General features: G+C 40.5%; 1 protein-coding gene and 1 non-coding gene across 2 annotated transcripts; one reads left to right on the forward strand and one right to left on the reverse strand.

The window, feature by feature from the left end:
- Nucleotides 1-9,176: 9,176 nt before the first annotated feature.
- Nucleotides 9,177-9,335, reverse strand: LOC123455229. The gene has a single exon (XR_006633771.1). It is a non-coding gene; the product is annotated as a U1 spliceosomal RNA (small nuclear RNA).
- A 10,185-nt stretch (nt 9,336-19,520) lies between these two features.
- Itga8 (integrin subunit alpha 8) lies at nt 19,521-233,265 on the forward strand. Its single transcript, XM_045135108.1, has 30 exons — nt 19,521-19,811; nt 20,378-20,511; nt 58,329-58,429; nt 64,087-64,210; nt 69,815-69,876; nt 71,224-71,269; nt 74,743-74,868; nt 76,603-76,647; nt 89,706-89,749; nt 91,389-91,445; nt 95,080-95,132; nt 108,343-108,548; nt 111,394-111,585; nt 134,060-134,105; nt 136,724-136,831; nt 142,733-142,788; nt 143,158-143,312; nt 144,706-144,843; nt 145,294-145,361; nt 147,040-147,187; nt 152,542-152,634; nt 158,159-158,238; nt 164,361-164,441; nt 176,718-176,823; nt 179,293-179,451; nt 196,441-196,569; nt 203,401-203,514; nt 217,136-217,237; nt 228,078-228,200; nt 230,553-233,265. Exons 1-30 carry the CDS (start codon nt 19,594-19,596, stop codon nt 230,637-230,639), a joined length of 3,201 nt encoding a protein of 1,066 aa, XP_044991043.1. The 5' UTR covers nt 19,521-19,593; the 3' UTR covers nt 230,640-233,265.
- Nucleotides 233,266-288,358: the final 55,093 nt, after the last annotated feature.

A 288,358-nucleotide genomic window follows, 5' to 3' on the forward strand; every position in this document is an offset into this window, starting at 1 on the left:
GTAGACAGGAGAAAATAATAAAGATTAGGGCATAAATTAATGAGATATAAACCAAAACCAAAAACAAACAAACAATACAAAGAATCAATGAAACAAAGAGTTGGCTCTTTGAAAGGGATAAACAAGATTGATAAACCCTTAGCAAATCTGACCAGAAGAAAGAGAGAAGAGACACAATTTAATAAAACTAAAGATGAAAAGTCACCATTACAACAGATACCAAATAAATTCAGAAAATCATAAGGACAAACTTTAAAAATATATACTCCACTAGGTTTGAAAATATGAGAAATAAATGGGTGATTTTCTTGATTTATATGACATACTAAACTAAATCAAGATGAGATAAACACTTAAACAGACCTATAACACAAATGGAGATCCAAGCAGTTATATATATATATATATATATATATATATATATATATATATATATATATATATATCTCAACTAAAAAATATTCAGGCCCAGGTGGCATCACTGGTGAATTTTACCAGACCTTCATGGAAGAACTAACACCAATGATTCTCAAACTTTTCCATAAAATAGAAAAGGAAGGAATCCTACCAAACTCCTATGAATCCAGCATCACCCTGATACCAAAAAGAAACAAAGACAGAATGAAAAAAGAAGATGAAGAAGGAGAAGGAGGAGGAAGAAAGAAAGAAACAAGAAAGAAAGAAATAAGAAAGGAAGGAAGAAAGAAAGAAAATTAGAGAACAATCTCACTCATGAACATAGATGTGACAATTCTCAACGAAATATTGGCTAACAGAATACAAGAATATATCAGAAAGATTATTCTCCCCAATTAAGAAGGCTTTATCTCAGAAATACAGGGATGGTTCCACATATGCAAATTGATAAATGTAACACACTATATAAATGGACTGAAGGACAAAATTCACCTGATCATCTCATTAGATGCAGAAAAAAAAGCATTTGACAAAATCCAACATCCCTTTATGATAAAAGTCTTACAGAAACTGGAATAGAAGAAACATATCTCAACATAATAAAGGTTATTTATGACAAACTTACAGCCAACATAATACTAAATGGTTAAAACCTTGAAGCCTTTCCACTAAAATCAGGAACAAGACAAGGGTGTCCACTCTCCCCACTTTTACTTAATATAGGACTGGAAGTCTTAACCATAGCAATAAGGCAAGAGACACTCATAAAAGGGATACAAATTGGAAAGGAAAAGATCAAATTATCATTATTTGCACATGATATGATTCTATACATAAAGACCTTAAAGACTCTACCAGCAAACAGAGCTGATAAACACTTATAGCAAGGTAACAGAATAAAAAGAAAAAAACACTCTGAAATTAGCAGCCTTCCTATATGGCGACAACAAACATGCTGAGAAAGAAATTAGGGAATCTCTCCCATTAACAATTGCATGGGGAAAAAAAGTACCTTGGAATAAACCTAACAAAGGAAGTATCTCTACAATGAAAACTTTAAAACACTCAAGGCCACAATTGCAGAAGACATTAGGAAGCGGAAAGACATCCCATGTTCTTGGATTGGAATAATCAATATTGTGAAAATGTTAATCTTACCAAAAGCAATCTGCACATTGAATGCAATCTTTATTACAATTCCAATGGTATTCTTCACAGAAATAGAAAAAAAAGTCCTAAGATTCATCTGGAAGTACCAAAACCCCTCAATTATCTAAAAGAATTTTGAGCAACAAAAGTAAGGTGGGTAGTATCACCATACCTGATTTTCACCTGCCCTGCAGAGCCATAGTAACCAAAACAGCTCTGTACCAGCACAGAAACGGACACATAGATACAATGGAACAGAATAAAGGATCCAGATGTAAGTCTGGACAGCTACAGCCACCTGATCTTCAACAAAAATGTCAAAAATACTCATTGGGGAAAAGACAGTTGCTTCAGCAAATGATGCTGGGGAAACTGGATATGTATATGTAGAAGAAAGAAAATAGATCCTTATCTCTCTCCACACACAAGCATTAAGTCCAAATGGATCAAAGACCTTAATATCAGACCTGAAACTCTCAAACTGCTAGAGGAAAAAGTAGGGGAACCCCTTCAACATTTTAACATAGGCAATAACTTTCTGAATACAAACCGTTACTCAGGAAACAAAATCACTAATCAACTGCTGGGACTTCATGAAATTACAAAGATTTTGTACAGCAAAGGACACTGTGAATAGAGCAAAGAGGCAACCTTCAAAATGGGAGAAAATCCTTGCCAGCTATATATCTAAGAAAGGATTAATATCCAAGATATAGAAAGAACTCAAAAAATTAAATAAATCAAGCATCCCGATTAAAAAATGGGTTATGGAACAAAATAGAGAGTTCTTAAAAGAAGAAATACAGATGACATATAAACACCTAAAAAATGGTCTACATCCTTAGCCATCTGGGAAATGCAAATTAAACTACTTTGAGATTCCATCTCATTCCTGTCAGAATGGCTATCATCAAGAAAACAAATGACAATAAATGCTGGTGAGGATGTGGAAAAAGGGGAACCTTTCTGCATTGTTAGTGGGAATGCAATCTAGTCCAGCTACTGTGGAAATCAGGTTCTTGAGACAGCTAAAAATAGATTTACCATATGACCCAACTATACACTCCTAGGCATATATCCTAAGGACTAGTCTCACTACCTTAGAGTCTTGCTCAATCAGGTTTAATTGCTGATCTGTTTGGAAATGGAACCAGCCTAGTTGTCCCTCAACTGATGAGTGGATAATGAAGATATGGTATATTTATACAATGGAATTCTATTCAGCAGTAAAAAAAAAAAAAATGAAATTTTCAGGGAAATAAATGGATCTGGAAAGGATTATACTAAGTGAGGTAACCCAGGCCTAGAAAGAAAGCCAAACATCACATTTTCTCTCTCATATGTGGATCCTAGCTGCAAATGATTGGATATCTATGTGAATTGGAATAAAACTCAGTTATCAGAGGCCAGTAAGCTAGAAAGGGGATATAAAAGGAATAGAAGGGGAGGGACTTAAAAGGATGGTATTGTACATATGTAAGTAGAGAACAAATTACTGGGGGTGAAAAGGCCTAAGTGAGGTCAGAGAAAGAGATTAAGTAAAGAAAAGGTGAGGGGAAGGCTAATCAAAATCTAAGATGGTACGAATAAGTCATATGGAAACCTACTTTTTTGGGCAATGGTGTGCATTTAGAAACCCATAGATTGTTACTAGAAAATTTTCAGTACCAGTGTTGGGATACCTTCCAGTGAGTTATTGGCCAGGGAGAACCTTGATATTCCCCAAAACATTACAGGCCATTTCCAGTGCTCTTGGTTTCCCACCAGGAATAGTTGATAAGACCCTATTGCTGAAGACTCCACACAATTTGGCTGCAAGGTCACTGAGAAATCCTGCTGGAGCTGAGCTGAAACCCTCCTCCCTGTAGACCAACTGACAGAAAGCTGGGAAAAGCTATGCTGCATGCAGTTCCATGGGAGAGAGAGAAATCACCAATGAGATAACAGTGGACACTGAAAGCCTTAAATTTGGCCAGCTAGGCCAAATGAGTCAACGGGTACAACAGTGGCATGTCTGTTATGAGGGAAAGGCCCACTCCATGGGAGGGAATACATGCCTGGTACTGAAAACCTTTTACAGGAGAAGTCGTGAGTCCTAGGGGTGCCACATCTGCTGCTGTCTGGCTAAATGTATATAGCATGCTCACCAAACTGCCTGGTAAACACTTCTCTTAATGTCCATACCCATATATCAATGCCACTCTCACTTTTGGTTAGAGAAACTTCTCTTTTCAAATGTAAGAGCCAAGGAAAGGGCAGGACTCCTTATAATGAACTACTTCAGACACAGAATGGCCTGGATATCCATGACCTCACAGTGCCTGATACTGCCTACACAAGATCACCATAATAGGAGGAAAAGATGATGACATCAAAATAAAAGAGAGACTGACTGAGAGGGGGAAGGGATGTGATGGAAAGTGGAATTACAAAGGAGAAATTAGCAGGAGGAGGGTTTACCATGGTTTATTATTCTATAATTATGGAAGTTATCAATAAAAATATAAATAAATAAGTAAATAATGGAAATTATTTCTCCTTTATAAAAAAATGGCCCATGTACATGATCTTAGACCCAAAATGCTGACCAATACATGGTACATTAAAATTCCCCCTAAAGAAGACTATTTTGTAGTAATTTTAACAGGACTCTGAAAACCCCTCTATCTCTCTAGTCCTCCCCTGCTATCTCACAGGAACTTCAGCAGTAAGTAAGGGTTAGGTGCTAGCGGATAGGATTAGCATTTGTTTGAAGGTTGTTAGGGTATGGTTAGAGTTAGTTAAATGTTGGATGTGTGTTTATCATATATGGGTTTTGTTATTTTGAGGTATGTTCTATCCTGGCTTTTTTCCAGGACTTTCAATATGAAGGTATATTGGATGTTTTAAATTTCTTTTCTGCACTAATTGAGATGATCATGTGATTTATGTCTTTAACTTTATGTGGTACATTACATTTATTGATACATGTATATTGAACCAACCTTGCATCTCTGATATGAGTCCCACTGGGACATGTTGGATAATGTTCTTGGGTCCAGTTTGCAAGAATCTTGTTGAGAACTTTTGCATCTATGTTCATATGGTAAATTGGTCTGTAGTTTTCTCTTTTTTGTGTGTCTTTCTCTGGTTCAGAGACTCAGGTAATATTGCCTTCATAGAATGAATGTGGAAGTGTTCCTTCCATTTTTTTGTTGTGGGGCACCTTGAGAAGAGTAGGAATTAGGTCTCCTTTGAAAGTGTGGTAGAATCTTGCTGGTTCTGGGCCTTTCTTTATGGGAAGACTTTTCATCACATGCTTTATCTTATTACTTGTAATCAGTCTGTTTGAGTTATACACTTTTAATTTTTTGACGTTATGTGTGTTTAGAAATTTTGTTCATTTCTTCTAGATCTTCTGGATTTTTGGAGCATAAATTTTCCAAGTATTTCTAATGGTGTTTGGGATTTCATTAGAGTCCATTGTAATAACTTCATTATGTCTCTAATTTTATTGATTTGGATTTTTTCCTTTTTTCCATTAGAATAGATAAGGGATTATCAATCTTTATTTTCTCAAAAAACCAACTCTTTTTTTAAAAAAATTTAATTTATTAGTTTACTTTTCAGCAAATACAGGCAGTTTGGTACCATTGTTTAGGCTCATCCATGATCTACCCCCTCCCATTGGACCCTCCTTGTTGATGTAAATGGGTTGTGCATTGTGGAGTTAGTCCCACAGTTATTGGTACTATAAATGTCTCTGCATATCATGACCCAACATGTGACTCTGACATTCTTTCCACCCCCTCTTCCGCAAAACTTCCCTGAGCCACATTGGGTTCATTTTTGGTCTGCTTCAGTGCTGAGGTGTTGGGGCTCTCTGAGGCTCTGGCTCTCTGATTTGGTAGGAGTTGATTTTTCTCTGCGTTGGTCTGCTTCCCCTTTGTGCTGGTATTGCTTGTTTCGCCAATTGTCCTTAGTTTCAGTAGGGGTCCTTTTTAGGTGTGTTGGGGCAGCTCCCTCCTTAGGATCTGCATCTATCTGAAAAACCAACTCTTCATTTGATTAATTCTGTGCATTGTTCTTTGAGTTTGTATTTCTGGGCTAGAATGAGACCCTACCTCGGGAAAAATAAAATGATGCACAGGGCTGGAAAGGTGGCTTAGCAGTTAAGGTGCTTGACTGAAAACTGTAAGAATGCTTGTTACAATATCCAGGTACTACATATAGCCAGATGCAAAAGTGAGGCAAGCATGTGATTTCATGCATGCACACAAGGGGGTGCACATGTTTGGCATTCTTTCACAGTCGCTGAAAGGCCCTGGAATACCCATTCTCTTTCTCTCTCCCTCACTCTTTCTCCTTCTCTCTGTTTCTGTCTCTCAATAAAATAAAATAAATAAGGGGTGGAGAGATGGCTTAGTGATTAAGGCACATGCCTGTGAAGCCTAAGGACTCAGGTTCAATTTTCCAGGTCCCACATATGCCAGATGCACAAGATGGCACATACATCTGGAGTTCGGTTGCAGTGGCTGGAGGCCCTGGGGTGCCCATTCTCACTCAATCTTTTGCTGTCTCTCTCTCTTTCCCTCTCTCTGTCTCAAATAAATAAATAAACAAACAAACAAATAAAAATAAAATCTTGGGGCTGGAGAGATGGCTTAGTGGTTAAGCGCTTGCTGTGAAGCCTAAGAACCCAGGTTGGAGGCTTGGTTCCCCAGGTTCCACGTTAGCCAGATGTACAAGGGGGCACACGTGTCTGGAGTTCGTTTGCAGAGGCTGGAAGCCCTGGCGCACCCATTCTCTCTCTCTCCCTCTATCTGTCTTTCTCTCTGTGTCGGTCACTCTCAAAATAAATAAATAATTAATTTAAAAAAATAAAATCTTAAAAAAATAAAATAAAAAGTTGCACACATAAAAATGGTAAAGGAATAGAAATTAAAAGCTTATGGGGAGAAAATAAAATAACAAAAATACTTTGTTGGCTTAAAAGCAAACAAGAAAGCAGATCAAAAAGAATATGGAGTGATTAGCTCAAATTTGAAGCAAATGGTAAAACAGTAGACTTAAATTCAAATCAATTAATATTAAGTATAAATACACCAAAAGCTATAATTAAAAGACAGATACTAAAAAACTGGGTAAAACAATAGAATCCATCTCTTTGTTATTTAATATAGTAATATGTAAATTAAATGAATTCAAGAATAAGAGAAAAAAATCCTATGTCCTAGCAACTCCACACCCAGTTGTATATTCCATTAGCCTGCTTATAGGTGAGTACTATTCATGTGCTCAAATGACCCTAACAGCATGAACTATAAAATAGGACATAGATAAATAAACCATAGCACAAATAATGATAATAACACTGCTTTCATATGGATTCCTGTAAAGGTTATATCTGTAATTTATTTATTCTTCACAAACCCATGTGATATATTGTTAGTCTGAACGTTGTACAGATTGGGAAATTGGAGCAGAAAAAAGTTACTTGCTAAAATAGATGGTGAAACTGTGCTACAGACACCTATGACTGGCTTCAGAACTCACTCATGAACTTGTGCCTTGTGTTGTCTGTCCACCTATGAACAACACTGGCTTCCAGAGAGAACCATGCCATGACTGGAGGGTTAGAGCTCAGGAGAAATGTTAGCTGCATTATACGTTTGTGTCGTCCATCCCCTCTGAGTTATATGCAAATGGGTGAGAACACTGGATGCTAGACAAGCACTCCATGAAAAGAACTGTAATTCCGATGTCTTCTCCCCTATGATTGCCAGTGTTTCCCTGGTATGGCATGATGGTGAGTAGCAGTGAAAAATTTCTCAGGGATGTTGTAGGAAACCACTCCAACATCTACTTGGAGCAAATAAATCATCCTTGAAAACTAGCTGAAAAACAGAACAAGTTTTATCCATGGGACATATTTCATTCTCTTCTCAGTAATAATACTTGGCATTTTCCCTTTTTCTTTTATGGAAGGATTCTAATTTTCATCTGCTGGTCTTAATTTAATTTGTCATATTTCTCAATTTTATGTCTGTATATCTGTGTGTGTGTGTGCGTGTGCGCTACTTCACTGATGAGGACTCAGGAGCCTCTGGATTCCTGCTTTGGCAGGTGTTGAGTAGCTTCAGCGTCCGTCTCCTTCACCCTGGTGCTGCTTGTCAGGCTCACCATGGAAGCAGCGCTCTTGCTTCTCTCCTCACTTCCACTGTGGTTTCTCCTGGACCTTGACTGAGATGTGAGGAGTGGTTTATCCCCTCTCTGACGAAGAAAAACAGATTCTACAGTGAAGAATTCAATCAGAATAGGTTAAATTGGATAATATTTATTAATTTAGGGAGAGTTTGATGGATGCAGCCCCTCTTTTAACCAAAGGCTCGTGAGAGCTTCACATTGGAGAGCATAATCTTTCTCTCCATAGGATTCTGATGTGGTTCCCAGTTCCAGATATGGGTTATTAGTTACCCACCAAGGCTATGTGCACCACTGCGCTGGTGTGCACTTCTTGTCAGGCTAGTTGCATCTGAGTAGTTTAGGCCCATGCTTTCTCACACTGTTGTTGGCCACTTTCCCTGTAGCTCATGTAGTGCTTTCTAGCACTAGATAGGCTGTCTGAGGACTGGCTCTCTTCCGGATTCCAGTCAGGTTTCTCTGTGTTCTGTGTAGGCAGCATATGATGTCTTCAGCAATATAGTCTTGCCTTTTATCTCAGGCAGGGTAATCAAGTGCTTTGACAGAAGCCTGTCTTGTTTCTTGTTTGGGGAACCTTGTGGATCTCTCCAATCAACAACTCAATGTAAGTAGCACCCATTTATGGTACTGAGAATTACAGGTCAGAGCCAGTTTTCTTTTTTTAATTTTTTGTTCATTTTTTATTTATTTATTTGAGAACGACAGACATAGAGAGAAAGACAGATGGAGGGAGAGAAAGAGAATGGGCGCACCAGGGCTTCCAGCCACTGCAAACGAACTCCAGATGCGTGTGCCCCCTTGTGCATCTGGCTAACGTGGGACCTGGGGAACCGAGACTCGAACCGGGGTCCTTAGGCTTCACAGGCAAGCGCTTAACCACTAAGCCATCTCTCCAGCCCCAGAGCCAATTTTTTAAGGTTAGGCTTCATCCTACCTTGTCTGGGGCCCTTCTTTTTGGGCACTCACTGTATATTCCTGTTGAGGGTTATAACTTTTAGTCTACCTTCAAGGAAAAAGGTTTCTATAGTACCAGTGTTGACTGATTTTCATATGTTGAACCATCCCTGGGATGAATCTTGTCAGGTGGATAATACTCTTGTTGTGCTGTTGAATTCAGTTTGTGAGGATTTTGTTCAGGATCTTTGCATTTAAGTTCATTAGGGATACAGGCCTATAGTTTTTTTGTTTTGTTTTTTTTTTTTCTTTTTCCCTGGTTGGAAATCTCTTTGGTTTTGATATTAGGGTGATGCTAGTAACTTCATAAAAACAGTTTTGGAGTATTCCCTGTTTGCTGATTATATGACCTAGTTTGAGGAAAATTGGCTTCAGTTTTACAAAGAAGGTTTGATAGAATTTGGCCAAAACCCATCTGGTTCTGGGCTTTTCTTTTGAGGGAAGTTTTTGATTACCTTTTCTTTTTTTTTAGTTTAAATCTTGTAAATACAGTCCCTGCTAACACAAATTATGCAGGCAAGTTTTCCGCATTTGGGGAAATCACAAGAGTTAGCACATATGATGCAATGGATAAGCCTCTTCCTGGGAAAACCACCTTCACGATCATGGTATCTCCCCTGCGAGTTAAGTATTGATTGCCTTTTCAATCTCAATGAATGTAATAGGTTTTTTTAGTGGATTAATATGCTCTACATTTAGTTTTGGTAGGTGGTATATGTCTAGGAATTTATTCATTTCTTCAAGATTATCCAATTTTGTGGAGTAGAGGGTTTGGAAGTATGTCTTGGTGATTCTTCCAATTTCATTGTTGTTTGTTGTGACCTATCCATTTTCATTTCTGATTTTGTTAATTTGAGACTTCTCTGTTTTTCATTTGATCAAATTGGCCAAGGGTTTATCAATCTTGCTTATTTTTTCAAAGAACCAGGTCTTTGTTTCACCAATTTATTGTTTTCTTAGCTTCCCATTTATTAATTTCTGCTCTGATCTTGATTATTGGAACTCTTAAGCTTATATTCTTTCATGTTTCCAACACCTTTAGGTAGATGGTTAGGCTATTAATTTGTGAACTTTCTGTCTTTGTTATGAAGGTAGTTAGTACTACAAATTTTCCCCTTAGAACTTCCTTTCTTGTGTCCTATAAGTTTTGGTAAGCTGTGTTTTCATTGTCATTCAATTCTAGAAATTTACAATTTCTTTTCTTAATATATTTTATATATATATATATGTATATATTACATATATATATATATATATATATATATATATATATATATGGAGAGAGAGAGAGAGAGAAAGAGGGAAGGAAAGAGAGAGAGAGAGAGAAAGAAAGAAAGGGCATGCCAGGGCCTCCAGCCACTACAAATGAACTCCAGATGCATGCATGCCCCTTGTGCATCTGGCTTAAGTGGGTCCTGGAGAATTGAAGTGGGATCCTTTGGCTTTGCAGGCAAATGCCTTAAGCCATCTTTCCAGATCTACAGTTTCTTTTTCGATTTCTTCCACAGCCTATTTATAGTTTAAAATCATGTTGTTCAGTGGAGTTCCTGATGTGTTTCTTGTTCTTAATTTCTAGCTTTAAAGCATTGTGATCTGATATGATGTAGGCAGTTGCATCAGTTTGCCTGATTTTATGCAGGCACACTTTATGGCCTAATATATGATCTATATTGGAGACAGTTCTTAGAGCTGCTGAGAAGAATGTTTATTCTGTAAAATTTTGATGGAAAGTTCTGTAGATGTCTGTTAGGTTAGTTGATCAATGGTGTTGTTGAGTTCTATTATTTCCCTGTTGATTTTTGGCTTGGGTGATCTGTCTACTGATTATAGTGGAGTATTGAAGTCCCCAACTATGATGGTGTTGGTGTTTATGTCTGCTTTGTTTTCAAGTGGGTTTTGTTTTACAACGTCCGGCACACCTATGTTTGGTGCGTACAGATTTGTGATTGTGATGTGCTCATGCTGGATCACTCCCTTGATGAGCAAGAAGTGGCCTTCTTTGCCCTTTTTGATTACTTTTTGTTTGAGGTCTATTTTATCAGATATTAATATAGCAACACTAGCTTGGTTTTTATTTCCATTTGCTTGGAATATCATTTTCCATCCTTCCACCCTGAGGAGATGTCCATCTCTTGTGTTGAGGTGGGTTTTTTGAAGATAGCAGACAGAAGGGTCCATTTTTCTGATCCGCCCTGTTAACTTGTGTCTTTTCATGGGTGAGTTAAGGCTGTCAATGTTTAAGGTTATAACTGTGAGGTTCAGTTTAATCTATGCCATGATCAGGTGCTTTATGGGGTTTGGTGCTTTCTTGAACTTTGTCCTTTTCTGAACCTGGTCTAGTTTTGGTTATTGTGATCTTATTCTTCTTGTAGGCTCTTGAGGTTGATTGTTTGACTCTTCTGTGTGGAGTCTTCCCTGAAGTGTTCTCTGTAGGTTGGGCTTTGTGTTCATATAATCATAGAGCTGACTTTTTTCATGTAAAGTTTTCCTTTCACCACCTATTATGAGGGATACTTTCACTGGGTATAGTAGCTTGGGTTGGAGGCCATAGATTTTTAGACTTTGAAGTGTTCCATTCTAGGCCCTTCTGTATTTCAGTGTTTCCACTGAGAAATCTGAAGTAAATCTAATGGGATTGCTTTTGTATGTAAGAGAGTTGTTTCTTTCCTACTGCTTTTAATACTTTGCCTTTGTTTTAATTGTTAAGAGTTTTAACTGTGATATGCTTGGAGAGTTTCTTCTTTGGTCCTGTCTGTTAGGTGTTCTGTGAGCTTCTTTTATCTGGATGGGTCTTTCTTTTGAGAGAGTGGGAAATTTTTCTTCAATAATTTTGCTGAATATGTTCTCTATGCCTCTAGCCTAGATTTCTTCCTCTTCTGGTAAACCCATGATCTGGATGTTTGATATCCTACATCTCCCTTGTATACTATTGGTGAACTCAGCAAAGTTTTTTTTTTTTTTTTTTTCCCTCTTGATTAATTTCTTCTGTTTTGTCTTCTAGCTCAGATGTTCTGTCTTCCACATGAGTGACCCTGTTAGTGAGGAGTTCTGTAGTTTTCTAAAGGCTGTATTTTAATTTTGTTTTGTGGTTTTCATTTTCTTTTCATCATGTCCATTTCTTGTTTGAGGTAAAATTTCAGCTCAAGGTCTGATTCTCTTGATGCTCCTTGGAATTCATGCTTGCATTTGATTATATCTTCATTAACCTTAATCAGCTGGCTATTAAGGTCCTCTGTTTGTGACTCTCCTTCACTTATATCTCTTGAAGTTTGTCTGATTTTCTTCAATTAAGTTAAGCTTAGTGGCAAAAGCTGAGTGCTCTATGAGACATTTCTGTTCAATTTCATTTATGCAATTGTTAGTTTTCTGATCCTTTGCTTCCTGTTCAACAATTCTTTAGACCAGACTCACATAGCTTGTTGTGTTTTCATTTATGGATTCAATTTCTGTTGTTTTTTTTTAATGATTTCATTGGATGTTTCCATTGTGGGACTAGGCATCCTTGGTGAAGATCTCTCAGTTTTCTGACTTTCTTTCTTTTTTTTTTTTCATTTTGGTCTGCCCATCTCAGGGAAAAGTCATATTTTATTGAGGAGGAAGCAAATTTTTCTTTGTAGGACTTTCAGTGAGTGTTCTTTTTTAAATGTGAACCAGACTGGTGTGGAGTGGGGTTATCACCACAGATGCACAGATTGTGGAGAGTGCAAATACATCAAAGGAACTGGGAGAACTTGAAGATGGGGAAATGGGAGCTGTGTCCTACTCAGTCCACGTGCACACACTCTTTAGCACAAGGGAACCAGGGGTTGGGAAACCAGAAGCTGGGAAGCCAGGGACAAGAGGTCTGCTCCCACAGTGGCCGTGTACCTTCAAGCTCAGGGGAATAGGGCATTGGGGACCCGGGGGGGGGGGTCCAATCAGTAAGACAGAGCAAAATGCCTGCTTCAGCAGCACATACACAGAGACCATGCCACCCCAGACCAGCAGCAGGGGTACCAGAACCAGGGAACTGGGATGTGAGGAAGGAAGTGGGAGCTCTGATTTACTCACTCTGTGCCTCATTATAAATATGGTTAAAGTACATTTGTAAAGGTTATCAAAACTATTGAGGTTGTCAGGCTTCAAAAGAAAATCCCTTGCACTTGGACTCTCACTAACAGTAGAGAACAGTCCTAGACATCCTTATGGTGCTGCTCAGAGACAGAATAAAGAAAGTACTGTTCTGTTAACCCAAGCACCTTCACATCAATTTATCAAATGCTCCAGGCTTCACCCCTTTCTATGATTGGAGGACTTACTTGTCCATTTGTAAGAATTTCAATGTCTCATCCAGTTTCTAGAGCCTTCCTCAATAGGTAAATAAGGAACCTGAGGAGATACTCTGTGGATCAAGTGCTTGCTCTGCAAACATGAGGACCTCAGTTTAGATCCCCAGAACCTACATAAAATGCTGGGCATGATGGCTTGACAGAGACGGGGAATCCCTGGGGCTCACTAACTTGATAATCTAACTGAGTTGATAAGTTCATTTTAAGACTCTGTCTCAAATAATGTAGAGAGTAACTGAGGAAGATAATCATTGCTGACCTCTGGCACACATCATCTACACACAAATGTGCATATAATTATGCATGCACACCACACACATATTTATATACAAATAAATAAGTTGATAAATAGTAGAAATTTCTATTTAAAATATAGGGTGGAGAGTAAATGAGGAACATATCTAGTGTTGACCTCTGGACTCCATGCATGCACACACATGTACCCACACACATGCATATGAACACTCATACACTCACATGCATGAAACACACACACACACACACACACACACACACACACACACACGAGCTGAATGAAGCAGTGATAATCCTAATGTTATCCAAAGAGCCTCATCCTTTGATGGGATCTATGAAGTACCTTCAGCATGGGTATACAAGAAAAACTGATTGTATGTGTTGGGGTGGAACCCAGGGCATTTTTCATGATAGACAAACCTTCTATCTTCTATCATTGACTGATAACCTCAGCCCTTCATATGCATTTTCATTTTGATTCAGGCTCTCACTTCCTAATAGCTGGGCTTATAAGCCTGTGTCAACTAGGCTAGGGCTTGTGCTGTATAATTCTGATTTGAGCTTGGGAAGGTGCCATCATTCCCAGAGTGACACTGTTCTCAACCCTACTATATTGATTTGTATCAATTCCAGGGAAGAACATAGTTTTTCTGTCTCTTCTCCTGGAGAGAAATAATTGCTTTATTAATTGTTGTGTGTGTAAGCATCTTATATATATATGGGTGCATAGGTGTTTGCAGGTGTATGTGTAAGCATGTGGAGACTAGAGGACAACCTCAGGTGTTATTCTCAGGAATACTACACTTCTTTTTGAGACAAGGTACCCTCATTGGCCTGGAGGTCACCAGTGAGGGTGTATTAGCTGGCTTGTGGTCCCTAAGCATCCTCTGTCTCTGCCCTTCCAATGCTGGAATTACTGGCATGCATCACTGCATCCAGCATTTTATTTGGATTCTGGGATTGAACTCAAGTCTTCATGCTTATGAGGGAGACATTTTGCCCCTTGAGCTATTATTTCCTCAGCCCTAATTTTGGTTTAGTGTATAATGTGTTCATATGTGTGAATGTGGTCACATGTATACCCAAGAACACACGTGGAGGTTAGGGATGACTTTGGGTGTCAACTGTAGCCTTCTATTTTGTTTGAAGCAGGATCTCTCTTGTAGTTCACCCTGCATTCATCCATCAGGCTAGCTAGCCCTCAAGCTTCCATGTATTCTGGGCTTACAGTCTAGCAGTATAGATACGGCATCTGGCTTCACGTGGGTCCTGGGGATTTGGACCCAGGTCCTCATACTTGCATGCCAAATGCTTCATCCACTCAGCCATCTCTCTGGTTCCTTTGGCATTAAGTTTTACTTTTGTTTGAAGCACAGCTGTTCTGGAAGGCTTGTTCTAAAAGGATATCAAGTTGGAGTCTAGTTCTGACTAGTGGGAATTTTCCTTCAGCTAAACCAACTGCTGGCTGTGCCTGGCCTTCTGCCAATATGGGGCCATCGTTCCAGCACTTGTAACTTAGAAGTGGCTAATAAAATCATGAAGGAAAATCATAAAAGAGAATAAAAAACAAAATCATCAAAAAGAAAAAAATTATTTGACTATGATGAAATTCACCCTTCAGAGACCAGAATAGAAAATTTACAGACACAAGCTGATGTCAGCAAACATACTTGAATTTGGAAGTTCTCTTGCTTAATAAGTTTAACTCACTAATTCCTACTAATCAGATGCTTTAATATTGCAGGCAAAAACTGAAAATAAATGTTGAGTGAAAGTAAAACCTGCAATCAACTTCACTGTCCAAATTCACAAGAAGAAACTAGAAAATTAATTTTTACTTTCTGGCACACTTATTTTCAAAGCTGATGATGCATTATTTTCACATGGGTTTATTTCATAAGTGGTCAATTTAACATAGTGAAAGCATGGGAATATTGTGCAATAATTATGTCAGGACTTTAAGACATATGGATGTTAAAGTTATATAATTTCATCATATAAAGAAAAATACAAATATAATCAGAAATAATAGTTGATTGTTAACTGATGAATATCTTTGGTTAAAAAGTTTGAACTATCTGGCTAAATGTTATCTATTTTAAGCACTTTGTACATGGCTACAACTGTGACTTCATTTTTTCCTTTCGTACTTTTTAGTTGTTTATTTTTGGAATGTTTGGGCTGAATCTATTCCGTCTTTGACCTTTGGGTGCTTTGCTTTTTAAGGAAACGACTATGTATACCTTTCTCGGTATTGAGTGTACACATATACTCACATGCATGATAAACAATTCCCAGACTTGCTTTTCTGACAAATAAATCAGTGCCAGTAGATCTTTAAAATGTCAAACTTCTCATTCAGCAAGAGACATGTCACTACACATGTGTTTCTTTGACAGGACCCCAGACCTTTCTGATTGGCACAGTTCCCAAGTGTCAGAATGCTGAAATGTACAAGACACCTATTCAGACTTATGCCCTCTCTACAATCATTGAGAAGTTTGTTTGTTTCTGGTTTCTTGTACAATTTGCTGTTCTCCCATTCTGTGGGCCTCCCAGGAAGGTCAAAGAGCTTCCAGAGTATGCTTCCCCACACTGTTGAATACCAAGGTGCCATCAAACCTTTTCCAAAGCTGGCTTGGAAAAGTACAAGGTACTTTTTGCCACCTCTCAAGTATTAGTCACAGGCATATCCTAAAAGAAAGTTTCAACTAGCTTATGCCTGTGGAGAGGTGATTTCTCATGATTAGCATGCTTTGATAAAGTATTCATCAGAGACTCAATGGTATAAAGAATGGTTTAAGCATCCAACAGGTTGTAGTTCAAATCAAACATTTACTTTCTTTGTGAGCAAACAGTTATCATAGCTCCTGGAACCTTAATCTTGGTCCTCATCTGTAAGTAAAAGTGGAAAGTGATAGCATGAAAAATAATAGGGTTTAAAAATATGCTATTTATTTATTTTCATGAAGAAAGAGTCAAAGAGAAAAGAGAGACACAAGACAGAGGGGGAAGGATGGGAATGTCAGGGCCTCTAGCCACTGCAAACCAGCTCCAGGTGCGTACACCACTTGGTGCTTCTTGCTTTATGTGGGTAATTGGGAATCAACCCCAGGTTGTTAGGCTTTGCAAGCAACTGCCTTAACCACTGGGGAAACTTGCCAGCCTCAAAAGTAGACTTGTTTTGTTTTAAGAAAGGAGCAAGAACACATACATAGGAGCTGAGGAGGTAGCTCAGCGGGTGAAACACTTGCCTTGCAAGCATGAGTACCTGAGTTTCCTCCACACACATGGATACACACACACGTGTGTGTACACACACACACACACACACACACACACACCACATACAGCCCCATAAAAGAAAATATATCCACTTATATGGTAGTAAGAAATGTTGTCTGGGGGCCGGGAGATGGCTCAGTCAGTAAAGTGCTTGCTGCATAAGCTGAGGACTGGAGTTCATAGTGCATGTCCCCACATAAATCTCTGGTAGAATGGTAACCACCTATAAGTCCAGTGTGTGGGAGGTGGAGACAAGGAAGTTGTGTAAACAGGCCAACTAGACTACCTGAATCAGTGAGCTCTGGGCTCATTTGAGAGACCCTGCCTCAGTAAATTAGAAGGGAAAGGGATTGATCAGGGAAGAGACTTGATGGCAGCCTTTGGCTTCCAAATGCACACACATGTGTACACACACACACACACACACACACACACAGCAATGCACATGCAAGAAAAGAGACATATTTTTACTTACCTATTTATCATAAATAAAATGAACAAGATAATACAGACTATTCAGGAACATCAACAGGAGGCTAGAGCAAGGATGTGTGGTGATGATCTGCTTGATGTGACTCAAGGATCTATCATGATGTAGATCACTATGCAATACATAGATAGTTTGTCTAGTAAGTCTGTTCATGGCTCGGTGTACATCTGTAATCCTGCTGTTACTTTCCACCCAGCTACACATTCCACGCAAATCCAAGGGTTCCCTCCAATATGACAGATTTCCAAATCCCAATGTGCCAGTGTCAGGAAATGAGTGAGTTGAGTTTATTTCCCAGCCTCTAAACATTCCCATGTGCGTGCTGCGTGTGAATGACTCATTAAAGTTCACTAAGGGACTTATCACTTTGATTATTAACAGTAGTAACATGACCAAAGTAGGAGACTCTGTGACCAATCCAACTGTCCTTTTGGGTGGAGGGAAAACAAAACTCTTCTGACATGCACTCAGAAGTCCTTGGACTTTGAAATGGACAATAGAGTTAGGAAATGATCCCAATGTGTTGATTTGACAGGAATACTATTAATAGCTTATCTGCTTTTTGGATTTTTTAAGTAAAGACACAAAATTCAAATAAGTCTATCAAGTGGATTCTGACAGAAAGGAGATTTAAAAAAATCTAGTTTCTCAGTGGGCTGAGATTTTTCTTTAGTTTTCCAAACTGTTGCAACAGACTGATGGCTCTTCAAGCTGAAATCGATGCTCCCGACCCTGTACTGGCCACACACTCAACAAGTCAGCATCTAACTGAGGGCCAACTTCCTACCTGCTCACCCTGCCTCACTGCGACTCCCCTCTTCTGAGGAGATGCCTTAGGACTCACCTCGGACCTTCCCTTCTGCCATCCTGACCCTTTCCTTTTCCCTTCGCATCCATGGCTCTTGCTCCCTGCCTTCTTTCTGTTAAGCAGGTTGGAACTTCGTCTCTGGGATATGACAGATCAATAGCTTCCTTGCTTTCTCTTCCTTCAAAGCATGAGGGGGGGGGGAGATCAAAGCCCTCAGTGTAGGCAGATCCCGGCAGCCCCGTTTCCTCTTCCCCCAATGCTGCACTTTCCCCTCATTCTCCCCTCCCAGAAGACCCACAAGTCTAAGCTTTCTATTCTATTTAAGTTCGTGCCTAAATCTACACTTGTCACCAAATAATAAAGTATTTCGACAACTGCGCTTCTGCTCCTACTTGGCTGGGGAGATGGCTTAGCGGTTAAGCGCTTGCCTGTGAAGCCTAAGGACCCCGGTTCGAGGCTCGGTTCCCCAGGTCCCACGTTAGCCAGATGCACAAGGGGGCGCACGCGTCTGGAGTTCGTTTGCAGAGGCTGGAAGCCCTGGCGCGCCCATTCTCTCTCTCTCCCTCTATGTCTTTCTCTCTGTGTCTGTCGCTCTCAAATAAATTAAAAAAAAAAAAAGGTGTCAGGCTGGACATGAACTTTTTTTTTCTTCCGAGGTACGGTCTCACTCTAGCTCAGGCTGACCTGGAATTCACTATGTAGTCTCAGGGTGGCCTTGAACTCATGGTGATCCTCCTACCTCTGCCTCCCAATTGCTGGGGTTAAAGTCGTGCAGCCACAACGCCCGGCTGGAGTTGAACTTTTTATGTAGCTCAGGCTGCCCTCAAACTCATGATTCTCCTGTCTCAGCCTCCTAAGTGCTAGGATTACTGGCATGAGCCAATTACACCCCCTCTTCTGCGTCAGCTCTTAATTTCTGTTTGAATTCAACCCGGTACGGTTTACACCCAGGCCTGCGTCCCATGTGTTATGAAAAGACACTTATTCTATATTTTTTCTCCTCCCTCCACCTGTTGGTTCCTCACTCCTTTCCCCACGCAGGAGGAGCTCAATAGTCAGTACTTGGGTTGGAACTCGGGCTGGGATTCCGCGAATCCAAACCCTGCTCTCCACGGACTGGAAACCGCCGCAGTCCTCATTTGGGCACTCTTTACCACAACCCCACAGGGTGGAGATTCGCTACCCCGTTGTGTGGCATGCCCTAGATGCCCTTCAGAAAGTCTAAGCAAAACCTCTGCGGATTTGGGGGAGGAGGGGATGGCGCTGGAGGGTCCTCGGGGTGTAGAGGTGATGCGCAGATTACGGTTTTACCCTGACTGGAGGTGGGGAAGACTTGGGTCCCAGCGGGAGATTGTGGGAAACCAGTAAACTCTTGCCCTGCGTGCAGCGCTGCGTCCTAAGGTGCCGTAGATGAGACTCAGATGGTCGCTGAGACCCAAGGGCGGCGGAGGGAAACCCGCCCGCGCCCGCCCGCGCCGCCCCGGGCCCGCTTCCGAGCACCCGCCGCCAGGGGGCGCCCGCAGCGCGGCCCGGCCCGCGGCCGCAGGAGGCCAGGCGCGCCGGATCCCCGCCGCCCTCCCGGGAGCCGCGGGGCGGGCGGGCGGGCGCCGCCAGACGCGGGGACTGTCACCGCCGCTGACGCGCCGCGCGCACCGACCGGGACGCCGGCATCTGGGGACCTCCTGGCCCCGGCACCCCCCTCCCCCTGGGATCCACGCTTCCCGATGCCCGGTGAGCAGCCTCCGGGGCGGAGGGCGATGACCACCCGGCAGCGGGCACCTCGGCTCGCGCGCCTCTGGTGCGTCTCGGCCGCGCTGGGGATGCTGTGCTCGCCGGCTTCGCTGGCGTTCAACTTGGACGTGGACAAGGTCACGGTGTACAGCGGCCCCGAGGGCGGCTACTTCGGCTACGCGCTGGACTTCCACATCCCCGACGCTCGCACGTAAGTCCCTGTCCCGGGGCGGCGGTCCCCTCCCGGGCGGCGTCCCGGCCCCTCGGCGCCGCTCCCGCGAGCCCAGCCCGCTGCCCGCACCGGGTCCAGCCACCTCTGCCCCGGGGCGAGCCCAGCTGAGCCTGGGGACCTCACACTGGGGACGCGCCGCTTGCGTGGAAATCCCTGTTGCAAGACGCGTGCACCATACAAAGGAGAGCGAGGCGCGGGACAGACTCGAGCCACTTCAAACACTGACCACCTCCAGGTCCATCTGCAGACCCGCAACAGTTAAGGGTCTGGGGACAAGTGCCCTGGGCTGCAGGCAGCTGGCGTCCGTTCTCTGCCGTCCTCATTAGGCCGGTCCCGCAGAGTTCCACCTACAAAACCTTAGGACCGCATGCACCCTCCTCCAAACTAGGTCGTTATGCCCCATAGGTTTCCAAAGGGTCCTTGAAGTTTAACAGTCTCCCCACGGTAGAAACGTCTCCGCCTTCCACCCCTACTCCCGTCCAGGGGCCACATCACTACCGATGCACTCAGGGCACCAGGAGTGACCTTCTCCAACCTTTCCGCAGAGCCAGTGTCTTGGTGGGGGCGCCCAAAGCCAACACGAGCCAGCCGGATATCGTGGAAGGGGGAGCTGTCTATTACTGTCCCTGGCCCGCCGAGGGTCCGGCGCCGTGCAAGCAGATACCATTCGACACCACCAGTAAGTGATGCTTGTTCTGGGGCCGAGGACCAGGGTTCAAAAGGACAGCACTGCCCTGAGGTCAGCTTGTCTTGTGCTGGCGCTCTTTTGTCAGGCTGAGGGCTTGGGTACATCTTCTGCCCCTTACTTCCGGGGTGGGCGGCTGCGTTGGAGCCACCTTACCTTGACTCTGGACAGAATACGCCCATTTCTCTAAGCTCAGTTCCCCCGAGAAAGACAGATTCTTAGCGCTTGCAGTTCCCAAATCCCAGAGGGAAGACTTTGCGGCAGGAGACCCAGACATCCCTCTATGGTGCTGTTTCAATTCTTTACAGAAAAAAAACGTTTTCTTTCAAAATATTAGACAACAAGTACTGTAGGCAGAGTGAGGATGGGCTACATTCATTTCCAAAATCCCTAGACAGATGGTTTTTATTTAATTAAAGGAAAAATCATTTTAAACAACTCAGGCTTGTTAAGTTTTCTCTGGCGTTTTAGTGTCCTGAGAAACTGATTTAAATGTAATGTCTTCGAAAACATAAACAGTGTTTCAACTTGTACCATCAAAACATTATTAGTTCAAATGGTTATATATGATCAGAAAACAATTATCTTTTCAAAAATGCAAATAAGTCAGATCAAATACAGTCATCATTCAACTACTTCATGACATCACTCTTGATTTCTTTGTGTTCTTGTTATCTTAGTAGGCATTTAGTATTGATGTAGAAAGTCTATTATCACAGAACTTTGAAGAAACTATCTTTTATGTTGAAAAAGAAAAATAATTTCAGCAAATGAATAGAGTACAATGAATGTGGGAATCATTTCAAAGGAAAAAAAAAAAACAACAACCTGTACAATCATGACATTCAATTATGACCAAATCAGGAAAGCCCTTTATGAAAGCACTGTAAAATTATGTTTTTCACATCTATCTACATATGGTCAGGATAGTTTATTTGCCATTTCATTAAACAATTCAGTCATTTTATACCAGAGTTTATAACTTTTAAAAATTAAGTTTACCCACTGGGAAAATTAAGCCTTTTGATGTTCTTCTTGTGACGGAAATCTTTAATTATTTTATCATAGTCAAGTTTTGTCTAGATACTAATCTCTAGTTTAAGAACAAACTTCCTCAAAAAGAAGAATTAATCATGTGAACATGAAATAAATGGCATTTTAGTGATTTGCTCTAATAATTTATATTTTTTTAAGGATTTTTTTTAAATTTTCATTTATTTATTTATTTGAGAGCGACAGACACAGAGAGAAAGACAGATAGAGGGAGAGAGAGAGAATGGGCGCGCCAGGGCCTCCAGCCTCTGCAAACGAACTCCAGACGCGTGCACCTACTTATGCATCTGGCTAACGTGGGACCTGGGGAACCGAGCCTCGAACCGGGGTCCTTAGGCTTCACAGGCAAGCGCTTAGCCGCTAAGCCATCTCTCCAGCCCTAATTTATATTTTTAAAGTAACTTAAACCTGGACACATAAAGATACAAATAATTTGTATTATTTGTATTTACACTTAGGGAAACATTTATATTTTGAGACATGAGATGTGTTTTTACTAAGTAGTTATCACTACCTGTGGAAATCAGTCCAAGAACCTATAGAATTATTCCATAATGTGTCAAATCAGGACGAAGGTAGCGGATTCTGCCTTTGATAAAAGAAGAATCAATGTCTGCCCTGGAAAAGCTGCACCTGAGCGCGATGTTACGTCCTAACTCCAGGCAATACCATAATTCAGTCTTTCTCAAAGACCACCAGTCTTGGAGCTGGAGAGTGACTTAGTGGTTAAAGTGCTAACCTATAAAGCCTAATGGCCTGCATTGGATTCTCAGTACCCACATGCACAAAGTGGCATACGCATCTGGAGTTCGTTTGCAGCAGCTGGAGGCCCTAGCTTGCCCATTCTCTCCCCTTGAAAATAAATAAATAAAAACAAAAAAAGTCATCAATCTCACTCACATTTACCACTCCCAGCCAATATTTCCCTGGGAAATCACAGCAGACAATATTTTCCAATGCTCACTCTAAAGTGATTGTTTGGGGCCTTGAGTTTCCTTTCTGTAGAGAATTAATGCTGAAAGATTCTGTTTTGATTTCCAGAATAGCTCACAGGAGTTCACTTAACCCATATTGTGGCTGGATTATATTTCAATGGGTCAGAGGGTAGAGGATAAGCTAGGACACTAAATAAGGAGGAAAATGCTGTCAGACAAAGATCAGTGCTACCAGGAGAAAGAGGAAGGAATAGGGCCTCTTTTATGCAGGCTCTGGAGAACACAGCAGGCTGTCTCCAAGAGCTTGACTTAACAGGTCTGGTTCTACAGTGTCCTCTAGATGTACAGAGGGTTTCTGTTTGAGATTTGTTTCTGTGAAGCTTGTCTCTTGTGCATGCCAGACAAGAACTAAGCTATATCCTCAGCCACACAGTGTACAGAGTTTTACTTTTGTTAGGCAGGTGTATCCTACAATATGCTTATTAGCCATAATCAGGATAATTTGAGAATTCTTAAGTAGAAGAAAGTGAATAAATGATGGAGAGAAAAAAATAGATGTTCCTGAAATAACTGCATTTTTTCCATTTATTTTTACAAAAGTAAGACAGGAAAAGCTGCAGGAACTGTGTGAGAAATGAGTGGTTCAGACTGGAATGAAGAATTCAGTGACTTAAGAGACAAGGCTTACTGGAAGAGAAGATAGGAATCTTTGGGAAAAGAAAGTTCCTTGTGTCACCATGAGGGGGTACTGTGGGCCCAGAAACTTGCTTTGCTTTTGAAAATGGCCCAAACGTGGGTCATGTAAAAGTGGGTACTGTGGGCTCAGAAACATGTTTTACTACTGAGCGTGTTCTGAACACAGGTCCTGTGGAAGGAGCCAGAAGCCAGAGCTTCTGAATGGGTGCCTATGGGCTACCTCATTTCTCAGTCACTTTATCAGTGTGGCTTGGGACCCTGAAACCGGTGGTGGCTTCCATTTCTGAAAGTAAAGAAGGTTCAGCAGAAGCGAAGGGAGCTAGTTCCGCCCTCACCATAAGTTGTGTGGGCAGAAACCCAATGCGGGACCCAGGTGGAAACAGACTCTGCTGGCTCTGGGGCTTCAGTCACAGCTGGAAGGCGCATTACATTCACTGAGGATTGCTATATACAGCTGAATAGTATACATACATCATTTCTCATCTCTACCAAAAGCCAACTTCATAAAGAACCTACTTTAGGGCTGGAGAAATGGCTTAGCAGTTAAGGTGCTTGCCTACAAAGCCAAAAGACCCAGGTTCGATTCCCCAGGACCCATGTTAGCCAGATACACCAGGTGATGCACACACACATCTGGGGTTTGCAGTTGTGGGAGGCTCTGGTGCATCCATTTTCTCTCTCTCTCAAACAATAAAATAAAAAAATTAAAAAGAAACTACTTTATTTATTTATTTAGGAGAGAAAGAGGGAGAGGAAGGGAGGGAGGGAGAGAGGGAGAGAGAGGGAAGGAGGAAGAGAGAGGGAATGGGTGCGCCAGGGTCTCTGGCCACTGCAAATGAATTTCAGGCTCATGTGTCACCTTGTGCATCTGGCTTATGTGGGTACTGGGAAATCGAACCAGGGTCCTTTGGCTTTGCAGGCTTATCTATTTATTTGCTAAACCATCTCTCCAGCCCCCAAGAGCCTATTTTATATAAAAATAAACCAATATCAAAAAGAAGATGGTCATGGCCATACAGTGACAGAATTGCATTAAGTCCATCCACTGCCTGCTTCTTTCCAGAAATGGACAGATGGTTGGTCTTCCTGGAGAGTGAGCTCAGGACCATGACTGCTCCTGCAGGAGCCCAGGAAGCACTGTTCACCTTTCAACCCCACATTGGCCCTACAAATCCCATTATAAATGTTCTTTGAGAGAAGAGCAGAAACTTAGAAGCAATTTTGGTAAGAAGCCAGGGTTTTAGAAACAGGTTTTATCTTGGTAGAAGTTATGTGGTATAATTTCCCTAGTTTGCTCCCATTACATACCACCTCACAGTCCCCACTTAGCCTCCTGAGTTACTCTCAGCCCTGTGCTAGTGATGTACGGTTTTCTTACACAAGGAAGAAAATGGTCTGCTTGAGAAAGTAGACACTGTGACTGACACCTACCAAGTGACATCTTACAGAGGTGTGTGGAGCATAGGTAAGCGCACTCCCTCCATGCACTTGCTGGCCACTGTGAGGCGAGCAGTTTACTCTCCCACACTCCTCCCTCATGATGCGCTGTCTCACCACCGCCCACAAAGAATGGAGCCAGTCAACTATGGATTGAGACCTCTGAAACTCTGAGCACAAATAAATCTTTCTTCTTTTAAAAGTATTTCTCTCAGGAAGTTGTCACAGCACGAAAACTCTCACTGCCACATGGAGCCTCTCCTTATCCATGGTCTCTTGGAACGTTCTAGCTCAGAGGTGTCTTTGATGGTTTTCTATTCCAACCTGTCAGTAAGCCATGGGCCAAGGTAGTTCGGCATTCAGCGGTCACAGCGGGAAGTGGGATGGGAGGATCCCAAGGAACTCATGGGAAGGATGGAAAGCAAGACAGGGACTTGGAATTCCAGTGTCCAAAGACCACAAGACTGAAAGAGTCAAATCTAGTCTAACATAAAGAAAATGTAGGAAAGGAAGCTTAGGTAATAGATGACTTCCTAAGGAAATGTGGGCCTTCAGCAGCAAAGCTTGAGAAAGAAAACTATGACTGCTGGATACCTACAAGGTTACATGCATGTAATGGTGGTGTAATGCATGAGGCATGCATGTATACTACAGTTCAATACTTCTCCACAACAATATCTATGATGTCCCTTGTCTTCCAACCTGCCTTTGTTACTATTATAGCCGATTTCAAGACATCCTGGCAAATTTGACCTTTCAATGAAATTGTCTCAACTTGTTCACCACCATTTATTATTTTGCTGGTGTAACCTACTACAATTTATCAGCCTAAACATTGAGGTAGCAGGGTATATACTTTAGCTCCCAAATCTGTTTATATCCCAAGCCTCATTTAAGATCAACCACCCCTCCTTTTTATGTTATGTTCACTTAATTATCTTCATTAAAAATCAACATTTTATTTCTACCTTGTCATACAGCTTGGATTTCTTTGTGACAACTTCTCATGATAGAAACAGAGGAAGCTTGGCCTAACATTACACTTCAAATGCATGAATATGATTAAACCCTGATCCTTTCAAGTAGGAGAAAAAGGGAATTTTAAGGAAGCATATGGTGGTGGGGGAAGTGCAAAGAGCAGATAATTCTCCTGTTCTGTACAAAATCCAGTAGTTCCAAAGAGCACTTCTCTCATCTCCCTTCTGCTTTCCCCTCTTACTTCAACACAACATTCCTCCCACTCACTAAGTTGGTTTTTTTCACTTTTGCCTCAGCAGCTCTCAACTGTGCCTTTTCAAGTAACAACAACAACAACAAATCACTTGTGCCCAGTTCATGCCTTGCATGGCTAAGGCATCCACATTCATTCCTTATCCTTTCTATTCCTACACTTTCCAAAACAATGTGGGAACGGAGTGAGGTTCACTACATTAAAATGCTTTCGATGAAAGGGAATGAATGAAACAAAACAGGCGCTTCATTTTTTTACATGATGAAAGAGCAAACTGTAAGCATAGTAACAACGCTACACAAAATAATTGTTTTCAATGTTCCGGTGACACATTTGCTCATAAATGATACCATTCATCTCCGTACTAATAATAACAGAAGCAATCAGCTGGGAACCATTCACAATTAGTGACATACATAAAAAGGGAACAGGAAGAGGTAGGAGGTGACATTGTGATTTGGAAGTCATCTGAGAGACTACTAGAATTTGCCCAGCCTTAATTTAGTATCTTTGTGGAGATGGGGAAAGAAAGAAATAAAATGAAAATACAAAGTGGAAGATGATTTGGTTAGGACATGTCAAAGCTCCAAGATGTCAGTGGTTTTGTCGGATTAGGCTTTAGCTGGGAGAGCGGAAGCCTTTGTTTTAGAGGTCTGTTTTATTCTGTGTTGACTGAGCCCACCACAAGAAGTAGCTTCAGGCATCTGGCCGTGTGACTGGGACTGGCTTGTTTTTTGATAGTGTAGGCTGTTCTCTTTTCCTCGTGTGAGGGGTGGGAAACATATTGGTCACAGAAGTCTCGCTGTTTTTCAGCTTCCTCCCCAAAGAAATCAATTTTCGTTCAGGAACAAAGAAAAAGAAAACATAGGTCAGAGCTACCCAAGTAAATGACAGAGGAAAGAAGGAAACGTGATAGGATTCAGGGACAGCAGAAATCTGGTCCAGTGACTTCAACTGGAAAGTGAAAATGGGGGGAGGGCACCACATGAAAGCCTATACTTTTGAAGAATTCATAATGGAGCCATCAGTAGTGGGTGTAGGCCTGTAATCTCAGGAACTGGGGAGAATGAGGCAGGAAGATTGCAAGGTCAAGGGCTACCAGAACTGCAGAATGAGTCTGAAGCCAGTCCAGGCAACATAATGTGCAGAGTTTTACCCTAGTAGTAAAGCACTTGCTTAGTGTATGAGAGGCCTTAGATTCAATCCCTAGTATGGCAATAAAAACAATAATGAAAATAACAGGGCTAGGAATATAGCTCACTGGCATAATGCTTTCCTGGCATGTTTGAGGCCTTGAGTTTGATCTTAACTAGCTAAATAATAAATAAATAAACAATTTCATAAGTAAAGGAAGTTACACACACACACACACACACACACACACACACACACACACACAGACAAATAAAGACATATATACATAGGCTGAGGATATTGCTCAGTGGGTAAAGTGCCTGCTTGCAAGCATGAGGACCTAAAGTCATTCCTTCAGACCCCTAGTATGTACATAAAATCCTGGGATGGCAGTGTGTGCCTATAATCCCAGAACAAGGTAATCAGAGATAGGAACCTATCAAGAATAGGGGGCTTATCTAGCTTAATTAGTGAGCTCTGCTCTAGTGAGAGACTGCCTCAAAAATTAAAGTGGAAGCCATGCATAGTGGTGCATGCCTTTAATCACAGCACTCTCAGGAGGCAGAGGTAGGAGGATCACCGTGACTTCAGGGTGAGCCTGAGACTAAATTGTGAATTTCAGATCAGCCTAGGCTAGAGCAAAACCCTAGTTCAAAAAACAGGAAAACCAATGTGGAGAACAATTGAAGAAGATAGCCGATGTTAACCTCTGTCCTCCACATGCATGTATACACACATGCACATACACAGACATACGTGCTCCTCCCTCCACAAACACTCACACATACAAATAACGCACATAAAGAAATGTATACACATGAAAACATATGTGCATTTATGTATGTATGCATAGACATGCAACAGGTCAAGTCCATCTATATCCATGCAAAAGCCTTCCTCTGCCAAGTGCTAATCCCAAGGGATCAAGGGTCATTTAGCTGTCCCTCTATTTTTTCTGTGAGTAATTCATGATGTCTACTATGCCTAAAGATGCTCACCTCACAGAAGCAGCCAGCAGCCATGCCTAAAGAAATCTCAATTGGCTCAGACTTTCATGCAACAGAACACAACTGAGTCCTGATAGGAACAGGGAGGAGGCAGGAGATCCCACAGCGCTTAGCGATGGAGGGAGGAAGCAATTAGAAAAAGGAAGTCCTTGAAACTCCCCCTAGAAATGGGAAACAGATCTGCTGTACAGCTAGTTGAGTAGTATGAACATTAGGCGCCTGTTGCTTAATCTGCAAAATTCTTTCAAGAAGCTGGAAGTCTGTGTGAGGAAACAGGCATCCAGGTTCTTGGCAAGAAGACTCCAAGCAACAGCTGCAGCATTCCAGGAGTAATGTTGAAAATAGTCTTGAAATTATTCTGAAAGAATAGAAATGCATGGTGACAGTTAGCCTGACCCATTGAGATGGGCATTTGTACATTGTGTATAAATAAGGGTCCTGACTCCCTGGGTCATGTTGGCGAAAAGCAAGGCCCACACCGCTGAGAGCTCCACTCTGGAAGCCCAGCATTCACCATGCAGATACATAAACGCAGATCTTGGAGGAAGACAGACAGGAAGCTAATTGCCAATTTTATTAAAAGCCAAAAAAAAAAAAATGACATCAAATCGAAGAGGGATTAGTTGGAAAGAAGAATGGGTTTGGTGGAGGGGGATTAGGGAAGAGTAAACAAAGGAAGGCGGCGGGAAGGATTATGATCAGGGTACATTGCATGTGTAGAGGTCGTCAATAAAAAGTTAAAAGGTGAAAATAAATGCAAACAAGGCAATAAAGGTCTCATTCATCTCTTAACCAGCAAACATGCTTGGTACATTGAAAAAAAATTTGATTTTTCCAAACACAATTTCAATACATGCTTAACAAATACATATGTATAATATAAGGTGAGGTGCATAAGGAATTCTGAAATAGTTTGAAATAATGTCAAATCCAGGTTATGTCACAAGGAGATTTAAGATATGCAAGCAAATTGTGATTCATGGATAATGGTCTATATTCAAAACATTCTGCCTGTTATACCAGCTATGGGCTGTTATGAAATGTAGGCAGGCAGTTCTCAGATGAACGTCACCGGACATTCTGGAAGAAATGAGTTTATCCTTACTGGTGCAGAAAGGCCTGAACTTAGATCTCTGGTGTTAAATGTAGCATTCCAAAGGTCTACCAAATTGAGAACCATTTCTGGTCCCATAAGTGATACTTTCCCCTTCCATTGTTTATCCAAAATAAGGCACAGATTAAAAATGGTTTTTATCAAAATGATTGCCAGGCATTTCAGGGAGGAGGAGAAGGAGGAGGAGGAGGAGGAGTTGAACCAAAGGGCAGCACAGGGGAGTTAGGAGAGTGTGATAGAACGTTCTGCGTCCTGATAGTTGTGGTGGATATATGACTGTATGCTTATGTCAACATCCATAAGGCTATCTAAGAGTGAATTTGTCTGTTTAAAAGTAGTAAAAACAATACTAAAATGAAGAGAAATGTCTATATAGAGATTACCAGAAAATTATATATTTGATATGATCAAATTTGGTTTTCCTTTTTTAAAAAAATATTTTATTTTTATTTATTTATTATTTGACAGAGAAAGAGGGAGGGGGAGAAACAGAGAGAGAGAGAGAGAGAGAGAGAGAGGTTGAAAATGGGTGCACCAGGGCCTCCAGCCACTGCAAGTGAACTCCAGATGCTTGTACCCCCTTGTGTATCTGGCTAACGTGGGTCCTGGGGAATCGAACCTGGGTTCTTTGGCTTTTCAGGTAAATGCCTTAATGGCTAAGCCACCCCTCCAGCCCTGGTTTTATTTACTTTTTTTTAAAGCAATATATACTCTACATATTCTCTTGGCTGTGTTCACATTAGGTCTTATTAGCGAGTGCTCCTGGAATATCAGCTTCATGTATGAAGTTGGCTGGGCCATTGTTTCTGGTGAGTCAATCAAAAGATGCCACAGGCATTGCAGTGAAGGCATTTGTTGATGCAACACTGCTTTGGAGAGGGAGATTATCCAGGGCTATGCAGTCGAGGTAGGCTGTATTCAATCTGCAAAAAGGTTAAGTATAGAACGCAAGCTTCCCGAAGAAGAAGAGGTCACACTTGTGGACTCCAGCATCTGGCCAAACCCACTAGATTCAGCTTATCCTCCCCAGTGTGCATGTATGTGCGCATGTGTGACACAACACATGTGTGGAGGTCAGTGGGCAATGTCACGTGACAGTTCTTTCCCTTCCCCTGTTTGAAGTATGGCCCCTCAGTGTTCCCTGCTGTGGTCTTCAGGCAAACTGGCCATAGGCGTCTAAGAGATTTCTCTGTCCATCTACCATCTTGCCTTGGGTGTGCTGGGATTACACATGCCTGCCTCAGCGTCCGGGTTCGGGGTGGACGAGGTACTTAAGGATTGTGCAGCAGGTGCTTTGTCCTCCGAGCTATCGCCCCGGACCCCTCAAGTCTGGACACCCAGCTCTTAGGCTGTGGGAAGTTCTGAGTTAATAAAACTTGGAAGTTTAAGGACATACATTATGACCCTAAACAAGGGTGAATAATCATTATCCTCAAGTAGGACCTTCATTGTCAGTGGGTAATATGTTCAGAATATGTTTGTGACGAAAGCCATGCACAAAATATATTGAATAATAATGCACCCAGGGCTAGAGGGAGGGCTTACCAGTTAGGGAACTTGCCTGCAAAGCCAAAGGACCCAGGTTCAGTTCCCCAGGACCCACTTAAACAAGATGCACAAGGTGGATCATGCATCCGGAGTTTGTTTGCAATAGTTGGAGGCCATGGTGCTCCCATTCTATCTTTCTCCCTTCTCTCTCCTTTCTTTTTTGTTTATTTTTATTTATTTATTTGAGAGCAACAGACAGAGAGAGAAAGAGAAAGATAAAGGGAGAAAGAGAGAGAGAGAATGGGCACACCAGGGCCTCCAGCCACTGCAAACAAACTCCAGATGCGTGCGCCCTCTTGTGCATCTGGCTAATGAGGGGCCTGGGGAACCAAGCCTCGAACCGGGGTTCTTAGGCTTCACAGGCAGGTGCTTAACCACTAAACCATCTCTCCAGCCCCTCTCTCTCCTTTATAAAGAAAAACCCCCCAAAAACCTATCTAAGTATTGAAGTATCCTCTAGTGTGACTCCCTGTGGATATGTCATTCAGTCATGGCACCCCTCATTGGCAGTCACTAAGCTAAGGACATCTTACTTCAAATACATGATTTTTTAAATTAATTAGTTATTTTTTTGAGGTAGGGTTTAACTGCAGCCCAGGCTGACCTAGAATTCACTATGGAGTCTCAGGGTGGTCTCGAACTCACAGTCATCCTCCTACCTCTGCCTCCTAAGTACTGAGATTAAAGGTATGCACCACCAATCCCTGGCAAACACATGATTTTGGTTAAAATTAGTACAACTGCACCACATGATATTTACTGAGTAATATTAGGTCAATTTTTCTTTAGCTATAATGTTTGACATGTGGGCCCAGATTTGAACATGATGTAAAGCTTCTTTATCAGTCTGCTTTGATTCCCAGATTACCACAAGCCTGGTGAGAGAACCACGCCATTGCTTCAGCAGTAGGCTTATTCAAGAACTCTGCATGACCATGTTATACCCACGAGCTTACCCAAGGCCTACTGACAAAGACAGCTTCCAGTAGCCAAGTTATGGCTCCATTTAAGCTGCCTTCATCTTCACCTCCATAACTCACCTAGATGTTTCAGCCTCAGGCAGCCTCGTGCCATCCTGTATACCCACCTTAACTCCTCTTCAAAGCACACAGCACAGCTTCGCTCATGTCACGGATTCATGACCTGCTCATGCTAGAATGTGCTTTGTGGCCTCTTCCGTAACCACCCAAAGCATTTTATCTTTCAGTGATGATCTTCCACTTCTCTTTCTTATACTTTCCAGTAGGATATGTGTTTTTATAATTCTAAAGTTTTATGCATCCTTTTATGGAGGAAAGAGAGCACACAACACTAAAAATATTTCAAACAGGTTAGATATTGGTAAGTTATGTCACAAATTGCATGATTAAATGTGATATAACAATAAAATTGAGTCTACAATGAATCAGCAAGAATAGGAGAAGATTGTTTTATTTTAGTGTTAAGTGGAAAAAAAAACCCGTAAAATTCAAAGCTTTTAAAGAGTACAAGAAGGGTAAGAGAGGCTGTCTTTGGGAAATGTGATTAAAACTGGACTTCTTTCCCCAGTATCTTTATCTTAGTTTCAAACTCACTAACATGCATTTTCATATGACCAGGAAAAATAAACATACAAAAAGTTCTAATAGGTTGATATTGTATATATGTAAGTACAATGATTGTGATGGGGAGGTAATATGATGGAGAATGGAATTTCAAAGGGGAAAATGTTGGGGGGGGGAGGGAGGGAATTAACATGGGATTTTTTTTATAATCATGGAAAATGCTAATAAAATTTTTTTAAAAAGTTCAGATGAAATTATTGATCCACTGAAGCACTATAGAGATTAGCAGTAAAAGGTCCAAATCAAATGTCAGTCTCGGAGGAAGACAGTCTTAGCTGCGCCTCTTTTCTCTTGGTGTTGATGGTGAAGGTGTCAGAAAGGCAGTTAATGAGATCCTGTGGTCATGCTTACAAACACCAGGGGCCAAGGGTGCTTTCAGTAGCAGTAGCCTATGTGAAACTAAGAAGATGCAGTGAGCCTCACCTCTTTTTCGTTCTGAATTGTACCCAAATAACAGAAACGTAGGCTTGATGACCTGGCATGGAAGCTGGTACCGCCTTTTAGGATAATAAGACAGGGAGCAGAACGGATATGAGTGCGCCTGGGTAACACAAGGCTCTGCTCATAGTGTGTCTTGTAGAGTGTTCTCATGTAGCCCAGGTTGTCCTCAAACTCACTACACAGACAAGATGACCCTGAACTCCTCATTCTCCTGCCTTCCACTTCCAAGTACCAGGATTACGGGTGTGTATTTTCTTATCAGGTTTCTCAGAATTTGTTTTAAAAGACCACTGGATGATGTTAGACACAATCTGGATGACATAGAAATCACATATTTTCTATTACATGTGGAACCTAGATTTATTTACATACGTATATATACATTTACCTCTTTGTTGTGAAAGCGGTGAAGGACTCTTTAGGGGCTGAACAAGACCAGTGAGAGGTGGGAAACAGGGATGAGGAAGGTCATGGGGCAAATATGAGTAATGTGCAGCAATATGCATGTATGAAGAAGCCAGTGTGAAACCCGTTGTTCTGTATGCTTGCTTAAAAATGAAGAACAGAGAAAAAAAGAGTTGAAAAAAGAAGACATTGTAAAAATAAAACCAAACAAAAAGAACCAGAGGGACTCTAATCCAGATAATCTTGTGTGCTTTAGAATACAAAAAGCATTTGATGAAATCAAAATATCCAGGTAAATTCATGAAGCGATGTTAATTTTCACAGTATAGATTGCTGTTTAGGTCTTGATCATTTATGCTCAATAATGAGATTTTATTTTCCTTTAAAACATTATGTAGGCATTGTAGAAATGCCTTGCAAATGGGAGCACCTGAGTCCAACCCCAAGAAGGCCAAATGAGAAGAAAAGAAAAAGGTAGACATGGTGGTGCACTTGTAGTCCCTGCATTAGGGAGGCAGGTCAGGAGCACCCCTTGGGCACTTCGGCCAGTCAAGACCAGTAAGAAACCCTGTCTCAAAAAAAAAAAAAAAAGTGAGAAAACAAACAAGCAAGCAAACAAACAAAAAAAGACAAAACCATGCATGATGCCTGAGAGAAATGACACCCAAGCTTGTCTTCTGGCCTCCACATCCATAGCATACACATAAGTCCACATGTACCCCTCCCGTATGTACCCCCGCATATAAAAATTATATATTGCCAAGGGTGGTATAAAATCTCTTTAGAGCTTCTTCTTGGGGTTACACTGTTCTGCCTAAATCCAAGGAAGGCTTATCAATGTTCTGGAAAGTAATTTAGGTCTGTTTCTGTAAGTGATGAGCACGGCAGCACAGTCATGAAAGCTGTATGGTTTGAGGGGAGAAGAGCGAGAAGCTGGTGGGAGGAGAGGGGAGACTGGGGAAGGATAGAACAGCATTTCTCCACGTCTCTTCCTCACCAGTACCCAGTTCTTCAGAGTGAACAAGAAATAAGAATTGTGTGAAAAGACTTTAAGAATGGCTAAATCAGGCTGGAGAGATGGCTTAGCGATTAAGGCGCTTGCCTGCTAAGCCTAAAGGACCCAGATTCCATTTCCCAGGACCCACATAAAGCCAGATGCATTAGGTGGCTTGTGTATCTGAAGTTCATTTGCAATGGCTAAAGGCCCTGGTGTGCCCATTCTCTATCTGCCTTTCTTTCTCTCTGTCTCTCAGATCATTAAATCAATAAGTAAAATTAAAGAAGAGCTAGATGTTTCCTCTTTATGAAACTTTCCAAGTGTGTTCTCCTTGAAATGGCACCAAGAATTGATGACCTAAAAAGCAGAGCAAGCTGGGCATGGTGGCACACACCTTTAATCCCAGCACTTGGGAGGCAGAGGTAGGAGGATTGCTGTGAGTTCAAGGCCACCCTGAGACTACATAGTGAATTCCAGGTCAGCATGAGCTACAGAGAGACCCTACCTGGAAAACCAAAAAGAAAAGAAAAGCAGAGCAGTTTGTCTCTGGGACATGTGGTTAAGATTGGTTTTATTCTTTCTCTAATGGCAGTCTGTTCTAGAACATGTTTTTTTTTGGGGGGGGGGGTGGAGTGTATGTGTGTGGTGTGTATATGTACTGTGCTGTGTGCAAATGTTCATGTGTGTGGAGGGAGCAGTTACGCACATGTGCCGCAGTGCGTGTGGAGGTCACAGGACAACAGTGAGCGTCAGTCCTCAGCTTCCACCTGTCTGGGCCAGGACCTCTTGCCATTCACTGCTGTGTGGGCAGCCTAGGTGGCCTTCAAGCTTTCAGGAGATTTCCTGGGCTCTGCCTCCTTCCCACACAAGGCACACCGGGATCAGAAATGTTCACACTGCGGTGCCAGCTTCTCGTGGGTTCGGGGGAATCTGAATTCGCGTACTCAGGCATGCAAGGCAAGCACTGTCCGCTCATCCCGAGGCCACACTTGGGGTACTAAACAGGGCAAGTGGCGGAGTGCATTTCTGCTAACAGATTTGAACACGGGAGTTTCGTGCTAGCAACCACCCCGTAACCTGCTTCCCCCAGTCCCGATTCTCTGTCACTTAGGAGATGACTGCAAGTACTTTCTGCTTTCAACTCACGCTCCTAGGTGACGCGTTGTGAATTAAATTCTCTTCTGCCCTTAAAATTATTCTTCAGTTCCAACACACTTATTTACTTATTTTAAAAGGCCATATAGGGCTGGAGAGATGGCTCAGCGTTTAAGTGCTTGCCTGTGAAGCCTAAGGACCCCGGGTTCGAGGCTCCATTCCCCAGGACCCACGTTAGCCAGATGCACAAGGGGGCGCACGCGTCTGGAGTTCGTTTGCAGTGGCTGGAGGCCCTGGTGCGCCCATTCTCTCTCTGTGTGTGCCTTTCTCTCTCCATCTGTCGCTCTCAAATAAAAATAAATATATATTTTTTAAAAAGGCCATATAAAGGGAACAGTAGAGCTTAAAAACAAAAACTTAGTGGCATCATACAAGCATGTCGTCTAGACTCTGGCACATGGCTGCAACCCGAGCCCAAGACGCTGTCTTCATATCATGTGTAGGCAATAGCAGTGACAATCTGAAGAAAGAGAGGGAGGCACACATATATATGTACGTGTTTATTTTAGACTGGGTGGGCCATTGCTTTTCTGCTGCTACTATAGCCATTAGCACACACTCAGGGGCCTTAAACAATATAAATTGATTATCACACTGGCATCCAAATAGGTCTTCCCTGGACTAAAATCAAGGTCTTACAGAGCTATCTCTGTTCCTTATGTAAATGTTAGGGGAAAGCTGTTTCCTTACTTTTTCAGCATGAACAGACTACCAAAATGTGTGTCTGATGGACTGGAGAGATTGTTTAATGGTTAAGGCACTTGCCTGCAAAGCCAAAGGATGCAGGTTTGATTCCCCAGGACCTACATAAGTCAAATGCACAAGGTAGCACATGTGTCTGCAGCTCATTTTCAGTTCCTGGAGGCCATAGCATGCCCATTCTATCTGCCTCTTTTTTTCTCTCTCTCAAATAAATAAATATAAAAATTTAAAGATGTGTGACTGATAGCCCCCCTTTTTTTGAGGCAAGCCCAACAGACTGGCTTTTTTGTTGTTGTTGTTTTGGGTTTTTTTGAGGTAGGGTCTCACTCTAGCCCATGGTGACCTGGAATTCACTATGTGTTCTCAGAGAGAGAGACAGAGAGAGTGAATTGGCACACCAGGGCCTCCAGCCACTGTAATCAAGCTCCAGACATTTGAGCCACCTCATGTGCATGTGTGACTTTGCTCATGCATCACCTTGTACATCTGGTTTACATGGGATCTGGGAAGTTGAACATGGGTACTTAGGCTTTGCAGGCAAGCACCTTTAACCACTAAGCAATCTCTCCAGCCCCCTTTTTATTTTTTAAAGCTATCAGTGACATGTTTTTCCACTGCCCTCCTGGCTTTCTTCTTCTGTCTCTCTCTTCCTCTTTAAAGAACCTTTTTACTACAGTGAACCCACCTTGATAAATAGGAGAATCTTAATTCCCCCCTTTAAAAATTTATTTATTTATTTGAGATATATATATATATATACACATATATATACATATATATATATATACATATATATATATATATATATATATATATATATATATATAGAGAGAGAGAGAGAGAGAGAGAGAGAGAGAGAGAGAGAGAAAATGGGTACTCCAGGGCCTTCTGTCACTGCAAACAAACTCCAGACACATGCACCACCTTATGCATCTGTCTTTAACCTGGGTACTGGGGAATCAAACCTGGGTCATTAGGCTTTGCAGAAAATTATTTTAACCCTTTGAAATCTCTCCAGCCCCTTAGTTCCCCTTTCTTATAGACCTTATTTATAGGTTTGTTTTTAGGCTCATGGAGACTATTATTTTGCGTACCACAAGTTTCCAGAAAGATTTTATGAGTAGGTGACAGTTCAACAAAGGCCTAAATTAACTGAGGCTACAAGGAGAAGTGTTATAGAGTGTAGGAAAGTTAGGGTTAAAATCTGGAAATGGTTATATTTGTGGAATGGAGAAAGGCTTCTGATCTAGGGCAAAGGAAGCCAAAAGAGATAGAAAATTAGAATAGCAAACCAGTCTACGCAAGAGTACTTAGGGCTGGGATCACCGTCCCTAATGCTACACTCCCAGACCACAGAATCCTGAATGCTACAATCTCAGAAGTTTCAAATTCCCAAATTACTAAAATATAGCTAGATGAGATGGTGCATACCTGTGATCCCAATACTTAGGATGCTGAGGCAGGACTATCATGAGTTCAAGACCAGTCTTGGCTACATAGCTAGCTTGAGTCCCAACTGGTTACATAAGAAACCATGTCTCAAACACACACACACACACACACACACACACACACACACACACACCAAGAAAGAAGAAAAGAAAAGGAAAAGCCACAAAAAATATAATTTAAGAAAATTATATTAAAGGACCTCATGTACATCTTAAGGTGAATTTATTTAAATAAAACAGAAAATGATAACATACTGATGACAGTTACACAGATATGAAATTTATAAACAGATGAACTATAGTTATTTAAAAATGGGGGCTGGAGAGATGGCTTAGCGGTTAAGTGCTTGCCTGTGAAGCCTAAGGACCGGGGTTTGAGGCTCGATTCCCCAGGACCCATGTTAGCCAGATGCACAAGGGGGTGCACGTGTCTGGAGTTCGTTTGCAGTGGCTGGAAGCCCTGGCACACCATTTTCTCTCTATCTGCCTCTTTCTCTTTGTCACTCTCAAATAAATAAAAATGAACAAAAATAATTAAAAATGGGTCTAAGAGAGAAAGGTATAACTGTGTCTCACAAAGACTGGTAATCAAGTGCTTCTAGCCCTGTAACTGTAGTCATCTGAAATACTATAACAAGCACTGTAAACATGCAAACAAGTTCCATTCAGAACTTCTGTGGGTCACCACTGGATGTTGGTCACCCAGAGAGCTGAGGTCTGTAGGGTCTTTATCTTTACAAGTACAAATGTAGAAAAGGGCATCTCTTCACCTACTGAGAACATTTCAATGTTTTTATGCTTATGTACATACAGATTAAGTCAACCTTTTGATGATGTGCTTTCATGGAATCAAATTAGAAAAAAAATGTAAAGTGAGTCAAAACTCTCTTCAGTTTTTCTAAAAGACCCAGGCCATTTTTACATGCTACTGTTCTGTGGAAACACCCTCAAAGTACTGCCTTAATGAGCTGGTGGGCATTCCTTCTGTCCACTGTGAGTTAGCTGTCTTGTCTACAACCCAAAAGACACTAATCCTTTCCCCACGACTTGCACTTTTTTTCATCTTATAGAGCCTGTTTTGTCCCCTAATGGGAATTGTGATTTGTGTCAACTTTCAGGACTTCAATGTTTGGTATTATAATTTTTCAAGATTATTATTTCAGAGATTTTGGATTTTAGGTATTATAGACAGTAAGGATTTTGATCTTTCAGAATTTCAATATTTTAGAATTATGAAATTTGGGATTGTATCTTTCAGAATTCTGATCAGTATCAGATTAGATTGTACTTTAACATCTGGAGTTGGGATTTTGATTTTTATTTTAAAGGTGATGAGCAAACAGTGGTGAGCTTTGAGTAAGCAAGTAATGTCAGTTGAATTATGTTTTTGAAAGGATCAATTTATCTCCTGGACAAAGAATAAATTATAACCAAGCCAGAACAGAAGAAAGGGAATGAGGCCAAGTTTCCTATCACTGTCCAATCAAAGAAATAGGGTTTTATGAGTAAAAATAATAAGGGCTGAAGCTGGATGTCAGAGTGCAGTTAGTAGGTGTATTAGTTACTTCCTTGTTGCTATGGTTAAAAATATCTGATAAATAGCTTAGGGAAGGAAGGGCGTATTTTGGCTTATAGTTCCAGGAGGTACAAGCCATCATGCTGAGGAAAACTGGGTGGCATGAGAGGAAAGCCAGCTGGTCACATTGCATAGGCAGTTAGGAAACAGAAGCAAACAGGATGTGAGGCCAGGCGGTGCACTTCAAGGCTGGCCTCTAGTGACCCACTTCCTCCAGCAAGGCTGTAACTCCTAAAGGTTCCACAACTTTCCAGAACAGTGTTGTAGGCTGAAAGCAAGTGTGCAAACACATGAGCAAAGGTGGACATTCCACATTCAGACCACAATAAGACATGATTCTGGATCACACAAAGAGTGTGATAGGAAAAGAAAATCTTGACTGGGTTTCTGGAAAAATGGGTCTCATATCAGGAACAGTGGGGATACATAATCCCAGATTTTGTGCAAGATGTCCAAGGTTTTAAATTTGGAGGTCATAGCATGTAGTGGATATTTAAGAGAATGAACTATGGAGTGTGTGGGCATCAAAAGAATAGCAGTAAAGTGAAGCAAATAGAAAAGAGATGAGCTCCCGGTCAAAATACCCAAGCATATGAAGAAATGTTGAGGAATAAAGGAGATTGTGTAAGAAAAACTAAGTGACCCAATTGAGACAAGTCAGTGATAAACACCCTGTGAAGGAGGTAGAAAAAAATGACTGAAATTTGAACATTTGGTTTTACAATTGAAAGTTGGAAAACAGTGGTTGCAGGGGAATGTGTGTGTCAGGAGAGGTGGGGAGGTAACAACACAGCGAGCATGCACAGCCATCTTACTTCACTATCAAAGAGACCAAGGAGATGTGCTATTCAAGAAGTTGCCATATAATAGTTATAATTTGATGGAAAATAACCAAAGAAGGGAGAAAGAAATAATGATGACTTAAAGAAAGAGTGTGCATTTATAGATCAAATTGGATGAGATCACTAAAGATAGGATCCCTAGTCATGGTAGGAAAGGCAGAGTAAGAAAAAACCAAGAATAGGATGGAGAATTGGCAGTTGGAGGAAGAGAATGGCCTTTGTGCATTTTTCACTCTTTTCTCGGTGAAATAAGAAGCTAGGCTGTCATCTGAGAATGAAGATTCAGAGAAGGGTGGGAGGAGAAGGAAATGTGAACAGTAACGACAGAATGGAAGAATGCATTAGATATCGAAGTCATAAAGGACGAGGTAATTCAAGAGCATGCTTTCTAAATTTATTTGTTAAATGACTGCATCGTTATCTCTGCTCACCTCACACTGTGGCTGGAGGAGTCAAGAATCTCTGCCAGGCAACAATGCCCTTGTGGATGCAAATCATCCAAATGGATGACTGGGGACATAGAAACTTGGAATTCTTCAGGGCCAAGGAACATTAGGAATAGCGCTGGAAGCAAATCAAACTGAACTGTTCTGTTAGATGAATGGTTGGGGCCATTTTTCCTACATATTTAACATGCAACAGGAGGTAATGTAAATATGCTCTCCAGTGGTACTGGGAAGTGACTTTACACAGCCTTCATCCTGAAACCCAATCATGCCCTGCATTTGAAAGCATTCCTTTGAGGTCATATTGAAGACATTTATGTCAGTTAGTTGGTTTCCTGAGATTCCCATACTGAGAGGTTTTCGTTACTTCTGGAAACAAATAAATGATTGGGCACTAAATAGAAGCATGCTGTGCCCTTGACAATCCAAAGGTGACACCTAAGCCATATTGGGAGTTCTCATTTTCTAAGGTGGCCCTACAACCAAAATATGTGATCCCAAGAAATTCTTACAAGAGTAAGCAAATATAGAAATGAGAGTATGAGCAAATACATGGTCTACATGAAAATTACTGTGGTTGTGAATGAAAAGACTAGTTATGGAATGATAAGAGTTCGAGATGCCTGGTTTTTCACTAGCTCTGGCATAGAGAATGGATCTATAGGTGGCAAACTTTCAGAGAGAGACATCAGCCAGGAAGGGATGACAGCCACTGAGGCTGGAAAGCACAGTGGGCACCACGAGGGAAGTGGCAGTGAGGCATGGACAGAAGCAATTAGAAGGAAGAATTAACACAAGTGTGACTGGATAGAATTTACCAAATTGATGGCTGCTAAAGATGTCTTCCGGGATCTGGCTTAGTTAATGAGGAGACAACATATCACATAAAACAGACATACTCCCTGACCTTGCAATATTTTGAGTCTGGAAGATCAATACTGGGCAGCTGTACTCTAAGTGCCCTAAAGACAAAAATGAAGAAGGCGGGCTGGAGAGATGGCTTAGTGGGTAAGGCACTTGCTTCAAAGACCAAGGATTCATGTTTGACTCTGCAGATCCCACATAAGCCACACATACAAAGGTGAGGCAAGCACAAGGTTGCACATGCCCACTAGGTGCCATGAGCAGCTGGAGTTCAACTTCAGTAGCTGAGGTCCTGGTTCGCCAATTCTCTCTCTCTTTCTTTCTCTCTCACTCAAAAAATTTAAAATGTAAAAGAATATATTAAAAATAAAGAAGGCTTTAGGAATGCAAAACAAGGGCTCCATGCTTGACTGAAGTGGGTGTTTTTCATGGGTCAGGGTAAGCTTAAATAAGAAGAGACAATGCAGGTCAGATCTGAACAGTGATACGTTTGTGTGTGTGTGTACATACATATGTCTGTATCTTTGATTGGCAGCTAGCAAAGAAATCTGTTTCAACTGTTTGCATGTTCTGAAGTGAGTTGTAGACGCAAAGTCAAAGCTGCTGGTCTCTGTCAGTACAACCCGGCTCTGCCTTTCTGACTCTTGGGTCACAATGAAGTTGTCTTCAATCTGGTCTGCTGCAGATGATCTCTGATCTCCCTCTGGAGAGGCACTTGCATGAATTCTTCGTTTCTAATTTCTGGCTTCTGTGGGTGCACCATAGAAATTCGCAGGGTTCCTACCCCTAAAATTACGTACAATATCCCAACAAAACTCCATATGTATTTCCAGAACAAACTTGACATAAAAACTCTAGTTACATATGAAAAATATTTGAATAATAATGTATGATGTAGAAGACTCATTCATTTTTTGGTGATTGAAAAAACCTAAAACATGCTGGCTACTACTGCTGGTTATTCAAAACAAGAAGTTGGAAATGTGATCCTTATTGTAGGAATGATGCTGTGGACATTGAAATGATTATAGAAGAACATTTATATTCTCATCCAAAGCAGGCAAACTATTTAATTGGAAAATTGTAATATAATCTATGCTGTTGTTAACCTGGACCCATACATATGAGCAGCATTATTTAAAGATGAAAAGTATATGTTTGTATCAGGCTTCTTTGTTGCTAAGCCATCTCTCCAGCCCCTTATATTTGGTTTGTTTAAAGGAAAAACATTTCAATAGTCATAGTGATAGTGATGTTAAGAAATGATTTTTAAAAATTCACAATTTCTAAAAAGAATAGCTTCTCTACTTTTAAATGCTAAATAGCTGAATGAGTTTACTAAACTTTATTGCAAGTATGTTCAGAGAGTCAGATTCTAGTGCCCTTTTACTTGCTATGTTATATAAATTTTATATAAGTTTGCTACATTGTAACACATTGAAAATTAAAATAATAGCCTGAAAGTTTCAATTTGTAAAAAGAAGTTAAAGACAGGATATTGAGACAGTATCCTAATATATAGCTGAGGTTGTCCTCAGACTTATGTCCCTCCTGCCTCTGCATCCCAAATATGAGAATTTCAGATGTATGCTATCATGCCCAGCTTGAGTCCTTCATTTTGTGTGTGTGTGTGTGTGTGTGTGTGTGTGTGTGTGTGTGTGTGTGTGTGTGGTTTGCATGGCTGTGGTTTGTATGCAGGTATTCATTGGAAACAAAAAGGACAGTAATTTCTCAAAAGAAATGTTTAACAAATGTCTATGCAATGGTGCAGCTCTGTGTGGGACAGGAGAGAAATATCTGTGCAAAGGGAGCTCCATAGCTGGAGGTCAGCTGGGAGTTGGCCTTTTCAGGTGTGGAGCATGAGGTGTGTAGTCACAATCTATTAGGTAAGACATGAAAATTATTTATGTGGTGTGTGCTTTTGCACATTCATGCAAGATCTATTTGCATATAGCATGCATATGTTAGTTATTGATCTCAGTTACAAGGGATGTCATCTCATGAGAATAGCACATCTCTTGAACATCATAGGGAGATGAAATAGCGTGATTAGCTGGGTGTGGCGGTGCACACCTTTAATCCTAGTACTCAGAAGGAAGAGGTAGAGTAGGACCACTCTGAGTTAGAGCCCACTCTGAGACTACATGGTTAGTTCCACGTCAGCCTGGGCTAGAGGGAGACCTTACCTCAAAAACATAAAAATAATGTTTAATGTTTCCTTAAGTACTTGAAAATTCACAAGACAATCAAAAGTATGAAGCCTTAGAGGTTCCTTTGAAGTCTTGGGTGTGCGTGAGTGTGTGCATGCATGTGTGTCTGTGTGTGCGTGTGTGTGTATGTGTGTGTGTACATGCACATACATGTAGAGAACAGAATACAATTTCGAGTGTTGTCATCACTACGAGACAGTTTCTTGTACTGTCCTCAATGTCACAAATTAGGCTAGATTGACTGCCCAGTAAGCCCCTGTCTCCTACACCTCTTCAGCATTAGGGTTACAAGCACATGCCACCACCATTAGCCTTTTTAAAATGTACTATTTTAATGTATGATTTTTTATTGACAACTTCTATACTTACAGACAGTAAACCATGATAAGTTCCTCCCCCCCCACTTTCCCCTTCACAAGTCCACTCTCCATCATATCCCTCCTTCTCTCCATTAGTCTCTCTTTTATTTTGATATCATCATCTTTTCTTTCTGTTGTGAGGGTATTTCTAGGCACTGCAAGGTCATGGATATTGAGGCCAATTTCTGTCTGGATACTTGTATTGCAAGGAGTCGTACCCTTCACTTGGCTTTTCCGTTCTTTCTACCATCTCTTCTGCAATGGACCCTGAGCCTTGGAAAGTGTGATAGAGATGTTTCAGTGCTGGACACTCCTCCATCACTTCTTCTCAGCACTGTGTTGCCAAGGCCTTTCGTTTCCCACCAGAAACAGATGGTAAGACCCTATTGCTTAAGACTGCACATGCCTGAGAAGCAAGGTCACTGAGAAATCAAGCTGGGGTTGAACTGAAAACCTTCTTCCTGTAGACCAGCTGACTGAAAGCTGGAAAAAGCTGCACTGCATGCAGCCCTATTGGAGACAGAAGTCATCAGCAATGAAAACAGTGGACACTGGAAGCCTCAAGTTTGGCCACACAGGCCAAATGACCCAACAGTTGCAATAGTGGCAAGTCTGTTCTGGGGGAAACCAGCTGCTCTCTGATTGGGCTGGAGGCCTGCTCTATGGGAGGGAACACATCCCTGGTACTGGAAACCTAATCAAAGTCTATGGCAGGGGAGGTCATGAGCCTTAGGAATGTAATGCCTGCTCTTGTCTGGCTCAATGCATATATTATGCTCACCAAACTGCCCTGTAAGAACTATACTTAATGTTCATATTTATATATCAATGCTACTCTCACTTTTGGTTACAGAAGTTTCTCTTTGCAGATGGCAGTGACCACTGGAATGACTCTTAGTCTTTTTTTGTGTAGGTTCTGGGAATCAGATCTGTGTCCTCATGCTTGTAAGGCAAGCACTTTTTTGACCAAACTATTGCCCCAGTTGTACAGCATCAAGAGTCATTATTTTGGAAGTTTAACTTTCTGTGTCATAAACACCAGCTCATGGGGATGGAAGGATGGCTTAGTAGTTAAGCCTGTGAAGCCTAAGGACCATGTAAGCCAGAAGCACAAGGTGATGCATGTGTCTGGAGTTCATTTGCAATGGCTAGAGGCTCTAGTGTGCCCATTTTATCTCTCTTTTCTCTCTCCCTCCCTCTCCCACTCTTCCTGATGGAAAAATTAAAAAGAAAAACAGATCATGTTCTTTCTTGAGTTCGTTGCTTTTAGACAGGGAATTGACCAGCCACTATTTAATACTGAATTTTACCTATGAGTATACTTTATTCTCACATACAAAATTTCAACTTAAATGAAGCTTTTACAGCATATGTTTGACTATGGTACAGATTATAAGCAAATGTTTAAAGATTTCCCCTGTTCCTGATTAAAACTGTCTGGCCAGCTCCTAGTACAGCTTTTAAAAAGTCCCTAAAGGGAGAAACTTGGAAGTGATGACTGAAAGCTATAGCCAAACTCACTGGTTTTACAGGATGAGGCTGAGAGCTTTATGAATAGTTTTCCAAGATTATCCCATCTGCCAAAATTTTGGTCACACCTGTGTCAGTCTCAGCTCATCCTGCCTCCTGCCTTTCTCCATTCCTCATGTTGGCCTACAGGGCTTTTTTCTTATACCTTCAGATCTTTTTGGATCATAGACATAATAATGCTCAATGTAAATATCTGACACAGAAATAATTAAGAAGAAATATAAGTGAACACTCCTGCCTTCAAAATATCCATTGTTTTGCATCTGCATATTGACATCACAATTTCTCTGCATGTCATTGTTTCTACACACACACAGCATTTAAGTTTAAAACAAAACTGAAATCATTGTAATAAATCTCCAGGACAAAACTTCTGAGTACATGGAAACTTGGGAAATCATTCTATTAACTCTTGCTGGGAGCTTATTGTATGCCAGAACTGTTTTAGGTGTGAGAAATACAGTAAAAAATAGTACATCTCTGTTCATGGGATTTATATATATTATCAAGGGCAGAGACAATACATAACATCATTATAGATCATGACAAGCAATATGAGATAAATTTACATAGCACGGTGGGAGAGTGAATGGCAAAGAGTAGACTGTCTTGGTAGCCTTTGAAATGCAACTTGAGTCAATGAGGAGTCAGCTGTAGGGAACATCATAAGAAGAACGTTCCAGGCCATAGGGAGTCTGAAAATGCTGGATGTGCTCAAAGGACGGACCACCAGTGTGTCTATAGCTTAATGAAGATGACAGTGCCAGGGAGGGGGAAGTAGTAAGAGCCGCATATGTTGCCCCTCTTGGCCATGTGGGAATTTTACTGCACGTGTAGAATTATACATATTTAGTAAAGAGATTGAGTGGTCAGTAAATGGTTGCTTTTGTTTGATTGTGAAATTTCCCCACACAAACGTGTGTGTTTAAACACTTGGCCCATAGTTGGTGATACTGTTTTGGGAGGTTGTAGATGTTTTGGAGGTAGGACCTGGCTGTAAGAAGGTGGTGGCTGTAGGTAATTCTTTGGAACTATAGTTCAGCCCTTGTTCTGGTCCAGGTCTCTCCTCAATGGTTTGTCACTAGGATGTGACCAGCCACATCACTCTCCCTCTGGCATGAGCTGAGCCCCTTCCGCTGCCATGTCTTCCCACCATAATATCCCTAAATGCCTTGAAACTGTGAGCCAGAATTAACCTTTCCTCTATTAACCTGCTTCTGTTGGTTATTTGGCTATAGTAATGAGAAAAGTAACTAATACAATGGTGTTAGGACAAATAGTTTTTCATGCTGAAACAAGCAAGATGTGTCCACCACAAGAATAAATTTCATGTGGCTAACAGTCCCCATAAAGTTAAAAGACTATAAACTTTTCAAATCAACCAGATTATCTGACAAAATGGATATTTTCTATGACCCAGCAATTTTTTTTTTCCTGGTCTCTTCCAGACAGAATCACTTGTGCAATTCAGACGAAGATGGACATAAGGATGCTCAGAGCTCATGTTTAGAGTACTAGCAAAATGAAAAAAAAAATGCTGTGGTTTTTATACAAAAGTGAACTGGATACATAAAACTTACATGTTTATACATTGGGATATGTACTATGCAGGAGTCAAAAAGAATGAACTAGATCTGTCTTCTGCCAACCTACTCAGTCACCTATCTTTCCACCTAATCCATCCACCCATCTATGTTTCTATATACCTATGTAGTTTTGTATCTAGCTAGCCAGTTAGCTAGCTAGTTAGCTATATATGGGCATCTGCCACAGATATAAAATTGAATGGAAAACAAAACACAGTCTATTACATATGGATGATGTAATGCCTGATATCAGTTAAAAGGAACACACAAAAGAATAATCTATCAGATGTTGGCAAGCTACAACTAGATTAAGTCCATCTGTTTTTGTCCTGCCTGTAAGCTAAGAGTAACTTTTACGTTTTTAAATCGCCAGATAAAAATTAAAGAAAATATTTCATGACACATGAAAGTTATATGACATTCACATATCTGTGTGCATAAATAAAGATTTTTGGTGCCCTGCCAAACTCATTCTTTTCTATATTGCCTGTACTTTGCACTCACTAGAAGTGCACAGTTGAGTAGTTGTGACAAAGACTAAAAAAAGTTGCAAGCTTAAAACATATATTATCTGGTCCTTGGCAAAAAAAATGTATAGAACTCTGCTACATATTACCCATAAAATTATTATTATTAGTAGTAGTAGTATTTTTTTTTAAGATAGGGTTTCACTCTAGTCCAGGCTGACCTGCAATTCACTATGTAGTCTCAGGGTAGCCTCGAACTCACAGTGCTCCTCCTCCTCTGCCTCCTGAGTACTGGGATTAATGGCATGTACCACCACGCGCAGCTTAGAATTATTTTTAATTATCCAGAAGTACACACATATAATTCATGATCAGCCTGTAGAGGAGCAGAAATGGGGATGGCTATAAAAGAGGATACCATATGTGTGAGTGTGAAAAGAATCTACACCTTGATCCCCAGAATCCACATAAACCAAGCTGGCAATAGTGGCATGTGCCTATAATGCTAGCACTGAGACAGGTGAAGCCTCGAGGCTCACTGGCTAGACATCAAGCCAATTTGGTGAGGTCCAGGCTAATGAGAGACCTTGTCTCAAAAAAAAAAAAAAAAAAAAAAAAAAGGGACAGTGTCCCTGAAGAACACGTGAAGTTGTGAAGTTGTGCTGCTCTGACATCCATATACATATGCACATATATACACTCACACACATACACACATGCTCACACACACACACACACACACACACACTTTGAGTGTCATAACTAAGGAGGGAATTCATAAAAGGCAGAGAGACAGACCTAGAAGAAGGACTGGGAATGAAGGCCAAAAATACTGTTAAGAGGGATGATGGAATTTGGAGGTTCAGGAAGTACAAGCACACCAATGGTACAACTGTCCAGAGGACATTTGACAGCTGCTGATCTAGGATCACATCTGCCACCTCTGGTGCCTACAACAGGCCTGCCTACAGCTGCCACCAGCGAGTAACAGGTTCTCTCTCCTTCCTCCAATCAAATCTCTAGCAAGCTTCTCATTCATGTAGTATCTTACTCATAAGAACTTCTAGAAATATGTTTTCCAGGACTCTAGTTCTCATTATACAGAGGAGGACATTGAAAGGTATAATTAGTACTGAGTAATGATCGATATTGTCTGAGCATAGCTTTTGGTTAAGGTCAGATCAAAGTAAATCAAAGCCATCTTTTATTCACAGAAGGCTCACTGAGTGCCAGTTCGTCATAGATAGCACTACATACACTCTGCATTGAGCTATTGAGCATGAGAAAATATTGTTCTAAAAAGGAAGGTGAGAAATTAGGGGAAGATCTCCTTCAGTGCCAACCCAAATGCTTTACCTATCTGACTAGGAAATTGCAGTGTTTGATTCTTTTCAGTACTAGGATTCAGTTCATGATGTTCTCCAGTTCCAGTTCCATCCATTTTTCTGCAAGTGACATGATTTTTTTTTCTTCTTTACTAATGAATAAAATTCCACTGTGCATATATGCCATACTTTGTCTATCCATTCTTCTACTGATGGACATCTGGGCTACTTCTGTGTCCTGGCTATTGTGAACAGTGTAGCTATAGACATGGATGGGCATGTCTCTGTGCTATGCTGATTCTGAATCTTTGGGTGTATGCCCAATATGGATGGATCATATGGTGCTGGTTTTAGTTCTTTGAAGAAAATCCGTAGTGACTTCCATAATGGCTACACTAGTTTACATCACCATCAACAGTGTACTAGGGCTCCTCTTTCCCATATCCTAGATTGACTTGGGTGAGAAGGTCTCTCAATGGAGTTCTAATGTGCATTTCCTTGATGGCTAAGAACATTGAATATTTTTTCAAATACTTATTTATAATTCATATTTTGAGAGCAGTCTGTTCAATTTATTATCCCAGTTATATTTGTTTTTCGTTAACATACAATTTTTAAAAATAAATGATTTGTGGCCAGTTGTGGTGGTGCACATTGATAGAATATTGTTCAAGAGGTGAAGGCAGGAGGATCAGGAATTCAAGGCCAGCCTGGGCTACACATTTTCCTACTAGCTTTGTGATCCTCACACACACAATAAGCCTCACCACACTAACCTAAACACTACCACCCCCCCCACCAAATTGTAGACTTTAAGGAACAACAAAAGGGTGATACACCTTGATCAAAACTCAAGTTGGTGAGTTTTCCTTGGCTGGGTCTGGGCTGACTTGACCAGGCCCAGGCCCAGACCCAATGGGGAACCCCCAGAGCTTACTCTCCACACGGATCCTCTACCCACTCCAGCTCCCCACATGGCAGGGGCTCCTAGAACTTTCCTTTCTCTCTTTTCTTTCGACAGTTTTTCCAGACCCCTCACATGGAATCTCTAGCCACATGGGTGCTTTCCTTGGCTCTGTACTTCCCTCAATAAATATAACAATCAAATAATAATAATAAACTCAGCTTAGTAAATTAAGACCAGAGATCATAGAATTCCTCTCTGGTATGCTCCTTGGATTGAGTATGGAGTTAAGGACAACTATTTATTGCTACTCTTCATCCAAATAATAGTTGTCAAAATAACCACACTAAACTCTCTGTGAAGTTATGATCCACTTCAACCTGTTGGAGAAGAAAAGATTCTTCAGAAGAATCTTATTATTTGGTCTGACAAGACAATCTCCAGCTTGGAAGAGGCATCCTGAAGCCCCCATTTCCAGTTTCCTTCCTCACAGAAGTGTGCTATTCTTAAATTCTTTGGGGGTAACAGTGTTTGAATCATTGAGTTGCTAATCTCTTTTTCGTGACTTCTTAGTAGGTTAGAAATTTCAAGTGACCATAGTGCTTTCTCCTTGAGCTTACTCAAAACCACACTGACAGTCTCATGAGTCATCACCGGCTTATTCCTGAGTGCCACAAATCACCAATAACAACCTGTCAGTTCACGTGTCTGTGAGGACCTTCCCAACTTTTTGTTGTATGGTAAATCTCCAAGTTTCTCAGGAAGAGATTTTTAAAAAATTATTTATTTATTTGAGAGAGAGAGAATGGGTGTGTCAGGGCCTTGAGCCACTGCAAACAAACTCCAGATTCATGCACCCCCTTGTGCATCTGGCTAACATGGGTCCTGGGGAATCAAACCTGGGTCCTTTGGCTTTACAAGTAAACGCCTTAAGTGCTAAGCCATCCCTCCAGCCCACGAAGAGATATTTTTAAGTCATGGACCTTCAATCAGATTGTGGGATCTCTGCCGTGAGTTCCCAGTTTACAAAGGACCATCAGGGTTTGGAAGGTGGCTCAGCAGTTAAGAGGTACTTGCTTGCAGAGCCTGCTGACTCCAGGCTCAATTCCCAAGCCACTCATGTATGCTGGATGCAAAAAGTGCTACAGGTGTCTTGTGCTGATGCACAATGGCAAGAGGCCCTGGTGGGCTTACAGCACACACATGCATGCACATATACATGCACACACACACACACACACACACACACAGATGCTGACTAAAAGAACCATCAGTGCTCACCTTTATGGTATAATATCAGTGACTTCTGACCTGAAAGGAGTAGCTGGGAGAGGTGTCAGCCTCACTTTAGAGAAGAAATTAAAACCCCCAGATATTAACTGTCAACACATTACTGGGTTAAGAGCCTTTGGCTCTGAGTTCCAAGATTCTCCAAACTTTCTAGACATAAATAGCAGTGTTAATCAACTCCACTTAAGGATTAAAGCCATCAAATACTCCAATTCTTTGTCAGTTGTGTGCATTTGGTATGAGGGTTTCCACAAAAATTGTCTTTTCAAAAAGTCCCAAAATATCAAAGCATAAGATTATTTTTAAGAAGGGAAGTCATGATTTTCTACTAGAACCCAAATTTAAGTGTGTGATTTATGCTATGTAGCATAGTGATACTTCAGATTTTCCCAAGATTGAATATATTAATTTATTTTTTCAAAAGCCTGTAATCATAAGTAAACTCAGATGAAGGATTAACTATATGTTTATTTTGGCTTCAACTACTGGGAATTAAAAATTTATTTTGTTATGTATTTATTAGAGAGGCAAGAAAGAAATATAAAATACCTACAAAAGGAAACATGCAAATAAGATGGCATAGTACAAATGTCTTTAGTAATTCCTTAGCTAGTACTTACAGAGCTCCTGTTGGGGGAAGGCAGATGAAACCATGTGGGAAGTAAGTTGACTGGGAACCAGAGTGGAAAAGATTCCTGCATTTTTTTTTTAAAGTTAATTTATTAGTTTTCTTTTCAGCAAATACAGGCAGTTTGGTACCATTGTTTAAGCTCATCCATGATCTACCCCCTCCAATTGGACCCTCCTTGTTGATGTAAATGGGTCATGCATTGTGGAGTTAGCCAACAGTTATTGGTATGATAAGTGTCTCTGCATATCATGACCCAACATGTGACTCTGACATTCTTTCCGCCCCCTCTTCCGCAAAATTTCCCTGAGTCATGTTGGGTTCATTTTTAGTCTGCTTCAGTGATGAGGTTTTGGGGGCCTCTGAGGCTCTAGCTCTCTGATTTGGTAGGAGTTGATTTTTCTCTGTGTTGGTCTCCTTCCCCTTTGTGTTGGTATCCAGTTCATCAGGAAAACATCACCCTTGCTTGTTTCGCCAATTGTCCTTAGTTTCAGTTGGGCCCCTTTTGAGGTATGTTGGGGCAGCTCTCTCCTTAGGATCTGTATCTATCTGAAAAAGAGAAGAAGATTCTCCAATGGAGAGTAAGTTAGCCCCCGGAAAATTGAGATAACAATTACTTTTTTGATAGAGAGTCTGATAGGTTTAGGCCCTCTTGTATCCCATGATTGATGGTAGCTTGATATTGGAGGGTGGACTTATGTTTGGGTATGGTTCTGACTTGTTTCCCAGCTACAGCTATGGGTCTTGTACCACTGAGGGGACCAGTTAGCCAAATCAAGAGCAGTTGGTTCCCCACCATGGCTGTGTGCCACTATTGCACTTGTGTGGGCATCACATCAGGTTATTTGTTGCTAATTAGGTTAGATAATGAGTTGCTTGGACAGATATTGGTCATTTCCCCAAGTCACCCATGTAGCACCTTCTGGCACTAGACACGCTGACTGTCTGGGGACTGACTCTCTCCTGGCTTCCAACCATGCCATTCCATTTTATGTGTCAGCTGCATATGGAGTCTTCAGCAATAGGGTATTACCACTGGCCTTTGGTGGGTCATCAAGTACTCTGACAGAAGTCTGTCATTGTTTTGGGAAACCTTGTAGGTTTCTCTGATCAAAAGCTCATTGTGGATGGTAGCCCCAAGCTGGAAGTGGGGGTTACAGGTCAGTGCTCACTAAGAAATGAGGAAAAACATAACTAATATACAAGAGTTAGAGAGGAGAGAGGGGAAAGGGAGAGAGGGAGAGAGGGAAGATGTAGAAGATTTAGGTTAGTCTTGATCTGACCCTCTCCAGTGTCTTGTGGTTCGGGTGTTTCCTGTAAGGGTCTAGTGAAGGTTCAGCCATTTGGTCTGTCTTTTAGGAAGTAGAATTTTATGGTACCATTGCCGTTTGGGTCCAGATTACTGTTTTCCACCCTTTGATGCCCTCCTCGCCCTCCCCATCCATCCTATTGTCTAGTCCATGAGGTGCTTGCTGGGTATGTAAGGTATCTTGGGTAGATTCAGGTTAGGTGTTGTAGATGAGTGAGACTATGTGTCGATTTTTTTTCTGTGATTGGGTAAGTTCACTGAGAATGATTTGTTCCAGGTTCAACCATTTTTCCTCAAATTTCTTTGTGTCATTTTTTTCTTACTGCTGTATAGAATTCCATTGTGTAGATATACCACATTTGTTATCCATTCTTCTAATGATGGACATCTGGGCTGATTCCAGCTTTTAGCTATTACGAATTGAGCTGCTACAAACATGGTTGAGCAAATCTCTCTGGCCTGTGATTTGAAGGTTTTAGGGTAGATGCCCAGTAAGGGTATAACTGGGTCTGTTGGTATTTCTATAGTCAGCTTTTTCAGGGGTTTCCATATTGCTTTCCAAAGTGGTTATACCATCCTGCATTCCCACCAACAGTGAATGAGTGTTCCTGCTTCTCCACATCCTCGCCATCATTTATTTTCATTTGATTTTTTGATGTTGGCTATCCTTATTGGGATAAGGTGGAATATCATAGTTGTTTTAATTTGCATTTCTCTGATGATTAGGGATGATGAACATTTTCTTTAGTGTGTGTTTGCCATTTGTATATCTTCCCCTGTGAATTGCCTGTTCAACTCTGCACCCCATTTTGTGTGTGGTGTATTTGTCTTTTTAGTGTTTAGACTTTTGAGTTCTTTGTAGATTCTAGAGATTAGGCCTCTATCAGTTGGATAACCCGCAAATATTTTCTCCCATTCTGTGGTTATTCTATTGGCTTTGCTTATTATATGCTTGTCTGTAAAGAAACTCTTCAGCTTCATATGATCCCATTGGTTGAGTGACTGTTTAAGAATTTGAGCCACTGGGGTTTTGTTCAGGAAGTCTTTTTCCATTCCTATATCATGGAAAGTACTTCCTAAATTTTCTTCCAGTAGTATTCGAGTTTCTGGTCTTATGTTGAGGTCTTTGACCCATTTGGATTTGAGTGTAGTGCATGGTGAAATGTGTGGATCAAGTTTTAGTTTCATGCATGTGGTTATCCAGTTTGTCCAGCACCATTTGTTGAAGATGCTATCTTTTTTCCAGCCTATATTGTTCGGGCCTTTGTCAAATATCAAGTAGCTATAGTTGCTTGATCCAAAATCTGGGTCCTCAAGTCTATTCCATTGGTCTATACTCCTGTTTTTATGCCAGTACCATGCTGTTTTTATTACTATGGCTTTGTAGTGTAGCTTTAGATCAGGTATGGTCATGCCACCAGAGGTATTTCTTTTGCTGAGGATATGTTTGGATATGCGAGGCCTTCCATTCTTCCATATGAAATTTGAGATCATTTTTTCTATCTCTGTGAAGAATACTGTAGGGATTTTAATTGGAATTGCATTGAATCTATATATTGCCTTTGGTAGGAGTGTCATCTTCACAATGTTAATTCTGCCTATCCAGGAGCATGGGAGGTCTTCCCATCTTCTCAACTCCTCCTCAATTTCTTTTTTGAGAGCTTTTATATTTTCGTTGTATAGATCTTTTACTTCCTTGGTTAATGATATTCCAAGGTATTTTATTTTATTTTTTTGTTGCTATTGAAAATGGGACTATATCCTTTATTTCTTTTTCTGTATCTTTGTCATTTGCATACAGAAATGCTACTGATTTTTGTGCATTGATTTTGTATCCTGCTACTTTGCTATAGGAGTTAATCACCTTCAGGAGTTTTGGGATGGAGTCTCCCGGGTCTCTTACATATACAATCATGTCATCAGAGAATAGAGCTAACTTAACTTCTTCCTTTCCGAATTGTATCCCTTTTATTTCCTTCTCCTGTCTTATTGCTTGAGCTAGGACTTCCAGAACTATATTGAAAAGCAGAGGTGAGAGAGGACATCCCTGTCTTGTTCCTGATCTCAATGGGAATTCCTCCAGTTTCTCTTCATTAAGTATTATTTGGGCCTTTGGAGCTTTGTATATTGCCTTTATTATGTTAAGATGTGAACTGGCCATGCCGATTCTCTCCAATGTTTTGATCATGCAGTGATGTTGTATCTTGTCAAAGGCCTTTTCTGCATCTATTGAAATGATCATGTGGTTTTTATGTTTAAGCTTGTTTATGTGGTGTATTACATTGACAGATTTTCATATGTTGAACCACCCTTGTGTTCCTGGGATAAATCCCACTTGGTCAAGGTGGATAATGCTTTTGATGTGTTGTTGGATTCGGTTTACAAGTATTTTGTTCAGGATCTTTGCATCTATGTTCATTAGGGAAATAGGCCGTTAGTTTTCTTTTCTTAGATTTCTGCCTTTGATTAAGACCTGAGGTGTGCTGTAACTGGGTGGAGTTTCTCGCTGGCTGGCCCCTCTCAGGCTGATATGTGCAAAGGCTGTGCTGGAGCATTATCTGCAGTGGTGTGTGGACCCACGTTACTTAGGGAAGCCCCAGCCCGTGGAGCCCTTTTCACTGCTTGCCCGTGATGGACGCTGAGAAACCTTGTGGTTTTTGAAGAGGGGAGAATCTATATGCTTCCTTCTTGGAAATTATTCAGAACTCTTTAAAGTGGTTATAATGATTTTATTTTCTGTGAGGAACAGAGGAATAAGTTAAGTGCATATTGAAGAGTCCACCTTACATGTAAGGTGCACTTATCTCTGAAATGTAAGGAACTGCTTCTTTCTGTGTTGTGAAATATTATGGTCATGTTTTCATTTTGTATCTAGTAAAAGTCATCTTGCAGCTTATATTGAAAGGGAAACCTCCTGGTGTATGAACAATGGTTCACAAGTATGGTTTAAATTGGCAAGTAAAGACGGTATACATTCATCCTATATAGCATGATGCTTTGGTATACATGAGTACTGTGGAGCAGTTAAAGCAAGCTAATTGATGTACTGTTATCTAGCATCACTGCCTTTTTTTTCTGTTCATAAGACAGTCAAAACTCTCAGCATTGTCCAGTACACAGTACATTAGGGATGACCAAGGTCCCCCTGCTATGCAGCCCCTCGCCAGAACACATTCCCTGTCACTGAAGCTTGTTATCCGCCGACCAGCATCTTCCCACTGACCTCTGGCAACCACCGTCCTAAGACCTCCATGCTTCTTTCTATGAATCCACCTCTTTGAAATTTCCATATACGGGTAACCTGATGCATTGTGTGTCCTTTTTGTGTGTGATTTATGCTGTGTAGCATAGTGATACTTCAGATTTTCCCAAGTCATTGCAAATGATCGGATTTCTTTCTGTTTTTTGGCTAAACACTGTGCCATTGTGTATAAACACACACACACACACACTTTTCTTTATCCTGGGCCTTTCACATTTAAGATAAGCACTCTCCCACTGAGTTATATCCCTAGTCCTCTGTTTTTTTATTTTTATTTTTATTTTTGGTGGTAGAGTCTCTCTCACTCTAGCCCAGACTACTTGGAACATACTCTGTAGTCTCAGGCTGTCCTTGAACTCATGGATCCTTCTACCTCTCTGCTTCCTGAGGACTGGGACTAAAGGTGTGAGCCACCACATCAGGCACCCTCTGATTTTTGTATATTAACTTTGTACACTGCAATTTTAAGAACTTTTATTTTTAATACTTTGTACTTGAACCTCCAATTTCCATATATAAGACTATACCATCAACTAAAAAACAAATAAATAAAGTGGCCATGGTGGGTATCTTTGTCTTATTGCTGTTCTTTTTTTCTTTTTATTTTATTTATTTATTTATTTTTTATTGCTGTTCTTAGATGAAAATATTTCAACATTTCATCATTAAGTATAATGTTAACTATGGGCTGGTGACACATGACCTCTCTTGTGTCGAGGTATGCTCCTTCTATATCTAATTTATTAAGAGATTTAAAATATTTTATTAATTTATCTGCAAACAGAGAAAGAGAGAAAGTGAGAGTGAGTGTGGGTGCACAAGGGCCTCTAACCAGTGCAAATGAATTCTAGATGCATGTATCGCTCTGTATGTGGGTTACGTGGGTACTGGGGAACCAAACACAGGTTGTTAGGCTTTGTAAGAAAGCACTTTAACTGCTGAGCCATCTCCCCAGTCCTTGTTAAGAGTTTTTATCTTGAAAGAATATGCTGCTGAAGGGCTGAAGAGATGACTCAGCAGTTAAGGCACTTGCCTGCGAAGCCTAAGAACTCATGTTCGAATCTCCAGGTCCTATGTAAACAAGATGCACAGCGAGGCAAGTGCGCAATGTCGCACATGTGCACAAGGGAGTGCATGCGTCTAGAGTGCATTTGCAGAGGCTGAGGCCCTGGTGTGCCCATTTCTCTCTCTCTCTCTTTTCCTCTTTCTTTCTCTCAAAATAAATACCAAAAAATAGCCGGACGTGGTGGTGCATGCCTTTAATCCCAGCACTCAGGAGGCAGAGGTAGGAGGATTGCCATGAGTTCAAGGCCACCCTGAGACTCCATAGTGAATTCTAGGTCAGCCTGGGCTAGAGTGAGACCCTACCTTGAAAACCCCCCAATAAATAAATTAATTAATTCATACCAAAAATATGCTGCTGAATATTGTGAAATGCTTTATCAACACACTGAGATGATTACCTGGGTTTCCTTTCTTGTGGTGTATTAGCTTGCCTTTGGTATCACAGTAACTCTGACTATTGGAAGTATTTACTTCTCATCAATTTCTTTTTCTTTTTTTAATATTTTATTTTTTATTTATTCATTTGAGAGAGAGGGAAAGAGGGAGAAAAAGAGAGAGAGAATGGACATGTTAGGGCCTCCAGCTACTGCAAACAAACTCCAGAAACATACACCACCTATGCATCTCTCTTTATGTGGGTCCTGGAGAATTGAACCTGGGTCCTTTGGCTTTGCAGGTAAGCACCTTAACTGCTAAGCCATCTCTCCAGCCCTCCCTTTTTTTTTTTTTTAATTTTTTATTTATTTATTTGAGAGCGACAGACACAGAGAGAAAGACAGATAGAGGGAGAGAGAGAGAATGGGCGCGCCAGGGCTTCCAGCCTCTGTAAACGAACTCCAGACGCGTGCGCCCCCTTGTGCATCTGGCTAACGTGGGACCTGGGGAACCGAGCCTCGAACCGGGGTCCTTAGGCTTCACAGGCAAGCGCTTAACCGCTAAGCCATCTCTCCAGCCCCAGCCCTCTTTTTTTTGACACAGTGTCTCACTCTAGCCCCAGCAAAATGGAATTCATTCTGTAGTGTAGGTTGGCCTCCAGCTCGTAGCAATCCTCCTGCCTCCGCCTCCCAAATGCTTGGATTTAAGCCATGAGCTACCATGCTTGGTTTCCTCTTCAGATTTTTGGAAAAGTTTAAGAAAGATTGGCATTAGTTCTTCTAGTGTTCAAATGTATAAATTTGTCATTATGAGTTTTGATTGATGACCACACTGCAAATTGTAATTCATTTCCTTCTTGTCAGATAACAGGAAGATAAGAGTTAATGGAACCAAAGAACCTATTGAGTTTAAGTCCAATCAATGGTTTGGAGCAACAGTGAAAGCCCATAAGGGGAAAGTTGTGGTGAGTATGATCTGCTTGTGGCCCTAGTTACTTTGTGGTGCAACAAATGTTTTAATTCTTGTATTTAGAAAAATGTTCTATGTAGGGACATGTTAGACTTTCAAAGATAAACTTATTAGCATTTTGAAGAATTTAGTGCTTATAGTAAGAAACTCTGCTTAAAATTAAAAACTATTATTTATTTATTTATTTGAGGGGGGCAGTAGAAGGGAGAAAATGGGATTCCAGGGCCTCCAGCCATTGCAAATGAACTCCAGATACATGTGCCACCATGTGCATCTGGCTTATGTGGCTTCTGGGGAGTCAAACCTGGGTCCTCAGGCTTTGCAGGCAAGTGCATTATCAGCTAAGCCATCTCTCTAGCCCAAGAATCTATTTTTGTGCTCAAGGCTATAGGAATAAATCATGCTTTGTAGATCAGTCAGATATTTCAAAATACTTTAACATGACAAAGCAAGATAGATAAATAAAAGCTACATCTATGGCATCTGGAGTTTGTTGCAGTGACCAGAGGTCCTGGCCTGCCTGTTCTCTCTATCTCTCTCTCTCAAATAAGTAAATAAATTATTTTTAAAAAGCTTTATTTATCTGGGCATGGTGGCACACTCCTTTAATCCCAGCACTTGGGAGGCAGAGGTAGAAGGATCACCATGAGTTCGAGCCCACCCTGAGACTACATAGTAAATTCCAGCCTGGGCTAGAGTGAGACCCTACATCAAAAAAAAAAAAAACAAAAAACAAAAAACAAAAAAAAAAAACAAACAAACAAGCAAACAAACAAAAAGATGTATCTAAAGGGAGAGATATTTAATTCTTAAGGCTTATTTAAAAGGATGCTTAAAGGGCTGGAAAGATGCTTCAACTGTTAGGGCACTTGCCTGTGAAGCTTAAGGACCCAGATTCAAATCTCCAGTACACATAAGCCAGATGCACAAGATGGCATATGTATCTGGACTTTATTTGCAGTGGCTAGAAGCCCTGGTACACCCATCATTTTTTTCTCTTTCTCTCTCTCTCCCACCCTCTTTCTCTTTCTCTCTATGTCTGCCTCTTTCTCTCACTATCTTCCTCTTAAAATAAATAAAATATTTTTAAAAATAATTAAGAGGATACTTAAAATTTGCCTAAAGAAATTGTCTATAAAAACTAATAATAAAATATACATAATAAAAAAGAAACTAAGAATCTTTAAATAGTTTCTCTATTGTTACATCATTTATTTTACATATAAACAAAAGGAAAGAGCTCTTTAATATTGATTTAAAATTTAATTGTAATTAAAAAAACTGCTTCAAATCTTGGAATATACCAATAGTTTGTAAAGTAAGAAGAAAATCTTAAATCCTTGATAGACATCTTTCAGGTCTCAACACTTTAACTTGCTTCTGTTATTGTTGTAAAGAATTATGCATATCTAAGTTATTGAGAAGCAAATGACTATTAAATAGATTTAGACTTTAACTTTGTAGAACTTTGTATCCTTATTGCCTGTAACTTCCTCCAAACAGTATGCAAATAACTGAGTTTCAGGGTTGGTTTTAGTCAATTTAAATTATGACTTAATAAGAATAAGTATTTAGGGGATGGAGAGATGGCTTAGTGGTTAAGGCACTTGCCTACAAAGTCATAGGATCCCAGTTCAATTCTCTAGGACCCACATAAGCCAGATGCACAAGGGGATGCATGCATCGGGAGTTCATTTGCAGTGGCTGGAGGCTCTGGCATTGCCTGTTCTCTCCCTCTTTCTCTGTCTCAAGTAAATAAATTTTTTTTTTTAAAAAAAGAGAAGAAGTATTTAAAGAAGTTTCCTGGTTCATTTAGTCTGTGGTTAACCCCTAGGAAGTTTTGGTATGCATTTATAGCTCTGTCTATTTATCAATTTATCTTTTACCATGCAGTCACTATAGAATTATTTTGCATTAACATATTTTTCTTCCAGAATTAGGAAGATCTGTTTTAGTCTTAGAGCTCATAAGAGAAGGCTGTCTAGAGTCCCCTGTATTTCATCGCTCACACCTGCCATTGACGTCATTAACTAACTAACTTGTAAGTTCATGGAGGTGACTTACAGAGTTTGGAGACACTGGCCAGGACTCCACAGTGGGTAGAATGGAAAATACAGGAAAGAAGTTGTAGAAAGGTGAATTGCCTAAGAACATAGGCTACCTTTATTGAAAATAGCACATAGAACTAGATCACCAAGGAAACATTTAGAAGCCTAAAATGGCTTTAAAATCATCCTGTCTTCCTGCCTCAGTATTGTAGGATTCTCCAGGTCAAGGCCCTCAAAGATGAGAACTTGAACATCCAGATACACTTGGAGGACTCAATCCGCAAAACAGGAGACCGCACAGTGACTGTGATTTCTGTGCACTGATCACTTCTTTTATTCCTTGCAAAATGTTATTTCATATCTGTCTTTGAAGTTATTTATTTATTTAGGGAGAGGAAGAAAATACAGGCCCACTAGGACCTCTTGCCATTGCAAACCAACTCCAGATGCATGTATTACTTTTTGTATCTAGATTTGTATAGGTATAAGGGAATTGAACCATGGGATTGCTGTCTTTGCAAACAAGTACCTTTAACCACTAAGTCATCTTTTATGTCTTAAATACCATTCTCTTGTAGGATCTAAGCTGCTCTAGAAGAAGCCAGATTATGTTGTAAATGAATCATGTTTTTCTTATGATTGCTTAATTTTTATCAAAAGTTCCTGATATCATGCAAGCTAATTTAAAGGCATTTCTCTTTTAAACCTAATCTATTCTTTGATGTGACATTGCAAAGCATAATTCAATAACATATCTTATTTTCTCCAGAGTACCATTCCTAAAATTAGAAAGCTTAGACAAGGCCTGGAGAGAGGGCTTAGCAGTTAAGGTACATGCCTGTGAATCGTAAGGACCCAGGTTTGATCCTCCAGGTCCCATGTAAGCCAGATGCACATGATAGTGCATGCATATGGAGTTTGTTCGCAGGGGCTAGAGGTCCTGATGTGTCCATTTTTTTCTTTCTTTCTCTTTCTCTCCTTCTGTCTCTCCCTCTTTGTCTCAAATAAATTAAAATAAATCTTAAAAAAGAAAGCTTAGACAAGGAATTAAGTAAGTACCTGATATGACAAATCTTATATCATAAAAGCTAAGATATAACAATTACTGTATACTAAATTATTTATTTTTTGTTGTTTTTTCAAGGTAGGGTCTCACTGTAGATCAGGCTGCCCTGGAATTCACTATGTAGTCTCAAGGTGGCCTTGAATTCATGGTGATCCTCCTACATCTGCCTCCCAAGTTCTGGGATTAAAGGCGTGCGCCACCACACCCAGCAAATAGATATTTTGTAATTTATTTTTCAACTTTTGTACAGTGGTCATCAATTTAATTTCACTCAACATACATTTATTTATTAAACATATTTTCCATGCAATACTCTATGTTTAGTAAGTTTGTTAGTTATATACATTCTGAAAAAGGCTATAATGTGTGAGCAAAATTTTTGCATAAGCATACCATTTTATTTGAATTTACTACTCTTTATCTTAGCTAAAAATAGTCATGGAACATTTCATTTCTAATTCTTTAGATTATTTGCCTCATTAGAATCTAGGACATATTTGTAGAATGATTAGTGTAACTCATCTCCCCCAGAAAAGTTATTGTTTGTCATAAGAATTTAGCAGAATTCCTTCCTTCCTTCCTTCCTTCCTTCCTTCCTTCCTTCCTTCCTTCCTTCCTTTCTTCCTTTCTTCCTTCCTTTCTTTCTTTCTTTCTTTCTTTTTTTTGAGGTAGGTCTCACTCTGGTCTAGGCTGACCTGGAATTAACTATGTATTCTCAGGGTGGCCTTGAGCTCTCGGCAATCCTCCTCCCTCTGCCTCCTGAGTGCTGGGATTAAAGGTATGTGCCACCATGCCTGGCAGAATTTATTTCTTTATAACAAGCAGAGTCAGAATATGGATTTACTCCCTATCTGCCATGAATCCCATGGACATGTGTGTAAGTCATTAACATGTGTTCTTTGAATGACTTGCTGAACTTATTATGAAAGTACGCTAGCATGCATGAGATGCTGTTTGACCTTTAGTTTTGCCATGAATAAAAACCATGAAATATGCACCAAAGCAGAAATCCAGAAGCTGCTGAGAGCTCAACACTAAAATGGACTTAAAGCACACCCACGAAGGCAGAGGGAATTTTGTGGAAGATGGGGCAGAAAGCCTGTAAGAACCATAGGGTGGGAGGGGAGGAATATCCAGAGACATTGCCCTCCCTTCCCCCTCCCCAGTGACCGACTGCTGCTCTCACAACTAACTCATTACCACAACCCCGTGATGAATACAAGCAGTCCCACTAAGGAGGGCCCGCCGTGGTGTGGGGTAGAGAGGAGGGAAATGTTGGTACCAACATATGATGTGGCCATACAAAATTTCTAGTTAATAATAACAAAAAATAATGATGACATCAAAAGAGAAGAGGGACTAATTGAAAGAAGGTGTATAGGTATGGAGGTCAATAAAAATTAGATTTAAAAATTATCAATAACGGGGCTGGAGAGATTACTCAGTGGTTAGAGGCACTTGCTTGCCAAGCCTGCTGTTAGGATCTAGTTCCCAGTACCCACAGAAAGCCTCATGCACACTGTGATGCATGTGTCTGGAGCTTGTGCAGAGTAGCGAGAGGCCTTGGTGCACCCATTCTCTCTCCTCTCTTTCTCTTTCTGTATGTGCGCTGTTCTCAAACAAATACATACAAATATTTAAATAAAAGCAAGAACAAATAAAAATAAATTAATTAACTTTATATAAAAAGAAGTTACCTGAAATTCAGATAAAGTCAAATATATTATAAACACCAGATTATTTTAAATTTTCATGAGCTACAACTTCAGTGATAAAGGCAATCCACAAAACAGGGATTTATAAACTTGTCTGATTTCTTTGTATTGAAAATCACGTTTTAAAAGTTGCTAGACAGGGCTGGAGAGATGGCTTAGCGGTTAAGCGCTTGCCTGTGAAGCCTAAGGACCCTGGTTCGAGGCTTGGTTCCCCAGGTCCCACGTTAGCCAGATGCATAAGGGGGTGCTCGCGTCTGGAGTTCGTTTGCAGAGGCTGGAAGCCCTGGCACGCCCATTCTCTCTCTCTTTCCCTCTATGTGTCTTTCTCTCTGTGTCTGTCGCTCTCAAATAAATAAATTTAAAAAAATAAAAAAAAAAGTTGCTAGACAAAGAAAGGAGCTAGTTTTCATTGAAGATGTTACCCTGATTGATTCGCTGTTTGAATATTGCTTGCTTTTATGTGGGTTCAATTCTTTTACAAAAAAAAAGAAAAGAAAATATAAGTTCTTTGCTTTTAGGAAGTAATTTTCATTTGTCAGGTTACTTTTTGTTTAATTTAAAATTCTGCTAGGGGAGAGGAGAACTCATTCATTTGTGTATGTTTAATTTTTGCCAGTTCTGTAGTGTATTAATGTTAAAAATTGGCTTTGGAAGTTTAATTGACTCTGACTCCCAAGGTATTTATTCAATAGACCAATTAATTCACCTAACAATTTAACATAATTTGCCATAACTTTAGTTACACTAGTCAAGAATTCAGATGAGACTGCACTCACTATCAGAAGCTGTTGTCTGTGTGTTAACTGTCTCTGGTGTTTCGTAGGCATGTGCTCCCTTGTATCACTGGAGAACTCTTAAACCTACACCAGAAAAGGACCCGGTTGGCACGTGCTATGTAGCCATTCAAAATTTCAGTGCATACGCTGAGTATTCTCCTTGTCGTAACAGTAAGTTATTTTTATTCCTCAAAGCTGAAATTCAGCTAAAGACTTTCTCAGTAGGTAAGTTCAAAATAACATGGATGAATTACAGTGTTGTGGAAAGAGCCAAGGGTAGAGGGTATGGACAGCATCGTGCACTTTTGCTGTGACAGGATGGCGAAGATTCACAAATTCACTGATCCTTGTCTGCACTTGCAAAACTCAGCCTTTAGATATTCTTCAGTAGAATTAATTGATTCCTTATTTTTGGCCTTAAGCTGTCAGTTACTGTTGAAATCTCACACTGTGTTCTAAAGATGCCAAGGGCTCTCTCCTCTCATTTACAGCAGTAACGGTGCTGGTTAGCGTGACTGGACCTGGGGCACGTTGATTGGATCATTCTGTGTGGTCTCTGTTGTTTTCCTGGTAGCTGTGGGCTTAGGTTAGTCCATATGTTACACTTTCTTCCACAAGTGTTGTATCTACTTTTTTTCAAAATGGCTGTGTGGCCGTTCTAAGAATCTCCCAACAAAGCACCCTTTCGAGCTATGTCTCTCATGCTACCCATGGACTCATTCCATAGCCCTGGCTCACTTCAAAATTATGACCCTCCTGCCTTATCTTCCAGAGGCATACCACCCAACCTGCTGCAAAGCATCCTTTGAGACACCTGTAAACCAGTTTTTTGTTTATTTATTTATTTGAGAGAGACAGACAGAGAGAGAAAGAGGGAGAGGGAAAGAGAGAGAAAGAGAGAGAAAGAGAGAGAAAGAGAGAGAATGGGCATGCCAGGGCCTCCAGCCACTGCAAATGAACTCCAGATGAGTGTGCCCCTTTGTGCATCTGGCTAATGTGGGTCCTGGGGAATTGAGCTTTGAACTTGGGTCCTTAGGCTTCACAGGCAAGCACGTAACTGCTGAGCCATCTCTCCAGCCCCTGTGAACCATTTTTTGAATAAAGTTGTTTAATTATTTCATGTTTGTGAAACCCCCAAGGACTTTGGGATGACATGATTGATTGATTGATTCTCTGCTCATACTTTTTTTTTTCTTGGTTTTTTTAAGGTAGGATATCACTGTAGCTCAAGCTGACCTGGAATTCACTATGTAGTCTGAGGGGGTGACCTCGAACTCTTGGTGATCCTCCTACCTCTGCCTCCTGAGTGCTGAGATTAAAGGCGTGTGCCACCACACCTGGTTTATCTGCTCATAATTCTTTTGTCAGCTCCTACATTGTTGTAAATTCTAGATATAACATTGGGATTGGCAGATTATCAATCAGCAGGTTTGCATCCTTATTCTTTTTTCAAATATTTTATTTATTTATTTGAGACAGAGAGACAGAGGAGAGGGAGAGAATGGGCGTGCCAGGGCATCCAGCCACTGCAGAAAAGCTCCAGATCCATATGCCCCCTTGTTCATCTGGCTTACGTGGGTCCTGGGGAATTGGACCTGGGTCCTTTGGCTTTGCAGGCAAGTGCCTTAGCCACTAAGCCACGTCTCTAGCCCTCATTCTTATTCTTAATAATTCACAAGAGCACATTGAAGAGTGAAAGTTGCCATTAACAAAATCATCCTATAACTGATTTCAGGATGATAATTTTTTAAAAACTTACTCTGAAGTTACTGTGACCTCTAAAACTACAAGTAAAATCCCATGTTTGTGTAAGTATTTTTAAATATTCAAGATCAATTTATGGAAAAATGAGTAAATACCATAAATAAAACAGTGAAGATAAAGACTGGATCAAGTGGGGTGGCTGGGGAGAGCTCAGTAGGTGAACTGCTTGCTGGGTAAGCATGCGGACCTGAGTTGGGTTCCTAGAAACTGTGGAAAGAAGACAGGAAGGAGAGAAGGAAAGGGGAAAAAAGGGAGGGAAGGAAGGAAGGAGAGAGGAGAAAGGCTAAGAAACGACAGCTGGGCAGTTTGTAATCTTGGGGCTTGCTGATCAGCCAGTCTGATTGAAGACATCCTAGCTAATGAGAGACACTGACTCAAAAAAGTGTACAGTGTTCCTGAGGGACAGCACCCAAAGGTCCTCCAGTCACCACATGTGTACACACACACACACACACACACAGAGAGAGAGAGAGAGAGAGAGAGAGAGAGAGAGAGAGAGAGAGAGAGAGAATGAATTGATCAGGCCATTATTCCATTAACAAAGAGACTGCTAAGCTTTACAGCTCCAAAGAACCAAAGGGGAACTTTTAAAACACGGTGATTTGGGTGAGGATTTTGGCGAGGAGCAGAGTATGATATGCTAAATGGGACATAAGGTCTGTATGTTAAACTACTTTTACATAAGTGTTCTTTGTTGACGATGAAACTCAATTATTTATCCATCATCATATGATTGCAAACACACTGGCACTAACTCTTCACATACAAGGCAAGCAACCAAACAGACACCCTGTGTCCAAGTGATGGGTATCCCAGGGAATGAGCAGGCGGCAGACGTCTAATTAAACACATTTATAGTATAATGTTGAGCAGCAAAAAGTGTTACCAAGAAAAAGACGAGAATGCCAAAGAGGAAGAAGTAATTCGAACCAGGGTGTGCAAGGAGGATGGGGTTCTGTTGACAAGGTGAGAGAAAAGATTCTTTTAGCAAAGGAGAGTGGAAGTGGACAGGAGAGGAGCTTTAAGGTACAGGTGACAGCCAAGAAGAGGCATCGCTTGACCACAATCCATGCAATGTGCTTGGCTTTGGGGTGTGGTAAGAGGCCAGTTTTATTATGCTAAACAAATTCCATACTGAAGTTGTTTCATTAATGTTTACACCTGTGCATATATTTTTCATGGTTTGCTAAAAGTCTTTCCTCATGTTGGCAAACTATTATAATTAAAAAAATGAACTATCCTTAACATGCCATTGGCCTTGACATGTGGTCTTCCAACTAACATCAAGGGTGCTCATTTTCAGAACTTGTCACTGCTTCTAGTTTGTTCCATTGTCTGACTTTCCATGTGTCAGGAAAGCACAAGTTAAAATACGGCCCATGGAATCTAGACTTGTGCACATACGTTTCAGTATGGGCTTGAACTACTTTCTACAAATATGTAGTATGCCTGTATCTTGTGGTCCCTGGATACATTATCATGCTATCATGCTTTATTTTTCCTGAATAGAAATATGCAAAGCAAATGTACAATGGAGCCCAGATTGAGTTGCAGAATAGCTAAATAGGTTGCCAAGAATTGATTTAGCTCTCACGCACACCCACAGCTCTTACATCCTCATGGGCTCTTTAGTCTTACTTGTCTGTCTTCCTCTTCAAACATCCAAAGAGCAGACTTCCTGCCATGGCTAAGAAGTCCGCAGTCCATTAACACAGACCTTGTTCATGAGCATATGGTCAATACCCCAGAGCAGCAACATCAGCACTATCATTTTCAAAAGGGAGTTTAAAGAAGCACCCTGTGTTTCTTCTCTCATGTACACCCACGTATGCTCTGAGCGCAGGGGAGGCGACCTGCTCATTCATATTCACGGAATGCCTCCTGCTCTCATAATTCAGGTGAGAAAAGTTCACACACTCCTTTCAATTTTATTTTAGTTATCAGCAAATAGTATTGAAGAAGAGCCCATGTCCCTGGATTACTGAATTTACTCTGGGACACAACTATAAGGTTAATGATAATTTGAAGTACCAGGAAGAAATATTTCTTTGGGTCTCATAAATTCTAATTCTGTAAGAAAAATTAATGGCCTTGAAGGGCAAAGAATCCCACAGTCTTCTATAATTGCCTCTCAAGCACTTGAAGTTGGTAATTTCTTGACGGTTTTTAATTATTGTTTTTTCCTTCATTTTTTAAAAATCATTCTTTAAAGCAAAGAATTATCAGGTTTATTCTCTCTTAAATAATTTATAATCTTAAAACTAAAGAGTTGATTTTAGGGCTGGAGAGTTGGCTTAGCTGTTAAGGCCCTTATCTGCAATGCCTAAAGACTCATGTTTGACTCTTCAGATCCCACATAAGCCAGACACACAAGGTGATGCAAGCATACAAGGTCGCACGTGTGTACAAGGGGGCATACACGTCTGGAGTTTGATTACAGTGGCTGGAGGCAATTCTCTTTCTCTCTTGTTCTCTCTCTCTCTTGTTCTCTCACATAAAAAAAGGCTAGTCTGTTGCACTTGCCCCCAAAAAAGAGTTGATTTTAAGAATGGATTTTTGAAGTTTGTATATTTAGAAAATTAATTTTTAAGAATGGATCTTTGAAGCTTGTGTATTTAGAAAATTACTTCTTAAATACACCCAATAGGTTTATATAGTAATTCATTATGCATTCACAGGTATATGTGTATAATTTTTATATTCATAAGCTTCTAGAAAACTAAAACCCAGACTTTTGAGGTGATATTGATGAACTTATAAAATTTATAACCATCTACCTTAAACTTATTCTAAATGATGGAATAAATTTTGTTAAAATATACTGTGTGAGGTAGGAAGGTATTTTGAAATATAAGGAGAGTAAGGCCAAATGTGGTGGCTTATGACTATAATCCAGCAATTGGAAGGTGAAGGCAGAAGAATCAGGAGTTCAAGGCCGATGTGGGCTGTATAAGACCCTGTCTCAAAAAAATAACTTTGAGGAGGTGGGCAGATTGATAAACTGGTAATGACAGTGCTAAAAGTAGCCACGATCTGGCTTGAGAAAAGAAAACAGCAGATATTCTAGTCCTGCATTCTGTAGAACTAGATCCATTTGGCCCAGCCTACCAACTTTCCTTTGGTGATGGTAGTGATGTGAACTTCCTTTCTTGCTCTTTCATTTTAGTTTAGTTCCAATCCACTGTATCTAACTATGCGGTAGTTGAGATCCTCCCTACATATTGACTATAATTAAGAAGTTTTGGAACCTGGGCTGAGGAGATGGCTCAATGGGTAAAATGGCCCCATAAGCCTAAGAGCCTGAGCTCAGATCCCCAGTACTATGTAAAATGTCAGGTGTGGCAGAACATGCCTGTAATCACAGAGCAGGAGAGGCAGAGACAGGAAGATCCCCAAGGCCTGATGCCTAGCTTGTCTAGCCCAGCCAGTGAGCACTGGGTTCAGCGAGAAGCCCTGCCTCAAAAAAAAAAAAAAGATAATGAAGCAATTGAGGAAGACACATGACCTCAACCTCTGGCCTCCATGTGTACACACACACATGAACACATGCACCCTCATACACACCTGTCCATCACCTTTATGAATGGCAGACATGTCAGAAGTGGGCAAAAGGAGACACTGCTACATGGAAAATTTGGAGCACAGTTGGAAGATGAAGACTTTATTTCTGCCATGAATATAAATGAAAACCCCTTATTATGATAACAAACTCTTACTCTGATATGTTCCCCATATGCCCAGTAATTAGTGCTCAGTGTACTCAATAAACCCAAACAATAATAGCCTCAAAAGACATTATTTCTTTTGATCTTTCTGCAGTATCACAGTAATATATAGGATCAGAAACACATGGAAATGTACTTAATAAATTACCTGAAACTATTTTAGAAATAAATATAAAGCACAAATTGTTAAACTCAGAATTGTATGGGGAAACAACAGAATATCATGAATTGCTCAGTAAAATATACCTCAGAAATGATGACATTTGTTTGTTTTCCATCATTCCAGGCAATGTCGATCCTGAAGGCCAGGGTTACTGCCAAGCAGGATTTAGTCTGGATTTTTATAAGGTAAATTATTTTGGCCTTTAGCTTTTGATATTTGATATGGGCTTTTGTTGTTTTTATTCTCTGTCTTTAGTCCCATACCCTAAGCAATAGCAACAACCAACAACCTTTGGGTCTATACGTAGCCATATCTGGAAATGTATTTCGATTTCTGTTACATTTATTTCTTATTTCTACTTAAATCTATGTACATGACAGCATATTATATAGTATGGGACTACGTACAATGAGGAGAATCTTTCTTTTTATCCCATGTAGCAATCATTTTAAAATGAAAATGTCAAAAACTCAGATAAAATGTGTCTATCAAAAAGATCACAAGAGTCTATAAATTGTTTTTATCTCCTATCTGTACTTGCTTGCTTTGATTTAATATTCATGTTAAAACTCACATATCCATTGATAAAATTGAAAGCAGATGTTTAATATAAACAAAGAAAATGACTGTATGCAGAAAAAGCTCAGGAACATGTGCTGTATTCTACTGTACATCTGTCACATTTCACATCGTTGCTTGTCTGCTTTCCCTGAAAAGTGCAGCTAGGGTACAGAGAGGGAGCTATGATTAGAAAATGCTTACATTTGCTAGGCTGGAGGTTTTGCGTTCTCTCCCGAGAAGGAGGTGGGCCTGCAGATATATCCTTTAGAAGTGGCCTTACCCAGGGGAGCTGGAACAGTGTGTAAAGTGCTTGCTGCAGAAGTATGAGGACTTGAGTATCGATCCCCAACAGCCACACACAAGCCAAGCATGTCAGGAGCACACACTGGAAACCCATTTCCAGTGAGACAGTTTACTGGCTACCTCGTCTGCTGAGTCAGAGAGCTCTAGGCTCAGTAGGGAACTCTGCCTCAGTATAAGGGGAAGAAACTGAGGAAGACACTTGACTTGTGACCTTCATACATACATGTGCCTACATGTATACATACACACACACATACATACATACATAAACAAAGGCATTATTATGACCTTGAAAAAATTTAAATACAATTTTCTTTCATCACCAAGGTTTTCAAAAGACCATGTCTGGTAAATTATACGGCAGTAATGTAGATATTTTGCCTACTAGAGGCAGTGCCAAAAACATGAATTTACATATTCTCAAGGGAGAGAGTTCAACTTGCCTGAATGAAATTAAAATTGTTTAACATGATAACACACCGAATAGTTGAAGGCAAAGCAAGAAAGAAAATGGCCTGCACGCCTCAGATATAATGGCCTCTTTAAAAAATTGTGTTTTTATGAGTAGCAAATTGTTATAGCAACACTGATTAGCAATGATTTATTGCCCTTTAAAAATTCTTAGTGCTTCTTTTCCAATTGTTCCTGTTGCTGCTTATGTTTTGCAGAATGGAGACCTCATAGTAGGAGGCCCTGGGAGTTTTTACTGGCAAGGTATGCTCTGTTCGCAGAGGGGAGGCATGCCTGTATGACTAACCAGGAGAAGCAAAAGTTGCATCAAGTTTTGACTGTTTATAACATCACATCTGTACTCACAGTTTCCTGAAAGCATCCTTTCAGTTTGTCCTGTGCTGTGTGCTATACCTTTTGAATGTTCTTATGGACCACAATTCATTTCTCCACCAAGAATTTATTGAGATTATGCTAGGCTCTGTGCCACATGCTAGAAATCCAATGATGCGGGAAAATAGACCTGATTTTACCTTCATAGTAGTTAATATCTGGGAAAAGATATGGGTATCCGCCAAATAGTCAAATGAGAGCTTGTGTGGAGCTTCACATTCTGGAGACAGAAGCTGAAGCATTGCCACAGACTGGCTGGGTCTACTTAGCGAGTTCTCGACCAACCAAAGCTACATGTGAAACCCTGTCTCAAAATGAAATGAAGTTTAAAAAGTCACATGAGCACCTGAGAAACCCCAATTGTAACATATGCAATACAGGACCAGTATGTCATTACTGGGCCATGAGAAAGCAGGAGGCTTCCCCAAGGTGCCTTTGTACTGTGACCAGTGGATGACAGGAAGCCGGAGTCCACTTGTACACTAATGACAAGGCATGAGCCCAGGCAATAGCTGGCACCCTAAGGGAGTGCCTTCTAATTCTCATGAAGGTGCTGTCCTGGTGAGCAGCAGCCCACAGGTCAACTAACTTGAAAGAAAGTAATCCCAAACTGAGACCTGGACTTCTTAGGTGAGGGTGGGAGAGGGACTCTGCCAATGTTTGTCAAATGATGCAGTGGAGGTAAGAGTGGAAGACAATGAGGGGACGAGGGTAAAGACAGCCAGGAGAAAGCACTGCCAGCAGAGCGGGCAGAGGCCCAATACCACGTGGGCCTTGCAGACCAGCACACAACTTCATCTTTGCCCTACCCACAATGAAAAGCTGGGGGAGGGTTTAGACAGTTACAACAGACGAGTTTAGATATGGTAGGAAGGTGGTGCTTATCCTGAAAGTAATGAGAAACCACTGGAGAATTTTAAGTATGGGATGCCATGATCAGCTGTGTGGTTTGAAAAGACCACTCTGGCTGCTCTATGGAAGGCACATTTGAAGTTGGCCAGAATACCTCATCAGCAAATTAGTAAGTTTCTAAGGTCAACTAGCTCTAAGTCGCACATAAAGATGTGTCCTTAAGGGTACTGATGGTATCAATTGAAATTAAGAAGAAATGGGAGAGATAATTTGGTAGCAAGATAACAGCATAATTGATGGAAAATAAGTGGTGAGTAGGAAGGGAAAAGGTCAAGAATATGTTTGCGACATTTGCAACTGAATGAGTAAAATGAGTGCCACTTAGTGAGATAAGCAAGACCATGGGAGAGAGTACATTCGGAGTAGTTACAGAGAGAAGATAAGTTTTATCTTGTATGGAAATATTGGGATATCTATGAGTTTTCACATAAACATTAACATACACAATCTTAATTTCCAGTAAGAAACCTAAGGTGAAAGAGGGACTTGCCTCATATTGGTGGTAAATGATGCCATGGGTATGAAAGAAATATCCCCCCAAAGAACACAGACTGTTGAACGAATCTTGACTATAAACTTCAGGTTCAACATACAGTAGAATGTGAATGAATAATTGAAGGAGGATTTACTTTCCAGTGAAAGACAACCTGATTACATTTCAAAGCCAAAGAGTCAGGAAGATAGATTAATAATAAAATTTTATATAATAATACCAATAAGCTTATTTCATACATACAACATTTTGGTCTCTTAAAATTATTTCACAAACTAAAAAGTATGTATCATACAAGAGAAGGCTATAAAATGAAAACTAATTTATGTTTCTAAAAGATTTTCTTCTAATCTTGGTTCATTTCTCATAATTAAGTACTTTACTTAAGCTGAAAAAAATAGCTCATGTGACTTTCTGACAATTAATCATGTAAAGAGTATAGAACAGTAATTTAAATTTTTATAGACTCTTAAGATGACAATCTTTATAGACCAGCTAGAGGAAACAAGTGAACTCAGCCTGTGTGTGGGAGGAAGGGGAGGGAATGCTGAGTTATAATCCAGAGAATATTGGCAAATTCTCCCAACATTCTTCATAAATTCATGTGTAAGTGCTATTGTCTTCATCTCAGAGCAGTCATTTCAGTCTCCGACACTTGGAATATTTATGACCTGACTTGGCAGCCTTACTCTTTTTGTGGACTTCAAACCAAACAACTTTGGGAGTTTATGTGGGAATTCCCAAAGAATAATTTCACTGTAAAATTGATGTTAAATTAAATGACTTAAAGCAGTTTGTCCAGCTTCTCCCAAAGAACATGAGATGCCATTTTTGCTTTAGATGTCTACAGTAAACAGTGGAAGGCATAGAATTCTCCATATGGTGGAAAATGGCTAGCTGTCTTTTAAATATCTGTATTCCCCAATGCAATCACGTTGCAGACACCTGAGAGTAACTTCAAAAGATATGAGCCAAAGTTCTTATCATGTTGCTGGCCATGAATTCCTTTTTTTGCTAAAATTGGAGATCTCACTCAACCTAGTTGCTTCCTAGTGCCATAGTTTTCTGCTTTCTCTGCATAGTTCACCATGCAAGCTAGGTGGTTAAACGTTGCCTAGTTCTTTCCTTCAACCTAACTGAGATTTCTTACAAGCTATTGAATACAAGTGATTTCAACTTACTTCTTCACCTATGCTTTGCAAAAAACCCCCTCTATTACAATATCAAAGGAGACCTTAGTTGTATAACAAAACCACATGATCCCAGAGAATACAATCAAGTCCCTTGAGCATCAGTTTCCCCATTTATAAGAAAGTTTTCTGTGACAGCATGATCTCAAAATTTCCTTCTAACTAGAACATCCTAGAATAAACTTTGAAACACCTAAATTTCACTTACAAGTGTTCAGTGTTGGGTAATTCTATTAGTTGAAAGCAGAGGGAGGATACATGTTAAAAGCAGCAGGAAGTCAGATAAAGGATTACCATTTATCTCTGTCTTCTTTCTGCTAGAATAGAAAGTCCTAACCAGTAGAGCTAACCCCTGTCTTTCAGTTCTAGGAGCAAGCAGGGAAAACCATCATCAAAAATGCAAGGAATTGGGCTGGAGAGATGGCTTAGCGGTTAAGCGCTTGCCTGTGAAGCCTAAGGACCCCAGTTCGAGGCTCGGTTCTCCAGGTCCCACGTTAGCCAGATGCACAAGGGGGCGCACGCGTCTGGAGTTCGTTTGCAGAGGCTGGAAGCCCTGGAGCGCCCATTCTCTCTCTCCCTCTATCTGTCTTTCTCTCTGTGTCTGTCACTCTCAAATAAATAAATTAAAAAAAAAATGCAAGGAATTCTGTGACCATGTGCTAGGGATGTGTGTGGCACCCGGTCTGCTGAGTAAGAAGAGCCTGCCTCTTGCATTCATTTTGTCCATGTGTCCATTTGCTCAAATGCAGGCCAAGTGATCACAGCCAGTGTTGCAGACATCATTGCAAATTACTCATTCAAGGATATTCTGAGGAAACTGGCTGGCGAAAAGCAGACCGATGTGGCTCCGGCTTCCTATGATGATAGCTACCTGGGTGAGCTTGATTGCTCCTGAGTTGTTTGATGTGTTTTGATATTTTATGAAAGTTTACCTTTTAAAAAACTTTATTTGCATGGGTGGGTGGAGGGCACACCAGGGCCTCTTGCTGCTGCAAACAAATGCCAGGCACTTGTACAACATTTTGCATCCAATTTACAAGGGTGGCCTAGGAATGGAACCTAGTCTGGCAGGCTTTGCAAACAAGTGCCTTTAGCCACTGAGCCATCTTCCCAGTCCTGAAATGGTATGTGTGTATACAGGTACACACGTCACGGTGTGCCTGTGAAGATCAGAGGACAACCTTGGGTGTTGGTCCTAAACTTCTACCTTGTTTGGGACATGGTCTCTCTAGCTTTGCTGCTGTGAATACCAAAATAGCTGGCTCATGAGCTCTGGGATTCTCCTGGTTAAGCCTCCCACTGTCATAGGATCATGGGAATTACAGACACAGAGACTACTTGCTTTATGTGGCTGCAAGGCACCTGACCCTGGTGGCCAGGTTTGTGAGTGCTTTTAACCACAGCCATCTTCTCAGCCTTTGAGCTGCCATTTATTTATTTTTTATTTTTTATTTTTTATTTTTAGAGAGAGAGAATTGGCATACCAAGGCCTCAGCCATTGAAATCGAACTCCAGATGCTTGTGCCACCTAGTGGGCACGTGCTACCTTGTGTTTGCCTCATTTTTGTGCGTCTGGCTAGTGTGGGGTCTGGAGAGATGAACATGGGTCCTTAAGCTTCACAGGCAAGCACCTTAATTGCTAAGCCGTCTTTCCAGCCCTGAGCATCCATTTTTGTGCATCTGTTTTATAGGGTCTGTAACACTTATATTTTGCACTTGCATTTTGTATTGACAGACCTGAAACTAAAGTCACAGGGGCAACATAATAGCCCTGTCCAATTTTTAGAACAGTAAGAAGACTTTCCAGATGCTAGAAAGTTCTCCAGTTTATGATGTGCGAACCAGACAATGCCATTTAACCACTACTGCTTCCCACCTTTGGGCTCATTGTGATAATTATGGTTACCTGATACATTTGGGAAATGTTTTAAATCACAGTTATGTTTTCTTGATGTAGTTGGCATCTTGTTTTGGCTCAAACTAATTTGTGGAAAGCTATCATGGAATATCTACCTGTAGTTCTTCTTAATAATCAGAAAGATAAAACTTAATACAAAAGACATTTTTTTAGAAAATTGTGTCTGGTAGTTAGGAATCTAGCAACTCTTAACATGCCACATGCCATTTCCACTTAAAGGTCCATTATGTAATACTCATGCTCTCTTGCAAATGAGTTCTAGACATGTGGGCCACTTTGTTCATCTGACTTGATGTGGGTACTGGGGAATCAAATCTTGGTAAGCAAGTGCCTTTAACCACTGAACCATATCTCCAGCATGTTTATTTATTTATTTATTTTTGGCTTGGATTAAAGGCATGTGACACTAAAAAAAAAAGTACTCATGTTCCAAAAATTTACCTCACAATCTTTCTTTTTTGCCATATTTTTACCTTAGGTCAGCAGTGGTCTATCTTCTTTATATGTAGGATTTAGTATGAAAGTGTTCATATTAGTGTGATTATTTTTCTCATTATTAAATCATTAACTTTTATGTTTTATGTTTGTAGACATTTCTGAATAATGCTGTAATGTTGATGTTTTCATTATTTTCCAGATATAACTCATTTGTTGTAAAGTGTGACTAGCTTGTTGCTTTTCTCTAAAACAGGATATTCAGTGGCTGCTGGAGAATTCACAGGAGATTCTCAGCAAGGTGAGTGATCTCATTGCACTTCAGTGACTATAAAAGCATGGAGTGGTGGGCTGTGGTGACACATACCTTTAATCCCAACACTTGGGAGGCAGGGTTAAGAGGATCACTGTGAGTTACAGGAGACTATATAGTGAATTCCAGGTCAGCTCAGCTAGAGTGAGACCCTACCTCAAAAAACAAACAAAAAAAAAATGGAGTTGGAGAGATAGCTTAGCAGTGAAGGCACATGCCTGCAAAGCCTATAGACCCAGGTTCGATTCTCCAGGTCCCATGTAAGCCAGATGCACATGATGGTAAATGTGTCTGGAGTTCATTTGCAGTGGCTAGAGGCCCTGGTGCACCCATTCTCTCTATCAAATAAATAAATAAATAAATAAATAAATATAAATCTTTTATTTAAAAAAAGCATGGAGACTTTTGGTTAAGATGGCGGTGTAGGTACCACGCCCAAGCAGCCTAGGGGGGAAAAAGACCAAAAAAACTCAGCAAAATACACACTTTTAATAAAAAGGGAGGTGTATAGGAAATTGAAGTGGCAGCGGAGAAGTAGAAGAGATTCAGAGCATCCAGAGCCCACACAGACAGGCAAAAGCAGCCCTGGCAGCTCCGCCAACCGCAGCAGTGGTGCACCAGAAAGCTGCCAGGCTCGGCTCCAGCCGCAGGAAAAGCCAGGTGCTTCCACTCACACTGGAGCTCTCCACAACTCAGGAAACGTGAAGGGAGAGCAGCAGTGAGCAATGGAGGAGCAGACCACGAGGTAGAAGAACACGTAGAACAGCGAGAGAGCCAGAGCAGCAGTGGCTCCCTCCCCTCCCCCACCGCCTGAGCCCAGCTCCAGCAAACAGAGCAACGGCCCTGGGACCCGGCCACGCCAACTTGAGCCGACAGCAGGACCTAAGCAGGAGCAGAGCCTGGCAGCAACATCAGCGGCTCCAGCACTGGTTACAGTGGCCCCGGCAGCAGCAGATCCAGTAGTGGCAGCAGCGGCAGACCCAGCAGCAGCAGCGGCAGATCCCACAGCAGCAGCTTCAGTGGCAGCTGCAGCAGTGGACCCAGCAACAGCGGCTTCATCAGCAGCAGTTCCAGCAGCACGGGTGCTGATCTGCAGGGCCACACTTCCCAGGCTCGGTTTGCCCTGCAGGAAAGGCCAGTGCCCAGCTCCAGAAATCAGAACAGCAGCCCAACGACACAGGCAGCAACTGGACTGAGACCAAAATCATCCAAGGTAACTGGGATTGCACCAGGGAAGGGTCTCACTTGGTCACAAGCTGACTTGGATCCCTCAACAGACTAGAAATCTTAACCCCTTGTTGGTAGAGGATCTGCTCGTTATGATAACTACTCTTGTATACATACTTGGGGCTGTTTTTGATTGAATGTGTATAGTGTTTAGTTAAATTTTAGAATCTACCTGTATTTTATTCCACTCAGCCTATTGAATACTCCCTAGCAAGCAAACTGAACCCCTAGGAACACCTTGTGGATACTCTGAGAGTCTTAAGAGCCACACCTAACACCTTAAGCTCCTACCCTGAAAATATATAACATCAAATCAATTGATACAGCTAAGAATACCCAGGTAGCTAGAAAATCCAATCATTAACTTAATCAAAGATGCAAAAATATATACATTATAACACAAGAAACACTAAAAAGCAAGACGATATAAATCCACCTAAAAGTATTAATGCATCAGAAATGTCCTCCAGTGAGAACGAGTTAGAGGAAATGCCTGAGAAATCTTTCAAAAGAATGATTGTAAATATGTTCAAATAGGTCAAAGAACAAATCAAAAGAATCAAAGAAGAAATCAAAGAGGAAATCAAGGGAATCAAAGAAGATGCAGGACACCAATTTAATGAAATAAAGAAGGCAATACAAGACATAAATAAGGAAATAGAAATAATAAAGAAAAACCAGACAGAACTACTAGCAATGAAGAACACAGTTAATGAAATAAAAAACTCTGTAGAAAATCTCACCAGTAGGATGGATGAGGGAGAGGACAGATTATCTAAGACCAGGTGGCAGATCTAATACAGTCCAACAAAGAGAAAGACAAGCTTATAGAAAAGTATGAGTGGGAATTTCAAGATATTCGGGACACTATGAAAAGATCAAATATAAGAATTCAGGGCATAGTAGGAGAATAATTCCACTCCAAAAGCATAGTAGGCATCTTCAACAAAATCATAGAAGAAAATTTCCCACAAATTGAGAAAGAGGTGCCAATGCAGATACAGGAAGCCTTTAGAACCTGGGAAGAACCTCTCCTCTCCATATTATAATCAAACTTCCAAACACACAAACCAAAGAAAAAATATTGAAAGCAGTTAAAGAGAAAAATCATGTTACCTACAAAGGCAAGCCCATCAGGATTACAGCAGATTATTCAACACAAACTTTTAAAGCCAGAAGGGCTTGGAGTGATATATTCCAAGTTCTGAAAGGTAACAACTGTTAACCAAGGTCACTTTATGCTGCAAAGCTATCCATTCAAATAGACAGAGGAATAAGGACATTCCATGACAAAAGCAGGTTAAAGGAGTATCTGAAGACAAAACCAGCTCTGCAGAAAATATTTGATAGAATCCTCCATGCTGAAGAGAAGGAAAAGCACACATATAAGGAACCTAGATAAAACAAGCAATACTCAAATACTAGTTAGCACAAGAGAGCATAGGTAGAACCGGAACCACAAAAAAAGATGGCAATCATAAATACATACCTTTCAATAATATCTCTTAATATCAACGGCCTCAATGCCCCAACGAAAAGACATAGGTTTGCAGACTGGGTTAAAAAGCAGGATCCTACAATTTGTTGTCTCCAAGAAACTCACCTTTCTACAAAGGATAGATATTATCTTAGGGTGAAAGGTTGGAAAACAGTGTTTCAAGCAAATGGGCCTAGAAAACAAGCAGGGGTTGCTATCCTAATATCTGACAAGGTAGACTTCAGTCCAGTGTTAGTCAAGAAAGATAAGGAAGGTCATAAGGAGGACATTACAATCCTAAACATATATGCACCTAACATGGGGGCTCCCAAATTCATCAAACAAACACTATTAGAACTAAGGTCACAGAAAACACCAAACACAGTGGTGGTGGGTGACGATAACACCCCACTCTCATCAATTGGCAGGTCATCCAGGGAAAAAATAAACAGAGAGGCATCTGGACTAAATGAGGTCATAGAAGGAATGGACCTAACAGATATATACAGGACATTTCATCCAAAGGCTGCAGAATATACATTCTTTTCAGCAGCACATGGGACATTCTCTAAAATAGACCATATATTGGGACACAAAGCAAATCTTAACAAATTCAGGAAAATTGAAATAATTCCTTGCTTTCTATCTGGCCACAATGGAATTAAACTACAAATCAGTAGCAAGAAAGGCTATAGAGCATATACAAAATCATGGAAACTAAACAATACACTACTAAATGATGAATGGGTCAATGAAGAAATCAAAAAGGAAATCAAAAAATTTATAGAGTCAAATGATAATGAGAACACAACATATCAAAATCTCTGGGCCACAATGAAGGCAGTTCTAAGAGGTAAATTTATAGCCTTTAAGTGCGTATATTAAGAAATTAGAAAGGTTGCAAGTAAATGACCTAATGCTTCACCTTAAGGCCTTGGAAAAAGAAGAACAAGACAAACCAAAAATCAGTAGACGGGAAGAAATAATAAAGATTAGGGCAGAAATTAATGAAATAGAAACAAAAAAAAAATCCAAAGAATTAATGAAACAAAGAGTTGGTTCTTTGAAAGGATAAACAAGATTGAAAAACCCTTAGCAAATCTGACAAAAAGAAAGAGAGAAGAGATGCAAATTAATAAAATCAGAGATGAAAAAGGTAACATCACAACAGAAACCAGAGAAATTCAAAAAATCATAGGGACATACTATAAAAGCATATACTCCACAAAGTATGAAAATCTGAAAGAAATGGATGATTTCCTTGATCTATATGACCTACCTAAATTAAATCAAAATGAGATTAATCACTTAAATAGACCTATAACAAACATGGAGATCCAAACAGTTATCAATAATCTCCCAACTAAAAAAAGCTCAGGCCCAGATGGATTCACTGCTGAATTTTACCAAACCTTTAAGGAAGAGCTAACACTATTGCTTCTTAAGCTTTTCCAGGAAATAAAAAAAAGAAGGAATTCTACCAAACTCCTTCTATGAGGCCAGCATCACCCTGATACCAAAACCAGGCAAAGATAGAACAAAAAAAAAGAAAATTACAAACCAATCTCCCTCATGAACATAGATGCAAAAATTCTCAACAAAATATTGGCAAACAGAATACAAGAATATATTAGAAAGATCATTCATCATGACCAAGTAGGCTTTATCCCAGAGATGCAGGGATGGTTCAACATACATAAATCTATAAATGTAGTGCATGACATAAATGGATTGAAGCACAAAAGTCACATGATCATCTCATTAAACACAGAGAAAGCATTTGACAAAATCCAACATCTCTTCATGATAAAAGTCCTACAGAGACTGGGAATAGAAGGAACATATCTCAATATAATAAAGGCTATTTATGACAAGCCTACAGCCTACATATTACTAAATGGGGAAACCTGGAAGCTTTTCCACTAAAATCAGGAACAAGACAAGGGTGTCCACTGTCCCCACTTTTATTTAACATAGTTTTGGAAGTCTTAGCCATAGCAATAAGGCAAGAGACACACTTAAAAGGGATACATAATTGGAAAGGAAGAAATCAAGTTATCATTATTTGCAGATGACATGATTCTATACATAAAGGACCCTAAAGACTCTACCAGCAAACTGTTAGAGCTGATCAAAGCATACAGCCATGTAACAGGATACAAAATAAATACACAGAAATCAGTAGCCTTCATATATGCTAACAACAAACACATAGAGGATGAAATCAGAGAATCGCTCCCATTCACAATTGCATCAAAAAAAATAAAGTACCTTGGAATAAACCTAACCAAGTAAGTAAAGAATCTGTAAAATGAGAACTTTAAAACACTTAAGCGAGAAATTGCAGAAGACACTAGAAAGTGGAGAAACATCCCTTGTTCCTGGATTGGAAGAATCAATATTGTGAAAATGGCAATCTTACCAAAAGGAATCTACACATTTAATGCAATCCCTATCAAAATTCCAAAGGCATTCTTCATGGAAATAGAAAAAACAATCCAAAAATTCATTTGGAATCACAAAAATCCTCGAATATCTAAAATAATACTGAGCAACAAAAATAAGGCTGGTGGTATCACCATACCTGATTTTAACCTATACTACAGAGCCATAGTAACAAAAACAGCATGGTACTGGCACAAAATCAGACATGTAGATCAGTGGAACAGAATAGAGGACCCAGATGTACGCCCAAGTAGCTATAGCCACCTGATATTCAATAAAAATGCCCAAAATACTCATTGGAGAAAAGACACCTCTTCAGCAAATGGTGTTGGGAAAACTGGATATATATCTGCAGAAGGATGAAAATAGATTCTTCTCTCTCTCCATGCACAGGAATTAAGTCCAAATGGATTAAAGACCTTAACATCAGACCTGAAACTCTGAAACTGCTAGAGGAAAAAGTAGGGGAAACCCTTCAACATATTGGTCCTGGCAAAGACTTTCTGAATACAACCCCAATTGCTCAGGCAATAAAACCACAGATTAATCACTGGGACCTCATGAAATTACAAAGATTTTGCACTGCAAAGGACACAGTGAAAAAAGCAATGAGGCAATCTACAGAATGGGAAAAAATCTTTGCCAGCTATATATCTGATAGAGGATTACTGTCTAGGATATATAAAGAACTAAAAAAGTTAAATAATAAGGAATCAAACAAGCCAATCAAAAAATGGGCTATGGAGCTAAATAGAGCATTCTCGAAGGAAGAAATACGAATGGCATATAAGCATCTAAAAAAATGTTCTACGTCACTAGTCATCAGGGAAATGCAGATTAAAACTACATTGAGATTCCATCTCACTCCTGTCAGATTGGCCACCATCATGAAAACAAATGATCATATATGTTGGCGGGTATGTGGCAAAACAGAAACCCTTCTACACTGCTGGTGGGAATGCAATCTGGTCCAGTCATTGTGGAAATCAGTGTGGAGGTTCCTAAAACAGCTAAAGATTGATCTACCATATGACCCAGCTATAGCACTCCTAGGCATATATCCAAAGGACTCATCTCATTTCCTTAGAAGTACGTGCTCAACCATGTTTATTGCTGCTCAATTTATAATAGCTGGGAAATGGAAGCAGCCTAGATGTCCCTCAACTGATGAGTGGATAATGAAGATGTGGCACATTTATACAATGAAGTTCCACTCAGCGGTAAAGAAAAATGAAGTTATGAAATTTGCAGAAAAATGGATGGACCTGGAATATATTATACTAAGTCAGGTAACCCAGGCCCAGAAAGCCAAGCGCCACATGTTCTCTCTCATATGTGGATCCTAGCCACAGATGATTGGGCTTCTGCGTGAGAATGAAAATACTTAGTAGCAGAGGCCAGTAAGTTAAAAAGGAGACATAAAGGGAAGAGAAAGGAAGGGAGGAGAGTACATAATAGGTTGATATTGTATATATGTAAGTACAATGATTGTGATGTGGAGGTAATATTATTGAGAATGGAATTTCAAAGGGGAAAGTGTGGGGGTGGGGAGGGAGGGAATTGCAATGGGATATTTTTTTATAATCATGGAAAATGTTAATGAAAATTTAAAAAAAAAAAGCATGGAGAAATGCTAAATGACATGTGAACAAACCAAAAATGATGAAAAAATTTTTTACAGGTTGAACGGGTGAAAAATATCCAAGATTTGCATGTATTTGGGTTTTCCTGGTGAAAGGATTTAGAACTTTCTTTCACTTTCAAATATGTTCATAACTCAAACAGGCCAAGAGCCTCTATTTTTACTTTGGAATCAGATTTAAGAGCAAAGACTCAAGGAAGTGGCCTGGCTATAACCTAGGACTTGGCAGAGAGGACCCCGACTATGCTGGTTGATCAGTTCTTGACTTCTATGATCATTGACTAAGCTCTACAGTGACTTAACCTTTCTAATCCTCGGTTTCCCTGCATACCAAAATGGGCTATCTAGCCAGGCCTGGTGCTATAGATCTATAATCCCAGTACTTGGTAGGTTGAGGTGGGGGGATTGAGGGTTTGAGGGTAGCCTGATCCACACAATGATACTCTGTCTCAAAAGAAGCCAAATTAGTGGGGTGCAGGTGTATTAGTACCCCTTCTAGAGGTTAAATAAGGGACATATGAAAAAGCACATGGCACATTGCTTGTAATTAAATACTTTTAATAAATACTAACCTCCTTTTTCCTTCTCACCAATGTGTGTGATGCCCACGTCATGAATTTCCAGGTCCAAGGCCTAAACATACCAATGTTAAGAAACTTTGGTTTTATCATGAGTCATTGGACTGGATCTAAGGAATGCTTCCTATTTCCCTTCTAACTGAACATTTGTGTAGTTGAGCACAGTTCTAATTTGCCTAGACAAAGAATTAACAGTGTTGCTCATTTTAAATGATTATGAACATCTTTAGTCATCATTGCATTTAACAATGCCTATGTAGTGTGGTCACAAAAATGGCAGACTCCAAGGTCACTGGGTGTGATGGCTGAGGGTTTTTTTCTTTCTGTTTTTTTTTTTTTTTTTTTTCCCACAAGGGCTTCTAGCCACTGAAAATGAACTCCAGATACATGCACAGCTTTGTGCATCTGGCTTATGTAGTTATTGGGGAATCGAATGGTCCTTTGCCTCCCAGGCAAGCACCTTAACTACTAAGTCATCTCTCTAGTCTGAGTTATGTTTTTTAATGAAACTACAAACGTTTGTGGGATGAGAGAAGTAGAAGTTACCACACGTCTCAGATAACACAACCCTCCTGAATCTCTCCTAATTAGCAGGCCTGGCCTGACCCTACATCAACCAACTCTATTATATCTGATTGTGTTGTGTGATCAGTGCCAAAAGTATTTGATTCACATTGTAAAAAAATAAATTACTGAAAACTAGACAATATCATACCAACATTAGAATTTTCTCTGACTAGGTAATCTATGGACATGGCCTGACTTTTCTGAACCTTACATCATTCTTCAAGAACTTCAAGATCTCCTTTGGGGAGATCAACTATTCCCATTCCACCTCAGGCTAACCCTGAGCAATGCACCACATCCGTTCCCTCTCAGTCTCAGATGTGGAATGGCACCTCAGGGCACATTTTTCTCACTTCTTCTGTATCTTTCCATTAATATACAATCATACAATTTTTTCACCCCGCTGAAAAAAAGTTATAAGAACTCATAATTCACTTCCTCCTCCATGTTATGGCAGTATTCTTTTGCTTTGAAAGAACTGCTGCTTTTGTCCACCTGTACTTTCCAGCTGATGGTCCATTCCTCAGCAGCCTTCCCTTAAGCTTGCTCTGTGTGCGCTATCTGCTCTAGTGAACAGAATCATCATATGACCCAGCTATGCTTCTCATGGATATGTACCCAGAAGACTTGAAATTCTACCATGGTGATACTTACATATCCTTGTTCATTGCTGTTCTGTTCATAATTGCTGGGAAATTGAATCAACCTAAATGTTCACCAACTGTGTGTAATGACTGGATAATAAAAATGTGGTATATGCATATAGTGGAGTTTTGTTCAGCTGTAAAGGAAGTGAAATTATGAAATTTGCGGGAAAATGCATGAAGTTGGAAAACATTATACCAAGTGAGATAACCCAATCCCAGAAGACAAAAGTCGCATATTCTCTCTCACATGTGGATCCTAACTTTTAATGCTTGCATGTATGTAAATATGGGAGTGTGAGAATAAGTATAGTTGTTAGGCTAGATAAGAGGCCATGAGAGGGGAGCAAGAGATGATAAGAAGGGGAAAGACAAAAGGAAACATGAATAATGAAAGCAAAAAGGGAGGCTAAGTCAAGGGGGAGGACACAAGGCTGAAGAGGGAAAGGGGGAGGAAAACAAAGCATGTGTTTGAAAATACTACAGTGAAAGCTATTTCTTTGTACGATAATAAAACAAAAAGAAAAGACTCTAGTTTTGTAAATGAGGGCCTCCACCTTCTCTCCTTCCTCTGATAGTCATCAGGTAGTGCACTGGAAGCAGGGAGTCCACCATGCTCATTTTTCCACCTTACTTCCCAGCCCTGGCACCTTCCATTTTCCTCATTCCACTGGAGGTTTCCAGGGCGAGATTCACAGACTGCCTTTCCGTGGTTTGAGTTATCACTGCTAACCCCATCCAGCCTCAGTTTCTTTAGCTCAGACGGAATCACAGGCTCATGGGCCCAACTCTTGGTTCAAAAACTACTTTAGCTGGGTGTGATGGGGCACACCTTTAATCCCAGCACTCAGGAGGCGGAGGTAAGAGGATCATGTTGCATTTAAGGCCACCCTGAGACTGCATAGTGAATTCCAGGTCAGCTTGAGCTAGAGTGAGACCCTACCTCAGGGGGGGGAAGGAAACCTCTACATAATGGTAAATGGATGTCTGATCTTTCCAAATGCTGCCTGGTTTTGTCAGCCCCCCGTCCCCAACCAGTTGCCACTGAAAGGCATTTCCATCCTACCAGCTGCTGAGATAAGAAATCTTGGAAGTCATGGCGTATCTTCTCTTATAAGCAAACTAGATCCTAAAATATAACCAGAATTAGATCACTTCTTACATTCTTTACATCTTCTACTCCCATCAAAGCCTCCATCACCTCTGCCAGTGTTTAGCTTTCTAACAGGCCTTCGACTATCAACTCACCCTCCACCCATCTACTCTCAATCCAGCAGGCAAAATATTGCTCTAGAAACACAAGCCTGATCATATCATTTCCTTGTTCTCAGTAATTTTCAAAAACATTAAGCTTGAAACCAGACTCTTTACAATGACCTACAAGACTCGTTCAATGGCCCCTGATTAATCTGAACTCATCTTCTGATCCTTTATCCCTCATTCCCTCTGTTCAAGTTACCCCAGCTAGTCTTTGAACAATTCTAAGCACACACTGACCCTAGGGGCCTTTGCATTTGGTATTTGATGTAGGTAGGACTTCTACACAGTCACAATACTGATTTCTTTCCTTACTTCAGCCTTTGCTCCAACGTTACCCTCTCACTAAGACCATCTGTCCCATCTTGTGTTCAGCACGCTTTGGACTTTACTGATGAGTTTTTCTCCACTACACTGATCTTATTTTATTAAGTTATTTCATCTACTCTGTCATTTTTAAAAATTTATTTTATTTATTTGAGAGAGAGAGGAGGAGGAGGAGGAGACAGCATATATATTTATGAGAGAGAGAGAGAATGGATGCACCAGGGCCTTCAGCCACTGCAAATGTACTCCAGATGCATGTGCCATTGTGTGCATCTGGCTTATGTGGGTCCTGGGGCATTGAACCTTGGTCCTTTGACTTTGCAGGCAAGTGCCTTAACTGCTAAGCCACCTCTGAAGCCCTACTCTGTCTTTTTGTTTTGTTTTGTTTTTTCTAGGTAGGGTTTCACTCTAGTCCAGGCTGACCTGGAATTCACTATGTAGTCTCAAGGCAGCCTTGAATTCATTGCAGTCCTCCTACCCCTGCCTCCTGAGTGCTGGAATTAAAGACGTGTACTACCATGGTTGGCTCCTACCCTGTCATTTTCAAATGACTACCTCTTCCAACTGGGGAATAAGCCTCATACAATCAGTGAGGAGTGTCTCTGCTATATACTATAGTTTCCTGGAACTACCTGCTGACTGAATGAGTGAATTTGTTACTGAAATGATCAAAATAAAATCTTAAAGGAGTTTTCTCTGGTTATTAGCATTAATGCCCTTAGACCCAAGTCTGCTAAAGTGTACTGTAGTGCATGCATTGAATTTGTGCTGTGCCTTAGGAGACAATATTGGAGGTAGGTAATTGGGATAGAATAGGAATCTCTTCTGTGTCATTTCTTTTTCATTAACTTATGTTAAACTTTAAATCCTAATGGATCAAAAGATAGTTGTGATTTACTGAAATGAGAGCTAGGAAGTTTAAAAAAAAATTTAATTAGATATTCTAACCCCCATATTACAAGTGTTGGGTTAAAATTAGACTCAATGAATCAATCCAGTCATAGGCAGATGTGAGATTATGTCAATTGTTATATGAACCTAAAGTCAAGTCATTGGGATTGTATGATTTGTTTGTAATAGGGTTTGGGGGCTTTAGGAAGGTCCTTGAACTCAAACTCTGAGTTTCTGTCTGTTTTTACCATAAAAATATTATAATCAAAGCTGAAAAGGATAATTATTAAATTCTTGCATTTATTCAGAGAAAAGGGAAAGAGAGTACAGAGAGCTTCTGCCATGTGGAAAGCAGGAGGGTGTAGGGAACACAAATGAGAATAGGGTAGGGGATCCCACCCCCTCATCTCAGCCTCCAAAGAGTGCCAGGAGGCCACCCTCCTACAATTTGTGATATTTGGCTTTTCCGTAGATAATCAAAGTTGTTTTAGTATGTTCATGTGGTACTTTCATGGTGGTAGACACATGCATGCACACAGACACCATACACCCAGAGGGCCGAGATCAGGGTGGTAATTCAGCAGAGGTGCTAAGCCAAAAGGAAAGGCTGTGGCCACCTGGTAAGGATCTATATATAATCTCACTGTAGTGGGCTTTCCCTCAGGCTAACATGAACCCCAGAGAGCTGGTTGCTGTGGACTCAGGGGGCTGTCTCAGGAAGAGGCCAGCCATGACACCAAGGTTTGGGGCTGAACTTAACCAACCACAATGCTATTATAGGAGCAGATTTAAATTCTAGGAAAGAGGAAGTCCCTCTCAGGGAAAGGCTCAGGTTGTGCATGGAAAAACAGAACTAGTCAAGAGGTAAGGAGAGGAAAGATCTTTCTCTGCTCTCTAGTAAAGTAGAGATTGCAAAGGAAGACTTAAGGACATTTCTGCTTTTTACTTTTGAGGCCTAGTCACCCTAAGGTACCTAACAAAGCTATGTGACTCTCTCCCATTTTCCCTCCAAAGTTCCCTCCTCTATTGTTAGTTCTTCGTTCTCAGAATTCACATAGCTGCCACGTTCCCCTAAGGCTGCTACCAACAGTTTAAGGAGGCCACCCTCCTATAATTTATGATATTTGGCTTTTCCTTAGATAATAAAAATTGCTTTAGCATGTTCATGTGATCCTTGCATGGTGGTACAAAAGCTATCATGACAGTAGAGGTTGGTAAAGTCAGAGAGGTTTAACTTTACATCACAGGCAGATCTGCAAGGCAGAAGAATACTCCAGAGGTAGATTGATTGATAAGTAATCTGAAAGGCCTCAAAGTGTGTTGTTCTTCTCTTTCCTATTGTCTTCAAAGAAATCTTAGTAGTTAAGACACTTTCCTGGAAAGCCAAAGGATCCAGGTTTGATTAACCAGGACCCACATAAGCCAGATACACAAGGTGGCACATGCATCTGTAGTTAGTTTGCAGCAGCTGGATACCCTGTCATGCCCATTCTCTCTCTTTCTCTGTCTTCCTCTTTCTCTCTCTCAAATAAATAAATAAACAAAAATAAATTTTTTAAAAAAAAGAAGTTTAAGTTAGGGGCTAAAGAGACGACTCACATAGTAAAGTGTTTGTTATACAAGGACCAAAGTTTGGATCCCCAGCACCTACATAAAAGCCAGGTGTGGTCCACACCTATAATACCAATACTGGGGAGGCAGATAGGAGAATTTCAGTGAGACACTGTCTTGGCTCTCCAGATCCCATGTTAGCCAGATGCACTAAGGTGAGGCAAGCGCAAGGTCACACATGCCCACTAGGTGGTGAAAGCGTCTGGGGTTCAGTTTCAGTGACTGAGGCCTTGGCATGGCAATTCTTTCTCTGTGTCACTTTCTCTCTCTAAAAATAAAAAAAAAAAGTAATTTAAGAAGCACTATCTTTATCAGTTACTTGCTGCATAGATTTAATTATCCATGTGATTTCCATTTTAAATGACTCTTCTTGTCCATAGAATTGGTTGCTGGGGTTCCAAGAGGAGCACAGAACTTTGGATACGTGAGTACTGAGATGCCTTCTGGGACATTTTGTTACACAGGCGCTGAAATCTTCTCTCCCGTGCACTGTTAAGCCCTGTAACTTGCCATTTATTAATGACATTCTCTTACTTAGTAGGCTGTTTAATTCTCAGGTTGAAAGGAAAACAACTGCAGCTTGGACAGTTGTTTGATTTGTGTTGCCCCACATGAAATGAAAATGAGGAACACTTGTCTTTTTTGTAAAGAGTCAAAGTTATCAAAAATTTAAAACTCTGGGCTGGAGAGATGGCTTAGCGGTTAAGCGCTTGCCTGTGAAGCCTAAGGATCCCGGTTCGAGGCTCAGTTCCCCAGGTCCCACGTTAGCCAGATGCACAAGGGGGCGCACGCATCTGGAGTTCGTTTGCAGAGGCTGGAAGCCCTGGCGGGCCCATTCTCTCTCTCTCCTTCTATCTGTCTTTCTCTCTGTGTCTCTTGCTCTCAAATAAATAAATAAATAAATAATTTAAAAAAAATTTAAAACTCAAGGCTAAGGAGATGGTTCAGTGGTTAAAATTGCTTTCTATGCATGTGTGATGACCAGAGATGAGATCCCTAGAACCTACGTAAAGCTGGACATAGAAGTACACCATCTGTCACCCTGATGCATCTACAGCCATGGGAGGCAGAAACAGGAGAATCTCAAAGGGGCCTAGCTAGTCTGGTCTAGACTGTAGTAAACAACAGAGGCCCTATCTCAAACAAATAGGAAATGAGGTCCAGCACCCCAAAGTGATCCTTTAACCTCCACACTCATGCCATGGCATGCACAAGCCTATATGTATGTATGTATGTGTATATGTCTATATATATATGTGTGTGTGTGTGTGTGTGTGTGTGTGTGTGTGTGTGTGTATCATATATCATATACACACACAGACTCATGCACACACACACAAAAGGCTACCAATAATTGAATTTAAGGACTATCTAAAATGACTTTATTTCAAGTTTCCTAAGGACTGTGTTTCCCCATAAGATCACTTTCTGAAACCCCAGGTTTCAGAAGGAGACTATTTAAGCCCATTACCACTTATGTTGCTAAGAAAAGTGGGCACACATCTGGAATCTTAGCATGTGGGTGAGAGAGGATCCTGTTTAAGGCCACCCTGTGCTTGTAGCTAAATCCTGTCTTAAAAAAACTAGAAATCATATGATATTTATAGATTTGAGTTTGACTGAATGGAACTAAAAGGAATATTTTTGCCATAATGACAGTACTCTACAATCTTGTCTTCTCAAAGAGCAACAGTTAATGGTTATCAGCTCTCATAAGGGCATAAGCACAGAAATATGTTTACAGCAAAATTTTAATGAAATTGTTAGTTAATCATTAATACCACCAAGTTAAATGATTTCCATGTTCTTGAGTTAAATTATTATTTCTCCACTTCAGATTAGTAAGCATACATTTTGTTTAAAAAATATCATTATCAGTCTCATAAATAAAAGTTTAATTGCCTTTTTGAAAGATCATTCTTTCTGGCTTATATTTCTGTTTTATATGTAGCCAACTATTATTACTCATAACAACATTTAAGTAATTTATGCTTCCATTGTTTAAAAATAACCTATTTTATCCCATATGAAAAGATATTCTTATCTTATTTATTTGATTTCAGGTCTCCATCATTAACTCTACAGATATGACTTTCATTCAGAACTTCACTGGTGAACAGGTAAAGCTGTTTTTGTTTTGGCATTGCTGTTTTTATCAAAGTATTTTATTTATTTATTTATGAGAGAGAGAGAAAGAGAGAGAGAGAGAGAGAGAGAGGGAAATAAAAGGGCACTCCAGGGCTTCTAGCCACTACAATTGAATCCCAAACACAAGCACCACCATGTACATCTGTGGTTATGTGGGTCCTTGGTATTGAACCTGGGTCCTTAGGCTTCATAGGCAAACAACTTAACTGTTAAGCCAGCTATCTTTCCAGCCTGTGGTGCTGCTGTTTTGAGACAGGGAATTGCTCTATCTCAAGCTGTGCTAATGCCCACTTGGTAGCTCAGTTCGGCACTTAACTCATGGCAGTCTTCTTGTCTCAGCCTGCCAAATGCTAAGGTTTACAGAGATTTATAAGAGCCCCAATATTCAGGTAAAGACGTTTTACTCTGAAATATTTAATGCTCAAGGTGTTCAAGATACATTGCATCAAACGAATTCCAGCTCTCCTGCAGTTGTGTGGGTCAGAATGGGGCAGTAATTCACAGGGAATGTTCATGGAAACTTCAGGTAGTGATTGTGTCATAAAGAAAATAAGCCAGAACCATTGACTGTGGTAAGGGTAGGAAGGGAATTTGTACAGTGGGATGGTCAGGGACCTCTGCGGTGGCAACACTAACACGAAGCCAATGACAGCAAAAACGAAGGCCTCACACAGAAGCCATCTGAGTGTGTTTGAAGCATATAGGGCTACTGTTGGTTGTAAGAGTGTAATATTGTGCAAATCTGGTCAGTGACTATCAGTGGGAGAGGTTATGCAAGCCTCTGACATCAACTTTCTCTGGGAACTTTTCTTTCCTAAACTCTAGCTTGCATTTTTTGATGTTCTAGAGTCTTGCCAGGAATTTCAGGTGCTAGATATGTGCATGATTCACTCCAGTCAACACATGTGCACACTCACTCTCATACACACACATGCACACATGCATGCACACACACTCTCATGTACTATTAGTAGGCACATCTGTCCTCCACATGATTAAAGGCTTCTGGGCAGCTGACATTGGAGATGCTGTTAGTGATTCAGTGGTTTCCCAGAGGGCCCACTCAAGTGTGTATGCACGTGTGTGTGGTGTGTGTACATGTGACTGCAGATGTGTATGCCTGGAGAATATTGGGTCTATCATGCTTCCAGTTTCCTAGAGACAGAGTCTCTCAGTGAACCTGCAGTTGATGTTTTCTGTCAAACTGGCTGACCAATGAGCCCCAGTGATTCTCCTGTCTCTGCTCCCCACATGACTGGATTTGCAAGAGGGTGCAACCATGCCCAGTTTTTTACATGGGTTCTGGGGATCAAGATCAGGGCTAATCAGGCTGTCTCATGCTCTCATGCTTGCAATGGCAAGCACTCACTGATCCATTTCCCCAGCTCCAGCTCACCTTTTTCACAGGACAGTGGGCAGGATACAATATCTAGTTTCAGGAAGAAAGGTACCAAAAACATTAATGTGTCAAGACTTCATCCAACATTGAGGCCCAGGGGATAACTTGACATATAATGAAGAAGAAACCAAGTCCACCTATTCTGGCCAATGGAGTGGGATCTAGGAGCTGCCAACGTCCTCTGAGAAGGAAGGAAGCTCAGACAGCTCAACACCAGGAATGCTAACCAGCATTGAAAAATAGAGTGAGACTGTTCTCTGATCCCAGCAGCTGCTGCTGTTTTAACTGTGAGTCTGTGCTAAGCTGAGGCCCTGTTGTGAGCGGGTCAGGCAGGTCAACAGCATAGAAACAGGATGCTTCCATCCTCCTGAACAAATATGGTTAAAGTCTGTGTTTCCCTGCATATTGTGACCTGGTGGAATTTGCCACATTTCTCCAAGCACTAAAGGTGATCCTGCTATCTATGAGAATCATGTCAAGAAAGTTGATTAGCAAGGTTCTTTAAATGAACAGAGAATTATTTTCATACCTTGCTGCTAAATTTTAAGGATGCATTTGACCTGATACTGTGTAATTTTCAACAAAGCATTTTCCACCTCTTATTATACTCTTATAGAAGACATGGAGAAATGAGGATGGATGATGTGGTAGTTACCTTCTTATGTCTGAGACAAAGCATCTGACCAAAAGCAGCGGATGGGAGGAAAGTGTTTTGTTTTTTTGTTTTATTTTTCAATCTTGGCTTACAGTCTTAATGGAAGCTTCCTGATGGTAGAGGAAAGATGGGAGAACAGAGGCTGGGCGTCACCTCCTTGCCAACATCAGGTGGACAACAGCAGGAGGCCAGTGAGCTAATCTCTAGCAAGGGGAAACTGGCTATAACACTACAAAGCCCACCCCCAGCAACCCACTTCTTCCAGCAAGGCTCAACCTCCCAAATTGTTATCAGCTGGGGACAAAACATTCAGAACACAAGAGTTTATGGGGGACATTTGCTCCAAACCACCACAGATAATAGTGAGAGTGAGTGGATTTGCAAGTGGTGAACACTTCCTGAGGGAAGCAGCATTTATATTGCTCTATACATTAATTGCTCAGGGATTGCTGGGAGGAGATAGAACAAAACAAGCCAAAGTTTTCCTTCCAAAAAGTTTTACTTCCTAGAGAATTGAGTGTTGGTTGAATTAGTAGATGGTGGGAGGATAAATCAACAAAAATATCAGATGTCAACAGACAGAAGTCACAAAACTAGCAAGCTGAAATGATGAACCAATCTTGAAAAATTATAAATTCTAAAAACATACTTTAAAATGAAAAACCTCAGAAAAATGTAGGACACTACTTACATTCATGGAAAAGACTTGGGCATCTTATTGAATATGCGCTCAATATAAGTTGATAATTCGTAGATTTCTTCAAAATTAGAACTATTTTATGCTTCAATAAAGTAGATCCTAGGGTTGGAGAGATAGCTTAGTGGTTAAGGTGGTTTCTTGCAAAGCCAAAGGATGCAGGTTCAATTCCCCAGGACCTATGTAAGCCAGATGCAAAAGGTAGCACATCATCTAGAGTTCGTTTGCAGCTGCTGGAGACCCTGGCATGCCCATTCTCTCTGTCTTTCTCCATCTATATTTCTCTCTATATATCTCTCAAATAAATAATAATAATAAATAAAAAATATTAAATCCTAAGGTGGAGAGGATAATTCTTACTTAACTCTTCTGTAATCATACTTATGAATACCATCCATTCTTTGGTTCCACTAATTGTTATCTCTAAGGAAAAAGGACTGGTCAGTGAACCATCCAAAACTACATTCATAGGAGACCCCTTACACCAATGCAATACAGTTTCTTCTGTGGGATTCAGGATGGCAGGGGAAGGTGGGGTTTAAGTACTAGAAGTAATGGAAGGACCACAAGAAGCAAAGAACGTTCTAATAGCTGTGCTGTGTCCACTAATTGAATGGGGTGATTGTCAAGTATATCCAAAGGATGTACAAGCAGATGGCAGGGTAATTATGGGGGACATTATTCATGGGACAGAAGCTACACTAAGTGACTCAAATGCTTGGAACATGTCCAGTGATCTGTGAATTTAAATGTAAAAATATACTACAATGAAATTCATCTTTCATGAATAATTAAGGGGCAACTATACAATGGTGTTTTGAGCACAAAGATGTATTGTTTGATTTTCTTTTGCAGATGGCATCCTATTTTGGATATACTGTGGTAGTATCAGATGTTAACAATGATGGGTAAGTTAATAGGAACTTCCTCACTTATTGTATGTTATGTTCATCCGTAAAGATTTGATATATTTCCTTCACAAAATACATCCTTCCATACTTCCTGAACAAGACAGAGACTCTCTTGTTTTAATGTGTTGGTTCAGGACAAGAGGATACATCCAATAAAGAATTCTGTCATCTTGTGTTATGCCCTTACTAAGATCTTCCACATCTAAAAGAAGACTGTTTTATTTGGTTTTACCATAATACTGTGCAGTGAATAGTCAGTGGTCGTTTGAAACCCATAGTCATTGAGGAGTTTGTCTCTCTCTCTCATACGAAAAAGCGTTTGCACATAAATAGATTCTTTATTCCTGACATTGCTTTCACCAACATACCACTAAAATGCATGTAGAACATGAGATAATTTTATTTTTCAGATTATAGAAGCAATTATAGGTGAATTTGGATCAAACAGCACTGATGAATTGTGAGTTTAACTCATTGCTTCGAACATAAATGATCATTAAACATCCTTTTCGTTCAAAGTGACTGAGATATAAATAAACAAATTATTAAACAAGATTTCTTCAGCTAGGGAGATGGCTCAGATGTTCCAGGCACTTACTTGCAAAGCCTGATGGACTGGTTCAGTTCTCTAGGACCCATGTAAAGCTAGACACACAAAGTGGCACATGTGTCAGGAGTTAGTTTGCAGTGGCAAGAAGCCTTGGCATATTCAAACTCTCTCTGTCTCTCTCTTCTTCCCTCCTCCCTCTCTTCTTACAAAAAATAAATAATTTTTCTTTTTGTTTTTTTGAGGTAGGGTCTCACACTGGTCCAGGCTGACCTGGAATTAACTGTGTAGTCTCAAGGTGGCCTCAAACTCACGGTGATCCTCCTACCTCTGCCTCCCAAGTGCTGGGGTTAAAGGTGTGCATCACCATGCCCGGCTTAAATGAATATTTTTAGAGAAGCATTTTTCAATTTATTTTTAATTTAATGTATTTGAGAGAGAAATAGGAAGTGGGAGAAAGACAGAGAGGATAGGCATGTCAGGGCCTTCAGCCACTGTAAGCAAACTCCACTTTGTACATCTGGCTATGTGGGTCCTGGGGAATCAAACCTGGGTCCTTTGGCTTTGCAGACAAATGCCATAACCACTAATCCATCTCTCCAGCCCATATAAATATTTTTAATAAAGAAAATTTTAGCTAAGTATGGTTGTTAGTGCATGCATGTGATACTAGAACTTGAGAAACTAAATCAGGGGAGAGAGAAGAAAAAGAATGGATAATGAGCTGGTATGTAGTTGTACATACTTATAGTCCTAGCACTCGGAGGCTGAGGTAGGAGGATCATCATGAGCTCAAGGTCAGCATGGGTTAGAGTAAGCCCTTGCCTCAACCAAACATGGAGAGAGAGTGAGTGGAAATGTGCGGACAGTTCTTCAGCCAATCCTGCTGGAGCTCCCATCCCATAAGGGCATGGTTCTCAGTGCCCAAAAGGCTGCACAAAGGTTAAGAAGACAGGTCAGGTTTATGTTCTTAGTCTCACAGTTTATATAGAATAATTCTACATTTCAGGATCTAGGCCAAGCACTTTAGGGTTTCTATAGACATTTTTGCTGACATTTGTATGGGTAGAAATGTAATTTATATACATACATACGTACATACACACACACACATATATAATGTAATGTATATATATATATAACATATATATATATCATATATATATATAATGTCATATATATATGTGTGTGTGTGTGTGTGTGTGTGTGTGTATGTATATATAATGGTGTGGCATATAAATGGAGATCAGTCGAGTAACTTCTGTACTGTCTGGAAAAATACCTTTTCTATTATTCTTTCATTGAGCACATCTGCTATGCAGTGGTTGTGAATTCCTCACTATAGTAGAGATTAGGGGCAGTGGGAGCTCCAGTCCAAAAAATGAGCAAGTCAACAGTGTGTGAGATGATGATACGTTCTGTGCAAGAGGAACAAAAAAGCTAAAAGCAGTCAGGATGTCTTTAGGAGGTAGGGGTGCAAATAAACTGATTCAATCAGATAATGAGATTTTATGATTTAAGTTGTCAAGTCAGAAAAAGACATGGAGGAGTCATAAATACATATTGTTAAGTGAAAGAAGCCAGTTTAAACTAGTTATGTGCTATATAATTCCAGCATATGACGTTGTGAAGAAGGGGAAACCTTGCAACTGTGCTTGTCTGAGGTCCTGGGAGAGGGAGGAAGGGGAGAGTAGGTGAGCAGAACGGCAGGCAGCGAAACGGTTGTAAGCATCTGCCGTAGGCATTTGTTAAATCCCACAGAGTGCACAGCACCAGAACTACACCATGAAGCACCCTGAAAACTACAGTCTTTGGTTGACAGTGACATAGGAATGAATGCTTATTGATTGGAACAGAACCTTCTGGTAGGAGGCATGGAGATGGAGGAGGCTGTGTCAGAGGCATCGTATGAGACCTCTGTAGTTCTTGCTCAAATTTGCTTGAATGTAAAGTTACTCTTTAAAATAACTTCCGTTGGTTATAATTCTTAAAGGAAAACAGAAAATAGGTAGAATGTTGAGAGAGGTACAGGGAAAGGCCCCAGCGACACGATGACATAAGACAGGACCTTAGCAGAGGAATAAAAAGCCATAGGTATATGTAGGGGATGAGGGATCCCTGCCAAATGAGCAAACTTGTAGAGCTGGGACCTCCTAGAATATTCTAGAAACAGCAGAGAGTTTGAAGAGGTAATGATGGGATGTGGAACAATGAAGATATGGGCGCCAATGCGCTTATTATAAGTGGCCATACACAGTGCCACACAGACTCTGAGGAGTCTCCAGAGGATAGGACACCGTGTGACACCAGGGAGCTCAGGCTGCCTGCCTGGCCTGTTGTCCACAACGGGGAAGCAGGGCAGCATCCTGGGCCAGGGAAACAGACGAGTTGCACTCTGGCTATATTGTGATGATGTACTTGAGGGCCAGTTTTACCTGGGCAGCAAGAAACTTAAAATGAATTTGTCTTAATTTCCAGTTGTCCGAGTTATGATAAGAAATGAACCATTAGCACTAATAGGCAAGATGATTCCGCACCAGGCTGGATGGGCTGTGTTGTTATAATGGGGAAACAGCTCTGTCAATTTAAGTGCTTGCCTAGAAAATGAGAGCACCTGAATTCAACCCCCAGAACCTGCATATGTCAGGCATGTTACATTACCTTGTAAGTCCACTGCTGGGGAGGCCGAGTCAGGCAGACCCCTGGGTGCAATAAGCAGCCACTGGGTAAGTTCCAGGTCAGTAACAGATCTGTCTCAAACAGAGTAGGTGGTGCCTAAAGATAACAATCAAGTTTGTCCTCTGGCCCCTGCATGCACGTGCACGTGCACACACACACACACACACACACACACACACACACAGAGAGAGAGAGAGAGAGAGAGAGAGAGAGAGAGAGAGAGAGAGAGAGACGTACGCACAGCCTCTTAGTAATACGTAATGAAGATATCTGATGAATTTGAAGCCCAAACTCTAGCATGGCATCCAGACTGAGTGAGCTCACTCAGTAGTGACAGCAGCTCCAGTCCTGTGCGATGCAGGCAGACACCTTTCTGTCACAGTCACCTGAACGCAAGGGTTGTGATGTAGCAGCGCTCCAGGAGGACGAGGCTCCCTCTGCGCCCCCGCTCCCGTTTACAGTCCTGCAGCTTTGCTCAGCGTTCACAGTATGACCTGGAGGCCACTCCCCCCACTTTTGGGAATGTCCTTGATTTAGACTATAGCAACGTTTTGTGGCAATATTTGTAGTACATACTTTTGCTATGTGAAGGAGAAAACACCTGTGAGAAAAGTACTTCATTGGATTTTTGCTGATCAAAACAGCATGGTAAATAACAAGCACATGGGGTTTTCAATGATAAATCTGACTTTTTTTTTCTTTTACTAAATATCTTTATTGAACTATAGTTACACATACAGAACAGTGCACAAAACATGAGTGTACAGCTGATAGATATTCATAAAATGAGTGCACCTGTGTAGTCAGCACCTAGATCATGAAAGAGCACTACCTATCAGCACCACGGAGCCCCCTGTATTATCTCCTATAGCCAAAGAAGCCAGATAAAAACAATGCACACAATACAGTCCCATGTACATAAAGCTCAAAACCAGGCAAACCTAATGGATGATGAATTAGGTCACGGCACTGACTTTTGGGAAGGGAGGTAGTGACTGAAAGGGTGTGGTTTCAGACAGCACACATGCACCCTGCTTGACCTGAACCTCAGCTAGGTGGAATCAGGATGCACCGTGTCTGGCGCAGGCTACTGACAGCCATACATTTACTACATCAATTACTATTCAACTAAGTTCTTTCAAGCCTAGCTTTCAGCAAATTATTTTGGATTTTTCAGGTATCTAATCATGTCTACAAAATAGTTTTACTTTTTCCTAATTCACATCTTTGTTTGGTCTAACTCCTTTGGCTAAAACTTCTAGCACTGTGTTAAGGAGTAGAGGAGACATTAAGAACATGCCTTATTCTGATTTTAGCTGGTCAGGTTCTTTGGTTTTCATGTCAAGATGCTTGGCTTTGGGGCAGAGGTACAACGTTAATGAATTATTCATTAGTTTCTAATTGTTTAACATGAACATTTTAAAAAGGTGTTTAATTCTATCAAATGAATATTAAGATTGGCTAATACTGAATTATCTTTGCATTCTAAAAATAGGCCTAGTAGAGACATGAATCATTAAGTGCTAATTCACTACTTGCTAACAAATCACTGAATCTTTTGTGATATTTATATCTGTGACTGACCTGTACTTTTTGGTATAGTCTCTGTCAGGATTTTGAACCAATGTTATTATATTTATTTGCAAAATTAATTTGGATTTTTTCCCCTTTTTGTGGCAATTTAAGGCTCAAGAGTCTAGTCTCTGACATTAAGCAATACTGAAAGTATTTTTCTTAAAAATTTGCTAAGACGTTTTGTATTTGTATTTTCTGTAGTAGTTAGTCTGTCTTGATCATATTCAATTTTGATAATTTCCATTTTTACTTAACAAGTTTACATTTTACTATATTAAACTTCAATTAAGAAGCATTCTTGTTTATGGCTATTTCCCCATTGTCACTGAAGTTTTCCTGTCTGTGCTTCTTCCTTTTTCTGAACTAGGTTAGCTGGTGGCTTATACCACTGAGCTTCCCTATCATGCAACCTTTCCAGAGTCAGTTTGGGATTTCTTGGCTCCACTGCTTTGGTTTTCTGCTTTTGCCTTTTACTTTTAGCTTTACTAATTTGGCCTTTTTTGATAGTCCTAGAAATTGCTGTACATACTACTTTTTATTTTTAGTTGGGTATATTTCTTTGAATTATTGAGATTGAACTAAGGTACAGTTTCATTAACTTAATATTACCATTCCTAAAGGTAAAGGTTAAGATTCTCAGTGTGTTAATAACTTGATATTTTAAAGTATATAGATTCTATGAAACTCGGGATTCTACAATGAATGTCTATGTTCTGGGAACAATAGAAGACTTTTAAATACAGCTATACAACTCAGGTGGAATCTAAGATCATCATAATCATAATAGTTTATCTGTGGTGTTCAGAAACATCACTTGGTGAAGGAATTGCTTTGCTGTGGAAGGAAAGGCCATGCCCTCCACTATGCAATCACACACAGTTTGGGATTGCATCAGTCTTTTATGAATCAAAAGATAATTAAGTATCATTGGGTTCAATACTAACTAATGAACATTTTTTAATGACATGTATTTTCTCTATCTGCTATCTGACAAGATCACGGTCTTCACTCAAAATGCTCCAAAAATCTAAACATCAGCCAAAAAAAAATGGCATTAAGTGACCAAATAAGTAAATTTGTATTAATTTTATTTTTTATATTTAATTTATTTGCAAGCAGAAAGAGAGAGAGAGAGTGAGCACAGACAGACAGAGAAAATGGCCGTGCCAGGGCCTCCAGCTGCTACAAACTCCAGATGTATGTGCCACTGTGTGCATCTGGCTTTATGTGTGTACTGGGGAATTGAACCTGGGTGGGTCATTAGGCTTTTGCAGGCAAGAGCCTTACCCACTGAGCCATCTCTGCAACCCTCATTCATTTTTTGACATTGACTCTCACTATACAGGCCCAGCTGGGCTTAAACTCACAATCTCGCTTCAGCCTCCATTTTGAATTGATCTTTGGGTGGGAAGGAAGGGAGGAGGGTACATAATAGGTTGATATTGTATATATGTAAGTATAATGATTGAGATGGGGAGGTAATATGATGGAGAATGGAATTTCAAAGGGGAAAGTGTGAGGGGAGAGGAGGGAATTGCCATGGGATATTTTTTTATAATCATGGAAAATGTTAATAAAAAATTTAAAAACCCAAATAGCAAAATAAAAATATAATAAAAATAAAAAAAGAGATGTTGCTCTAAATTTATTCTCCTGTGGGTGAATACCAGTTTTGTCAGCACCACTTGCCAACTAGGCTGGCTTTTTTTTTTTTTTTTTTTTTTTTGGTTTTCTGAGGTAGGGTCTCACTCTGGTCCAGGCTGGAATTAACTCTGTAGTCTCAGGGTGGCCTTGAACTCACGGCGATCCTCCTACCTCTGCCTCCCAAGTGCTGGGAAAGACGTGCGCCACCACGCCCGGCTAGGCTGGCTTTTTTATAGTGTATATTTTTGATGCTTTTGTTGCAAATTGGATGACCAGAGTTGTATGGTTTTATTTCTGGATCTCCTATGCGAATCCACTGGTCAATTTTGAGCCAGTAGCGCGCTGTTTTTGTTACTGTGGCTCCATAGTATAACGTGAGGTCAGGGACTGTGATGTTTCCCACTGTGCTCTTTCTGCTTAGACTTGCTTTGGCTTTGTGTGGTCGTTTATGTTTCTGAATGAATTGTTGGATTGGTTTTCTGAGAAGAATGTCATTGGGACTTTCATGAGAATCACATTTAATTTTTATATTATTTTTGGTAATATAACCATTTTTACAATATCAGTTCTGCTGATCCAAAGGATGGAAGGCCTCTCCATCACCTGATAATTTCTTTTTCTCCATGTCTTTTCCATATCCCTGATGAAATTTAATCCTAGGTATTTCATTTTTTTTTTTTTTGAGAGTTGTTGTGAATGGGGCATTGTTGTTGTTGTTGTTGTTGTTGTTGTTGTTTTTGGTCTGCAAGCTCATTATTGGTAACATGAAAACTAAAAACATTTCCCTAAAATCTGGAACAAGACAAGGGAACCCATTATCTCCACTCTTATTCAAGATAGTGCTCAGTAATAGCTAGGCCAGTAAGACAAGAGAAAGATCTAAAAGGGTTACATATAAAAAAGAAAGAAATGAAAGTATCCCTCTTGGCAGATGGCATGATTCTATACTTAAGGGCTCCTGTAGACACTACCAGATAGCTTTTAGATATAATAAATACCTTCAGCTAAGTTGCAGGCTACAGAATCAAATTAGTTATCTTTTCTTAAATATGTGATTATGTGTGGCATGCATATATGTACATGTGATGCAAAGGTATATGGGATCCAAACTCAGGGCCTCATGCTTACAAGGCACTTTGCTCACTGAGCTGTCTCCTCCAGCTCCTCATTTCTCATCTGTGCCATCAGCACTGTCAAGGAAACAGTAGGGAATAAAGAGGTGGCCAATGGGTAAGAACACTTATCATTTAAGCATGAGTGCCTGAGACCACCCAAGTTTGATCCTCTAGCACTCTCAGAAGACAAGGTGGACATGACCCTAATCTGAGGGGGAGGAGACCAGAGTATCACTGGAGCTCACTGACCAGCAACTCCAGGTTGAGGGAGGGACTTCATCTCACTGAAATAAAATATGAATTTGAGCAATAGACGAGGATGCTCAATATTCTCCTATACTCTTTACATACATGTGCACAGGACACATGCTGCTGCACACTACATCCATCCATACATATGTACATACATATGCCACACTCATCATATCACATACCAAACATGCTACAAACATGCAATTAAAACAAAAGTTTCATAAAGCAATGCTTTTACTTTATTGTGTACAATGCATTTACTCAATTTTCTATTATTGTATCCTATTTTGTTTTAAAAATTGTTGGTGGTGACCATTAAATTGATTTCATAATCTTCTAATGGGTTGCCAATCAAAATTTTGAAACACCAGCCTAAACAATCCTGTATATTCTGATTAACTGGTACTGCTCACATAAAATAATACTTAGACTAAGCAAAAATATTCTATGAAGCATGTTTTACCAATTGAATCTGAGACAGTTATTGTCTCTCATTTCTATGAAATCATTAAAATAAATCAAGAACAAATGCTTCTTTCTCTTTGGGGGCATTTATAGCATTTTAGGAGACTTATATTTAAGTATCTAGGGAAATATATTTTAAAAAATTTTTATTGGCATACAAAGAACTAGTTTTCATTATGATCATTTCAAACAAACTTTGCCTTTTGTTTCCCTTCCCCCCTCGCCCACCCTCTCTATTGTGCCCTCCCAGAATATATCTCTAAGCCATGAACAGTGCCATCACATTACTCAGAATTCAAGGGTTCCGTGGATGCGCTAATATTTCACAGTGATACAGTAGATGATTTCCCACTTCTAGAACTGAGCCAGTTGCTCCAGTCCTGTGCTTTGCTCACCTTCAGGGACCTCTGTAAAATGAGAACTTGGCCCTGTTAAGTCTTTGCAATGGAGAGCTAGTGACTTTGAAGCTACAAGGTAGCCACACACACAACCAAGTGTTTAACAAATGTGTCTTCAAGCTAACAATGGTGACTGCAGAAAGAGAGGCAGCCAGGACTCCCCTGTGCAAGAGCCAGGACAGGATGAGCACAGACCCCTGCTCTCCTCTCAGTCGGGCTGTTTCTATTGGTTTGTTTGTTATGCATCTGGAGCATGTTAACAAGAGCCTTTTAAGCTTGCTGCAAACCTGTCATCCCAGCACTTAGGAGGCAAAGGCAGTGGAATTGTGAGTTTGAGGAGAGCTTGGGCTACATGGCTAGAGCCTTCCAGAAGGATGGAAGGAAGGGAGGGAAGATGGGGTAGCAGGAAGGGAAGGAGGGGGAGGAAGGAGGGAAGGAAAGGAAGTTTTAACCTCAGTTTACCAGTCCAACTTTGAAATCTGAAACCAGTATATCAGCCACTCCTGCAGCTTGTCCCCAGCCTCCCACTTTCCTCCCACAGTTTGGCCTACTGGAAACAGCACACGGTGCTGTTCAGGACGTTGTGTGTACTGATGGAGGTAGATAAGTAAGAGCCTGTTCTGGAAGTAGCTCTAGGCTCCAGACTCTTCCAGAGTTATTTTCTATTTGTTTCTGGCTACTACAAAGTGAGAAATAAGAATTCTTATTTTTTCTCTTTTAATAGGAACACTTTCTGTTTAGACTTTACATTGGTAGCATATACACATAGTGTGCATTTTTTGCACCAGTCAGTTCAGAGCCTCCATAATACCTATCATGTGTTAAATGAATACTACTGAAGTGCAGAGAGAAAAAGAGAGACAGAGAAAGAGAGAGAGAGAGATCTTTAATGATGTATCTAGTGTAGTGGCCCATTTCTATGTTATAAACATTTTACAAAATAAAACTAAAATTTTTAGTTTTACATCTACATTTACTTAGTTACTAAAGTGCTTGGTTCACATTAATACCAAATTTCATATGTTTCTCATTTCATCTGGACTAAACCTATTCCTCCAGCTCTCTTTTTCACTGTTATTAACAAACTTTTATTTTTAGGAGTGCTTTTTGGCTTACAGGAGACTTGAGCATGAAGTCCCCTATCCTGCTGTCCCTCGCCTCGCCTCCTTTAGCCTCCTGCGTCACTAACATCCTGCACTGCTATGGTGCATATGTTACAATCAGTGCACCATATAGACTAGATACGTTATCAGCAATGAAATATAGGCTATATAGACTATACTAAGTGCCTCTTTGTATTTCGTGGTACGATGGGTCCCTGCACCCACACTTGCAGTACGTTTAGAGTACTCTCACTGCTCCAAGAACCCCAGACATTTATTTGTCCCTTCCCCTCCCCCGCCCCACCCAGTATCATTCTCCTTTTTTCCCACAGTTTTGCCTTTTCCGAATTGCAGTGGTCGCACAGCGCTGCTTTCAGTTCGCCACACGTGTTTCAGGTTCTTCCTGATCGTTTCACGGTTTCATATCTCATTTCATTTCACTGCTGAAGAATATTCCACCTTAAGGCATCCCTACTCCCTACCTCAGTTTGTCCATTGATGTGTTGGGGGTATCTTAGATGCTTCCAAGGTTTCTTTTGTGCACTCGCACGTGCGTGCATGCATGTGTGTGCATGCGTGTGTGATGTACAAGCATGTGGAGGCGAGAGGTCGATGCGGAGCAGCTTCCTCAATTGTTCTTCCACTTTATTTTGGAGATAGGGTCTCTCTCACTGAATCCAGAGTGCACTGACCCAGCTAAGTTGCTGGACAGTGGGCCTCTGGGAGTCTCTTGTCTCCACTTCCCCAGCACTGAGGTACGGCGTTCAGCATCCTGTGCACGTTCTGTGGGATCCAAACTCAGGCCCTTGGGCTTGCATGGCCAGTGCTTCTCTAAGTGAGCCGTCTCTCCAGGCCCTGCTTGCAGGCTCTAGCAACCGTGCTGAAAATATTTGTGTGCAAGTGTGTGCACATAAGTTCAAAGGTCATTAAACAACCACCAGGGAACACAAATATGAGGTCATGTGGTAAGCCCATGTTCAGCCCTGAGAGATGCTGCTAGACTGCTTCCAAAGTGTCTGTGTCACTTTTTTCCCACCGACCCACACTCAGTGAGCGTTCTTGGTGCTCTACTTCCTCGCTAACTTTTGCTGCTATTAGTATTTGGATTTTAACCCTTGTAAGAGGTTCACAGTCATATGGCATCATTGTTTAAATCTGCAAGTCTTGATAACATATAACATGGAGCATCTTCTCTCAGTCATTGGCTTTCTGTGTTTTCTTAGATGAGTAATCCATTCAGATCTTTTGCCCAATTTTAATTGTTTTATTGTTATTATATAGAGCAGAATTATACAATTAATGTATAGTATTATGTAATACTATATATTCTAACACATGATAAATGTTTTGATTTGAATTGTGGTGTTCCAAGCCTTCTTTATGTGTTTTACTCATTCAATTTAATGTGCTGGAATGCTCCTTATATAGAGCATAAGTGGAATACTTGGCATTCCTGGCTCCACTCAGGGGCACTTGCCTTGGCTCACAACAGTACCATTTGGAGAGCTCATTGCTAGGTTCACCTGTCAGGATTCCAACCAGAGTCAAGGTTGCCTCCTCCAGAGAGCTTGCCTTAATTCTTTCCCAGTTTCCAGCATCCCCTATGTCTGTGATATTAGCATTAATTTACATCCTATATATTTCTTTTCCCAACTTGCTTTGTTTGTAGTTATAAAAGCAGTAATTTAACCTCACTTATAAGTTAATTAAGAACCAGATTATGAGTTGACCTAACAATCATCATTGTATTCATTAAGTCGCTATCACAATATCTTCAACCTAGAAGGCCCGCAGGAAGTATTTTGACTCAGACTGTAAAATGGACAGCAGAGTACCACTGTAGGTAAAGTCAAGTTCAGAGGAATGGCATGACACGGAGAAGTCAACGTGTCTTTCATACCACCCAGATCCTTAATGAAGAGCTGGACATGGCATTCACATCTAAAACCCCAGGATTTAGAAGGCTGAGGTTGGAAATTTATGAATTTAAAGCCAGCCTGGGTTATATAGAGGACCCTATAAAAAAGTAGGAAAAGGGGGGGGGGAATGAAAGAGGAAGGAGTAAGAGAGGAAAGAAGGGAGATAGGGAAGGAAAAGTTTTTCTAGCTCTTAGTAATTTTTCTTAACTTTTCAATAGCAATTATATTTGAAATAGGCTATATACTAATATTACTAATATATCAATCAATAAAGTACTAGTATACTTGCTATATTAAAATTCTACTAGTTGTTATATGATAAATATACATAGAAAATTATGTTAGTAATAATATTTTGTCAATTATGTCACCAGGAAAACTTCAGTATTATTTCATCTACAGAGCATAAAAGTCCAAGGAAAATTTGTTTTGTTGATTTAAGTGTTCTTTCCTGTTATTGTATCTGTTTTCAGATAGATCTCAGCAGAAGACTTTAGAAGTCCAGTTATGCATATTGATTAGTATGATTTTTTTTCAAAGTGAAAACTCAAATAGTTTAGCAGTCTCATGACAAAACCAAATGTTTTCTGTTCTGCTCCATCTTGTGATGATGGGCATTGTGAATAAAATACCTTCAGCCAGTTCTGGCATTTATCCTCCTCATGGCTGTATCTCCACCTCTTGAAATTTTTTTTTGATTTTATTTATTTATTTATTTATTTGAGAGCAACACACACAGAGAGAAAGACAGATAGAGGGAGAGAGAGAGAATGGGCACGCCAGGGCTTCCAGCCTCTGCAAACGAACTCCAGATGTGTGCGCCCCCTTGTACATCTGGCTAACGTGGGACCTGGGGAACCGAGCCTCGAACCGCGGTCCTTAGGCTTCACAGGCAAGCGTTTAACCGCTAAGCCATCTCTCCAGCCCTCCACCTCTTGAAATTTTATGCCAGAAAAATTATCTATTAGTTTCTTGCGATGATCTCCATTGACAAGGAATGACTGCATATGTCATCAGGGTGGAAACCCCTGTTTTCTGGCTTTCTAGCTGGTATCATTTCATTCACTGGCATCTTTTATTAACTAAAGGAAGGGAAGGACAAAATATTAAAATCATATTACGGCAAGAAGATCATGTCAGCTCTATAAATTACAAACAAACTCTGACCTTCTTAAAAAAAAAACTATTCAGGTCTTTTTGATATGTTTTTCTTATGTAACTTCAGGTTCTGGAAATGTACTAAAAAGCTGAAAAGGGTGAAATATCTGTGGTTTCTTAGCCATTTTTCACATAGTTGGAAAGTTCAATGTGATAATTTAACAACGCTTACTTTCTTACAGCATTCTGCTTTGCAGACATAACAAAGAAGTGAAGCAAATGCGATTATTGTAAAACAACCCTCAGAGAAGGAAAAATACGAATGGAAATGTACTAACTTGGTTGATTACAAACACATCTAGGAGAACCTTGTGTCTGCCAGCTTGCTGACTGCTCTCTCTGTTCCCTGCAGACTGGATGACATACTGATTGGGGCACCTCTCTTCATGGACCGTGAATTTGAGAGTAACCCTAGGGAAGTAGGACAAGTCTACCTATACTTGCAAGTGAGCACCCTCCTCTTCCAAGACCCCCAGGTCCTCACGGGCTCTGAGACCTTCGGGAGATTTGGCAGTGCTGTGGCGCACTTAGGGGACCTGAATCAAGATGGATATAATGGTAACTTAAACCAATGCACGGGAGTCATTTACATCAGTTTCATGTAAATGCTGCATGAAGGAACAATGAGAATTTTAAAGTATTTCATATGATGGGAGTGTTAGTTATTATTGTTGTTTTTAATAAGCTGAGGAATCTCAATTTTAATACATCTTGATTAGTACAGATGTCACATGTTTGATTTAGGGTGACCTATCACAACTTTCAATGGTGACTTGAGAACTATGGGATCTGCTGTATGAATAGAGTGGAGATAAAGAAATACATGTTGGTGTTTTAGCAAATGTATTGTTGATCTATATGGATTGTATAATGGCTATGTTGAGTTGTTCCTAATAAGTTCAGTTTAAAGGCTATTTTTAATATTTGCAATAAAATAATGTTAAATTCTTGGTTTATACTCATGATTCTTTAAGGTAAGAATCCATGGATACTTTCTCAGAAAAAAAGTGTATTTTCATACAAAATTTACATTCATTTTCAGGACACTTAAGCAAAGAACCAAAGTGTAATGTGTTTTTTGATCTAAGATGAGGCTGTAACCAGAATTTGCTATAACCAAGTAGCTTTGATAGTATTCACATAAGTTCAGTACCTTGTTAGTACTTTTCACAAGTGTTTTTTGTTTGTTTGTTTGTTTTGTTTTTTTCAAGGTAGGGTCCGCTGTAGCCCAGGCTGACCTGAAATTCACTGTGTAGTCTCAGGGTGGCCTCGAATTCATGGCGATCCTCCTACCTCTGCCTCCCGAGTGCTGGGATTAAAGGTGTGAGCCACCACACCTGGCTTGCAAGTGTTTTTATACTTGTGATTCTTTGAAAAAAAAAATCTTCAACAGATATTGGGGAGATTGCTCAGTGAGTAAGAGCCCTTTCTATGTAAGTATGAGGATTTAAATTTGATCCCCAGTGCCTCCATAAAAAGCTAGGTGTAGCCACAGACACCAATAACCCCAGCACTGAAGGAGGCAGGGACAACTTGTGAGTCAGCCAGGCTAACCAAAAACTAGTGTGACTTGTAGGTTCAGAGACCATAAGGAAATAAGGCCGAAAAGCAATAGAGGAGGCCAGCCAATGCCAATGTCCTTGTCTGGCCTCTGAACATACGTACACAGGTTGTGCACAGACATGTATACACCAATACACTCACACACCCAAATACTCAGCAATTAGACATTTTTAGAGAACATGAAGAACGTAGGCTGGAGTCATATCAGAGGCAGAGTGCTGGCCTAACATGCACAAGACCCTGGGTTCAATCCCCAGCACTGACAAAACAAAACCAAAGAAAGGTGCATGAAGTAATTATTATTCCAGAGGAACAAAAAGGAGGCATTTTCATTCAAGTGACGTGTTGCTCTCTAGTACTACCATCCCGTGAAAGAACACTAGACTATCTGAGTTGTCTTTGTTAGCATCTTTTTCTATTTGTCTTCTTTAAACCACATATTTTTAAGAGAAAGTTTTAGCCATAGAAAAAGATTCCTGGGCTCTGTCTGGGCCTTGTTGTCGTGAAGTACAAAGTAGGCAAAATAATGCCAAGCTATCCTTGAGCTTGCATATGGGGGCAGCTGGAAAGCCCTTGACTTAGACAACATGCCCAGTGCTCTGAGTTTTTAGATAACTTGTCTTGACTAGTTCAGTGAAAGCGAATTTATAGTAATACCTGTTTTTGATAATTCTCAATGAAAAGAGAGTCCCCATTGATTCAACGTCATCCACACTTATCTAGAAACAAAGAGAAGAAGGTATTTCACCAGGAAGTGTTGCTGAATATTGTTGGGAAATTCTCTTTAAAAGCTGTTTAGTGTTCAGAAGAATCTTGATGACCCATATGATAGGAGAATTGGGCAAAATGGCTCTCTCTCAGATTCATTGTATCCTTAATTATAAAGTGGGATTTTTATTTAACTTGTAAGATCAGGCAACTGTTAGATGATAAAGTCTTTGAGAATCAAGGATTTATTTTGTTCTTTGAAAGAAGAAATTCCTAAATATTCTCAAAGATGTTTACCTGGTCCACCCAGCTCAAGATCTGAGATATGACCTAGCTGTCCCTTCCCTTTCTTCCCGTGGAGGACTTCCTCTAGCCACTCTCCACATGCAGCCCTCTCCTTCCACCACTGAGCTTTCTACCACGTCTGCTTCTTCATGAAGACGCTTCTTACAAATTATCACACGCTTGGGTCCTGCTTCCCCTTAGAGTTCAGTTTTAGTGCCAGCCATGGTTGACACCTTGTCTGACAAGTCTATCATTCCAACACTCTCCTCTGTATTAGTTTTTTAAAAGTGTCTACATAGCATTTATATATTTTAAAATATTTTATTATTAGATATGGGCATATTTTGTATGTAAACATCACATGTCGGTACCATCCTTTCCCTCCTCCCTGCCCATTTTCTGAAGAGGCCTTCCTTGCTGGGGACGTAGGTCAACCCTATGGGGATTGTGGGTCATGCATTTTGAGGCAGCAGTCAGTTATAAGGGAGAAGCAGTGTCTCTGTGCAAAATGTCTCAACTTGTGGCTCTAACAATCTTTCTGCCCCCTCTTCCACAAAATTCCCTGAGCCATGCTGTGAGTAGTAGTTGCTTAATTGCAGCTCTATTCAAATTCTCTATACTCTGCCCCAGAATACAGATTTTCTGAACACAGGGGCTTTGACTCACTGTGTACATAGTATACGCTAAAATGATCATTGTGTGGATAGAAGGCAACAGACACCACTGTTGCTGTAGTACTCAGAATCCTTATGGAAAAACCATGTGGACTTTATAGTAATGCTTTTTGATTATACTTAATTCTTCTGACATGTTCTTCATTTTCAAACCTGTCTCTGTGTCTCTGCAGACATAGCCATTGGTGCGCCCTTCGCAGGTAAAGATCAGAGTGGCAAAGTACTCATTTACAATGGGAACCAGAATGGCTTAAACATCAAACCTTCCCAAGTGCTGCAAGGCATGTGGGCCTCCCAGGCTATCCCTTCTGGATTTGGCTTTTCTTTAAGAGGAGAGGCAGACATAGACAAGAATGATTACCCAGGTAAGGTTTGCTTTCATTCTTATGTGAGCATTTGCTTCCTGGCAAACGTCCTTAGTCTGGAAATGAGTCATGTGTAAGTATTTCTCTCATACAAGGTGAAGGGCAACTCTAACATGGCACAGAGTTTTGGTATAATTCCAGAATAACTTTCACAAGCATTTAAGACAAAAAAATCAGTCCCTTTATAGTTAAGAGACAATGTTAGAGAAGCAAAATGGCTTTAAAATCTGTTATAAAGCTTGTCAAGTTTGCAACCCAAGGGTTCATTTAAGACCCTATGGTCTCCACTGGCAAAGTCAGCTTGCTTCAAACACCTGTCTAGAGCAATTTACTTTAACCTGTTACTCCCTTTTAAGCACATAGCTATTATTAACCATTGCATGGACTTCATTATTTTTTGTCATGAAAGTCATGTTTTCAGAACATAAGTATTTTCCAACCATATTTTTGCATTTTTCCAAAGATAGATGGAGCATTTTAAAGTGGGGAAAGTAATGGTTAATTGTAGGAATTATATTCTATTTTTGATTATCTAATCCATAATGAGGGTGCATAGAAATCTGCAATATACTACTAGGTAATTCACTTTTTTTGTATGCTATATGAAAATATGGACTTTTTCTAAAAGATTGGCTGAGTAATCTGAGCATTTAGCAGAGATGTGAGGCTTCTTGCTTTTTATGGTTCACTTTTCACTTTTATGTTGGTTATTTAAGGTAGCCTTAATAAATTCTTAAAAATCACCAATTAACTAATTGAAAGCTTTGATTGTTTATTAAGATATTGTCTCTTTCCTCCAGCCCTTCCCCTAATTGGAAACTTTCCATTTGTAGAACTCTCTGTGCTTTGGGGGCAGTAGTCCAATACGCTGACTGCCTAAACAAACATCATTAATTTCAATCATTTGGCTTTCTCCTCTCCACTGGGATTAGGCAAAAATGCTAACACAACATATTCTTATAAACTTGCCAGAAACCTATCAAAACATGTAGATGTTTTAATGATCTCAAAGAGGATTTGGTATTATATTGTATGCTAATACTTTCTACCTGTGGCAATGTCAGTAGTACTTAATTAAATATATTTTCTCAAGCCATACTTGAGTAATCAGCGATGGCAGTCAGTAGTTAATGGGAGGAGTGGCATCCTGTACAACATATTCAACTTTTAACTAATTCAGAAAAAGTCAAGATCACTTACACTATCCCTCTCCCAAATACATCAAGATGATTAATGAAAGTCAACTTCCAGACTGCAAATTTAGGGAAACATTTAATGTAGAAATTTATTGTCATTCCTTTTGCCTGTCATAGGCTTCCTTTCCCTATCTTCAATACCAGGAAACTTGACAGACAGAATTCTGGCTGTCTTCCACAGGGCAAAGAAGTAGAGGATGTGCTGATCAGATACCCAGTGCACCATTTCCTCTGAAGACTTAGTAAGGGACAAACGAGGGCAGCACAAAGCATTACATAAAGGCATATTCCTCTAAAGGATCTGGCCAGGGAAGGGAAGGGAAGGGAAAGTGCAGCATCAGTAACTGATACCTGTTCATTCTCTCTACTTAGAAGTTCTGATTCTCATATCACACTCTGCAATGAGTTTTAGGGGAATGCTGAGGGTTGAATGTACAATGTCCCCAGAGCCTCATGTGTTTGAGATTGTACCTCATACTCGGACCTCAGCTGGTAGAGTATTTGGAAGGTGGAACTTTGCTGGAGGAGGTGTGTAAGCAGCTCATCCACACTACTTCCTCCCAGCTGATGTGACAAGAGGTGGTGCCCTGCCCTCTTACTTATACCATGTTTTCCCTGCCATGATGAAAGTTTCCCGTAAAAGTATTAAGTTGAAATAAGCAGTTTCTTCCCATAATCTGCTTCAGGTTATGTGTTTTCTCTCAGCAACAAGAAGGCAACTGCAGCAATGAATAAACTTTTGGAACTATTACTCTGAAATGTAGCAGGTTCCTGCTGACAAAGGCTGATGGTGTGACACCCGTTGGGTACTTTGACTTGCCATCTCTGGGATATGGTTGAAGAGTATGGGCTGGTCCTCCATACTCTACTTTGAGAAGCACTGTTCAAGTCATTCTGGCTTTTCTCCCATGTCTACAGAAGCCAGCATACTTTTCCTAGTTGGCAGAAACCTATCAGCCAAGCTATCTCTCACATTTTACTTAGTCCTTACAAGGGGGGCAAGCTAACCAACCACTCATTTCTCCAGGTTGTGCCCCCCCCCCCGCCATGGTTACTATCCATGTCATGCTTATGCTTACCACGGCTATAATCTTACCTGAAACAAGTAAAGAAGGCTCACGAAAAATATTTAATTTTCAGGCACTGTTCTACATTTCTTAAAAGTCATCTATATATTTATAATGATGTTTTGCTAATTGTCATTTAAAGAATATTATCACATTCAACCCTCCTTAATATGGCTTAGTCGATTAAAGGGGATATTTATATTAAGGCTAAAAGGCTATCGCAAGAGTCAGGAACTCACCAGGCTCTGTAAAGGACTGACTGGCACCTATTTTCCTCTCCTCCCTTTCCTTCTCCTCCCCTTTTCTCTTCTTTCCTCTTGTGTCTTTTGTTCTCCCCTCTCCTCTCTTCTTTTCCTTTTCCCCCTTATCTCCTCATCTCTTCTCCCCCCTCTCTTTCCAGAGCAGATTTCTCTGCACATATGATGGGCAGTTTCTGCTCCACAGCTCCAGGGTTCACATGTTCTGCTTGTCCCCAGTCAAAGAAGATATCTGCAATTCATCCTAGTCCCAAGTCCTCTGAGAGAAACTTGGATAGACTGTGAGACAAAAGGTGACATTTTCCAAACAGAGGCAAGAATTGACTTGTGGATTTTGCAGGTATCCATTATGATAATCCTGTAAAGTAAATAAAACAAAAATGACCCCAGGGAGCAACAACAACAAATGATGAAAATGGTATAAAGAAAAAAATACTTCTTTACTTTTAAATAGAAACATTAAAGTGATTTTAAATTGCTTGGCCTTATTTTTATGTTTGTTTCCTTAGTTTCAAGGTTTAGAAGAAAACTAAGTAAGTTGCTTTATTCTGTCAGAGCACATTTTAGGCTCTGCTGTGTTCTAGATGTTCTAGATGTTAGTAGCTGCCTTCACAAAGCTTACGTTCTAGATGATAGGCACTGCTATAACAGGTGAAGTAGAGCATGCTATGGGGACCTGCAGAGCAGAGTTCTCTCACTGTCTGTGGTGGACTCTAGACCGGCAGACAGCTATGCAGTGGAGGCAGGACAGAACAGCAAGAACGAGAGTCCAGTGGTGGTAAGCACGTGTGATTTCTAAGGATAGCAAAGAGACATTCTGAGTCACTGGCCTATCACACAATAGGAGAGTGGAGAGAGATGCTGTGGGCAGATTGAGAAATGATTTTTGGTGCATTTTTCATGACAAGGGTAAGGAGAAGGCATCTGTATGTTTCACTCTGACTTGGTGTTGAGAATGGACTGTCAGAGAGCCCTATAGTTCAGTTAAAGGTGGCAGTGCTGTGGGTTTCAACTGGGACAGTGTAGGCATGAAGTGAATGGCTGAAGAGCATCTGGGGAGATGGGTGACTGTTTTTATGGGAGGATGAAGGAAAGAGAGGACTTTCGAATGGCTTCAAGTTTTCTGACTTTGGCAACTAGCTACATGATGGAGCCATTCACTGAAATGAAAGATAACAAGGACTTCAAGAACTACAGGGGACATGATGTTTTTAAGCATTTTTAGACTGAGATAACTTTTTCTATCGAAGAACAATGCAGAGTATTGTGCGGCTTGAGGAAATAGGTGCTATGGAGCTGGGTGTGGTGGTGCATGCCTTTAATCCCAGTACTTGGGAGGCAGAGGTAGGAGGATCACATTGAGTTTGAGGCCACCCTGAGTCTACATAGTGAATTCCAGGTCAGACTAATCTAGAGTGAAGCCCCTCCCTTGAACCTCCCCCCCCCAAAAAAAAAGGAGCTATGTAGAGCATGTGTCTCAGGCAAGGCTACAAACTTAAAGCAGTGGACAATGAGATGGTGACTGTACTGGGTTCTAGCCTGGTGACTGGTTTGGACTCAGTAAGATTTCCACACCTATGAATTGCCATCTGGAGTCCTACTTAAGACTGTAGGAACTCTCATAACATGCTCAGCATCCATTTCTCAATTCTATCAAATAATATGTTTAAGACATAAAAGGCAGCCTTCACATTGGACTAACAGATAATCCTAGTTGTATTTTGGCTATTTTTTTTACTTTCTCCAGGAAATACATATAATATAAAATTTTAAATATTCATCTTTTGAAATAAGATAGAGTGATATACTTGCAAATATTCTAATCTGTTGTTGAATAATAGGCTTGTGAATTTTTTAAAAAGTTTATGAGGAAATAGTGTTATCCTTTAGAAATTTTACTATCATCTGGTCTTAATTAAATGCATTACCAGAAAAAAAAGGGCCCATGCTCCATATACAAGCACCTCCAGTTCCCCCTGATTACTTCCAGAGCTTCAGTGACTTCCAGAACCAGAGCTGCAGTAAATGATATACATGTTGTGCCAACTCAAGGAGCAAATGAGGGCAAGATCCATCTACCAGGGATTCCCTCAACTCAAGAGTACATTTTAAAATGCACACACAGGTATGCATGCTGCGGATGCTCCTTTGCCAGGTCTTCCATTCTGATGAGTTACAAACAAAAGCCTCAAACCTTACCACTTCATCTGTCTACTTTCCTGCAAATTTCCTGAGAAATCAGCTGTAAACAGATAAACATAACTGAAATTCTGATTTGAATAAGGTCAATCATTTGGAGCTATTACCAATTGGAACTTACCTTAAAAATGATGTTTACCAATATGGTGGTGATTGAGGCTGCTGATGGCTGCCATGGGGTTGAGATGTTGCACTGCCCCTCATTTTAATGCCAGAAAGCTAGTGGCTATATTAAAAAGTGTTGGCTTTGATTGGCCTCACTGCATGCTGCATAGCTTTGCTGGGTAGCCTGTTATGAAACCTACCTAAAACCATAGCAGAGCCTACCTATTGTCCCATTCACCAATAGCAGGAAGCACTACATGTGGTTCCTTTGTACAGAGAGAAAGGGTAGGACTCATGATGGCTTATGTTTACATACTGTGTATTATAGCATTCCATCCCCCAAACTGGCTAGAAATAAGTTCAACAGTATCAGCAGGAAAGGCATAGACATATAAAAAATGGTTTTATTTACATTAACTCATTATCACATCATATGTTCTTCACATTCCATATGTTCTGTATTTGATCAGAACCACTCAGTCTTCCTGTCTTCGGAGGGAGGAATGCCAGCAAAGAGCAAGCATGGGTCACTTGCACTGTTAACATTTCTGTAATTATAACTTGTGATCATTAAGAATCCCAAGCATGCTGACCATGCCTAGAAGGTAGTTCCATGGCATATTCATGAGAATGTTGTTCTTGAATCCCCCTTATACACAGATACAAATGCTTACACACGTATGTGTAGTTTTACGTGTATACTGTCTATATATAGCAGGAAAGTGTACAGAGATTGGATGGTAATCCATTTCATTCTTTTTGGAAAACATTGAACCAGTATTATCATATAAAGTTAGCAGGGTACCTGTGAACAGAGAAAGATGAATTACTGCTCAAGTTAAGATTCTGCCCGACATTGATTTCATTGTCACTCAGGGGGTTATGTGGCTTCTTTAAATTTCTGTTTTCCACCTGGAATTGCAGAATTGAGTGTTTGTACTTTCATGTGGAGAAAGGATTTTTTCAAAGTATTGTGAGTATCTTAAAATAGGAAACTAAATCAATATGACTGCTGTGAACAGAATCAAAACTATTTTGTTTCACAGTTGTGTTGAGTGATTTATAAGATTTTTTAAAACTGCATTTTGGGTGGGCTGGAGAGATGGTTTAGTGGTTAATGCACTTGCCTGCAAAGCCAAAGGACCCAAGTTTGATTCACCAGATTCACAAGGTGATACATGTGTCTGGAGTTCATTTGCAGAGGCTGAAGGCTCTGGTGCACCCACCCTTTCTATCTGCTTCTTTCTGTCTCTCTCATAAATAAATAAACATTAAAAACTGCATTTTACCATGCTGGAGAGAGACATTCCAGATTTAAAATTGGACTTTCCTACTTTCTAGCTATGTAAGATTACCAAATGTCTTGTCCTAAATTTCAGTTTTCTTGTCTGTAAAATTAGATGAGAATATGTTGGTGTAAAAATCAAATGGAACACCATTTAATAAGGGTTGAGATAATGTGAAGGAAAAATGAGGCTACCAAAACTTTCAAAACTGTACATTTTGGAAGTATTCTTTTCCTATGCATGCGAGTAGACATTTTTTTTCCCCCCTTTTACTTGAAGAAAAAAGCTTCCATGGAGCCAAAGTGATCTTTTTAAAAAAATTTTATTATTTATTTGAGAGCAACAGACAGACACAGAGAGAGAAAGAGGCAGATAGAGTGAGAGAGAATAGGTGCACCAGGGCTTCCAGCCACTGCAAATAAATGAACTCCAGATGCATGCGCCACCTTGTGCATTTGGCTTATGTGGGTCCTGAGGAATCGAGCCTCTAACAGAGGCCCTTAGGCTTCACAGGCAAGTGCTTACCTGCTAAGCCATCTCTCCAGTGCCCCAGAGTTGTCTTGTTAACTACGTTTGCTTTGTTCAACCCAAATGGGACCCTGGAAGTCAGGATATAGCCTGGGAGCCTGCAGGGTAGTGTGCCACTCATGAAACCCCTGTTTCTGGGCTCTCAACAGAAGTTTCCCCCTGTATCTTGGAGTTGCTTCTCCTCTGTGATATGATACCCACCCCACCACCACCCCTGGGTTGGAGATGAAGTTTTAAGGATTTCACTCATTTAGCATTGCTGTGCTTTCGTGTGTGTGTGTGTGTGTGTGTGTGTGTGTGTGTGTGTGTGTGTGTCTGTTGAGGGGGAGATAGGAAATGCACTTTTTTTTCTCAGTCCCTTAGGGATTAAAATGTTTAGTTACATGTAATTAAGACTTGAACAAGGTAATGACAATGAAAATGGAGATAAAGGAACTGGGAGAGTGAAAGAGACTAAACGCACTATGTCAGAGCTATGATAGAAGACAGGAATGACGGAACAGAGAGGAGTATGAAAGATGAAATGGATTTTTATGGAGGGTAGTGGAAAAGTACTATATAATGAACAGACATTATAAAATTTAGCTAAGAAATATAGAGACAGAATTAGAGAAATAATGTGTTAATTTTTTTCTGACATCTAATGTACCCAAATAGTGTTTCTTTAGACTTCTTGCAGTAATTGTCATCACTGGTACACATACACAAATAGGAGTCACAAAAATCTCACCCTATCACCAAAATTTGTTTTTCTGTTCTAAGTGTGGATGTGTTTAATTTTAGCTTTTAGTGCACATTGAAAATCTAGGGTTGACCAGAGGATCTTGTATACACTAAGTGAGTGAAAATATGTCAGAGGAGAAACAGCTGTAACGGGAATCCTAAAATCCAATGATCTAGTCTAATCCTGTTAAAGATGATTGCATAGAGGTAACATCTGCCAAATGCATAAACCAGGCCAAAAGCTAATAATATCGTTGTCTTTTTCAGGGTCCTAATATATGATGATTATATCATGCAGCCATTTCAGACAATCACATTCAATGAAATAAAATGACCCATCTGTTTTAATGAGAGAGAGAGACAGAGAGAGACACACACACAGAGAGAGAGAGACAGAGGGAGGGAGGCAAATAACTCAGCAGTGAAAATCTGAATATAAGGGGAAATAAAGGGGAGGCTCAACCTAAAGGGAATGACACATAAATGTTGAGCTCCTTGAAATTGTTGATTTGAAGTTTAATTGAGCTAAGTTCAAATCTTGTAATAAAAGTTTAATTTTACTTCTCAAAGTGTTATTCATGTTTGTATGTAAAGGAAGACATGACATTCTTACTGAGCAATATTTTAATAATTTCATTACAAACACATTAGAAGTTAGGATATTGCACCTCTTATAAAAATATCTTATGCAAACAGTGATGGTGACTCAGCAGTAAAAGGCACTGCTTGCAAATCCTGTGTGCCCAATTTCCAATTCCTCAGTACCCACATGAAAACAGATGCAAAATGTGGTACATGCATCTGGAGTTTATTTGCAATGGCAAAGGGCCCTGGCCCATCCCTTCTCTCTCTCAACCCCTCTGCTTGCAAATAATTAAATTAAAAACAATCATGCATTCGTATGGAACTAAACTAATTCAACTAGTTCTTGGGCTTGAATCAAGTAGTGTCATAAAGTGAAGCAAGAAGGAATGCAGAGGTTAAAGGAACTGAGTTTACAACCAGTCTCCTCAAATGTGACCTTTGTAATTTAGCATCTCTGTGCCTTGCTTTCACCACGGGGGAGAAAAGTAGATGATGCATCCATTGCTACTTTAAGGATCTTTCTGACTTTCAAGCTCTCTGATTCTACAAGCCCAGGTCTATACATACTGCCTCCCCAGAATTACTAAGAACTTCTCTCAAAGAAGAAAAAAAGATTTATATGAATTATGCAAACTTTCTTATTTTTAAAAAATTTTGTTTATTATTTATTTATTTATTTATTTATTTATTTATTTATTTGAGAGTGACAGAGAGAGAGAGAGAGAGAGATTGAGAATGGGCGCGCCAGGGCTTCCAGCCACTGCAAATGAACTCCAGATGTGTGCTCCCCCTTATGCATCTGCCTAACGTGGGTCCTGGGGAACCAAGCCTCGAACCGGGGTCCTTAGGCTTCACAGGCAAGTGCTTAACCGCTAAGCCATCTCTCCAGCCCAAACTTTCTTATTTTTTGAAAAACAATTTATATTCACAGAAAAGTTGTGAAAAAATATAGAGTCCCATAATTCTTTCATCCAGCTTCCCCTAATAGCAGCATCTTGTATAGTTGTAGTGCTATATTCATTGATAGACAGACCTATTAGAAATTCTATAGAATTTCACCATTTGTATATTTATATTCTTTTTTCCCTGGTCCAAGACCCAGTCCAACATCCCACATGAGCATCATCATGTTTCCTTGTTGCAATCTATGACAGACATTTTTGAAGAATATTGGCCATTTCTAAGAATACCATTAAATTTAGCTTTTCAGACCTTTGCTTAACATTAAAGTGAGGTGTCATATATATATATGGCAAGAGTTCAGACCTTTGCTTAACATTAAAGTGAGGTGCCATATATATATTTGGCAAGAGTACTGACCAGTCCTGTGCCTCTCAGTGTATACTATGGTGGAGTGTAATGTCTGCTGTCTCCTACATGCATAGATATATTCGTGAATATTTGACAACCACTTTTTAGGGGAAAATAAGAATAGCCATACATGAATCATGTTTCTTTTCCCATGGTGTAAACTTTCTTGGCATGATTGATTTCCAGCTGTAGTGATTTTCAGATGACAGGAATAACTTGTCTAGGGCTGGAGAGATGGCTCAGCAATTAAGGCGCTTGCCTGTAAAGCCTAACAATCCAAGTTCAACTTTCCAGGACCCATGTAAAGCCAGATGCACAAAGTGACACATCCAACTGGAGTTCGTTTGCTGTAGCTAGGGGCTCTGGAGTGTCCATTCTCTCTCTCCCTCTTCCCACCCCTCTTCCCTCAGTCTCAGCATGCAAATAAATAAATAAAAAGTTAAAAGAAAGTGAATATCTAAAAAGAAAGAATTACTTATCTGCTATAGGTTCAACCAAGATAAACCTGATGTATGTGACTATCCCTTCCCCTGCCCAGCCATCCACAAACACACTGTCATTCTAGTTTTGTGATGGTACTTTTTTTTTTTTTTTTTTTGAGAGCGACAGACACAGAGAGAAAGACAGATAGAGGGAGAGAGAGGGAATGGGCGCGCCAGGGCTTCCAGCCTCTGTAAACGAACTCCAGATGCGTGCGCCCCCTTGTGCATCTGGCTAACGTGGGACCTGGGGAACTGAGCCTCGAACCGGGGTCCTTAGGCTTCACAGGCAAGCGCTTAACCGCTAAGCCATCTCTCCAGCCCTGTGATGATACTTTTTCAAGAGAGAATTTCTATTCCTGTGCAGAAACTCTATATTGCGAATAACTTTCTCTGTAATGTCTCCTGGACCCTGGCAGATGTGCTAGAGGTAGCTTACTTCATAAAAGACCTAAACAAAGATGATCTGTAATAGTTTTCATCTGTTAACATTGTTCAATATTAGATGAAAATATTCAAACTTAGTGTCTGATATACATCCATAAAAGATATTTCTATGATGTTTATTCTTTTTAAAAAATATTTTTCAAATTTATTTATTCACTTTGTCTGAGAGAGAAAAAGAGGCAGAGAGAGGAAGACAGACAATGGGTATGCCAGGGCCTCTAGCAGCTGCAAATGAACTCCAGATGCAGGCATCACCTTGTACATCTGGCTTATATATAGGACCGGGGGAATAAAACTTAAGTCCTTAGGCTTTGTAGGCAAATGCCTTAACTGCTGAGCCATCTCTCCAACCCAATCAATGTTTATTCTTACATGAAGTCCTGCAAGAAACTACTTTGCCTCTGGTTCAATCCCTGACAAGGAAGTCATATTGAAACAGTAGTGTCCCTTATAGAGAAAGGATTAGTAAGCTTGAAACTATAATCAGAACCACCTCAAACACCTGAATAAGAGTCTAAAGTAAACCTATCATAGTTGATCATTCATAAATGAGTCACCACAAAGACTGTCCTAGAGCACATTTGCATAACATCCAATGTAAAAGTGGTAAAAAGAGCTCACTTTTTCTTAGCAGGTAAAAGAAAGTCTCTTTCTCTGCCTCTTTATCTCATAAATAAATACATTTTTAAAGGGGGGGGGGTAGTTAGAGGACTGGAGAGATGGCTTAGCAGTTAATCACTTGCCTGAAAAGCTAAAGGACCTAGGCTCAATTCTCCAGAACTTTCATAAGCAAGATCACAAGGTGGCACATGAGTTTGGTGTTCTTTTGCAGTGGCTGGAGGCCCTGATATGCCCATTCTTTCTCTCTCTCGCTAAAATAAATGAATAAATATATAAACACATACATAAGAAATAAATAGATAAGATTTTAAAATCTCTAAGTTCATGCCTTAGTACCAAAGAGAGAGAGAGAGAGAGAGAGAGAGAGAGAGAGAGAGTTGGAGAGGTGGCTAAGCAGTTAAAGTGCTTGCCTGCAAAGTCCAAGGACCTGGGTTCAATACCCCAGGACCCATGTAAAGCCAGAAGCACAAGGTGGCACATGCCTCTGGAGTTCATCTGCAATGGCTAGAATGCCCATTCTCTCCCTGCCCCTTTCTCTCAGAAATAATAAAATGTTTTATTTAATTGATGTACATGGCTATTGTACTTATATACCACATGTCTTTTATTAGTTTAGGTTGTAATAATTTTCTGGCTGCTTTCTGAAATACGAGGCATACATGAATATGATAGTATATATGTTTCATACTTTTAAAGATACAATCAACAAAAGCTTGCTGACTTGCAAAGATTTCTTTTAACTTTTAGAGTAAAGAATTGAGTGTAGGGGAAATGGAACGTTTCCATCCTACTTAGGCTCTCATGTTATTTCCCCTCCCACTGGCTATTCTTTCTGTAAGTTATTTTAGTTATTAATATGTAAATTAAAATCAATAATTTAATGTCATTCATTTAATGCATCCCTTCTGTTTCAGTCTCTTCATGCCCTAGCCATTTTCCCAGCCTTTCACTTCCTATTTAGAAACTCAGGCTAAATGTCACTTCCTCAGGAAGCTGTCCCTGACTGTCGTACTTCCCCTAGAAACACACATCTCAGATGGGAATCACACAAGTGTGTGATTATTTGACAAATGTCTTTCACTCCACTAGATGAGACAGTGTGTTAGTTAAAAGCTAGGGCTAAATACGGTTTTATACATTTTGTAATCCTGGTTTTCCCCAAACAAGTGGCTGTTTCAAACAATAGCTGGTAAAGGTTGACTAAGTTGAATGAATGATATGAACAAACAAATCATCAAACAGACCAACTTCCTCACAGCTACACATCTTTGTATATGAATTATCGTTTTAATCTCTCTTTATCTTATTGCTAACTTCCAGTTCTACTTAAATTCAGGAATCTATTTTATTCCTATGCAGAATGAGAATAAATATATAAGCAGAAATGATGAAAATAAACTTTGCTATTCCTCTTCTGGAAGTTTCACTTAATGTGGTAGACTCATTCTTGGCTAGTCTTTGTCTCCAGCTGTGTGTAACCTGGACATAGGATTTCAAGCTGCTGTAGCAGAAGGTCCAGTAACCAGGAGTTTTAGTCAGTCTGAATGTCTAAGACAAAGCACCTGACAGAAACAACTTAAAGGAAGATGGAATTGCTTTACTTGGCTTCAGTACACCATGATGAGGACATACGGAAAAGCAGCTCACATGGTAGACAGGGAATAGAAGTCACTGGAAGGGGTGGGGGAAAGGTGGAGCTCCTGAGGAAGATGCCAGTGACCTATTTCTTCCCATCAGGCCCCACCATACATATTTTGACCACCTTGCAACAGTCTTTGAAATTTTGAATCCATCAGTGGTCAAAATAGGCTAACTCATCTCTGGAAATGCCCTCACAGACTCAGAGGTGCTCATTGCTAATCTGCTATCCATTTCTCAGTCAAGTTAAGTTGAAGACCAAGATTAGCCAACATACCAGGGAGTAGGAGGAACCACACCAACTCATCTACTAATATAAAATGTACTGGACTGATCTCTACACTCAGGGATATTCTGGAGGCAAATTTCAAACTCCTTAAAGTTTTGTGTGTGTTTATTTATTTCCATTTCTTATCTCCACCCACCAAATAGAGGTGGAGGAATAGAATCAAGCTCCAAGGCTAAGTCTGAGTTTTCCCCCCATGCAGTCCTGTGCTATAGAAGATGATTCATGTAACTGTGTCTAAAACTAGTACCAGGAAGAGGTCCGCTTCAGTCCTCCTTCATGCAGACATTGCTCATGGGATGTCATCATTCCTTCTGCTGTGCTAATCATCGTAGGTATTTTACTGACATTTCCTTCTGATGAGATTAGTGTTCACGACCTAAAGTGATCTACCTAGGAGAGAGTCATAAGAGAGTGAAGGAACAGATTTCAGGAGGAACTGTGAAGAAGGCAGAACACCTGGATGTTCGGCCCCTCTCTCCTCTGCTTCCTTCCCTTTTCTATCCCTGAATGCTTTCTCACATTTCAGAAATTCCCATGAGTTGTCTCTCTCAAACAAGTGCTTAATAAGGATCTGGTAATAATATAGGCATCATCAAATAGAGGTGCTTGTGAAAAACCAAGTCCTACTTATAGAAACTTTGGTACAGTGGGTTCTGGCCTGTGTGGTTTAGTGATTTTTTGTTTTGTTTTTGTACTGTGACAGATGATCCCAGGCTCATATACATGCTAAACAAGCACTACAGCACTGAGTTCGACCCTTAGCCCCTCACTTGTGTTTTTAACAAGGTCTCTTTGTGAAGTAGATGCTGAGCTCTAAGTGCCCGGAGGCTGGTTACACCAATTCCACTGCCCACTGCTGGTCCCTGGGAAGTTAAAACAGGAGTTGGCTCCTATTAGATAATTAGTAAAGAATTGCGGAACAAGATGCCTAGACAGGGAGCTGATGATAGAGATTTCCTTCTCTGCCTGTTTACTTTCCTTGCAAATCTGTAAATTTGTATCTTAGGTATGAGTTTGCTCAGACTGTGGAACAAAACCACAGATTGGGTAGATCAAACGACAGATATTTATTTCCTCCGTATTCTGTGGTGCTAGCTGGGCTGGCCTCTTCCACATTTCTCCCCTTGATTGGTACTGACCATTTACCTGTATCTCCTCATGGTCTCCCTCTGTGTGTGTTCACCTTTTACTTCTTCTGGCACTACACTTGTGGGAATAGAGCCCACTTGTATAATCTCATTTTATGTTACCTACCTACCTAAAGATCCTCTCTCCCCAAATACAGAAATGTTCTAAGGTGCTGGGAGATAGGACTTTGGCATGTCACCATTAAGGTTGCACTTCAGCCCTTAACATTTAGTAAGCATATTAGGAGTTTTTCCTCAGGCGGCACTTGAGGGAAGTGTCAGCTGAGCTACTGACTCCTCTTGAGATGAAAACTCATTCCCTAAAGGCTGATAAATTACCCTGGTCCTAAAGAAACAAACTTTTCTCTGGGACTTTTAGCTTGATAGCACACACTGTGCATCCGTGGGGCCCACCGAGAGGACAACTGCGGTGCACCTGACACAGCGACACAGACAGCAGCGAGTGCAGAATCCAACGGTGCCGGACGAGGGCGAGCGCTTGCGACAACAGGATGCTCAGACGGCGTAGAAAACTGCTTTAATAAAGCAGAATCCTTGTTTGATATCTTGTTCTTATTTTTTAAAGGAAAATAAACCCTTGGTAAATTACAATGTTATAACTTAATACCATGTTCAAGCTCATAAATGTTTTTATTTAGAGTTCATTTGGAAACATTTCAGACAGATTGTTAGGATTATTACTTTCTGGGATAAAATCCTGCATTTTTTTTCAAACATTTCTTCCTTAACTCATAACCTTACCCTCAGTATTATTTTGCATGTTGCAATAAAAAAAAACAGGAAAGGCAGCCTCTATCTATTTTTAGATTAACACATTTGCCAAACTTCAGGAGACTTCTCAAAATGCCAGCTTCCCACAGACATGAGCTGTTTCTCTAGTACCAAACACACACACACACACACACACACACACACACACACAAATTTTAACCCACTTGCAAGTGGGCATTATCAGATTTGGATGAGGACTTCTTTTCAAAAACTTTATTGATAAACTTCAGGCATATATATTTTGACTAACCCTACTATCACTCTTTTGTCCCCCTCACCCCAATTCCCTTCCACTGGACCCCTTCTTTCCAACTAGTCTCTTCTGTTTTGTCATCTTTTCCCCCTCATCATATCCTTTTTTAAAAGAGAAGCCGATTTTTTATTTTATTTATTTATTTGAGAAAGAGAGAGAGGAAAAGGCAGATAGAAAGATAGGATGGGTGCATCAGGGCCTCCAGTTACTACAGAAGAACTCCAAATGCATGTGCCCCTTGTGCATTTGGCTTACATGGGTCCTGGGGAATTGAACTGGAGTCCTTAACAGGCAAACATCCTGAACCACTCAGCCATTTTCCCAGCCCTCTTTGAACATGCTTTATAGCATTTCTCACTGTCCAAAAGTGTTTGGGTGTGTGTGTTTGCGTGTGTATGGCTGTGTGTGCCGTGCTGAGTGGATGACAGAGACCTTTGGTGTCTCTACTCACCTTGCTTAACAAGGTCTCTTGCTCACTGTTGTATCCAACAGGCTAGCTGGCCTATGAACTTTGGGACAATTCTCCTGTGTGTGCCTCCATCTAACTTCAGGGTGCTGGCATTACAGATGTGCTCATGCAACTACACCCAGCTTTACATGGGCTTTGGGGACAAAACTCAGACACTCACACTTGTGCAGCCAGCACTTTATCCACTAAGCCACCCCCAGCCCTGTCCAGAAGTATCCTAAAGCAGTAATGTTTTCAAATTCCAAAATAAAAAAGAGATGTCTGGATGGTGAAATGTTTATTGAGTCAAAGCATTAACCACACAAGTATGAGGAGCTGAGCTTGGATCCCCAGAACCCATATAAAATGCTGGGCGTAGAGGCACTCACCTATAGTACTGGCACTGGGGAAGCAGAGATGGATAGATGGACTTGATAACTAGCTGGTCTTGCCCAACTGGTAAGCTTTAGGCTCAGTGAGAAATCCTGCCCCCCAAAATAATATGGACGGCTAGAGAGATTGCTTAGTGGTTAAGGCTTCATGTTCAACTCTCCAGGTTCCACATAAGCCAGAAGCACAAGGTGATGCAAGCCCACAAGGATGTATATGCACGCAAGATGGCACATGTGTCTGGAGTTTGATTATAGTGGCTGGAAACCCTGGCATGCTTTCTCTCTCTTTCTCTCTCTCTCTCTTTCACACTCTCTCTCACACACACATAACAAAAGCTACTCTGTTGGGCATGCCTCAAAAGAAATAATAGGGAGAATGATTGAGGACACCCACGCACATACACATAAATGAGTTCCTGTACACACATGCATGTATACATGTATAAGACCATGCATATACATGTGCATACACACTCCACACATACATTCACCAAAATAAAAGTCTAAAAGTCTCATGGTTGTTGGTAGCAGCTGACAGTACAATGGGTCAGAGAGAAGTGAAGGTTCCAGGAAGAAGGCTACAGGTAACAAAGATAAGTGAGCTGATAGAATGTAGGCATGTGGGTAATTAAGACCTCTCTTGTGGAATGACTCCGGGTGATGTTTGAACAATGTCCCATTTCTTCCTCTTCTTCCCCATTCTGTATGCCCCTTCGCTTAAGAAGTTTCCATCCTGCTTACTACACACTCCATCCTGATCCAAACCTCTAATACACACTCAAAACAAAGCCAATGTTTTGAAACAGAACTTCTTCCAACTCTTAAGATTTTCTTCCTTGTAAGTGAAATCAGACTAGGCAGCATGAGAACTGCTCTAAGAGGCTGGACTCTTTCCTTCTTCCTTATTTAAAAGCAACAATTTCAGAAAATAAACAGAAAACATAGGTGTAATACATCCTCTATGACCTCACATCTTCAAGGTTATTTCTTCTTGCCAATTGATCCTGAACTTAATGCTAATGTCCCCTTCGTTTCCTTAAATGTACTCAGTTTTACCATCAGAAGGAAAACAGTCTCTGCTTCTCAGGCAATGCAAGGCAATAACAAAGTCTTCAAATACTTGGAGAACATTTTCTGATTTAGTGGAAAGAACCAATTATAGTTGCCATTTATCCAAAAAAAAAAAAAAAACAAAAAGCTAATGTGTACCACAAAGAAGGGAAAAGTTTTTCATTTGTTTGTTTTTAGATCTGCTTTTGAGACATATCTAGAACAAAAAAAAAGTAAATATGAGATCATAGTATAAAAGGGAAAAAGTTTATGCAGCTATGAGTCTAAATATTCATAAAATTACTCTGTCTCCATTATTTTTATACTCTCCTAAGAAAAGTTAGGCAAGGGTCTTTTTCAGTATTGTTTCTGGGGCTGGGAAGATGGGTTACTTGGTGAAATGCTTGCCATGAAAACATCAGGACCCGCGTTTCAATCCTCAGAATGCCAAAATGCTGGGTGGCTGGGGCAAGCCTCCTATAAGGCAAGCACTCAAGCAACCTTCGAGACAAGCTGCCTAGCTAGGTAACATAACTGGCCATTTCTAGGTTGAACTGAGAGATACCACCTCAATAAACAAGGTGGAGAACAATGAAGGAATATTATCTGACATCTACCTCTGGTATTCACATGCATCTGAACACATGTATCCACACAGATGTAAACACTCATATATAGTGCATGAACACCACCAATATACACATGCATATGTTCTGAGTATGTTCTTATATATACATATACACAAATCATTTACATGCATGTGTATAGAGCATATGTATGTAAATTAATGCACACACAAACACATATCATATATACAGAATATATATATTGAGAAAAAGGGTCAGATAGACAAAGAGAGAAAATATACAATGTTTATCAAAACCAAACCTGTAGTTTAGAAAAACAAATTGATTTGAAATAAAGCCAGCAAATCAATTCTCCTCCTGTAGAACTAGTTGATTAATTGAAGGTCCTGAGTGTAAGTAATTCTGGCCATTTTCAGTAGGCACCATACCAAGGTGGACTTTCAAAAGACAAACATACTTTTGTGGTAGATAACTGTTTTCTTGGCCTCTGAATCTCTGTGGCCACATTCTTAAGAAGAAAATTGTGGCCTGTTTTGCCAGTTACTTTATTTTTCCAAAGTAGGAAAGTTCCCACCCTCGGGCACAGGAATTACACTTCCTAAAAAGAAAGTCCTCTTCTGTATGACTATTAGAAGTTGTCTCTCAGGTTCTCGGTGTTTTGATTGTGATGGAGAGGCCATATTGTTTTCTAATGTTACATGCCTGCATTTCTCCCCATACCTTCAAGTACACATGCCAGAATCCAGCAGAACTTAACTATGATTCACCCTAACCTGGTCGAAAAATGGTTGCCTTTCCTCATCTTACTCATCTTCAGATATAACCATATCATTACATAGTCACCTATTCTGCGGCCATTTACAAAGCCCAGTTCTGCTTTTGGTGCTGTGCCTGATAGACTAGAAGCAAAGATCCTTTGGTTTTCATTTATTTTGACTTTTACAATTGCATAAAGTCTTTGGCTTGCTCTGGAGACATGTCTCAGTGGTTAAGTACATTGCTGAGTAGTCCAAGGTAGCCAGAATTCAAATATCTAGAACCCACATTAAACAGCTGGGCATGGCCACACATGCTTATCACCCCAGAGTTGAGGGGAGCAGACCCTGGAGAGTCCCTGGGCCAAGCTTTGGAATCAGTAGAGACTCCATAGCATGGAAAACAGACAGCCGAGTGAATGGATGGGACAGCTGATGTCCTCTGCCCACCTCAGGCGAGTGCACCAGGCCCTTCAGGTTAGCACACAGGTGCTACATCGACTACTACATCAACACATACATATGCATACAGCCCATACCACACACCCATGATTCCTATCCTTGAGATACTCTAAAATTCATCTTTTTTTTATAATTTTTTTAAATTTTTATTTATTTATTTGAGAGCGAGAGACACAGAGAGAAAGACAGATAGAGGGAGAGAGAGAGAATGGGCGCGCCAGGGCTTCCAGCCTCTGCAAACGAACTCCAGACGCGTGCGCCCCCTTGTGCATCTGGCTAACGTGGGACCTGGGGAACCGAGCCTTGAACCGGGGTCTTTAGGCTTTTAATAAAACAAGGTCTAATCTCTGGGTTTAAATAATTTCACCTCAATAAGAGCCAAGGACAAAGCACATAATTCCCCTTGAATCAGTGTGTATACTAGCTGTCCGTCTGGTATCAACAGAGTACCTGGGCTTCACTCATCCCCAAATCAGAGCTTGTTATTGCACAGAAATATGACTTCAGGTTTCTGTGTCTGGGTGACAGTGCATCAATGTGTCAGAAGAGACAATGGGAACCAGAAACACACATGAAAATAGAAGAGTTGAAATTCTGATATGTCACCAATGCAATTTTAAAACTTGGTGCATTTAGGGACTTTGGCATCTTGACGTCAAAGATTTAAGAAAGAGTTTTATTCCATGAGCCATGGAATAGTAGACCATGCTATATCCCTGTCTTAGTGGGTTTTATAATTCCAGAAACATGGAGTTCTCTAGATTGTTTTTGTTTAACTTAGTAAATTTAGTAAAATCTTTTCAGATGCACCATTTTGGAGTCAAATTATGAGTCTATTGTTACAATCTGATACATAAAGCATCTTCCTGAGGTTTTTTAAAATTTATTTTTATTTTTATTATATTTGACAGAGAGAGAGAAGGAAAGAGGCATATAGAGAAAGAGAGAGAATGGGCATGCCAGGGTCTTCAGCCACTGCCAAATAACTCCAGGAGCATGTGCCACATTACGCATCTGGCTTACATGGCTGGTTTACATGGCTTCCTGAGGTTTTAAACCTGAAGGTGTTTGAGTCTATTTTCCAAAGAACAGGTTTAATTGAATTATTTTCTTAGGTTGCATTGTTCCAGAGTAGAAGTTAAGCTAAAGATTAGAAAATAAATTATTTATTGAAGAAATTGTGCTTAGAAATATTGGTGTGGGGATGTGGAAGAAACACGTAAAAAGGAAGGATAAGGAGTATCATAAAGCTGGTTGCCACTGTGGGTAGTGAGGGCTCCCTCACTGAAACATCCAAGAGCCAGAGAAGGACGCCCCTCCAGGTGACCCTAGTTGATGGACAGGAAGCTAGGCACCTACCATCAGGTTCTAGGTCCCATTACGACTGGCTAAGGGAGATTCCTGGGAGCAGTGTTGACAAGAGCCACCAGCTACAGTCTCAAAGTGTGGAGGGGTGAATGACAAGGGAATATGACGATCAATTGTTCTATGATAACTTCATTACACCAAGCTCATTATCAGCCTCCATGTGGGGCTGCAAGTAAGATTCCTTCCTTTCTCATTGTTTCTTGTTAGTTGTTTTTTTCTCCATTTTTACTTCCACTTCACTGGAGTCAACCAATTGTAGTTTCAACTGCACGCATTTTATTATACAGCCTGTGTTTCTATCAAGTCCAGTTTTCTCACAGGACAGATGCCTGTCATTCCTGGTTGTATTTGACTGTTTCACCACAAATAAGCACTGTAAATTAGATTAAAAAAACTGAATCATTGTACCTGTTAGCCAATTATGGGGATGATTGTTACCCCTCAACAGTCCAGGATTGCCCTATTCCTGTAACCCAGCTTTGCCTCTACCTGATTGTGTGAATGTTAGTAAATGTAGAATGTAGTCATCTTTTATTTTGCTGTGTAGCATATGCATGCCACAGCACACGCATGAAGGTCAGAGGACATTGGAGATGTCAGTCCTCACCTTCCACTTTGTTTAGGGCAGTCTCTTCTTCAGTTGTTTGCCAGCCTCACCGACCTGCGAGCTCCCAGGAGATTCTCCTGTCTCACCTCTTTTCTCACCATAGGCATGTAGGGATTACAGACATTTATTACCATGGCCAGCTTTGCATGGGTTCTGGTTCATACTCAAGTGCTCATGCTAATGTAGTCAGTGCTTTATCTACTGAGAACTGATCTCCCCAGTTGCATAACTAGTCATATTTATTTATTTATTTATTTATTTATTTATTTATTTATTTATTTATTTATTTGAGGGCGACAGACACAGAGAGAAAGACAGATAGAGGAAGAGAGAGAGAATGGGCGTGCCAGGGCTTCCAGCCTCTGCAAACGAACTCCAGACGCATGCGCCCCCTTGTGCATCTGGCTAACGTGGGACTGGGGAACCGAGCCTTGAACCGGGGTCCTTAGGCTTCACAGGCAAGCGCTTAACCACTAAGCCATCTCTCCAGCCCATAACTAGTCATCTTCAGCCTCAGTTTACCCCTCTATAAAATCATACTGATAATGTACTTTGGAATGTCATCTTAGGAGTCAAAGAAAACACTTAGGAGAATTTTTGGCATAAAGTCAAAGTTACATGTATGCCATTTGTTAGTATCACGGTTATTTTAGTTCATGAATCATATCTCAATGATTTTGTGTGTTGTGGGTTGCGACTCCAAGAATATGCTCATCTTCACACCATTTGTAAACAGCAGAGGTTTGTGAAGTTGATGCTCAGGGGCAATGACCCTTGCCACCTAGGGTTAGTATTGGTAATGGAGAAGTAAGACAGCACATGCTGTAAGCCGGGTAAACAACAGATGCTAATCTTGTGCTTTTGTTTTTCTTTCCATTCCTTGGTCCATGGTGGGGTCTTAAGTATGCCCAGAAAGCTTGAAACCCGCTAATTTTCATGTCATATGGAGTCATTTATACTAAAGAGCCAAAGTCCTTACCAAAATCTCTTAAGAAAGATGTGAATTGTTCTTATTTAATGGCTTTCACTGTGTAATTGGCATTTTACGATATTCTAAGTGCTGCTCAGGAGTTAGAACGTAGTGTAGGTAAGGCTGGATAACTCTTAGGAGAAATGCCTGGGACCAGGAGTGTTTGTGATTCTGCTTGTCCCCTCTGTCCATCTTGCAATTGTTGCTTATATGTGGTGAGGTCTCTTTTTCTAAAAATATTTTTGTTTATTTATCTGAGAGAAAGAGAGGGAGTATGGGCTGCCAGGGCCTCTTGTACCAGCAAATGAATTCCAGATGCACACACTACTTTGTGCATCTGGTTTGATGTGGGTACCAGGAAGTTGAGGCCAGCAGACCGTAGAAACAAGAACCTTTAACCACTGAACCATCTCCCCAGCCATGTAGTGAGATTTCTTAAGGATGGGACCAAATGTAAGCAAAAAAATCATTTAAGTTTTCTCTCTCTCTCTCTCTCTCTCTCTCTCACTCTCTCTCTCTCTCTCTCTCTCTCTACATATATATATATATATATATATATATATATGTATATTTATTTATATTTAATTATATTAATTATATAATATATATTATATATGTTTTATACATATATATATATCCTGAGGGTAATTTGTGCCTCTGGCTTACATGGGTCCTGGGAAATTGAACCAGGGTCCTTAGGCTTCTCAGGCAAATGCGTTAACCACTAAGCCATTTCCCCAGCCTATAGGCAATATTTTTAATAATTTGTTTATGAAACAAAGTTTCACAGTATATAAGTTTCCACTCATGGTATCACTGCTCAAAGGTGTCATATTTGTTTGTGGTCATTTGGGTATTTTTAGGTTAAAGATACTCAACAAAAAGAATGTTTATAAACTTTGTGCATGCATTTTTGTTTTGTCTTTTTTTAGATCTACTTGTGGGTGCATTTGGGAAAGGAAAAGTAGCTGTTTACAGGTATGTGCTTGGTGGTATGCAAATTTTCTTCTGTCTTAAATGTACTTCCTTTTTCCTGTTAGTTTTACCTTAAAGACTTATTCCAACTATTTATTGTGGAGAATGTTTAAATGTTCTTTTAAAAAGTCTGAGTGTGTTTTTTTCTGCATTCTGAATCTTTCTCTTATTCTTCTGTATTTTTATTCTCATTCTTTATGACAAAACATCCAGCAATGCTAATATAACCTTAAATAAGATTAAACACTCACCAAACCCTAAAATGATTTGCATCTTCAATGTTACTATATTTGAAACGTCTGTGTTTTGGAACTCATCAAAATCTGAGCTTGTAGAGAAAGTGCGATGATGGAGTGTGACTGTTTATCTTGGCTCTATATCCATGTGGACTAGAAGTTGGGGAATGCAACACCATGAACTGGCAGACTCCAAAAGTGAACACTATCCAGCAGTTCCAGTGTGACAGATGTGTGTTCAAAGCCTAGGTCTTCCCCACATTCACTACTCTGTAATTTAGTAAAAATTCCTACAGCTTTCTAAGTCTCAGACTTTTCATCTATAAAATGGGCTAGTACTTACTTTAAAAGGTAACATATATTAAAGTACTTAAAGAGAATCTGATAGTAAATTAAACTGAGTAATAACTGGTTGGTATAGTATTCAAAACTTTTAAACTTTTTTTTTTAATTTGTAAGGAGAGAGAGAATAGTTATGCCAGGGCCTCTTGCCATTGCAAATGAATTCCACATGCTTGCACCACTTTGTGCATCTGCCTTTATGTGGGTCCTGAGAAATTGAACCTGGACCTTTAACTGCTGAGCCATCTCTCCAACCCTAGACTTTCTTAAAAGATTGTTTCTTAATAAAGACATCAGCATGTCAAGAGAAAAGGCATGCATGCATGCATACATAGGTGCTAGGCTTATGAAGCTAAAGCAGCCAGCTCCCGGAGATACCCTGGGGTTAGATTTCTACAAGTAGATGAGATTTTATTCTTTCTCAATCTCAAAGCAAATTCAGTGAGGACAGATTTGTACCAGCTACTCTCCACTTAATTTCTAGACATCAGGGAACTGAAACTTTTGAAGTGTCGAAAGTATAGGGTTTGAGTTTGTGGCACAATGAAGTGATGCCACTCAAACTTGCTAGAGAGAAACAGACTCTTGGCTCTGCTGCCAAACTCCGAACCCTCCATGGCCTCGGTGCTTATGCCTTATTTCCAGCCAATTACTAGCCACAAGGAGAAAAGAGCATGCTCAGTTTTAAAGAAATGTAACTCCTGTCATGGGCAATTCTGCCCGAGAACAATCCAGTGTCCACTGAGAACTTTCTTCTCTGGTCCTCGCTCCTGCCCTCCGTCTGACAAGAGAGCAGCGCGCCCGGTCCTCTGCTCCCCACGTTTGTTACAGGTACTTAGCACATTAGATCTCCTCCATGTCTAAACCCATTCTTTTGACAGAAAGAGTGAGGGAGAGAGAAAGAGAGAAAGAGAGAGAATTGGCACAACAGGGCCTCCAGCCACTGCCAATGAACTCCAGATGCATGTGCCACCTTTTGTGCAGGCATGACCTTATATTTATGTGTCACCTCATGCACCCGGCTTACATGGGATCTGGAGAGTCCAAACTGGGTCCTTAGGCTTTGCAGGCCAGTGCCTTACCTGCTAAGCCATCTCTCCAGCCCTAAACCCATTTCATCGTCTACTTTCACGAGACTGATGTCAAGACAATATTGAAAGTAAAGTATAATCACTATAGAGAAGTAGCCTCAAGAAGCCTAGGAAAAAATCCCAGTGGGCCTCCCAAAATTGAAGTAAATGCTCTAAACAGCATTACCCCCAGACATAGCCCTCCTTTCTGTCTGTCAGAGGACGCACGTCCAACGCATGTGATCATCCTGAAATCTGGAAGTTTTGGCTCCCAGCTACGATATCATGTAATTTAAGCTTTGAAAAATTGATGTACTACTTTTCCCCATGCTTTTTTTCCCTCTTATCTCATTATTATCTGAATGGCATTTCTAGAAATTTCTCTTCCAAAATGACCATTAGAATCACCTGCAGAGTCTGTGTAAAATGCCAACCCTGGCCCTTACCCTAGAGACTCCAGGTTGGTTGGTCCGTGGAGCAGCCTGACATGGTATCTGTTTGAAAGCACCATGCGTAGTTATATTGTGTAGAAAACACTGAAAACACTGCTTTGAGTAAAGTACAGAATTATTCTATCAACCCACCCCCATCAATTTAGCTAAATCTGTGAAGCTCAGCTAGAAAAAGTTAAAACATGATCAATGAACCAACCAGATTTGAAAACTTCAAGCACGTCCCATGAGTGGCTCTAAGATACTGTTTTTCTTCAAATGCGGGTGCAGAAGAAAGCAGCTTTGGGAGAAGTGTATGCCCGACAGGGCTTCGGTGTGTGTTGTTTGGATTCCTATGCTGCCAGCTGTGTTTACAGATTGATGGGACATGGTGCCCACCTGCCTCTGTAGTAAGGAGAATTCTTGCCACAAGGCTGGGTGCATTGGCCACGGTCTCTAGAAGCGGAGTTCCATCTTGCATGAGATATGTTTCTCACTGAGACGTCTAAGGTCCATTCAATCCCTGTGTCTTCTCCATGCAGAGCGAGGCCCGTAGTGACTGTGGATGCCCAGCTTCTGTTGCACCCAATGATTATTAACCTTGAAAATAAAACCTGCCAGATTGCAGAACAGTTGGCACCTGTGGCCTGGTGAGTTAACCCAGTGAATGATTCTTAAACTCTCATGTATAGTCAGATAATCATTGCATATTGTTAAAAAAATTTAGATTTGAGTGCAATAAACCTGGAGTAGGACCTGACAGAGTTGTGTACCTTATATCTAGAAGAATCTTTGAGGAGAACTAGTTGCTGCTGAACTATAAGCCAGGTTTAAAGGAACACAGATGTGATGCTGGCATCTGGCTATGAATTTATCATACAAAAGGTAGCCTCCAATCTGCAGGCTGTGTGCAATATGACAAACTTGGAAACATCTGGGAAAGTTCCCAGTGAAGCAAAACTCACTGGTCTCTCTTAGTTTCTTGGCACGCTAAAATCAGTGTTAACACAACTGAAAATATAACCAAAATCCCTGACTTGCATTTGCTTATGTGATAATCACTGCTTTCAGACATATCACATCCCTCTTTTATAGATAACTTAGCTTGGATTGCTCATTTTCATATGCTGAAAATAGATAGCAGCTTTGTAATTTAGCATGTGCAACCAGACAGAAGGTAAATGTTGTAAAAATAGGTTTTTTTTTTTTTTTTCTTTTTCTTTCTTTTCTTTCCCTGCCCTCTCTTGTACTTTTGTGACTATGGCTTGTCATTGGGGACTCAGTAGCTGTGGTCTAATTCAGGCTTAGTTCAGTTCCTAAGAATCAGAAAGTAGAAAAAGAAAATACAGTCTTGACCCAAAGAAGTTATTCCTGGCCCTTCTTAGTGTGTTGTTGATGTTCTTTTGACAAGAGTTCATAATGGAGTCCAAGCTGTTGCGGATGGAGGGTGGGGAGTTCCAGGACCCTAAAGAATCCTTTGAAAACCGTCCTGTTGTTTCTGGGAGCTCGGGGGGGGGGGGGGGGGGTGAGGCGTGTCCTCTCCTTTAACTGCTTTTGAAAGTAGTTGGGAAATGCCCTGAGAACATTTTAAAATGGTTTAAAACCATAAAATAGCATAATGAAAACCTGATCTGAGAAATATGTGCAAAAGCCAGTGTTTTCCCTTCGCCTGCCATGAGTAAATGAGAGCTAGATGAGCTGTGAGCACGTCGGCAGGCCAGGCACTGATCTCGAACATTCGGCCGGCAGTCCCCCGTTCACACCTGCACACTACATGCGGTCCTAGAGTGCTGCACTCGGGGACAGAATGTTTGTTGTGAAATAGATGCCTTTTTCCTAAGGATTCCTAGTTTTATGGATCCTTTTTAAAGTACTTTTTTAAAAGACTGTAGAACCCTTTTACTTTTGAAGGAAAAAAAAATCACTGATTTAACCAGACAATATATTTTTTTATCATATATTTTTTAAATTATTTATTTATTAGTTTATTAGCTTGAGAGAGAGAGAGAAAGGGAGAGGGAGAAAATGGGCGCACCAGGGCCTCCAGCCACTGCAAACGAACTCCAGATACATGCATCCCTTTGTGTATCTGGCTTACATGGGTCCTGGGGAATGGAACCTGAATCCTTTGGCTTTGCAAGAACACACCTTAACCACTAAGCCATCTCTCCAGCCCCTCAAATCATACTTTTAAGATAAGTTGTCATTTGTTCTGTATGTAAATTATACTACATTCCTGTACTGGCATGTCTTTAGTTTATTGCATACTTCTCCAGAAGGTGGTTTATTTTTAACATGAAAAATTTTGAATGGCACCTCAGAGTATTAAAAGATAGAAAGTTGGGGTGTTGGGGGGGCCTCTAAATTTTGCAAAAGAGGGGGCAGAAAGAATGTTAGAGCCACACGTTGGGTCATGATACGTAGAGACATTTCTCCTGCCCATAACTGTGGGCTAACTCTACAATGCATGACCCACATACCTCAACAATGAGAGGCCAGGGGAGGGGGAAGGACATGGACAAGCCTAACAATGGCACCAACTTGACTGTATTCACTGAGTACAACACTAGTTAATAAAAAAAATAATTTTAAAAAGATAGAAAGTTGGGGGTCAAGGGTATAGCTCAGTGGTAGAGTGTTTAGTTACCATGTGAGAGACCCCAGTTTCCATCTCTAGCACCCTGAGCAGACAACAGAACATGGAAGTTAGCAACAGATGCAGTCCAGAGTGTCCCTGCTCATTTTTACTGTCATTCTGAGAATTTAGATTAGTTTACCCAAGGATGAAAAGCTTCAGTAAATTCTCTGCTGTGATGTTAACCTGATCAACTTTGTACTCCAGGTCTGAAAACTATTTTGTAAACTTCATTTACAAATCACCCTTCACGTCCATCAATATGGACTTCTGTGTCATTTAGTCAGCTGAGTAGCTTCAGAAAATATCACCTGTAGGCATTTTTATATTAGAAAAAGGAAATGAAGTTTGGCACAATAAATATTAATATAATTGGTAACTAACCAACTAGAAAACTAGTGATATTTTATTTTATGTTTTTAATGTTTTTTTATGTTTATTTATTTGTGGGGGGTAGAGAGGGATGAGTAAAGAAAGAATGGGCATGCCAGGGCCTCCAGCTGCTGCAAATGAATTCTAGATGCATGTGCCACCTTGTACATCTGGCTTATATGGGTCCTGGGGAACTGAACCTCGGTCCTTTGGCTTTGAAGTCAAGCACCTTGACCACTAAGCCACATCTCCAGCCTGGTATTTTACATTTTAAAGTGTAAAATAAACTACGCTTCTTCAAACTAAAATCAAAAACTTTTTGGATATAAGTGACTTTATGTAAAATCTGACATGTGTCATCATTTAAGTAGAATTGCATTGGTGATGAAAAATGAGTTGCTTTGCAATTTTCACATTTGCAAAACTTTTTAAATTTCCCATTATTTCTTTGTGTGCATGTGCATGCAGGTATGTATTGGCATACCAGGATCTCTTGGCACTTCTTGCATCTGGCTTTATTGAACAAAGCCTTCAAGGTTTACAAACAAGCACCTTTAACTACTGAGCCATCTCCACAGAACCTCTTGTCTTGTAAAGCATATTTCATATTCCATCCTTCTCTCACCACACACAGCCATGACTAGTGTTACATCATAGGATCAGCGTTCAGTGGCTTGTGGGCAGCAGTGAGGACGAGGGTCATGGTGTGTGCCATGTGGTCTGCGTGTGTAGCAGCCGGTCATGTATGAGAGGTCCAGGCTGAGTTTATGTAGATTTTGCTTTACTTTGCTTACTTTTCCAATAAAACATATTTACACAAATATAATTCTCTGAATATGACTATAAAATGTTACTTAAAATTTTATTTCTAAGCCCAGCAGAGTGGCTCACACCTTTAATCCCAGCACTCAGGAGGCAGAAGTAGGAGGATCACTGTGAGTTCAAGGCCAGTCTGTGACTACAGAGTGGGTCCCAGGTCAGTCTGGGCTAGAGTGAAACCTTCCCTAAAAAAAAAAAAAAAAAAAAAAAAAAAAAAAAAAAAAAAACAGGCAGGAGAGATGGCTCAGCATTTATGGTACCTGCCTACAAAGCCACAGGATGCAGATTCTATTTCTTAGGACCCCTGTAAGCCATGCGTGCATCTGAAGTTGGTTTGCAGTGGCTCAAAGCTCTGGTATGTCTATATTCTCCCTCCTTTTCCCTCCCCTCTCTCTGTCTCTTTCTCTCTCTCTCTCTCTGTCTCACTCAAATAAATACATCTAAATAATTTTTTAAAACATGAAATTCTGACTCCATTATAATTCATAGCTCTTATTGACTACCTAAGTGTTCATCATAATCATGTATTTACCTATAAGTAAACCTAATGGTATGGAATATAAACTATATGATGTATGTGTGTACGTATTTGTATATAAGGTTTTAGTGGTTTATTTATTTATTCATTTGAAGCAGAAAGAGTATGGGTGCACAAAGGCTCACGCTGCTACAAATGAACTCTAGACACAGCCTGCCCCACCTTTAGTGTCTGGCTTTACAAGGGTACTGGGGAATTGAACCTGGGCTGGCAAGCTTTGCAAGCAAGTGCTTTTAACCACAGACCCATCTCCCCAGCCCTGTAATGAATATTTTGTTGCATTTAGAATGACTATGTTGCAAGACTATACTTTCAGGTACAATTTCTACAGTATGTTACTAGAATGACTATGTTGATTCACTCCTGCACAGTTTTGAGATTTTCTTTTTAGATTAGGATGGAGTTCTGGAAATACTGTGCTTCAAACAGTCTTTTCTGCCAAAGCCATCTTTACCCTGGCTGATGTAGTTTGGAATGCTGCGGTGAATGCTGCAGTAATCTATTACAGCCATATTGAGCTTATATGAAAAAGTTAAAGTCAAGCAGTTGTTAATGATATTGAAATAACTGAAAGGTAGACATACTGATGTACACTGACATATAATTCATAAACTAAGAGTAACCTTTCAGATGAAAACATCATTTATCACATACTTTCTCACAGAGGAAATACTCTCTTTTATAACTTAATCATTTTTTCAAAAATTGTATTGCTGTTGAATGGCTTGGGTGTTATTGCATGTAAATTTATTTTGAACTTTACAGATTGGTAATTTCCTCATAAGTGTAATTTCTCTCACAAAACCTGTGTCTATGCTGAGTGTGAATGAGAACAAAGGCTGGCCCACAATTACTTTAATGCACAGCAGCCATATACTTCTGAAAAAGCTGGACACAGAAAAAATTCCAACTTTGGAAGTGAGACTTTCTAAAAAATTTAAAGATGTGATTGCCTAATCTTCCTTGAATAATTCTAATTGAAGTAGAAGTGGGTCAGAATTTGTGATTTCTCTACGGAAGTGGTGTAAACACTTGTAATAGTGTAGACTTCTCAGGAAACTTTCAGCTTAATGGTGTGTGGCAAATTATTTACCCCGAAGGGAGACATTGACTGAGGTCACAGAGATAGATGAATCCCAGATGTGACACATTTCCATTATTTCTGACACAGGAAGCTGACACACAATTAATGCACAATTAGGGTTATTTACTCCTGTAGAACTCCTTAGAAATATTCTAATCATACTGTAGTATTCTATCAGTAAAACGTTTAAGACTGTCACTATTTTATAGTAACTGTCTTCTTGTATCCTTACTTTCTTAGATCTGCTAAAGGTCCCATCTTTAAGGCTGACTGTTAGTTATGCAGAAGGAAGGTGGAAATTATCAGAGTCAGATGGGGAAAATGTATATCTCTCATTCTCTCTGTGGCCACAGACCAAGGCCAAGTTCAGGTCATCCTACAAGCCATGGCAGACATTTCCACAGATGGTCCTTAGGGCATGGTGAAGGCAAAATTATGAAGTGTCTTTCACACCCATTTTATCCTCACATTATTGCCTTTCTGCCCATATTCCTGCCATGCCTAGTTTGCAGCAACTGCTCTGAGTCTTCCTTTTTCTGTTTCTCCACCTCCATGCTACCTTACCCCTAGCAAGGACCACATTCCAGTCCCAGCAGAGTGAGTGATTGAGGCTATGCCCAGCATGCTCCTCTGTGCTTCTTAGGATTAAAACCACATTCCTTACCATGACTTCAAAGCTTTGTCCCCAAGCCATCAACCAAACTTGCTGAGCCTCCTGTGATAGCTCCGTCTCTCTGGGTGATTCAGCCGCACTGGGAAACTTCAGCTGTGTCCCTGCACACGGCCAGGCTTTCCCACTGCTCTCTGACCCACCGAGCTGCCTAATTCTTTACTCCCATGGCATATGGAAGATTCTTTATTCATTACCAGTTGATTAAATTTCTAGGAATAGTTTCAAGTATTTCCTTCCCATGCAGTTACTTGTCTTAAGTGTGAACATGGTGACTGGTGGGAGTGTGTGTGAGTGTGTCACATGAATTTATGTGTATTTAGAAGTATAGAAGGAAAATGACGTGTTCCTTTTTACGTGGGAAAAGGGAAAGGAAGAGTTTCTACTCCAGATTCAAACTTCACTGAGCAGTAAATGATTATTTTTTCCACAGCTTTTCTCTAAAAGTGTGTGCATCTGTGACTGGCCAGAGCATTTCAAATACAATAGGTGAGCATATTTCCATCTACATTCCTATACTTTTCTCAGAAAACTGAACAGTAAGTGTTTCTCTGCACAAACCATTGAAAACTAAAGAGACCTTTAATGACACCCAAATTTCTGATGTGCTTTTAGAAATTGGTAATGAAAATTACTTTAATATGTAGTATTATTTATAAAAAACGTATAACTGGGAAAATTACATTCTACTTAAAATATATCTTTGGCAATATTTTATAACTTTTTTCTGTTCATATTTTATGTCTTATCCCAACTAGGAAAAAAATGCTTTTTGAATAAGCAACTTGAAATATGATGTCATATGCTTTTGAATATTTTTCTTCTCCTGATTCTACTTATTTTCTTTTTGTCTTTTAGCCCTGATAGTTGAGGTGCAGTTAGATTCCTTGAAGCAAAAAGGAGCCATCAAGCGAACACTCTTCCTCCGTAACCATCAGTCCCGTCTTGTCTTCCATCTCATGACAACACAGCACAAATCTCTCCATTGCAAGGATTTTATTGTTTATCTTCGAGTAAGAGTTCTAGAATTCACTTTTGTGACCTCTCACACTCAGATCTGGATTCCAACCACTTTTATCCATTTAACCATCAAATTTGTCCACAGAGATCCCCCATCTGTCTATTCCCGTTTTCTGAGGAGAAAACACTGTTTTAAGGTTGAATGTTTTCTTCTTGACCCTGACTTCAACTAACCCAGTGATCTGTTGCTATTAATTTCTCGGGCCTCCTTTTATTTTGGACATACTTTTGATAATAGCACTTAACTCAGGTGGTTTTCATTTCTGAATGCCTCCTCTCCCATGCATAAAAGTTCAACACAATTTATTTGAATTTTTATCCTATGTGAATATGTCCTGTTAGATTTTTATCAGCATACATTTCTGAGCCAACCCAGAAAAACTTAAACATTCAAAGCTTTCATTAAAAGTAATTTGCAATTGTTTTTTAAAGGTAGTATGCTTTTATAACTTTAAGATCTACCATGGCAATTAATTAGCCAAAATATTTAGAGCATAATGACCCATCTTCATTCTGCCAGCTAGATCGTGATCAGTACTCCCATTTCTTCTCTTCCTATAAAGGACATTGTTAGCAAGAGGAACCCTAGTGCAGACCAAAGGTTCACACTGCACTTGAGAATGAGAAGTTGGGCCCATGACCCTATACCTTATTCGAGCCTTGACTTGCATGAACTGAAGGGTGGCATGCACTTGTTAAGGCTGGCTACTTGTTGCACACTCCTCATCCTTGGAAGGCTTCCATTTCTTTACCTGAGGAGCCTTCAGATGCACTAAAGATGCCTTGAAGTTCATGCAAAGAAAAAACAAAGCAGACCCAGGTGTAGTGGCACACAGGTTTAATCCCAGCACTCAGTAGGTGGAGGTAGGAGGATCGTCATGAGTTCAAGGCCACCCTGAGAATACAGAGTGAATTTCAGGTCAGCCTGAGCTAGAGTGAGATCCTACCTCAAAAAAAAAAAAAAAAAGCAGAAAGAGAATTAAGATGTTTTCTTCTTCTGAGCCTAAGGAATTTAGGATTCTGACAACCTCATCCAAATAAAAGTCATGATAGTTCCCATGGCATCTATGGTATATAAGTATAATATTTTACTCTGTGACTTGACCAATTTTGTATGACTTGTCATAGGTGTAGAGTGCCTAAAGATTTCTTCTAGAGGCATATTCCAGTAAAGCTGTAGCTCTATGTGATTTCATCAATGGACTTATATTAATATACTGGCTACTATATACCACATAAATCAACATGCAGCTAATCCTGTTACAATGTTAATTGCTTCATCATTCACTTATACTGACTGAAGTCTAATGTTGTCTGGCTCACCCAGACTAACATCTTGCAGCTATTGCACAGAACCTCTCTCGAGTTTGTGATTATTTTTCCTAGGATGAAACTGAATTCCGAGATAAATTATCTCCAATCAACATCAGTTTGAATTACAGTTTAGATGATTCCAACTTTAAAGAAGGCCTAGAAGTGAAACCAATACTGAACTACTACAGAGACAACGTAGTCACTGAGCAGGTGTGTCTAAAAGGCGTCTTCTCTCCAAGCCTGCGGGGAAGGGGGTGTTACTCCTGTGATCAAAGACCTGTGTGTGTTTTCATTCTCACACAGAGACATGGGGCATCAGGGAGGTTTTCCTGCCGTGTTTTCTGAAGCAATGCATCACCATGTTTTCAGAGCCTTTCTCCTGATGCAACCAACATTTAATTTGTTCAGCACGCAGCAATAATGGAAACAACACAGGCAATAATCCTCAAAACAATGGCAGTTAGCATCCTTCATAGACAACTCAGAGCAGCTAGCGATTGGGCTGACCAACCCCAAAGCATAGGAAACGGAGCTTGTGGAATCCTCTGTAGTGAAATACGAGCTCTGGTTCAGTTTGAAGAATCATTTAGAATTTCCAGAAGGTTGGGTGTGAGTCAGGTTTTCCACGATTATTTCTGATGCCTGGCTTCATCAACACAGGCTCGCATCCTGGTGGACTGCGGCGAAGACAATCTATGTGTTCCTGACTTGAAGTTGTCAGCTAGACCGTAAGTCTAAATAAATAAATGTCTCCATCACACCTAATAGAACACAGGTGTTTGTTTAAAGCGGCTCTCAAGAAAGAATACGTGGCCAACAGCTAGAGGGGGGAAGCGACACATGAAGTTGTTGAGGTCAGTCACACTTTGGGTTAGCCTATAGTCTGGTCACTGGTGTCAAATGACACACCCTGAGATCTTGCCTGCACCGGTTCATCTTTCAGCAAAAGTGTGGGGGAAGTGCCTTTGTTAAAAGTGAACTCGTGTTATGGTGTGGCTCAGGTTATATTTACTTGCCTTAGTTAAGTGAGTAAAGGGTTTAGACAGGCCAGTTCCATCTATACCTTAACAAAACTTGTTTTTGCAGCACACCATGACTCAAAGGCATCCTTAAAACTGTCAAAACAAAATTAATTTTCATTTACTGGGTGAAACACTTAAAAAGACACACTGGGGAGTAAGTCAGAAGGTGTCACAAAGTCAGATGAAAATCAAAGAGCTTCACAGCCACCAGTGATGGGGAGGCCTGACTTTAGAACTGGTCATTGCTCTGTGTTATGTTATCGAAAGAAATAGGAGTCAAACATAAAACACCCTCTGGTAGAAAAAGCAGATCTGTACTCCTGTCTCCAGAAACTCCCTCACTACCAATGTTTGGAATTTGCTTGCTAATCTCTAAAGAGGAGTTTTCTCAAAGTTCATAATTCAGCAAGTGTCAAAAGCAATAGCTTTGAGTAGAGGTCAGAGGTGGAAGAGGCACTTCTAAATATTGGTTTCATTTGGAGTTCAAAGTGAGTTAAGTTTCCTTAAAATGCCTCAAAACCTTCTATTGACCATTTCAGATTTTGTTTCATCGGACTATTTTTTTCTCTCAACATCCACATCGCAGTGTCTCCGTCTCACTTTGTAAAACCATCTCCTCCTTTCCCCACGCGCATTTCCTTCCTCCCTCACGCACGCACGATGTGCCCAAACTGCCTCATTCTGGCTCCTAAGCCAAACGTTCAGTTCGCTGGGAATTTGTTAGCCAATTGCTCAGCATGAGGGTGGCTTCATGTTGATCATGAAGGGAGAATCACCGCCACTGGAACCTTCAGGTGATAGAAAGCAGCTTTGTGGCTGAGAGCCGGGTATTAAGCAGTATCCGCACACCCCTGGCTGTGCTTCATCCAGAAATGGTTCTCTTGATTTTCCCCACGACTGTTCGTGATGATCTTCTCTTTCACTTCTAGTCTTGCATTTGCCATTTTTCCTCCTTTGCTTGTTTTTCTATGCTTGTCTATGTGTTTTCTTGTGACACAGTCTTTTGTGTAACCTGAGATGCACTAAAACTCACTATGTAGATCAACCGGGCCTCAAACTTGGGATTCTCCTACCCAGTCTCCCAGGTGCTAGGATTCCTGGCCTGCATGGCCACATTCTGCCTTCTAAATTCTTACATAAAATATCCAAGATGCCAGAGAAGCAGTTACTTAATCATTATTCTTTTTTTGTAGTTTTTCTTTTCTTTTCTTTTTCTTCAAGGTAGGGTCTCACTCTAGCCCAGGCTGATGTGGAATTCACTATGGAGTCTCCGGGTGGCCTTGAACTCACCGTGATCTTCCTACCTCTGCTCTCGCCTACTGGGATTAAAGGCGTGTACCACCACGGCCAGCTTTTAATCATTATTATTAAACTGCATTTCTAGAGATAAGCATCAGATAATCATTGGTGATGAAAACCACCTTATGCTTATAATAAATGCAAGAAATGAAGGGGAAGGAGCCTATGAAGCCGAGCTCTTCATCATGATCCCAGAAGAGGCGGATTATGTTGGGATTGAGCGCAACACTAAGGTAACTCCAAGAAATTATTGAAGTGAAAAGCTAGGTATGTCTTTGAATTCAAGTAGATGTTAAGTAGGTCCAGTGGGGCTGTCTTTCCTCCTAAATGAAAGAAAGCAAAATAAAACAGTACTGTACTTTGTTAACACATAATGCCCTTTCTTTTCTCTCCGGCTTTTCAAACCTTATTCTGACTTCCTTTAGGTCCAAGAGGGTCACAGGAGGCCTGGGTTTTATTATTGCCTAGGGAAGAAGAGAAACTTGTCCCTGCTAAGAACTGATAACTGCCTGGACAGGAACTGGAAAGGAAACAAGTTAATGTTTCCTTCTTCTTGGTCACCCTTGTTGAGATTGTGACTAGAAACAACCTCTTTCCTCCTCATGTGCCAGGTCTCAGTGTCATTGCTTATTACAGTGACACCAGTGCTACATATGATTGTCATGTGCATTGTCAGAGCATGAATCTCGTGTGCGTGTGTGTGTGTGTGTGTGTACCCTGGAGACCTACAGTGTTGGTTGCTTGTTCTCAAACACCATTAGAAATAGGCTGAGATAGTAAGGCACATCTGTAATCAGGAGGCTGAGACAGAGGGGTCATGAGTTCCAGGTCTACCTGAACTAAATACCAAGACCCTGACTGAAAACACCAAGGCAAGCAAGCACACAAATAAACCCAAGTGTTATGAATGCCTTATAGATTAATAGAGGGCCTCTGCTGCAGAAAGATAGAAGACTAGCCACTAAGGACAGAGGCGAAGCTTCACTTTCATGGGAACTCCATCAATACCTACTGGTGTATTTTTTATTTAATTAGAATTTATTAAATGTCTACTATGTCCCCAAAACTACATTATCTGAAGCTTTCATGGTCTAGTGATTGAATAACTTAATGGAATCACATCCTTCCATTGTCATGCTGATATTTTTATTTATTTTTTTGTTTGTTTGTTTGTTTATTGGAGAGAGAGAGAATGGGCTTGCCAGTGTCTCATACCACTGCAAGTGAATTCCAGACACATATACTACTTCGTGCATTTGGCTTTACATGGGTACTGGGGAATCAAACCAAGGCTGTCAGGCTTTGCAAGCAAGCACCTTTAATCACTGACCTATCTCTCCAGCCCCCATGCTGATATTTTAAAGCCGTTTAAAATCTTAGGGAAAGAGACTAAAATGGATGTGTGCACCTATAATCTCAGCACTTAGGAGGCTGGGATAGAAGGACCAAAAGTTCAAGGCCAGCCTGGCTGCATAGGAAGACCCTGTATCAGCAACAAGACTTAAGGGGCATGAAATCATTTATTCACATTTCTAGTTTCACAGATTCTTGTTTTAGTTGATATATCTTCTCAGTTAATAAAAAAAGTTCAGGTATCTTTGCAAATATTTAAAAACATTTTGCATTTCTATTGAAGAAGCTGATAGAAAAAAAAGATCTGCAAAACTCATCAAGTTGTATACACCAGGTATGTATAGCTTTTTGTATGCCAACCATACCTCAGTAAAGTGACACACAGACTACAGATTGTTTGACTCTATATGCATGCTTTACTTTAATCCTGTTCATTTCTTCAATCATAAAACTTACCAAACTGGGCTGGAGAGATGGTTTAACAGTTAAGGTACTTGCCTGCAAAGCCTAAGAATGTATGTTTGAACCTCCAGGTCCCACGAAGACAGATGCATTGTGATGCAAGCATTTAATGTCACACATGTGCAAAAGGGGGCACATGCAAGTGGAGTTCATTAACAATGATTGAAAGGCCCTGGCATACCCATTTTCTTTCTCTCTCTCTTTCTGAAATACAATAATAATAAAGATAACTTTCAAAAAAGTTGGCAAGCCGGGTGTGGTGGTGCACGCCTTTAATCCCAGCACTCGGGAGGCAGAGGTAGGAGGATCGCCATGAGTTCAAGGTCACCCTGAGACTACAGAGTTAATTCCAGGTCAGCCTGGACCAGAGTGAGACCCTACCTCGAAAAACCAAAAAAAAAAAAAAAAAAAAAAAAAAAAAAAAGTTGTCAAACTCTATTGTAATTAGGTTTCCATTGTTTGTAACAATTGTTTATAAAATTATCTGTTAGAATTTTTATAACTATGGCTGGAGAAATGGCTTAGCGGTTAAGGAACTTGCTTGCAAGCTTGATGACCCAGGTCCAAATCCCCAGTACCCACATAAAAAAAAAACAAAAAAACAACCAGACGGATACACAAAGTGGCAAAAGGCCCTGGCAGGCCCCTTCTTTCCCCCCCTTTCTCCCCCTTCTATAAATAATAATGAATAATTTTTTTTAAAAAAATGACATTATTTGTAAAACAATTAATAGCAAAATTCTTTAAAGAAAAAGAATTGCTATAATTAGAAATTCAGTGAGGACAAGTGGGACCTTTTATCAGAACCTGGTAAATAGCAGGTCCAATGTAAATATTTTTAGTGAATGACTAAGTGAATGAATAATGTTCTAAGAGCTACAAATGGATTTAAACAAAAATGTCCCTGAAACCACTAAGAAAAATAATGTAGAAACATCTAGAAAAAAATACAGTTGTTTTTTCATTATAGAGAGGAAATTAAGGTTAAAAAAAGAAAGAGGGTGAAGGGGATGTAGGAGGGGGAAAACTCCTTGATTGCTGTCAAAAGCTATTTCCAGAAAGCTTGTAAAATGTATGTGTAACCTTGAACTCCTAAGCAAGATAAAAATATTAACTATAGATAGTAAATCCTTGAATTATAGTCAAGGGACACATAGGCATGTTTGAAAGGTTTGTGTTTCTGTTTTCATGATTCATAATCCCAACATGAGGCATTGCTACGTAATCAGGATTGCCTGTGAGTTCTAAATACATGCTAAACGCACTTATTAGTAAAGTGATCACCAGCTTCTGTTTGTTTGTTTGTTTTCAGTGGTGGGAGGAGTGGCTTTGTTCCTAAAGTAACATGAAATGGAGAATCACTGCTAAAATCTTTCTTTGAGAATCTCACACTATTTCCTTACATACAGTTCTGGTAGTGCTGACATGGACCAGCCCTGGTGTGCTGACCTCTCAGAAGCTCCCAGGAGGGTGGTCCTTTGTGAAAGCCAAAATGACAGGAGGCATTCACAGCATCTCATGAGTTAGCGTGAAATAAAGTCGTGCAAATAATGCCATCAAATGCCGAGCAGTAATTCAGGACCCGGGGCTGGAGAGATGGCTCAGTGGTTAAAAGGCACTTGCTTGCAAAGCCTTCTGGTTTGGTTCAATTCCCCAGCCACACAAGTCAAGTTCAGTTCTTCAGGCACATAAGTTTCAGCTCATATACACAAATTTTTAAAAATAATTTAAATAATAATTTAACATACACAAATAACTTTTAAAAATATAAGGCCGTTGGTAGTTTCTGTTTTGTTTTGTTTTAATTAGCTTATAAGATAACAGTTTTCCTTGTGGTGTTTCCAGATACACTGTGATTTAGATTATACTCTCCCCCCCCCCACCATCTCCCTGCCTCACCTTTTTCCACTGCATCTTTCTGTCCCCAGTGTTCCGACTTCCACGTTCGCTCTCATTGTTCTGTTATCCCTGCTTCCTTCTCATAGAGCCTTCGTTGCTTCACTTGGGCCCCTTTCTAACTCTCTGGCTTTTAGCTGTGTGTCCTCCCACCTAGATACACATAGTAACAACTAGAAGCTAGGATCTGCATGTGAGAGAGCATGTGGTATTTGTCTTTCAGAGCCTGGGTTACTTCCCTTAATAGAATGGTTTCCAGTTCCATCTATTTTCCTGCAAATCTCTTTATTTTACTTTTCCTTATAGCTGAATGATATTTTACATACACAATTTCATAATACATCTAGACTGATTCCACTTCCATACTGTTGTGAAAAGAGCAGCCATAGACACGGGTATGCAAGTGTAGAAGGTTGTGTGTGAGCACGGGTGTGTACTTTGTATATATGGGCACCAGACATGTACCTGTGTCACAGGATAGTTTTATTTTCACTTTTTTTTCTAAACTTTTTTTTTTCAATTTTATTTATTTATTTATTTGTCAGATAAAGAGGGAGGGAGAGAGAGAGGGAACGGGTGCACCAGAGCCTCCAGACACTGCAAACGAACTTCAGATGCATGCGCCCCCTTGTGCATCTGGCTAACGTGGGTTCTGGGGAATTGAACCTGGGTCCTTCGGCTTCGCAGGCAAATGTCTTAACTGCTAAGCCATCCCTCCAGCCCTATTTTCACTTTTTTGAGAAGCCTCCAAATTAATGTCCACCAGGTGGATTTCTAGGTAATGGCAGTTGCATGGGGACCTAGGCAGGGCTTGGAGAAATAGCCAGCAGCAGAGAAAAGGCTCTTCCTCTTCCTCTTCTGGGTGCCTTACCTAGTAGTTAGTTCCAAGAACCTCTGTTAACTTGACTGCTACAAACTCTAATCAGGAAAGGACACAGGAAGCAGGAAAGTGACCTGAAAAAATGATTGAAACTGACCCTTAAATATTAATCAGGAGGCACAGGGAAAAGGGGAGTAATTAAGAAGTATAATGATGTGTATATGAAAATTTCATACTGAAGCCATTACTTTGTAAACTTACTTAAGAATTAACTTAAGGGCTGGAGAGACGGCTTAGTGGCTGAGGCGCTTGCCTGCGAAGCTCAATGGCTCATGTTCAGTTCTCCAGGTCCCACATAAGCCAGACACTGTGCGACACAGGTACACAAGGTCTCACCTGTGCACAAGGGGGCGCATGCTTCTGGAGTTTGATTGCAGAAGCTGGATGCTCTGGCATGCCAATTCTCTCTCTCTCTCTCTCTGTCTCTCTCACACACAACAAAGACCAGTCTATTGAGCTTGCCTCAAAAAAATTAATTTAAAAAATACATCTGAAATATTTGAAGATTGGACCAATTTTACTGTGTCATCTCAAAATGAGAAAGTGATGAGTAGAAATTTGTGTTCAAAGCAATTTTCTTGCCAAAAAAAAAGTCTTGTGATAAGTGCATGAATGACTGTTATATGGTTTTTGGAATATTAATGTAAGGAATATGTCAATTTATTCATGCTTAATGATTTTCTATCTTTATTTTCTGAGTTTAACAATAAGGTGTTTGAAGATAATATCCAAAATGCTCACATAAATACTATTTGAGTATTGCATTCCTCAATGAAACAGGTGTTTACCACTTAACACATTTCATTCTAAAATTTAACTTCTGCTTTTTCCGCTCAGCTTACTGTCCTGAGTCACTGGTTAACTCCTGGGCAGCACCACCTACACAGGTGTCTGAAGTCAAGGCGAACACCCCCCACACTCCAGGCCAGATTGCTTGGGACAGGATGTAATTTATTCTGCCCCCTGAATTTCATGCTTGTGTTTCTCCCCCTGTAGGGGCTGCGGCCACTGAGCTGTGAATACAAGATGGAAAATGTGACCAGGATGGTTGTCTGTGACCTGGGGAACCCTATGGCGGCTGGAACAAATGTAAGAGAAACCATTGGTACTTACTCATTCTCGCCTAATTGAGTTTTACAGAGAACCAGTAGAAAACACCCCAATTAGCACTCAGCAACTCGGCAAACAGCAACTCAACAAATTAGGCAGGAAATTGCCTGCATGGTGGGATTTACTATTATAACCTCTGCAGCGTGATAACTGAAGGTCAAAACCAAAACGCTGTGTGTCTGAACGTGTTTCATCTCCAAGTCACCGTTCTTGTTCTTTTAATTCAAAAAAGAAATTCATTAAGCAAAAAAAGGTTAATCTGTTTAAAACAGATTTTAATAAAGAAAAATATTTTATTCAAATACACATTCCTTATAAGTATCCACAGTATTTTAATGTCATAGCTGTTGTCATACCCATCTAGCTCTTGAATCAGCTCTACAAAGTAGTAGAGGGGATGTAAGGGGTGAGCGGATTTAGAGTTTAACCTTTTATAAAATTAAATTTGAAATTAGGGTTTGAGAAATGGCTTAGTGGTGAAGGCACTTGCCTGCAAAGCCGAAGGACCCAGCTTCAATTCCCCATACACATGTAAAGCCAGTTGCCCAATGTGGCACACGCATCTGGAGTTCGTTTGCAATGGCTAGAGGCCCTGGCATGCCCGTTCTCCTCTCTATTTGCCTTTCTCTCTCAAATAAATAAATTAACTAATTAAATTAAAATTTAGAAAAAAAATACAGAAAACTATAGAATGGAAAAAAGATATATAATGATTTTGCAAAAGAATAGGATTTGTTTTTATCTTCTATTACTTCTTTAGCTTTTCTCCTTTCTGTTACCAGATTTAAGATTTTATCTTCTGGAGAACTTGGAAACAATAAATTTAGTTTATGTAACCACAGGTTAAGTACACATGTAATAGCTTCTTACAATAAACATAGCAGTAAGTCACAAAAATCTGAAATGCTACTTAATTCAATTATAATAAACAAATCCTACATATTCCTTTATTTTAAATAAAATTTTCTTGTTTATCAATGAAATGGCCTCTTTGAACAAAATAAGCGTTCAAAGGTTTGTATTAGAACAACCTACTTCCTGATAGACCCCAAACAGTGCTGGCCCTCCGCTGTCCTTTAAAAGGGAGCTCTGGGTTCAGGTACATGCATTTTAAAGGTGCTGGTAAGTCTCCTAGAGAATTAATCTCATAGCTCATCATTTCTCATACTTGGGCATTTGAAACTTTTTTTTCAGACAATACCAATCAGTATAAATTGAGAAATTTATATATTATGCTAGAATATTTCTGCTCTCTTATACTATACTATTGCACTGATCTTGAGTATTTTTAAAACTATGCCAAGCTATAATCTAGTAAACTTCTTGTGTCAAAAATATTTTAATAAAAGATAAATTTTGATAAGAGATTACATTTGGTTACTATGGATTGACTCTGTTATAAAAGCAACCCAAGAAAGTAGGTACTTTTTATTTCTTTAATGTTAATTAGTTGCATTTCACCCATCTTCTGGACAAGAAGACTCTGGCCTGAGGAAGTCAAATCTGTTGCCTGAGTTCACACCAATGACAGAAGATAGATGTAGGGTTCAGAGCAGGCCTGAGCCAAAGCCCACATTCTATCTGATCTGCAACATTGTGGAAAAGCACCCAGATAAAAACTAACGAATCACAGATGAGATGTTAAAGAGACGCCAGGAAAGGTAGAGAATGCAGTGTTTGAACTGAGATACTGGAACATGTTTTCATTATAGTCCTTTTATTTGGAAGATAAAAACCCTCTTGCTTATTTTCAAGAAAAATAAAGATCCAACCACCCAATTTGATATAAAGAGAATTAACTAAGGGCAAGTAGAATTAAATTGACATGGTAGCAATAATGTCAACATTTACAGGCATAGTAACTCATCCCTTTTCCATTAAAAGTATTAAATCTAGACCATAGATGGTCTAAAGTTATCAATAAAAAAGAATAAAATAGGAACAAGAACTGCCCACCAGTATCATTCAGAGAGAAGGGTAAAAATGGCAGTGTGGTCTTAACTGTGGACGTGTTTATGTAAAAGGATGTCAATCCATTTTACCAGAAAATAATCTCTAGAAGACAGGAAAGTAAATTGTTTATATTCATTTATCTCCGAGGTCTATACTAGAAGAAACCTAATAGCTTTCTTATCTTACCCTTTAATGCCCTTAAGCACATCAAATTTTATTGCATTCTGTTTTGTTATAAAAACACTTTGATTTATTTACTTCTTCATTTTGTACTTTGAAAAGACTCTCACTCAGTGTAGTAAAATTCTAAATGGAAATATAGATCCACTATTTAAAGAGCATCATATAACACCAGAAATATTTATCTTGGTCCTAATATTTAAAAAAATAGTTTTCAAATGACCCTTAATTTTAACTTTAAAAAGGTAAGTCAGTAATCAAAAATCTGACTTTTCCTTTTTTAACTTTTATTTATTTATTTGAGAAAAAGAGAGAGAGAGGGAGGGAGAATAGCCACACCAGGGCCTTCAGCCACCACAAACAAACTTCAGCCACATATGCCACCTTGTGCATATGGCTTACATGGATCCTGGGGAATTGAACTTGGGTCCTTTGGCTTTCCTTGCAGGTACCTTAACTTCTAAGCCACCACTCCAGCCCTAATTTCTAAATAGTGAGGTCATTTCATATATTAACCATACTAATATAAATAAATAGTTGTTATGTAAATAAGGTCCATAACTTGCAAATTTTTTCAAACAAGAAAATGGTGGGGGGGGAGGAAGTAAGCCAAAGACGTTTTTAAATCAATGTCCAGAAATCTAGTCTAGTGGTTGGAATTTTCCAGTATGAGTTGTCATGGCTATGTGTCATCCCATATAAATTCTTTTCTAAAAAATATGTTTATTTATTTATTTGACAGAGAAAGAGGGGGAGAGAGAGAAAGAGAGAGAGGGAATGGGCATACCAGGGCCTACAGCCACTACAAACGAACTCCAGACACGTGCAGCTCCTTGTTCATTTGGCTATCGTGGGTCCTGGGGAATCGAACCTGGGTCCTTTGGCTTTGCAGGCAAAATGCCTTAACTGCTAAGCCATCCCTTCAGCCCCCATGTGAATTCTTCTATGAAGAAAACCGACCTTCAATAGCTTTGATCACAATATAGCAAGAGTTCTATGGCTACACACATCAAATGAGGACATACTCTTATTCTTTCATTGAGTGTTTTAACTTTTTATTGAAAACTTCCATACATGCACATAGTGTATTTTGATCATCTTCTCTTCCCATTACCTTCTTTTTTCCTCTTTCCCTCAACCCCTTCCACTGAATCCAATCTTTCTAACTATTCTCATTTCTAATTTAATGTCATTTTTGGCCCTCCTTGCTCATCCAAAATATTAATGGCTCCATTATCATGTAAGACTTACATAGATAATTATAACTAGCCACTGTGAGATTAGAAATTCAATGGGAAAAAGCCAGATATGGTGGTGCATGCCTTTAGTCCTAGCATTTGGGAGGCAGAGGCAGGTGGATCACCATGAGTTCAAGGCTACCCTGAGACTACATAGTGAATTCCAGGTCAGCCTGAGCTAGAGTGAGACCCTACACCTGAAAACAACAACAACAACAAAAGATACTCCACTCCATGTCAGGAAAGCAGTATTCCAAAGTACTCCTCCATCCTCTGGCTTTTAATTTCCTTCTGCCCCTTCTTCCATTGTATTCTCTAATCCTTGGAGGAAATTATAGAAATGTCTCTTTTAGTGTTGAGCACAAATAGTCACCTTTCAGAACTTTGAAGAGCTTTGTGTTTCCCTAGTACTTACCACTATTAACAAAAAGCTTGTGTGAGTTCTCTTTAAGCAACTGTATTCCCCCCTTCTAAGCTGCACCACCATATGCCTATTGCTGTCTGATAATGCAGATACAAACATATAGTACTCTCATTCAATATGAATTTCAACATTGGCAATATTGTAAAGCAGAAGACGAAATCAAGAAGGGAAAAGTCTACCTGGTTTAGGCTGTGGCATCAGCCATTCATTTGAGCTGGGCATCTCTTAGCCTGAGTTACAAAGCCTGCATAGGAGTCTTCAAATAGAAAAAGCAGGGGGAAAAAAACTAAAAATTGTCCAAAGAAGTACAAAGAGCATATGTAGTTGTCCATCAGAAAAATAGCACATTTGAAATGAGGGCTTTCTCAGTTCTGGGGCTTAAAGGTTGCCTGTGTTTTATAATCAAGACCCGTGTAGGTTCAGCACCAGCTTTACCATTTGCCTAGAACAAGTCACATGAATCAGAAAGCAGCTACTTGTAAGGTAGTTGAATCATGACGGGGTAAGTGAAGATGCTAAGGTGGCTCATCCAGAAAGGGCTTGTGAAATGAGGAGGAGGACAATGCATGACAAAATGACATTGTTTTATGTCCTATGATTGCTGATCCACATTAACATGGGGTTTTACTATTAGTTTGAGTTTCACACTGTGTTGGGTGTGCATTAACTCGAGCATCTGCTTTGCTGGGATTCACACTCTGGCTCTGTAGTTCATTAGTTCTGCACCTAGAGCAGGGCTCTTGCTCTCTAATCCCCAGATTGCTATTGGGTTGTAAAACTGTCACCAATAGCAGTACCTCCCTCATGGCAGTGGCTGTGGTTACATGAGAGTGTAGAGTACAACACTTGGAAGACTGGTATCATTTTACATACATATTAACTACTATTTTTCCCTCATTATTTATCCATTTTTAAATGTTTTCAAATTATAAAATTATTATAAAAATATTAAGAAAGAATTGTGAGTTTAGAAAATCTAATCCATACAGCAATAGCCACAAACAATATTATTTTGGAATATTTCATTGCAATACATTCCTACTGGTATCTAGGAATTTTTTATGCCCATAGGCATTCAAAATTATAGCTGAAGCCAGGTGTGGTGGCACATGCCTTTAATCCCAGCACTCAGGAGGTAGGAGGATTGATGTGAGTTCGAGGCCACCCTGAGACTTTGTAGTGAATTCCAGGTCAGCCTGGGCTAGAGCAAAATCCTACCTTGAAAAACCAAAAAAAATCATGGCTGAAACACACTGCACCCAGAACTGTGTGATCTTTATTCTTCAGTGGTCATTATCGCACTAGAAGCATTATCTACATCATTACATTGACACCACAGCTATGACTGCAACAGCTACACAGGAATCCACCAAACACTGACGCATCATTGCTCTCTACATCAATTTCCTCTCATGTTTCTGTTGTTTGTAAGTTGTGCATAGGAAATGTCACAGGAGAAAAGGGAGTATGAGGCTAGATGAAGAGAGAGAACCCAAGTATGCAGTGACCTGGGTCTTCTGGGCCCTGCAGTCTCATTGTATACCTTCCGCTTGGCTCGCAGAGGTCCAGTGCAGAAGGAGATAAAAGGATGCCAGAGTGATTCAGAGTGCGGGGGAGGGGGATTGCTTAGCAATTTTCATGCTGTGTATAAAGTCCTTCTATGAAATAACTTTGTATCCCATGTGTATTTTGTTGCTGTTGCTTTCAGTATTCTCTGGGTCTCCGATTTGCAGTTCCACGTCTGGAGAAAACAAACATGAGTATAAACTTTGATCTCCAAGTAAGAAGGTTAGCATTTTCTTTAAATATATACATATCTATTTTTTGGTGTGGGTGTTGTGCCATGATGCATGTGTGAAGGTCAGAGGACAGCCTGGGTGTCAGCCTTCACTTTCTACCTTGTTTGAGAAGGTTTCTTATTGTTCACCACTGCGTAGGCCAGGCTGGCTGGCACATAAGTTTTGGATGATTCGCCTGTCTCTGCCTCACATTTTACCATAATATGGCTGGGATTATAGAAGCTCACCAATACATCCAGTTTTACATGGGTCTTAAGAACCCAAACACAGGTGGTTACCCTTGCATAGCAAGTGCCTTCATCACTGAGCTGTCATCCAAGCCCCAGGGTAGACCACTGCATGCTTACTTTATTGATGACAATCATTGTGGAGAGATTCATGGTGAGCTCTGCAGAAGCATGCCTATGCACATTAAAAGTCCTTCTGAAAACAGAATCTAAATTCTAAACTTTCACAGCTGTTATCCTTATTTTTCTGTTACTTAACTTTATATTTCAATATTTGAGATTTCCAAAAAAATTGCATTATGCAGACCAAGATATGACAGTCAGATTTTGTTCTGGACACCTTCACAAGTTGTTTCACCTCCACTTTTCTCCATTTCCAGGCACATGGCTGTTATATTATCCTGTGATAATCAACCCATTCCCACCATACCCCATGCTCTCTGCTGGGAGTCAGCTAATCTTGGGAACTAGCTTATTGAAATCTTGAAGTCTCCTGAATAGCTAAGAATTACTGAGCCTCTGGTAGTTTCCTGGGAAGCTCCACGGCAGGATGCAGGTGGCATGATCCTATACTCGGGGGCAAGGCCTTCGCTAGCAACAACAAACCAAGCCTTGCAAATAGCTGCCCCTCTTCCAAGGGATGGCCTTGTGCAAGGATTTGACTGTGACCTCATTCTTTTATTGTCTATTCTGTTTGTTCCTTTGTGGCCAAAAATATTCCATGAGCAGGAAAACCCACAGAGAAGTGAGGAACGCAGGTCAGGGTTTCCCAGCTATGAACGTCAACCATTGGAATGGAATCACTGTAATAGGCTTAAGACCCAGTAGAAAATGAAATTGAATGGAATATGATAAATGTAATCTAGTATACATAATAATCCTATGCATGCAACACTCCTGAAAAATACACAGTGTATAGCTAGATTGCCTATGAAACAGATTGTTTGCAATCTGCAGTTTCGAAAGCTTTAAAACACTCACATAAACAGCACATGTATATATTCCATACTTACTTGTATCTTGCCCAGCATCTTGAATCTTGTTCTAACCATAGAAATGACTATAAAGTGAATTCCTACTTCATTCACAAATGTTAATGCAATTTGGCTAATCTCTAATTATACCTTAATATCTTATACGAATAAAGGTATTAGAGGGTGATAACTTTTTATAATAACTACTCCAAGTGCCAGATTACTTGTAACAGCTGTAACAACAGAAGGTTTAAAGTATATATATCTGGAATTCACTATGTTGTCGCAGGGTAGCCTTGAACTCATGGCACTCCTCCTACCTCTGCCTCCCAAGTGCTGGGATTAAAGATGTGTGCCACCATGCCTGGTGGTTTAGAATATTTTTAAATGTTTAAATCCCAAAAGACTTTTATATTTTTAAACACCTGCCTCAAATTTTTGTGACAGCTTTCAAAGGAAAGAAGGTATTCTAATTTGTGTCATTTTCTCACCTTAATTAGATCTTTCTTGAATTTAGCTTACATATTTTCTGGTAAATCTTAGGGGTCTTTAAAAAATTGTATCCACATTAGAAATAGGGTGCATAAGGATTGTATTCTTCAATAAGGCTCCCCATTTTATCAAAAAACTATGAAATTCTTCATATCTACAAAAATATACATTCCATAAAAAATCATAAGTCTCAGATTTTTGTACTTTGAAAAATCTCATATATGTATTACCAAGTTTACAAGGAAAAGATATCACTGTACATGCTTATCATCACTTCATCACTTCCAAAAGTAGCCTGAAGCTTACATTTCTCACCATTATTGTTTGTGTTACTGGTCTTTCAGTATAAGCATGAAGCTTAGACTTCTTTCATTAACATGCATGGCTTATATTTTAAAAGACAGTCTGGTACAAAGACATCAAGAATATCAATATATGTTTCCTTTTCTCACTTGATTGTAGTGAAAAACAGGGGAATGGATACAAAGAGTTGTTTACTAGGGGGAAAGGACACGAGGTAATATACAAGGGCACCCCTCCTCGCCCCGACCTATCTTATAGAGCATTCCTTACCCAGTGAATTCAGTCATCCAGTGCTGAACTTGGTGGAAATAAAAATGGCCACATGGTTAACATTCTGATTCCTCTAAAACTAAGTCATTTCCACTTACAGAGATTTTAACATTATTTTGAAAAATATTAAAATGACTGGACAAACTAGGATATGCCTAAAGCATCACTGCCCCCCACAAAACACATTATAGGCATGAAATAATTTGAAAACACTTTTGAAACTCAAATACTGTTTGAAAGGTGAGTGTTTATCTGTGTACTTTGTACTGGCTAGCTCCAAAGATGTAAGTAACAATTCAGTTAGGTAACTTTGCATTCAGTTTAAATGTTTGCTAACCAAAAGCAAATTCAATCAATTGCTTTGGAGTCTAAACTTATGTTCATTGATTGCCATGGCCCACACCAAATGCCCCTTTCTATAAATAGAAGTCAAAAGAGAAATGAGTTTTATAAACCAATAGCTTAAATATTTTAGGTAGTTTTGTTATAAAATATTGGTAGTACATGGTCCTTTCAAGCCTTTGCTCTATATGATGGAACCATTATTCCCCCTGAAGATCAGGTCTCAGATTGCAGTATGTATATACACACAGGACTTTCTGATCATTCTTGAAGGTGCTTTCTCAGTATCAGTGAGGGGAACACTATATTGTCTTTGCTGACATTCCAACGACCATGGAAGGGAATGTTAAAAACGGGAAATAGAAAAGGCAAATGGAATTGCATGTAATAACGTGAAAACCATATTCATCCTTCCTGTATGGCTCAGAGTATAGCTATTTTGAGGAGATTCATTGCTCCTTGTGTGGAGCTGGTAGGACCAGCAAAGACAGCATGGGATTCCTGGCCATGAAAGAGTGCTTGTTTGAATGTTGCAGTGGGATTAGCAAGGGAGATTTCCTTCTAGGAAAGATGTCAAGGAAGAAGTTCACTTCCTCGCCAGGTTCCTTCCTTACAGGAGATTCTGTGGACACTCCCAGCATGCAATAGTGAGTGTCCCACCATAGGCATGCAGGGAAGGACTCTGATTAACCCAGAAGTGTCTGCACTCTGAGTCAGCATTGCTCTGGCTGAGCTTCAAAGCATACTGATGTTACAGTCATGGTCAAAGAGGATTTCAATGTTCGACATCTACTTACATTTCCAGGGTGTTGTGTATAGTGAGAATTGTGTTACCTAAATCACTTGCAAATAAAGGACCGTACAATATGCAATAGCCTGAATGAAACTTTATTCATAATTTTAATGTCTAATGCCGTAAAGCAGTAGTAAACTGGAAAGTGAACCAAATTTAGTTCAGCTAGGCAGCAACCATATTTAAGTTTCTGAAATAAAGAATTATCCATTTTGGGAAGCTAGAAAGATGTCTCAGTCACTTAATGTACTAGCCGTAGAATCACAGTAACTTGAGTTTGTGCCATCACCAGCACCCTCGCCAGAGCCAGGCGTGGTCATGCGTGCCTGTCACCCCAAGCTGGGGAAGCAAAGGCCGAGGAATCCCTGGCGCTTACTGGCTAGCCAGTCTTACAGAATCCATGAGCTCCAGCTCTAGTGAGAGATTTTTGTCTCAAAACACAGGGTGAAAACTGATCAAGAAAGACACACAACATCAACCTCTGGCCTCTACATGCAGAAGCATGTACCACTTACATACATGTACATATGCTCATGTGCATACATACTACACACACATATGCATACAAAAATTACTCTTTTTTATTAGTTTTCTATTCAGCAAATACAGGCAGTTTGGTACCATTATTAGGCTCATCCGTGACCTACCCCTTCCCCATTGGCCCCTCCTTGTTGATGTATATGGTTCATGCATTGTGGAGTTAACCCACAGTTATTGGTACGATAAATGTCTCTTTTGTAATATTTATATGCACTAAGAAATGCTTTTATAAGAATTATTGAGAAAAGTATACCAAGTATACTAACACATATATCAAGATTTCACAATGAAATACATCATTTTGTATGTTAGCCAAAAACCATTAAAAAATACTTGCATTAAATTTGAAGCCAATAGTCTTCAACAAGTAGGATAACTTAATGATTACTTAGTGGTTCTTTTTCTAAAGAAAAATAAAAAACTTTTCCCAAGATGTAATAATAGCAAAAAAAGAAAAGGCCTTGAAGCTGGGGTTCAGACTTTGCTGAACGAGACCTTGTAGTCTCCATTGGCAGGTTAGTGGAGATAATCCACTGCAGGAAAGGCCGCTGACATTTGCCCATTTACATCTTTTATGCGTGTTTGCATAGTTGCCTAATCAGCACATACAATCAACCAAGGGTTTCCAGAAGATCTGTGGGAAGCACTCTTCTCCTTCTACTTTGAAAGCAGAAGTTTACCATATCCTTTCCAGTGTCCACATTTGGAGAGCTTCAGCGGAAAGCTCCCTCCTTACCATCATCACAGTGGGAGGCCTTATCCGCTGAACCCAAGCGAGATGATTCAGTGAGGACCTCAGAGAAGGCTTTCTTTTCTCAGGTCATGAATGCAAACATGGCCTGTAAGTGGCGGTGCAGTGATGTCGGAACTTGTTAAAAATCTGCCTGTGGGTGATTTTGATGAAAGAAAGCACAGAGGGACACTAGAGAGGTGACCTCTGTGCCCAAGATCAAGAACTTGATCCTCTTGGAAAGTATATCTTATTTTACACATAATATTGACTACCTAATGTGCATTTTTGAAAAGCTAAGCTTCATATGTAATTGTATTTGCTTAAGAGAAAAATAGCAAATTTAAAAATTTCTGCCACATTCAAAGAAAGATTGTCATGCACACACCTTCGATCTTAAGACTATAAATACATTTCACAAGCATCCCTGATGTCTCTGAATTGCCTGCTTAAGAAATGTTCAGCCTTCTTGGTCTTGCCACTTCTTAGCATTAGCTAGGCTTCTAGTCCACTCCTTTTTTTTTCCCTCACCCTAGATAGCCCATGAGTATGCAACGAATGTATACTTATTTTAATACTAACTTAAGAAATAAGCCATAAGGAAGATAAAAGCGTTGCCAAAACAGTGTATGGTATGATGTGTTCCAGAGCCCAACACAAATGCTTTTTCTATTATGTGCTGCTCAGGATTATTCATGCCAGTTCTCCTCTTTATTAGCATGGAAAATCAAGGGTTGCCTGGGCTGTCTTTTCCTATTTGATAGGCAATGAACCTGATGAACAGAGAAGTGAAGGAATTTATCTAAGGTAGAAGCCAGAAAATGAACTCAGTTCAATGCACTTAAACTTCAAGCCAGGGAGATGGCTCAGTTGGTGCTTGCTTCACAAGCATGAAGGTCTTAACTTGAATCCACAGTACCCAAGTAAAATGCCAGGCATGTGCCTGTAATCCCAGCACTGGGGAGGCAGACAGGAGAAACCCCAGCAGTTGCTGGTCAGTTTATCTAGTTAAATCTGTGAGCTCCAGGTTAAATGAGAGACTGTCAAAAAACAATGTAGAGAGTAACTGAGGAAAACACCTGACATCAATCTCTACCCGCCCCAACACACACATACTCACACATGCATGTGTACCTGCACCCACACATAAACACACACACGCACACACACATACACCTACACACATGCACACACAATGAAAGAAGTGTCAGCTTCTCTACATCTCTGTTGCATTTTCAAACAAGTACCTCTCCATGGAAAGTTGTTTCTATGGATCAAAAGACCTTAGCATTTCCCTGTACATGTGGTTATGATTTACAGAATAAATATATCTTTGTTTTACAAATGATAACTTTGGAAATGGGAGTTGCTCTCATACTATGTAGAAGGTTTTTCATGATCAGGCGCAATACATGTAAATCATGTGTCATTGTGTTTTAGTTCCAACAAGGACAATCCAGACAGCAATTTTGTGAGTTTGCACGTCAACATCACTGCTGCAGCTCAAGTAGAAATAAGAGGGTAAGTAATTACTCAAGGTAACTTAGCTTTATGCTGTGAAGCTCATGATAAAATCCTAGTAAAGCCATATTCAATAGTCATAATGCATGAAAGATCACAATTAGTTATCAACTTTCATTCTTTTCTGCCCATTAGCCTTCTGTCAGAAAATATAGTAACCTTGCATAGTAATTAAATCTAAGGATATTAAAACAAGATGTCACTTAGTTACTCAAACTGAAAGTCAAGTTAGATCAAGTGAGAATGTTAGTGGGAAGCTAGGTAGAAAAACGACATGATTATCCAAAAACTCTCACTTTTAAAATAATTATTTTAGCACAATCACAACTTCACCCTATTTCATCTTGGAATTAATAAATATCTGAAGTAGATGCAAAGGTAACTGGTTCTGCCTTCTGTTTCATCTTACTTGTGTCCTGTTCTTTGAGAAGGGCCAACAAGCTTAAGCTAAAGGCAGGAAGATAGCGGTGAAGGAAAGACTTAGAATGGCCTCTGGCTGGAAAATCCACATCCTAGCAGAAAAGAAAATCAGAAATGGAATGCCTGAGTTCTTATTTTTCACAAATGCAAAGTTTGTTGCTTTTGTCATTGTAATTTTGCTTTTCAAACTAAGGACTTAGACAAAAATGTCACCTGGTATTTTGGTCCAAATTATCCCTGGGGTCAAGAATCCTGGTTCCCTTCCTTTTCCACAGTCCTGAGTGGTTCTGTCTCCATGTAGAGAGCTGTGGGTTTCTGCAGGCAGAGCCTTGGCCACCATAGCCCTGCCATGATGCTTATCATCCTGCAGCCCTTTCTGCTCGCTGGGGAGCAATGAGGATGAGAAATCAATAATACTGCCTAATATCCACAGGTGCCTTCCATGTGGTACCTACTCTTCTATGTGCTAATGTCTTCAAAGCACAAGTTAGATGGTGATGGCATAAGAAGCTGAAGGACATAGCTAGAAAACACAGAGCCAGCCAGGCGTGGTAGCACACACTTTTAATCTCAGCACTCGGGAGGCAGAGGTAGGTCACCGTGAGTTGGAAGCCAGCCTGAGAGTACCTAGTGAGTTCCAGGCCAGCCTGAGTTAGAGTGAGACCCTACCTTGATAAAAAGAGAGAGAGAAAAAAAAAATACAGAGCCAAAAGGTGAATGTAGATAACCTGTTTCCAGAGCTCATGCCTGAAATGATCATGCTATCCTGCCTATGAGATAGAGTCTTTGTAGAGTTATCTACATGTGATCTTATTAATCTATGCTTTTGTGATTTTTTCACTCATATTAATGTTTTGGGATTTGCCCATTTTAAGCACATGTGCTTTATAGTTCATTTGCTTTAATTACATAAAACTATTAAACTGTAAAAATGTGCAATAATTCAGACTAGGGAGATCACTCAGTCAGTAAAGTGCCTGCCTGGTAAACATAAGGACCTTAATTTTATCCCCAGAGTCTATGTAAAAATGCTGGAAATATCGGCATTCCCTTGTAATTCCAGCACTGGAGAGGTTAAAACTTATAGATAGACTTTTGGGGCTTGGTGGCCAGTCAAGCTGACCTAACTAGCTGAATCAATAGGAGACTGTATCTTGGAATAAGAGTAATCAATGCATAAAGAAAGATACCCAAGGTTGTCCTCAGACACACACACACACACACACACACACACAAACACACACGTGCCATCCTCCCACACACAAACATGTATACACACATACTCACATATGCACTATTCATGTCTTCTATTTAATGAAAATGTAAGACATTTATTTTACTTTTTTATAGAAAGAAAGGGGAAGTTTCTATCATGTTTGTCTGCTGGTGTCACATCAGCAAAGAGGAAGTAGAAAAACTCAAAAGTACCAAAAAAGCATCAACTCTGGAAGATAACACTCCTAAGGCCCATCCTCAGCAATGACACACCTCCTCCTGCAAGGCTCCACATACTTCCCAAATAGCACCATGAACTAAGAATTTAAGATTTAAGTACATGAATCTATGGGGGACATTTACACTCAAACCACCCCAGGGGGGCAAAGGTGAGATTTGAAATAATCAGTTTCTTTAGTCTGGTGACTGTATTTCAGAAACTACACTTTTACCTTCATCATTTCTAAAACAATTCATTTTTACACATCTTGTGCTATACACATGAAGAATGTTAGCAACGTCCATATTAAGAAGTGGGATTTCAAGATCACAGAGAGACCTCTTAACTTGACTAAATAATATCAGTCTTTTTCAAAACAGAAATTTCAAATCCCGCTCCTACAAGAAGTCAGTAAAAGTTTCAACCAATTATCAGAATGGTCCAGTTTTTAATTCCATGCCTACCTATTAGATATGAAATAGTGCATATCTGAAGATTTCCCTAATCATTCCTGATTCCTAAGTGATATTTGTATGCTTTTTATGTATTTGTGATTCTTCATTCTTCTTTTTTAAGTTTTATTTATTTATCTGAGAGTGACACAGAGAGAAAAAGAGGCAGAGGGAGAAAGAATGGGTGCACCAGGGCCTCCAGCCACTGCAAACAAACTCCAGACATATGTGCCACCTTGTGTGTCTGGCTTACGAGGGTCCTGGGGAATCGAGCCTTGAACTGGGGTCCTTAGGCTTCACAGGCAAGCACTTAACCACTAAGCCATCTCTCCAGCCCTCTTTGTTCTTCTTATTCACTTTTGTACATATGCCTATCAAAATAATTGACATTTGCTTATAGGAATTAATTTATTTTCAAGCTTATAGATAACAATCTGTCAGATATACTGAAAATATCTTTACACAATGTATGAGATTGTGTGTGTGTGTGTGTGTGTGTGTGTAGTGTATGTGTGGTGTATGTATGTGTCCAACTGTGCCCTATGTCTTTGCCTATGGGGAGGTATGCTGTGCCATACTGACCATCACAAAGTAGGATGTCCTGTTCCATCACTCTTCCACCCATTCTTACTTGAGCCAGAATCTCTCACTAATTCCAGAGTGTGCAGGGTTTGCTTTTGTTTTTGTGAGCTACCGTGATTCTTAGGCTTATGCGGCTCCGTGGACTGAGGTTACTGACACAAGGCCTCACCCAGGTGTTTATGTCCTAGGGGTTAAACTTAGTCTCTCAGGCCCTCATGCTCACACAAGAAGTGCTCTTAACCACTGAGACATCTCTCCAGCCCTTAGGGGTTATTTTTAAAGTCAAGTTTGAGATATAAATTGCATGAAGTACAGCTTACATTTGGGAGTCCATTTGGAATTATGACAGCAATAGGAACATCCAATACAGAATAGCTCTAATAACACCCGTGTGATTCCTTTGGACTTTTTTTTTTTTTTCTGAGGTAGGGTTTCACTCTAATCCAGGCTGACCTGAAATTCACTCTGTAGTCTCAGGGTGGCCTTGAACTCAGCGATCCTCCTACCTCTGCCTTCTGAGTGCTGGGATTAAAGGCGTGCGCCACCACGCCCAGCTTCCTTGGGCTTCTCTGTAGGAATCCCTTCTCCAGCCCCAGCCCCTGGCAGCCTTGCTCTACTCCCTGTCACTGTTGTTTCGCCTTTCTCAGAATATCACTAATGAGCTCAGAATTAGTCTGGCCCCTTCCAGCTCCGCAGCGAATTTGAGTAGCACCCATGTTCTTGCAAGTATCTGTAGTCTGTTTTATTCTAATTGCTGATATGTATCCAATCAATTATCCGTAGGCAACCTTCAGCTTGGGGCTATGAAGAGTAAAGCTGAGCTGGGCAGATGGCTCTGTGGGTAAAGCTCTTGCTGCACAAGCATGAGTCCCCAGGCCCGGGGCCCCAGAATGCCTGTTTTGCAGACACTATGGCATGAGCTCTGCAATGCCAACATGGCTACAGAGTGCTATAGACAAGAGAGACCTAGACAGGCAAATCCCAAAAGCAGATAAGCCAGCTAGCATGGGAAATAGAGTGATGAGCAATGAGAGATTCTGTTTTCAAACAAGCTAGAAGATGAGAACTGATGCCTGAAAGTTGTCCTATGAACTGCACATGCATGCTATTGCATACATGTACCTGTGTTCACACACACAAACACACATACACCATGCATTCACAAATGTTAAAATAAAGAATGAATCTACTATGGGCATTAACATGTAGGTCTTTGTTGGGGTATTGGTTTCCACAAATGAAATCACCAAGTTGTGTAATGTGTGCTTCTGAGAAGGGCAGTGCCAGTCCCATTTTGTTTTTTCATGAACAATATAGGAGAGCCCCGCTGTGCCTCATCCTTGCCAGCAGGCACTGTATGTGGTCTGTCTCAGGGACCACCGGCCTCATGAAATCAGCTGGAAGTATTAATGCATTTGCTCCATTTCCTTGAGGCACTTGGGTAAAATTGACATTTCTTTCTTAAATATTTGGCAAGATTTACTAGTGACACCATCTGAGTCTAGTGTTCTTTGTTTTAATGGGAATATATATATATATGTTGTTTTCTGAGGTAGGGTCTCACTCTAGCCCAGGCTCACCTGGAATTCACTATGGAGTCTCAGGGTGGCCTTGAACTCACATCAACCCTCCTACCTCTGCCTCCCAAGTGCTGGGATTAAAGGCATGTGCCACCATGTCCAGCATTATAGGAATATTTTTAACAATTCAGTTACACTCTTAAATATAAAAATATCCACAGTCAGTTTCTACTTGAATGGGCTTTTGGCTTGGCATTTAAGGAACTTGTCTATTTCACCTGAGCTGTTACATATATTGACAAAGTTTCTCTTTTTAATATCTGTAGAACTAGTGGTGTATCTTTTCTGCTTTTCTTCTTTCTTTGGTATCAGCCTAACTAAAGTTTAGTGGTCTTTTCTTTCCCTAAGTCTTCATTTCTGGGAGCTTTTGGGGGGAGGAGAGGGAGATTTGTTTAGTATTCCATCAGCATCATTTTTTATTATCTTTTCCTTCTTTTCTTTATTTTACATTTGATATTCTCTTCCTTTTCTAGCTCTTCTATGTAGAAATTCTGTCATTGAATGGAGACATCTTCTTTGCATTTAGTGCTACAGATTGCCCTTTTAAGAATGGCTTCAGCAGTATACTGAGTGTTTATATGTTGGATTTCCTTATAACTCAGTTCAAAATATTTTCTAATTTTCTTTGTGATTTCATTTTCTTAATTCATTAGTTGACTCCCAAGATAAACAGTTATTTGGAACTCATATAGGCTTTATTTTTGTTAATTTATAATTTAATCCCATATCTCTCTGCACTGAAAACAAAAAAAAAACTAATGAAAAAAAGTAGAAAACAGGAGATTTTATTACTTAACTTTATTATATGTTTTCAAAAATTTCAGTATGAACTATTGATTAATTCTTTAAACTTTGTTGTGTTTTGGTTTTTGTTTGTTTGCTTGCTTGCTTTTGCCTGCTTTTATTTGTTTGGCTTGCTTGTTTTATTTTGTTTCTGGCAGGGGGTTGTACATGTGTATACATGTTTGTGTGTGTGTGTGTGTGTGTGTGTGTGTGTGTGTATGAACATGTGGAAGCCTGAGGTTGCCGATGGGTATTTTCCTCAGAAACCTTCCACCTCATTTTTTAAAATATATTTTATTTATTTATCTATTTATTTATTTATTTGAGAAAGAGATAGAGAGAAAGTGGGAGTACCAGGGCCTCCAGCCACTGCAAAAGAACTCCAGCCGAATGCACCCCCTTGTGCATCTGGCTCACGTGGGTCATGGAGAATTGAACTGGGATCCTTTGTCTTTGCAGGCAAACACCTTAACCACTAAGCCATCTCTCCAGCCTCATTCCACCCCATTTTTGAAACAAGGTTTCTCAGTAAACCTGGAGCTCACCCATTTAGCGAGCCCCAAGGTTCTCCTTTTTCAATCTCCCCAGGGCTGGGACTGCAGACACGTGCTGCCTTGTGCAGCTTTCTGCATGCGTGCTAGGGACCCAAAGTTGGGTTCTCATGCTCATGCAGCAAGCACTTTACTCAGAGTCATCATCACAGCACTTGTGTTTGGTGTGCTTCCTGAGAGGAATTGAACCTAGGGAGTCATGTATGCTAGGCAATGCTCTGTTGGGAGCTAACATCCATAGGCCTTTTAAAAAAAAAAAAAAAAAACTTTTTATTTTGAGACAAGTTATCACTAAATTACTCAGGCTGGCCTTGAACTTGCAATCCTGCTGATTCAATCTTCTAAGTAGCTGAAATTGCAGACTTATGAGTAGCTGGCATTATAGGCTTACTTAGCTCATTTTAGTTTTAGTAACTGTAGTAGTCAGCCTCACGTTGCTAGGATGAACTTCCAGACCACACAGTATATGGGAGGAGAGGGATTCATTTGAAGTTTACAGATCCAGGGGATGTTCTATAGTGGCAAAAGCTGCTGGCCTTTCACAGGTCCAGGCAGAGAGAGATGCTGCCCCAGCACCATAAGCAAGTAAGCACCCTTCAGGAACCCAACAAGACTGAGGGTCTGCGTGTGTCTTGGACTACAGATCAGATCTTCCTCTGGTGACACCTTCTCCAGTCAGGTAGCTGGATATCCAAGAGTCTTTACCAAAACTCTTTGACTGTATTGGAGGACATCTAATTAAAACTACCACACTAACCAAAAGAACTGTTTTGTAATTCTGAAACAATTTTGAAATTGGGAAATGGTTTTTGTAGCCAACATTATACAATTCAATCCAAAGTAGTTAAAAGGCTTAATATAACTTTATTCTTACATATTCATTTTATAAGATTAACGTTCACAACTATATTTCTGCCATTACTTATGGTAAAAAAGGAAATTTCTATTCATTTTTGCCAGTAATCCAAACAGTTAATTAAAATTGAGTTTCTATATGGATACATTTGTTTTAATTGTTATATTAATATCCAACAATTGACCACAGTTTATTTTCTGACAGTATTAAAATTCTTTTTGCTCACTTGACATAGCAAAACTCTTTTCCCTGGTCATGCTTTAAAAATATTTGTTCCCATGTTTAATTCTTCAAGGAACAAACAGTGGCTATGTTGAAAATCTTCCACATGCAGCATTCAAGAAAATCTAATTTTCTTTTGCCCAGTGGTGAAAATTCAGTATATTTTAACATGCACTCTTTCATGCAGTTTTTTGTTGGCTGTTGTATTTAGCTTAACAAACAAATAAGAGACTTTTTGCATGAGGAAAAATACTGAGAAGTATCCCATTCGTTTCATGGCTCCATGCCAACATTACCTTGAAGCTGGCTTGCCTGCCATTTGTCAGCATCGAGGATCAACTTCACATAGAGCTGTTAGAAGTAAATTGAGTCACCAGAGGCAGTTCATGAAGAATACAAGAAAATGCAGCTTTTGTAAATTAATCTGATTGAACAAATTTTTACTGTGAGAACTAACAATCACATATACCTGAACCCTATATAGGACACTGTCCACAGTGTTCCAGACAGTAAATGATAGGTTTGCTATTTAAGATCAGTAACATTTGGTTTGGGCTGGGAAGTAGGCTCAGCAGTTTAAGGTGCTTGCTTGCAAAGTCTGATGGCCTGGTTTCCATTCCTTGGCACCCACATAAATGACAAAGTGGTGTGTGTATCTGGAGTTCACTTACAATGACAAGAGGCACCCATTCTCTCTCTCTGTCTGTGTCTCCTTGTAAATAATAAATAAAATATCAACAAATATTCATAACATTTAAAGACAAATTCTATTAGTATTAAAAGCAAGTTTTACACACCATACAACTAAATCAGGAAGTTTTGAACTTCCTGACACATACATACTTAAGTGTAGCAAAAGGTTTTTTCTTTATTGTGGGGGAGGGACTTTATTTCAGAAAAAATAAAATAAATAAAATTAAACTAAAAATAACTACCGAAAACCTTTATATAAATGTTTATAGCAATTTCTCTGTAATACTCCCAAAATGCAAACAACACACATGTCAGTCAGTGGATCTATGATAAACCAAGCTTGGTACATTCATACCATAGAATATTGCTCACCAACAAAAAAGATAAATTCTTCAAATTGATTTTTTTATTTATTTGAGAGCGACAGATAGGGAGAAAAAAGCAGAGAGAGAGAGAGAATGGAAATGCCGGGGCCTCCAGCCACTGCAAACAAACTCCAGATGTGTGTGTCCCCTTGTGCATCTGGCTAATGTGGGTCCTGGGGAATTGAGCCTCGAACCGGGGTCCTTAGGCTTCACAGGCAAGTGCTGAACCAGTAAGCCATCTCTCCAGTCTCAAAAGATGAGAACAGAACAGTCTGGCTCTCCAGAGGGATATTCAGTATGAAAAAAAAATTATTACATACTATGTGGTGAAAGATTAGTAGCTACTAATTAACAAGGCAAAGGTGGTAGCAGGAATATGAAAACAAGAATTTTCAAAGAAAATGTGTACGACTTCTATTCTATATATGCTCTTTATGTTTTAACTTTTCCATTGGACAATGGATATTGAACATGAAATTGACTCTCTTGCCAAACTGAGAACAAAAGTGTAGCTCTGGGTGGGGACCTCATCAAGACCATGTAGGGATGACAGCCAAGCTGTCTGAGCTTCTGTCTGACAAAAGCCACCTGCCACAGTTTGTGCTCAACCCTCCACATCCCCTAGGACCGAGCGGAGCATAGTTTAATCACGTCAATAAGAAGAGCGATCATAGCATAATGACAAGCCATGATTGTCATCCCCGAAAACCTGTGTTGTGCCCTCTTTATTGAATAGATCCAAGATGAAGCATGAGTGGAGTTTACAATTTAGCAACATTTTATCGCAAGCCCATTCTTAAATACACTCTCTTAAGAAAATAGTGCAATTTGCTGGGTGTGGTGGCGCACGCCTTTAATCCCGGCACTCGAGAGGCAGAGGTAGGAGGATCACCATGAGTTTGAGGCCACCTAAGACTACATAGTGAATTCCAGGTCAGCTTGGGCTACAGTGAGACCCTACCTAGAAAAAACAAACAGAAAAGAAAAAGAGAATAGTGCAATCAAATTAACTTTGCCTGTTTGAGATCTTTTCCTGTTGCTTGTATGCAACTCAAAGAGCTTATGATAATTTTTCGGAGGAGGCAGTGGAGACATACAACATAGAGTACTTCCCCTAGGACCAGAAGATCACCAATAAAGTGTACTTTCTGCTTTAGATATTATCCACAGGATGAGAAAAAAATCAATTTTCAGTTGCTACATGCTGTAGTAACTACTGAATATTCCTGGAAGGTCATTTGAGATACTGGGTTGCCAAAACATGTTCTTTACTGAAGTTGCTTTTAGCCAAAAATCTAGAATTTTTTTTCATTTTTTAATTGAAAATTTTAGTTCATGAACATATTACATATTGGACATATTCCCATCAGGTTACACTCTTATGTCCCCTCACCTCACCTCCATTCCACTGAGGGCCCTCTTCAGAGATGTTATCAGGATTCAATGTAGTGTCATGAATGTACCAGTCAGACTCTGTGAAGGGAACAGTGCCTCACATGCACTTCCCCATCCTGTGGCTCTTACAATCTTTCCTCCCTTTCTTCCTCAATATAATCTGAGCATGCAGGGCATGAGTCTCCATTAGTGCTGTGCTCTCTGCAGCCTCTGACTTTCTGCTTTGATGAGTTTAGAGTCTCCTTAGTGTCTACTGCCATCTTCCTGGAGGAGCATCCCAGACTAGCAGTGAGAGCAGCAATCATACTAACCCGCCACTTCCTCTGTAATGTTTCCTGGGCTGATCGATGTGACAGAGGTGATTCAGCCTGTGCTAGGCAGTTTCCTTTTCTTCTCATAGTGATGAGTCTTAAGTCTCCTATTATTCGCTGTCATCTATAAAAGGCACATTCTCTAACCAAGAGCGACAGTAGCATGGATCACAGGGGATAAACACAGATATTTAAAAGACTTTTGATGGGCATCACCTCTCCTTTCAGCCAAAGAATAGTAGTGGACATTTCCCTATAGGGTCAATGATTAACCAAGCCTTAGGCTTATGACTTGGTTCTCAGTGCCAGGTGTGATTTCCCATCCTCTGAGAAGTCCTCATATCTAATCAGAGAGCAGTTGGTTATGCCCCATAGTCTGTTTAGCACTATTGCACAGGAGGGTATATCTTGACTGGCTGGTTGTTTTTGGTAACTTGCAGGATCCCCTTCTTGTTCATGCTGTTTGTGACCTCTCTCCCCCAGCAGCTCACCCAGCAATTTCCAGCACTGTGAGCGCAGGCCAGCAGGAAGCTGGCTTCCATCTCTGCTCCAGCATGATCTCTAATGCCCGGCCACTGCAGCCTGTGGTGTTTTCAGCAATAAACTAATAGACCATTTAGATCTGATGGTAGCAAAGTGCTTTGGCAGTGGTCTGTGTTGTTTGAGGGGCATCATGGGTCTCCCTGTTGGGTAACCTAATTCTGGCACTAGGATTTTCCAGTCATGGTTTTAGGGCAAGTTTCGTCCATCCCTGCAGGGTGCTTCTCCCCAAACTAACCCCCACTACCTCCTATTTAGAAAATTATACCTTTTGATTAGCTAACCAAGAAGAAGGTGTCTGTGGTACCGATTCGTTAGCATTGTGGACCTCCTCTGCCCTTCCCTCTTTATTGCAGGCCCCATGTCCTCCCATTCTCTCCCACCTCTGTACTCCACTGTGTGGGTGCCCCTCCTCTCCCCCCCCCTCCCCGCTTCTCTCTCTCCAAGCCCGTTCTAGCTTCCTTGCGGTACTCCTGCTGTTTATCACAACTCACAGACAAGTTAAAGTATTCCATGCTGGGATCTGCTTATGAGAGAGAACATGTGGCATTTATCTTTCTGAGCCTGTGTAACCTCACAGAGTATGATACTTTTCCAGGCCCATCCATTTTCCTGCAAATTTTATGATTTTATTTTTTTCCTTACCACTGAGTAGAATCCCATTGTGTATATGCGCCACATTCTCATTAACAATTCATCTGTTGGTAGACATCAGGGCTGGCTCCATTTCCTTGCTCTTGTGCACAGAGCAGCAACAAACATGGCTAAGCAAGTATCTCTGTAGCAGAGTCTTTAGGGTTTATGCCCAGGAGTGGTACAGCTGAGTCACATGGAAGATCAACTGTTAGATTAAAAATTTATAAATTTTTAAAAAATATATTCTATTTTATTTATTTATTAGAGAGAGGGAGAAAGAGAGAAAGAGAGAAAGAGAAAGAAAGAAAGAAAGAAAGAAAGAAAGAAAGAAAGAAAGAAAGAAAGAAAGAAAGAAGCAGAGTGAGAGATAGAGAAAATGAGAATGGACATGCCAGGATCTCCAGCCACTGCAAATGAACTCCAGACGCATGTGCCACCTTCTGCATCTGGCTTACATGGCTCCTAGGGAATTGAACCTGGGTCCTTTGGCTTTGCAGGCAAGTGCCATAACTGCTAAGTCATCTCTCCAGCCCTAAAAATGTAAATATTAAAGATAACTTTTACCTATAAAATTTTAGGAAACATTGTATTTTAGAATAATAATTTTTGATATGTTGCTAATATACCAACTTGGTTTGTAATCAGTTTTTCATATTGTGACAAACTATATTTCATTCAACTAGTGGTATCAAGGTGGACATTAAAGAAAATATAAATCAATATATTCTATTTAAATGGCAACACCATTTCATTCTATCTCACTCCTACCTTTCATTTATCTATAAGATAATGCTAGATCTCAGACATGCTTTATTTTGTTTTAGTTCTAAGCTTGGCCTTGTACAAGATCTAACTGCATTAGCAGAAAGCCAAAGAAATCCAGGAAGAAGGAATGCATGCACAATTATCACTTTTCTGTGCTGGAGTATTTAACCAGAAACCGTATTTCTTCCCAACTGGACATTGAACATATTCCACAAGAGCCTAGACACACACACACACACACACACACACACACACACACACACACACACACAGAGGGAGAGAGACAGAGGCACAGACAGAGAGACAGAGAGGTAGTTTTTTTGACTTATTATGGCTTAAGTCAAGGACTGTATAACCTCTTCACACACAACAAATACATATATTTACAAAGGAGAGATAGATGCGTAAGTTCAATTATTCAGTTGCAGACTACCCCAAACTCTGCCCCCAGTATCCAAGAGTAGGTGTCTGGACCACAGACCAGTAAATAAGAACCTGCAGTAGTGCTTGGCGTCCTTCACTAACCTTTTAGGTATTTAGCTAAACGTCATTTTCAATTATTTCAGCAACCAATATCTTCTCACAATAAATTAAGAACTACAGGTTTGGTTTGCTGCCATAAACTGTACTTTTGTAAAACCTACTTACAAAGACCATCCATGGTAATTAATGAAATATTCCATATTCCAGAGTATCCCACCCTCCCCAGATTGTTCTGCCCATTCTTAACTGGGAACGAGAAGAAGAGCCCCTCAAAGAGGAGGAAGTTGGACCATTGGTAGAACATATTTATGAGGTAAACAGGTTTTATGTTAAATGTGTTGAGGGTTTGTTCTTATGTTCTTTACTTTAATATGCTATATTATATAATATACTGTAATAAATACCACATTGACTTTGAAAAGTTCCCAATCCAAGCTCTTAGGTTTATGTACTACCTAAATTTGTGCTATTACGCTGCCATATCTCAGTGTGGGGGGATGAAGGGTGTCCTGCTAAGTAATTATAGCCATGGCCACTTCGTCTCCAATGGATAGAGCCACTGTATGGTAAAAAACATTTTATATATTGTTTTTTCATATATCATTTTATTGTTCTCTTTTTAATATTTGGGTGCCATATGCATAAAACCAACTAGCTCCCTCAATTTATTTCATTCTTCCTACATTTTCAGATATCTTTAAACCTACCCATATCTAAGCCAAAGGTCACCAACTATAAGGTGCCATTAGGATATTTTATAAGATATTCATTATTGTGCTGAAAAATACACATGGAGTTTGGGATGTGAACATGATAGATAAAAGTAATGCCATTTTTTATTTATGTAATATAAACCATAAATGAATAAGTCATTGTGAGATTTAAAATGCTCCATTAACTAGTAAAGTATGGTCAGATGCAAACAACACTCCATGATAAGAAGCCAATGTTCTTTTCCTCCTACATGTGAACTTGTGAGCAGGGAAACTGTTTATTAACACACTTCATGAGATATTTGGGGATTTTTATCATCAAAACAGCAGATAACCAAAGACTAATTCAGTGGTTTTCCAGGATTTGCTTTATAGTTAATGGTCTCTACAGGGCATGGGTATTTATCATCAGGAGACCCAGAATGGAATTTTGATATAGTGAAGTTCCAAGGCTTTTTCTCATAGAGATTCCTTCTCTGTAAATGCCTTTTGTTCCTTTCCTGTTTAACTAATGCCACTGAACTAATGATTCTGAATATAACTTTCATCACAAACTATAGGGGCTGTGAATAATGTTCTCTTAGGACAACAACAAAGCCATTCCTAAAATATGTGAGGAGAAAGCCTTCACTCTGGAGTAGTATTAGCATGAAAACCTCTGTCATCTGCCCAGATTCAGATCTCTGACCAGAGCTTAAGCTCTCCCTGAAAACAAAAGGACAGTCAACGCCTGGTACCATTTACATCAAGAACCTCACTGGAAAAATAACAAGCTTGAAAACAATTGACTAAATTTGTATGCCCTGACCAGTTTCCTCCTAAGAATGTAAAATTTTAAATTTTGAAAAGAAAAAGAAACAATCATTTTTATTGATGCTGTCCTAGTCTTAGCATAAACAAATAATAGAAGTTTAAGGCAATTACCAGTAGTGTTGAAGCAGTCACCAAATATTTTTCAATGCTTATCTCATGGCTCACAATCAACTATATCAATGAGTGCCACCTTCCTTTGAGAACGTGAGTTAACTAGGTAATATAATAAGCCAAAAAAAAAAAAATCACATTGACTTATAACATGATGATAATCACTAGAATTCAGCGAGGAGAACAGACCACCCCTGATAACTCTGAAGTGAATGTTTAAGCCTAGCATCATTTTAAATGCAATCCTTCTTTGCCCTTTGAGTACACATTCATGTTCATCTCCTTATGAGATGTGACCTTTCTTCCCATGGTCTTGGCTGATTAAAACAGAAAGATCTCAGCTTTGAAACAAACCCATACTTGGACTGAACTGACGTAAGTACAGATTGACTTTGGCATTTGACGGATGGCCATTTCCCCACAGGGTACAGGAGTGCATAGCATATGGTTGCAATTGACAAGACAGTATTCAGGCAAGAGTAGGCAAATTTCAACATAAAGAATCAATGAGTTTTGAAAACACATAATTAAAATTGCATTTCTGGCGCTATCAGTAAAGTAGCATAAACTCAAGATAAACATCACCATTATCAAACATGAGGATACAGGTTGGTTCCTACTCTGAAAAAAAAAAAAACCAGAATATGCTGCAAACCCCACAATTTTTTAGTACTCACATAATATCACAAGAAGAAAATTCCACCCCTGCCCTCATTACACAGATCATAGTCTAAACATAGGCGCATTAAAAATATTTATAAAATTACATTCAAGCTATGTGTATAAAGTATATATGAGATATCAATGAATTCTTTGTTTAGACTATGGCCCCACCTCAAACTTTTGCATTATGTATATGCCACGTAACAAAGACCAAGATGTACTTCTGGGCCCAGTCATTTCCAGTGAGGTGTGCTCAGTCTGCATGTTCCTCGGCCAGAAGACCCAGATTTACAGCTTCACACTGAGTCTTCCCCAGTCATTTCCATATCGATTGTGCTCACAAGGCTCCTTTTGCCCATATGGACTCTTTATTTTCTTATTTCCCACTGTGAGAGTTACACCCATTATGCATGCTTTCAGAACTATGTGAATGGTTCACGGAGTTGCACTGCGCCAATCTATAATGTATCACTTGCTTGCAGCTGCACAATATTGGGCCCAGCACCATCAGTGACACCATTCTGGAAGTGGGATGGCCGTTCTCTGCACGGGATGAGTTTCTCCTCTATATTTTTCATATTCAAGCTCTGGGACCTCTACAATGTCAAACACATCCTGATATCAACCCACAAGATATAAAGGTAGGAGAGCAGTCTACCTAACAGCTTTCTTTTTATTCATTCATTCATTTGCTTATTTTTGTAAGCAAAAACTTTATGGTGGCGTGTTGAAACACAAAAGATGAAGTAATTATGTTGTTCCAACGATAACTGATCTTTCAAATTTAAATTGACTAACTTAATGTAAAGTCTAACTCCCAGAAAACTTAAAATTTCCCTGTTTTATTATCTTAGTGATCTGTCACTTATCTCTCCCTGTTTCAATATGTCCCTTTTATATATTGTTTGATTAGCAGCACAGCCAAACCAAAAGCATAAACATATATGTCATGCATTAGAGAATTAGCATATAATGCTATTTTTAAAGTCTTTTTGGTATCTTGCCCAAAGACATGAGGATCTTTGCCAAAATGAGCTCCTCCAGCTGTTGTCAATAGCAAGTGGTAAAATGTGAGAATTTGCCAAAAGCCATCCCAATGCCCTGAGAACCCCCAGACTGGAATGTCCTTGGCAGAACTGTCGTGAACGCTTATAGGGAAGCTCAGCGAGGTACCGCTCAGACTTTTAAATGCACCCGAGATCCGCTAGAACACCAGTGTGGGGGCTGACGGTATCTATGCTGGCGAAGAGAAACAGGAGCCTGCAGGGTAAAGAGCACATGGGGTGGCAAGTCTCTTCTTTGTGGGGTAAATGAGGGCGCCTGGGTTCTATAAGAATATAGGGCCTGACAGGGGTCTAGAGGTCTATTATTATGGGGGGTCTGGGTGGAACGGGAATCTATTAGAATGCAGGGCCTGAGCAGCTCCTGGAGTTCTACTAGAATGTAGGGACTGGGCCAGGCCTGGGGGCACAGTAGAATGTAGGATCTGGGTGTTTTCTTAGAATGCAGATCCTGCTCTCAATTCCTGTCCAGCTGGTTTGCTGGCCACAAATTCATTACCAAGTAGCTCAAGTGTCCCAAAGGCTGATCCCATCCAGATTAAGATCCAAATTTGGCTTAGGTTCCTTCTGGGAAGGAAAGAAATGAATTAGCATAAGCCCTTGAAAATGTCACATTTGCATGAGAACAAAAACAAATCTTTTTCAATCAGATGTTGTCCTCAGAAGACAACTTCATTTAAGGACATTCTCCTAGTGGCTACAAGGACATAGTGTCTCTGGTGTAAGGACAGACTTCCTGAAGCACTGACGAGGCCATCCAGGGCCCCAGCCGCAGACACTGGGTCACTGCCCACTGTGAAAGGGTTTCTTTTTCAAGCCCACAGCTCTGGATGCTGAAGAAGCCCACATGGTAAAGACCATATTGGTGACAAGCCTCTTCTTTATGGGGAAATAAAACAGCGAGGCCAGTTGTGCGATCTACAATTACTTTTCCTGTTTCCTCTTTCTTTGCCCTTCATGGAGATAATGTTGTCTTTGAGGCCAATAGCTTATTATAAAATGATGTCTTCAAGTGTTAATGTATAGTACTGAAGTAATTCAAATCTCCACATGCTCTGCTCTGCGTCCAATGGGTGTTCTAGCTCACTCATGGATCCTGGAAGCATGTGATCAAGTAGAAGCCGCTGACTCCGCTTGAGCGCAATGTTTACTTGTATTTGACACTGTTTACATATGTTTGTATATATGATATGACTTGTTTAATGTGCACCATGTTGGCTGTGATTTCTTTCTCTCTTTTGCTTTGTGGCCATTTAACAATCATTTACAGTGACTGGGATGGTATTAACAGATAGCCTGCCATAAATGCTGACAAGTCCATCAGACTGAGCGGTGGAATATACCAGGCACCTGGCATCCTCTATTACCCACATCTTCTTTAAAGTACTCATAGACTTGCATTCAAAAGATGCCCAAAGTTAGGCATATTTTAACATTCAATTTAATTATGTTCTTTTTATATACTTTCAATCTCGTGTGTTCTGAATACTTGGTCTCCAGCTGGTGGCAGTTTGGGGAGGTGGAGCGTTGCTGGAGGAGGTGTGTTATTGAGGGCAGGCTTAGGGGTGTTACAGCCAGCTTCCCCTTTCTAGAGGTTGGCTCACTCTCCTGCTGCTATGTGCCACCTGCTTTGGTGTTTTGTCCCAGCAATGAGAAGATAACTACAGCATTTTTTAAAAAACAAGAATTAAAATCTGATATTTAGTCTCACTAATCCCAGCAAGTGAACTATGATGCAATCCCTTACTGTCTGTGCTGCAGTCTGTATGTGGAATGTCTCCTCCAAAACTCACATTGAGATTTTGTCCCCAGTGTAAGAAGGGTGTTGAAGTTTGGCAGGGGCTTTGGGAGGTGTTTGAGTCATGGGATTCAGCCCTTATGAATGGGTTAATGCCAACCTTGCGAGAGAGCAAGTTCTTGGAGGAGTCAGGTTTGGTGGGCATAGCTGCTGAACAAATGAATTAGCCTCCTACGCTCTCTTACCATGTGACCCCCTCCATCCTTCTGCCATGAAGCACCAGGGCCAGGACCTGCTCCACATTTTTGGACTTCCCAGCCTGTAGAACGACAAACTCAAAGTCAATGCTCCTTTATAAAGTACCCAGGCTCATAGATTCTGCTCTAGCAACAGGAGACCATTTCTCTGAAGTTTCTCCATAAGGAAAGTGCCCCATGAAACATCTGTGTGTGAGCAGACACCCTCCTGAAGTTATGGTCCTTGTCCCACTGGGCCGCCGTCACAACATCCCAGGCCAGACACAGCCAACCCCACCCTGAGTTCTAAAGTCGAGGGACTTGCGGCCACTGCATTTTCCTGTCACCGCGCATGTGATTTACTTTCAACCACATCCCTATGTGTTGTGCTCAGATCCACCTTTTAGCTAACTCCTTCTCCCTGTTTTCCTCACTTATCATTGAAAGGAGCTCTTTGCTTCACTCCCTCTTTGCAGCCCTTGCCCAGATTTGTTCAGTTTTAGTTTTGTTTGGAGAGTTTGTTTTTGTTTTGTTTCCAAGACAAGGTCTCACTACGTAGCCAGAGTTAACCTCAAACTCAGTCCTCCCGTCTCACCCTCCTCAGTGGTAAGATTATAGGCTTATAGGCATGTACTGCCACCTTGGCTGTCTCACAGTTACTTAGGAAAGCTTATTTTTTATGGAAAAGAAATGATCCAGATCACCTTAGAAGCAATTTCTAGGCTACCCACTATAAGAAGCAAGAAGCACTCAATTTATATAGAGCCCATGAAAAGTTCTGGGGATCCCTCCTCATTCTATAGACCTTCAATGTGCTTTCTCACCTCCTTCTGCTCAACCCTGTTACAATAACATTCAAGATAAAGTACAAAACACAGTACTTTTTCTTACCATTTAAAATCACTCATATGGTCATAAATATGGATATTTATTATTGTTATTATTATTTTAGATACCCAGTTTTATGGCATCAAAACCATAATGAGGCTTAAGTAGATTTTTTTTTTTGGGGGGGGGGAATTGGCTTGAGAACTGATCTACCATTTAAAATATTTCTAAAAAGAAAGGCCTTCTAAATGCCAAACATCTCCCCAAACCCTCTGAAATCCGACTCATCTAGAAACTGAAGATGTGTTCCAAATTCAACATAAGACTCAAAGTCTCCTCACATGTGCCTTGATATCCATAGATGTGACCCTTCAGGGGTCAATTCTCATGACAGTAGCTGGTACAATTCGGCTGATTCGCTAAGTTACTGCAATGTCTCTCAAGTTTGAGGAAGGGACATGGGCAGCCTCTGTAAGCCACTAGCTCTATCTTGCTAACCTGTGGCTGCTTTAGGAAACAGTGGGCAATGTTTTTACCTGCATTCACCTTACGTGTTGCTCAGAAATAGAGCAGCCACCAAAGTGGGATGGGACGGGGTCACTTTGCATACCACTAGAAGTCAGTGCACTTTTTGTTTTCAATTTAGATGCCCACGTCATATTGGGCTGTGTGGAAATTCAACACCATCGAATGTCAGAGTCCGAGAGGAAGCAGGAATGATTAGTAACGGGTTCAGAAGGGAGAGCTACACAACACTGTGGTCTGAATCTGAAACATTCCTTGGAGGTCCATGTGTTTAATTAAGCATTTGGTTCCCAGCTGGTGTTACTCTTTGGGGAAGTGGCGAAACCTTTAGAAGGTGGAACCTCAATAGAGAAGGCGTGGCACTGTAGGGGGTTCTGAAGTGTTTCTTGTTTTGTTTTGTTTTATATATTATTTATTTATTTATTTATTTTAGAGAGAGAAAGAGGAAGGGAATGGGCACACCAGGGCCTCCAGCCACTGCAAACGAACTCCAGATGCAGGTGCCCCCTTGTGCATCTGGCTTATGTGGGTCCTGGAGAGTCAAACCGAGGTCCTTTGACTTTACAGGCAAATGCCTTAACCACTAAGCCATCGCTCCCGCCCTCCTGAGGTATTTATTTTTGAGGTAGAGTCTCACTCGAGCCGAGGCTGACCTGGAATTCACTATGGAGTCTCAGGGTGGCCTCAAATTCATGGCGATCCTCCTACCTCTGCCTCCTGAGGGCTTGTATTGAAGGTGTGCACCACCACAACGGGACCTGCTGAGGTTTTTAATAGCCTGGCCCGCGTCTCCTCTTCCTAACTGTGGAAGCACCTGGCTTCCTGCTTCTGCTGCCAAGTCTTCCCCACCAAGATAGACTACTCCCCGAAGCTGTGGGCTTAAATAAACCCTCCGTGCCTTCAGCCTTCGCACCTTGTCAGGTATTGGGTCAAAGACATGACTGATTGATACACTCAACATCTCATTTCCCCACTTAAGGAAGCCACGGCCGTCACCGGAGTCCAGGTGGCACAGAGCTCAGGTCCTCTCCTCACACGCTGGTCTCCCGGTGAAAAGGGTGCCGCCTGCAGGATTCTGTTCGGAGGGGATGCTTCCACCCCTCATAGTTGGTTACCTGCCACCTGTAACCTTAGGAGCATAAGCAGATGTTTATGAAGATTCTGCCTCCAGATTTTATGGTCTGGGTCCAAGGAAGAGCATTTTAACAAAGCAGTTTCTTCCTGCCCTACCATCTAAAATATTTTGAAACATTCAACTGTCTACAACATTCAGACCAATCCATTAAATCTAATTTGTTCCAGATCCTTCTTGGAATAAAATTTTAAGAGTTAAGTGTTTCTCAGTGATATTAAAGACGCTAACATAATTATTTCAAACTATCAATTTTGTTATTGTGGTGAACTTTATTCTGGGCTTGGGTATCCTTCAAACAAGCTATGATCTTTAGATAACATGAGGTTAAGAAAGTAAACCCAGCCATGGAACCAAACGTTTCAAAAAGAGTAAACAATTTTTCTTTTTTCTTTTTTTAAGTGGAAATATTTTGTAATAAGCATCCAAGTGTGAAATGCTCAAGACAAGTGCGAAGGAATGTGAGATGATGCGTCAGGATAGGATAACAACGAAGGAATGGAAAATGATGTCTTAGAGAGAAAAACAGAGATGTTCAGATGTCACCTGCATTAGGATCACTGAATGCATTTGGGGGTGACTGCTAGAAAGAAAACTCCTACGGGAGAAATGGCCTGATAGAGACAAGAGCAGAATTGCAGAGCAGGAGAGCAGGCCCTCATCCCAAGCTCTATTGTTGGTGGCATGGAAACTGGTCACCACTGAGTCTCTAGCCTCTTCAGCAAGACCAATCCCACAGGAAGTCCTAATTACATCCAGACAGCACCGAAACAAACAGCAGAATTCCAGAACCAGTTCCATTGTTAAGGGTTATAGCCCTGCAAATAGTTTTCTAGAATCCAGTAGGTCCCACAGATAGATAGTGGCTTGGCAATTTGCAGCTTGTCTTATCCTTAAGAATAGTTGTTTTTCTGTTAACTTGCCTGCGGCTCACTGGTTCTCAATTCAGAATGCAGGGACACTTCTTAGTTCCTAAGCAGCAATCATTCCTCCTTCTTTTCCTTCTCCTCTTCTCTCTTTCCTCCCTTCAAAATTAAAACAGAAGAAATAAGACCCTTTAATATATCTCTCCCACTACCTACTGATTTCTTTTGGCACCTTTTGGAATTATCTTGAGAACATTGGATATTCAAAACCACAATTTACTTCACAGTAAAACATGATTAATTGTCTGTGACTCAGCCCTATCATGCTCAGCTTCTGCCAGCAGCTCTCCTTCCTGGAAAAAAAAAAAAAAAACTAGCTGTGCATGATTTCTATTCAGAGAATAGACCCAAGTCTAATTTTCTTTACCTCCAATTGTGACACACAGTATCCTCTTTTTCCTGTTACACGAACATAGTCTTCTGTGAATGCTTCCTCTAAAAGAGTACCATTCATTCTTTACTCTTTTTTCTGAGAGGGCTGTATGTTCATGTGCATATGTGTGTGTGCATATGTGTGTGTGTGCACGTGCACACAAGTATCAGTGTGTGTGGTGGTCAGAGGACAACCTCAGATGTCAGTCTTTCCCTTCCACCTTGCTTTTCATTTTTTGTTGACAGCTTCCATAATTATAGACAATAACCCATGGTATTCCCCCCTAACTTTGCCTTTGCCACTCCATTCTCCATCATATTCCCTCCCCCTCTCAATCTGTGTCTCTTTTATTTTGATGTCATCACCTTTTCCTCTTAGTATGATGGTCCTGTGTAGGTAGTGTCAGGCACTGTGAGGTCATGATATCCAGGCCATTTTGTCTGGAAGAGTGCATTGTAAGCAGTCCTACCCTTCCTTTGGCTCTTACATTCTTTCCATCACCTCTTCTGCAATGGACCCTGAACCTTGGAAAGTGTGACAGAGATATTTCAGTGTTGAGCACTCCTCTGCCACTTCTTCTCAGCACTGTAATGCCTTGTGAATTATCCCAAGGTCACAACCATCTGAAAAGAGAAGCTTCTCTAACCAAAAGTCAGGGTAGCATTAATATATGGGTACGAGAAGAAGTGCTTTCGGGCAATTTGGTGAGCATACTATATACATTTAGCCAGACAGCAGCAGACATTCCACCGCTAGGACTCATGAGTTCCCCCATCATAGGTTTTCAGTCTCAGGCATGTATTCCCTCCCATGGAGCAGGCCTCAGTCCAATTAGAGAGTGGTTGGTTTCCCTCATAACAGACATGCCACTATTGTCCTGTTGGCTCATTTGGCATGGCTGGCCAAATTTAAGGCTTGCAGTGTCCACAGTTGTTTCTCTCCATTAGTGATTTCTCTCTCTCCCATGGAACTGTACACAACATACCTTTTCCAGCTTTCTGTCAGCTAGATTACACAGAGGTGATTTTCAGCTCAACTTCAGCAGAATTTTTAGTGACCTTGCAGCACAAGTATGTGCAGTCTTCAGCAATAGGGTCTTACCATCTATTCCAGGTGGGACATCAAGAGCCTCAGCAATGGTCTATAATGTTTTGGGGACATCAGAGACCTCCCTGGCCAATAACTCACTGGAAGGCATTCCATCCCTGGCACTGAAAATATTCTAGTAGCAATCTATGGCTTCTAGGTATGCCATTGTCTAAAAAAGTAAGTTTCCATTTGACTTATTCATACCCTCTTGGATTATGATTAGCCCCCCACCAACTTTCCTTTACTCAATCTCTTCCTCTGACCTCACTTAGGCCTTTCCACCCCATCAGTTGTTCTGCTTCATATATATAAAGTGTCATCCTCTTAAGTTCCCTTTCCTCCCTTTCTATTGCTTTTATATCCCCTTTATAGCTTACTGGCCTTTGCTACTGAGTTTTATTTCAAATCACATACAGGTCCAATCATTTGTAGCTAGGAGCCACATATGAGAGAGAACATGTGACATTTGGCTTTCTGGGCCTGGGTTACTTCACTAAGTATAATCCTTCCCAGATCCATCCATTTTTCTACAAATTCCATAATTTCATTTTTCTTTACCACTGAATAGAAATCCATTGTATAAACTTGCAACCTCTTCATTATCTGCTCATCAGTTGGGGTACATTTAGGCTGGTTCCATTTCCTAGCTACTGTGAATAGAGTGACAATAAACATGGTTGAGCAAGTATCTCTAAGGTAGTGAGATGAGTCCTTAGGATATAGCTGGATCATATGGTAAATCTAATTTTAGCTGTCTCAAGATCTCCACACTGATTTCCACAATGGCTGGACCATATTGTACTCCTCCAACAGTGTAGAAGGGTTCCTCTTTTTCTGCATCCTCACCAGCATTTAAGGTCATTTGTTTTCATGATGGTAGCCATTCTGACAGGAGTGAGATAGAATCTCAAAGTACTTTTAATTTGCATTTCCCTGATGGCTAGGGATGTAGAACATTTTTTAGATGTTTATATGCGATCTGTATTTCTTCTTTTGAAACCTCTCTATTTAGTTCCATAGCCCATTTTTTTAAGTGGGTTGTTTGATTTCTTATTATTTAGTTTTTTGAGTTCTTTGTATATCCTGGTTATTAATCCTGTGTCAGATGTATAGCTAGCAAAGATTTTCTCCCATTCTGTAGGTTGTCTCTTTGCTGTATTCACAGAGCCCTTTGCTGTACGAAAGCTTTTTAATTTCATGAGATCCCAGTGGTTGATTAGTGGTTTTATTGCCTTAGCAACTGGAGTTATATTGAAGGGTATCACCTTACTTTTACTCTAGTAGTTTCAGGGCTTCAGGTCTGATATTAAGGTCTTTGATCCATTTGGACTTAATTCTTGTGCATGGAGATGGATAAGGATCTATTTTCATCCTTCTACAGATACATATCCAGTTTTCCCAGCACCATTTGTTGAAGTGGCTGTCCTTTCTCCAGTAAATATTTTAGGCATATTTGTCAAAGATCAGGTGGCTTTAGCTACCCAGACTTACATCTGGGTCCTCTATTCTGTTTCATTGATCTATGTGCCTGTTTTGTGCCAGTACCATGCTGGTTTACTTACTATAGCTCTGTAATATAGGTTAAAATCAGGTATGGTGATGCCACAATCCTTATTTATATTGCTCACTATTGTTTTAGATATTTGAGATTTTTTGTGATTCCAAATAAAGTATTGGATTGTTTTCTCTATTTCTTTGAAGAATGCCATTGGAATTTTGATAAGGAGTGCATTAAATATGAAGATTGCTTTTGGCAAGATTGCCATTCTCATAATATTGATTCTTCCAATCCAAGAACAAGGGATGGCTTTCCATTTCCTAGTGTCTTCTGCAATTTCTGTCTGCAACGTTTTAAAATTTTCATTGTACAGATCCTTTGCTTCCTTGGATCAGTTTATTTCAAAGTACTTTATGTTTTTTGATGCAGTTGTGAATGGGAGTGATTCTCTGATTACATTGTCAGTGTGTTTATTGTTAGCATATAGGAAGGCTACTGGTTTCCATGTGATTGATTTGTATCCTGGTACATTGCTGTAGGTGTTTATCAGCTCTAACAGTTTGCTGGTAGACTCTTTAGGGTCCTTTATGTATAGAATCATATCATGTGCAAATAATGATAATTAGATCTCTTACTTTCCAATTTGTATCCCTTTTATGTGTGTCTTTTATGTTATAGCTATAGCTAAGACTTCCACTACTATATTAAATAAAAGTGGGGACAGTGGACACTCTTGTCTTGTTCCTGAATTTAGTAGAAAAGCTTCAAATTTTTCTCCATTTAGTATTATGTTGGCTATAGGGTTGTCATAAATAGCCTTTATTATGTTGAGATATGTTCCTTATATTCTGTTCCAAGTTTCTGTAGGACTTTTATCATGAAGGGATGTTGGATTTTGTCAAATGGTTTTCCTGCATCTAATGAGATGATCAAGTAATTTTTGTCCTTCAGTCCATTTATATAATGTAGTACATTTTATCAATTTGCATATGTTGAATCCCTACATCTCTGGAATAAAGCCTATTTGGTCAGGATGAATGAAATATCTTATATATTCTTGTATTTTGTTTGCTAATATTTTGTTGAGAATTGTTGCATCTATGTTCATGAGGGAGATTGGTCTGTCTGTAATTTTCTTTGTTTGTTCTATCTTTGGTTTGATATAAGGCTGATGCTGGCTTCCTACAAGGAGTTGGGTAGGATTCCTTTCTTTTTTATTTTATGGAAAAGTTTGAGAAACATTGGTGTTAGTTCTTCCACAAAGGTCTGGTAAAATACACCAGTGAATCTATCTAAGCCTGGACTTTTTTTAGTTGGGAGATTTTTTATAACTGCTTGTATCTCCATAATTGTTATAGGTCTATTTAAGTGGTTAATCTTAGAACATTTCACCCAAATGCTATAGAATACATATTCCTTTCAGCAGCATATGGAACATTCTCTAAATAGACCATAATAGGACACTAAGAAAATTTTAACAAATACAGAATAATTGAAATAATTCCTTGTACTCTATCTGATCACAATGGGGTTAAACTACAAATGCAAGAAAAGCCATAGAGCATACACAAAACCATGGAAACTAAACAATACATTACTAAATGATGAATGTGTCAATGAAAAAAATTAATAAGGAAATCAAAAACTTAATGGAATCACAGGATAATGAGAACACAACATACCAAACCCTTTGGGACATAATGAAGGCAGTCCTAAGAGGGAAATATATAGCTTTAAGTGTCTATATTAAGAAATTGAAAAGGTTACAAGTAAACAACTTAATGCTTCACCTTAAGGCCTTGGAAAAAGAAAAATAAGGCAAACCAAAAATCAGTAGGTGGGAAGACATAATAAAGACTAGGGTAGAGATTAATGAAAATAGGACCCCCCCCAAAAAAAAAAAAAACAACAGCAAAAAACCCAAAGAATCAATGAGACAAAGAGTTGGTTCTTTGAAAGGATAAACAAGGTTGATAAACCCTTAGCTAATCTGACCAAAACAAAGAGAAAAGAGACACAAATTAATAAAATTAGAGATGAAAAAGGCACCATTACAACTGATACCAGAGAAATTCAAAAACTCAAAGGGACATATATAAGAACATATATTCCACTAAGTTTGAAAATATGAAAGAAATGGATGATTTCCCTGATTTATATGACCTACTCAAATTACATCAAGATGAGATTACCCTTCCTCCTTTTTTGAGGTATTGTCTCTCATTGTTCACTGCTCCATTCACCTGGCTAGCTGGGTTATGTCTCCCCCGCCCATCTTGCTCACTGAAATTGCAGGTGCTCACACTATCATGTCCAGCTTTACGTGAGTTCTGGTATCCAAACTCAGGTACCTACACTTGCTTTATGTTATTTATGGGCCATTTCCCCAGTCCTCGTCATTTACCATTTATAGGGCCTGTATTTCCAGTTCTTAACAGAGAATTTGTGTGGTTTAAATGGGAATGTCCTCCAAAGGCTCATGTGTTTAGACACATGGTCCCCAGCTACTGTCACTGTTTGGGGAGGCTGGGGAACCTTTTGTAGGTGGAGCCTTGCTGGAGAAAGTAGGTCACCTGGGGGCTGGCAAACACTGAGGTGTTTTTTTTTTTTAATTATTTATTTATTTATTTGAGAGTGACAGACACAGAGAGAAAGACAGATAGAGGGGGAGAGAGAATGGGCACACCAGGGCTTCCAGCCTCTGCAAACGAACTCCAGACGTGTGCAACCCCTTGTGCATCTGGCTAATGTGGGACCTGGGGAAGTGAGCCTCGAACCGGGGTCCTTAGGCTTCACAGGCAAGCGCTTAACCGCTAAGCCATCTTTCCAGCCCAAACACTGAGGTTTTGATAGCCTGGTCCCACTTCCTTTCCATTCTCTATTTCCTGACTGTACTGTGAGGTGAAGAGCTGGTTTCCTGCTCCTGCTACCATGCCTTGCCTGCCATGAAACTTGCTGTCAAATCTGTAAATGGAATTAAACCCTGTCCTTCCTTTAGCTGTTTCTGGTATTTGTTCATACCAGTGAAAAACTAACTGTTACATAGACTTTATTTTTTTGCATATATATATGAAACTTGCTGTCAAATCTGTAAATGGAATTAAACCCTGTCCTTCCTTTAGCTGTTTCTGGTATTTGTTCATACCAGTGAAAAACTAACTGTTACATAGACTTTATTTTTTTGCATATATATATATATATATATATATTTATTTATTTATTTATTTATTATTATTTTTTTTTTACCTTTTTTGAGTTGTTGAGTTTGTTGTCCTGTATGTGTGTGTGCATGTTGAGACAAGTTCTCACTATGTCATTATATACCCTAAGCTGGCCTCAAACTCACAATCCTCCTTCTTCAGCTTCCAAAATGCTGGCATTATAGGCATGTGCCACCATACCTGGCCAGGTATGTACAGTCTGAAAGAGTTGATTACCAACTGTGATAGTGACATGAAAATTCTAAGGTTAGCTATGCAATTAAATTTCTGTGCAATTAAGTTTATTTCCTGTGGACTCAGCTTCATGAGGGGAGAGGACTAGGCCAGTCAGCCCACATATATCTTACAATGTCTAAAGACGAAAAATGATTCATCGTCAGGGGTGTGAGTCGATTCTTCTACTTAGGCTTTACATAAAAATTTCAAGGTGACAGGCGTGGTGGCGCACGCCTTTAATCCCAGCACTCAGGTTGCAGAGGTAGGAGGATCAAGGAGAGTTCGAGGCCACCCTGAGACTACATAGTGGATTCCTGGTCAGCCTGAACCAGAGTGAGACCCTACCTCGAAAAAAAAAAAAAAAAAAAAGTTCAAGAAGGAAAATATGAGGTTTTCCTTCTCACAACCAATTCTTAACATTTATGCCTTGATTGCATGGTAGAATGGCCCTCTGGGCTTGCCTCTACTTATATTTAATTATAGACAAAGAAGCCCATGAGACTAGTTTGTTGTGTTGTGTAGTCTAGGAATACCTGAAATTCATACAAGCAAGAAAAAAATAAATAAAAATAAAAAACAGTATATATTGCCTTTGCCTGGCTCTCAATGCCCTCAGACTCATTTCACCCAACCCCTTTATTCAAATTCTGTCCTTCCTACTACATGGCACTTTCTGGTATGCATTGTAGCTTTCATCCATAAATCTAAACCTACACCAGAGGGAAGCATTTAGTGAAGAGTTATGAAAATAGAAAACTCTTGTAGGGGTCAAATTCAGAGTAGCAGCTGGAGAAAGAAATTCATTTAGTAGCAATAATTTCCTCATTGAAGAAAGAAGCCAATTCTCCTTGCTCCTAGGAAGTGACTTTAGTTTACCTTGAGCATCTTATAACATTTAAGGAATTTATACTCAATTGTGTGTCTGCCTAACACAGTTGTTCAGAGATCAGCCTCCTTTACCTCCACTGATCCCAGATTAAGAAAAACATGGCTGTGGGTTCATGGCCAACTATGAAGGAGGCTCTAGTATTCATCTAGAAAATGTACTTCAGTTGTTGTTTACACTTCTTAAATAACTTTGTTTATTATCTTTTGTTCCTTGAATAATTTTTTGGAATGTCATTTGAGAATACTGAGTTGAAAGCTGTTGGGAGACCTTTTCACTGGGGTGCTTAAGAGTGGCATTTCTCTACATATAAACCAGTGTTACCAGATGAAAGAAGCATGTCCAAACCACCCCTGCTTTTCAGGAGCCTCATTCTCTAGCTCAGAGTAGGTCCTCTGTTCTATTCAAACCACTTATATGTCTGAATGGCAATGGACACGCCCCACACAGAACATGTTCTTGCTTTGTTGTAGGCTGCCTCTCCTGAAGCCATACTGGGGGCTATTGTTTTACCAATACTGATAATAATCATGGGTTGTAACTTGGGAATAAGGAATCATGGCCCAGTTCTTGCTACTACTTTCTCTCTTTGGCTCACTACTGTGGTTATCTCTGTACTTTAAGTTTTAGCAATCTATAAAAATAAAAATTAAGCCAGGAAATGGGGTATAATCCCAGCACTCTAGAGACTGAGGCAGGAGGACTGCATGCTTAAGGTTATCCTAAGCTATACGGATAGGTCCTGCCTCAAAACAAACAAACAAAAAGAACAAAAGAGAACTGAAAGAGGAAAAAAGAAAGAAATTAATTGCACATAGTAAATCTGAATGCAAAAACAAAGTGGGTGAGAGAAAACACATGGGAAAATAAGGGTTTACACAATTCCTGTTTGTCTCAATCCAATTTTTTTGCATGTGTGTGAATGATATATATATGTATGTATGTATGTATGTATGTATGTATATATGTATATGTATATGTATATGTATATGTATATGTATATGTATATGTATATGTATATGTATATGTATATGTATGTGTATGTGTGTGTGTGCATGTATGTGGAGACCACGGGTCAGTGTTGGTTGCCTTCCCCACTTTTTTGAGGCAGAATTTCTCAGCAAGTAGAGCTCAACAATTGGGATAGACTAGCCAGAGATCCCTCAGGAGTGTGCCTCTCCAGTGCGGGGATGAAGGTGCATGTCACCGTGCCCAGCTTTTATGTGGGTTCAGGGGATGCAAACTCAGGTCCTCGTGCTTGTGCACCAAGTAGCTTCCTGACTGAGCCAGCTCCTCAGACTCTAAACTCAAACTTTTATCTTAAGCTGTAAATGGCTTACTACCGGAACCTCCATCACTGAGCACTTGGCTTATCCTGCTCAAGGAGCCAGGTTCTATCATTATTCTGGAATATGCTGTCATCCCAGGTGGTGACCCACCTGAGATCTCACTTCCCTTCTACCCATGCCCTCCATCTCCCAGGACTTTGACCCCTAGTCTTCAACATTTTCTGTGACCTACTCATACTTTCTCCTCCTCTGACACACCCATCACTTTCGGTAGGTACCCTGCCTCTGACACAATAATTTCTCTAGATACCCTGCCTCTGACACACTCAATACTTTCTCTAGATACCCAGCCTCTAACAAACTCATCACTTTCTAAACAATTATTTATTTATTTATTTATTTATTTATTTATTTATTTATTTGAGAGCGACAGACACAGAGAGAAAGACAGATAGAGGGAGAGAGAGAATGGGCGCGCCAGGGCCTCCAGCCTCTGCAAACGAACTCCAGACGCGTGCGCCCCCTTGTGCATCTGGCTAACGTGGGACCTGGGGAACCGAGCCTCGAACCGGGGTCCTTAGGCTTCACAGGCAAGCGCTTAACCGCTAAGCCATCTCTCCAGCCCCTCATCACTTTCTATACATATCCTACCTCTTACACACTCAATACTTGTTCTAGGTGTCCTGCCTCTGACACACTCATCACTTTATATACATATCCTACCTCTTACACACTCAGTACTTTCTCTAGGTGTCCTTCTAACAAACTCATCACTTTATATGCATATCTTACCTCTTACACACTCAATACTTGCTCTAGGTGCCCTGCCTCTGACACACTCAACTCAGCAACCTATTCTTCTTTCCACTCTCCTATTTTATCATGCCCTCTCTTCCTCTCTCCACTAAGCTTTTTCTTACTTATGGTATCATCTGAGGCAGTTTGCCTATCCTACTCTGCAGATTGCCTTTGGTTCTACTTTCTAGCTATGTCTAGAATCTAAGAGGAGTTACCTGACACATACTTTTATAAGTATGATCTCCCTGCTGCAATATTCTTCTAATTCCTTGTCCTAAAATCTCAGCCTTGCACAGTTCATGGTTTGGCTTCTTCACTCCTTAGTTAATGCACCAATAGCATCTGATGGCTAGAAGTGCTCAAGAGGCCACTATTGTCACAGGAGAAATTTGTCCTTCTTACTCTTCTCATTAGTTCCTTCAAACCTACACTATTCTGATATTCCCTATCGATTGTCCTTCACATTGCTGTTGATAGTGACTTTAAAACAAGAGAATTTTCAAATGATTTTCATTTTCCCATCACATCTGTCAGCTCACTTTCATACACCTTATAATCCTCTTGCTCTCATCCTTAATTCTTCCCATATGCTAATCATAGATACAACAGTTCTTCCTGCAGCTCCAAGCTCAGCTTTTGAACATCCAATGCCCCCCACCCCATTTCATGTATCTTCAGCCTCTTCTTCTGCACTTGTCCCTTTTTTGGCACTGATAAACACACAGCAAGCATGGTACTGATTAGCACACTGCAATCCTATGCAACATTACACATAGGTTCAAAGCATCCACTTGGTGCAGTTGAGGATCGCAGAACAACTATGACACTGGATAGTTGGATGCAAGGCACTCCTGGTGATGAACCTGAGAAGCCAACCAAGAAAAAGGCCAACATACAGTGACCCGGGTCACGCCAGGAAGTATAGATTCTCCCTTTCTTTCTGCCCCATAGATTCTTCCAAGTCTTTAGAGTATGCTGGGCACCCCAGTTTCAACTTCTGTGGTGGGTTCCACATCCTCCACACGGGAATTTCTTCCGTCATTCCAGAGATGAGTACAGGAGCACTGCTCCTGTCACTTATGGACAAGCCACTTAAAGAAGGCCTTATGGTCATGCTGGAAGTGAAGGACAGAACATTGGGTTTCAATTCTCAGTGATCTAAACTAAGAATGTAAAGGACGTCATGTGTGGTATATTGTAATTTTCAAAATATTTTTTTTAGCCATCAGTTGTATATAGCAAGGAGCCTGAGATCCACTCTTTACAATACTGGGGTAGAAAACTGGGGGTGGAAAGCAAGCTCTGTTGCAGTACATGTGCACTGGGCATGCTTTGCCAAAGTCATTTTCTTTATGTCTCTTATGTTCCTGCAGGAGCACTTCTTGTGTGCACAGGAGGGGGTAGGGTGGTAATAATGCAGACATCAGGTAGTTGACAAGGTCAGGCTGTGTTTTTCTCTTTTCTGCCACCTTAAGGATCCATCTCCCCACATGGAATGATCATCCATTTATCTAGCTTATGGGAGAATGAGAGAGTAACTCATGCCTGAAAGGTCACTTTTGCTTAAAATCTTAACCTTACAGGATGAACTTCCCAAGTGTATTCCCCCATGCTCTGTGAAAGCCCAGGACTGGAGAATAGGCAGGTTTGCTCCTTGTCAGTGTAGGTTACTGCGCTGTCACATATGCCACTGGCAGTCTCAGCACACACAAAATCTCATGTGAATCCAATTCAAGGTCCAGAGTTCAAGGCTAATGAAGAAGTAACGACTGTGAATGCAATCGTGTATGATCTCTCCTGTTTTCTGTTTGCAGCCTGCCGCCTCCCTAGAGGACACCCCAGAGCTCAGTGCCTTCTTGCGAAACTCTACCATTCCTCATCTTGTCAGGAAGCGGGATGTGCCTGTGGTCCAGCTACACAGACAGAGTCCTGCAAAAATACTGGTGAGTTGTTTTACAGGCAGAGAACTGAGGGAGGGCAAGGATTGGATTAGACAGAATTCCTGCATACAGATGGTTTTAACTTCAAGCCTTGTTTTCATTCTCCTCCAATGCTTGATGATGCCTGACAGTTTTTGGAAGCACATATTGTGAAAAACGAAAGTGACTTTTCTGTAAGGATTAAGGAGCATTTGTATTATAATCTTTATACTCTTCTAAATCTGTCATGGAGGCCACTGCAGAAAAATAGGGATGAAACATAAAATAGTACTGTTAATTCAGCTCAAGAATTTAAAGGGACAAGAAAGGAGAATGAATCTGAGCAAGGATAATAATACACATATATGAAAGTCTTATAATGAAACCCATTATTTTGTAGATTAATTTTAAAAATAAATTTAAAAACACAGAGGCTCAGTTGTTATCCAATCCCCAAACAGTGAGCTGGAGAGTTTGAAGTGAGTTCTCAGAATCCACCCTTGAATGAGCTCTCAGAACCCTGTCTGTCCAGTGGATCCTGGAAGTGTAGCACCTATCCTTGAATGAGTTCTCAGAACCCTGTCTGTCCAGTGGATCCTGGAAGTATAGCACCCACCCTTGAATGAGTTTACAGAACCCTGTCTGTCCAGTGGATCCTGGAAATGTAGCACTCACCCTTGAATAAGTTCTCAGAACTCTGTCTGTCCAGTGGATCCTGGAAGTGTAGCACCCACCCTTGAATGAGTTCTCTGAACCCTGTCTTTCTAGTAGATACCAGCAGGACAGAGCCCATCCCTGAATAAGTTCTCAGGACCCTATCTGTCTAGTGAGTCCTGGCAGTGTATTACCCATCCCTGAATTTCACGGTGCTTTGCTGGTTTATAGAGTCATGGATGGTGAGTTTAAGGAACAGTGTCCACGTACAAAAGAGGTACCTTCACACTCATGTTTACTGAGGCTGTATTCACATTGGCCCACTTATGAAATCGGCTTAGGCTCCTGTCAACATCTGAATGGATAAAGTTACTATGATACATACACAATGAATCGTCACCCCACTGTGAAGAATGAAGTCACATAATCTGTGGGGAAGTAGAGGGCATCATACTGGGCAAAATAAGCCAGAGTCAGAAAGAGATGGATCATGTGTTTTCCCTCCTATGTGGCATATAGAATTGCTTAAAAAGAAGAATGAGCTGAAGGTTATAGAGGAACTACTATGAGAAAGTTAGGGGCTTGGGGTAGGGTGAGAGAGAAAATTATAAGAGACAAGAGCCGGAAGTGTGGACAGGATGCAAGCATTACACATACATGTATAACAGTGTCACAGTAAAACCCATCAAAATCAGCTTAATATCCATGGATTTAAGAATACAGTGAGAAAAAGGATGAAGAGAGGAGAGAAAAGCATGACATTTGTTTAACAGTTGTGTTGTACTATATTCCTGCACATTAGTCAGTGTACAATAAAATCTGCTTATAAAAAAAAGTATGTTCAAGTTTCTGGGGCCAAACACCCTAAGATTCTTGGCACTGGGGTGAGTCAAAGGTCTGGCTTGAAGTTCTCCCGGGCTTTGCAAACATGTCCTTACCAGCCATGGGTCAGTGCTTTTATTCAGTTTCCCCACTCAGCAGTACTGGTTCGGGAGCTTCACTTCCTCACAGGAATGTCCCTGCTCTTAGCTGACCGTATGGCAAGGACACAGAAAGCTGTGCCAACAATGAGTTTGTCAGTGCTTCACAGAGGAGCTCCAGAGTGGGAGGCCATAGCACTTTCTCCAGCTCTGTAGAAAGTCAGAGATCTCTCGAAATCCTGACATCTTCAAAAGCAGACATGCCCAGGGACCCAGATGGGACAGGTTGAGAGTGCTGTGGCCCAGTCCTGGGATAGCTGGCTCTACCACTGCATTACAGACACTCAGCCTGATAGCACATTATCTGTGGTGGATCAAATCAAAGCCACACCCCCAAAGCAAGTGTAACAGAGGGACCTTGGTCAGAAAGCTACTTAGGGCCGAGAAATCGTAAGAAAAGGAAGAAGGCTATGGTAGACTTCTGATCCCAGAGGGCTCTACAGCTACTACAGGGACGGTAGTCACCATCTGTCCAGATGAGAAGCCATGAAACCCCCAAGCCCATCCAAACTTGTGCTGTCATACTCTCCAGGGTATGTTTGCCCCAGAAATGTGCAAGGACTCCTAGCATCAACTGGGTACCACAGTCCCCTGCCCTTTGGCAGATACAAGTGGATGTGGTTTGCTCAGCTTTGTTTCTCAGTGATTGGCTCATTTGTTGGGTGGCTATGGGAATAAACAACATAGTGGAAGAATTCATCAGGACCACTGGTGATGCCTTTGGAGTTACCTCCAGAGTGCCCTTCATGTGCCTTTCCGCATGCTCTTGCTCCTTCTCTCTGACTGTTGGTTCTTTGAACCTTAGCCCAACTCTAAGCAAATTTATTGCAAGAAGTTTAAAAGCTAGTGTGGGTAATAGCCAAACTCACTAGCCACCCCTCATTGTTCTAGCCAATCTTGAAAGACATAATTCAGAGCAGTGGAAGGGAGTAAATCTACACTCAAGGAACTGCATCCCTGAGTTCAGCAACTGCATGAGTAAAAGTAATAAATTTGGTTACTTTTCTCTTTGTAGTGACCAAACACCAGTTATAACTTAAGAAAAGAAAGATTTATTTTGGTTTACAATTCCAAAGGATTTATCACATGGTCACTTGGCCCCCTTCTCTTGGGCAGAACATGGAAGCAAGAGTTTGTGGCAAAGGAGAGCTATTTAGTTCATGGCTGACCAGAAAACAGAGAAAGGAGAATGACTGTGTTAGTCTGATGCCCCCTTTTCCACTTTTATCCAGTCTAAGACCCCAGCTCATGGGAGGGCATCACCCTAATAAACATACTCACAGATGTACATCACCTGCCTCCTAAGGAGTTGTAAGTCCAGTCCATTTTAAAATAAGGATTAGGTGTCACAAAATTCAATTTATAAAATTGAAAATTTGAAGTTTATAAAGAATTTGCAGAACATGAAAATGGGTAGTATGAGAAAATGTTAGCAATTGTGTGTTTCCTCAACTAAAGTGGGGAATGCACAGAGTGTAGATGGCATTCCGTTTTCTTGGGCAAATTAGATATATATGAACATACACATGTGTGTTTGGGAGAAAGAAAAGAAAAAGATCCTAATAAAAGAGGCCAGATTCAGGAAAGACATATATATTCAAGAGTCAGGTCTGTAGAGCCAAGCATAACCATTAGGTTATCTACCTCGTGCAGAAGAGGTATCAACAGTTTGATTGGCTTTGCGTCCCAAAGACTAGGGCACCAGGTGTCAGTACCCAGATGAGCAGGTGTCTGCTGCCTCTGATGCCTCTTGATGTCTGAGCTCAAGTCAGGCCACCCTCCACTGCCTCAGTCATTGGCACACAGACAAGAATGTGATTTTTGAGGGCAGATGGGGTGGTAAGTGGACAACTGAGGAAGTCCTGAATTGATTTCATTTCTGTTTCTGAACACTGAAGCTGACCTTGAATTATTTTTAAAAACCAGAGAAAAGTATTCAAAAACCTGATAGACCTACATTGTTCCTACCCAATAAAGTTGGTTCATGTCATTTTTGAATCATAGTCCTGAAAATCCAAAACATGTTACGCATTACATGGGCATACCTTCATAAATAGTCAAGAAAGACATGTTAGCATGTCAAAAGAGAGGATGATAGGGTAAAATAAACACAAATCCCAGCTCCGAGTCGCACTGAATCGCATACTTTCTGGAGGCAGAGTTTTCTCTTGTGGTGAGGAAAAAGTTCTACCGAAGATGGTGATGACTGATGTCAACAGTGTGAATTCTACTGCACTGTGTTCTTAGAATGGTTAAAGTTGAGTCTTTAAAGCAATAATGTCTGTTTCCATCCCCCTTGAAACAAGGTCTCATGTAGCCCAGGCTGCCTATCAATTCACTATGTAGCCCAGGATGATCTTGAACTTCTGATCCTCCTACCTCCACTTCCAGAGTGTCAGGATTACAGACATGCACCACCATGTCTGGATGTTTTTAATGTGATACTAGAGATGGACACCCAGGCTTTACATGCAGATGAGGCAAGCACTCCACCAACAGAACATGCACATCCCCAGCTGCTGTCTTAAACAATCTCAGACATTCATCTTTGTGCTTCTTTACAGTTAAAAGAAAAGGTAAAACACAGAAGCAGAAAGCAGAGTTCACCTGAGTTTAAATTTAATAATCAGTTACATTTAAGTGAGAAGCATCTGGAATACAAGACAAAAGGCTCCAATAACTGGCAGATTCAAGAGTCTGAATGCTTTTTAGATCCTATAATGCCTTCGAAAATATAAGGGTAGGGAACCCACCTGCTGCCCATGTTAACATAAATTCCTAAAACTCAGAGAGTTGTAACTAATATAGTGTCCACATGGAACAGTAGAACAAAGAGAGATAACTGATATGTGTGGAATTCCAGTGTGTACAGTGCACATGAGAAAAGCCAGCTCTCAGCTTCTGCAAAGCTGACCTGAAAAAAAGAGTCAAGATTCACATGGGTTTTGTAAACTTCTACTTCTTTGCATGTCTCATTAATGCACTAAAACAGTGGAGATCAATAACTAATATCCTTTTGAAAAGAGTATGCATTTTTGTGTTCTAAGGTCAAGATTTTCCCTTCTCTCATTTCTCATTAGATATTTTTGATGTAAGGTAATTCTCAGCTTTTAAATATCATAGAAATATTTACTTATACATGATTGCCAAAGCAATCCTTGAAATCCATGTCTGATTTTAACTCATATTTTTCTCTTTTACTCTTACTGGTCGAAAACTTGCAAATCGTGCACCTCCTCATGTCCTGGAGTCAAGACAGCTCTGGCTGGAGAGAGTGATTATGCAAAGTTTATTCTGCAATCAAAAGCTAAATAAGACCTCCTACAGTTTTTGTTTGGTTAAAAACAATTTACTGAATCACATTTCTGATTAGGAATTTGAAAATACAAAATGCCAACATCCTGAGCTAGGATCATAATTTCGAATTTGCATTTAAAGAATTGTGTCTATGACACTGACATTTAATTCTCCTGCCTAAGAATATCTTTTCTTTCTTCATAACAGACCCATGCTGTTTTGTGGTTGTCATCCGCTTCTCTTTTCTTTCTCAGTGTACAACTAACAGCCTGTCTTTCTTGATTTCACTTCAGCATGTGATGCTATTGGCCACTTTCGGAAACCATCACCACCCACTGCTTCCCGTGAGCTTTCTCCCATGGATGTCTTTCTGTCCCTTGGCCAGTCCCACCTTAGACTATTTCATGAGCCTCTCTCTCTTCTTCCCATCATTAAATGCCCCGCATCTGAGAACAGCATCTTCAGTCCCTCCTCTGCTCTCCAACTGAACTTGCTCAGCTCTATGTCTAGTACAATTAGAGAAGTTCTTATTGTGTACATAGCATGGAAAAATGGGTGGTGGGTGTCCATTTATTCCTATGCTGGGTATACTGTCAGTTTTATGTTGCTGTAATCAAAATATCTGATCGAAATAACTTAAGGAAGGAAAGGTTAATTTGGCTCACAGTTTCAGAGAGATTTCAGTTTGTTCTGAGGGGGAGGGCTGAAGAGACATGGTGCCAGGGTGGTGTTGAGAGTAGGTGGCAACAGCTCCATGTACTGTGGCAGACCAGGAAGCAAGTAACATAGTAGGGAGCCAGAATCAGGCATAAACTTCAAAGTCCACACATAGTGGCCTCTTTCAGCCATCCAGGCCTCATGTCCTCAAGGTTCCATACCCTCTCAAACCACCACCATCAGCTAGGGGAGCAAGTGTTCAAACCAGGAGTCTATTAACACTGGGTTCCAATAAGAACATTCAATCTGTTTAGGTAGAATGCCATTACAGTAATACTCTCCAGCATAATGCATGTCATATGTAAAAAGTGACCCATACCATTAATGAGAAGTTGGACAATATGGAGAACTGGTTTAAAAACAGCCCAATGAATGAAACTAGTGGAAGCAGCTGCTCTGCAACTGGGAAGTAACTTGGAAAAAGGAAAACCTGTTATGAAACACTGCTGATTAAGTTGAGTCAGTAACTGAGTCCAAGCTGGTATGGACTTGGGAACTCCCTTTGAGACACTTTCCAGATTTTCCCAATGGAAAATGACAGTATCAGGTGTCATCAATGTGTCTCAGAAACATCTCCCATAGTCTTGCTGCCAGGGTCCTTACAAAGGGCCATGTATTTGATGCTATCTTTTATGATCCATTAGGTGAGTCTGGGGTGTGTTTGCTATGTATGTGCCTTTGTAGCACCCCATGCTCTTGCCTGCTGTGGGGTGTGCTCACCTATAGTTGCCTGAGCTGAAGGTCCAGTGTCTCACTCTATCACTCTTCTGCCTGTTCTTATTTGAGCCAGATAGTCTTTTGCTGATCCCAGAGCTTGCTGTGTTTTCCTGAGCTCCTGTGATTCTTGGGTCTCTGGTCCCATACAAGACTGGAGTTAAAGATATGTGTGGACATGCCCAACTATTTATATGAGTCTTGGGGATAGAACTCAAGTGGTCTCCTAGGCTTCCTCATGCTCTCATGTTTGCTCAGGAAGTGTTCCTACACTGAGCTGTCTCTCCAGCCCGTATGATCATTTCATCTATTACCACTTAATTTGATGCTTCATCACTATTTATTGTGCCTTATTTTGGTTGTCTCAATGGATTTGTTCTTTCTCTAAATTAAATTACCAGGTAAGGCAATGACTTCTGAGGAAGTAAAATGTTGTTCTCTTGACCACCATTTAAAGACACTGATGCTATGCCTCTGCTATTGAATTTTTCAGAATTGTACAAATATTGAGTGTTTACAAATCTCTTGCTCAGTGGGACGACTAGGAGGAGGAGAAAGTGCAGTCCTGAAGGTCAGATCACGATTATGGGCCCACACGTTCCTCCAGGTAATAAATATCACTGTCTTCCCTACACACCACTCACCCACAACCTCTCCTCCAGAGCTTAGAGGAAGTCAGGCCCTCTCCTGGTGCACACCTTTAGTCCCAGCCCTCTGGAGGCATAGGTAAGAGGATTATTATGAGTTCAAGGCCATCCTGAGACTACATAGTGAATTCTAAGTCATCCTTGACTAAAATGATACCTTACCTACCTCACAAAACCAAAAAGAAAAGAAAAAAGGCTCAGAGGAAACCTCTTTTAAAGGAATTTTTTTTTAATTGAGTGAAGGAATAGTGATAACTTTAAAAAAAAAAATTGGCTGAAGAGGAAATCATATGACATGAACAATTCAGTAGCACAGTTAAGATACCACCTCCAGCTGCTTCCAAAACATGCCCATCACTTTGGATGAAATCCTTCTACCCAGTAGACAGTTTCTTGCCTTTTACTGCATCTTTCAGTCCCCATTGTCCACTGTCCCTGTGGATTGATCTATGTGGATGGTTCATAGAAATGGATCATTCAATCTGTGACCATTTGTGTCTGGCTTCTTTTACTTGGTACAGTGTTTTCAAGGTTCACCTTCGTTGTAGCCTACATCAGTACTTCACATTTTATTCAATGAGTAATAATAATCTTCTTATTGGGAACTTTAATATACAGGCAGACAGTGAATTTGTTGTATTTCCATTCTGTTGTCCTCTTTAGTCCCGTCTCCAGCCTTCATTACACTGAGGGCCCTCCTCAGTGGGGGGAGGGGTGCGGGTTTCAATAATCATGGGGGAGGACATAAATACACCAGTCAATTCTTGTCAGGAGGACAGTGCCCCACAGTATACTTTCCCACCCTATGACTTTTACTTTACTTCTGCCCACCCTTTCTTCCACAATGTGCCCTGAAACTTGGAGAGCATGTTAGAAATCTTTATTGTTGAATTCGTGATAGCCTTTTATATTCTGCTTTCATGAGTTTTGAGTCTCTTCAGTTTCTACCACCATCTCCATAGAGAATATTCTCTAGCTAGCAGCAACATTAGCATGCCACTTCCTTTACAATGTTTTCTCAGCCCTGGTGAGTCTTATAGGAATGGTTCATCCAGTACAAGGCACTCAAGTTTTTCTTCCTGTCATTTTCATGAGCCTTAGGTCTCCTGAGTATTCACTGCCATCTGTACAAAGCAGGTTCTCTAACCAAGAATGAGAGCAGCATTAATCAAACAGAATAAACACATGTATTTTGAAGGCTTTTGGATAACCTCTCTATGTATCTTTATAAAAAAAAAGTTGGAAGCTTCTCTCTAAGGTTTATGATCTTTCAAGCCATAGCCTTTGGACTTGGTTCTCAGCACTAGGTATGCATTCCCTCCCCACTGAATGAGCCTCATATCCAATCAGAGAGCAGTTAAGTACCCCCATAACTTGTGTGCCACTTTTGTACCAGTGGGTACATCTAGCTTGACTACTTGATTTTGAAGCTTGCAAGATCCACTGTTTGTTCACACAAAACCCCCAGAAACTTGCATATTGCTTTCCTGTACTATGACAGCTAGCCTGGAGGGAGATGGCTTCCACCTCAGTTCCAACTTGATTCTTCAATATCCTACCACCACAGCAACAGGGTCTTACCAAGTGCTTTGGCAATGGCCTGCATTGTTTCAGGGGCCTCATTAGCCTCTCTAACCAAGAGCTCACTGCATGTGTGGGTGTGTATGGGGGTGACCCATCTCTAGCACTGAGATTTATCTGCAACAAGCTGTGGTTTTTAGGGTAAAGCTTTCTCCATCCCAGCAGAGCAGTTCCACATAAACTATCTCCTTCTATGTCTTGGACCTGTGTAGAGCACCTGGTCTTCCTTTCTCTGGAAGGACAGCTTATAAGCACATCTGGGTATGGTGCAGGATAGAGTCTATGGTGCAGTCACTGGGGACTGGGACCCATGCTGAGCAGCCTGCTCTCTTTGTAATGATTTTTATGTTTTTTTAAACATTTATTTATTTGAGGAGAGCAGCAAATAGAGAGAGAATTCCCTAATGGGTACATCAGAGCCTCTAGCAACTACAAACAAACTCCAGGTGCATGCACCACCTTGTGCATCTGGCTTATGTGGCTCCTGGGGAATCAAACCTGGGTCCTTTGGCTTTTCAGGCAAACACCTTAACTGCTAGGCCATCTTGCCAGCCTTGTTTTAAAATTTTTATACCTTTATACAATAAAATTTTTTAATTTTTTAAAGTTTAATATTTCATTTAAATTTCATTATTTTTTTAAAATTCCATGGGCTTTTAAGTTTTTAAATAGTTTAAGTGGAATTTATGTAGGGGAGATAAGCCAAAATCAGAGGGTCCACTTTTACAGCAAGTAAAAACAACTAAACAATCCTGAGTCACTAGGAATTTTCGACAGTAACTGAGTCAGGCAAAGGCCTTCGCTCGCTGTCAGATGCACAAAGGCAAAGTGCAGAGGGGCCTTTGGAAGGTACAGGAAGCATGGTAAGGAGAGACAGCCACATGTCCAGAAACCTAAACAGATCACAGCAATCTGGGAAGGAAAAGGAGACTGGTTCTGAAGTGTTCCTCTGGAAGATGGTTCCACAGCAAAGACTCCAGAATGGGCAGCCTCTCAGAAGAGCGCCAGGCCGTGGGACAGCTCGGTGTACTCTGCCCTGTGCTGTCGTCTCGTGCTGCGTGGGGAGGCCGTTGACTATGCACTGTAAGAGACGGAAGTCTCCTGTGCACTAAGAAAATGGACCTTACTGTTGAGCAACATTTCACAATTTCTGAATTACAATTGCTACCAAGTCAGTGCACTCTTGCTCATATTTTAGCACATGTATCTGCTTCACTGTGACATAGAAAATCAAATGGTGAAATACTTATGTCTATCTATCAGTATAGAGTTTTGTGTCTATATTTTTATGTTTTCAATTATTTAAGATACTTTGGTATTCCCACTAATCTTATTGTTTCTGTTTCTAAAATAAACAAGAAGAGAATTGATTTTTTAAATTTATTTATTTGAGAGAGAGAGAGAAGACAGAGACAGAGAAAATGGGGCATGCCAGGGCCTCTAGCCACTGCCAAGGAACTCCAGTTGCATGTGCCACCTTGTGCATCTGGCTTACATAGGTCCTGAGAAATCAAACCTGAGTCCTTTGGCTTTACAGGCAAGTGCCTTAACCACTAAGCCATTCCTCCAGCCCATTGATTTTTTTTTTTTTTAAAGAAGGTGACTAATCCCCCTTAACATTATAGACCAGAAAATCCATCTTGTCAGAGCTTAGAGAGTGCTTGACACAGCCTGGGAATCCACTAGATGATGCCACAAATACCCTCAGCTTGCTTGTGACAACCAAAAATGACTCCAGACATTTCAGGTACTTACTGGGGGCAATGTTTAAATTATATTTTTATTTGTTTATTTGAGAGAGAGAGAACGGGCACACCAGGGCCTCCAGACTGCAAACAAACTCCAGATGCATGCACCCCCTTGTGCATCTGGCTGGCTTATTTGGGACCTGGAGAATTGAACCAGGATCCTTTGGCTTTGCAGACAAATGTCTTAACCACTAAGCCATCTATCTCTCCAGCCCTGGGGGCAGTTTTTTTTCCCCGGCCTCAAACTACTGACCTAAGAAGAGGTACAGTGCCCATGTATCTTTTGGTTATTTTTGTTGTTTAATAATTATTTTTTTTAATTAATTAATTTATTTATTTGAGAGCGACAGATACAGAAAGACAGATAGAGGGAGAGAGAGAGAATGGGCGCCCCAGGGCTTCCAGCCTCTGCAAACGAACTCCAGACGCGTGCGCCCCCTTGTGCATCTGGCTAACATGGGACCTGGGGAACCGGGCCTCGAACCGGGGTCCTTAGGCTTCACAGGCAAGCGTTTAACCGCTAAGCCATCTCTCCAGCCCTGTTTAATAATTATTGATTCATTCACTCAACAGATATTTTACAGCATACCTACTATGTACCAGGCACTACTTCCCAGATACAAGTAAATAAACAAGTCGATGTATGATATAAGAAAAGAACATTGTACAAAATTTAAAAGGAATGGTTAGATATATTCTGAGATGCATGAGTCTCAGGAACATAATAGAGCCAGGGAAGCTTTGCCAAACTAAGAATTCCATTGGTAGAACTTCAGAGAACAAGTGAATGAACGAATGCACAAAATTTAGGAACAAAAGGTAGTCTATTGATGCTGGGTCTATTCCAGGAGGAGCATACAGAGTTTTTCAGGGTACAGTAATGTTTTATTATGGTTTGCAGTAGGTGCATGAACATCCATCCGGAATTTTCTATATTATAAATGATGGTGTGGTGGTTTGAATGTGTGGCCCTGTAGACTCAAGCTTGAATTTTGAGTCTCTAGTGGGCAAAGCTGTGCTGGGGAAGAGGTGTCACTGGGCAGATTCTGGAGTCCAGCTCTACCAGGTGTGTTGAGCGCAGTTTGAGCTCTGGCAGGTCCTGCTTGCTGGTGTTGGACTCCTCTCTCTCTCTCTCTCTCTCTCTCTCTCTCTCTCTCTCTCTCTCTCTCTCTCTCTCTCTCTCTCTCTGCTATGCTGATGTGTGATAGAGGGAGCCAGCTTTGTGCACCACCAATGGAACGTCCCTTGGACGCTGCTATCCCATTGGATGCTTGTCCCAGCAACATGAAGCTGACTGCAACAGAGGGTTTATACTCACTCGATATCCAATAATACAGTGTTTTAAGGGTAATAATAGAAAGACTGAGGTACAGTGTGGAGGCTACAGTTATAGTCCAGTGTTGGAGAGGAATGACTCTGGAGTAAAGCAGTGCAGCAAGCGAGTTGAGGTAAAGCACATTTTGGAGGGCAAGCCCATAATGCTTGTTTTATTCACTGTGAGAGAGGGGAGAAAATCAAGAAATCAGGCATGACTCCATAGTATTTTACCTAAGCCAACTGGAGATGACATAAAAACTGAGAGTTTTTACAGTTTCGTATGTATGTCTATGATCCCAGCACTCTAGGGCCTGAGGCATGAGGATTATAATTTTGGGAACAACCTTGGGCTACATAATGAGCCAAGAACAAGCTGAGCAAGATCATGTCTCATGAAAACAAAAGCCTGGAGAAACGGCTCAGTGCTGGATCACTTGCCTAGTGTGCACAAAAAGCATCAGCCATGAGCAGCAAGTCAGAAGTCCACAACTAAGGTGTAGGCAAAAGTGGTCCCTGATGGGACCTCTGGTGGAAAACACCATCCCATGTCTCTCTCCCTGATTCTGATGCTCACCTACAATCCTTGGCCTATGTTGGCTTGTGTACACATTACTCCAACCTGTTTGATACATTACTTCCTTCTACATATCCTGTAACTTTTCTATAATGATGTCCTCTACGAATTTAGAATCCACCCCAACGTCAACCATCACCACAATTTTGTCTGCAGAAACTCTTTATATAATGAGAATTTCAACCAAGGATTTATTAAAAGGTGGGACTCTTCAACCCAGTGTGATCAGCAGTCTTACATCCCAGCAACTACAGAGGCTCTTCTGTACCATAATGTTATAATAATCTCTTGAGTCCAATTAATATGCTTCTTAAAATACTTTGTAACCTCAGTGGTATGGCAAAATAATTAGGATTTAAGACATTTTCATTAGGGATTTTCTTTCTTTCTGTTCACTTCATATTTTTTCCATCTACTCTCAGATCTGCTATGACTAAACTTGGGCAAAATTTTAGTCAGAACAAAGTCAGTCTACATTCTCTTGCATTTGTGGTAAACATTGGCAAATGCATGTATGAAAACATATGGGAAAACATGTTTATGGATTTCATAAACACATTTATTTGTGAAAACTAATGAGCTAACTGATGTGTGGAAAACTATATAGACACATTAAGTTTGGTTCTAGGAGCCATGTCCCTGATTTAAATCAGAATCTGTTTTCACTGTCTTGGTGGATTTGGGATCAGGACGACCCAACTTACTTCCAAGTCTAACTGGCTGTGTGCAAGGCACTCAGCTCTCACGGGGCTGAATTCCATCATTTGTGAGATGAAAGAATTGGACTAAAGGCTCCTTTCTTTCTTAAAAACTCACTGATGTACAGGCAGCTCATATGGAACCTTTCCTAATAAGTTATTTATGATGTTTATTCTGCTTAGCTGCAGTCAGCAATAACTCTGTGTGCTCTACTAATGACCTCCCTTTGTATTGTGTTGACACTTTGGTTGACTCAGAACAGACTATGTCACAGTGGCTTTCTAAACCTTAAGGAACAGCTGGCCAACCTATCCAGAGAGGTCTGCCTATCTTCAAAGAGCTAGGTTTCTGTTGAATGATGGCCACAGCTAAACCCTAGGATAAATGCTTGTATATGAATTACTGAATTCTTATAGCAATCCTAGAGGATGTATACTGTTATTATAACTGCATTGTGCAGATGAGCAGCAAATGGAGACATAAAGGTTAAGTGGCCTTCCGAAGATCACATAGCTGGTAAGAAGAGCTCTAGTTCTGTGAAAATTGCTACACTGCAGTGCTGAACTAAAGGTCGGCATGTGATAGACACTGGAGGCTGCATATTGTGTGCAAGCGCTGCAGAGGGAGAAAAGATAACTCCTATATTGCAAGTCACTGTACTGTAATCACCAGCTAGAGATGGTTTAAACGTTGCATGTATTAGAGTTTTATTACTTCTCAAAGATTTCTATATTACATGGTACACTATTTCAGAATCTAATATGGAAAGTGTGTGTGTGCACACGAGTGTGTGCATGTGTGTGTGTGTAGTTGGTTGTTTTGAAAAGATTTCACTATATAGCCCAGTCTGGCCTAAAACTCACAATCCTGTCCCTGCCTCTTCAGTGCCACATTTATACACGGGTACCAACAAACCTGTTGATAAAATGTATCTTTTTTGGGAGGGGTGTTTTTTTAAAACAGGGTGTCAGATAACCCAGGGTAGCCTGGATCTCAATATGTAGCCAAGGACAGTCTTGAACTTGTGGTCTTCCTGTCTACGTTCCCCCAGTGATGGGATAACAGACATAAACCATCACAGAAGGTCTATGCAGTGTTAAGGTGCAAACCCAGGGCTTACTGCATAATAGGCCAGTGCTTTGACTTCTGAGTTACATCCTCAGCCATGATAATCATAATCTTGAATCACTGCTTCGCAGGATAATAATAGCAATACATATGGTTATCTAAATTTAAAGTATTTTGGGCTAGAGAGATGGCTTAGTGATTAAGGAGCTTGCTTGTGAAGGAACCAGGTTTGTTTCCCCAGTACCTACATAAGCCAAATACACAGGGTGGTGCATGCATCTGGAGTTTGTTTGCTGTGGCTGGAGGCCATGGCATACGCATTCTCTCTCTCTCTCTCTCTCTCTCTCTCTCTCTCTCTCTCTCTCTCTCTCCCTCTCTCTCAAATAAATAATAAAAAAGTTTAAATTTGAAGTATTTCAATGTAAATAAAATTAAAAATTTACTTATTCAATCTCACTGATCACATTTCAAGTGCTCAATAACCACAGCTTGTGGCTGCACTCAAGGACTGTGCTGGTAATGAGTATTTCCATCCTCAGAGAAAGTTCTGAACAATCAATTTAGAGCATTTGGGAGTACATTCCCATTCAAACTTGCAGAATTAGATCAGAAAGCTAATGGTTGTATGTATGAATGAAGACATAGACTGTGTGTAACATTAGCTGCCTGACTTTCATTATGTCCCCTCCTTGAGTGACAATGAGGCCTTCCTTTACCTCAGGACAGTGTCATCTGCTTCCTCAAAGGCAAAATCTTTGATCAGAAATTCACTTTTCACCAAGCTTAGTGCAATGAGCTTAAATAAACATGGCAGCTTCCTACAGTCAGCTAGCTGGCGGTGGCAGAGAGACAATCGGACCTCAGACGGAGAGGCAACATGGGCTGGCTTTGCTTCAAAGCTGAGAGATGAGCAGGAACCAGCCATGTAAACCTTTAGACTCAGAACAGCTAAGCAAATGAGGTAGTGAATGTACGCTGTTTTCAATAAAAAGATTGGGTATGTAAAGCAGTGCCCAGAAGCTGAATTTTGGGGCATCCTCCCACAAATACATCTCAAGTAAAGACCAGGCTATGAGCACCTCTCCTAAGTTGTCATTGAGTTTCCTGCCTCAGCTCCACCTGGCCCAGAGGAGCCACTAGTCATCTTTTAAATGGACGAGGCCTCTTGAGCCCACGACTAAGCCTGGGCTGAGGGTCCTTCGCTCTGTACAAGACCCAACAGCACAGCTGACTGACAGACAAACCATCTCTTCATCAATGGTCTATGACAATAACAGCAGACATCCTAGAGATGTCAAACCTCGCGCTTACCAGAAAACAAGGTCAAAAAACAGTTGAGATGTCTTTGTTTAGAGTTTCTTCAAAAGCTACCTTGACTGGTTTGAGATTCAAAGCCAGCAGAACTCATGGATAATGCTAGTTTGACATTTGTGGCTAGCCAGCCAGTAAAGAAGGAACCTCAATGAGGAACTTCTGCTCATGTCTGTTAGAACACTTGGTTTTTCTACCAGACCGTCCTTCACCTTGACCTCCATTCACACACGCCATCCTGGTTTGATGACTTTAGCAGTAGCAATTGTGACTGCCCACTTCAGCCGAGTGCACGGCAGTCTATCCCAGAGGGAGGTCCATAGAGGGAAAAGCGCATCTTTTTCCTATTAGGATGAGCAAGGGTGTCTTCAAGAAGTCACTAGTGATCTAGCAGTAGCAATTGTGACTGCCCACTTCAGCCGAGTGCACGGCAGTCTATCCCAGAGGGAGGTCCATAGAGGGAAAAGCGCATCTGTTTCCTATTAGGATGAGCAAGGGTGTCTTCAAGAAGTCACTAGTGATCGAGGGACGATCCCAACAATCGTTACCAAGGGAGCCTCAGACCAGAGCCTGCACCAACATTCTGAAGTCCTTCCAGGGAGGAGGAGTCACTTGTAAGTGTGAAAATAGGGAGCATAAGCTATCACGCAGACTTATAGTGTGCATTGCTAAGCGTATATGTAAATATATACACTTGTATATATTTATGCTAGTATGTTGGCTTTTAAAAAATATTTTCTCACATAATCCAGAAAAAGATAATATTTTCTACCTTCCTGACCAAGGCTATAAAGTTAATAACTATTGGTGGGCAGGGCTTGCTATATTATGCCTGTTTATGTCCCTATGACAAACATGCAAAGTGGCCAGAAAAGTACATTATTCAGGTCAATACTAAATGATGACTTGTTCTATAATTGTTGCTGAAAATGAAAACTTGCTTTATAAAAAGGTTGTTGCTTACCTTATAAAAAGATTTATAAAAACTTTATTAAAAACTTACTTTATAAAAACGTTGTAAAAGTTGCTCAAGTGTTGCTTACTCATGAATCATGGGTTTTGGCAAATGTTGGATATTCAATCATGGACTCATAAAATAAATACATGCTTTAAAATAATTACACAGCCAAACTTAGAGGCATACATACCTATGATCCCAGCACTCAGGAGGCTGAGGGAGGAAGATGACAAGTTCAATACCAGCCTTGGGCTACACAGAGAGCCTTGACTCAAGAAACACTATTATTGTAGTTGTTTTTGTTAATAATCAACTAAGGGCTGGGCAGATGGCTCGGTGGTTAAGATGCTTAATTACAAAGCCTAAGAACTCTGGTTCAATTCCTTATTGCCCATGTAAAGTCAGATACACAAAGTGGCACATGTGTCTGGAGTTCACTTGCAGTGACTAGAGGTCCTGGTGTGCCCATTTCTCTCTCCCTTTCTTTTTCTCTCTTTAGTTTTTCAAGGTAAGGTCTCATGCTAGCCCAGGATGACCTGGCACTCACTCTGTAGTCCCAGGCTGGCCTCAAACTCACAGAAATCCTCCCACCTCTGCCTCCCAAGTACTGAGATTATAAGCATGCCCAGCCTTCTCTCTCTCTCTCTCTCCCTCTCAATCTATCTCTTCTGTCTCTCTCCCTCCCTCTTTCTCTCTCTCTCCCTTTCTATCTCTCTCTCGCTCTTTTGCTCTCAAACAAATGATAAGTGAAAATATTTTTTAGAAAGAATGAAATCCTAGCATGATGGCACATACCTTTAATCCCAGCACTCAGGAGGTAGAGGTAGGAAGATCACCATGAGTTCAAGGCCACCCTGAGACTACAGAGTGAATTCCAGGTCAGCCTGGGCTAAAGCAAAACCCTACCTCAAAATAAAAGTGAACAAATAAATAAATAAGAATGGATGAATGAATTAAGCATTCAAAGGTGAGAGGGGAGAACACATGACATTGGAAAACACATGTAGGTAGTTAATCAATTTAGAAGACTCATCTCCTCCCTATGCTTTGCTGACCCTGTGGCTTTCACTAGCACAATTATCCTAAGGAAACCCTTGTGCAGAAGTGCACACTACGGAGAGCAATAGGCTGCAAGCCACGGTTCAAATGGTGTAGGAATGACACAGGAACAAGGCATTTCCTGGGGACAATAGCTATATGCGGCAAGATGAAGTCCAGGCTGTTGTCAGGGGATACCGAGCCCCTGGTTTTCAGTCCTGTAGTGTGGCAGTGGTGCCTATTACTGTATTGGCCTCAGGACGCCGAGCACTGGATTACAACTGGCGAATGTTTGATAAAGCAGTGTGTGAGAAGAAGAAAACGGTTCTGATAATATAGCATTTGGTGGTTGCCTTGGTGTAAATGTGGCCACCATGGCCAACTCTGTGCTATCAGCATGGTGTCAAGGAGTACAGAAGCCCGAAGGGCTGCCAAGGGGCAGGCCAGCATAGGGCGTTTTCTTGCAGCTGAAGTGGACGTATGTAGCATTGGGAAGAGCAAAATGTAATCCAACAGAATTGAATTTTTTGAGTATTATAGCTTCATAAATATAACTTAATTTATATTTGTATAATTTACTATGCTTTACTAATGCCTCAAAAATTCCTGAAATTTTAGCCATTAGCTCTCTAGAGCATGTCCAGGTTCCACAACTGGGACATGTGGCCGGAGGAAGCCAGAGAGGCTGCTGGGCACCTTCAGGTGCGCAGGGCAGACGAGTGCAGCCCTGCGCTCGGCACACTGGGGCTGAGCAGTCCGCTGTGCAGGCTCCATAAAAATGTGACAGTTCTTCATGAGTCAGGGCCGAGCCTCTCCTAAAACGCCTTCCTCTATCAGATGACAAGAAGGCTGCCACTCATCACAGATCCTCTATGTATTTCACTAGCAAGAGCTATCGTAAGCCCTTGTGCTTACTCCTTTTCATAGCATAATTTTATTGTCACTTTTCATACATGAAGATGCTGTATTTTGATTGTAACCTCCTCCTATTATCTTCTTCTGCCTCCCTCCATCATCCATGACAACAAGTTAATGGATACGATATCATTCAGGTAACAGCAGCTGCTGTGAGGTCATGAATGTAAGGGTCACTCCATGTCTGGAAAACAGTGCTCCAAAGTATTCCTCCTTTCCTCTGGCTCTTAAATTCCCTCTGCCACCTCTTCTTCAATCTTCCCTGAGCTTTGGTGGGTGTGATAAACATGTCTCATTTGGTGCTGAGCACTGACCCGTCACCTCTCAGTACTCTCATGAGTCTCTAGTCTCCCAGGGAGTTACTGCACCTACAAAAAGAAGCTTCTCTATCCAAAGGTAAGGGCAGCATGAATCGATGGACACAAACATAACTATTTGATGAGCACAACATATTCATTTAGCCAAGTAACAGTAGTAGTTTCCACTTAGGGCCTACCACCTTCTCAACCAGCTTTTGACCAGGTTTTCAGAATGAATTTACCCCTGGGGAGTGGGCCTCAAATCCACTGGTTACCTACATAACAGGCCTATGACTACTACACTGGTAGGCACATCTTGCCTGTTGCATAATTTGCAGGGTCCACTGCTGGCTAAGACTGTTAATGATTATTCTCCCCCAGCAGCCTCAGGGCGCTTTCCAGCACTATGTCAGCTCACCAGTAGGGAGCAGGCTTCTGGCTCAGTTCCAGCTAGATTTTTCAGTGGCTTGCAACCAATAATACATATGATACATTCAGCAATAAGATCTAGCCCTGGTGGGAAACCAACAGCACTTGCAATAGCCTATATTGTTTGGGGGATCCCATGCTTCCCTGACCAACAACTCCCTAGGAATTATTGTACCCCTGGCATTGAATTCTCTTATAAATTACAGCTTCTGAGCATAGCATTCTTCACCCTGAAGAGTACGTCTGCCCAATTTTTTTCTTTCTTTTTATATATCTTTATTTACTCATGCCTTCATTGAAGAATGAGGGAGAAAGAGAGAGAGAGTGAGAACTGGCGTACCAGGGCCTCCTGCCACTAAAAGCAAACTCCAAATGCATGCACCACTTTGTGCATCTGGCTTGACATGAGTAATGGGGAATTGAACCCAGGCAATCAGGCTTTGAAAACAAGCACCTTTTACCACTGAACTATCTCTATACCCCTCAAATTTTATTTTTTTAATTATATATTTTAATAGGCTGACAGAAAACTGAATTTCCATATGGCTTTTTCATAAGAACTTTAGTTTTGGTTAACTGTACTCAGCCTCCCCCCCCCCCACTCCTTTCTTCTGTACCCCTTTCCACTCCCAGTCTTCTGTCCTCTCCTCTTCTATCTATGGTCTCCTCCCTTTAAGCTCTCTCCAGTCCTCTCCACTCATGGTCCCTTTCTAGCTTCCAGGCCTTTCTAGTAACTGTTACTCCAATTTACATACAAATCAGAAAAGTCAGTGGTAGGATCCACTAATGAGCGAGTATGTGTAACATCTGTCTTTCTGAACCTGGGCAACCTCACTTAGTATTTCCAAATCCATCTATTTTTTTGAGTGAATTTTGTAGCTTCATTTTTCTCACAGCTCAATGAAATTCTGTTGTGCATATATGCCACATATTCATGATCCACTTACCAGTTTCTGGTTTCTTATGAGGGTTCTCATTTCCTAGTTTTCCTTTATTTTAACCTTGAACACAGGATTTTACTAATATAAAAAACTACCTTTAAAAGAGAGACTGATTGATGGGCTGGAGAGATGGCTTAGCGGTCAAGCGCTTGCCTGTGAAGCCTAAGGACCCTGGTTCGAGGCTTGGTTCCCCAGGTCCCACGTTAGCCAGATGCACAAGGGGGTGCACGCGTCTGGAGTTCGTTTGCAGAGGCTGGAAGCCCTGGCGCGCCCATTCTCTCTCTCTCCCTCTATCTGTCTTTCTCTCTGTGTCTGTCACTCTCAAATAAATAAATAAATAATTTAAAAAAAAAAGAGAGACTGATTGAGATGGGGAGAGGATATGATGGAGAATGGAAATTCAACGGGGAAAGTGGGCGGAGGGAGGGAATTACCATGGGATATTTTTTATAATCATGGAAAATGTTAATAAAAATTGAGAAAAAAAACTATCTTTAGAAATAGGAATATGTGAATGGCTAGTTGGATGTTTATATGGATGGATGAATGGTTGGATAGGTCAGTGGATAGGTGAAAAATTGTGAGGGGAAGAAAAAAGAAGGAAGGAAGAAGGAAATGTTGCAGTGAACATGAAAATAACAGGGTCAGAAAGTGCCATAAAAGCTTTCCGGGAAATACACTGAAATAAATATTTTATTTTCAGAGAAAAAATGATCCTTATACTCTCGCTTCCCTGGTGTCCTTTGAAGTTAAGAAGATGCCTTATAAAGATCAACCAGAAAAGCTCCCTGAAGGAAGTATAGCAGTGAGTATCACTTTTATTTTTAATTTTTATTTACTTTGCATGTGTGTGGGGGGGGGGGGACGTCAGGTGCTCTGGCCACTGCAAATGAGCACTTGCCTGGCTCTACATGGCTTGAGAATTGAGCCTGATCAAGCACGTTTTGTGAGCAAGCTCCTTTGACCACTGAGCCATCTCCCCAGTTCTAATCTTTTTTTAAAAATTACATATGTATGAAATGTAACTGAAGCTATTTATAAATTGACTTCCAACTTTTTTTTTTATTTTATGTTTACTTTTTAAAATTTATCTTCAAGATGGGTGTGGGGGTTGTATATATGCACACACACACACACACACACACACACACACACACACACACGCATGCATGTGAACCAGGTCTCTTGCCAGTGCAAATGAATGCCCATCTGGCTTTACATGGATGGCTGGGGAAAAGGCTTTGTAAGAAAGCACATTTAACTGCTGAGCCATTTCTACAGCCCCTTGTCTTAAAGTTTCCCCACTTATCATCACAATTTTCCACATTCAGTCTGGAAATGTTCCAGTACAATTTGGCCCAATTTTTAATGCTTTAGTGTAAATTTCTACCAACAAAATTCTGATGAGTTAGGCAGGGAGAGGAGAAATTCTCCCTAAAAGCAAATTTTCCAGATGCAACACTTTTTCTTTGTCCTTTCCTGCAAGAAGCCATCATTGTACATTGCGGGCAGAAGGCTGGGTAGAGTGGGAGAGAAATGGCAGTGCACAGTGAGCTTTAGTTGAATGACATGTCTCTAAAAAAAATAATGTGATTGGGAACTTTGATAGATGAGCAAACTGAAGATGCATCCTGTTCCTAGCAGGTCATCCTCTTTTGTGGTCCCCCCTCGCACCATTGCACGGAGAGCTATCCTCAGCGGGGAATACTGGTAATCACTGCGGAGTCATGGATGCCTTGCAGGGCTTGATAGAAGTCTCCTTTAGCATTCAGCTCTCAATAGCCCTTTGTCTTCTGCTTTGGTGGGTTTTGAGTCTCCTCAGTGTCTGCCGCCCTCTCCAAAAAAGCAGATCCTCTGGCTAGCTGTGACAGCACTCATACTTAATCCACCACTTTATCCGCAGTGCTTCCTGGGCCCTGGTTTGTGTGACAAAGATGGCTCATCCAGGCTCACCCAGTGCTAGGGACTCCATTTTCTCTTCTGGTCATTTTGATTGCTCTTAGGTATTTTCCCAATCTGTAAAAAGCAGGTTCTCTAACCAAGAGTGGGAGCAGCACTGATTAAAAGAGATATGCATTTGGAAGTCTTTTGATGGGCATAACCTCTCCATTTAGTGAACAACAGTGGAAGCTTCCACTAAAGTCTATGACCTTCCAAGCCATATGATTTGGTTTTCAGTATCAGGCATGAGTTCCCTCATTGAGCCATCACCATATCCAATCACAGAGCACTTGATTACCTCCATTACTTATGTGCCACTATTGCACCAATGGATACATCTTGCCTGGCTGGTTGATTTTGAAGATTGTAGGACCCACTGTGTGTTCACACAAAATCCCCCAGCAGCTTGCATGGCACTTTCCAGTACTCTGACAGCAAGTTGGGAGGGAGATGGCTTCCATCTCAGTTCTAGCTTCATTTTCCAATGTCCTGCCACTGCATCCTGCTGTGTCTTCAGCAATAGGGTCCTGCAAGCTAGTTTGGGTGGGTAGGCAAGGAGTTTTGCAATGACCTGAATTGTTTTATGGTCTTATTAGTCTCTCTCGCCAACAGCTCACTGTGTATTGGGGCTGGGTGAGGGAGTAACCCATCTCCAGCTGGGATTTACCAACAGCAACCTATGGTTATATGGTAAAGCTGAAATGTCATTCTTTTTTTAATTTTTTAAAAATTTTTATTCATTGATTTGAGAGAGAATGTCAGACAGAAAGAGAGGGAGAGAATGGTCACATCAGGGCCTCTAACTACTGCAACCAAACTCCAGAGACATGTGCCACTGTGGATCCTGGGGAATTGAACATGGGTCCTTTGCCTTTGAAGGCAAGTACCTTAACCACTAAGCCATTTTACCAGATATCTGACATGCCATTCTTTTAATCAAGGCTATCAGGATTGGAAAATGGCTCAGTTGCAAGCATGAGGACCTTATCTCCAACACCCACATAAAATACCAGGCATGGTATCATGTACCTGAAATCCCAGAGGGAGAGATAGGAGGATGCCTGGGACTTTTTGCTTAGCTAGTCTAGCCAAATAGGTGAGTCCCAGGTTCACTGGGAGAGCAGTTGAGGAAAACACTGACATTAGCCTCTGGCCTCTACCTGCATACACACAAGTGAACATGCATACACAGAGACCACATCCACATACAACAAATATATGAAGGCCATGAGGCTAGTTAGCATGATGAAGATCCTTCTGATATCAGCAATGTGGCAAGGCCATGCAAGAGAAAGGCATGGCTGACGGGTCAGCAGACATGGCTAACAAAATTCTGCCTTCCCAGTTACTTCTAAAGATGATCAGAAACTTTGGAAAAACAGAATTCTTTAAAAATTCTTAATATTTCAACCTTTATCACTTAGTCATCCCCAACTTGAACTCTTGGTCTCTGGGTCATTGTTATTCTAAGAGTGGCTTTCAGACCTGGATCCTTTATATCACCTGAAAGATGATTAGAGATACAGCAACAGGCCTCTCTCCAGACCTGCCTTATGTCCAGATCATTGTTGCATTCATATACACAATCATGTTTGAGAAGCACTGCATTAGATGGTATACAGTCGATTCTTTCCAGCCCAGGCCTTCAGACTTCCTTGTAACCATTCATTTTTGCAGCCTTGTCTGTTTTTAGCAATTCAAATGATCCACTGATCATTCATTCATCTCGGCTTTGAGTATGCAAAAAAGTAAATGCACACACATACACACACACACACACACACACACATGCACGCACACACTACCCCATATATCTGTGGACTGGGTAGATCTGAGGCAAGGCCTGGGTCCTGTGCTTTAAGCCTTACAAAAGAATATTCCTCAGGAGAGCCAGGGTTGAGAAGCAGGTCACCAAGAAGAAAGGCATATTTTCAAGAGAATAACTTGCCTCATTCCAATTACAAAACCTTTGAGAAGTCATTTTTCTTTCCTGGGGCTATTAATCACAGCCACCAGGTAGAGTTAATAAGATGATTAATAATAACGTACCACTTCTCTAATATTTTACCTGGAATAATTAAGGCTCAAGTCAAAATAAATATTAATAACCTTCCCAAAATACAAGTACAAATGGACTGGAGTGATGACTCAGCAGGCAAGAGGACTTCCCACACAAGGACCTGAGGGAGCCTGAGACCTCCTGAGTTTCAATTCCTCAACACCCATGCAGACTGCTGGGTGTGGCCATGCACATCTGTAACACTAGTCCTGTGTGGAGCTCATAACACACAGATGAGCAGTGTAAGGCAGGGGGCAGACACCCAACATTTTCCTCTGGCTTCCTCCATTCATTTATGAACATGGCACACACAGCACACCTCACATACTACACACATGCAAAAGAAAATGTTTTAAGAAATCTACAAAGTATTTTAAGTATTTTAAACCAGTCTGGCCACATCTTTCTTCATTTAGATCACCTCCCTTTCTCTCACGAGTTGTCTGCTATCACTTGGATTTATGGTCAACCCAGAAAACAGAGGCTTGAAGCTTTTAATGCACAGTGTTCATCCAAAGAGGTTCAAAGACTTGTCACTCTGAGAGAGATAAATCCAGGCCTTTTTTTTTCTGAGCACGTGTTTCAAACAGAAACACATGTTCCAGTCGATTCCATCAACAGGATTGCATCTTTCTGCACTAGCAACAGGTGACAGCCTGCTGTTCCCAACTCATCTCAAAAGACCCATGAAATGATCAAATTCAAGCTCTCTCCACCTCCACCACTATTGTTACCATATTGGAAAAGCAAAAGGCCTGCTGTCTCATGAAGATGATTTACCACACCATTTAGGTAAAGTTTATAGGGAAAACATTGAGGAATAGAAGTGCTTTCAAGTCTCTTACTATCCAACTGACCAGAGAAGATCTTGTCAGTATAAACTTAGCTGTGCAGTATAGGGAAACAGTGTTTCCATGGCTTGATTTGATGAAACTCTGGTTGGAGGGGCAGACATATTGTCACACAGTTTTCAAAGGTTTCACTATTCTTTTTATCAAAAAGAGCTCAAAGAGGATTGTTGTAAGACCTCTCACCATGTGTCTGACTGCATAGGTGGGGCCCTGGTACTGCGCTTTAAGAGCTTTACAAGATGGGCTGCAGGAGATGGCTTAGTGGTTAAGGTACTTGGCTGCAAAGCCTAAGGATCCAAGTTTGATTCCCCAGTACCCATGTAGGTCTGATATACAAGGTGGTGCATGCATCTGGAGTTATTTGCAGTGACTAGAGGCCCTAGTGTGCCCAATCTCCTTCTCTCTCTCTCTCTCTCTCTCTCTCTCTCTCTCTCTCTCTCTTTCTCTCTCTCTCTCTTTCTCTCTCTGCCCCTCTTTGTCTCTAAGTAAATAAATACATTCTTAAGTCTATTTAAAAGCCTTACAAGAGAAAATTCTGCAGAGGAGGTCATTTGGGACTCAAAACAGCTCTTTTTGGACATTGGAGACTTTGTGATACAAGTAACAAATATAATTTATGCTTATTTTCCTTGAAACTTGTGTGAGGTGGTTAGTTTGTTTATACTCCCTGCTCAGCATAGTCATAATTCAGCCTTATCTTGGGGCCTGAGTTAGCTTTAGATATGGGAGGAACAGCAGTCTTCATCTACTACTGTGTGTAACACATGAACTCATACTTGCCCTATGCAGAGGTGAGGAAAAGGCTGTATGATTCGGAGGGATATGAATGAACCCAGAGTCATTACAGAACAGAAGAAAAAAAGATTATTCAATTATTTGAATGCTTTTTGGCTGGCCAATGAAAATTAGCATTTGCATGCCTTGTAAGGAGCACCCAATTCCACAATTTACATCTGAAGATTGTTCAGTATAATTTTGTTATCAAATATTTCATGAAAATCACACACTGCACATCTATCTAATTTTCAGAATCTGAACACTGAATTCTTATATGAAACATTTGTTTGAACATAAACTTGTGATTGTGACTCTGTTTCACAGGAGTTGTTTAAATGCTGTTAAATGTGTGCTTAGCTGGCCTCCTTTGTATTATCATTTTGTTCTAAATGGTAAGGTAGGTAGAGTATGCTGGTACATTTGTTTAAAACATTCTTCTGACTCCATTGTAGTATGTTTATACAAGATTTTGTGATATATGTAGATGTCAACATTAATTACAATTGCATATACAAAGAAGCTTTTTCTTTTACCTTAGTGTTTTTAATCAGACTATACAAAAACATATCATAGGTGTCAATGATAAAATGTTGGCATATTAAAGGTTATTTATAGTCTTTCAACCATAATAAAGAACAAGATTTATGGCATGATAAAGGTTAGATTAAATGTTTCCTCATAGGATCATTCTAAGAAGTTCCAAAGTGCTTATAATTTATGGTTTCCACTTCCTAAAATTATAGATTATGATAATAAGTGAGTTAAGTTTTTATACAATTTGTTTAAATAGCTACAAATTCCTGATAAATAAAACTAAATTATAACAGACTGTTGATCAGCTGGCATGAAACTAGATTTTTCCCAAAAGTTTTAAGTTCTCAAGTTACCTTTTGTTTCAAAGAAGTTGAAATATTCCATCACAAGCCCATGTTCTGAAAGCAAACCTGTAGAGATATGCACATTCCATCTTCTGTCCCAAGGCAGAAGAATCTTATAATGAAGAGTTGAGTGTATCAGCTGATCTCACTGGTCTATCATTTGGACACCATGTTAGTCATATAGACTATGAGTCCCTGAAAGTGGCTTGGAAGAACAGAACTTGTAGTTTGATTTCATATAAACTAAAAAATCTGAAGCTGGGCAAATACTTCTATGAAATTCCGCTTTATAGTTGTACATTGTAGTATAATAATTGAAAAGTTAGAAGCTGTTATGTGCCACCAGTGTTAAGAGAACACTGGATTTTGGAGATAAGGAAAAGAATGCAGGAGACATTTAAAATTATTGATGTCAATTACATGTTGAATAATATTAGGTTTAGTAATAGATAACAGCTGATAGTTAGGGCTTAATAGCATATATTAGTAAAGTTAATGTCAAATATTTCTTTTCACTTTTTTGTTTCTTTGTTGAGGTAGGGTTTCACTGTAGGCCAAGGTGACCTTGCTCTGGAGCATAGGTTGGTCTTGAACATATGACAGTCCTCCTACTTCACTCAGCCTTCCAAAAGCTGGGATTACAGATGTGAGCCACTACGATGGCTCTCTCCACTCTTTCTGATGTGTCTACTAGAAGATACCTATGTGACTTACAGTTTATTGGGCAGCACTAATCAAGAGTAAGATTACAGCTGATGACAATACCCACAGAGCTTCAGAGGACATAATAAATATTATAAAAGGCAAAAATATTTGAAACAAATGAAAGTTTTGTGTTATACATCCATACTTAGTCATTTTAAAACTTTAAAAAATAATGGTTCATTTTACCTTATTTATTGTGCAATGGGTACCTTAATCTATAATTTAACCTTTTGTAGGCCTATCAAGAACAGTTATAAGATGAATTAGAAATAACAAAGTTTGGTATTTGTCAACATTTTATTTATTATTCAAGCTTCTCCCAAATTAGCCTGCAGTTCCACATCACTAGCACATAATTAAAGCGAGTCCTATCAAAGCGGCAAATTAAATCCTTTCCTTGAAGCCTGCACGTCCACATACAGTGTAAATTTCTTATTTATACCCGGTGGTGGGTTTCAGGAAACGCTGTTCTCTGCTGCTTTTTCCACCTGCAGATGATCTACCTCCACTGTCACTGTCAGGTTCACAGACCTGAATGTCACATGACTCATTCATTTGCAGAAGGACTTCTCTTTCCATGGCATGTATGTGGCTCTTCTAATGGTGGTTTATAGTCGGTTCTTTGCAGTAACATCTACAAGTCTGGAAAAATTCTTTGGGTCATGGTTGTTAGTTTTCTGTATTTCTAGTTATCATAAAGCCCAGATAAGTTTAAGAAGACACCAGAGTGAAGGAAGATCTCCATAGCTGAACTCATTTTATTTAGACTGAGATGGGGCAGCCTCCATGGCACATGGATGTCCTAAGTCAGAGGACAAAGAAAGCAGAATGTAGACACAGAGGAGAGATACTCAGTGTGTCTTTTGAAATCCTCTGTTTCTTCCCACTAGTGACCTGCATGGAGAAACTCACAAGAAATATGCATAATCCTAACACTATCAAATACTTAGAGGAGGGGTGTGAAGAAGTGCTTTTAGTTATTTTTTTGTTGGTTTTTCAAGGTAGGGTCTCACTCTAGCCCAGGCTGACCTGGAATTCACTGGGTGGCTTTGAACTCACAGTGATCCTCCTACCTCTGCCTCCCAAGTGCTGGGATTAAAGGTGTGCGCCACCACGTCTGGCTAAGAAGTACTTTTGAAACAAACCTAATGCTGCTAGAAGTAGACTGGCAACAGTTTTGATAATGAGAAATTCAGCATTGGAACTGCAAGGGAAAGTTTTGAAGCATTGCACAGAGTTCATCTTCTTACAGGCTATTTAAGGCCCTACTCTCAGAATGTCTTGAAGCAAATGTAAGCAAAAAGTTCGTAGGTTTTGTAACTACCTCTGTAAATTCTTTACCCTATGTAGAAGACCCTACTAAGCATATCTGGTCAATTTCATGCTTTATTTATGCTTTTTCATATTATAAAAAACTCAAATATCTTCCTTAGGTCTTTATAAGGGACTTTTCCTGCTTGCTCTAAAGATAGATCAGTTTTAGAGACAGCCTGCAAGGGCCAAGTGGTGAAGGCCCTGGCAGAAGACCCATGATCCACTCATCTCATCCCATTTCCTTCTTATTAAACTAACAACTTGGAAAATTAATGTCCCTTGTTTCAACTTCTTTAGGGATCTTTAAACTTGTGAAACTAGGATCATTTCCTAAGTTTAATATGAAACAAGAGAAAGTACTAGAGATATGAGTTTGGGAAACAAGGAAAGAGAAGACCCGAGCCTCCATGGCTTATCAGCATGATGATTTGGGCAAGCTCTGACAAGGCATAAAACATGCACGGAAACTATGCTGCTTCCTCTGTGGACTTAGAGATTTGGGAAAAGAAACTTCCATGATAAACCTCAAATTTTTCCATGGCTCCAGATAGCTCTCTCCAAGGTCATTGCAACTGGCCTGTGAGTTGATGATCACTGCTGTCCCAACATTCTGAAATCCTCATCAGCAAACTTTCATCATCTGCTTCCAGTAAAACCAGGTTTCTCTATTTTGTTGCTATGTTTACAGACAGGCCTAGACTGACCATGAATTTAGTCCTGCTTTAGCCCAAAGTGCTGGGATTATGAGTATATGTCATCATGCCTAGCTCACCTATGTTCTCAGGTATTTTGCATGTGGTGTGTATATAAGTGAATGCATGTTTTTATGTCTGTGTGGAAGTCAGATGTTGACACCAAAGATCTTCTCAATCGATCTCTGCTTTATTTATTGAAATGACGTCTCTCACTTGAACCAGTTCTTATCAGTTTGCTAGTCTAACTAGCCAAATTCCTAAACTCTGGGATTACAGGAGGGTTGTCATGCCCACTGGGCATTACACAGGTGTTGGAGATCTGAACTAAGATTCTTATGTTTGCATAGCAAGTACTTTACCAATGGAGCCATTTTCCAAGCTTTCATTTATGCTCTTATTGAAATATCATTTCACAGCCTTTCTCTAAGTCCTGAGCATGTTAGGACTGAGCAAGAGTATTTGCAGAATGCACAATCTAGTTAAGATGGCAGAACATAATTTTTTTAAAAAAAAATTAACCAAAAATAGGGCTGGAGAGATGGTTTAGTGGTTAAGGCACTTACCTGAAAATCCTAAGGACCTAGGTTTAATTCCCCAGGACCCAGATACACAAGGTGGCACCTACATCTGGAGTTCATTTGCAGAGACTGGAGGCTCTGGTGCATCCACTCATATTCTTTCTCTCTCTCTCTCTCTCTCTCTCTCTCTCTCTCTTTCTTTCATCTGTCAAGTAAATAGCTAAAAATAAAATTTTAAAAAGAAGGTAGAAAAAAAGACCATGGTTATGGACAAATAGTAGCTTTCAGATAATGAAAGTACCTAGTCCTACCCTGCAAGGGCCTCTCCAGAGCCATCACCATCAGTGATGACTTCATTCCCTTTTCAGAGTTGGTTACAGAATTGTGATGGACCATTCTTGGGCATGTTTCAGCATTGGAGTCATGATCCTTTGGCCAACATACTTAAAATAAGAAGCATACAGACCAGTTCATAAAAGGCCATTCTTGCTACTCTGATAAAACCCACATGCTAGCCTTTGTGGATAACATGTAGATGCAGAACTATTTTAATTTCTCTTTCCTTTGACTCACAGAAAGCATGGCCAGATATCTCCTCTGTTTTCTATGGATATCAGGAGCTTCCGTGCACAGGTTCTCAGCACATGAGTAACAAAGCCTTCTTGTGCCCACATGGAGAGGCAAGGATGGTTCCTAAGCACTGAGCATACAGACCTGCTGGGGAGGTCTCATTTCCCCAGGCTTCTTTGCAACAATGCAGAATGATATGGCCCATGATCTCCAGATGTTATGCCAGCTCTGTCTCTGAAAAATGGATTTAGGATTGAAGTTAGCTCCAATACATCAGGAAAACCTTCACTTTGCACACTACTGTATCAAGTTAAATAATTATCTGAATGATCTTTAAATAGTAATGACGTTCACTGGAAAACCAAATGGCATTTCAGTGGAAATACATTTGCTCTAGTAAACCATAAATGTACCCAGAGAGGCTGAGGCATGGAAAAAAATTTAAAGGCCAAAGCAAAGATGAGATCATAAGATATTCCGAAACAATAATCCTAAATCAAAAGAATTAGTAACAAAGGTAACATCATTCTAAGGCTAAGCAGGCAGTTGCTGGGCAGATAACCTGACAGAAGTATTTTATGGAAAATTACAGTGGCCTTAATGCAAGGCTGTTATCCTGGCAGAATCTTTGGTAATGGGTACTATCCTGCACTCATGCATTAGAACTCTTGCTTCATAAACTCTGGGCTTCATTTAGTAATCTTTCTTAGGGCTGACACAATTGACTTTATTTCCATTTTGACAATTTTTATAAGAGTTACTTCCATGAAAATACATAAAATATACAGATAAACCTAGCACTGCTATTAATTAATGGCATGAATTACTTATTCTTCCCGAGCCTCAATGTTATCATCTATAAAATTAGAAGACAAAATTAGATGAGTTCTAATCTTTTTGCACATCTAATGATTCCAGGTTGCTCATACATTTCACCTGTCAATGAGATTAACTGAGTTATATGAAGAGATACAGAGAGAAACTTGATGTTCATTGGAGTCTTTGACTTCCCATCATTGTCATAGAGGTTTGGTCCAATTTAAGGTCCTTCCTTTCTGCCTTCTTGGATTCTGGTTCAGCTCAACTTTATTCTAGGTTTCTGTACTTGAAAGCCAGCCATCCAACAAGTACCTATAACTAAGTTTTCACTTACCTTGCCAGACCTAGCTGTTTGCTTGTTTTAAAGAGACCATGTTCCAGTGCAAACTCCTCTGGGAAAATTTGGTTAGTCTGTGGATTCCTTCAGAACAAGTGTCAGTATTAAACTGAAAATCACTGTGCCTTATTTCACCAAGTCATTTTCAAAGTAGAGCTCATTTGCTTTATTTTCATTCCAGATAAAGACGTCAGTTATTTGGGCCACTCCGAATGTTTCCTTCTCAATTCCACTGTGGGTCATAATACTAGCCATACTTCTTGGATTACTGGTTCTGGCCATATTAACTTTAGCATTATGGAAGGTAAGTCGATTTCCTTTATTTTTCCTTCTGGGTTTCAAAAGCCAATAGTGGGGTTTAGAAGAATATTATTAGGAATTTTAAAAGATGATGCTGAGGTCGAGAAGACTGCTCAGTGGTGAAAGGCACTTGCTTCCAAAGCCTGCCAGCCTGGGTTCAAATCCCAAGCCACCCATATAAGATAGACACACACACACACAAAAAAAAAAAAAGGAACAAATGTCTGGCGCAAATAAATAAATTTTAAAAAATTAAAAACTGGGCCGGGGGCTGGAGAGATGGCTTAGCGGTTAAGCGCTTGCCTGTGAAGCCTAAGGACCCCTGTTCGAGGCTCGGTTCCCCAGGACCCACGTTAGCCAGATGCACAAGGGGGCGCACGCATCTGGAGTTCGTTTGCAGAGGCTGGAAGCCCTAGCGCACCCATTCTCTCTCTCCCTCTATCTGTCTTTCTCTCTGTGTCTGTCACTCTCAAATAAATAAATAAATAAATAAATAAGCTGGGCCGGTAGTGGTGGCTCACGCCTTTAATCCCAGCACTTGGGAGGCAGAGGTAGGAGGATCGCTGTGAGCTTGAGGCCACCCTGAGACTACTTAGTGAATTCCAGGTCAGCCTGGGCTAGAGAGAGACTCTACTTTGAAAAACCAAAAACTAACTAAATAAATACAATTTTTTTAAAATAACAAACTATGATGCTAAAGGTACAATTTGGAGAATTGCGATTGTTCTAGGACAGGGGAAAGGGTGTCTTTTTTGCTTTGGCACTTAATATGTTTGTGTAGCTAATATTTAAGATGAGGAGTGTGTTTAATGTTTTCATGTTGAGGGTTTATATTTTTCAGAGGGAGGTTGTTTTTGTTTTGTTTTAAGCACTGGGAATTGAACCCCTATTTCCAGCCCTAATCTTGAGATTTTTTATAACTAAATACATTGAATAAATGTATTGAGACCCCTTATCTTCTTTTTAGCATCTGTAGAGTGAGAACATTATTACAAAGACTTCTTTTTCATTCTTGGTTAACCAAATCTTCTGCTTTTGGTTGGCATGGCCCTCTCATCAGTCCTCTGGCCTTTTCTTTGAAAGCACCTCACTGATGGAATTAATACTGATCAGTTCTAGCTTTTCTTATCTCACCAAATAGGCTATGCATATGATAAGATATGTAGACTTGCACTTTGTGCTTGCCAATTAATATACCTTTATTAGGAAACCTTAACATGGTCTTTGAAGTGTTCTACTGAAGTTTTTCTAGAAGTTTATAATAGCAACAGATTTCTGGCCCAATAACTTGTACACTTGCCAAGTTGTATAGACCCTTCATCCCAATAGAAGCAATGTCAAAATTACATAACTAGAGAATAATTAGCCCAGTCATCTTACTTAACCACTATTGTTGTGGATACCTACAAACATGGCATGTCTTTATTTTGAAATAATAGCCAGCATGCTTACTAGGACTATAAATTTAGAAAACCTTGACTTTGAGTTAAAGAATAAATTTTCTAATCATTATCAGATGGTTTGTGCCATCTTGAGCCCACACAGTCTATGACACACATTTACAAATGGTTTTGCATTATTCTGCTATTTATGGTAACTGCATGCAATTATGTGTGCAAATTGATAGAATATTCTACTAGTTCTGCAAAAAATAAAAAAACTCATGTTGTGCTTCCCACATGAGCAACAGTAAGAACTGAAGGCCCAAATTTCTAGTAGAATAGACATTCTCCATGCTAAAATACTAATTGGAAATGCAAGAACAAGATTCTAGAATACTCTTTATGAGAATTGCTGATTAATCTATGTAAAGTTACAAAGATATCCTTGCTTACCTGGTCCTATCCTTGAAATAAATATCAAATCTTCTTCTCAATATAATCCACCAAATACAGAGGTAACAACCTTATTTCCACCTATAATGTACCTCAACATCACCTATAGTACACCATAGGAGATGCCCCTGGTCAGGAGTTAATGCCAACCAGACGTGCACAAAACACTGAGAAAAGCAGAGAGAGCATCTGAGAAACAGGAGTATAATTCCAAGAAAATATCCAAGGCCTGACTGGTCTAAGGTAAAGTGAGGTCATTCTACCCCACCACTTTACATGGCAAGAATACAACCACTTGGTTTACAAATGCTTTGCCAATCTACTCACCTTGCCATCCATGGGAAACAACTTGCTCTGTGCAGGTAACCAACACATTGCATGCCCATCTTTGGAGGACTGAACAGATAGCATTCACAGAGCTTGGGTTTCATTGGAAAATGTCTAGAGAAAAAATTCTCTCAAGTAAGGTGTACCACAAGTTCAAATGACTTGATTTTATTTCATTTTCCTTTTTATCCTAGTGTGGATTCTTTGACAGAGCAAGACCTCCCCAGGATGAAATGACTGACAGGGAACAACTGACCAGTGACAAGACCACAGACGCATGACAGGAAAACACAAAGACCAAAAATGCAAACGCTGGTCCTATTCAAAACAGGAAAAGAGAAACCATAAGGGCTATGTGGTAATGGCTTTCCTGTACCTGCTAATGACCTAGGGAATGGAAGGACCCCTGAAGTTATTGCCTCATGGACTCCATGCTCCGTGGTGGAAGCTGCCGTGGAGACCAGAGACCCCTGAGTAAAAGAACTCCAACGCCATAGAAGCAATCAGCAACCATGGAAAATTTCTTTTGTTTTTGGCATTCCATTCATGGCAGGCATTATGGAATGGGTACGGGAACCTGGGTTGCTTCCAAGGTAAACCCAAGTTGAATTGCGAAGATGAAATGTCTGAATTACTATATAAATTAGAAGGTTAACTAAGACTGAACTGCCCAACACTACTGTAATCCAATGGACTCTCTGACACCTCCCTAAAGAAAAGCAATATTTCTGATGGTGTGATGGCTCAGGGAGACAAGCAATATGTTGTTGGTACTACGAAAGTACCTTTAAAACAACAAAGAGAATTTTCTAGGTGAGGATAAAATTGTATTTATTTATTTTCCATTTCTCTAGGTGGAGAATCTCACTGTCTAGAGAATTTGGAAACTAAGATTTGGTTAGATAGTTTTCAGAATCACTCATTTCACTTCTTCTTAAAATAGCTACTGTGTGCAGATAACACATTGAGTAGAACCTTTCTGATTCTTAGATGGTGTTCGGGAAACACAAATTGGTATTAGGTGTCAGTTTTACTTAATACCATGCCACCTGGAATGACTTATTCACACCATTCAGGAACTCACATCTTCTTAGTTTAGATTTTTAAAATGTTACATGTATATTTTATATATGTTTTTAAAATAAAAAAAAAACCTTTCCACTGATTTATTTAAAACCTTAATTTCAAGGTACTTACTACCCTGTATGGGGTTTTAAAGTATTGGCACAATTTGTAGAATCCCTGTGAAATTACAATTGGATAATAAGAACAAATGTTATTTTTAATAGCTCCAATAGGCAATACCAATATTTAGCTCAGGATCAGATACTTGTTTTCCCTCTTATATCTTGTGTATGCACACGAGACAAAATGTGGTGCGCATAAGTAGGATGGAAATTAAAAAGTTACACAAGGCAAATCTATAAGATTAACTCATAGGATTTTATTTAAAGACCTTACTCCAACTCTTTTACTTGTTTAACCTGCAATTACCTAATACATAATCTCGGTGAATAATCTTTTACTTAAACTATCATTCTATCATTTTAAACTTATCCATCAAACAAATCACTGCTTAAAACTCTTGTAAATAATCCATAATCATAGGTAATATTATCATTTTAAAGTAAAACTTTCCAGCCAAATTCATAGATAGTCTGAACAATTTTGTATGCTTTTTATAATAATTGAAAAGTTGCTATGGAGAAATGCCGAACAAAATTTTATGTGCAATATTTTATAGACCTATGTATCTGCGGCATGTTTACACTGGCATTAGTTATTTTTTAATTAATATCCTGAATACTAAGTATGATATGACAAGCTGACCAAAATCTTTAAGTTTACAAAGCAGTTGGAAAAATCTGTGTCTCAATTTCAATAATCACACTTTATTTGAAAGATGAGCCAAAATCACAGACAGTAAATTTCATGTTGTGCCTTAACCTGGAGAGAAGCCATTTGGCCACAGCTGTAGCAGTTCATTGGAAAGCAAATGAAAGGCACATGGGCGGACATCGCTGTTCATCTTCTCAGTGCTTATGAATTAAAGCTGTCCTGGTAGCTGTTTCTTGTCTGCTAGAGTTCATGTCTAACTCCCAGTCTGTGTGGCTGATGGGTGAGGAGCACTGCGTACTTCAAAGAGCTTGAGGGCCCCACACAAACCTCGGGGGGCCTTTGCTGTAAACCTTTTAGGTGTAACAAAATTCACAGGTAGGAGGCCATCTCATGATTTGGAGGCATACAAACAACTCGATCTACTTCACATAATGTCCTAACTCTTGATGGGCCTGACATGTGAGGAATAGGCATGAACTCCTCAGGACCTTTGGTCATAAGAAGCCCTTGAGAAAATGCACCCCTTGCGATTAAAGAAGTCAGAATTCTTTGGCACATCATGCCTTGCCATACTCCTGTCCTTCTACAGGGGACTGGCTACCAAAGGGCTTTGTAATAGGCTGTCATTCACAAGACACAGTGGCTGTCTGCCCCTTAGAATGCAAAAGGAATAGAGGGAGGAAGAAAGCTATGTCGGGGAAAATTCTCCAGGGATCCATTCGTTAGCATCCTGCCCTCTCAGCGAACACTGAGGACACACTGAGTGTATAATACTTACCGCATAGCTGGTTCCTTTCATAACACAAAAGGTGCCAGACCCCACCTAGAACCTCTATGTATTTCTCTTCACTATGTTCCTTTTTCTAGTTCATGCAGCTAGTTTTTAAGACATGAAAAAATGAGCAAATTTTATAAACTTGGAAATTTTTATACAGTAAATAATATACTAGTCATCACTGAAACCCTGATCTTACAATCCCTGTTTTATTTAAGTGCATTTGTAGAGATCTGTGAAGATTTTCATGTACCTATTTACTGTGTCACTAATAAAGTTTAAAATTAAAGACACAAGACATCTTTATAGTTTATTTCACATATAACACAAAACTTTCCCATAATGGCCAGATACCAGAAGTTTCTGTATGTACATCTTGCTTCACTTATTACAAAAGCATTCAATATTGGAAGAAATCTAAAAGAGACAAAGGTATGATGGTTTTGGAATAATAAAAATATTCTGCACTTAGGTGGTGGTGATGGTTGCACAGCCTTGGTTATAATGAAAACTACCAAATGGTGCCTTTTAATGAGTTCCTTTACAGTATATGTCTGAATAAAGAGGTTAAATTTTCATGACATTCCCAATATTCCTACCCTTCTGCAACTGATTTGTCCATATTGTCCTTGAATTTTTTCCACATGTATACCTTTGCTCCTTTATGAAGCTTTTCTTGCATCTGCACCAGACTTTAGGTGTCCCATGTTCTCCTGCCCTGCGCTCTATTCATTTTCCATCTGTTCTAGAATACCTTTCAGCTCGCCTGACTCTCAATGATAGCAGTAACCATATCTTTTATCTGTGTTCTGACTGGACTTAGCAACAGTACCAGTATAAACTAGATGCTAAAAAATACCAGGAATAAATTAATATACTCATTCACATGACAGTCATGTTGAACATACACCTTTGTAATACACTTCCAATAAGCACCAAGTTACACATAAACATGTGTCCATGCTTCAATTTATAATATTCATATAATGTTATTGCGGCTTGACTGACCCTAATCCAAAAGTTTGAAATTCAAGTTCCAAAATCTGAAACATTTTTTGGGGGGGTGAGGTTGAGGTAGGGTTTCCCTCTCGCCCAGGCTGACCTGAAAGTCACTATGTAGTCTTATGATGGTCTCAAACTCAAAAGGATTCTCCTACCTTGTCCTCCTGAGTGCTGGAGGTCACCACACTCAGCTATGAAGCTTTTAAAACTACTTTTATTTCATGTATTTGAGAGAAAGAATATGAATGAATCAATGAATGAATATGGGAGCACCAGGGCCACTTGTGGCTGCAACAAACTCCAGACACATGTACCACTTGTGCATCTGGCTTTACATGGACACTGGGAAATCAAACCCTGGCCTGTGGCCTTTACAGGCAAGTGCTTTTAACCACTGAGCCATTTCCCCAAGTCCTACAAATTGGAAACTTTTTGAATGTTGACAGGATCCCAAAGGTAGAAAACTCCATACTTGATCTCATGTGATAGCGTTTGATTAAAACACACACACACTGTATTAGTTACTTAACTCATTGCTATGTCCAAACCCTTCACAAGCAGCAGCCTAAGGGAACATTTATTTTGGCTTACAGTGTTTGGGGATACCTCCTTCATGGGGACAGGGAGGGAACAGGGGAGCAGGAGTATCAGGCAGCTAATCACATTGTATCCTTGGTCTGGAAGCAGAGTGTGAACAAGAAGTGAAGCCCGGCCAGTGACTGGCTTCCTCCAGCCAGGCTCCACCTCCTGAGGATGCCACAACCTTTTCAAACAGTGCCACCGGCTGGGGACCAAGTATTAAAGCACATGTGCATCTGGGGGATATTTCACATTCAGACCACAGCACACACTTAACTTAAGTATCTTTACGTTGTACGTATAAGGTGCATATGGAACACAAACAAATTTTGTGCTTAGACATGATCCAATCCCCATGATGACTCACTGCTGAGATTTGAACGTGAAATGTCTCCCATAGGCTCATATGTTTGAACACTTGGTCCTTAGCTGGTGACACAATTTCTGAGAGAAGCTTCACTAGAGGAAATGGGTCACTGGGAGTGGGCTTCCATGCATTATAGCCAGGCTCCGACTACTGGCCACTCGGCTTCCTGATTCTTCAATGAGTGAAGTCAGTCACACTCTCACCACCATGCCTTCCTCACCACAACAAATTGTACTCTCTCAAGCCATAACCCATCAGTTTGTATTTCATTAAAATTCAGTCATTTTTTTCTGTTCTAATATTTATCAGGCATCCAACATAGTTCAATTGCTTATAATCCTAAGATATTTAAATGTTGCCACTTCCCTGATTGGGGCTGATGAATCCCAACAAGAAGAAACCACATCTGTGCCATCTCCCTGTAACTTACAGCAAGCAGGGCAAAGCCTTATGCAACTTATCGTATGAAGCACTTCACATACTCACTCACACTTCAAAATCTAAATATATCTAAAGGCTCTACATATAGTGGCCCAGAAGTGCTTGTGCATCCCGGAAGAAACATGCAAAACTAAATCAAGATTCAGTAATGAGCTGAAGGTCAAGAGGGAGGTACCAACCCAAGACAAGCCAGCCCTCGTGGAGCTAGATGTATCTAAGGTGCACAGACAGACATGCTCTGGGCATGCTCTGGGCCAGCCCTGTCAGTGAAACCCTGGGCTTGCTTTTAGTGAGGAGAGGATCTCTTCCCAGGTCTTTTCTGGTAGTAAACTGTTTCATAGTTAAACGTAGGAGACGGGAGCTTTGTCTCTGTATCAGTTGCTTTGGTCTTTGCTGTGACCTGACCCAAAGCAGCTTGAGGGAGGAAGGGTTGATTTTTACTTACAGCTCCAGTGGATACTTTCCATTAGGACAAGAGCGTAGTGTCAAGGAGGGAGTGGGTGACTGCAGCTCACACTGCACAGAGGCAAAGACGAAAGGGAAAGCTGGAAGTAGGTGGGACTTTAAAACCTCAAGGCTTGGGCTGGAGGGATGGCTTCGAGGTTAAGGCATTTGCCTGCAAAGCCAAAGGACCCAGGTTCGATTCCCCAGGACCCATGTTAGCCAGATGCACAAGGGGGCACATGGAACTGGAGTTCGTTTACAATAGCTGGAGGCCCTGGCTCGCACGTTCTCTCCCTTTTTCTCCCTCTTTCTCTGTTAAATAAATTAATTAAAATAAAATGTTTTTTAAAAACTCAAGGCTTGATGCCCCCCCCCCTCCAGCCAGTGACCCACTTGCTCCAGCAAAGTTCCACCTCTTAAAGGTTACACAACCTGCCCAAACAGCACCACCAAGTGTTCAAACACATGAGCCTGTAAGGGCCATTTCACATTCAAACCACAATCCTAGCCAATTCTTTGGTATCTTGTCACCTCCAGCCTTAGTACATATGAGCACCTAATGGCACCAATACTTTCTAAGTGCTGAGTTGAAACTTGGGTTCCCACACTGGGCAAAATGAGGATCAGTACTAACGAGACAGGACAATCTCATGCATTATCTACTCCCTCTGTGAAATTCATACCACCCTCAGGTTACCTCCATAGAAAGTCTTCAAGCGGCTTCAAGAAGAGCCAAAACCTGAAAACCTTTGTCTGAATCCCATAAATGCCAAGAAAGTGCCTCCCAAGGGTCTAATGTTCTTTTCGCAAATACTTCAGATTCTCTTCCACAGAACTCTGATTATGTTAAAATGTTGATTTCTTTAGCATAAGAAGCTGGAAGCACTGAAATTTTAGACTCATTTGCAAGCTGGGTAAAACCATAATTCCCCTCGTGATGCTTAAGTCAACAGTTAGTTCAGAATGGTCAGTGGGCATAAGGTACAACCCTGCTTGTCATTTGAAACTTTCCTCACCCCACCTCCAAAATACCATCTGCCTGACACACTGCCTTTGGAATTGTTTATGAGTGAGTTCTCTGTTATTTATGATTGTTGGACAAAATCCATGTGGAAATGTAGTCTGATACCAGGGCCTCAAGACAATAAAAAGTCTTGGATTTAACTTCTATTGGCGCCACAATATGGCACAGTAGGAATGTTCTTAATATCTCTGTGCTGCTGTGCATTTTGATTGTGCACCGTGCAGTAGACACGGCTCACCAGCAACAGACGGTGCTGCTCTCCAACTGAGAAGTGAGCTTTCTCAGAAGCACGGTCACAGTGGACCTCTCAGGTCTTAAAATTTTGTCAACTCTGGTTCACTTAACATGTTGTAAGGTACATACAGTTTTAAATTTTTATTTCTATAGGAACTTTTCATTTTTAAAAACTCATCCCTGTCCTCTGACTTAGCCTCCTGAAGCTATAATGAGCTGGAGTGCTTTAGGGAACCAGAAACTGATCATCTCAGAGTTCAAAAACCCTGAAAGTCCGAGATCAAGGTGGTGGGAGGGCCACATTCATGAGGCCAGGGACACGCCTGTTTCTATGGCACTCCCCAGCTTTCTGGTACTCTCAGGTGCTCTTTGGCGTGTACATCTGCTGCTTCCAGCTAACGTCTTCACGTGGCGTGCTCATGTCCTGTCCTCACGTCTTCCCTCTGTGTGTTTCAGGTTCATTTTTCCTCTTTATGTTAGAACATTCGTTATGTTGAATCCTGGCCCACCCTACATTTTTCATTTTGACTTAATTACTTCTACAGAGATGTATTTTCCAGGGCTAGAGAGATGGCTTAGTGGTAAGACACTTCTCTGCAAACCCAAAGGACCTGTGTTCAATTCCCAAAGACCCGCATAAGCCAGATGCACAAGGTGGCACATGCCTCTGAAGTTCATTTGCAGTGGCTGGAGGCCCTGGCACATGCCCATATTCTCTCTCTCTCCCTCTCTCTCACCCTCTTAAATAAATAAATAAAAATAAAATATTTTTAAGAGGATATATTTTCCAAATTCGATAATATTCTAACATTTTGGATACTAAAGCTTTAATATATCTTTCGTGAAGGGAGACACAATTCAATTCATAACATCATCCTTCAAAAAAATTTGTCATATAAGATACTTTGGCACAATTCAGTTTATGACATCATCCTTCAAACTGTCTACAAGACATCTTGAGAGGTAGATTCATGAAGACAAAATACTTTTAGATTGAATAATTTTAAAAGAATAACTTTATGTTAGTATTTTGATATCTATTCATCCAAGTAATAAGCTAATTATGTCAAATGTGCGATTGATTTATAAGTACTTGTTTTCCCTTCACTTGCTAGCTCTATGCACACATTAAATTAAAAACTCATTTTTAATAGGTAACTTACTCATCTGCCCTACCATGCCCTGGAATTTCTTGCTACCATCACCTATGTTCCTATTTTCCTTTTTTAATTGAAATAATCTACTTATACTCATGGGCAATGAGGATAAGTATGAGTGTTATGATCATTAGAGCTTAGATTTTGAATGGCCACAGAAGATCGTGGATTGAAGGTCCGGTCACCAGAACAGGATTGGAGGACGGTAGAGCCTTGAGGAGATAAGGTCAGGTGGGAGCTCATCAGGTGGTGCTCCATGTCCTGGAAGATTGTGGGAACCTGGGATTTTCCTCTTTCACTCATGCTCCCTGGCTCTTGATGGAAGTGGTTTCATCCTACCACATGCTCCTCACCTCTGCCATCCCCAACCAGAGGCCCATAGCAATGCATCACTTATAAAAACTGTGAACTAGGGCTGGAGAGATGGCTTAGCAGCTAAGCACTTGCCTGTGAAGCCTAAGGACTCCAGTTCGAGGCTCGATACCCCAGGACCCACGTTAGCCAGATGCACAAGGGGGCGCACGCATCTGGAGTTCGTTTGCAGTGGCTGAAGTCCCTGGCGCACCCATTCTCTCCCTCTCTCTCTCTCTCTCTCTCTCTCTCTCTCTCTCTCTCACTTGCTCTCGCTCTCGCTCACTCTTTATCTGTCTGACACTTTCAAATAAATAAATAAAAATAAAAAAACTGTGAACTAAATCAAGTCTTTCTTTCATACATTTATTATCTAAAGTAAGCTATATTAAAGGAAAGCTGCCTCAAACAGTGATATGGGTGAATGGAGTCCTACTGGAGGGTCTGAGCACTGCATTAGGAGACATCAAAAGGAAATGCCTATTGAACCACAGGCTTCACCCCCATACTCACTGTTCAATAGCACTGAGAAGACATTGGTCAAAGGTGCAACGACCCAGAGCTGAGCCAAATAGATATCATAATAAATGATAGAAACATGGTAATAAAAATAAAAAGTAGCTGACGTTCTCTGGGCACATGTGATATGTGGCACTGGGCCACATACTAGCAGCAGGGAAAAACTGACCAAACAAAGGCAGGCCCAGCAGTGCCATGGGTAAAAGGAAGAGATGATGACTGTCTTTGGGCATCAGTCTGATCTCACAGACTGAGGAGCAGGCCAAAGTCAGGGTTCACCTTCTCTTGTTTCTATTCCATCTGTCTGTTCTTCCCATAATCTTCCTTTCCAGCTCTGATCAAGGGGATTCCAGCAGTTTGCACACAGCAGGCAGCCCCAGCTCCAGCTGGACACATGGAACATCTCCTTCTGGCCAGGCATTGCTCAGCCCACACTCAGCTGCAGGAGGTTGTCGGGTCCATGATCCTCGGCATGAGCACTGCTGATGCTTCCCTGTGAGGGAAGCGACTTGATGCGGGGAAGCCTGGATCTGCCATGTGAAGGGGGCCACAGAACTCACAGTTCCTTCACCCAGAGAGGAGAGCGTCCTAGAGAAATACTGACCTCAAATATCCAAAGAACTGTTGCAAAGGGGAGGAAGGAAACTACAAGGGAGACAAAGATAGAATAATAACAGCAGCAGTTATAACAATAAAAATGGAAATAAAGTCCCCCTGGGCCAGACCCTCTGCTAAGTGCTTTCTGTACATCTGTCTTCAGCCTCACCATGAGCACGGGAGGCAGATCATGTCAAGGAACAAATGTTGACTCCTGTTGAAAGGCAAGGCGGTGGTTACAGACACCGAAGCCTGGATCCTGCATTCTACTCCATTGACAAGCGCATCTGTTCTGTCTCTGCGCTAGTACCATGCTGTTGTCTTTATCTGGCTCTGAGGTACGCCATGAAATCAGGTATGGCGACACCTCCAGCAGTGTCGTTTTTGCTCAGGATAGTTTTGGCTCTCCAGGGTCTTTATGCATCTAGATGAAGTTTTAAGATTATTTTTCCTGTTTCTGTGAAGAATGGTACTGGAATTTTTATTTGGGTTGCTTTGAGTCCGGATACGGCTTTAATAGGATGGCCATTTTCATGATATTCATTATTCCAATCCATGAACATGGGAGATCTGTCCATCTTCCTCTGTCTTCCTTACTATCTTTCTTCAGTGTTTTAAAATTTTCATTGTACAGGTCTTTCTCTTACCTTAGTTTGGAATATTCTGAGATTCTAAATTTTTTATAATAAAAAAATCTATTTTTATAAATTTTTTGTTTATTTCTATTTATGTATTTGAGAGTGACAGACAAAGAGAGAGGAAGAGAAAAAGAGAGAGAGAATGGGCACGCCTGGGCCACTGCAAATGAACTCCAGATGAGTACACTCCCTTGTGCATTTGGCTAACGAGGGTCCTGGGTAATCAAGCCTCAAACCAGGGTCCTTAGGCTTCACAGGCAAGCACTTAACTGCTAAGCCATCTCTCCAGCCTGAGATTCTAACTTTTTAAGGCATTGTGAGTGGGATTTTTCCCCTAATTTCGTTCTTTACATGTTTGTCATTGATATGTAAGAAAACTACTAAGTTTTGTGTCTTAATTTTGCACAAAATTTTGGTGCAGTGGTTAGGGTCTTATATCATCTGCAAATAATGATAGCTGGACTTTTTCCTTTCCAAATTGTATCCTTTTTATTTATTGCTCTTGTCACTGCTCTAGCTAAGACTTAAAGCACTATATTAAACAGCACGGGAGAGAATAGACACCTTTTCCTTGTTCCAGATTTCAGTGGGAATGCTTTGAATTTTCTCCATTTAGCATGACATTGTGATGTGCAGCTTTTACTGCGTTGGGTACATTCCTCCATCCCTAGTCTCACCAGTGTTTTTATCATGAAGTGCTGAGTCCATGTAATTTAGCCCCCTGACTTTAGACAACAGTACCAAACATGTTTTGGAAAAGAGATAGCATTTTCAACAAATAGTGCTTAACAAAACTGGGTATCTACTTGTAGAATAATAAAACAAAACCTGTACTTTAGCCTGCACAAAAATCATTACAAATAAAATAAGAACTTCAATATAAAATCTAAAATTTTGAAATCACTAAAGGAAAAGGTAGAGAAAACTTCAAAGTATACATGTAGGGATTTTTCTGTTGCCCAGAAAATAAGGCAAACTATCAACAAATGAGACCTTATGAAAAAAAAAATGCTTTTTACCTCTAAAGGAACCATTTAACCAAGTCAAGCAGCAGCCTACAGAATGGGGGAAAATCTTCTCCAGCTATACATCTGACAGAGGATTAATATCTAAAATATACAAAGAGCTCAAAATACTAAGCAAAAAAATCAAACAATAAAACAACCCAATAAAAAACAGAATTTGGAATTGAACATGAACAGAGAGTTCTCAAAAGAAGAAATACAAGTGGCCAATAGATATTGTTAAAAGTGTTCAACATCTTTAGTCATCATGGGAAATGCAAATTAAAACTATGAGATTCATATCACTCTGGTCAGAAGGGTTGTTTTCAGAAAATCATAACAGAACAAATGCTAGTAAGAGTGTGGGGAAAGAGGAACCCTCACTGTTGATGGGAGTATAAACTTGAACAGGATTTATTAATGTCAGTATGGAGGTTCCTTAAAAGTAAAACATAGATCTACCATCAGGCATGGTGGCTCGTGCCTTTAGTTCAAGCACTTGGAGGCAGAGGCAATAGGATTTCTGGGAGGTCAAGGTCATCCCTGAGACTACACAGTGAATTATAGGTCAGCTTGTGCTAGAGTGAGACCCTACTTCAAAACACCAAAAAAAAAAAAAAGGAAAGAAAGAAAGAAAAAGAAAAAATAGATCTACCAATTAACCAGCTATACCATTTCTGGGAATGTGCCCTTAACTGTACAATTTGCTAGAAGATATTTGCTCATACATGTTTATTACTGTTTCATTCACAATAAGTAGGTCATAGAATCAGTCTAGATGCCTATCAACTGATGAATGGATAACGAACATGCGGTACAGAGAAACAGCAGAATTTTATTAATCTGTAAAGAAAAATTAAATTTGCCAGAAATGGATAGATCTAGAAACTATTATGTTAAGAGGAGTAGCCAAGGCACAAACAGACAAATGCATCATGTTCTCTCTCACATGTGGACCCTAACTGTGAATTTGTAGATTTGTATAAAAATTCACGTACGAGTCAGTAGAGATCAGGAAACTAGAAAGGAGACACGAGAGAGGTGAGGAGGGGAAGACTTAGGAGGAGAGGATAGCAGATGTGTAGGTTGAGGGGTGGAATACAGTAGTAAAAAGGGTTTAAGTGTGGTCAAGGGAATGGGGAAGAAAAGGGAATAGGTGAGAACATTAAACAAAACAAAAGATGTTATGGAAACGGCATAGAAGAACTTACATCTTTGTTAGCTAATTTAAGTGTGTAATTTTTAAGAAAAGAGAGAGCACGACAGAGTCTAGGCAGTCTACCCTGTGGGTAGATAGTTCTGTTCTCAGAAGCCATCCGTTGTCAGAAGCAAATCCCAGGGCCAAGGGTGAAAAACTTCCCGTGAGTCATGAGGAAAGAAGTTCTTCTCCCAAAGTGGGCAGCCCTGCCCGCGGTAGACTATATGTAAACCAGCCCCCTTCACCTGGCTGCCTGTCCTATTCGCTGGTGCATACTTTCTCACCTGGATGCACCCTTGCTGCGTATTGAGCATGCATCTGTCCTGTTTATGGCCATCCGTTATGGACATTGTCACTGTGTTTCATCAGCCTTCCAAGATGGATGGAAGACCAGTGGCTCTCCAGGAATCTTCCAGACCTCGGGTGCCAGACTGGGACTGCTAAAGCATCCAGCCCAATAGCCTGAGCAGCTGCCCAGCTCCGATTCCATAAGCTAAACCAGTAAATCCAATACAAATTTTTCTTGTAATTGTTTTTAGTACAAATCTATTTCATCAGTTGTGTTCCTTCTGAGAACCCTGACTAATGCAGAGACCATTGCCAGCCCTCCTGGTTGCTCGCCAGAACTAGAAGTAAGTCCCTACTGCTGAAGACACCACATGTGCCAGTTATAGGACATAGAAAACTCAAACTGGACCTGAACTGGAAGCATCCTTCCCACTGGCTTGCTGTATCATAAAAGTGCCAGATAAGCTGCTGGAGAAGAAAAGTCATCCACAGTCTTACATATGACATTAAATATCATATGCCCAACAAAACCAACCAGCCAGGCAAGGTTTCCCCACTGGAGTAATAGTAGCATTATAGGGGTGATCAACTGCTCTCTGATTGGATCTGGGCCCACTCCATGGGAGGGAACTCATGCCTGGTACTGAAAACCTAGTCAAAAAACCTATGGTTGGGAAGATCCTTGATCCTATGAGGAAAGCTACTACAGTTGTTTGGCTAAATGGGTATTGGGCTCATCAAATTGCCTTCTAAATATTTATGTTCATTCTCATCTTTGGACAGAGAAGCTTCTTCTGCAGATGGTGGTGACTACTGGAAAGACTCAAAACTAGCCAAAGTCCTGACAATAAAGTGTCTGTTGAGTGCTCTGCGCTGAATGAAGCACCTCTACCATGTCCTCCAGAGTCTAGAGAGCATCATGGAAGAGGGTGCAAAATAAAGATAAGTTAGAGGATGGGGAGGAGTGCTTTGGAATGCTATTTTCTGAACATGACATAGATACAGGAATTTGGGGAGTGTCTTTGAGAGTGTAAGAGCCTTTCTTGACTCTTGGTTGGGATTTAATCCAAAAGTTAAGATGCTGGACAGTCACATAAAACTCCCACTGAGCCAGAAGCCTCCAGGTTCTCGTCTTATGAATTCCAACAAATGAAATCCACACACCATAGAGGGTCAAGTTTAGAAAGATCTTATTATAGGGTTTATAGAGCTCAGAACATTTAAGAGAGGGAAAGAGGAACGAATACATTATTCCTTTCCAAGAGGAGCAATGTTCATGAAAATAGGAAAGTCCACCTATAGACCCAGATTAGGGCCTTTTATAGGACTAGTAAATTCATCCCCAATGCCAGATTTTCTGGGAAAGGAAAGTATTCCCAAGAATTTTAATCCTCCAGGAAGGGTCTAAATTTCTCAGGGTGATGATCTAGTCTAGGAAAGGGGAATTCCTTCTCCAGAGAAGGAAAGGTAAGAAAAGGCCAGATCTCTCTGACATTTATGACTTCTAGCCAAGTAGATGACTCAGACTCTCCTCTTATAGACTTAAAGTCATTTCCTCACTGCCACTTCATGGAAGGTCTGATACCCCAAAACTGCCTCAACATGGCTATTGCATTCATGAATGACCTCTCAGCAGCCATTGCTGCATGCACCAGATGACCCAATATTGGGCTCATCAACATTTCAATGTGGATGATTAAGCAGAGACAAAAGAAAAGAAAAGACATCAAAATAAAAGAGGCCAATCAGAAAGAAGGAATGATTCAGTGGAAGAAAGATGGGATGGGTAAGCAACAGAAGGTAATAGGAGGGGATTCTGATCAAAATATACTATGTATATGTGTGAAAATTGTCAATGAAAAGTTGAGACTATTCAAGATAATCGTAGGGATAGAAACTGCTACAGCAGGTTCTTGCAGTAGGAGACAAAGAATGGGCTCAACTTCAAATAAAAGGAAAAGGAGGAATTTATAACCAAAGAGCAGGAGACACTGGATTAAGCATTATGAAGAGGATGCGTCAAGGGTAAGGATTGTGGAGTATAAGGACTTTGACCACATATGAAGAATGGGGCTCTTTCTAACCTGACTTAATAGGACTCTTGCTAAAATGGAACCCTGTGTACACAAAGATTGAAGTCCAGGTTCAGCTTTGGTTAAGGAGAGGGCTCAGAGGAGCCTGGCTCAAGTCTGGTCAAGGACAGAATCTTTTGCAATACTACAATTTCCCCTATCTGCAGATGAATGGAGGTCCTAGTGAGTTAGTATCTTTATACCATAGTAAGTGGCAGAGCACATATTTAAGTCCAGATCTGCATAATCCCCAAAAGCCACTTATTAGAAGTCTAAATGGTATAATAAATTTAATTTTTCAAATTAAAAACTACTGATGTTTTCACCTTAGAAAACTATGACTTTATATAAATATGCCATTATAGCCTCAAGCAAATAGTTTCTCTAATAATCTTTTTGCTTGAGAGATGAAACTAATATTTCACTTTCATCTTTTTTTTTTTTTATTTGAAAGCAACAGACACAGAGAGGAAAACAGATAGAGGGAGAGAGAGAGAGAATGGGCGCGCCAGGGCTTCCAGCCTCTGCAAACGAACTCCAGATGCTTGCGCCCCCTTGTGCATCTGGCTAACGTGGGACCTGGGGAACTGAGCCTCGAACCGGGGTCCCTAGGCTTCACAGGCAAGTGCTTAACCGCTAAGCCCTCTCTCCAGCCCCACTTTCATCTTTTGAAAGCAAGAATAATCAAAGATTAATCCTGGAAGATAGAATTCCAAATTAAGGGCTGGGTGTGCTGGTGTACACCTTTAATCCCAGCACTCAGGAGGCAGAGGTAGGAGGATTGCTGTGAGTTCTAGGCCAGCCTGAGACTACATAGTGAATTCCAGGTCAGCCTTGGCTAGAGTGTGATCCTAACTCAAAAAGAACAGAGAAAAAAAGAGAGTAAACTGAATTAATCCTCAACCCATGAGGTTTTGCTGTCAATACCAGTCATGTTCAGACATATTTCAGGTGATATGATGTTGAAAAGTTGTACAGTTAAACCAAGATGTAATATGTATAATTAAAAGAAGTGGGGCTGGAGAGATGGCTTAGCAGTTAAGCGCTTGCCTGTGAAGCCTAAGGACCCCGGTTCAAGGCTCGGTTCCCCAGTCCCATGTTAGCCAGATGCACAAGGGGGCGCATGCGTCTGGAGTTCGTTTGCAGAGGCTGGAAGCCCTGGCGCGCCCATTCTCTCTCTCTCCCTCTATCTGTCTTTCTCTCTGTGTCTGTCGCTCTCAAATAAATAAATAAATAAAAATTTTAATTTTTTTTTTTAAAAAGAAGTGAATCTTTGCTAACTCACACTCCAGTAGGACAGTAAAAGAGAGAATCATGGTCCTTTCTGGCTTGGGCTTTGGGGCAAGGAAGGATCATGACATTGGGTTATCTGGTAATCTAATAGGAAACCACCACTATGAGCTTGGCAGCATTTCATTTGAGGTAGCAGAAAGAAAGAAAATTTAAAATGTATTATTCTTTCTCCTTATGTGTTTGTACCACATTATTTTTATGAACTAGAGTTCATCCTCAGGAGTTTAGAGGGCTTGTGTGTAAAGGGTGTGTGGCTGTATATGTGTGTGCATTTAAGAAAGAAAATGTTTTAGTAGGTTAGTTATCCCTTTTAACCTGTATTAACTTCACTCTCCATTGGAGATTCTGCTCTGCTTTTTCAGATGGGACTGGACTTGAGGCGATAAACAACCCAGTGCACTCCACCCTGGCCCCAGCTGAAATCACAGAGGAATTGGGGAAATGAGCAAGAACGCTGCTCTCTTAGTTAAGCTGATATCAGCACAATGGTGATGGAGAAAGATATTGGGGGCACTTAACACCTACGAAACCAGACATCCAAATGCTCCTAAGTGGCCATCACTGAAGTAGACTTAAAATCCTCCCAGCATGGCTCAGGGAATTTTGCAAAAGAGGGGGCAGAAAGATTGTTAGAGCCACAAGTTGGGACATTTTGCACAGAGACATTGCCTGTCCCCCTTGAGTGACTGCTGTCCCATAATACATGACCCACAATACCCATAGGGTTGACCTGCATCCCCAATGAGAAAGGCCTCTTCAGAGAAGGGGCAGGGAGGAGGGAAAGGATGGTACCAACATGTGATGTTTACATACAAAATATGTCCATAGCTAATAATAAAATAAATAAATAAATCTATAAAAAGAAAGAAAATGTGTGTGTCATAGACATTGATAGAGAAATCTCGATGGAGCTTCACATGGTGAGTTAAAGATGCCAATTGGATATCCATTTCACTGATAACCCTTGCTGATAGCCTCAATTCTTCACTATTCCACAAAACTATGCCCTTTGCTAGGTGACCTTCTATTCCATGAAACAAAAGTCCAGATGAGGCTGGAGAGATAGTTTAGCAGTTAGTGGTTAGTGGGTAAGGTACTTTGCTAGCAAGTGCCTCAACCCAGGTTCTATTCTCCAGAATCTCGATGTAAAGCCAGTTGCACAAGGAGGCACACACATCTGGAGTTCATTTGCAGTGGCTAGAGGCCTTGGTGCACTTATTCTCTCCTTATCTGGGTCTCTCTCTTCCTCTCTGTCTCTCTCAGAAATAAATAAATGAAATATATTTTTAAAAGTCCAGATGTCCTGCCTCGACTCTTGCTCCTGCATTCCTCAGGATGGCATGCTGGGGCCAATAGGATATGAGAAATGGGGAGCAACATGTTGAAAATTTGTGCGCAAAACAAAGCTTATCTCTGTCACTTCTGATAGACATGCCAAGACAAGGGTACTTGTCCCAGAAGGACAAGAAATCCAAAGAGCAGAACCAGCTCTGCCCAAGAACAATGTAAAGGAGGTGATCCCTGTCAACTCCCAGACTCATAGGAATTTATATGCTCATATAGAAAGAAGGATATATGGCTGGGCGTGGTGGCACACACCTTTAATCCCAGCACTTGGGAGGCAGAGGTAGTAGGATTGCCATAAGTTTGAGGCCACCCTGAGACTACATAGTAAATTCCAGGTCAGCCTGGGATAGAGTGAGACCCTAACTAGAAAAAATAAAGAAAAGAAGCATATATATATATATATATATATATATATATATATGTGTGTGTGTGTGTGTGTGTGTGTGTGTGTGTGTGTGTGTGTGTGTGTATGTGTGTATATATATGTATGTATATACATATACTTATCATCTGACCTGCAATGAAAGAACAGGAGACCAATTTCAGAGTCTGCTTTTAAATTTTATGATAGATAATCCCACTGGAGAATAAAGGGGCAGCCAAATAAAGTAAAGTGTGGCCTACTTAGAACTTTACCTCCTCTGTAGCTTATATTAGGGTCAGGCATCCTGTTGAGGAAACCATGAGAAATGCTCAGTGATAGGAAGGGTCCAAAGTGACCTGGCAGCAGAAAGGATACTTTCACTTCTGCCTCTACTCGCTCACCCATTCATTTGTATATAGTCAAGATAATCACAAAATAATCTCCCTAATGTATACCAGAAGAGAGCTCCCTTACAAGTAAGTTGCCTGCTTTGGTTGTGAACTAAATTTCCCTTTGGAAAAAGTGTCTTAATTTTTGAAAAATCTAGGCCTTTTAACCCATCTCTGTACAGAATGTTTTTTTGTCACCTCTCATTCTCCTTCTCCGTATCTCCAAGGGGAGAGCGATACACCACTCTCGGCCGAGCATTTATCACTGGGCTTGCTATGTAGGGTCTCCCACGTTTGAGTTTACATGAGAAAAACAGCCTCCTTTGATTGTTCCACTACAGACAGAAATTATGGGGAGGCAGGATGAGTGAAGCTTACATCTGGAGAGAGTTAAGTTCTACGGCTGGAGGAAAGTAATGTGGCTCTTTCCTCATGCAGCCATTTTGCTCCAGCTTGAAAATGCGTATGTTTTCTAATGTACTAAGTTTTATTGGTAAAAGAAAAATTCAGTATGCTTTTACAGAGGAAATGTAGCCATTTATGCTGTTAAACTTCCTTTGCCCTGAAAGCATTGACCAGGAAAAGGCTGTTAACTAAAATTGGAAGGCCTGGGGAAACTTTAAATCTTACATTGTAATTAATTATTGGACACTGGCCCTTTTGATGAGATTTGGTAAAGCACTTCTTTTAAATGGCTTGAAAACCTCAAGTTTTCATCTATCTGTTCCTGCTTTGAAACCTGCTGGGAAGTCCCTGTGGGATGGAGACTAATTGGCCCTGAGTATTGCCATCAATAGTGTCCCAGGCCTCCACACATCTGTTGGAGTCATCTAAAATGGGTCATCTTTCTCTTCTCCTCTTGTCTGCATTCCTGCATCATTTCATTAGTGAAAAAGAATAATTCTAGCACATAAGATTATTTCAACATAGAAAAAGTTTCTATTTGAGTACAAAGACATGCTTTAGCTATGTTAAAACAACCTGGTGTGGAAATCACTGCCCAAAGTTGCTTAAAGAACAATTCCAAAGGGTCTTAAATCCTGTAAGTTTGTTGAGAGAGAATCCTTTAGAGAAATTCTTTTATTTACAAATAAGTTAGGTTCCAAGAAGCAGTTCATAAGTGACTTTGTAAGTTCAAAGGAAGCAATGCCCGAGGCATTTCCTCTAAATGAAGAGTGAGTAAGCTCTTTGAATCTTGAAAGCTAGGCATGAACTCCTGGCACTTTCTGAGAAGTACATGCTTCCCAGGATACCCATGGGCAATTGTTTCCAGGATCCCCAAGCATACCAAAATCTAGACATTCACGTCCCTCATATGAAAGGACATAACATTTGCATGTAACTTGCATATATGCTCCCTATACTCTATTTCATCTCCAGATGACTTATAATACCATACCAATGTAAATATTAATTATAATGAATGGTTTAGAAAATGATGACAAAATAGCAGCCATCGAACTAAGAAGGGCTCTCAGTGGAGTAGGGACAAGGAGGAGAGAAATGATATTAACAACTCATGATGGATCCATACAAACTTAATAAAAAAATTTGAAAGAAAAGAAATTTAAAAATTAAAAAGAGGGCTGGAGAGATGGCTTAGCGGTTAAGCGCTTGCCTGTGAAGCCTAAGGACCCCGGTTCGAGGCTCGGTTCCCCAGGTCCCACGTTAGCCAGATGCACAAGGGGGAGCACACGTCTGGAGCTCGTTTGCAGAGGCTGGAAGCCCTGGCGCGCCCATTCTCTCTCTCTCCCTCTATCTGTCTTTCTCTCTGTGTCTGTCGCTTTCAAATAAATAAATAAAAAAAATTTTTAAAAATTAAAAAGAAAGTAAGATAGATAATTATAAAGTATTTCCTACCAAAAATATTGTTATTATAAGTTAGGATATGTATAGAGGAAAGATGAAAGTATGTGTGTAGATTAAAAAATAACGTAAAACTTACAGATTTTCATGATGGTCTTCTTACATTTAAAAAAGGTGTGATGGAAAGGAAAGGGAGGATAAAAGAGGGTGGTGGGACGAAACTGTTATCAGGATTCACCATATATATATATATATATATATATATATGGAAGTTATCGATAAAAAGTTTTACAAAATTTTTAAAAAAGTGTGTCAATACTGGGCAATCTTGTTTTCAAATATTCTCCACCCAAGGTTGGTGGAGAGCACAGCCCATGGATACACAGTGCCAAGTCTATCCTGTCAAGATTCAGCACTTCACATCTTTCTTTTTTTTAAATTTTTTTTGTTTATTTTTATTTATTTATTTGAGAGTGATAGAGAGAGAAAGAGGCAGACAGAGAGAGAGAGAGAGAGTCAGAATGAGAGAGAGAGAGTGGGCACACCAGGGCTTCTAGCCATTGCAAACGAACTCCAGATGTGTGTGCCCTCTTGTGCATCTGGCTAACGTGGATTCTGGGGAATCCAGCCTCGAACCACAGTCCTTAGGCTTCACAGGCAAGCACTTAACCACTAAGCCATCTCTACAGCCCTCCACATCTCTCTTTTACAACTAACCTCTTAAAAAATCTGTCCCCAACTAACATGTCCATTTTCTATACTCCCCTGGTCCAGGTTCCCAGTAATCACAAGGCCAACGCCATTTTAGTTCCTCATTCCTAGTTACATGGTATTCTGTTCAGTCGGCCACTCTGTACTTCTGAAAATACAAGTTGACCTTGGAAAATTTGGGCACAAGTAGGGCTCATTCTTGTGTAATCATAACAGTAATCCCCATACTAAAGAAACTAAGGCAGGAGGATTGAAACAAATTCAAAGCCAACCTGCCTTACATAGTGAAAAACTACATCGCAAGACTCTGTCTCAATAATAATTAATAATAATAATAATATCAATAAAAACAAAAGAACTTCTGTGTATCACTTTGAATAGAAGTCAATAGTGATAGGAGATGGATATGGAATTGGTTAATTTGATGCAACCATGCTTTAATACTATATTTTTATATGTTTATATTTCTCTAGATTGAGACTAATGTGTTTTTGCAAGTGTTGGTAAGTTATTTATATACTTGCAAGCAGAGAGAGATAGACAGAGAGAATGGGTACACCAGGGCCTCCAACCACTGCAAACAAGCTCCAGATGCATGCACCACTTTGTGCATTTGGCTTTATATGGGTAGTGGGGAATTCAACCCAAGTCATTAAGCTTTGCAATCAAGTACCTTAACCACTGAAGCTATCTCTCCAGCCTAGTTTTGATAAGTTTTAACTTTTTATAATAGGTTTATATTTTATAGCAATAAAAGACAAAATAGAATATTATATATGTATATGTTTTACCATTCATAGCATACTTTTTTCATTTGTTCAGTATTTCTAGGCTACACAATTGATCCAAAAGATATTTCAAATCTCCATAAAAAGATCCCACACATAAGTGGCCTCACACTAGTCAACTTCTTGTTTTTTCAAGGTCAAGTTTCTCTTGGCTCTTTCTTCACCACAGTCAGGATCTGCTCTTCGTGCTTTGGTCTTTTTGTCCTCCTTTTTGACCGACAATTAAAGTTTTCCTCCATTACATCTTTCTTTCTTGTGTCTATTCTTCCTTTTTTTTTTTTTTTTTTTTTTTGAGACAGTGTCTCATTATAAAGGTCAGACTGGCCTGGAACTCATAATCCTCCTACCTCAGCCTCTGGGTGCCAGGGTTACAACTGGGCACCAGCACACCTAGCTCCACTGGCCAGTTTCTCAATGTGGGAGGCTAGCGTGCTCCACACTAGGTGGTATCATTTGTCATCCCCTTTTTCTTTAGACTCATCTCCCAAATGATTCACCTAGTATGCATCTGCATTTTTGGCCTTCTCTCACCATTTGCAGAGGGGGACACTTATTTATTTATACATTTATTTACTTACTTATTTAATGTGTGTAAACAGAGGTTTCCATCATAAATGTGTGCTTTTCCTCACTACTGTTTTCTTGATCTCATCACTTCTGCACTGGCTGATATTGTTTCAGTAACCAAACCAAATTGATGATCACTGTTTGTAGGTTCATGCAAAGTGCTGCCTGCCTGAAATCCTGGCACTTGAGGAAGTGAGGGTAGAGGATTGCAAGTTTAAGGCCTGCCTGGATACGCAGCAAGAAACTGTTATAAAATAAAATAAGGCTGGGAATTAGCTCAGTGGTAGAGCACTTATCTAGCATGTTAAAGACTCTAGGTTGAATCTTTAATACCACAAGAAAAAGAAAGAAAGAAAGAAAGAAAGAAAGAAAGAAAGAAAGAAAGAAAGAAGAAAGGAAGGAAGGAAGGAAGGAAGGAAGGAAGGAAGGAAGGAAGGAAGGAAGGAAGGGAGGAAGGGAGGAAGAAAGGGAGGAAGAAAAAAGGAAGGAAAGAGAGACGCTGGAGAAATGGCTTAATAGTTAAGGTGCTTGCCTGCAAAGCCTAAGGACCCGGGTTTGATTCCCCATAACTCATGTAAACCAGATGCACAAGGTAGTACATGCATCTGGAGTTGGTTTCCAGTGACTAGAGGCCCTAGTAGGCCCAGTAAATTTCTCTCTTTCTCTCATAAGTAAATAAAAGTAATTCTTTTTTGAAAAGATGCTGGGTCTTGGCACAGGCTTGAGTAAATATATTTTTGAATTTCGTCTAAAGGGCTCTGGAGCTACATATAAATCTCTGGATTCTGGCCTCTTAAAATAGCAAGATCAGCAGCAGATGCTGCATTCTTTTCTGCAGCAACATGCACTTGTCCTGAGTGCCAGGGGTCCTCCTTCTGATGTATGTAGGCTTTCTGGCTAACCACAATCACCAAGGTGTCCTCTTCACCAAATAGATGCTGGCATAGGAAAGCATGAGAATTGATAATCCCAGCCTTTAGTGAGCAAATGGAGCCTGAGTTCTAAGTTGAAACTCATAAAAGAGGTCTTTGCCCAGTTAGACAGAAAGCTTGCTGTTTGACATTGAATGACCCAGTGACGACAGCATATGTCTCTCCAGTGTGTGAAAAACTCAAGCCAGTGAGTAATATGTAGATTAGCAAAACATGGAAAATCACAAGAAAACTAAGTGCAATTATTTAGTGATGACAAACCACTTTAGAAAGTTATTGCCTTCAGGGCTGGAGAGAAGACTCAGTGGCTAAAAGCACTTGCTCGCAAGCCTGCCTTCCCAAGACCCGCCTTCTCTCAGTGTCCACATAAAGCTGGATGCAAAGTGACACAATGGGAGGTGAAGCCGGAGAAACCAGAATCTGAGAAGCTGCAGCGCCAGCAGCAGGGAGGGAGGAGAGGAGCAAGTCCTGTGGTTGTCCTCTGATCTCCACTCATGGGCCTACAAACACACGCGAGCGCGCACACACATACACGCACACACACACACATACACGCACACACACACACATACACACAGCTTTTTTTAAAATAGAAAAACAATATAAAAAATAAGTATATAGGGCTGGAGAGATGGCTTAGCGGTTAAGCGCTTGCCTGTGAAGCCTAAGGACCCCAGTTCGAGGCTTGGTTCCCCAGGTCCCACGTTAGCCAGATGCAAGGGGGCGCACGCGTCTGGAGTTCGTTTGCAGAGGCTGGAGGCCCTGGCGCGCCCATTCTCTCTCTCTCCCTCTATCTGTCTTTCTCTCTGTGTCTGTCGCTCTCAAATAAATAAATAAATAAAAATTTAAAAAAAAAACTTTAAAAAAAGTAAGTATATATAATACTTATACTCAGTAACCTCCTGGTAATAATTAAAACTTTTGCTTATTCATTGTTGCATACCTGTAGCCCCTGATGCTTAGGAGGCCAAAGCAGTATTATTTCAACTCAACAGTTTGAGACCAGCCAGAGCAACATAATAGCACACCATCTTAAACTTTACAAATATAAAACTAAAAACTTGTGGTGGAGAGATATCTCAGTGGTTAAGGTGCTTGCTTGCAAAGCCAAAGTACACATGTTCAAATCTCCAGGTCTCACGTGGCCTGACACACAGTGACTCAAGCATGCACTGTCACAAATGCACCATATGGGGCACACACATCTGGAGTTCATTCACAGTGGCTGAAAGATCCTGGCACACCCATTCTCCGTTTCTTTCTTTCTCTCTGCCTTTTTCTGTCTCTCTCTCAAAAATAAAATAAATAAGTTTTATTTTTAAAGTTAAAACTAAGAAAGGAAAGATTTCTTTAGTTCAGATTTCACAAAGGAGTATGGAAAGGGGAACGCTGGGAGGTAAGGGGAAATAAAGTGAGGAGAAGAGATGTACACCATGTGGAGCCCAAAAGCCCCTGTGAGCCATGTGTAGCTCAGGAGTCCATGTGACCAGAAACGGATCTGGTGTAAAAAGCATGGAAAGAAAAGAGAAAAGAAAGTTCAAGCAGCTCCTGGGATGTGGGGAGCTGGAGGAGAAACAGAACCCATGCGGAGAGTAAGGGCTGGGGGGATTCCCAGATGAGCCTGCCAAGGCCTAAGATGAGCCCCTCCCCACTGGGCCTGGGCCTGGGCCTGGGCAGAGCCAGCCCAGGCCCAGCCCAGGGAAAAACTCACCCACAGCTAGAAGTTCCCAAGTGATCAAAGAGCGATAACTTCCCTCCTCTTGCAAAGGTATTTATCATCTTGGAGTGGTGGGCTGTCTTTTGGCCCAGGTGACCCAGAGGGCCAGCTGGTTGGTTAGGACACTAGGGGCTGTCCCCGGAACAGCACAGCTTAACTTGACCAACCACAATGTTTAAATCCTATGAAAGACCTCCCTCTCAGGGGGGGTCCCAACTGTGGAAAAACAGTTCTTTGGAACTAGGCAAGAGATAAGAAAAACTTCAGGGGTCCAGTCACCCTAACTCTATCCTCCTCCATTTCCCCCTCTCATTGGAAGACACTCTAAATGCTATTAGAGGACAAGGAGGTAATGATGTCAGATCATTAACTATTTCCTGCTGAAAGGGCCCTGGAAGTGTATTGATGGAGTGCAGGAAGATAGTCTTAGAAGGGAATGTTGGGGAGGAAGAATAAAAGTAAGGAGGTAATGACAAGTGAGCACCCAGAAATTTGGTCACCTTCAAGGTTGTCCTTCTTGTGGACTTCTACAAATGGGATTGTCTCAGGACCATCTGAGCATGAGCTGGCTGAGATTTTCTTCAAGAACTGTTCATCAAATGGCACAACAGTGTCTGACATAATCTGAATCTGTTCTCATGTAGCTTGTAAAACAGTTGTGATACTAGCAGAGTTATCGGAAACATATACACAACGTTTAACTTTGATACCATATTTTGTGTAACAGCCTTCCAGATTGTACCTTTTTAAATTTGTCTTAGGGGTGGCCAGGGCCAAAAGTTGATACCATAGAGCCATTGGGTGACATTAAAGGCTGTACAAATAAATTTTTGGTCTCAGGACTTGTTAAAAGATTTCCTGGGACAAGTTACAAGAGAATCACCATTGTTCCCAGTATAAGGAAGTCTTTTGAATTAAGCGACCTTTGGTCAGAGTCTCTCTATATATACATACATACACATATATATTCAGATTTGAAAACGACCCTTTTGACATCTATGGTTGCTTTTCCTTATTATAGAATTGGAACTACTGGAGTCTGGGACAACATGTCTTAAGGCCTTGCTTGTTTCCCCTCCTGGAAAGCTCTTGTTGTAGAACTTAAGAGGCCATTCATATATTTGAGGTATCCTTTGATCTTTGGCTATAGATTTCTCCCTGAGTGTTTAAGACCAAGCAGATAGCCAGAATTTAATCAAGTATTACTTTTGGAGGTCACTAGTGGCTCTCCAAAGGAGACTTGAGGGATTCAGGAGTAGCCCTATAACTTACTGGTGTTTTCTATCTCTTAGGATGAGTCAGGGCCATGCTGGGAGCCAGGACTGATTTCTCCTCTGTTGTGATTCTCCTGTTTCAGACTATACACTGAGTTTTGTTTGGGTTTCTGTATCCCGTGATGATCAGGAAGACAGGTGACTTACCAGGGACCCAGTGTAGATGTGTCCCATCACCTCCAGTGGCCCATGACCTGGGAGCACAAACCAAAATATTGGCCTTTTTACTTCAATGATTCTAATTGGCTTTGGCTTCTACATAGGTGATTAACACACTTAAAAAGAATGTAACAACAGCCTGGATGTATGTACATATAGAGCACATTTGATTATTGAAATAGATTTAGTTAAACAATGGCACAAGAGCTTCGACATTCTGTCCAACCTTTTAGAATTTGTTTGTCGTGTGGCAGCATAGGCCATATCTGAGGCATAGAAAGTAGGAAATATCCTTTAAATGTCTAATAGCTATAAATACAGGCAGAACCTGTCACCAGTATGAAAATAATACAGACCTAAACCAATTAATTTAACCTAGAAATTGTCAGAAAAGGACAAGTAAGATAGTATAAATTGTTAGCACCTGTGTTTGAAAACATCTTTGATTAGTCTAGATACCTGTGTGGGTGCTAGCCACCCAGGGAACATTGGAAATGGATTCACGGGGCTTGAAATTATTTCTCTCAGATGAGGACCATTGTTTGAGCAGGAGGCTGTACCCTAAAATAGGGAATATGTCTTAAGAATTAATTTTGTTATAAGCACTGGACTTCAGATGCCAGAATTGAGACAGTTATTTTACATATAATAGAGCAGAATCTGGTCATTGTTGAGCCAAAACAGCTAAGCTCTAATACAACCCTGACAGATCTGTTTTGACACCAATGTTTTTAGCTTAATCTCAAGAGGAATTGATTTTATGCACCATAGAAATTTTTATTAACATAAAACAATTTTATGTTTTACCCATGACTTAAATTTGTTAAGGCTTAGGCAAGCTATCCCAACATATTTTACCTACCAGGAGCATAAAGGTTACAGTGACTGAAATTAAATCACTTAAGCCTAAGTGATTAAACCTAGTGATGACCATTCAATAGAATTAGAAAAAAACAGAAGCTACCTTTAAAATCACAATGTCTTAAGGTATGAGTACCTCATCTCTGGAAATTAAACATTTATATGTGAACCTTTATCTTAAGACTCAATTTCTCCAATAGTTAAAACATTGATGAATAGAAGAACCTAATTTACATTACTGAGAGTCTTCAAGCCAGTTTTTATACTCCTTATATCACAACAACATTAGCTTCAGTGAGCTGATAATGAGTGAGGCCTTAACCATATGACTCAGTTTTTCTACTGGTTAGCACCTTGGCATCAAGTAAGTACACTTTTGATTTTATCCAGTTAAATGTTTCAATGAAGGGGCCCTTCCCTGAGCAACCTTCATTACCATTATGATGTTCTGGTGACTTCTATCATTTTTTCATCCTCTTTCTGGTCCCTTCTTTTCCCATGACTTCCTGATTATAATAAAACAGAAGTTACCATCTGAGGCAACTGTTTTAAAGTTCTTATCTGGTTTGGCTACCAATTTTGTAATTTCTTACAAATATCAGGAGTTGACTAAGTTAAGAATTTATCTTTAAGAAGAATTTCCTCCTCCATGGTGTCTGGAATTTCAATAGTATGTGTTCTAATTGTCTCTTTGAGTCTCTTGAGAGAAGCAATGGACAATTCCTGTCCTCCCTGTTTTATCTAGATGAGCCCAGTTTTTCAGGAGATAGGCTAACAGAGACTTTTGGGCTATCTTGGAAGCTGACTGTCCCATCTGAAACAAAGTGGAGGAAAGTGAAAGAAGAGTCTAGAATCAGGTTATGCCCAATCCTGGCTCACATCTTCTCATAGAAGCAGGGGTTTCCTGGGACTGCTTTCCCTCCTCAGTGCTGTGGGAGCCTGAGTGCTTCAGAATGGTCTAGGGACTAAAGATTATCTTAAAGGTAATCTTTGGTTTTATTACTTTAAATGTGAGGATCTTATTCTTTATTGATATGAGATAGAGAGAAAGAGATGAGAAAGAGTATGCCAGGATTTCTAACCACTGCAAACAAATTCCAGACAGATGTGACATCTTGTGCGTCTGGTTTACATGGGTGCTGGAGAATTGAACCTAGGTCTTTAGGCTTTCCAGCCAAGCACCTTAACTGCTAAGCCATCATTTAGTTGCTGCCCCTTTTAAAATCATATCTATTTATAGTCTGATAGATATTTTAGGTAAGTCTGATATTTGCCTTTTGTAAGGAGTTTGTAACCTGATCAAGTACCTTGACTCACTATACCTACTTAACCATTTTGTCTAGTGAGAATCTCATTTGATAGAGGTGACTTCAGGTGTTCAGAAGAGAGGAAATATAAAAAGAAACAAAGTCATATGCTGTTTGTCACTCCCTTTTCCTTGTCAGAGACAATTGGCCATTTTGCCTCTGGACAGGGTCAGAGGAACACATGGCTTAAACTTGCATGTGTCTGAGATAAAGGTGATGTCTTCCATTTCCCCAGAGTCCAGCTTAGCATGACTTTAAATAGCATATAACAGTAAGCAAGAGCAAAAGGAAACAGCAGATAGGAGAGCTAAGCATACTGACATTCCTTGACTTACTCTGAAGTTGTTTGTTTTTAACTAGGAAATTTATTTTACCCATTTGTAATACATAATGTCATAGGATCTTTTCTTGTGGCATCTCTGCCTGGTTTTGGAATTAGGGTGATACTAGCTTCATAAAAGGAGTTGGGTAACTTTCCCTGTTCTCCATTTGTGTGGCACAATTTGAGGAAGTTTGGTTTGAGTTCTTCCATGATGGTTTGATAGAATTCAGCTGAGAAGCCATCTGGTCCTGGACTCTTGTTTTGGGGAGGTTTTTTTTTTATTACTTTTTCAATCTCCATGAGTGTGATAGTTTTTTGAGGTGATTAATCTGCTCTGAGTTTAGCTTTGATAGATGGTATGTGTCCAGGAATTTATCCATCTCCTCCACATTTCCACTTTTGTGGAATAGAGGTTTTTGAAATAACTCCTGATGATTCTCCCAATTTCACTTATGTCTGTTGTGATTTCTCCTTTTTCATTTTGAATTTTGTTAATTTGAAGCCTCTCCTTTTTTTTTGCTTGATCAAATTGGCCAGGGGTTTGTCGATCTTGTTTATTTTTTCAAAGAACCAGCTCTTTGTTTTGTCAATTTTCTTAATTGTTTCCTTGGTTTCTAATTCATTAATTTCTTCTCTGATTTTAATTATTTCCTTCCTTCTGGAGCTCTTTGGGTTGGATTTTTCTTGTTTTTCCAGTGCCTTTAGGTGGATGGTTAGGTTATTGATTTGGGATCTTTCTGTCTTTTTTATGAAGGCATTGAGTGCTATGAATTTTCCCCTGAGGACCACCTTCATTGTGTCCCATAAGTTTTGGTATGATGTGTTCTCATTGTCATTCAATTCCAGGAAATTTGCAATTCCCTTTTTTATTTCATCCACTATCCATTTATTGTTTAAGAGTGTGCTGTTCAGTTTCCAGGTACCATTGGGATTTTTGGTGGCTTTTTTTTGTTGATTTCTAGCAATATAGCATTGTGATCTGATATCATGCAGGGAATTATGTCAATTTTCCTAAATATGTGGAGGCAGTCTTTGTGACCCAGTATATGGTATATTTTAGAAAATGTTCCAAGGGCTGCTGAGAAGAATGTGTAGTTTGTGGATTTGGGGTGGAAAGTTCTGTAGATGTCCGTTAGGTCTAAGTGATCTATGGTTTTGTTGAGCTCTCTTACTTCCCTGTTGAGTTTCTGTTTGGATGATCTGTCTATTACTGATAATGGTGTAGTGAAGTCCCCAGCTATGATGGTGTTGGTGGTTATTTCTGTTTTATTGTCAAGTAGGTTTTGTTTTATGAACTGTGCTGCCCCTGTGTTTGGTGCATACAGATTTATGATTGTAATATCCTCTTGATGGATCATTCCCTTGATAAGTAGGAAGTGGCCTTCTTTGTCTTTTTTGATTATTTTTGGTTTGAAGTCTATTTTATCCAATATTAATATAGCTATACCTGCTTGTTTCTTATTCCCATTTGCTTGGAATATTGTCTTCCACCCCTTTACCCTGAAGAAGTGTCCGTCTCTAGTGGTGAGGTGGGTTTCTTGAAGGCAACAGATTGAGAGGTCTAATTTTTTGATCCATCCTGTTAGCTTGTGTCTCTTGATGCGTGAATTAAGGCCATTGATATTTAGGGTAATGACTGTGAGATTTTATTTTATCCTTGCCATATTGTGGTGGTAGATGTGTGTTGGTGTTTTCATGGGCTTTGAAGTTTTTGTGCCTAATCTGGGTTTGGTTGTTGTGATCTGCTTCTTGTAGGCATTTGAGTTTGGTTATTTCTTTCTTCTGGAGAATTGCCTGAAATATTCTCTGTAGGTTTGGTTTTGTGTTCATATAATTGTAAAGCTGAGTTTTGTCATGGAAAGTTTTTCTTTCACCATCTGTTTTGAGGGATACTTTGGCCAGGTAGAGTAGTTTGGGTTGGAATCCATAGGTTCTTAGACTTTGGAGAGTTTCACTCCAGGCCCTTCTAGCTCTCTTTGTTTCCATTGAGAAGTCTGAAGTAATTCTGATGGGGTTACCTTTGAAAGTGGGGTGCTGTTTATCTCTAGCTGCTTTTAGGATTTTCTCTTTGGTGTCAATGTTTAGAGTCTTAATGTTAATATGTCTTGGAGAGTTTCTCCGTTGGTCCAGTCTGTTTGGAGTTCTGTTGGCTTCTTGTAAAAAGACTGGGGAAGTTTTCTTCAATTATTTTGTTAAATAAGTTCTCCATGCCTTTAGTCTGAAATTCTTCTCCTTCTGGTATTCCAGTGATTCTGATATTAGGATGTTTAAGTGTATCCCACAGTTCCCTCATGTTCTGTTCACAGGAACTTTTGAGCTTACTGAAATTTTTGAACTCTCGAACTGTTTCTTCCATCTTTTCTTCCAGATCAGAGTTTCTATCCTCCACTTTGCTGACTCTATTCTTGAGAGCCTCTAGAGAGTTTTGGACTTGTTCAATTAAGTTTGCATTTTCTACTACTTTTCTATGTATCATTTCCATCACTCGGTCAAGCTCCCTTTTCACACCATTTTATGATTTTCTTGATGATTCTTGGAATTCATCCTTGCATTTCTTTATGTCTTCATTTAGTATGGCCAGCTGATTTTTAAGGTCCACTTTTTTTTCACTCTCCCTCAAATCTATTACCTCTCTTTGAACTCCTTCCAATCTCATATCAATTTATTCTTTCTTAGTGATGGTAGCATCCACATGATTATCGGTCCTTTATTGCTTTTCTGCAAGTTCTACCAGTAGGTTGGTCAGGGTTGCATTGTTCATAGGTTCAATTTGATGTTCTGATCTTAATGACTCTTCCATGCTTTGGTTAAATGTATTTTTCATTGTAGGACTGGGTGATCTAACTGGATTTTCTTGCATTTGAGTTTTCATGTTATTTCTTTTGTGCTGTGGACTGCCCATGACAGTGTATGGGCACGGAGTTGGGTGGATCAGCCTGGGCTCTAGTGCAATGGGAATCTGAGGCAGCCTGGGGCAGTTGCCAAGCAGCCTGGGCTTTGGCTCCCACTTGCCAAAGCCGTCTATCTACTGACAGGGGTGCCAAAGTTGCCTGAATTCTCAAGCGGTAATGTGACAAAGCCGCCTGCATTTGAGCTTGGAGGGGGACTGAGGTACCAAGCCCTGAAGCAGCCCAAACTCTGGCTGGGAATACTGGGACCCAGAAACAGTCTGCACTCCCCCGCCACAGGAGAATGGGGAATGGCTGGGGATGGCACCGCGATGGGGCGTGGGACGGGGTGCGGGACGGGGCACTGTGATGGGGTGCTGTGATGGGGCATGGGACAGGCGTGGGACAGGGTGCAGGACGGGGCGCTGCAATGGGACGTGGGACAGGGCGTGGCCATGGGGTACCCAGCTATTTGGTGGAATTGGTGTTCTACCTGCCCATGAGGGGATCCGAGATTCCCTGTTTTCCCCCTCTCTGAGCCCTCCCACTGACAAGAAGACCCAGAAAAACCTTAATGTCTTGCTTATCTTTCCCAGGGATTTGCAGCACAGCTAGGCGGTCAGCATTTTGGCCAGAAGTCATACTTTCACATTCTGATCTAAATTCCACTCAAAAAACATTTTTGGGATTTTTTTTTTTTTTTTGAGGTAGGGTCTCACTCTACTCAAAGCTGACCTGGAATTCACTATGTAGTCTCAGAGTGGTCTTGAACTTACAGTGATCCACCTACCTCTGCCTCCCAAGTGCTAGGATTAAAGGCGTGCGCCACCACGCCTGGCAGTCAAAAGCATTTTTAAAAAGCATTCTATGTCCAACATTGAAAACTTCCTTCCCAGTTGCTTCAATCATCCTGTCTCAACCCATAATTAACCATCTTTCTTGTAAGCTAAGAGAACCTACACCAAATTGATTAATCTTGTTACCCACTGACAAAAAAGCAAGTAGTCTAGCTTCCAAGAGTGAACCATCTTAATGTTGAAAATTTGTAGAGAGACAGCCTTAGCAGAAAAACTTACAACTTCCCTAATATTTATGTCATCAAAAATCTCTACCTGGCTCCTTACAACATGCTCCCTCCAGACATAAAATGGCCTGGATATCCATGACCTCATAGTGCCTGATGCTACCTACACAAGACCATCATAAGAGGAGGGAAAGATCACGACATCAAAATAAAAGAGAGACTTATTGAGATAGGGAGGGGATATGATGGAGAATGGAATTTCAAAGGGGAAAGTAGGGGGAGGGAGGATATTACCATGGGATATTTTTTATAATCATGGAAAATGTTTTAAAAATTGAGAAAAAATAAAATAAAATAAGATTTAAAAAAATCTCTACCTGGTGCTGGAAAGGTAGCTTAGCAGTTAAGCACTTGCCTGTGAAGCCTAAGGACCCCTGTTTAAGGCTTGATTCCCCAGGACCCACGTTAGCCAGATGCACAAGGGGGCGCACATATTTGGAGTTCATTTGCAGTGGCTGGAGGCCCTGGCACGCCCATTCTCTTCCTCCCTCTCTCTCTCCCTCCCTTCCTCTTTCTCTCTCTGTCACTCTCAAATAAATAAATAAAAATGAACCAAATTTTCTTTTTTAATTCTGTACCTGGCAATCAGACTTGTGTTATAATACCACTATATATACCTATAGATTTTATATAACCCATTGATTTGAGATATCTCCTATTAATAAACTTTATGAAATGTATTTTTCTTAAGTTATGAATCTATGAATACAAGCAAAACATGGAAATCGTTTTGGGGCTAATCTTTATCCATAACTCTAACACACTTGGAAATGCTTTTATTAAGAGTAACTAAGGCAAATTTGTATTTTTGTCTTGAGTCAGGCTAGCCTAAAACTTTAAGGCCTGAACAAAAGAGAAAATATCAAGCACAGTTCAAATAAAATTATGTACTGAGTTTTACCAAGCAATTTAAAAGTCACGTGGTTTAAAAATGTGGAGTCATGCTATCATTGTTGATCCTCCTGTCTCAGCTTCCCAAGTAGCTAGGATAATAGGCCTAGCTCACTTTACTGTTTATAATACCTGCATGAATAAATGATTTACAGTTATATAAAGATATATTTGTCACAGAGCAATTTTGCAGAAAGTCACGGGCAGTTAGTGAGCACTCCCAGGCATGTCTTTCCCCTTCTGTCTCTGTATTTTCTGAGAGACAGCATGGTTACTTTCCACACCCAGCTGACACGGCCACAGGTCTCAACTCCATAGGTGGGTGGAAGCATGTGGTCAGGACCCAGGACTGTTGAAAAGAACCTTTCCAACCAAGCACTTAGGCTGGGGGCTTGCTTAGGGCATTTTCAGTTTCCCCTTCACTTAAGCTGCCAGAGACCTACAGACTCTGGCTGGCAGGGAAGTCTAGGTTTGGGCTGCAGGGTGGGCAGAGCCCAGAGCAGGAGTTGGAGCTCCATCCTCCCACCCCACAGGCAGCCATGTGTCTTGTGACACAGTGGCTTGTAATGATAAAAGAAAAAATCCTAGAAGACTTTCAGTCCCTCCCCCTCAATAAATAATAATAATAAATAATGCTTAAATAATTATTAATCTATTTCAATGGGGCTTTAATGTTGACCAAATTGATTTGGAAAAACAAATATTGCCTGTGCCTGGAAATTCTACTGCCTTCTCCTTTGCTTACTAACTTTTCTCTAGGTGGTCCAGATCCTGAGAAGGGACAGCTTTCACTAAAGCATGGGAGGAAGTACTGCCATGATTATCCACTGCAATTATCCTGCCAAGAGTTCCATCGGGGACACATACCCACAGCACAGGAACAAGCAGCCATGATTCTCCATAAAAGTCATTAACCCATAGCCTCTTCCACTCCCATGTACTCACTGACAAACTGTCTTAGTCTCAAGGCCATGGAGGTAGAGAGTAGAATAATGGCTTCTTTCAGAGACTAGAGGAAGAGAAAATATCTCTGAGCTTGTTCTTGCACACCTGAACTACAGACACAAATACTCTTTTCTTTATGTCTCTCCGTGTGTAGTTGTATTGTGTAGGAGTGTGTGTGTATGTGTGTATGCATGTGTGTTGGTGTGCATGCATGTGGAAGCCAGAAGTTGCTATCAGGTGTCTTCCCTAATTGCTCACATCTCTCTTGGATCTTAGAACTCATGGATTTGTTCAGACTCACTAGCCAGCAAACCCCAAGGAGCCTTTGGTCTCTAGGATTACAGGTGTGCACATGATGTCTAGCTGCTTGCAGAGAAAGCATTTGACCAACTGAGTCAGCTCCCCAGCCCCAAACCCAATTACACTTAGACTCTACAAATCCAACTTGGACATAACCTCACCCTCTTTCTCTGGAGCCCACTCTACTTGGCCCCCTTTCTCTATTCACTAGCCCATGATTGGGCCTTAAGTTATTCAACCACCTATGTTGCTGCAGGCTCCTATCTCTAGCCTCATCATGGAAACATTTGTTCAGGCATGCTTTACTCCCCAGGCCTGTTGTATTTGTCTATCTATGTTCATCACTACAAGATGCTAACTGCTGTCACTAATGTCCATCTCCTTCCAATCTTTTTCTACACTTTTGTCAACATGATCATTCTAGTGTAGATCTGATCATGCTTCATCTGCCCTGTACCCTAACTCCTCTGCCCCTTTTTTGAGGCTCTGTATCACCCTCAAGATAATGGTATGTGAGGTTTTTCATTGCCCTGTTATTACCCTTTGTTCTCCATATATCTCCTTTCCACAAGTACCCTGTGTCTCCCCAGTCTGGATTGCTTATCATGACTTTGCCAGTATTGTTCCTTTACTGGGGACACCTTTCTAATACTCCTTCTTTATTTAGCCTCCTTCTCTGTCCAGAGTCACTGTGGATATCCCTACCTCTCATCTTTGTTGATGGGGCTGGAGAGATGGTTCAGTGGCTAAGTGCCCATCCTGAACAAGCATGAAGATCTAAGGGAGACTGAGACCACTGAGTTTAATTCTCTAGCATCCACGTCAATGGCTGGGCATTCTCATACATGCTTGTAACCCCAGTCCCATGGAGACCAGATTCCAGAGAACTGCTGGGGTTCCTGAAAAGGACAAGCTCAAGAATCAGTAAAAGACTCTGTTTCAGGAAAGAAAGTCGATGAGCAATGGAGGAGGAGCTCCTGATATTCCCTTTTGACCCTTGCACACATGCACAATGGATGCTCTGTCTGCATACAACCCACACACACAAAACACACACACACCACCGCCACACATCACACCACAAATTGTACACACATGCACATTTGAGAAAACATCTTTGTTGTCTGCTCCTCCCAACCCCACCCAGCCCTAGCTGCTCAGTTACTTGGCCCTTCACATAGCAACACAGATGTTCATCCCAGGTTCACTTCTCCACTTTCCCCAGTATCCGCCATATCCCCAGGACTCTGTGTTTGCCTGTGTGGTCCTAGAACATATTACTGTGCCTTGGCATGTCAAAGTACTTGACAAACATCTTCTGCTCACCACCAAGGGAATGTTCCTTCTTCCTGGAATTTATAATAAAGACAAGCTGCCAGACAAAAGTTCAAAGTAAAACACATAGAAAAGGCATCAAATAGGATTGGGGAGATGGCTCAGTGGTTAAAAGTGCTTGCTACGTAAGCTTTGACAACTGGAGTTCAGCTCCCTAGAACCTATGGAAAGCCAGACTCAAGTAGCATGCATGTCTGTGATCTCAATATGTCTGCAGCAATGGGAGGTGGAGTCTGGAGAAGCCTGTGGCCGGCTAGTCTGGTGTTCACAGCAGCAACCAAGAGACCTTTTCTCATACGAGGTGAAAGGTGAGGACTGGCACACCAAGACTTAACTCCAGCCACCTTCTCATTCCATAACATGTGCACGTACACACACACACACACACACACACACACCAGATATACATACATTGCTCTTTTCCTTCATTGATCTTTTCCTTGGATTTACAGGCTCATTCTGACTTGGAACAATTGGGCTATTTAGCATACCCATGGTCAAGCAAGGTATGTTCCCATATGAGAAGAGTTAAGCTGAAAGGTTCATTCTTTTCCCTTCCCTGAGGACTGATTGACTTCAAGGATGTAGACACAAAAAATAATAAAACACAATTGGAAGCTAATAAAGTACTCGTTTCTACTTGCCCTGGCCACGCTTCTACATGGGAGTAATTCTGTTTACATCTCGACAGGGAAAATCTGGGATTCATTTTGTAAACTCAGAGCAGAAATCAGCTGCCTGAAGCCATCCTGACATTGTCGCAGAATTTCAGGGAAATTCCACATACTGCACAGTTTCTGATGGTGCCCACTCCCTCCCCCGCCCCCTCACTGACACACACACACTCAAAAACATATATTTCTTGTGATGGAGAAGCTAAAACTTACTCATAATCTGAGATGTTACCTATGAAAGTTATGTGTAGGGTCAATTTGTTTCTAATTCCCAGAAGAACATAGTCATGCAAGCTCTATTTATAGATTAAATCTGGTCACCACAAAAATGCACAATTACAAAAGTTGTCCACTCCCCAAGGGAAAACCTGCTTAAAGGACATCTATTGATCACTAGGAAAGCACAGACCTTGGCAGTTTGAACTCAACTCTTGCCTCAGTGGAATTTGACCTATTTAACCATACAGCCCCCTCTCCTCACATAACAGTTCTGCAGCAAGACTTCTTTGCAGACTTAACCCAAACCTTGTTTGCTGCTTCTCCTGATCTGATGCTGGCAGATGGCATTTTGTGTGGCTGGAGTGAGTTAAGATAACTAGACAGTTTCAGTGGTTAGCAATATGAACATATGAATGGAGGCATGGTGAACTCAAGTGCTCTCTCTTCAAGAATGGCAAGAAATAGGATCCATATAAGGTCCTGGAGTAAAGTCCTTCTCCACTTGGCCCTAAAAGTATTAAAAGAATTTCACAGTATGAATAAACAGCAACTCATTCTTTCTGTAGATGAACATCTCACACAGTGTTCTCATCACTGGCACTCATGTTTGCAATCCATCATTCCCCACATTCTTATTTGAAGAAACTAAAACAGCCTAGGTATTGTGATTTTATGAATGTTAATTTTTTTTCCATTGCAAGAGACATGTTGGTGCCAAATACAAATCAAATGACAACAAAGATCAAAGTCTTATCGTGCTTTCTCTGGCTCTCCTTCTCCTATATCCTTGAGCTCAATTGCCATGAGTCTTCAGAACACACATGCTAATCCCAGAACCTCCACCATTCCAGGAGAGTCCAAGTGTGTGCAGATGTTCCCAAAACTTAGGGCTAGCACCAAGACTCAGGACTTCTGGAGAACGCACAGATCTTAAGTGTTTCTGAAAGGACACCTTAACATAAGGAACACTTGGGTCTGCTCAAGTCATCAAGACCCCAAGAATCAGAAGTATCTCATGGGATCTCAGATCCTTGTGAATTCTGTCCTTCCCCCTTGTGAAGGGCTACAGAAAATAGGGTTAAGGGCTGATTGACAGTTGTCAAAATATACTATCATGTCACGTTAACTAAAACAGTGCCAAAGTCATAGGAATAAAAAGATAGACTGTTGTAAAGAAATGAAGAGTCCAGATGCAAACATATACACATATGCATACATAAATTTATTGCATAGTATGAATATTTTAAATTGGTATTTCATGGAGAAAAGATGGTTATTGGATACTATTGGAACAATGGACTACCCATTTAAGGAGATAATGGAAATTGAGCCTTATTTTATACCTTAAATCCAAATAAATTCTGATTATATTGAGTTTTAAATACAAAAAGCATGACAAAACAAAAATATTTAAACAAAATTGAGTATTAGGAGGTATGTGCATTTCTCTCTCTCTCTCTCTCTCTCTCTCTCTCTCTCTCTCTCTGTGTGTGTGTGTGTGTGTGTGTGTGTGTGTGTGTGTGCAGGGTTGCTTGTTTTGTTTTTGGAGACAGTGTCTCACTTTGTAGCCTCAGACCCATTAGCTTCTCTCTCCACCTCTTGCATGTTGCAATGACAAACATATCACCATGTCAGCTGAGATACATGGTTAAGTATAAAAATACTCATATCATTTTGAGAAAACTAATGGGTAGGTTTGACATCATAAAAAATTTTAATCTTCCCTATGGCAAAAAATGAAAAGGGACATATGACATACTATGAGTTTAAAGGTAATTGACAAGTTTAAGTGGCATGTAAGAGGTCTTTTAAAGGCAAGTATAAAAGGGCATACTGTAAATCAGTAAGGGAAAAAGAAACTCTGCACTAGAAAAATGGACAGAAAACAAAGAGGCAATTCACAAAGGTAGAAATAGAAATACAATAAACACTATTAGAAGTCAAAGAAACTCACATTAAACAATAAGGATATATCATATTTCACCTATCTGATTGGCAGACTAAAAAGTGATACTATCCAAGATTAGTTAGAGAGAAGAAAATAAGGCACTTTTGTCCAGTGCTGTGGGAATAAACACTGATACTTTTCCAGTGGGAAAACATGGCAGTGCATATCTGAATTCAAGACACACATATCATTTGGGCAGCCACTCCACTTCTGGGAGTCTACCCTAGGGAAAGAACCAGGTATGGAGCAATGAAGACATGCAGCATCGTGGGTTCTGCAGTGGGTGGGGTAGGAGCGCAGATACCCCTGGAACTCTGGGGACCAGAGATCACAGAGCAGGGGATTCTGGCAAATTTCCAAGAGGAAGGAATGCTGGAGACATGTCTGATGATTCAGACTGAAGGAGGGAAGGGAAAGGATTCGAGATTAGAAAAAAGGGCAAGAGAACATTGTGCAGATGCAGACAAGTGGTGCAGGACTAGGGATCTCCTAAGAAGAGGGAAAGGCTAACTTTGGAGCAAAAACAACGATAAGATGTTCAGGATGGCTACGGCTAATGCCAACTTCATAGGAAGAACGAAACAGCTGATCAGAGTTGTAAGGACAGAGCTGGAAATTAAGCTCAGGTCTAGCTACTTATGGGTCCCAGACATGGTAAAGAATTTGGGTTCGAGCCTGATGGTCACAGGCCACCATGAAGGCTTCCACATGATTGTTTTTGCCAATTTGGAAAGCTTTTCTTGGCACAGTATGGAAAGCACAACAGGGTTGCCCAGCAGAAAAGAAGGAAAACAGTCAGTACTTGATTGCAGAAGGATGGCACAGGAAAGATAAAAATTAAATGCACAAGATTAAGAGACCTATAGGGAAAAAGTGTGCCAGAGAAAGAGGATTTCAAATGACTCCTGATTTCTTCTAAAAAACTTTTTTTATTTTCTATTTATTTGAGGGAAAGAGAGAGAGAGAGAGAAAGAGAAATAGGCAGATAAAGAGAGAGAATGGGAATACCAGGGCCTCCAGCCACTGCAAACAAACTCCACATGAATGTGCCATGTTGTCTATCTGGCAAATCAACCTTGGGTCCTTTGATTTTGCAGGCAAGTGTTTTAACTGATAAGCCATCCCTCCAGGCCAACTCCTGATTTCTGATTGACATCGTGAGGTCAGTGCATGGTAATAACCAAAAACAAAAAAATTGCATAGTGTCTAGAAAATATACTTCCTTTGTTCACCTTTATATACTCACCTTTGCTCTTATCTTTCCCTCCCCCTGAACCATTATGACCAACTAACTGTGTTCAAGATGAAATCATCCTCCAGTGCCCAGCTCAAATGCCATGGCTTGTGAGGTCTTTACTGAACAGTCTCAGCAGTTTCTTATCTTGGATTTTCCTTTACTACCTAATCATTTATCAATTATGCAAATATTTTGTTTTCCTCTGTTGACTCCTGATAGCAAAGACCACATGGCTACATCCTATCCCTGCCCACATTCCCTTCGTAACCAGCAGAATTTCTTGTGCATGGTGACATCTAACTAGTTGAAATAAATAACATGACATCTTTCCTTTTCCTGCTCTTAAATTTTGCCTTTTTAGCTATTACACACAGAAATATCATAACTGTTTCTTATTCTAAAAGAAGTGAAAAGAACTGAAAGGAAGTTTTGGAATGCCTGCAGGAGATTTGCTTAATCCTTAACAGGAAACTTTTTAAAGGAAAAGATAGTGATGAAACAGTAGGGTCTTGTTACCACTTCCTTTTTATACTACACAGAACACTATGAGAGTAATTTCCAGAGGAATGTTTCCACGTGTATATAAATAGCCATGGTCAGCTTGCTGAAAGTGTGTTTCTAAGATGAACTGATAAACCAAGCAAGATAAAGGGGTCAAGTGGACAAGATGAATTGCATGGCACTTTTATAGACATAGTTTGCAATAGTGTTGGAAAGCAATCACCTGAGAGCTCAGACTGAATTGTCAAGTATAACTTTAATCTCAAATAAAAATGAGAAAATAACTCATTAGGGGCATTTCACAGAACTAAAATTTTCATAACTCTGCTATAGGTCAAAAACAAACACATACTTATTAGGACATAAGGCTGGTCCTAAGTAAAAATGAGTAGACCCAACAAGTACCACCATGTAAAGTTACAGCCATTGCAAAGGCACAATGAAGCCTCTTTATGAAGCTGTCCTGACTTTCAACCATACCATATCCCAAGCCAGAATTGCCAAACCAGTGTGTCACCAAGATAGTAATCTCCTCCGAAAATTTGTTACCAGACTAGGGACTCCATCATCGAAGCTATTTAGGAAATGTTTAGTGCTATAATCTCTTAAAGAGTAACAAAGTATCTTGGCACAAGGAAATTTTCACTATCTTTAAATGTGTGTTTTCACTTATTTGGACATGGAACCATTTTTTTCTTTTTTAAAATATGTATTTTTATTTACTTATTTATTTATTTAACAGAGATAAATAAGCAGAGAGAGTGAGAGAGAAAGGGAATGGGTATGCCAGGGCCTCCAGCCACTGCAAGAAAACTCCAGACACATGTGCCCCCTTGTGCATCTGCCTTACATGGGTACTGGGGAATCAAACCTGGGTCCCTTGGCTTTGCAGGCAAGTGCCTTAACCACTTCGCCATCCCTCCAGCCCTTTCTCCTTTTTTAAAAAAAAAATTTATGTTTTATTTTAAACTTTTTATTTATTGATTTTATTATACAAAGGTTGTAATGTTGGACCACCATGCCCACCCCTGGCCCATTTCTCCTGATGGTCTCCTTAGGTGGGCTTATTGGTACTCATTGTGGGAATCAAGAGGCCTCAGTTGTCTCTGCAGGGGTGGGGGAGACACAGTGACTCTGACTATTCCCACCCACACTGAGGCTCTTAGACTCTTTATGCCCTCTCTTCCACAAAGTTCCCTGAGCCTTGGTGGGCGAGATAGGGATCTGATTTAGCGTTGCCTTCTCTGTAGCCTCTGGATCTCTCTTGATGAAGTTTGAGTGAACACAGTGTTTGTCACCATCTCCATGGAACTGGGTTTCAGGCTAGCCTGGAGAGCAGTATTCATGTCACCACTTCCTCTGTAATGACTTCTGGGCCCTGGCAGATGAGGTGGAGATGCCCCATCTCATTGTAGACAATTGGGTCTCTCTTCTTGATGTATTCATGTATCCTGGCTCTCCCCAGTATTCTCCACCATTTGTAAAATAAAACCAATTTTCCAACCAAAGGTGAGAGCAGTTTGAATTAAAGAGGATGAGCGTAGTTACTAGAGAGACTTATTGATGGGTATGTCCGCTCTTCTTAAGCCTATCAGTTTCCTGTCCGAGGGACTCTGGCTTAGTTCCCAGATCCAGATATGAGCTCTGCCCCACTGAATGAAAACTTTTAAGAGGAGTAAAAGTAAAACCCAGTAACAGTCAAATCAAATCAAATCAAAATAGGGTCAGACTTTTTCCTTCTTCCTTCCTCTCAACATCGCCTGTTACCTCTTCTCTTCCTCTTCAAAACTCAGTAGCTTGAGCACACACTTCCTCAAAGCCCAGAGGAACCATAAAGAAATCAATTAGTTCACTAAAAGTTGCCAGTGAGTAATAATTCTATATTACCTCTTACTATTAGATCATGCTCAGTTTTAATTGAGGGTTTTTGAAAATGACTTCATTCCAAACAACAGTGCAAAAACCAAGAACCTCTGCTCTCCATGCCTATGAGCTACATGAAGTAAATGAAGGCCAGTTGCCTTTCCTCAATCTCTCTCTCTCTCCCATACTGCATCACAGCAACTAATTACCCTGATCAGCAACTGTGTGAACATGGTACTGGAAGTCCCTCCGCAAACTGGCTCAGTTCTCATTCATTAAGGATCTAAACAAATGTTGTTCCTTCCTCCCTGAGCCCTAGGTTGCAATAAGACTTGAGCTGTCCACTTCATAAAGAGCCGCACTCCTTTCCCCTGCATTGGTGACTCGGGGCAAACACCATTTACTTCTCCATCTCAACTACACGATGTTAAGGTTTATGGAGTCAAAACTGCTATGTGGAGGCTGAGAAGATAGCTCAGTGGGTTAAGTGTTTGCTTTTCAAGCCTTAGGACCTGAATTCGATCCCTGGTACCCTTGTAAAATATTGGGTGTTGCAACAAGCTCCTATAATACCAGGAGATGGAGACAAGCAGATCTCCACCACTCACTGGCCAGTCAGTCTAATCCAACTGACAAGCTCCAAGCCAATGAAAGAGCCTATCTCCAAAAAATATGAACTGTATGGACTCTAGCTCCCACAAACACACGTGCACACCACACAAACACACACAAAAAACTGATCATGCTGGGTCCTTGTGTATGCAAAGAACCTAACTAGGAATGGGCACATGTTGGAAACTGGTGGCCTAAGGACTAGAGAAGCTGTGTATGTGCGAGTATTTAATCTGTGAAGCTAGTGAACCCATTTGCAAGCATAAGAGGAATGTGACGACAATGGTTTAGTTGATGGAAGTTCAGTGGTCTCACTCAGCCATATGTTAGCTACGAATTACTTTATAAGGCCTTATATAACAAACTGAAAGAAAATAAAAGATAAATAAGATTAAATTCCTATAATCAAGGAATTTAAAATGACAGTGATAGTAATCACCATTCCATTCACCCCAAACGTGGTTGGCCAGTTTGGATGCTGGGTGGGCTGGCCAAGTCACTCTCAAGCTTCCAATTAAGGGCCCTAGTGTTTATTCAATTAAAACTTTCCCCTGTGGCTCCCAACGCCCATGGCTTACCAGAGGCTAATTTCCTGTTGCAAGGAGAGTTGCCCACAGGAGGCTGAACTGCATCAGTGTGCTCCTGCACCTCCATCCTGTCAGGCACTAATGCAGTAAGCCCAATTGCAAGGATCCAGGCATGGGGGTGGGGCACTCGAAAAGTCGGGGCCTGGAGAAGTACAGCGGCTGCTGGTGTCTGTGATATCAGGCAAATGGAGAACATCTGCATCCTGTCAGCGTTTCCCAGAGATCGTCTCTGTCTAACTGCAGTGCAAGCAAATTAAGATTGATAAATTGTCTGGCTCTTTCTGGCTTTAAAGATCCCAGATGCTCTGCTAAATTCATGGTTGCTCTATCACCCTTCAATCTGACACCAAAACAGAGCCTTGAAAACATCCCAGACCCTACTCCCCCAAACATCTGAGCACACCAAGGCAACAGGGCTTCTTTCAGCCTGGATTCCAGGGTGCAACCTTACCCATCCAGTCAGTGCCTATGTGCATGTGTATGTGCAAGCAGATGCACCCACATGCATGTACAGACTAGAACTCTTTTTCCCATCAGGCATGTGACAAACACATACACTTGACCAACATCCTGCTTTACATCTGGAAACATAAATTGTTCAACTTGCCCATTGTTACTTAGGCACCCAACTGTCCACTACAGAATAATTCCAAGAAAACTGAGCTCATTTGTGTCACTTGGAAACTATGGTTTTATACAATTACAACACATTACTAATAATACCTAAGGTCGTTCTGTTCTTAATCTCTGGCACTCAGTTCAATAAGCCCATGCTGTACATGGTAGACAGCCTGCTTTATTTATATCAGTAGAAAACAATCCAATATAGCTCGAGGAAAAGAATCCGAGAAACTTTGCTAACATTATTCTGTTTCTATGAGTTTTTGGAGATCAAACACAAGTGGAGAATGGCCGTATGGTGCTCATTCTGACACCCAGATGATGTAACACTAAGAGAAACTCTCTTAGAGAGGTCCTTGGTTCAGAATGGAACTCATTAAAGGGATATATTAAATGAAAGATGAGCATTGTAGGAAAACTCCAAGGCCAATAAAGAAATGCCCTACAAGTAAGTGTGACAGCTCATGCCTGTAATTCCAGCACTTGGGAGGGCAAGGCAAGACAATCATGACTTTGAAACTACATAGACCCTGAGTTTAGGCTACAAAACTAACAATACGACCAGGTTCTGGGGATAAGGTTCAATGATAGAGCATTTTCCTAGCATGTATAAGATCCTGGTTCAATCCCCAGTACTGCAGAAAATAGATGGAAATGAAGTAAAGGAAGAGGAGGAAGAAGGTAAGTTCAGACCGGACGTGTGCTTCGTTCCATGTGCTTAAAGCACTACACAAAAAGTCGTTGATGCTTCTAAACAGCCCTGAATTCCTTGGCATGGGTTGTTAATGATATGAACAGTGACCACATGCAAAGCAGACAGACCCAAAGCCAGAGGCCTCCAGCATGGGAGTCCCAGTGCTCTTCTTAGCTGTACGTCATTTGGTTAAGTGCTTTCACCTCCAGAGAGGGTATCAGCCTGGCAACTTTCATCCATTTCTTCACTCGTTCATTCGTCCACATGGCAAGTGTGGGAGAGTGCCTACACCACATGCAGGAACACAGCAGTAAAAATACATCAATGACTCTCAAAATGTAGAGGGTAGGCCAAAAGCATCCAAACTTGGGGTGAGGCCATAAGGGTTTGTCTTTAACGAGCCCTGCAGGAGATTTCAACGCACACTAAAACTGGAGACTCATGCCAAACATGGTAGTGTGTACTTTATTCCCAGCTACTTGGGAAGCTGAGGCAGAGAGGTCATTTGGGCTCATGCTGTGCTGCTAGAAGAATGGTGCCTCTATCTCCACTCAATGAAACATCAAAACAGGTGTTCAAAACCAGCCTGGGCAACATAACAGGGCCTCATCTCAAAAGTATAAAATGAGGGCTGGAGGGCTTAAGTTAAGTTAAGGTGCTTGCCTACAAAGCCAAAGGCCCAGGTTGAATCCCCAAAACCTATATAAGCACAAGGTGGAGCACTTATCTGGAGTTTGTTTGCAGGGGCTGGAGGCCCTGCCATGCCCATTCTCTGTCTGTCTGTCTGTCTGTCTCTCTTCCTCTTTCTCTCTCAAATAAATAAATAAAAATAAAATATTTTAAAAATATGAAATAAAATTGGAGACCAATAACATAAGCTAAGTCCCCTGTTCTCAGAGTAAACATTCTCATGGAGAAGATGAGAATAACAAATATGTAAGAAATGAGCAATGTTTCAGGCCATGGCTGGTGCTTTTTTCAAAAGCTTCAATCAAGAAAAGAAAGGGAAGGAGAGGGTGCTACTGTAGATAAGGCAGCTAGAGAAGGAGAAGCCTTCCTAAGAAGAGAACATTAGGGCACAGTAATGGACGAAGTGAGGGAGGGCTCATGTGGCTTTATGGCTTAGTACCATAGTCCTGCATTCTGTTTCCCTTCAGATTTCTGATAAATATCAGACCACACTGGAGGGAAGTTTGTCTACCTGCCATTCCAGCATGCCAATGGGAATTTGAACCCTGAAAAAAATAAGTGAGAATCTACTACCTTCTCCAAACTGCCACTTAAACTTAGGAATCAGAAAAAGCCAAAATAGCCGAGAGCTGCAAGCATTTCAGTTGTCATCTGAAACAGACGTAAGAAAGAGCCTCATGACAGCAAAGGCTGTGAAAGCACAGAGAAGTCTGCCAAAGAAGATGCAAAACTCCCTCTTAAAGGAAAGATTACTCTTGGACACTTGTGACCTGAGTGTGGTTTGGCGGGAGGCAAGCCTGTAAAAGATAATGCTTCAGCATCGTGCTTGCTGTTGAGATGAGGCACATCTGCTTTGTCAGTTTTCAATGGTTTATACAAATTCTCCAACACGCAGAGTACAGTATTGATCACAAATAGACCAATCATATGGAACCAAGGCTGTTAACACATTGCCATATTCTTGTATCTAGATAATGGGGACATAGATATATTTATCGATGATAAATAAAGCAAGCCACTTGAAAGTAAATTACAATCATCATGACACTTTACCCGTAAATCTATAATCACTGATCTTGTAAAAATAAATGTTTTCTACATAATCATAATATAGCACTACCAAAAACTATGAATATTTTTCTGATATCTACTTTGCATCCAAGTTTTCCCAATTGTTTCAAAAGCACTTTCAGTGATTTACCTCCAACATGCTTGTCTTGTTTGGATGGAGATTTGTGTTCCATTTGGCTTTAAGTCTAGATATTTATTTAAATGAAAATATAACATGAGGACTTTTTTCTTTACTATCCTAATAGTTATTACGAATCCCTGATTCATGAGCTGGGCTGGGTAAACATAGAAATATGAGAAATGGAAGTAGAGACAATAGGAGAAAAAACTACTGAGTCTGCGAATGCTGAGTCACATCTTCAGCACACAGACTTGCCACAGAAAGTAGAGCTCTGCCCGACAGAGGGGTCAGAGGCAAGGAGAAACTACAACCAATTAACGGGGATCCCTTCCTTGGCTCTGCATGCACTTTCCACCTACCTTCTTTTCCCTTCTTACACCACCTTGACAGTTTCTTGTGTTTACTTATGTGTGCTCTTAAGGTTGACCCACTCATTATTTACAAGAACCCTTTGACTCAAGGAGGTTACCTCCCTGCTAGTGGTAAAATTGTCTTGGCCCTTTATAACACCTTCTCCAAAGAAGAGGGAGCAAAAAGAATGCCAAAGCCGGATGGTGGGGAGAAATGTTAGGGAGCCCTGTCATCTGCATCTGAGGCCATTTCACCCATGAACTCACATCAGCTGTACTTACCTGTGCAAGACCTGCATACGATAGGGCCGATGAATATTCCACCGAGGATGTGGAGGGTCTCGTCCCTCTCTGAAAAGCCAATAGCAGTGAATGATTTCTGTGGGGGAAAAAAAAAAAAAAAAACAATTATTTTCTTTAATGGAGTGGCTTCTGGTAAGGGTGGAAAGATGACGGGTTCAGTGGTCTTTGAAGGATGATAAGAAAAGGAAATAGGAATTTATATGCTCAAAAATAGAGTGTATACCTCTATGGAATTATTGAAAGAAATAAAAATTAAAAGTCATACACAAAAAAGGCTGTCCTGTCAAAGCCCTGTGTGCCGGGTGACCCGAGTCAGTGGGCAAATGAAGCAGACGAGCTGAGACCGCTAGTGAAGCCCTGGACAGAAGCGCTGCACGTGAAGAGCCAGGAACCCCACAGGTCCAAGTGATACAGCAAATGAGCGCTCCCTTCTTTGTGGGTAGAGTCAGGAAGGAGTGACGTCTCTCCAGCACTCCTTTATTTTGAGGTGTGTCTAAAAACTGGTATGTGAAGGGCTAGGAAGGTAGGTCAGTGGTTAAAAACACTTGCTTGCAAAGCCTGACAGCCTAGGTTTGATTCCCCAGTACCCTCATAAAACCAGATGCAAAAAGTGGTGCATGTATCTAGAGTTCATTTGTAAGAGGTCCTAGCAGACCCATAGTCCTCTATCTCTGTCTTTCTCTCTTTCTCGCTCTCTCTCTCTCTCATTCTTTCTCTCTCCCTCCTCCCAAATAAATTTTAAAAAATTAAAAATAAAATGAAAACTGTGTGTGAGACCTATGGCCCCACTACAAGTGGCAAGATCCCTGCAACAGCAGTCATTGGCTAGAACAGGAATATAAGGGAATGGGAGTCTGCTTACTCGCTACACACTTGCTGAACATTTGTAGACACAGAACAACCCGAAAAGCAGTCCCAAGAAAATGGACAAATCAGATGTTGGCTCTGCCCTTGAGAGGTCACAAAGCTGTAGGAAGGAAAGACAAGTATAGACACTTTCCAGAGATCATGGCTACTCTGGTGACACAGAGAAGGCCTAAAGAATAACACTAATCTCTAATGGTGCCGGAGAAAGACACAGTGAGAACATTTCAAGACACAGGCTAAGGCAACACCTTCTAAACAGGACATCAGAAAATAATAGAAGAATTAACAAATGGGACTGCATCACATTAAAAGGCTTCTGCATATCAAATAAAATAATTACCAGAGAGGGGGCTACAGAATGTAAGAAAGTCCTAAGCTAGTATTCATCTGACGGGGCATTAATATCCAGAATATATAAAGAACTGAAAAATTAAACACCAAAAGAGCAAATAATTCAATCAATAAATGAGGATATGCCCTGAACATATAGTTCTCAATAGAAGATTATAAAATAGTTAATAAATGCATAAAAATGTTCAATATCTCTAACCGTTAAAGAAGTACAACTCAAAATGACACTGAGACTCCATCTTACCCTGTTTATAATGGTTATTATGAAGAAAACACCAGATGCTGGTGCGGACAGGGGAAGGGGCTTAAACATGGCTGGTGAGGAAGTAAACGGGTCCAGCCACTGTGAGAATCAGTATGGGAGTTCTGCAAGCAACTAAAATGAAAACTGCCCTGTGATCCAGCTATGCCATTCCTGAGTATACACCTGAAAGAAACTAAGTCACCCTACAAAAGAGATTCCTGCACGACCATGCTTATTGTAGCAATATGCACAATAACCAAGTTATAGAATCAGCTTAGATGTCCATCAAAACATGGGTAAGATAGGATATATATGCACAATGGAGTTTTTTAAAATATTTTATTTATTATTTGCAAGCAGAGGGAGAGTGAGAATGGGTACATCAGGTTCTCTGGCCACTGCAAATGAACTTCAGATGCACGCATCATTTTCCTTGTGCACCTGGTTTTATGTGGGTACTGGAAAATTGAACCCAGACCATCAGGCTTTGCAACCAAGTGCCTTTTTAACCACAGAGCCATCTCCCCAGTGAAGTTTTATTCAGCAATGAAAGCAAATCAACTTTTGCCATTTGTAGGAAAACACAGTGGAAGTCATCCAGTTGAGCAAATAAGGCAGACTCAGCAACACAAATGTCACATATTTTCTTTCAGATGTGGAATCAGGAATTTTTAGAGACATAAAGCAGAAGGAGGATTATTTGGGAGGACAAGCGAGGGGTAATGTGATCAAAGTATATTATATGTTTGTGTTTGAGAATGTCACAGTGAAATCCATTGTTACATACAATTTCTATTTGATAAAAATACCTTAAGGTGTTAACAAAGAATAGCTTTCATAACTTGCCATCCACCACCTTCTCTACCAGTCCACGCTGGTATTGGTGGGATTTCATACAGCTTTGGATCTTTTTAAAATTTTCTTTTATTATTATTTTATTTTTTAGAAAGAAAGAAAGAGGCAGAGAGGGAAAGAATGAGTGTGCTATATACAGCATATAGTGCTTAAGTTATACCCTTGGCACATAAATATACAGCAAATGCTGAACTGAATGAAATGCACACTTGAGGTATGCCTTCTCATATTTTATATTAGAAACTTAATTTGGCTTTAACTTGCTTGACCTCAATACAAAGAGATCAAAGGGATAATGATAGTTTAGATAGTTAGGAATACTTTTGTCTCCCAGATCTAGTCTTTCTTCTCAGCAGTGACTTTATCCTAACATCAGTCTTAAACAAAGAAGACCATAAGGACAAAATATTTGACCCAACCTGGCAGAAAATAGTCAGTACCATTGGACTTGCTGTGGCTGTTACTTATTCATTACCTTCTTCCCACTCAAGATAACAAAGGTGCCACTTGATAGACTTTCCCTGGCTGGGCGAGAAACCCATTATGTGTAGATCATTTACATAACTCACCTAGCACATGAACAGACAACCTAATTGGCATTTAACCAAAGTACTTTTTTCACTAGCAAATCCAATTTAAAGACACAATTCCCAATGTTGCTGAAAGGTTTAGGCATTGTCTTTAACCGTTCTTCACAGTGAGTAAGCTTAATGTTTAACTCTGAGTTTCCTAAGATACTAAATGGCTTTTCAGTCTTTTTTCAGTTAAAAAATATGCCAGACAAATGGTTAATAATTTTCAAGATTTCAGAATTCCTTATAGTTTTTAATCTAATTTTTCATGTCTCATTTTATTTTATTTTATTTTTGACAATTTGATACATGTATATAATGTACTTTGACCATATTCATCCCATTACCCTTTATAACCATATAACAGCCAGCTTCTCTCATATAAGCAGTTCCCCTCATATAGACAGCTTCTCTGAATTTCAGTGACTAAAGATATTCTCAAAAAATCATTATTTGCTTCTTTTTATTTTTTAATAGTTTAAACATTTTTATTGACTTGTTTTCAAGGAGAGAGAGAAAATGAATGAATGAGTGTACCAAGGTCTCTTACTGCTACAAACAAACTCCAGATGCATGTGCCATTTTGTGCATCTGGACTTACCTGGGTACTGGGGAATCAAACCCTGGCCAAGTAACTTTAACTGCTGAGCCATTTTCCCCTCCCCATTTGCTTCTATTTAAAATTCTATTTTTAGTTATTCAATTTACCTCTAAGGAGAGATTATTACAGCCTTCAATGAAGGTGGAATACATACCAATGATGACTAATTTTATACCTAATACTTCCCAGGCTCAGTAAAAGACCCCAGCTGAACTCTTGCCATCACCCCCTTGCCCTCTAGGATCAGCACAGCAGCCTCCCATGGTGCCACTGATTAATTCTCTCCAGGAAACAATGAGATAAGCAGGAAATTCTGTTGCTTCCCTGACCTGGGACCAGCTGTGCTCTGCTGGAAATGCCCTTTGGCTTTGGTGGTCCTGGGTCTCCTTGCCAGTCTCTTAGTTCAGGTCATCACAAGTGACATTTTCGATTCACCTCTGTGAAGAGCATGAAAGGACAGGGTGGGCTGACGAGAACCCAGACTTCCATTGGCTAGATGGGCTCCACCGAGCAACTGGTTCTCTATCCCAAGTCTCTCCAGAGCTGATATCAGAGGTCACCAGTTTTCACTGTCCACCTACAAGGTTCCGCAGATCAGTTGCCTCTCAGTGTCACGAAGGCCAAAGGGGAATTAGAAAATGACACGATTTGAAAGGTAGAGGAGATGCTCACTTGTCATGCCTTGCCCAACTGTCCAGGACTCACTTCTGACTTCTAATATGGCCAGCATCCCTAAATACAGACATACCTGAGGCATTTTGCCCAAATTCCAGTCTCTTTCCTTTGAAAATGGCTCTGGACCTGGCTCCTCTCATGCCTAAGCTAAGCAAAAGAGTCCTTATCAGAGGAAGAATGGCCAGCTCACCCCCCACCCCCACCATCTCATTACTGTCCCCTGCACTGGGTGCCACACTGATACAGCCATATGTTTCTCCCTGAGGAAGCAGCGGTTCTGCACTCCCATGAGCATGCACACATAGGACAAGGCTTCAGATGGGGCCAGAGTTGTAGAAGGCAGAGAAAGGGGAAGGCACAGGGAAGAAAATCGCTAGGCTCAAAACAGTATGTCTTTCCACATGCTCTTTAACAAAGCGCCCAATAGACATTCTCTTGTCCCTCTCCTCTCTTCTCTCCACTCCCTCACTTTTACTCCATGGCTGCCATCCAAGATTTTCCACACTGATTTCTCTGCTTAGATATTTATTTATAGTTCATGATGAAGCATCTGCCTTTGCTCACTATCTTCAAATTTCACTACCTGTGGGTAATAAACCTGATCTATATTTGCTCAGTTAATAATTGGTGGGCAGGATTAGGGATGTCCCAGTACCATATAACTACCTACCTATGGTCCATTGTCTATGCCCTAAACAGCCAGGTCTTAACAGTCACCCAAGAAAGAGAGAAAGGGTATGCCAGGGTGTCCAGCCACTGCAAACGACCTCCAGATGCGTGCGCCCCTTGTGCATCTGGCTTACACGGGTCCTGGGGAATTGAACCAGGATCCTTAGGCTTCATGGGCAAACGCCTTAACTGCTAAGCCATTTCCATAGCCCTTCATTCTCTCTTTCTCTCTATCTGCCTTTCCCTCTCCCCCTCCCTCCCTCCCCCTCTCTCTTTCTCTCTCACTCTCTCTCTCTCAAATAAATAAATAAAATATTAAAAAAGAAGGAAAGAGCCGGGCATGGTGGTGCACGCCTTTAATCCCAGCACTTGGGAGGCAGAGGTAGGTGGATCCCCATGAGTTTGAGGCCACCCTGAGACTAGATAGTGAGTTCCAGGTCAGCCTGGATTAGAGTGAGACCCTACCTCAAAAAAAAACAAAAAAAGAAGGAAAGGAAGGAAGGAAGAAAAGTAAAACAGAACTTAGGATGAAGCAAATTCTCTATGACAAACTTATAGCATGGGAAGAAACTATTGAAATTTCTAGCACAGAAGATAAAAATAAATTCTTTAAACACTCATGAGAATACATCACACAAACTTCCAACAAAGGAAGTGTAACATACCAAAGGGTCCAGCTGTGTGCTCTTAAATCCATCATAAAATCTACATCAAGTTCACGGTTCACGAGCTGATCTCAGCCAATGGCAGAGCACACCATGGTACATTTGGGAGGCATGGAACTTCTCTGAGATGCCCATCTTTGCCCAGGGTCTCCCTTGCTGAGCCTTCCTTGAATGCATGGTAGTCTCAAGCATTCTGAGCCCAGGTTCAGTAGTGTAATAGCTCTCAGCCTGCCCTGGCTCTCAGGCCATCACCTCACGTGTAGGTGCCTCCTTGCCCCAATATTCATACTGTAATTCACCTCAGCATCTACTTCTCCAAGGACCTAAACCATCCCAGACTGTTGTAGCACATCTATGGCTACAAAGATAGAGAAAGAGGTTCCCGAGAAGCGGTCTAGACACCTACAAGCTACTTTCCTATTACTAAAATTTTCTTCCTTAAAGTACGGTAATTATAATCCAAACAGCGTGGTATTCGAATACTTTTAAACAGCCCTCCTGCAAACCACATGAGATAAGCTCTGGTTTCTGCCTCCCCGTCAGCCATGTGTGTCTCTTCACCACTTCTGAGCAAATAATTAACTTCATTCTTCATTTCTGTCAGCCGCACACAAGAAGCTTCCTCTGATATTTAAAGTATAATTAATCGTTTCATCCCAATGTTACCCTCATTCCCAATGGCTGGGCAAGCTGTGCCTGCTGAAGTCCTCATGGGCGTGTGTGCATGCGTGCATGTGCTGTGCATGCCTGTTTGCATGAATGCTTGTGTGGGGGGGGGTGCAGATGCATGTGTATGCGCAAACATGCGGAGGGCAGAGGTCAACACTGGGTGTCTCCCTTATTCACTCTTGCCCTTATTCTCTGAGGCCGTAGAGTCAGCTAGACTAGCAAGCCTCGTGGATCTTCCTGTCTCTGTCCTTCCAGTGCAGCATTTGATAATCCAAACTCAGGTCTTCATTCTTGCGCACCAAGGACTCTGCTCATTGGGCCATCTTCCAGCCCTGAAGTCCTCCATTTCTAACGTGCTGGCTTCACCCAACCCCCATGGAGATTTGTTGGTCGTTGTCCACCTTTGAAAGTGACAGCCATTCAGCGTTTGCTGACTTCCCAGCTGGTCCACCTCCTCCTTGTTAAGGATGTTTGGAATCCAAAAGCCTTCCTGCTGGGCTGTTGAGGATCTAACTCTTTTGCAAGCTAACTGAAAGCAACTCCACAAATGCAAAGTCAGAATGTCCAAATCAACATTTCAGAGAAGATACCCTTACACTTTGGTAATTAGGAAAAAAAATAATAAACAACTCTTCATGGTCGAAGAGTCCTTTCTTTGATGAACTCTGAATAATTCACAGACTCCTTGGATGACCTTTCCAACTCTGGATGCAGGGCTGGAGTCCTGGGGAGGGGTTCACTGGCCAAGATGTGGCCAGAATAACCTTTTGTCCCGTGAGGTGCAGGCAGTGGATACAGGTCTAACACAAGGCCTGTTTCATCTTCTTGGTACATAAAATTAGGCTTTGTGTCATAGAATCTTGTGGTGGTTTGGTGACTGGGCTGAAACCCTCCCAGAGTGATGCTGGTGGTGATCAGGAAGGAGAGTTCCCGGCATGGGCTCACACATGATCTGCCACAGGGAGGCGCAATGCTCGGCTCTTCTTCCCCATTACTTAAGGTTGCAAAGCTCAAGCTCCAAACTCACTGGATACCAGAAATTCTGAAGCTGAGGCCTATAGGATGTACTGGAGGCCTCATCCGTGCAGAGCACCCTGCACATGTCCCGCAAAGTATTGGCCCAGTTGGGAAGGAATGAGAGTGGATTTCACCCCTCCAGACATACACATCTAACTCCTGAGCTTCCCGGCAGCGCTGACCAGGGCCAGTCAGGAAACTGAATTAGCGCAACATCCCGGCCCTTACCCTCTCCTTAACCAAAATGAAATTGAAGGCTTTCCTAGGCAAACAAATAACAGCTTTTTTTTTTTTCCCTACTGCTTGTTCCTGTTTCTGTTTTACTGTCCCCAGGGAATGTAGAAAAAGCAAATATTATCTATAGTGATTTCCTCTTATTAGAGACCACATGCAGGAGGCTTTATGTCCCCAAAGAATTTGTGGCCTTTCCCAAGAAGGCTTTCTCTAATATCCTCTCTCCAGTATTTATTATGACATTTCCAAAATAAACAACCATACAACAGACACAGTCTTGGATGGAGATGCCTAGAGCACAAGGCTGTTGGTTTTTGGCAGCAGGCAGGAAGCTTGCATGGGGAAGGGAAGGGGTGATCCCCTTAGCCTGTTGAACTCTCTTGAGTTTCTCCAGTCACCCTCAAATGCTTCAACAATACACATTCCTCAGCTTCCTGCCTCACTAAGAGGTAGCCACTTTGCAACACAGGAATTCCCATCCTAAATGTTAATATGCACATCGCTCATATACCATTCAGGCCAGATCTTGGGTTTACCGAATATGTTGAAACGAAACTTCAACATGTATTCATCAAGTTTAATCCTCGTTTACAAATAGCCTGGCTGAGGAGTAAGGAACTCTATGCTTGTTGGTATGGGTGTAGCTCCTTCCATCCAAAAGCATTCTTTCTAAATCTAAACTCTATTGTAAATTTCCTAAAAAGGAAGAAATGAAGTGGTGACTGTAGGGGAAGAAATAGCCCTAGAGCTAGTGACTAAAATAATAATAAAACAGGAAGGCCGTGAGGGCTACGACAGTTCCTAAATGAGGAAACAGAAACAAGGCGCACCTGACCAAGATGGGGGTTTGGACATGTCCCGTAGTCTGTGTTATGGATATTGTGTGTTCACAAAGCAGCCACCTTGATCCTTTTATCTAATTCATGTGTATCTAGTGACACCTTCAGCAATGAATGGCTGATGGGTAGGTGCGCCCTGCAACTGAGTCTCTGGGAAACCACGGGAACTAAACTCTCTAACCTGAACAACATGATGAAACCAAAAGGTCTGGCAATTTATGTGGGTCAACATTAGGCTATTATGTCACTTCAGGAATTTTTTTAAAATTTTCACTGAAGTAAAACGAATGAGAAGATACTACAATGTGCTCTTAGAAAATACTGTTTCTGGAGGGCATGGGTCCTCCTGGGCCCACAAGGTTAGCTGTAGTAGAGGAAAGCCTGGTGCCGCTGTTTGCACATCGCCGGTCTCCTTTACTGTGGATCCCACTCCTGCTGGGCTCTGGCACGATCAGCACTCAAGAACTGTCTGTTTACCTAACATCTTTTATTCCCCTTCAAGCTGAAGACACATCAGTAAGTCATTTTCCTAAACCTATAGACGTCTTGGATTCCAGAAACTGAATTGTCCAAGATGTTGAGGTTGAACCCTGGGCCAGAAATGATCATCTCCTGAGAACTGTCTTGTCCCCTCAATCAGTATCATGGGCCACTTTGCAGAACCTGAGCTGAGACCACACCTTGACCAGGACTGCTGTATTATGCATACCTCATGCCCTTTGCACTTGTCTTTTGTCTGTGGAAACAAGAAGCTCATGTCAGTATCCTGAAAATGAACCTGAGGGGTTACTGGACCCCTTTGTTCCTTCTTGCTCTGCTGTGACCACTGTCATCTTTTTAGTGAGTTAATTGAGGTATGTGGTAAGTCTTGTCTTTGAAGCTGCTGGAAGCCTAGCTTTTGCCCTAAAACTCCGATGACAATACATCAAGTTTTTGCCTTGAGAAATTAGGTTAGTGATAAATTAACAGTGAGCTACTCTGAACAAAGTATTAGTGTCAGCCATTGGGCATTTTTGCTAAGGGACAAAGTATGTTATCAGAGAATGCATAAAAACAAATTTTGAGAAAAACCAACAGAGAAACAAAGTGGAATGCAAAGTCAAGTTTTAACCCAGGAAAGGTTCTGCATCCGTTGAGAAATTACCCGCATTGCAGACTTCTACTCTGCAACATAGAAAACAGATCCAAGGAGAGAGTGAGGAATTTATCAGTGATCAAAGCTGCCTAATGGAGAAACCAATGGTCAGTATTTCCAGATTAATAAAATGTCTCTTCCTAACAACTGCAAGTTGATTGATTTTCACTTCTAATTCCACAGAGCTAGAAATTCTCAAGTTCTGGGCACTGCAAGACAATAGAGATCTGACCCATCGTTACTATGTCTATCTATGCTGTGATCATCTTCAGTATCGGGTGCAGGGTCCTCTCTTGCTTCACAATAATACACCATGTGATCCCCAAATGTGGTCGTTATGTTTCTGAGTCAGTGATTTGCTTGCATTGATGTGGTGTGCTTAAATCTGTGCACGTAGGCAATGATCTGTGAAATTTTCTTTAAAAATTATTCTACACATTTTGACTGAAATTGCCATGGGGAACACTGGGGTGAACACAATACCATACTTATTTGGAAATTCTTTATTTTTCTTTGAATACCTTTTTATTTTTACACATAAACCAAAAATTTATACAGTTTATTGATTATATTATTTCGAACAGAAAAGAGAAGGGTGCTCATGTCAATTTGTTCTCTTCCTGTCATTTAGAAGTAAATAGCATTATTATTTTTATGTCTTGCAAATTTAGACTGTAGCATCTGAATTTTGTCTTAATTTTTATTAGCATTTTCCATGATTATAAAAAATATCCCATGGTAATACCCTCCTTCCCCCCCCCCCACTTTCCCCTTTGAAACTCCATTCTCCATCATATCCTCTCCCCCTCTCAATCAGTCTCTCTTTTATTTTGATGTCACGATCTTTTCCTCCTTTTATAATGGTCTTGTGTAGGTAGTGTCCGGTACTATGAGGTCATGGATATCCAGGCCATTTTGAAATTCTTAAACTCAGCTGAAAGGAAAGAGGATAAAGGAATCATTTCAGTACATTTTTAACATTTAACAATAGTATACTGGTCAAAAGAGTGACTATATTATGGTTTCCAAATGAATACCATAAGTTAATTTATCCTGCCCCTAAATGCCAAAACCCATAGTCACTAAAGGTGTTACAATATTTTCCAGTCAGTGTGATATTTGTGAAACTGACTCTAATCACCTTGAGTGCTTAAAAGTTCAGACTTAATCAGACATGAATTTAATAAGAATTCTTAGGGAGGGCTGGAGGGCTGGCTCAGTGGCTCAGCGTGCTTCCCGCACAAGCAGGAGGGCCTCAGGGAGCCTGAGACTGCCAGTTCAAATCTGCAGGTTCGCTGTAAACAGCT

This window comes from Jaculus jaculus, chromosome 15 (genome assembly GCF_020740685.1).
Source record: "Jaculus jaculus isolate mJacJac1 chromosome 15, mJacJac1.mat.Y.cur, whole genome shotgun sequence".
Taxonomy (NCBI): Eukaryota; Metazoa; Chordata; class Mammalia; order Rodentia; family Dipodidae; genus Jaculus; species Jaculus jaculus.

What these genes read in the sequence shown, in the direction of transcription:
- Itga8 (XM_045135108.1), top strand. Translation starts at nt 19,594, where the DNA reads ATGCCCGGTGAGCAGCCTCCGGGGCGGAGGGCGATGACCACCCGGCAG. An exon ending in ACAACGTAGTCACTGAGCAG is followed by an intron (nt 144,844 to 145,293) that starts GTGTGTCTAAAA and finishes TCATCAACACAG; the next exon opens with GCTCGCATCCTGGTGGACTG. An exon ending in GCTCAAGTAGAAATAAGAGG is followed by an intron (nt 164,442 to 176,717) that starts GTAAGTAATTAC and finishes TCCATATTCCAG; the next exon opens with AGTATCCCACCCTCCCCAGA.